A 274,029-nucleotide genomic window follows, 5' to 3' on the forward strand; every position below is an offset into this window, starting at 1 on the left:
ACCCCACCCCCAGTCCCGCTGCCCCTGTAATTGCCAGGTAATGTTTCGGCTCCGGCTCCTCCTCTACTACCATTATTCCTGTTCTGGATTAATGCGACTGCCAATAGTGGCCACAGGCTTGGCAGCATTTCAAAAAAGGGGCCCACCTTCGATACATTATACACAAGCAGCTTTCACCAAGGTGTGCATTTCAAGACAGTCTTCCTCTGTTTTTATACTGTGCTTTTTTCTGTTAAATCAAAGCTGGAGGGGACACTGGAGACTCTTTTTTTCCTGCCCAATCTGATCTCTGTAACCCCTCCCTGCCCATATCAGATATTCCCCAGCCGCCTGGCGCCCAGAGGGAGGCCCACCTTTACCACCCAATGTAGACTAAATCATCCAGACCTGTTGATTTTCATGGTCATACTCTGTCCAGAGCTGCCCAACAGTCACCTTTCAGATGAATGAATAAATTAAAGCAACAACAACAACTAAAGATTGACCATAACATTATTTTGGCTTAGGTATCACACTGGGTAGATTTGAATTCTGTACTTTTATCTGTGCTCCCTTTTTCCCACTTTCTTCCTCTTTTCAATAAGCAGAAAAAACACTTGAGGTGAGCTTTTACAAAAAGTGACAACTGTCAAAAGGTCATCATGTGACTTTTAAGGTATTTGTATATCTTGTTTTTGTGATTGAGGTTCAAAAAAAGGAACACAGACATTTCCATAGAAATGTCCATACCTTGACTACAAAGTAGGGGATGACCGAAGTCATCTGAGTATCAAACAACCTACAGGTCACAAGGGGTCAACCAAAAAACCTGGTTCCTCATGATGCACACTCGGCAACTGAAAGTCAACAGGAAAAAACGGGAAGAGCCAGACAATGGTCCAAATTACCACAAGCTAAATACAGGGCTGATGGGAAGTAATCAAATGATGGCACACAGTCCGGGAACTGCTTGCATGTTCCACTGAGCTCACTGGCTATGGGTAAGCCAGTTAAGCAACTTCCAAAAGTTATGATGTAACAGGACAACTGTCTAAGAATCTGTTTAGGTTAATCCACATGCATCTCTATATTCGGTTTGCAACAAAACTCACTCAGTAGGCCTATGAAAATGGGCACAGCCTTTTTGGAGACAACTGTGTTCTACTTTCTTAGGCAGAGAGGAATAGGTTAGGAATAGGAATAGATCTCATTAAGCCAATTATTTTTATTTCGGGAAAATCACAGTTTAGAGGAAGTAAAACTCATTTGAGCTTTCCAGAGAATCGCTTGCCCCTTCCTATCACTCTTTGGAGAAAAGGTGAGTAAGAAAGTCAAAGTATATATAGTCGGAAGACCATCTGTAATCTTCATTTCTTCAGTGGGTGTTGAATTACCATAGTAATAAAGATTTAACCATGATGGTTCTCTCGTCAGCCTAAGGAGACAACCCCAGTTCTCAGCACAGGCACAGCAAGTTTGCCGTGGCCCTGAAATTGTGCAAAGATTTTGCCTAAGTAAATAAACTTCTTAGCCCAGGTCTCCTTCCCACAAATCTCCACCTCCTCTCCACCCTCCAATCCAGGTCTTTCAATTGTGCCTGTTCCTGGAAAACTCCATAAAACAAGTGGGTTGTAATTCATTATGACCATCTATTCCTGTTGATATTGTAATTTCATATGAATGAGTGCACATGAAAAAGTTCCCAACACCTGGAGCACACTTTTCCTGTGAATGTGAAGTGCGGTACATGGGCTTGTGCATCACCATTCTTAGTTTCTTCAGTGGCTCTTTGCAGCACATTAGGTTCAACAGAGAGTCCTCTTCTTATGAAGAACCATATTTCATCATATTAAATTATATTGTTGATGTTACATTAGTAACACAGAGCCGTACTAAGTGAGTACTGTGTGGCCCTTTCCCAAATGGCACACTTCCTGTGCACTTGCAGTCTTGTGAACTTAATATGGCCACGTACACATGTCTGTTAAGTCCACTAGACCACAGGGTGTCCCATTTGTCACTTTAGCTTTCAGAATGGTGTTTGCGAGCACACCCTTTTTGGCCACTATGCGCCCTTATTGCTGCAGCAGACTTTTACCTGACATTTAAAGCTGCATTACATCATAAAAGTGTGGACAAGTGAGGGCTAAAGGTAGGGACACACCAAACCGACGCCAAAGAACTAGCGCTGATGAAAGCCGACTGTGTTGTCGCCTTGCGTCGCGGCAAAAAACTGCACTTGAACACACAGAGAGAACGACAGCCAACTGTCAACTAGCATGCGCGTTCTGCGCCTGCATGTAAATGAGACAACTGTCTATTTCTGCAGATAGATTTTTTTATATTCGTCATTCAAAAAGGGAAACCGATGCTGCAGGCTACAGATACACAAACGGTAAACAAAGCAGCGTGTGCTTACCATTGTGAATATCAATCCTGCTGATCACTTATCCTATGGCCATTTGGGACAGAGCCTATGTCTATGTATGAGCAGCACCAACCATGAGGTGTTCCAAAAGCTAGTGAGATGCCTTGCTTTGATGTGAATAGAGTTTTGATGTTAGCATGTTTCTAAGTTAACAGCGCAATACTTTAAACTTTAAGCATACAAATGCATTATAAATAAATATTTGTCAAAAATACAAAGTTCTGGCATGAAACTTTAGATGGCGCAGGTTAACAGGTCCTTTAACTCTACCTGCTTGTAAACACATTGTTATCTATGAGGCACAGGTGATTGGTTCCTGCTGTATCATTAGCTAATGAGCTCGCTGCTCAACCTTCAAATACTTGGGGAGCATTTGCCTTAGCAGTGCAGAGCGCTTTCAGAAACCCTCCACCTTCCCCAGCTCCACCTGTATAGATCTGCTACGGGTAATTCATGTATGCTTTATTGTACAGCAGCAGCATGTCTTACTTGCTCACAGCAGCACTGTAAAAAGTGAACAGTTGGATCAACTTAAAAAAATTACTTCAATAGGTAACACCTAAAGAAATTAAGTTTTCTCAACTTAAATTATCACGTTTTTCACGATAAAACGTGATAATTTAAGTTGAGAAAACTTAATTTCTGTTCACTTTTTACAGTGAGTGTGTTGTGTATGTATTGGCAACAGCAAGTCCCGTACTGGCTCTGCAGCAGCAACAGCAGCAGCACAGCAGTGTAGCAGATCTATTCCACCAAGACCACAAAACATATCAACATTGTCACACCATGCCAAACACTCCGAGAGTTGTCATGACAGAACTGTCTTTATTTATTTATATTGAACTGTTATTGATATTTTCTGAACGGAATGAAATGTAATATTTACAATCAGCTTTTCTTACCACTCTTCCATGTGTGATTATTTTTTTCTTGTGAGAGGAAGGTGCAATTTCTGCAATTATCTTTTCCCCCTACTAAGTGTGTCATATTGCATTCTAGGATTGTCTTCTAGCCAAAACAATTTATCTTAACGTTTAGAACAGCTGTAGTGTCAGAAGTGCATGTTAAATGCCTTCAATTATTTTCGGAATAGAGCTATGGTGTCATTCAGGTTAAAATGTAAAGTGTCATAAAACTGGCTGGATAAATGAAGAGGGTGGACACACACACACACACACACACACACACACACACACACACACACACACAGACAAACAGGTGGTGGATCATTTAAGCAGTGATTTACAGAGCTCTCTGAGTTTCATTGTGCCGCTCTTCCTCTAACCTCCTTAGCCTCCTCTCTACAGCGGGCCTAAAAACAGCTCTTCTCTGTTAAACAATAGAGCACGCCATCCTCACCCTGTGTTTGCCTCCACAGGAGCGTGACAGCATGTCTTAGTGCACCCGTACAGCTGTGAACATGGGTGTTCGCTATACAAAACACCCACACTTTTCCATCAAATGGTGGTCAATGTGACCATAATGAAATACCCTTAAATTAGTTGCAGGTTGGTCTTCAGTGTGTAAAGTTGAATCCTGTAAATTAAAAATCATGACAGTAAATTTTATCCTGTTTGTAAAACTATACACTCGAGAAGCGAGTTCCTGTTTAGTCTGTGAAAACTAAGTAAACAGATAAAAGAACATATTCAATCACGTTTTGCTTGCTCACTGCTTTTGTCCATCCCAGATCTCATTTACGATCCAAAATAGCAACGTGTCTCAATCCTCCTGTGTTTGTGTGTGCTCAGAGGGTCAAGAATATGTGAATTTCCACCAGAAGTTGTGGGTGCGAAAACCCTATCATCTGAAGGTGTTAATCTTGTGACTGGTTCCTCAAATGCTTCCGTAGCATGCATCGAATGAAGGTTGTGAAGTGGTTCAGTAAAGTAAAAAGAATTTTCTGTGGTTGCCCAAACTGTATTTTTGAAACATGACCTTTATTAGTTTCCACATCCCTTTAATGTGACATTTCCAAGTCCCATCACCTAAAACACAGAGTGTGCTCTCTGTGTTGCTAGGCTTATACTTTGTATTGCCTTGTGTTGGAGTGATTTTATGGTTTGTTGTACACGTGTTTATGTCAAGGTGAGAACGTTTGTGTTTGTGTGTTCACTTTGTCTGAGCAAGTGAGCATGCCCGGAGGACAGGGGGATGGAAGGAACAGGCCCGACTGGTTTCATTTGGCCCTAATCTTGTTGGAACATAGCCTCTGAGAAACTGTGGGGTGATTTACCAATGCAATCTCAGGTTAGGTAGGTTTTTTTTCTGATGGTAGGTTCCTAATGATAAAGGAGCAGTTTTTACCTCAGGCATTATGTGTGTGTGTGTGTGTGTGTGTCTGTGTGCATGTATCATTTTTGTCTACATGTGCTTTCTCACACATGTCAGTTGTCAAGTCTGAGGGATATATGAGAATCTTACTAATAATCCAAATCACCTCTGCAAACCACAAATTGAACATGTCAACATCATCTGTTCCCATATTAGTCAAATCTCATTCATGAATCCCTAATCAAAACCTGTTTCCTTTTAATTTTCATGCAAACAGTTTTTATAGTGCCCTTTGCAGACGGATGACTCATACTGAACCAGTCATAAGATAAGGCTCCTATCAGTTATTCGTTTGTCTGTCTGTTACAACAATGTTATTGTGGATTATTTTGAGAAAGCAGGTTATCAGAGTATGTAATTTCTTAGTGCTTACTCAAGGTCCCACCATGGATAAGAACTACATGGGGTGTGTTTGACTGTGTGAATGGAGCAAAAGCAATATTTTCCCTCAGGCATTTACTTAAGGTTCTACCAGAAGATAAGCAGATTACTGGTCTCCTGTACTCTTGTCTGACATGTTGGAGCCTGAGTGTGTTGAATGGTTTCGTTGAACTTTAGGAGACAGATGGCAGCCTGAAACAAAGCTTGTAGATGACTGCTGGTGAAATTTTTCTTAAACGGTTTGATAAAGCTAGAATGAAAAAAAACATTATACCCAAATTATTATCTGGAATCTTTGACTTGTATAATATCTAACTAAATTATCCTTTATCCTGGAATGTTCTGATGGAGCCAGACTGAGTTTGGAACTCTTGTTGGATCGTGAAGCTTTGGTAATATTCAGTTAAAGTTTTGGTCTGGCACAACCCAGACAGCAACATACTGTCGGCCCAGATCCAGGCCACATCTGACACATGTGGATTCCACGCGTACCAGATGTGGGCCGGATCTGGGCCGACACTGTCTGGGAAGGGTCTCAGTGTCCTCACTCACTCTGTTGTCATCACCTTCACCCACACATGCTCACACAAATAGACCAGGTTTCCAGCCGCCTACCATCTAGAGCTTGACCTTTAAGACCACGCCGACCTTTCTCTTTCCCCTGTTACGGTTTGTTCACACTGAATTAACAGAGGTGATGGCTGCCGATCATGTCATGTCCACTGTCCATTGGTCGGCGCTACATTACATCACATTTACATTACAGCGCCAATGGTTTTGTCGCTCACATGCGCCTCACATCACCAACTCTCATTGAATTGCATCACACTGACTTCAAGTTTCAGTCAATATGGATGACCCAGTAATACTAAAATCTGCTTCCAGTTTTAATCTAGTTGAAAGAACATTGCTTTCAATAGGATTCAGCAAAGTCAGCGATTGAATGTGTGGGTTATCTGGGTGAAAACAATCAAGGCCTGATGTTGCTTGACAATAATTGGTTATTTTGGGTCTAAACTGTTTGAGAACATATGAGGCAGGAAGGACATGAAAGAAAGGTGGTTTGTAGCTTCAGACACATTGTGCGTCATTACTCTCACGTCCTTAAGCAAAACATCAAACAAAAGCAAAATGTCAAAAGCAACATCTAACAATTTGAGGTATTCATTCCCCTCACTGTACTTAGATGCTTTTGACAGCAATTTGAAATGTTGAAAATGTTAAGGTGTTAAGATATGCAGCCTCGTGAACACACATGTGAAATGAAAGCAACAACAACAACAACAACAAAAGCACTTTTGCAAAACCGCCTTAAGCTTAGGGCTCACTTATTGCTATTTCTACCTTTTTTTGGTCATGGAGTTGCATATCAGCCTCAGCATTTCTCCTCCAGTATCCCATCTGTCATCTTATATGTCTTTTCTGTACTTCAGTGAAAGCTGCAGTATTTACATAGCAGAGATGGCAGTTTCTCTGTTGCCTTCATCTCAACACTTCCAAAGTCCTACACTAAGATCCAACCCAAACGTTGAACAAGCACAGTACAGATCAGAGATATGACAGGGTTAAGTAGCTCAGTTTCAGCTATCTAACTTGGTCTACTTTACGCTACATTGTGCTATATCAGCAGTCAGAGAAATGCTGCAAATAGAACCCAGTGGCTGGGTGCAGTCACAACCACACTTTCCTTTGCACCTGGTTCCACTACCAGCGCACCTTCATGTTGAAACCTTTCCAAACCACACATTTTTTTCGAGCTCTTTTCTTCCTAACACTGTCAACTCTTCTGTTCTTTGTGTAGGTCAATGGTTGTTCTGCAGAGGGAAAATAAACCATTTGATGGACTATGGAAACAGCCAGGGGGGCAAGGTTAATATTCATGACCAGAGGATTGTATAACTGCACAACTTCAGAACCAGTAGTCAGAGGGAGATGTTCCTGGTCCTGGGTATGAGTTCTTGACTAAGTTCTGAAACTTCACATGTATTCACATGTAGAATGACTATCAGTGGACCTTCCAATTGTCATAACTGAGGTGAAATGGCACAAGCTGCTCAAAAAAGTACATAAAGAAAATGGAGGGGGGTAGTTTGTGTGAAACATTCTATGGGGTTCACAGTTCTAGGGGGTTATCTGAGGTTGCTAAGGCATCTCTTCAGTTTCAAGGTGTTCTGAGTGGTTTTACCTTTTTTTCTATGATAATTACTGTCTTCAGCTGTTTTTGTTGTAATCTGAAACCAGTTGCATGCCTACAGGGCCCTGGAAAATGTGTCTATGACACAAGCAACTTGTTATTTTTCAGCTTTACAGTAACACAATTGTAGACATGTTTCCTCATTGTTTTGGTAAAATGTCTCAGTATAATGGTCTGCAAGTAAAATTATTCACATGGACAACCTCTTACCTTATGGAAAACAAGTTACTCTTCTGGCCTTCCACTTGTGCTACACACATACACACTGATTTGGATTAATAGTAAGATTCTCATATATCCCTAAGACTTGACAACTGACATGTGTGAGAAAGCAAAATGATACATGCACACAGACACACACACACACACACACACAAACAAACAAACAAACAAACACATGCTCAGCTATTGCTAATACAGAAACAAGCAGAATTAGCACATTTTTGTCTGTTTGCTCTGCTCAAAAATAGCATTTCATCCATTCCAGGACTTCCTGATAGAGGAATTAGAAATTCTACGAGTGTTACTCAACCCTGATACTCAGCCTCAGGTTAAAAAGTGGCGGTTTGCTACAGAAGCCACACATGGAGCTTTCCGGGCCGTACCCTCTTTCTCTTTCTCCAGCCGCACTGCAAGCGAAACAGAGTGCTGCTTCCTGTTTATGATGAGAACACATAGAGTACCTATATGTTTACAGGCACATTTTACAAGTGCTGCAGGATGTGGCCTCGCTCACGAGGGTGGAGATAGTGTGTGCAGTGAAGGAAAGATGGGGAGGTTGGGGGTTTCTTTATATAGGTATACCTGACAGAACACCAAAAAACTGATTAAATTCTTTCCATCACATGCACAATGGAAATAGCAACAAGGAACATATTTGAGTGCTATTTTGTTGTTGGGTGCCAGCAAGTTGCTCAATACAAACATGTATCGAACTACATAAACACTGACCAAATCTACCAGTGAAGCATTGTATAAGGCTAAAGAAAGTATTTGGACACCTAAGTGACATCACTTAAATGCACGTATGTCATTGCATTAGATAAGAAAGTAACCAAGTGGCATTTATAAACAAATCATGCTATGTTTAGAAGATAATGTCAAGTTCCCACAGTTTACATGGGTGTACTATAGGAAAATAACCACAGATGTAGTACATTATGGACATTTAAGACTAAGGTTTGACAACCAGAAACTGTCCCAAAAAATTGGACAGTATATATATAGAGTTTATACAGTATATTGAGTATATATTTAGTGTTCAAATATGTATATGTAGAGAAGCAGTATCAGATTTGCTTTACAGAGGCTCAAACACCTCTGACATTCTCCTTGTTGCAATTTATACTTTTTTTGTAATATAGTTTATCTAAATTTGGAAAAAAAGTTGCCCATTGTTTAGGAAGACATCAGATAAGGAAACAATAAACTGGCGATTCCCCCTAAATCTGTGAGATCTGATGTCAAAGCAACTGTACTTGGTATAAGGGGGTTTTCAGTTAACTTAATCTGTTTGAGGACAAAGTTACATAACGGCCAGGCTCTAACGGTTGCCCTGATGTAACGTGTCATGCTTTGACTTCTGAGATCTCTCCTCCACTCTCACCCAATTCATAACCATTTCAGAAGAAACCAGGGAAGCAGATTTCCCATTAGAAACTAATGGAGTTTGACCACAGTCAGGTCATCAGTTCCTTGTCTAATGTCTGTATTCCTCATAACAACTCCCTCATGACAGTCAACCATGGGTTACAATGTTTGTTACTATGCAGAATATCTGTTTTCCTACATTACAGATGACAGATCCAGAGATTAGCAAAGCCATAATGATCCAGAATTGGGATTCTGTGAAAATTGCTGTCCTAACCAAATAAGTTTGTGTTCTCTCCTCCTCAGTGGTCAGTCGCAAGTATAATTCAGTCAAGCTTGGAACAAGACATTCTCAAGACAAGTTGGCAGCATGCATAGCCAAAACCATCTACCCTGCCTTATAAACACACATTATTACGATCATTGATATTATTGGTTATTTCAACTTTAATAGCATTTGACAGCAGGACACGTTTAATTTTCCTTGCTCCAAGTCATCCATCGCCTTGCTTTCACCACAAGATGAATACTGCAAGAAATGATACGCCAGAATAATTTTTTTCAAAAATATGGGTTTTTATTGGTTTTAACTGCAATCAGTCATTACAAAAGAGATCAATCTTATATAAACTCATAGAAATTACTGTAGTGAACAGCAATAGCTGTTAATATGAAGAAAAAAAATACATTCAACTCTTTTTTTTACTTTCTTTGTGTCTATACTGTTAACCAACTTGGGACAATCATTGCTTAAACCACTGAGGATACAAGCAATAAGTCATAAAAAAAATAGCATCCCAGCTTTATTTAAGGCAAAGAATGCTTGCTCTTGGAATGTGTAAAGAGGCACTTTACAAATGGGCTGGAAGCTCTAAATGTCCATAGACAACAGAACTTTAGCCCATTAGGTCACAATTATTGCCTGCAATTCATCATATCCACCACCACCATAACCGAATAAACTGCTTTAACACTGGAGGTTTATTACCTGCAACATCATTAAACCTTTGTAACGAACAATTGAAACAATAAAAAAAAAGCACTTCATGGTGGCATTTAAATTGTGGTACTTATGTTTTAAGGCCACAAAACTCCTGCATCTTGAATCAACTTGTTTATCTGAAAAAAAAAAAGTGTGTGTTGATCATTTGTTCCATATTATATCATATCTATCACCAGGCTCAGGCATTCAGTAAACTGGATTTGTAATCCAAGTCCGTTTTTCACAACAAAATGCAATATTTGGTGCTTAAGAAACGATTTTTCACCAGCATAATCAATGTTCACAGGGGGGAGGGGGGGAGTGTGGAAGTGGAAAGTATTTTCTTCCTTTCATTTTTAAAAATAACCGTGCTGATGCTCATGCGAGTTTATTATCTAGGAATGATTGTGTGGTAGTACTGATTTTGCAGTCAAATGTTTGGGAAAAGGGAATGACAATAAATCTACAATAAATAAATCAAAATGCAGAGGATTTTTTTTGCTTTTGCTTTTTTGCTTTAAATTAAGTTTCATTTAAGTGTAGTTGCCAACAAAAGTCATTGTAGTACAATATATTAAACTGTGAAAAAGAAAGCTGACAAGTCTTCCCAATCTTAAGATTAATACAGAAGATCATAATTTAACATAAAAGAAAATATATTCTATCGTTTCATTATCAAGATAAATACAAACAAAATTAACAAAAAAATGCATATGATCACCAATAAATATGTTTTTGATAAGTTAAATAAGCAGTGACAAGCAAAACCTTCTGTTCTGAAAGGTTTTCAAACAATAACAATAATATAACCATAATAATAAACAATGACCATAATAAAAAATAAATCAAAACCAAGAGGTGGAAAGATGACAAAATTACAAAGTGCTCCTCCGAGCAGAATCTATGGAGAGAGAAAAAAACGTGCATGAAGAACTAAAGTGAAGCTGCAGGAGGTTGAACTGCACCTTGGGAATGATGGAATTCCCCCTCTGTCTGCCGATTGGACTGAGGGAAGGCGGCATTTTGAGGTGGGACAGAAGAAAGAGTTTGTCTTTAAGGTTTAATAACAAGATTCCCTTCCCAACAAACGTTAAGTAACCAGCAACTAATGGGAAAAAGGGGCACTAACAACAACAACAACAACAACAACAACAAAAAAAATCGTAAGGAATTGTTCATTTTTGAGTGGAGACATCTCAGGCTGGCTGTAAGCAAGACATGGAGCACATAGCACCTGATTGAACATCTGAATGTGCCTGAAATATTCAAGAGCTCCACTCTCATTCTACCCTTATGAGAGAAGTCCTTCCAGCAGACTGGTGTAATCTGCAACTTCAAGGGAGGGAGAGCACGCACTCAAAACAAGAGCTACATAATTAGGCCACAAGGAACGAAAAAATATATATTAAAGATAAAAGAAACAGTGGTCCATTCACCACAACACTTAACCCCAGGCACTTGTCTTTTTTTCATATTCTTTTCCTCTTTTTGCTTTAAACCGGTCTACAAAGACAGTTGTGAAAGGTTTAAGCATGACACTTGTGAACTTTAGGTAGTTATGAAAGAGTGTCCTTGAGAAGAGTGACAATTTGTGAGGGGGGGGGGGGGGAGGGCGCAGATCTCACCCTTAACCATGCCACAGGCTTCGCTACACTTGACTGCAGCTGTGGCACCTGGCACAACAGTCTCATACCTCTCACGATTAGCATTTCGCTAATCCACTTCCTACTCTGCGTGTTTGGCACAGACACACCAAGAACATAGCAATGGGCTCTGCGAGATGAGGCCCGGAAAACAGAAGGGTCTTGAGGCTGGGAGAGTTTTAGCTTGTTCTGGTTAAAAAGAGTACTCAAAAAGAGAGAGATCCCTTAATTCACTGCATCGGTTTCAGAGCAGAGGTGATACAAGGAGGGAAGTCTACGGCTTCTAGGGGGCCGGAGAAATGGCGAGAGGTAGAGGGAGTGCTAGCGTCTCATCCTCTCTGCCCAAGACTGCTGCATGCAGTGGAAAGGGGGATGGGGTTCGGCTCAGTGTGCTTTAGTCATCAGAGATGGAAAGCCTGCTGAAGATGGGCAGTCGGCGGGTGGTGTCAAGGACGGGAGATTCGGAGCCACTCAGACTTCCGCTTGAGCTGCTCTGGTAGCCCTCTTGGTCAGAAAGCGAGTCTGGCCGACTGGATGGAGACTCGTAGAGTTGGGGAGACTCTGACATGGCCCTGAAGTAGTAAGGGGTTGGCGTTGGGGAAGATGGCGCCTGGGTGGAGGGGTCAGAGCAGGACAAAGGTGCACTTCCCAGGCTGGGGCTGAAGAGGTTGGCCAGCTCCTGGCTGGAATACGTGAAGGGGTTGCTGCTAGGCCACTCGGGCAGATCATCAGGGGGAAATATAGGTGGAGGGGTGACAGAGGTGGGGCTGTCCCTCAAGCCTCCAGAGCTGGGGAACCCCGCAAAGCTGTAGCTGTGTTGCAGCCGTGGCCTCTCCATCTTGTTGGAGGCCGAAAGGGGGGATGGGGTTGGAGGAGGTCCGCGGCGCTCCTCTGCATTGTGGATGAAGTGGCATCGCGGGCCGTAGGGGCAGAAGCCGATGGTGTGGAACGTGCGGCAGAGCTCCGTCTTGTACTTGGGATGGCGGCTGAGGCTGCGCAACTCATGAATGCCATGGGCAAACTGGCACTTGTCACCGTACTTGCAGGCGCCGTTCTCCTCGAATGGCCTGCATAACTCCGTCTTGTAACGGCTCGAGTTGACCTGGCTGTTGGGGCCTCCAGGGCCCGAACACTTCTGTAGCAGGCGATCCCCCGTCTCTGAGAAAGAACGGTCTCGGAGTCGGTTCTCTTTGTTGCTGCTGCCGGTGGTTCCTGTCCCTGAGCCGAGCAGGGAAGGATCTGCCTTAGCAATGTTCAAGAACTGGTTTTGGTTGAGTTTGGTGCTAGCCAAAGTGACAGAGTGCCGGCGCTGGTAAACCCCAGTGGAGGGTGTCCCCACAGCCTTCCTGTCCAGCAGGCACCCAGTGGGGTTAGAGATGGGCAGACTTGCCCCCGTGCAAGGGACAGAGACAGGGTGCGGTGTACTGAGGATGTTGTTACTGTAGTTCAGCATTTTGTTCTACAAAAGAGGAGACAAAAAATAGAAAATGACGACACTGAATTCAGTTTTTGAAAGCCACAACGTGGCTTAACTGTTTTGCACTGGCTTCATGTTAAACCCTCGAGTAAATACAGGCCTAAACAATAGCTAGTTTGGCTTGATGCCCACTAAGGGAACGCTTGACTACTTCAGAAAAGCAAAGACTGCTGTGCGTGTCTGATATGATTAAAAACCTAACTCATACAGTATCAAATGTGAGACTTGGTTTGTATATAGACCCACCCCCATCATTACATCGTAGATGTTTGGTTACATAAAGAGTTTGGATCATGCAACAATCAGCTGAAGGAGATATACACTAAAACACATTAACTCCACAAACAAATGATGTCCAACTGCAGTTAATATGGGTTAACCACACTGAAATAAGCTCATATCTTAGATCAGCTCACCAGCTTGACTCACTGGTTTTCTAAGTCACTCCTCACAGTCAAAGTTTAATTCAATGAAATCATGGGACAGCCCTGACTTTGCACAGATTCCAACACCATTCAAGTTTTTACACCCAAACAAGTCAATAAAAAAAAATATATATATAAAAAAAATGTTTTATATATATATATATATATATATATATATATATATTTTTTTTTTTTCAGGTTTGAGTATATTTTGATTTAGTTGCTCCAATTATCAGTTGATAAAACACTTCAAAAGGAAGCAATCTGAAAGCCTGAAAGATACATGGTAGTTGATACTTGTGCGAAGTTGACGTGTATTGAGGTGTAATGTGTTATACGACGTCAAACGATATTAAAACAGCAATTTTTCACTTGCTATGCATGTAGTCTCTAAATTGAAACGAAGTTAGCTTAGTACTTTAATGCATTTGTCACACTGCATGAATGAACTATTGGAGACAAAAAAGTGATTAATATGGTGATAAAGTACAAATTAATTGCAAGCCGTCTCAGTACCTTAGAGAAACACTTTCCCTTAACATTCATAAACTTTTAAACTTAAAATCTTGATTAAACATTATGCGTCAACTATCCACATGTTGTAGCCTAAAATCACAGCCATGATTTCTCCAGAACAACCTAAACAGGGAACTTTACTGGCTGCAAGTCCCTGGTACGCACTGAAGTCTCGTTAATTGCTACATTTTAAACTTGCAATTTGACTTCACATTGGGTAAAGCTGTTGTAATTTAGTCGTTGTTGTTTGCTGTTACTTAAAATAACCAAAAACCGTCCATTCAAACTTAGAAAATAAGTCTGATCGTCCACATTCCACAACACAAACTGATCCAGCTGAAACTTTTTTTTCTTACCTTGTTGTTGATCACTTCGCTAAAGTCGAAGAAAGGCGACAACACGGCTGTGGTCATCTTCCAATCGAGGATAAATCAAACACAGCGAGAAGAATCGGATACTTTATAACAAGCTAGGTTCTGGTTGTGTAAACTTGTGTTGCCCTATAAGAAACCCCCTCTGTCTTGCTCCTCTCGAAGCATTTCCTTTTAACCCAAATGCAGGAGGGGCCACGAAACGTCGCTACATATGGGCGTTTCTCTCATGCTCTTTTTTTCCTCCCTCAAGTTTTTACTTCTCTCTCCCCTCAGAAGCAAAGCAGTTTAAAAGTTACCTAGAGCTCTTGTGCATGCTCATAAATAAATCAGCGACCATGAGTCTAGTTGTTTGTTTCGGTGATTGAAACTTATTGTTAGACATTGTTTTTGTGCATAAAGTTCTGTAACGCGCTAATTCAACGTCTGTAACTCAGTGGTTTTTTTTTTAGTTTTTTTTTTTTACTTGATAGCATATTATGCACATATTTGTCTGAAACGAATTAATCTACAACTTTTTGTTAAACTGAGTTGATGAATGTCAAGTACAAAGAGAGTTGTGCAATTTACTATAACATTAATAGAAAACATTTTGTTCATGAATTTACTGTTAATCAAATGTAGGCCTACTTCAAAATAACTGTCATTCACCAACTTTTTTTTTTTTTGGTCAATTGAAAGTAGTTGGAAAGTGTTATAAGTGTTTTTCTGTAAATTCTTTATTATTTTACACAGATTTGTACAGCTTTTGTCATCACCTCAGGACGGCAGTGGTCACGTGTGTTAGTTTATTTTACATTAAAAAGTATCCTATAAAGCTATAGTTTATATCAAATTAAATAGTTGTATAGTGCTACTTTTGAGACCACTTCAAAATCCACACTACTCAGGACAGACCCCCTCCCGCAGCCCATCTCAGCAAACCATGACAGGGCAAGAACTGCACTCTTCGAGTGCATCACTGAGTCATTCTGCATTTGTGTTACAGCTGAGGAAGAACAGCACCGCTTAGGACAAAAGTTTTACAGAAATGTTGGAGGAGGAGGCAGATTGACTGGGGATGTTTCTACAATGCTACATTGCCCTGGGCTGTGTGGGGCGGAGGAGAGCAGGACGGGGTCATAACAACCCCCTCCTCTCTGCCTCCTCTCAGCCAGAGGTGGATGTTTTTCTAAAGACTTTTTTTTTTTCACCACACTTTATTAGTGCGTTTAACATGAGTACTGTAGGCGAGATGCGAGGAACTTGTTTAACTGCACTGAGTTTATTAGTTCAATTTAAAAAATAATATGACTATGCTTTCTTAAACAAGTTTAACAAGATCTGTGGTACAGAGTAATCTCCCCCCAGGGTGTAAGAGACACACAACGGAAGGTTGACAGGAATGGTGGAGATTACATTTCAAAGTGTTTCTAACTTATCAATACTTTGATGATATGGGTTGTATCCTCAGAGTTTGGATAGGAAAAGTTATTTTCACAAAGTTCAAGAATGTGTTTTATCTCCAGTTAGTATGCCACAATTGTTTATTTTAATGTATAATGTGTTTATCACAGATCATGCAAATTAACTGTAGTGACTTTGTTTATTCAGAGTGTTTGCGCAGTGTGGGCGGTTGGCCTGTAGAGGGAGAACTTCATTTCAATCTGTGTTTTACAGACATTTCTTTCCTTGGTTCTCCTGTAGTTTGCTGAACAGAGAAAGGGAGAGAGTTTGAGATGGTAGTAAGAGGTATGGAATTAATTATCTCTTACAGGATTACTTTACAGTCTAATCTCTAAGTACGTAGGGGGAAATTGTGAGATTTCAAGAGTCAGTTATGTGCTCTGGTAACCGCCCTACTGGTACAACTGAGCTGATAACTGTAGAGTGATTTCAAGTTTTTTTATTTCAATGTCCACAGTTGACAGACTTACTATCCCTCAGACGAATATATTTTTCTTTAATTCGAGATCTGTTTACTTGGGGGGCCTTTTCCTGTAACTCAGAATCTGCTGTACCTCTTGCCTTTTTTTCTACTCAAGGCTAGTCAAAGGCCAAGCACAATTGAAATGAGAAAAAAATGAATTGTCCATAAAAGTTTGGCCACAGTATCGTAAGTGGTACACCACCAGATCTCTCCAGTCATGTTGTTCCCATGCAACTCCTCTAAAAAGTAGCTGTTGCACTCTCTCCTTTTTATACAGCGCCTCAGCAGTTATATAGTATACAGTATACAGTTGCTACAAGGGTCAAAAGGGTCTGCTGAAAAGATGCCTGCTGTTTAACTGTTTAACTCGAAAATCTAAACAAGTGAGGTTTATATGGCCTTCTCTTTGACCCCTACATGGGAATAGCATTAGCTTAAAGATCATGACATTAGCTGTTAGCTATTATGCTATTGAAACCCACTGCTTATCCCTTTATTTACCCCTCCTTTCCTCTCTTTTCGTAGAGTTGGAGCAAAGGACCCAAGGAAGCTGGAAACAGGACACTGGAGCAAAGGTAAATGTGGTTGGGGGGAAAGTGTCAGGGTTTGAAGACAGGAAATAGGAAATTGATGAAAATATGATTATTGAAATAGAATTTCCTGTCTTGAGTTTATCATGTGAAATGCCAGGTCAGTTTCCTCTCTGACCAGGTTCCCTGTCCTGTTGATCATGAGAAAGGGTGAACTCCCCAAACTGAGTCATGCCTATTGAGCAGGGTCAGAAACACACATTAACACTGTAGAAATCATTATTTAATGATTCATTCATAATTCATAAGTTTTTTTTCTTCTTCATATTATTCTTTGGTACAATGCAAGGGAACATTTTTAGGGAAATGTATGGCTTTATGAAGTATATTGTCGTCTAATCATGTAAAAACAGTTTCATCCATTTATGTTAAATAGATCAATTGAATCAAGTTAATAAATTAAATAGTTTAATAAAACATTTTTGGGGGATAATATAATTGTAAAAAATAAAATAGTATTTAGTATATATATTTAAATCTTATATTTAAATATTAAATAATACATTTAAATATTTATATTACCAATCATTTTATGTATAAATTATAAAAAATTATGATAATTGAAAAAATAAATTGTAAATAACACACAATTCAGTGTGTGTGTATATATATATACACTGAACATTTTATATATTAAATAAATAAATAAATGGGGCATTTTTGTCACTTCAGGTACCATTTTTGCCACCAAAGTTCATTTTTAACCCCGAACTGCACTACACTGACAACATGGTGATAGATGATATCCATTTTCAATAATGAAACCTATGTTTTCACTGAACATGTAACATTTCATTGACATCCAAACAATCAGAAATAAAAAGCCTGGGATGTGATCGGATTCCCGCAGTCGAGGTGTTCTTTAGACCTGACCTCCGAACAGGTGTCATGGTCATGCTGAGGACGGTGCTGAAATGAGATATTAGCGAGCCCTTCACTCAACGTGGTCAAAATCAATGATCTTTGTGAGCTGCGGCCAGCACAGGAACAGTGGAGGCCATTCTCTGTGTGAGAAATGCCCTCCGTCCATCTGTCTCCATTCTGGAGCCGACCCCCTCCGCACAGAACCTCTCCTGTGTGGTCACAACTAGAGTTACATGGCCCATGTGTCCAGTGCCGGGCTGGGCAACAAACAAGGCCGAAAGTCACTCTTCCCTATCTCACTGTGTCTGCAAATGACTGTTTCTGCTTCTACATACATTCTTGAGCAAAATCTTGGACACAGATGGGAAGCAAGCTGGAAAGAAAATTGCATTTTTTTTCACTTGTTTAGTTCGTGTTATATACGCATTGTTTCATGTTCTGGTTTATCTGAAACACAGCATGTGGTTTAAGTTATTGTTTTGTGTACTGAGTAATAAAGTTAAAAACATTTTTGAATTGTTTGTTCCAGTGTAATGCAATCCTGTACAGAATATCTCTGAATTACCGTAAGATAGTGATGTAGTACTCGAGTCCGGTCTCGGACTCGAGTCCGGTCTCGAGACCGATTTCTGCTTTCTCGGACTCGACTCGGACTTGTTCTTACAAAGACTCGGTCTTGACTCGGACTCGACCCTTCAAAGACTCGGTCTTGACTCGGACTCGACCCTTCAAAGACTCGGTCTTGACTCGGACTCGGCATAGGCGGTCTCGTCCCATCATTAGTCCACTAGAATACATACCACTAGAAAATTTTAATTGACTGTTCGCAAAGACCCGCCCCCCTTAGTTACTGTCGCTATGTCCGACAAGCTACACCATTCTCACGCCACACCATGTTCTCACGCAGTGAAAAATACATCGCGGAGCAGAGAGGAGACTGACAACACGCTGACAGACAGGACAGACCAGGTTACTTTTCGGTTACTTTTGATATTAAACATATTAAACAAAGTCTCGCCTTTCAAACTTGGTCATTTTTTAAAAGAAATTTAAACAATAAATACCGTTTTGTGGCTCTTAAATGTGTAGTGACAGATCGCTGTAGAGCATCAGTTAAAGCTGCTCGTGAACCGATCATCTCTTCCTTCTAGTTAATTTATAGCCTCAAATAAACATGAACAAACATAAGAAGCAATGTTGTTTTAACCACGGAAAGGCGTCAGTACACTCCGTGTTTCAAGTTCAAATCCTCCCATGTTAACCAACGGACTCGGTCTCGACTCGGACTCGACCCTTCAAAGACTCGGTCTTGACTCGGACTCGACTGAATTTGAAAACCAACGGACTCGGTCTCGACTCGGACTCGACCCTTCAAAGACTCGGTCTTGACTCGGACTCGACTGAATTTGAAAACCAACGGACTCGGTCTCGACTCGGACTCGACCCTTCAAAGACTCGGTCTTGACTCGGACTCGGCATAGGCGGTCTCGTCCCCATCACTAGGTGCATGATCATAAACAGCGGAAAAACCATGAATCAGCACTATATGATCATGATTGTGAAATCATTTATGAAAACTAGATTATTACATAAATATATTATATATATATATATATATTTAGGTTGTTATTAGGGGGTTGTTAGGGTGTTCTGGGTGGTTATTAGATGGTTGCTCTCTGGTCAAAAGAGCCAACCCCAGAGTGCCTAGATATGACTTGGATCCAGGGTCAGATATTAATGGGGGCTTGATGCAAAAGTGCCACAGAACATGGCAGAAATGCCCCCAATTTCTCTTTCACATTCAGAGAAATCAGCTTACCTCCACATTGCAGAATAAGGTGAATAGTCATAGGCCAGTTATTCTTATTATGACATTAGATTTATTTTAATGTAATTTTTTTTTATACATATATATATAATACTTATATAATACAAACCCCTAACCTTAAGCCTTTGACATTTAACAGAACTCCATATAGAAATTAGGTTAATTATGTAAATCATTGATGACTCATACACATGGGAGAAAAGCCCTGAAGAAAAACATGTCTTATGATTACATTGTAGATTGTGTCATTGCATGTTGTCACTGGGCAGAGGGGACAAAACTTTGGACAGAGGAAACAAGGGTGGAAACCAGCTGGATTAGCTCCAGTGGTCGTATAGAGGATGTTTGTCTTTTTTAGATTTGAGTAATTTTGACATTTAGAGGCTATATTTGGTCAGATTATGTTATTTATCTTCTTTTTAGGAGCATGACGAAATGTGAACAGTGCACTAAACCGGAGGTGAGACTCACTGTGTGACATTATGTTTGTGCGAGCAGCAGATTGCCGCTTTGCCTGAGTCTGTCTGAATGTGTCTTTCCAAAACTGCTCTCCACTCTAATTACTGTTATCCACAATCTACTCAAGAGTTCAGCACCTAAACCTGTACTTGTGCTCCAAACTTGCACATTTGTATCAATTATGTTCGCTAGAGAGGGTATATTTGAGGCCATGCTCCTATGCGGCATCTCACAATCCACTCATGGGCATGTAGGGATAATTGACGCTTTCAGACAGTAGTAAAACAGTGTGGTCAACAAAGTTGCATGCAGCTCTCCATTTTGTTTCTCGTATAAAAGGTCAGGTGTCTCCAAACTATCAAGCTGCAAAAAGGGAAAGACTTCATAGTTTAACGTGAAGATCATGGAGACAAAACAGGGATTTTCTTTTTGCTCTGCTGTAATGGCATACCTCTACAGTCCGTTCCTTGTAGTAATGATTAAGTAGAGGTGGAGAAAGCTCTTGTGAGCAACATTAAAGGTATGTGGGCCGTGGTTGGGCAACCGCAGCACAGTAAATCCTTTCCTCCGCATTCTCCCAGGGGAGAGTTTTCATAAACTGAGTTGGCGTGTGCCAACTTGCCATATAAGATCAATGCTTTCTTGACCTCTCATTTTGATTTCACGAATGTTTTCAATCATATTCTCGAAAAGTTTGTCTCTGGCTGCCATCCATCCACGAAAATAGTGGGGGTTTAATGTAATGCTTGATGAACGAGTAACATGTCCTTTCAGTTTTCTGTCTTTAAAGCAAAGACTTTAAAGTTTTGCATGGGAGGATTGTTTGATGAAAGGATATTGCAGCTGAGAGTTGAAGTAAGTCTTGTGTCAACAAGATATTGTTGGATATAGGCTATACTATTTGATGTTTCTGTGCATTAATCATCTGGTCTTTCTCAACAGACATTTTTCTGAATTTTATACCACCTTGAATGGATTGCTATCCCCAAAAGGGGCATTCTTTCTTCTGCTAAACACGCACAAAAAATATGTATATTTGTAAGAATTTTTTTTTTTTTGTATGGGCCGCATTGACATTCATTGTATGGACAAAGATGGGAAGTTCATATCATTTTACTGATTCGGATCTTTGAATTTCATTCAGCAAAATGAACGAATCTTTTTTCAGGTCATTCCATTCGTTTCAGCAGAATATAATTAAAATGTTACATGTTAATAGCCAAATTCCCTAACACATCTACTTACACAAATGCTGATCAAATTCTGAATAAGAAAAAATGAATAACAAAAATGATTAGTTCACCTCCCGAGTCGTTCGTTCATCAAGTGACAGCCAACTCTTTATTACCACTTTCAATGTTATGGAAAAGTACCATCATGACAGAAATTCACAAATGCATAAATTGTAAGAAATTTGAGAGTCCAGAAACGCATTGTGTAACTGTAAGAGTAAAAAAAAACTAACTACGTTTGTACGTAGTTGCTTTGCTTGTTTGCTTGTTTGTAAGGAAGGTTGGGAATTATTAACTAATTTCTGTATCCAATATGGCTGTCACGTCACGTGACAAAAGAACGAACGACTCAGACCCATATTCGGGAGGTGAGCTAATAATTTCTGTTTTCTGTACAGAACCTATAGGACATAACACAACATGAACGAATCAGTCTCTGAGACAACTCGTGGTTTCCGAGTCAGATTATTGATTCATTCAAAGTGAACGAATCGTTCATGATCGACCCATCACTAATGGACAAAAGACCCTGAACATTTTTCCACAGAAAGTCAAACTGGTAAGGGTTGAGTAGATGATGACAGAACTTTCTAGAGCTGTTTTAGATGCTGTAACAAGGTTTAACCGTTCAGGAAAGAAAGAGGCGTGAACCGGCGAACGTTCAACGTAACTTTTATAATAAAATAAACAAACAAAATGAAAGTAAAGAGGCAGCACCTCATGGATGACTATATAAACATCATATCTGAGCCTGGTCCTCTCTCGCCCTTTACTGTCGTCGCTCCTCCTTTTATCCTCCCGGAGCTCTCGAGTCCGGTGTGGCGTGCAGGTGACGCTTATTAGCAATCGCTTCCTTCCCACGGCTCTCGGCCTCACCCTGCTTGCCACAGATCATGCTTTATTTTTTTTTAGATGCCATGCTTTCTTTCTGCAGATCTTGACACATCTGCTTAAGTCAACAGAAAGAAAGATCATTCAAGTATCTCCGACATTACGCCACGCACATTTTCCCCATTAGAAGATGATGTAAATTTCTCTGTTATGGAAAGATGTATTGGATTCATACTCCTTTGTCTCTCTCCGTGTCAAAGATCTGAGGTGCAGCTGGGTACAATCCTGAGGGAAATCAGTTTGTTCCGTATGCCGTTCTGCATTGAAATGGAGTGTGTTTTTAGCCCGCAGTTTTGTCTAGAACAAACTCATCATGCTCTCCACAGAACCTCACATGACAAAGACTACAAATACTGTCTGTAAACTACCATTCTACTTTTATCTCTGTTTATCCTTGTGTGTTTTGCTTGGTAAATCAGTGTGCTTTTTCTGTTTCGGGCTGTCTATCTGTTTGTGTGAAGAAAGGGGAAGAAGAAAAGTGAGTCCTTGTCAAAAAGAAACTGGAACCAATTACGCCCAAAACTCAGTGTCCACGGTGGATATTGCTGGCGTATCCACGCTTGTATATACAACCCCTCAACCTCAGCCTTTCTCGAGGTCCAGTCCCACATGGCAGACCACACTGTTTTGTCAGCTCATTCTGCATCCTATTGTGTGACATGGAGTATGGAAACTCTTTTGGTGCGTGTTAAACTCTGTTGGTTCGCAGTTTGTTTGCCTTGTGTGCTTATACGCTCTGTGAAATCCAGTAAAGTCAAATGGCTTTCCCAGAATCTGCACTTTATGAGCCCCTGTCCCCATCCCCTTCAACTTAGAATGCATTCACCAAACATTTGAGTCACTCCAACAACTGTGCCTGCGAGCGACTCAATGTCCTCTCCAACCTTTTTCCCCTTTACTCTCAAATAGAGTACAGATATTTTCCCAGTGCACAGCTACCCTGTTTGAACCATGACCCTCTTGACGAATCTCTCGACGAACCCACCCAGAGCTGGCAAACGGACCTGCTCTCTTGACTTTGCGCTGACGTATCTGGCTCTGTGTTTGACCACCACCCGGCCTTCATCATCCTCCAACCAATGTGGGACTGAGGAAATAATGAAAAAAGCTAACTAAATGGTTTCCAAATGAAAACAATTCCCACTAGAGAGGGAAGAGGCTATTAATACATTTAATATGTGATCTCAGTAATGCACCTTCTCTTGACATGAAACAGCTTGGCTTTGGTCTGAACATGCGTTGCCTACAGTGATGTTTCTGGGAACAATGAGATCTTGATCTGAAGTTCATCTGATTCTGAAGTTCAGCCCAGTGATTCTCTGCAACTAGCTTCATCAACTAAACAACTGTTTCTGTTCTACCAAACCAGGGTGCTAATTTAGGACGGGATTGGGGGGTCTTATCCCCATAATTAAGGCTTGAACCCCTGAAGTAAGTCAAAACAAAAGGGTGGGGAGCTCTTAAAAGTCCATTTTTACATATAAGTATATATATGTTCCAACAGTGTTTCAGTAATCACAAAAGTTAGATTACAAGTTTGTCAAATTGTGTGTTTTCGCTTCACAATAAATAGAGTCGTTTGTCTAAGGGCCTAACCACAGTAACATTATGCCCCTCAAGCACTTTTAAATAAGATCCATATTGGACAATATATGGACAAAATGTTATGTATTCCTTTATTATATAACTATTTGACAAATGTCAATTCGCTAACAGTTGAGTGCTACAGTATATTAAAAAGTATTTTCATTAACTGCTATATTAAAATGTTTTTTTTTTTTAAGTCCACTTAAAAAGTCTTTGTTTACTGTTAACTTAAATATAAAAATATATTTTTACTAACTGCTTAACTGTCCTTTCGTTAACTGCTATACTAAAAAGTATTTTCTCTAACTGTTAACTGCAATTAATAAGTTGTTTCATTAACTGGTATATTAAATTATCTTTTCACTAACAGCCAACTGCTAAATTAAAAAAATCTTTTCGTTAACATCTAACTGCTATATCAAAATGCCTTTTCATTAACTGTTATATTAAAGGTCCCATGACATGAAAATGTCACTTTATGAGGTTTTTAACATTATTATGAGTTCCCCTAGCCTGCCTATGGTCCCCCAGTGGCTAGACATTTTGATAGGTGTAAACCAAGCCCTGGGTATTTTTAAGAAAATGAAAGCTCAGACGGGCAAATCTAGAATCTTCCCTTTATGTCGTCATAAGGGGAAAGGTTACCTCCCCTTTCTCTACTTTGCCCGCAAAGAGAATTTAGCCCGCCCATGAGAAAATGAGCTGCGCGAGCGCGATGTTGGTTTTTCCTCGAGAGACATCATGGCTTGCAAACGAGCGAAACATGGCAGTTGCTCAGTGTTTGGATGTACAAATGAACACAAAAATATTTTTTTAGTTCCTTCATCCGAGCCTCTGAAGAACCAGTGGGTTATGTGAATTTCTAATGTGTAATTGTTCAAGTTCAGACAGATAATCTTTCTCTCAAAATGTTTCAGTACTGTTTATGCATCAGTAAATCAAGCCAGTGACTAAAATATCAACTTCACATCGTTTCTCTTGGTAGAATGAAAATAATCTTATTTAAATTGTGATTAAAATATATACAGAAAGCGATCAAAGAACAATCCCTTTCCAATCGCCCAAGCTGTCAATCACACAGCGCGAGTTTATCTGGACACTTGCCAAAACACGTTATGAAATCAATGACGCAGTTACACTGCACAACTAAGCTCTTACTGTATTTACCTCATGTTTGCATTGGTGAAATCATTAGTGAGAGTGCAGAAACTGCGTTGCAATGATAAGATCTTCATTCACACGATCAACAGACTGTCTGTCATCTGCTCAGTGCTCATCACTGCAACCTTTTTATGTGATGGGAATAGATCTAAATACTTTAAAAACTTCTCACAATTTGTTAATCTCAATAGCTGTAATAGTAAAAACGTATAATAGCTGTAATAGTAAAAGTATTCGAGAGAGTTCCACATGTAATGCTAGCTATTTCATATGCAAGCATGTCAGCCAATCACAGCAGTGGGCGTTTACACTGAAGTCTCACAGCAGACACGCCCCTTCAAACACAGTGTTCAAATCAGAGGCTAAAATCAGGCTATAGGAAAAATGCCTTTTAGTTCTAAATTATAAAAAAAATTGATCTTAAAAACATACTAACATTATAAGGGCACCCCAGGAAACATTCTAAAATAATAAAATAATCCATGTCATGGGACCTTTAAGATGTCTTTTCAGTTACTGCTAACTGCTATATTAAAAAGTTTTTCCGTTTATTGCTAATTGCTAACTGCTGTTTTAAAGAGTCATTTCGCTAACTGCTATATTGAAGGGGTACTTCACCGCTGGCAAAATGGGCTTTCAATAAAACTTGTCTGCCTATTATGGAAACTTGTTTCTGCCACTGAATCAAAAAACAAATAAATAATTAATTGTGGCTTTTTATCTCCCAATTCTGACTTTTTTCACATTCAGAATTGTGTTATATACAGGTACATTCGCAATTGCGAGTAATAAAGTCATGAGAAATAAAGTCTGTCTTTTTCCTCAGAATTGGACTTTATAACTCGCAATTACGAGGAAAAAAGTTACGTTTATATCACAATTCTGAGATTATAACTCGCAATTGTGAGTTTATATCTCACAGTTCTGAGAAAAAAAGTCTGAATTGCGAGATATACACACAATTGTGAGGGGGAAATAAAAAGTTCGCAATTATCTTTTACATTTTTTTTTTTATTCCGTTGCGGAAACAAGCTGCCGTAGCCTATACAGTAGAAAGGTGACTTTTATTTTTGAAATCGTTCTACCTGACTATAGAAAACAGAAAAAGGCTGTTGTCATCGCTTTTGCCAAATAGGAAAACAACCATAAAAAGTCCAGTTTAACGAGTTTTGCGCCATCCGGCGGACTTTTGCTGACAAATAAATGTGAATTTACTGGTCCAGGTAATACGGAGAAGTCTTTTTGCTTACTGCTATATTAATGAGTGAACTAAGTTACATGCAATAAAATACAGCGACCAAATATTATGTCACCAAGTAATTATAACATTAATAGGCTTAATTCAGTCTATTGGAGGTCATTGAGTAGCTGGGCACATTTGGGCCTTGCGTTACAAGGCAGCATCAGGAGTGCGTTGCCGTTTTCTCCACTGCGTAACACGTGTTCCATTCTTAAAATGTGTCATACGTGTAGTCAAAAAAGGCGCATTCTCTTGGCTCCCACGTGTACATTTTTAAACATTGACCTTTAGACTCGGAAGCAAGCTTGGTACAGATGCAATCAGGCCGGTGTATTTATCTCCCACACTGGCAAGTTTGCTCAAAGAAAATCATACGAAAAGTGGAAATTGTTCTAATCTTCTCTCTTGCTTTTAGGACTTCCAGTAAGCATCTCTCACATGTTTTTATTCCGTGTGACTCCAGCAAAAGCTAGCAGAATCTTAGACATCACCCCCCCCAAGCTGTATGAATCATGTCACAAAATAAATAGTTGGCGATTACAATGGTTAACTGAGACCGTTTCCTCTTAATTCTTTCTGATCTGCCTTGTATTGCATGCAGCGATGAAGCTGACTAATGCGAAGGCCCTTATCTCTAACTCCCTTCCTGTGAAGAGCTCTTGTGCCAACCTACTGGTGCAGAACACTGATAGCTCAAAGATATGTTGAAATGAAATAATATTTAAATATTGAAATTAATATATCTTTTCTTATGTATCAAATTGTTTTTCACCATAGATGTGCAAATAACTTTTTTGTCATCTGGGACAAAGTATCGGAATGGGGGACAATCATCTAGAGAACATAGAGAGATTTGTAGCTTTATTTTCTGAGTCATTTGTGTAAAAGATGTGGTCATTACCGATGAAATACTATCAAGCATGGCGCCCTAGAAATGTCTTGGCCTCCAACACAAAGAATCTTTCAAGTGAATACGAGCGTGCCGCTCTCCCGCTTTAATGGAATGATTGATAAAAACGTTCCCTGCTTGTTTATGAAATCTGATACATGGTATCTAACAGACTGTGATAGGACTTTCGCCCACCAGTACTGGCCTGCCCCTCAAACCACCCTTAAAAATAGAATGATTACAATAGCATGTGTTTAAAGCGAACAAGCTCTGATAAAACAGGAAAAGGCTTGTTAAACTAATTTGGAATCAAGATTTTCCTGCTTTCAAGAGAGGATTTGGCCTTGAGCTCCTTATGAAAGCGGCCTTTTAAAAAGATGACAAATTTCATTGCTTTGTTTTTTGAACGCCTGCCTCTGATTGCGAGAACTGTTCGGTCACACACAAAAGTATGTGTTCTTCCACATCTCGTGAAGAGGAGACAGATGCAAGACCCAGTCCAAAGCCAAGAAAGCTTCAGCTTTTATTAGCCAAACAGAGCATAATGGGTGATTGTACAGCGTAAACCAATGCTACTAATGGGTGAAAAGACCCTAATTATGATGTTTTTCACAGTGATGAGCATCAAACGCTGAAGAGAAGACATTTCAGACAATGTAAACTTCATGTTAAAGCCTTTTGGCCCTCGTATAAGCAGAAGTGACTGACAATACAGGAAACATCTGGAAGTGGATCTACAGAGGTCTTGGGGGTGATGACAGGGTGAGGATTAGCTTCCCCTTCCACACCGTCTCATGCATTCTCTGGGAATCGTGTGGATTCTGTCGAGGTCTCCAAGCAGACCCTGAACAAATAAAGAAGTACATGAAGCAAAACAGCCGCAAAAATGAGACACTCAAAGCACATTGTAATTATCATGAGGTAATTTTAATGTGGTGTAAACATGGCTGTGCTGCAAAGTGAAAAATGCTAGTCTGTATTGAAGTTTGAGGTTAGGTTTTCCTCCATGGGTAACGGAGAGCGCTTATGTTTACTGTTTCAGTGGTTACTCAAGGGATTGTGAAGCAGGCCTCGAAAACTTTGTTCTGTGCTGATCTGTTCTTCTCTGTCCTTTGGGGTTCACATAAAGCAAGGCACATCTTTGATGTAAATAGGTCAATAACAAATAATGAGGTCCCAGATTACTTAACAAAAAGTGTCAAATGGTACAACCATCATGGAAAAAACAAAAACAAAAAAGATGGTCGATGGTCCACTTTAGACATTTTATAAGTAACTTTGCAACTACATATCAACTAACTCTCATTAGCTTAGGGTAGAATAAGTTGACATGTAGTTGCAAAGTTACTTATAGTCAGTAGCATTTCTGTTAAGGGAGCATCAAAATGAAGTGTTCCCAGATATTAAGCAGTCTACTAATACTCTAATGAAAGTTTGTTGACATATAGTTGCAAAGTTAGAATGTCTAAAGTGGATATCGAAAGAAAGTGTTACCAAATATTTTTTAGATAAGGTAAAAAATAATGTTTTTTTTCACCATTAAATCATAAAGTTTCTGTAATAATCCATTTGGCTTGAACTAAGTATTTAACTTTTCATGAAAAGATAAAAATTTTTATTTTTACTACTCTTGGCACAGCATATGAATCGTCTCTCAGAGATCATTTCCAGTTATATGGGTTTCTTGTCTTAAGACAACAAAATCATTTTCTGCTTGTTGGTTACACCACATTGCCATTGATTGACACTTTTGATAAAATAATAATGCAGCACATGTAATAATTTTACAGACAAGGCTTAAGCCTATAGTCTCAGACTAAAATGCATTATTGAGCTGTTTTAAATGAAAGCAACTTGCGCTGACATATCTTAAAATATGTCAGTGCCATTGTTTTGTCTCAAGATGCACACCAGTAATGTTTTTTTCTAAGGCACGTTTATAAAATACACTTTAATGCCCTAATCCTGGTTTAATCTGAGCCCTGTATCTGAAACCAGGCCTAAATTACTTATGCTAAGAGTTTTTCTTTACTACAATATCTAGAAAGTTAGACCATCTGCTAACCCCGTATTTTTATTTTAAGCCCAGCAAAAATATCAACATCAGTTTTAATTTAGAAACTGAAAACAGGTTTAGAAGAGAAAAAATAAATTGTCCATACAAAATACTTTTTTAATGTATTTTTGAAAAACGTAATAGATCATGACAAAAATATGAGCTTCACGTCATTGACCCAAATACACAACATGTGTTTGCGCATCGTTTTCCATTTCACTCGCTCTCACGCACGACCATAAACTCCTCACGCTTTTGGTCACTTGTGCTTCTATACCCCACAAATTTCTCTTTCACCCACTTACTTTCATTCGTACACCCCGCAGTTAACTGTCTCCATCTGACATGCACATTCTCATGCGTCATCTCTCGTGCTCCCCCACACTGTACATTGACACTGTATTCCACTTACCCATAAATTTCCACCCCCACTTTACCACTCTGCTCACTTTAACCACTCTGACTGAAAAGAGAAAGGTGTAGAAGAACTTTGAATGAAATAAGTGTAAATAGGCATCTAGAAGGAATATGAGGAGATTGCAGAGAGAAAAAGGCAATCGGAGCGAGAAGCTTTGAGGGAGAGCGCCGTGAGGGAGAAAGTGCACAGTCATGCTCATGGAATGCGGGGGAGGAAGGGGCGGCTGGCGTGACTGCCCCATTTTTCACAGCCTTAATCAGAGACAGCTGTCAGTGTGAGTGGAGCGGAGGAGGACTGGAGAGAGGGATGAGAGAAGAGGTGAGCGGTGCTTGTGTGCCCAGTAGAGTTTTCTTTTCTTTTTTTTGGGGGGGGGGGGGGGGGGGGGGGGTTATTTATTTCTTTAACAGAGTGGAAATTCAGAGGGAGACATGTGAGGAGGACGGGCCCACCTTCCTTTTTGCTGCTCCTGGATCACGTTTAGCGGCGTCTTCTTGCATCTCTGTTTAACTGTATACACGCTCTCACCTCCATTTAACCCCACCACAGGCCTCCTATCACATATAACACATTGCCCTCCTTCTTATATACAGCTCGCCACATATACACTGTAGTAACAAATCTCGACTCCATTCACAGTCCCAGGGCGCTTGTATAGCCCATAGTTTGAACAGTGAATCATAACGTTATGGGTCCAGTGCTGTACTTACCATCTATGTTCTGCATTGCACAATAACTTTCAGCAAGGTTGACTGTTCATCTCGTTCAACCCAAACTGACTTTTAGTGCCACTTGCACAGTTAGCCTATAAAACTATCTGGTCCTCCCAAAAAGTGCATGAGCGAAAAACTACTGCGCTGGGTATGTACTCAGGTGAACGTGACTCCTGTTTGTGACTGTCCATTTATTGCCAGGTAATGCGCCCTGAATAACTTTTAAATAATGATGGACTGGTTTCACAGACAAGGTTTAGATTAAGCCAGGATTAGACCTTAGTTCAATTAGGACATTTAAGTAGCTTTTATAAGCATGCCTTAGAAAAAAACATCACTGGTGTGCATCTTGAGACAAAACAATGGCACTGATATATTTTAAGATATGTCAGTGCAAGTTGCTTTCGGTTAAAACAGCTCAAACATGCAGTCTGGGCCTTGTCTGTGAAACTGGGGGAATTAATCTTATTTCAGTTAGTGAAATATTGAGTCCATGTTATGTCATTAAATCGCTCATTGACCTTATGTGGTCAATAAGCGATTTCCTGTTTCATTTTTTTTAAATGTAACTTTTTTTTCCTTATGATATCAGGAGATTTGTATCACATTTTTGACTTCATGCCAAGCTTCTTCATAATTTTATATCGTAATCTTTTTTTGAATAAATGAATAGAAAAAAAATGCTATTACATGTTCTTTTAAGACTCCTTTAACTTTTTGTAATGACTTCCTTTCAGAGGGAGAGGGTTCAAGCCTTCGTTCATACTGGATAAAACTATCAGCACAATAACCATTCATATACCTTATTCTAGTTTCTGTTCTCCTCAAAGCAGAATTTGATTGTTCTGGGGATGATACTGGACTTTGGGTGGTCATGGTACAGTGTGTGTATATCACACACACAATCCCATTCACCCAGTATGCCGAGAGCGTTTCTGCCTCACACAGGCGCTTGTGTGTTTGACAGTCGAATTCCTGTGATGTCACAATCTTCTCACCTCATCATAACGATGGGTCCATGTTTACACCAAGACAAAATAGAAACCTTAGGGAGGGAAGCGTTGCCTCGCAAAGACTTGCAAACATGGCAGAGTAAGGAATAGCTCACTTTAAACAAGATAAACAGTTACCGTGTGCAGCAAAGATGAAAAAAAAGCAACGGTCTCACTTGTTTATCTCAACCGCTCAAGTGTTATGGAACCGGTTTGGAAGAGTTTGATGTGCAGTGGTACCTTGTGGTACTTTGATTGGATTCTCCCTTATTTGCTTCAGTTCAAAAGTCCCTTTATGTGGTCAGAGAGGGTTTCCTGTCTGCTGTGGGCACAGGGGCCTCATGGGAATGCATGTGTCTAATGAGGCTGACGTATCGTCTAATGACAGAAAACTGTTCAGGTGGCTCGAGCTCCCTCAGTGACAGGGCTTCCTTTTTACTCAGAAATGATACTGTTGAGGTTGAGGAGCGATCTCTGATAAGACAAATTATACTTTTCTTCAGCTGGGTCCCTCATGAAAACAATGATTTTAACAATAAATAGATGATGCCATTTTTTACTATGCATTATTATAGGCAACTGTATGTTTAATTTGTATTATTTTTTTCATATAATAAAACAAACAAACAAATGAACAGAATACACAATGTATGCAAAATCTTTTTCGTTTTCTTTTCTTTATTCATGAGGATGTTTTTTGGCTCGTCCTCAGCCCGATTTTCAACTTCTCGTCATAGTATTAACAAATCTATAAAAATGCACACAAAGGAGCTATTTTCTAAAGACTTTTTTTATATATATATATACATTGTGCTATAATATTCTGTATTTTAGTTGACAATAAAGTTGTGTCCTATGCAGTCACTATGCATTACGAAAATGACTTCTTAAAGTTGTGTCCTATGCAGTCAATATGCAGCCACTCTGTTACCATCATAACTGTTCCTTATTAAAATAAATGAATTCTCTATAAATAAAAATGCTCTGTCATTATGACAATCTTTTCAGGAAGTGTTTTCAGCAAGTAAAGTAAATGTCTTTTTTTATCTTATAGTTAGTTAGCTCTGTTACCATAAATTTGTATAGTAAGCAACAGATTATTGGAAATATCAAGATTTAATTGTCATTAAGCCTTAAATTGTCATGACCGGTGTTGGGGTAATGCATTACGTAATCAGATTACTTTTTCAAGTAAAGAGGAAAGTAATGCATTACTTTTAAATTTACAACAAATATCTGAGTTACTTTTTCAAACAAGTAATGCAAGATACTTTGTTTTCCCATTTATTGACTGACAGCTCTCTCTTGTCCCCGTGTTGATAGAAATCAGGAGGAAGTGAAAAGGAGTTGTGTGTAAACATGGTTATTGTAGTTTCAGACTAAATGTAAGCATTCGTTTACTTATAGGCCTATCACTTGCACAAAAACAGATTCAGTTTTCCTCAAAATGAATTAAAAAAATGAAATGCAAACTCAGAAAATTACGCAAAACTTCAATAATTAAAAGTTAAATAATACAAATATACTTTATGTCTTTAATCTCACATTTGCTGACCTTCGATGATCCAATTCAACCATACTAACAAGCAAAAATGACTTTAAAAGGAACGTAATCCATTACTTTCCATAAAAAGTAACTCAATTAGTTACTTTTTGGGGAGCAACGCAATATTGTAACGGATTACTTTTAAAAGTAACTTCCCCCAACACTGGTCATGACCTTATAACTACAACTGTCAACCCTCTCTTACTTTTCTGAATGCATAGGTATATCTCAACATCTATTGATATTCATAAATTTATCAAATCACATTTAATTACAATGTTGAAACTCTTACAGACTTGTACTTTCAACTTTTAAATCACATCTTCAAAATAGAAGAAACACCAATTTCATAGAATGACCCAACTGGTGACATATTATGAGTAACATATGAACAGTGAGGCTTTACATTGAAAGCGGGGTTGGTGTGAGGTAAGGTTTGAGAGCAGCTGAAAATAGGTCAGCTGATTTTTTTTCAGTAGTACGTTTCTTAGTTCCACTTCCCAGGTGATAGTTGATGACATCAACAGCTTACGCCAGCGCAAACCCTCTTTTGGTGTTGAAAAAAACTACCGTCAGGATTTAGGGTAGAGTGGGGGAAAACGCCCCCCTTAAGGAAAATGTGACATTACAGTGAAACAAAACATAAATGTGACTAGAATTGCCATCCCGGTTTTGAGTGACTATGGCAGGAGTTATTCACCAAATATTAAAATTGCTCAGCCTTCATAATTAATTAGTATTTTCACTGAAAATATTTTTGTACAAAGGGGGCGTTTTGCCCCAGCGGTGGGGTAAAATGCCCCCTTTCTTACAGTTTGCTTCATAGATCAACAGCAAAATTAACAGACAATAGTTTTTAATCTCTAAAGGTAAAAGGCAAGTAATGTATCAACATGTATATATATTAATATTTATTTCAGCAATGTCCAAAATAGCCAAATTTAACTACCTTCCATCAGTGAGCTAACTTTGCTAGCAAGCTAGCTAGTTAATGCTCACTTGAGGTCATTTTTTCATGTTTTGTTCAAATATTTAGATTTTACCACCTAGTTATACTGCATTAAGTGTAAAACAAAGGATTTGATAGACAGAAATATTTTATTATAGTAATTATGATAGAGAAACTATGCCCCCAGGGGGGCGTTTTACCCCTCAGCGTAGGGGGCGTTTTACCCCACAAGCTATGAGTTTTTAAAAAAATGTTTAATTTTTAAAATATAATTATATTCCTTATAAATAATATATGATCTCAAACTACAGACTTCACTATTCATCTATCATACATCACTGCGATATCCTGCAGAACAATATTCTCTTAAACACTTATTTACTAATATCTGAAAATTATAGCATTTACCCTGTAATCCTCTTCTCTTCAAATGTGTCGCTGGTGTCAGCTTCTCCATAGTGATTTGTATATCCCCGTTATCAACGTAGTGCATAGCAACAGTAAAAATGTATCTTGACTACTTTTAGTGGTTATTTTGGGAAAAACAGGTGGGGGGCGTTTTACCCCAGGGGGGCGTTTTCCCCCACTCTACCCTACTTAAGGAAAATTAACGTTGAACATTTTTGCAGCTGACCTGTAGGAGTTTCCCTTTCAGACGCAAAATATATGGGAGGAGAGTATTTTAATGAATCACGCAACGCGATTTACTAAGGTTTGTGCTAGTCAATTTACTGGTATTTGCACCACTATTTACCACCCAAAATAAGCATGTCTTAAACCAGAAGCTATAGTTTGCGCTGCTCTAGATGGCGTTGGTCATTATGGGAGTGATCCGGCTGTCACACACACACACATTCTCATCCTAGGGCGTCATACTGACACTTTTGACATTTCGTCTACATCCAACGCACATGGCACCCTTTAGCGTCAATATGACACGCACAGAGCTTTGTTCGGTTATGGGTAGGTTTAGGTCTGGGTTAGGGTTAGACCGCTAGGAGGCGCCTTCTGGCCCATTTCTATCTGCGTCTCATATTGACGCTAAAGGGTGCCATGTGCGTTGGATGTAGACGAAATGTCAAAAGCGTCAGTATATGACGCCTTGGGATGAGATCGGGCTTCCCAGCATCCCTCATGTTTTCCACCTGCACACTATAAGCTATCACCTGATCACCTAAGCTATCATCAATCACCATGGACACTAACTATCACCACAGCTGTCTGTCATTGTCTCGTTATCATCTGTGTATTTAGTTCCTGCTTGTCATCAGTTCAGTGTCTGGTATTGGTTGTGCATAGCACACTGTTTTGTGTTGTTGGGGGCGTTTTGTTAGTACTTGTTTAATAAACCTTGGAATTATCTTCATCTTCTGTGAATTTCAGCATTACACCGGCTGTGTCTGTGTTCTTTAATGTGTGCGTCATCAGTAGATCACACGCAGAGCTTTCCACTCCCATCAGTGTTTTTATTTAAATTGCGCTCTTAAACTTAAATCTTAAAAACATTTATTGAACGAAAACAACTATGTGATTAGTGCATGTTATACATAAACAGATGTAAATGTCATGATGTTGTGTGCTGCCACAAGGTCAGAGATTCTCTTGGTGTTTTCCCCGATAACCACCTCTGAAGTGCAACCAAACTTTGTCTGTCGATGTGCCGCGTGTGTGTTCTATTTTAGTTGTTAAGAACTCCCCTCATCTCACAAAGAGCTGCTCATTTCCTGTGCACATACTATTATCTGATGGTATAACATTTGTGTGGTCCCTTCTTTGTATAGAAGTGCAACTCAAACATGGTTGACTTTGTGGCCGTCTTAACCCTATATTTTTTATGCTGACAGCGACAAAAGGAGAATTTAAAGGGCATTGTGCATTTTTTGGTTTGATGTCTGCGTGGTAATGATGCATGCCTGTTAATATGTGTGCAGACACACACTGGTATTTGCTTTTATTATTACACACGTCTTTTTCACGGCCCTTCTTAAAAAAGTGACTCAGAAGACAGCAAACATATTGCATAAGTGATAAAACGAAACATAAAGCTAAAAACACAAGTCGAGTGCTAAATTTAGGCCTTTAGTGCTAGAAACACTTGATCATTGGAAACTGATGCATTTTAGATTTAATTTATAGCATAACCCTAAATCTTGTAGGATTGTTTAAGATAAGGAATAATACAAGTTCAGTGAGTGTGGGGCTGCAATTTACTAGATATCAAGAACAATATTTGCTTACCAGTTGAGGAAGCCAAGGAGTGTTATTTATCGAAGTTTTTTGGTCACTCTTAATTTGACTGCATTCATGTTATTGTGTAAGGAGATGTGTAAATATTGAGTTGAGCAACAAGCCTACTTAGTATGTCTAATTATTAACTTAACTAGATAGACTTTGTTACCAGTAACCAACATAAGGAACATCCAGACTGGCTGTCCTACTTTTTACTCTAGTGAATGTTTCTCATGTTGCGTTTATTTTTGATAATCATTTTCAAGTCTTGGCTACAAAAAAAAAGCCATTAAACATTTTCACTTTTACTGCGCAGGAAAAAAAAAGATACAGATCATTAAACACATATATTAAATTAGAGTAAGTTGCTATTAAACAGACCAGGCCTTTTCAGCTAAATTCAACACTAAGACAATATATATATATATATATATATATATATATATATATATACACACACACACACACACACACACACGCACACAGCTTTTATGAATGCCATTGGACTTTGTGATTTGTAACCTCTCCTCTTTGTCCTTACATGTCCTCTGTTATCAGGCAGAGAGGTCATGTTGACCCAGCCCTGTGCTGCTTTTAGGGGGAGGGGGCGCTTTCTCTGACTCAACACAGTGTCCCCCAGAGGTCAAAGTTCAAACCCAATAACCTAATCCCACTGGGTTTATTTACCCGCATATCTCCGCATTGCTAAATCTCTCCTAAGTGACTTGTATCACGGACTCTCGGCCAAGCTAAACACACCCGTACGGTACTGACCTCATCTCTGAAGCTCTCCTATCTGAACTTTATTTCCAAAACACAATCAGGATATCATCTGTGGTTATCATGGTTTGATCAGGTGATAGTTATCTTCTATAAGACTTCCCTATTCGAAAAAGGGAGCTTTCTGGGTACTTTCCAGGGCACTTTCACTCTTGCGTCTGTGGTAATTAACACTGTATTTACTTAACTGTTAAAGATGAGAGTTACTGCTGCAATGAGTCATCTCGTAAACCTGGCTTTAAAGTTTCACACTGTAGACTGCCCTTTAGTGGTTTGACTCCCCCATCAACCTTCCAAAATCTCAATAATTTGCCCATGATAGTCAGAGGTCTGTTGCTCTCCCTGAGCATTAGTCAGAGCATTCACACTTTAAATGTTGCCCCCAGTAGTCAAAGCATTCACACTAGCATCTAAAAATAATCATTTTAGCATTAGCATTAGCATTTAGCTTTTGTTGCTGTTTCTTAGAGAGTGTATGATGTCTGTTTGGGTAACACTTTACAATAAGGTTCATTAGTTACCATTAGTTAATGTAGCCTATTAACTAACATGAACTAACCATGAGCAATACATTTGCTGCTGTATTTGTTAATCTTTTTTAATGTTATTTACCACAAATAAAGCTGTTCATTGTTTGTTCATGTTAGTTCACAGTGCATTAACTAATGTTAACTTTAAGGTTGTAATAAAGTATTAGTAAATGTTGAAATTAATATTAGCAAAGATGAATAAATTCTTTATAAGTGCAGGTCATTATTAGTTCATGCTAATGTAGTTAGCTAATGTTAACTAAATAACCTTATTGGAAAGTGTTACCTCTGTTTGTAATGTAAATATTTTTGTATTTTTTAATAAATGTGGTCTGCTACATAGCCCTGAGAAAGGGAATGTGGTGCATCTTGTTTTGTTCTGTGTGGGACTTGAGGTCACAGGAAAGGAAGTGAGATCACATCCTGCCCTGCAATACCAAGTGGAAAGTGGCCTTAAAAAGAAGCCCCCAAATTTCCTTCATCACAATCATCATGATTATGGTTCAATCAGTGTTACTTGAGGTGACAAATCTAAATTTCCCTCCTATAAAAAAAACAAAAACTAAAAAAACTAAAGAAATATCACTAAATATAATGTTACTTCATACATACCCTTGTGGAAAAGTTCCCTTGAGCATGCTTTTAAAAAGAGAACCTATTATGGAATGATATACTTAGTAAGTACAAATGTTAATTAAATGCAAGTAGGGCCTACTTTAAATGTAATTACAATGTATCAGCATGTATGTATAATAAGTAAATTGTATCAAATGATTTAGTAGTTAAGACCACCTAAAGTGTGACCAAACTTTTTATTTGACATTATTACAAAGTGCAGTTTGTAAGTGTACTTAAGTGTGTTAAGAAACCGTCATGAAAGTGTAGCCTCTTAAGTGGCTTTTAATTCATTCATATTATCTGCAAGTACAGTTTTTTAAATATACTTTTACTTTTAAGAAGTGCACATTCATATCAGTTAAGTAGGCTAGTGTAAATGCACTAATTTTTTTTTTTTTTTTTTTTTTTAAATTGTCTCCCAAAGTCATTTTACTTTAGAACATATAGTGCTGTATTTATTAAATTTTCATTTGAAATGAAATGACTCATTCAACATGACATCAGCAGCATCAGTCTAGACAGAGGTGTCACCACATATTTCTATATCATCTATTCTAGGGCATATACAGTATTAATTTCAGATAAGTATGCCAGGCTCAGCAATGACTGCCCGAAGCTAAACAAATAACATGCTATGCTCTGGATATTGGCAGTACTTTGATTTCCTTTTTTCCCGCTCTAATACAAGCAAGTCATTATTTGATTTCTTCTTGAAATGTAGTTTTGAATGCTGGATCCAATGGTTTTATCTGTCGGGATTTACACCACATGAGTTTTATCCTCCCAAACCCCGAGGAGCATTTCTGATATGTTTATTATTTCCTCACAGCTGAAAAAATAAAGTGAAATCATCCAAAAACCTGTCTGGATATTTCTAATTAATGTAGGTCAAAGCACTAGTTTCTAAATGAATGGTTTATTTGAATAGTTTCTAAATGACTGGGAATAATCATCATTGTCCACGGAGTATTTTGGTACCCAAAGTAAATGGATGAAAGCAAAGGTTTGATTCTTTTAAATCTTACAAATATCAGCATATTCATGCATGTAAGAGTTAGTATCTGTGTGTGCTTACAAATGGGGCAGGATGTTCTGAGGTCGCTCTCCAAAGTGCAGATATCGGCCTCTATTGCTCTCACACACATGTTTTATCTCACGGTGGAACATGCAGAGGAGTTTATAAGCAGTGTGTACTGTTTCATGTCTCGGTGCATATACATAGGCACAGGCGCGCACAGCCCACAGTAATGCACATATTTAACCCTTTCCGTGCCCACACAGGAAAATCCTTTTCACTTCACTTCAAAAGTAACACCTCTTAAATCATTGCTAATGTCTTATTTACTGGAATATGGCTCAAGCACAATGCTGCAGAGATCTTAATGTTCCAATGAAAGCTGAAACATTGTGACATACTGTATAAATATCAGCCTGCTATTTCCATTCCAGGGAGCTGTGTGTTTAGTCTGATAGCCGTGATGTGATCAGAACTCTCTGATGACGTGGCTACGGCTTACGCCAAGATGTGGAGGTCAGTGACGCGCAGGGGACTGCATCGTTTGGTGACATTTTGCCGTAAAAAATGGGTTGTGAAGTCCATTTTGTTGTCTTTTAGGTTCCATTATGGTTACACTTTATTTCGATGGTCCACTTTAGACATTCTACTAACTATATGTAACTTTGCAACTACATGTCAACTAACTCTCAATAGAGTATTAGTAGACTGTCAGTAAATTGTCAGGTTAGTGTTCGGGTTAGTAGAATAAGCTGACATGTAAAGTTACTTCTAGTCAGTAGAATGTCTGTTGGAAGAGCATCAAAATAAAGAAGTGTTCTCAGATATTAAGCAGACAGTCTACTAATAGTTAGTTGACATGTAGTTGCAAAGTTACTAAAGTGGGCCATCGAAATAAAGTGTTCCCTCCATTATTAAATCAGTGAAGCATTTTGATCAAACAGGTGTAAAAAAACAAACAGGTAGGACATGGAATTCTGAACATCAGCTTTATCCAGAAGTGTGGGTGTAGATCAGATATTCAGATTAATCATTATGCATTTCTAAATTACAAATTCTCCAACCTTTACATTAACTACCAGGATTGAATATTTGGCTACATCCTTCCTCACCAGTATCACCTTTCCTAGCCAAGGTTGGGCAGACTGAGCAATCTTTTGCTCCCTGTGTTTGTTCAGCAGGGTGATTACGGGAAGCGCCTGGATAAGTGGGTTTAAATAGAGCCGGAGTGCCTCCATTGGGAATTTGTTAATGATTTAAAGAACCCAAAAACAAGTCCTGGGAAACCGACTGGTATTTATACAGCTCCTTCATCATCATAATGCATTATATTTTGTAACTGTGTTAAATGTGGAATCATTTCTCATACTTTAAACTTGTTTTTGTTCTGGCTCAGCAGGCTAACTTTTTCATGTTTTCCATGCCTGCTCTGCCGGCCAGGTGTGTGTATGTTGGGGGTCGGGGGGTTAAAAGTTTCAGGGTTAACTGTAATTCATACACTAGAAAAGTAAGTGCCCAAATTACCAACAAGCTAAAATAATTTCCTGTAGTGGTGCTTGGAAGCAGCTATTTCTGCCTCGCCTTGTTTATTTTGGTGGTGGGGGGGTGGGGGAGGGGGGACAGAGTTAGAAAAGGGTCTGTGGACACATAATCCTCTCCAAAAAAAAGTGATTTATTTATGAATTCCAACCCTGAACTGCCCTCCTCCCCTCTTCGCTCGCATGCCTCCAGAGAGAGTGTGAGCCTGCCAGAAGTCATTGGCTGATGTTTACAAGACTGGATTGGCTATTTCCCATGGTGCCTTGTGCCTGCAGTGATATCTTATTTATGTAAGGCCCGATATGGGAGAACAGAGGATTTTATTTTGGGCTATTCCCCATAGATGGATCCGATTCCTCCACACTCTAGCTATTTCCTAAATACGTGCGGCCTTTCAGGTCTTAGACCATGTTAGTGGACTTGATCAAATATTTATTAATTGTCACATCTAGACAATTCTATGGGTAATGTAGCTTGTGACAGTTTCTGGGCTTCATTTTCATTCCATTTAACTATACAATAAAGTCAAGTACTTTTTGAAGGCCGAAGAACTTGACACCATCACAGTATGGCGACCTGTTAGCTGTCACTATCAAGGACTTTCTCTAAAACTAGCTAAAAGTTTTGCTCAGGGTCTGGATATTTTTTATCTGCTTTTTCATTTGCTGTCTTGATAGTGAAAAAAAAAGTGGTAATTGTGACACCATGGGCCAGATTTACTAAACAGGGCAAATTAACGTGAGAGCGCAATTCCCCCAAAAAAACGTTGATAGGAGTGGAAAGTTCTGCGTGTGATCTACTGATGACACGCACATTAAAGAACACAGACACAGCCGGATCATTCCCATAATGACCAACGCAATCTACCAAGAGCAGCGCAAACTATAGCGTCTGGTTTAAGACATGCTTTTTTTAGATGTTAAATAATGGTGCAAATACCAGTAAATTGACTACCACAAGCCTTAGTAAATCGCATTGCGTGATTCATTTAAATACTCTCCTCCCATATATTTTGTGTCTGAAAGGGAAACTGCTACAAATGTAGATGCAATCAGATCAGCCGCAAAAATAACTGTATCCAGGTTTCACTGCGTGCCTTGAGTCAATCCTGATAGTAGTTTTTTAACGCCAAATAGGGTTTGCGCTTGTGTAAGCTGTTAGTAAAGCTAGCCTAATTCTCAAATTCTTTTGTGTTCAGCAGAAGAAAGAAATTCATACAGGTTTGAAACAATTTGAGGGTGAGTAAAGGATGACAGAATTTTCATTTGGAAGTGAACTATTCCTTTAATTCTCCCAATTGCAACTTTATCTTGTCATTTTGACTTCATATCTTCGCAAATTGCAAGTTTAAATCTTGGAGTGTTACTTTATATCTCACAATGTGACTTTGTTTCTGATTTTAAACTTTATCTCACAATTATCTTTTTCATTTTTTCAACTTTGAGGCCGGAAATATGCTTCCATGTACACATCTGTAACCATTTAAAAGTTATAATATTTGCCATAGCAAAATGCTAATTCTTGTGTTTGGCTGGAGTTTTTATAAATGTTTAAGCTCTAGAGCACAAACAAATAAAAACAGAGCATATTTTTGGCATTAAAGCAGCCATCTGGCTTTTGTAATACCTTGCGTCATGGTGCGAGGCGCTCTCCGCTCCTTTCAGCCCCTTTTGCCCCTCAGCCTCCCCCAAGTGGGTAATCTGTTGCTATTCCCTTTTTCTGGACTTTCTCTTTTGGTGTGTAATCTGTGACAGACTTGTAGTGACAAGTATGTTCTGGCTACAAAGCCCTGTGAGCTAATGAACACAGCATTGCTGCAGAGGGAATTAAGGAAAAAGATCCACTCTTCCCGTCTACATCAACACTCGAGCACAGATGTGCATAAATGTAAAAGGCTTTTGTGTGTGTGCATCTTTTGCTGTTTGAGGGCCTGTAGAGAGTAAGTCTGCACTACCAAGTAAGGAAAAGCAGCCTCCAGAGCAGTGTCTCTCCAGCAACAACATGTAGCATTTACACTCACTCACTCACTCACTTGCCTGTCAGTAGCTGTCTGTCTGCATAGCTGTCTCGCTCTCATCCAGCACATTTATTTGACTGAAAACACAGCTTTTCCTAAACTTGTCAACATGTGAAATGTGTTACATGCTTTGGCCTCCAACAACTACAACAGGATGAGAACAATTTATGCGCAGTTTACTTGCAGATAAACTTTATTTATTCAAGTTTGTATCGTTCGAATGGGAGTACAGATAATATTTAGCTGGATTAAAGACTTTTTGTCAGAACTGTGTCATGTGGTGAAAAGTCCTATTGTTAACCTTAAAGTGTATGCATTTATGTACACTAAATATTTCAGTTCGTTTAACTTTGGAAGTCCAACTGACCTTTTATACTTTAGCATCATGGTTGATTTTAAAATCAAAAATCAAAGTCAAAGGTTTTCTACTATGCATTGTAGGGTCTTGTAGGCTTATTCCTAATGTGATGTCCAAGATGGTGCAGGACATGAAAATGATAACTGCGTCGGGCTGAAACTATAGCAAAACACACTTGCTGTACACACTTGTTTGGCGCTGCATTGCGCCGGGTATATGATAGGGCCCTGTGAGTGTCACATGTATGTGTATATCAGATGGAACTGCGCCTTTCAGTGTTTATCATCGTTATCGACGTAAATTTTATCACAATCTCAATGTGATATCCTTTATGGCCCAGCTCTACATCAAATGTGGTAAACAGAAGCTCAAATGTGCTTGTTTGATAGACAAAAAAAATTAAATAAAACATTCAGTGACTCCTTCTGGATTAAACTGGTCAATTCATATGGATTACTTTTACGATGTGGTAACACTTTATAATAAAGTCTCATTTGTTAACATTAATGCAAACTAACAATGAGTATTTTTACAGCATTTATTAACCTTTGTTAATGTTACTTAGCCTAATAAATATGTTCATACTCATGGTAATTCACAGTACATTGACTAATAACAGATACAACATTTGATCGTCAAAATGTATTGGTAAATGTTAAGATTAACATTAGCTAAAGTTAATCAATGCTGTCGAAGTATTGTTCATTGTTTGACCATGCCATGTATTTAAATAATGATAACAAATAAAACGTTGTAAAGTCTTTAAAAACCTTTTGAAGCGTCAACGTTTTGGTGGAATAAACTTTCAACGGAGAAACAGAAATCTCTCAGGTTTCATTCAAATATAATCATTTGTCTTTTTAAAGATGAACGAAAGTCTGGATGGAACACCATGATGACAGAATTAAAATGTTTTGGTGAACTATCCCTTTAAACTTGTCCAGAGTAAATGCAATCAATAATAAATACAGATGTTTGCCATTAGTACTGAGGTAGAGCGGTGTTGGACTGCTGATTTCGTGAGCTGGAGACAAGTTCAATATTTCTATCCCAGCTAGAAAACCATCTGCGTGGAGTCTTAGAGAGCAGGTGAAAGTCTAGCAGGCTCTCTGCCCACAAGCACAATTCATAAGCAAGAAAAGAACAGATCAGCCTGATTATACACATCAGGGCCTCAGGGCTCAATACTAGGTTCCTCTGAGTTTGAGCCTTGTGCTTGATCTTCTCAATATAGCTGCCATAAGTCCTCCTGTATGAAAAGGTGATGCTTTAGGGCAGAAAAGCACCTTCTGTTCCATCTCATGAAATCTGCTCTATATCATTGCTCTTATTGTAGATGTTCCACATCAAGCCGTGGTGCATGCATCAGTGATCTTCTCCTGGAGACAAATAATTTAGTGGAGATAGCATATTTGAGGCTATACGAACATTATGAAATTTATTGATTTTGTGTCTTGTTCTTGGGTACTAAATGCATGCTCATCTAATGTTGCTTTTGGTTTTTCCAAACTCAAGTGCGCACGAACCACACCAAGAACACTTTGTGGTATAGTTCCTGTGGTCGCAATTGGTGTAAATGCAATCATGGATGAGGAGGGTGTAATCGATCGTGCGTGAAAACCTTTGATTCGCTCCTCAAGAGTGACACTCAGGCAGAACTATGATTGCATTAATGTTCTTCAGCTAGAATGGATTTTTAATGACTAAAGCTGTCATTAGTCTTGAGACTGAGCAAACAAAGTTTGCTTGTTTTTCACTGGTACTCTGTTTCATGTCATGGTTTTTCTTTAGCATAGCTTATAATTGTACCGTGCTTTCCCTGGCACATTCTCGAACTGAAGCATCACAATACCACGATTACAGACTTCAACACCTTTCCCTTAACAATGAGCAGCTTACCTCACAATGGTACACTTTACACCACTTCATTATTCACCAAGCTTTTGGCTCCTGCTAAACGTCCTTCCCCTGGTTTAGTATTACCTATAGGGTTACGTTCACATGCATAATTTCTCTGTTTGAGAAAAGACAGATGTTTTTCCCCTTTTGTGTGTGCACTCTGTAAATCAAATCCATGTTGGGTTGTTCAAACTGTTCCTAATGATCCATATACGGACGCTAATTTTTTAGACAAAGATTTGGGAAAGTTCAGGATTAAGTTTAAGTTTCACCAGAGTCGCACGGTTTTCATCCAGGACTGAGCTTATGCTGTTAAAAGGACACAATCTAGAAATGTAGCATACAAGGATAGCTCTAAAGATTCAGATGAACGACTCTTAACCTCACATTTTTGGCTGAGGAGTGTTTGCACACTGTTGTGAAACTTCCTCTGATTAGGAAAGTGTTGGAATCGGCAGCAGAACGACTTCCATCTTTTATAAAGGAGGTTTGTGCTGAAGCAGCGGAAAGTCGCTCGGACGTGACGCTTTTCACTTAGAAGAGTGATGCTCTGATGAATCATTAGCACAAGACTTTCAAAACCAGCTGAAATAGGCAGTAAATGTTATCTGTGGTCATTTTTTATCATTTGATCCTGATCACACTGTAAGCATTTAGTACATATTTTGATAAATGTTTCAAATGTTTTTGTCCTTGAGAGTCAATGGGGTCCAAAACAAAACAACCCCATTGGACCCAATTGAATATCTCTGTATGGACAAAAACACTGAGAAACACTATCATCTTTTCTGTGTCACAGATTTTTAACAGCACGAGGGTGAGAAAATAATGACAGAATTTAGTTTTTTTTTTGGTGAACTATGTCTTTAAGGCAAGGTCTCTGACCATAATTTTTGAAGAAAATTCTAAGCTAGCAAAACCTCCTCTCGTCTCCTCTCTGCTTCTCATAGAGTGTTCGAGTCAATGTATTCCATCTGTCTGAGCTGTTTTACTCAAGGGAGTGTTGAATTCAAACCTTTAGCAAAGCTTCTTGGCCTGCTGCCCTTGTTTGTACCAGGTCCAAACATCTCTCTTCAGCGCCCTCCTCCCTTCTCCTTTCTGGCTCCTTTTATTTGTGTAATTTGTGGAAAAACCATAAACATTTGTGTATGATTTGTGGCAAGGGACTTAAGAGGGCACAGAGCGCATGGGGAGAGAGAGAAAGTGAGTGAGGGGCTGTCATTGTGAGGCTGTGCATGTGTGCTCAGGACTAAGAGGATATCATGTATTTATGGAGGTATCTAGGGGATGTTCAGGCCCTATGAAGGTACCATGAGGCTCATAATGACTTCATCTGTTGAGTGTGTGACAGTTTTATTTGGCTTTGTTACAAATCTGGGTCAAATCTCATTTTCATTTTTAAGTGACAGCACTCTTTGTTGAGTCATCTTGTGTTCATCTGTAGCTCCAATGAGTTATAGCGACAGTTAAAGTAAATGAAGCACAAAAAAAAATCGACATGATTCATGTCAGTGTTCGTGCACTGAAAAGTAATTACACTGGGTGCGTTTCAATTGTCATAGGGAGTAAGTAATTATGGTCTTTTTTGGACTTTTGACATTATAAAACACACTTTTCACACTCTCACCAGATTATTAATTTGTGTTCACTAACAATGTTCAACAGTGGACATACATACAGCACAGGAAAATTCCTTCATGTAGTTTATTATTAAGTCATGAATATGTCCATGTCAACTCTGGTCTGTGGAGGAAATGACAGTGGTGGCAATGACATTTTCAATGTTTTTGGAATACAGTGCAACACAGCGGCGCTTGTTCCGAAAGTATTTTTTCCATAAATCTTTTCCCATAAGGATTTTAAAAAAGTCTTAGTTAAAGAGTTATAAGCCATGAACCAAGCCAATCAGCTACAAGGTAAATCACAACACTACACACTTTGATTTAAAGCAAAAATGTTTGGGAAAATTGGACAAAAAGACAAAGATACAAGACTGTGAACTTAACTGTTTTCGTGAGGGAAAGAACTACAATCCCATGAAGCATAGTGAAGAGCATAATCACATGAAAAACGATAGAGAAATATATAACTATTAACTAATTACGAACATTTATTATGTGTATAAAAACAATACATTTCAAGTTTATTGCAAAATATGCATATATATATATATATATATATACAAACATTTCAGTAATTTGAGAACGTAGGGAGATCGACTCGATTACATCATTCACAGTGCTTCATGGGAGTGGGCGGAGCTAATGAGCTATTTTGGTGAGTGTTGCTTCTCTGATTGGTGTAATTTTACTAGAAAGAAAATGAATGCAGTTTTTACTTATGTAGTTTGACTGTTGCGCTCTATAAAATGGCACACTCTTTGTTCTTGCTAAGGCTAATTTCACAGTTAGTCATTTAAGTATCCTAAATACATGCAATTAAATAATGTTTTCACACTTTTTGAATAATTGCAGCGTAACTGGAAATGACACACAATAAAAATATTCTCACACTTGATATTTACCTCAAATGTTCTTTGTTTTCTTCACATATCACATTTCATCTCAAGCCTGATCTTCACTGACACCCATAGAAGCAAAGTTTGATGTCGCGGAAGTGATCCCGCAACTGTGGGGAAGTTTTAATAATAATAAAAAAAATTGCACAATATATATTAAAATGGGTAAACCTAGTTATTTTTTAAAGATTTTGTATGTTTAGAGTGGGTTATAGTTGTTTGGATAATCATAGTTTTATGATGGATTTTAATTGTTTAGGAACTTTTAATAGTTTAAGTCTGGGTCTGGCTTCATGTCACAAAAAGAAAGGTGATCCCTTGAGACGTGAGAGTGCATAAAGTTGATGAAACATATATGATCGGGCCAAAGGGCACCGCAAAAGGCAGAAACAGCTTAAGGAAGTGTATATTAAAATATCACTGCACAGGAAATGGACAGGGAAGTTTTCAGCACTTCACAGATGCATCCAGCTTGCAAAGCAATAATTATTGTATTTTGTAATGTGCTAAGATTAAGCAGAAGTGTGTGTTTGTGCATGTAAATGTATACACAAGGCCTTGTTTGTGTCAGTCAAGAGAAGTGAAATACTGATGAAAAGCAGAAGTGACCACATATGAGAGGCTGTTGACGATGTTGTCATGTGCAACTTGTCACTCCCCTGACACACACACACGAGTTTGATGGCTGTCTTGAGTGTGTGGAAACTGGGTTCCTGACCTCTCTGTTTAGACATTGCAGTAGAGGTGGTGATGACAGTGTGTGCTCAGAGAGGTCAAAGGTTACGCTGGGGAGTGGTTGCTCAGAGGGAGGGGTGCTGATAGAGACGCCACAAACTCATCTGTCATACTTCACTATGACCTGGCTCGCTGCCTTTCGGCCATTGTTTACGTTTGTGTGCCTGTGTGTGTGTGTGTGTGTGTGTAGTCTCACTGATTGTGTCTCTCTCTTCTTACATACCAGTCTGATGATACAGATCCATTGTAACAATACTAGCCTGAATGCCCCATATCTAATATTTCTTGTTTTGCTGCTATTTCTACGTTTAATATTTCATTCAAGAGCACTAAAATGTATTCATTGCTCAGAAGTTTTCAGTTATGTTTCATTGAAGTATTTAGTGTTTTGATGAAGTGTCGATAAGTTCTCCTAAAATTCCATAGGAGTAATTAAAGCATAAAAAAGATTGTTGACATTTAGCACATAGAACACAAGTGCATAGATCTAATTCTAAACAATCATTGTGGATAGCACAGCTCAGATCATTTGGTTTTGGATGTATTTAATGAGAATTGTTTGAGCTTATATTAAAATATCTTAGAATATTATATTATATTATATTATATTATATTATATTATATTATATTATATTATATTATATTATATTATATTATATTATATTATATTATATTATATTATACTACTGAAGGGAGTCTTTAGTAACTTAACTGGAAGCGTAAATACCCTACAAGAAGCATTCGAGAATTAATAACAATCCCAACTTCGGAGGTGCTTTGTCAGGCCACATAAACTTTACTTCTTCCACATGGAACTGTGTTGGCATATAAAAGTTTAGAGATCACTGCAACCCACATGTGAACAAGCAATCATGAATGGAGCAACCACAAAACTCAAACAGTAGATGACATAAGGGGTGAAGAGATATAGGTAACACTTTACAATACGGGTGCACTAATCTGCATTAATTCATGCTTAACTAATGCACAGATAATCATGTGTTAATGTATGACTCATGAAGAACTAAACCATTAATTAATGATTACTGCATCAGTAACTAATAAAGATTCTAAATGATGAATAGATTAAGTAATATATGAATTGTTATTAATTAAATGTGTCATAATGTATTAATTCCTTAATAACTTATTTTATTAACTAAAAGTGTAAATTAATGTGTTAATTACCACAGTTGGTCAAGGAAATGTACTTCAACTTCCAGCTTTCTACTTAAATGAATCATTAACTAATGATTTGCAAATGTTTCATTATGTTATGACTTTACTTGTTGAGGCACATGACTATTAACTAATTGTTAAGTAATATGCCATTTTGGTGCCATGTAAACCCATAAATGGCATATTACTTAACAATTAGTTAATAGTCATGTGCCTCAACAAGTAAAGTCATAACATAATGATACATTTGCAAATCATTAGTTAATGATTAATTAAAGCAGACAGCTGGAAGTTGAAGTACATTGCTTTGACCAACTGTGGTAATTAACACATTAATTTACACTTTTAGTTAATAAAATAAGTTATTAAGGAATTAATACATTATGACACATTTAATTAATAACAATTCATTTATTACTTAATCTATTAATCATTTAGAATCTTTATTAGTTGCTGATGCAGTAATCATTAATTAATGGTTTAGTTCTTCATGAGTCATACATTAACACATGATTATCTGTGCATTAGTTAAGCATGAATTAATGCAGATTAGTGCACCCGTATTGTAAAGTGTTACCGATATATAATCAAGAATACATAATCACGAAAGTGAAGTCCATTATATTTGCATATAAACAGGCCCAGCAGATAAACTGACAAAAGAGGTGCAGATATACCAAATCATATTCATGGAGAATGGAGGTGTTTTTGGGTCAAAAAAAAAAAAAAAACATTACTATGGAACATTGAGTAGGTTGATATGAACAGAAAATGTAACATGGGCAGTTTCAGTTTTCTTTTGCATCTTTTGTGTTTTTTTCCCTTATATGTTTTTTTCCTCTTTATGCAGTTTTTTCCCCACTCATTTGCTGTACAGTGTTCTCCCTTAATTGCTGTACTGTACACCAATAATTCAGTGTCTTTTGGCTTGAATCTTGTTTACCCTGCAAGAAAGCATCAAACACTGCCAACTACTGTCGATATCCTGCATTACACCGTCATACTGCTGGGCTTAAAGGGATAGTTCACTTTAAAATGAAAATTCTGTCATCATATACTCACCCTCAAGTTGTTTCAAACCTGTATGAATTTCTTTCTTCTGCTGAACACAAGGGAAGATATTTTGAAGAATGTCAGTAACCAAACAGTTAACTGGTCCCTTTGACTTCCATAGTATTTTATTTTTTTTTTCCTACTATGGAAGTCAATGGGACCAGTTAACTGTTTGGTTACTGACATTCTTCAAAATATCTTCCCTTGTGTTCAGCAGAAGAAAGAAATTCATAGAGTATATGATGACAGAATTTTCATTTTAAAGTGGAGTATCCCTTTAAAGTTGCACATTAACCAGTATCTATGAACAACAAGCAAAACAAATTACAAGCCATTTAAACATACACACTTGAACTTTACCATCAGAAATTTTAGCCTAGCATTAGCATATTAGCATACTACCAGCACAGACCAATATAAGAACATGACAGAGGATAAAGCAGTGATCCGACGTGCAGAAGGGCTCAGTATCAGTGTGTATTGGTATGTCGGGGGAGGGAGAAACAGACACTGAGGCAGGACTGAGCAGGATGGCGCTCCAGGGTGTGTGCTGACATGAGAGTGATAGCTGAAGAGAAGTGTAGATGTGTGATGGAGCACGTGTGATAACAGTTTAAAGTGTCGACTGTGATTCGGACAGCGTGGCGTTGGGATAGGACCTCTCGGTGAACTGTGGGTTCATTTAGCTGGGGATGCTGGTGAGGTCATGGCGGATGAGGAAAGTCTTGGGACTTTAAGTTTTGGTGTCTCAAAAAGTGGCGTTTTGATACCCTTTGACAGTAAGATGAAGCAAAGTTTTGGGAGTGTGAAACATTTGTGTAAGGCATGTTTAATACCAGTTTCTAAAGAAGGGGCTTATTATGGAAGCTTGCTTCTGCCATGGAATAAAAAATAAAAAATAAAAAGTTTTTACATTTGGAATGCACAATTTCGGACTTCTTTCTCATAATTGCGAGTTTATATCTGACAGGTCGGACTTTCTAACTTGCAATTGCAAGTTTATACCTTATAAAGTCAGAATTTATAAAATTAAAAGTCAGTTAAAAGTCAGTGCGAGTTAAAAGTCAGAATTGTGAGGTAAAAAGCCACAATTACAATTACTTACATAATTGTGAGTTCATATATCGCAAATCTGACTGTATTTCTCAGTATTGAGATATAAACTCGCAATTCTAAGAAAAAAAAAGTCAGAATTGTGACATAAAAAGTCGGAATTAACTTTTTTTTTTTTTTTTTTGTGGTGGAAACAAGCTTCCATAGCTTATTTTACTGAATTATTCACAATATATTACTACTATTATTTTTTATTAGTTTAACATTCTGTTTCAACCTTTCGATCTTCACCATACTCTTCAGTAGGGGTCAACATTCTGTCACCTACGAAGATTTCTGTTTGAGATTTAGTGATAAAATTACAGCCTGAATTGAACTTTTAGAGTTCATAAATTTGGTGATTTAAATGGAGTGACCCCATGAGGACAGGACAGGTGTCGTTTCCTCCCTAAGGCCTGTCTCTGCTGCCATGGCGCTCAGGGTCAGGGGTTAATGGAGCCGAGCGGTGCTAGGCCTCCATCCTGTGATTCACTGAGTGTGGATTTAGTAAACAGTGAAGCTGTCACAGCAGATTAACGAAGGAGGGAGAGAGAGAGAGCAGCACAAGGGGCTAATAGCTTCCTCACCAGCCATGAAACAACCTCCACCTCCATACAAGACCTCTTGGGTTATGAGAGAGAAAAGACATTGAGTAAGAAATAGACAGAAAGGAAAAGAGAAAGAAACAGGACAGAAAAGAGAAGCTTAAAAAAGAGTACTGCTTGCTTCTTTCCTGCATTCTACAATCAAATTCAATAAAAAAGGGCAAATATTATATATATATATATATATACATTACCGTTCAATGGTTTGAGGTCAGTGAGAATTTTTTTTTACTGTTATTCAACAAGGATGAAAAGCTTGTCCACTTCCGACCACTTCCAGAGGTGGTCAAAAACGGCAGATTGCTTACGTAGTGTAGACGCTCATGTGGTCGAATGTGTTTGAATAGCCACAAAAGACCACCTACTAATCTAATGCATAAACATTATGGGAAGCGCACTAGCCATAATTGATTTAAACTTTGTTGGCTGAAGACCCAAGTTTGGCTTGAATAGGAAAAATGTACCAAGCACAATGTTCTCTCACCATTTCTGATTTCTAACATGCACTCACAGCGTTCAGAGTGATCTTGCGGCTTTCAGAGCAGAAACTAAAATTCAGCTTTGCATCACAGGAATAAATTACATTTTCAAATATATTCAAATAGAAAACAGTTATTTTAAATTGTAATAATATTTCACAATATTACTGTTTTTCCTGTATTTTTACATGCAGCCTTGGTGAGGCTTATTTCATTCTCATATAATCTATTTGAATATTATATCCAGATCCATTTGATGGTCTATAATTACCTATGAAGTACACTACATTTTTATATTTTCTAGGGTATTATGGGATTTTATTCAGATGCTCAGGTCTTCTGAGTGTTTGCTAGGGCATTGTCTCTGTTATTATGGTCCCTATTTGTCTCCTTTACATACTATACATCTTTTGCTATTTTTTCATCCGGTTTATTGTCTGCCAGGCCAAAATCATGAGTCAGATCAGTTCAGAAAGTAATAAAACATCTCTTCTCAACAAATTGTATGGGTTACATTTTATTTTAAGGTGTCATTGTTACAGTGTAATTATACATGTAAGTACTAAGTAATATGAATTAACTACATGTACTTATTATAGAGTTAGGGTAGGATTAGGATTTGGTTGAGGATTAGTGCATAATTTACTGTTATTACTATGGTAAGTACATGTAACATATGTAACAAGGACACTGCAAAATAAAGTGTTACCATTGCATGATTTAAGGTATATTTATGTTCATGCTTGACGAGTTAAAAGCTGAAGTTTAATACAACAGGCTTCAAAACCCACACCCTCATGAACAATTAGTGATGCTAACCTTGGCAAACATTGCTAATAATCAGAAACCACAACCTGATTATGTTTTTCCACTCATACAATGCACACGCATGTACAGCTCATTCTCATCATAAATGTCAGAGCACACCAGCACACCCACTTTCCGTGGTTCTCAGTAGCTCTTCTCAGTAAACTCGAAGCAGCTGTCTGTCAGTGGGACTCAGGTGAGAGTGTGTATGGCTGCGGGCCTGCGTATAAAGGAAGCTATTGAATGTCACTCGCAAAACTCTGACTCATATGCAATGTTTTCAACACACCTGAGGAAAGAGGGGGTGCGGGAAGAAGATAGAAGTGATATAAGAGTAGCGTTTCTTCATTCCTCTGAGGATCCTGCTGAAACAACCCAACCTTTCATGTGACACCTCAATCCCAGCACTGTGAAGCATAAAGTTACTTCGAAAAGACACAAATATTGTGTAATGCAATGAGTAATGCAATTTAATGAAGGTCCCCGCAATTTCCTTGAACACACATTCACACACAGACGGAGCTGTCAGTTAGCCAGCAGGGGTCAAGCCCTTTTTTTCTCTGCTTTGTTCAATAGCCACTATTGGACTTGATGTACAATGGGAGCGAAGCTTTGATCCTAATGGGGCCAAGCGCACATTCAACCCTTCCTCCCCCCAAAAGCTCTCTTTCTTTTCGCCTTGACCTTCACCTTCTCAATGAGCCACAGAACACCATAAATGAGAAGGAGCAAAGGAACAGCACAGTTAAGGTATGAAAAAGAAACGGAAAAGAGGAAATGAGAGATACTTTAGTTAGAAGTGATGTCATTTAATGGAAGAATGTCCCTGTGAATGCTCATGTTGCCTTTCCCACATTCCTGTAGGAATGGAAGTGAGATCTCTTTAATATCTCAGATGTTTCTCCATAGAAAGTCATAGAGATCCAATGGAGTTCTCCTGCTGTTGTTTTCCTTAGAAAAGCCCCTAATCTCACGTGTCAGGTTTCAGAAGAGATCTCAACAACGTTTCAAGCAGTGTTCTGATTTGCCCAAATGTGATCAAAAGTCACAGATTTTCTCATCAAATTCTTCCAAGACCAAATGATCTGATCTACGCTTTCCACATTGATCTATAGTTTTATTATTTTACTGTATGTCTACAGTAATCACAGTCAAAAGGCTAAAATACTGTAAAATGTATGGTTTTGGAAGTGGTTTTGGGGTTAGTAAGATATTTTTTTAAATGTTTTTGTCTCTTTATGCTCACCAAAGCCGCATTTATTTAATCGGAAACATATTGGATCACATCATAATAGGCCAATCAGGGTCCAGGCTGACATGAAACGAGATGGAATGAAGATCTGTGCTCATGGAGGTTTAGAAGAGCAACATCTGAGCAGTGTAATGTATTGAGAAATCCTTTGTGTCTATCTCCTCTATTTAATCTGATTAGGACTAGAATAAATTGATGTAATGACATGAAGTCTACATAAAATTCCTCTCTTTTCTTGTCTCAGACAGGGGAACTCCCATAAATCTTACATTAGCAATAGACGGGAAGGTTATTATTCTCTGAGGGACCATATCTAGCGATGGTAAACACAAGATTCTTTGGTGCCGGGTGCCAGAACTGAGCCTTCAGCCGAAGTGGGCCTTCTTTCACTTTGGTTTCTTTCTCTCCCTCCCTTCCTTTGGCGGGATTTCAGAGCCGCAGCTGCCCCTCTCTCCTCCAGTATCCCAATGCTTCAGTGAGTCTGTATAGAGCACACACTGGGCCGGCAGAGCGGAGCATTGTTTCGCCTGCCTGGCTCTTCGCCAACACCTTGCCCGGCTTTTGGTAAGCTTGTCTAGTTCCAACTCCCAACCTTTTCTTCTCTTTCTTTTTCTCCCCTTTTTGGCCTTGCTCCTCTCTTCTTTCTTCCTTTTTTGTCCTTTCTTTTCAGCTAAGCTTCTTTCTCCTTTCTTCCCTGCAGTGTGGAGCTGGTGAATATTTATTGATGCTGCAGGTATTGTGAATGGATGAATGGATGCAGTACAGGAGAGGAGAGATGTGGGAGACGTGGGAGAATTCTGAATGAACAATACGCTTCCCTTTAAGAATGGAGAAAACACAGTGAGCTACAGATTCGGGCTGCTAGTCTATGCTTGTCTCATTCAAGCCGGCTCTCTATTAACAACCTCTTTCCCCTCTCTTACTCTTTATTCCCCCCCTCGTTCTGTCCATTATAAGCGTGATGAAATATGTTCACTCGGGCCGTGTCTCCTCGGGGCAGCTCAACTGAATGAACTGCGAACAAGTGGATTTTTCTTCCCCCTTCACATCCTTGTTCGTCACTCAGGGTACAATAGCTCAGCCCGCCACCCCAGGCCTTCTTAAGGCAAAATCCGTCTAACCGCCGTCTTCCAAAGGGTTGGGAATGGTTAGCTGTTCCATCCTCGACCCCCATGGCTCCGCTTCACACCTGAGGTAAACACACGGGCGACTAATGGACCCGCATTATCAGGTGTCCCAGACAAAAGAGATATATTAGGTAACAAAGACAAAAAAGAAGCCCTACATAGCGTTTTAGTTTAAAACAAAGATGCTCAAGAAAACTCGCCCCATGAAAGCATTCTGAGACATCTGAGAAGAAAATATAATTGTTGAAGGGTTGCTTTTTCACAGATTTGCAGTTAGAGTTTTCAGGCCTGTTTTACTCAATGGATTTTGTCTCAAGTGTTGATTTTGATTATGAGAAATAAATATGACAAATTTAGTTTGAAATGCCAGTAAATCAAGTATTGAATGTTTTTGAAAGGGTTTCTGAGAACTCGTGAGTCATGCAATTGGTGCAGATGATTGCACATCAGAGTGTAAGGGTTCTGAAATGAATTACTACAAAACCACTGAAATATATACATTGTATAAAAGCACTTATGAATAAATAAATCAAATAAAATGAATACATATCTGTTCTTAAAGAAGTTTTTTAGGGGAATTATTCCTATTATTAGTATTAATATTAATAAAAAAAATAATAATCACAATTATTGTATTATATTGACAGCCATGGGTTTATGTTTCTCTTTAGTATTGTGGGTATAAAAGAATAGAGCGGCACCTTAACAGAAATAAAATAATAATATTATTTCAATAAATAATATACACTCACCTAAAGGATTATTAGGAACACCATACTAATACTGTGTTTGACCCCCTTTCGCCTTCAGAACTGCCTTAATTCTACGTGGCATTGATTCAACAAGGTGCTGAAAGCATTCTTTAGAAATGTTGGCCCATATTGATAGGATAGCATCTTGCAGTTGATGGAGATTTGTGGGATGCACATCCAGGGCACGAAGCTCCCGTTCCACCACATCCCAAAGATGCTCTATTGGGTTGAGATCTGGTGACTGTGGGGGCCATTTTAGTACAGTGAACCCATTGTCATGTTCAAGAAACCAATTTGAAATGATTCGAGCTTTGTGACATGGTGCATTATCCTGCTGGAAGTAGCCATCAGAGGATGGGTACATGGTGGTCATAAAGGGATGGACATGGTCAGAAACAATGCTCAGGTAGGCCGTGGCATTTAAACGAGGGGGCCTAAAGTGTGCCAAGAAAACATCCCCCACACCATTACACCACCACCATCCATGTTCTCATTCTGTTTACGCCAAATTCTGACTCTACCATCTGAATGTCTCAACAGAAATCGAGACTCATCAGACCAGGCAACATTTTTCCAGTCTTCAACTGTCCAATTTTGGTGAGCTCGTGCAAATTGTAGCCTCTTTTTCCTATTTGTAGTGGAGATGAGTGGTACCCGGTGGGGTCTTCTGCTGTTGTAGCCCATCCGCCTTAAGGTTTGTGCGTGTTGTGGCTTCACAAATGCTTTGCTGCATACCTGGTAATTTCAGTCAAAGTTGCTCTTCTATCAGCTTGAATCAGTCGGCCCATTCTCCTCTGACCTCTAGCATCAACAAGGCATTTTCGCCCACAGGACTGCCGCATACTGGATGTTTTTCCCTTTTCACACCATTCTTTGTTAACCCTAGAAATGGTTGTGCGTGAAAATCCCAGTAACTGAGCAGATTGTGAAATACTCAGACCAGCCCATCTGGCACCAACAACCATGCCACGCTCAAAATTGCTTAAATCACCTTTCTTTCCCATTCTGACATTCAGTTTGGAGTTCAGGAGATTGTCTTGACCAGGACCACACCCCTAAATGCATTGAAGCAACTGCCATGTGATTGGTTGATTAGATAATTGCATTAATGAGAAATTGAACAGGTGTTCCTAATAATCCTTTAGGTGAGTGTATTATAGCCTGACTACGTCAGACTTCGTACTTCCGCTCAATTTCAGTTCGCTTCTGTACTCAGTCTGAGATAGCGACCGTTTTCCCCGTTTTCCTCCGGCCTCAAAACAGCCGGCCAATCAACGAACAGAGGGCGGGCTGAGAGCCGTGACGTAGACGCTGATTGTACCGTGGATGCGTAGATTTACTTCACATAATCTGCAAAAGTCGTTCACAGCCATGTTCACTCTGGTATTTCGCTCGATGGTTTTGTTTTCGCATCATACATGTGTTTACAGTGGAAGTTAGATGCGGCTGAGCATGCGCATAACACACGCCATAACCAAACGTTATGTGATTGGCTTACCAATGATTTTAAACTTCAGACAAGCGCCCCCCCGCGAGAAAGAAAACGCTTTTCAATTATGCCCTTCCAGACTCTGTCTACGAAGCAAAGTGAAGTAGCAGAGTTTGGTATTACCAGGCTAAGTGTATTACACATATAAAAAAAATATTTTTACATGAACATATAGGCCTACTGCTGCCATTTATATTTCAGAAAGGAGGTCCATCAAGAGGATCGTCTCTTATGGGTCGGTGGCATAAAAAAAAAAAACTGGATTACAACATACTAGCATACAACTGGTCTAATAGCAATTTTAAGACAGCTTTAGAGCATTAGTTGTTGAGATTACTATGGAGAAAAAGGGACTTAAGCAAATGTCTGTAGTTGGTTTCCATATTATCCCATTGCTTCCTCAGAGAAAAATTGGGATTTAATTTGTGATTTTCTTTCCTATGTGATGTACTTTGTGCAGTATGAATGGCTCAACATTATACATGGCTCCAATTGGACACAGACGACAGAGAGCAGCACAACAGTCTCTCTCACAGAGCCTGTCTCTTTCCTCGTCCCTCATGAAGCCTGGCTGAAGACCATCCTTGAGCAGGAAGTTGTGGGTCAACCGCACAGCTGGACTGAGACAGACTCTCTATTGTCTGTCTCATCCTTTCCATGCCGGTGGTCAAAACACGGTGGAGCATTAGATATATGAGCGCATGACAGATGAAACTGTGAACTAAACCTCCTAAATTGTTTTTAAAGAGTGTGAGTCACTGTCTTGATTAATGATAGTAGTGTTCAATAATGTGTATATGATCTAGTTTTGTTTACTTTACAAGACCTCTGCAAGCATGCAGGCCGAGGGTCAAAGGTGACGACCGTCTCGCTGTCCTCTTGGTGTATGTTCTCTATTAACTGTGCTCGACCGGCCTGGTGTGTGTGTTTCCTGTCAGCTGATTGCCAACAATCAGTCAACATCAGGCCACATGGTAGACAGGAACTCACTTTACCAGAGTGCAGAGCAGAAATGTATGTGATCAGCAGTTCTTTGAATTGATTAAGGGAATAGTAACATTTCTATTTAATGACCTAATGTTTTTTTGTTTTTTTTTTGCCTTGACTTTTATTCCTGATTGCTATTAGTTCAAATATCACTGCCTACCGTCTCTTTCATTCCATTACATATAGAGACAATGCACAAACACAGACTTCCTTGTGTTACGCAGGAAGATGGTCTTGCATGCTGACTCAGGAATTACTCAATTTTCTCAACATCCAGCCTCTGAGCTGGAATGATACTAAACAACATATCCTCTTCAGTTTTAAGCTTTCTGTTGTGCAACTTTAAGCAAAGTTATTGAACTTTGAGGAGAGACACGGGTCAAATCTACTGCACTTCAATAAAATAATAAGTTGCTAAATTTAAGTTACTTTTCAAATCTAAAACCAGCTTTATGCCAGATGAAGCACTTTTTATGTGACTTAAAAAATGACACGAAAAAGTTGCGGCATAATGTATGGCGTACACTGTAAAAAAATATTGTGATTTTAACAGTCAAAGACTGTAAAAACGTTACAGTGACACACTGTTTATTGGTTAAGAGAAAGTTTCCTTACTATATACGGTAAACAACTGTGATAGATCTAACGGTACATTTAATGTAATTTTACTGTAAAATACCGTTAAATTGACAGTTTTTGGAAGTGAAAAAGAACAAGTCATTGTATAATTTACATTGAAAAATTCCCTGCGTGACACTTCACATTTGATGTATTTTTGTTGAAATCAATGAAATGAATGTTTCTTCATAGTTTTCTTAGTTTTTTCTAATCAGTTATGACATTAGGGTTTTATGTTACATTTAATGTTGTTAAATTAATGTTTATTGCATTTTTTTTATTTCACGTGTGTTACCATGATGGTGTTTAGTGTTTGTGTGAATGACACTGTGCAGCTTCTATATTTTAGTATTAACTTTCTTGTGAAAGAGCTGCTTGTGATGAGCTTTAATTTATCAAGTGATTTTCATCTCCACTGTAATTGGTGGTTGTCAGTGTATTACTATGGTACAAAACAGATATAAATACTTCAATAGGTCAGTAAATTAACAATATGTCAGATAATTAAATACGGTTTATTACTGTAAATTTGTCTGTAAAATCTAAAATGTTGCTACCGTATTTTTTACAGAAAATTTCTGGAAACTACAGCTGCCGGTATTTTACCGTAAATGTAACGGATTTTTTTTTACAGTGTAGGCTGTGTTTTTGTGGCACATAAAATTCTGACATAATCTATTTAATGCAATATAGTTATAAATATAGAAAAATTCATATTTGCTGATAAGATTTTTTTTAAACTTATTCGGCAAGGATGTATTAAATTGATCAAAAGTGACAGTAAAGTCATTTATAGTACTACAAAAGATTTATATTTCAAATAAATGTAGTTCTGTAAAACTGAGAAGATGACACTCATGATCATTTGATGGGAAAGTGTGAAAGGTAATCCGTTCGTTTTGTGGCATTGGTAAGGCACTTATACGTTTTCTCATTGGTTTCTCACGATTCGGACATCCAGAAAATGAACACTTTTGAACCATTTTAAACACTACATCGAGACCCATCTGCGTCATCTTCTCAGTTCTCGCGCATGCGTCGTGGCGCTCTCGTGAACTCACGGAAGAAAATTATCTTCTGATCATGCTCAAATGAAAATGAAAAGAATTGTTTGTTTTTTTTGCACACAAAAAGTATTCTCGTTGCTTGATAAACTTAAGGTTGAGCCACTGCAGTCACTTGGACTATTTCAACAATGTCTTAACTAACTTTTCTGGGCCGGCAGATTGCATTACCTAGCAGCCTATTAAGGAGTGAGCCAGCTCTCAGATTTCATCAAAAAAATCGTAATTTGTGTTCCGAAGATGAATGAATTATTTATATAAATTATATTTATAATTCAAATAAATTCAAATAAATTATATTTCAATTTTTTTTATTAAAATAGAATACAATTATTTTAAATTGAACTAATATTTCACAATATTACTGTTTTTACTGATTATTTTGTCAAATGCAGCCTTGGTGAGCAGAAGAGACTTCTTTCAAAAACTTCTTTCATTCATTTGTTATGAATGTTATTATAATTGGTGTAGGCTATTCATGTATTTTGACACTTTTACTATCCCCTCTGGTTTCACAGACAATGCTTAAGCCTAGTTCCAGACTAAAATGCATGTTTGAGCTGTTTTAACTGAAAGAAACTGTCTTAAAATATGTCAGTACCATTGTTTTGTCTCAAGATGCACACCAGTAATGTTTTCTTCTAATGCCGGGGACACACTTAACGACTAGCTGAAACATTCTAAGACTAAACAGAACACACTTACAGACTATTTCCAGTAACTGGAGCAGATTTTAAACACGGACTGTGAACACCTACTAAATGCAACTGTCTCTGACTCGGCAAGTTTGGGCATGATCAGTTATAAGTATCAAATTACATTCATAATTGGTCTTACAGGTGTTAAGTGTGTCCCCGGCTTAAGGCACATTAATAAAAGCTACTAAAATGCCTTAATTGAACTAAGACCTAATCCTGGATTAATCTAAGCCCTGTCTGTGAAACCGGGCCTATATGTTTTAGAGATCAGATCAAAACTAGTATTTTGAAAGGGCTCTGAATTTGGCAACTCACTAGGTCAGCGACTGCTATATAGTGGGTAGATCGAGGGTGCCGTTGGATGATTGGTCGGTATCTTTGTAGTCTAAGATGATCATGCAAGGCTCATTAGGCACAGTCAGAGGTGGAGAGGGTCACATGGGATGCAGTCAAAGTTAATAACTGTCTCATTGATGCAGATTGCATTCCCAAGAGGAACAGCTCTTTAATGTGTGCTACTCATTACTGGATCACAAGACCCCCCACCAGACTTTCCAAAAGATCATCTGTGCTTGTATTATATGTTTATGTGCTGTCTTGTGAGTTTTACCAGCCCTCTATCAAATGAAAACAATTGGAGATTATTTGACTGTTCCACTTGACCGCAACACAAAAAGTGCGGTCAAGTTGAACACTTACGATTAAGGTTTTTTCAAATGAAGCTTGCCAGCAAACACCACCAACAAAAGATTGTCCGAAAATGCATAGGCTACTGTCTGAGAAGGGATACATTTGAATTAGAACTAACTTCTCGACTGTTAAAAAATAATGTACATGAATGAGTGTTGTATGAATGAAATCCGACGTAAACATCCCCCATGTTGTGATTGTCATGTGTCTTAAGGCTTCAGTTGTGTCACTTCACTGCCATTCACAACTCCTCTCCCATGGCCTCATAGGATAGTAAAGTGTTTATCGGTTCTGCACTTCAGAATCTCGGTGGAAGTAGTAAGTCATTCAGGTACTTGTCACCTACTGTTTTATGAATACTAAGAATTCGTACATATCACCTGCTATTTTGTCATTTGTATGTTTATGCAGTTTTGTGGGCATGTTCATGTGTGACTTACCTCGTGATTTGAGGGAGAAGTTAAATTGCTAAATGCTAACCTATGGTGACATCCTTAGCCACTTTTGCTAAGCATAAAAACAGAAAAACTTATTTTTCTCAAACTTGTACCTCCAGAGAACACATTGGTTTCAGTAAGGGAACAATATAAGTGTGTGTATGTGTGTGTGTGTGTGTGTGTGTGTGTGTGTGTGTGTGAGTGAGTTCTCTCCCCTGACCTAAGGCCTTGAGGCCATATGTATCCATGTGAGAGAAGAAAGCTTTCTACGATCCCTCGCAGAGATCTGGATCTTAACTCCGGCCTTGTTTCAGCGAGCTGGCCTGTCATCTATTATTACAGCTGGTTCAGCCATGAGCACTGCAGAGACTCAACATCCACCCCCCACCCCCCCAGCTCCTCTCCAGCAGGGGTCATCACCTCTGACCCCTCACCTTAGGGTTATTTGCTGGGACACTACAATTAAAGAAAGCTGTGTCCTCTTTACCCTCTTTAAATAAGTCTTCAGGTTTAGTCTTCTGTCATCAGGGCCATTGATAAGTAAGCTGATTAACAAATCTGCCCAGTCAGGGAACTGGCCAAGCAACCCATATACTAGATTAGGCCGCTCACATGCTTTTGTGAGCATTTCCAATGAATTCCCTCAACAAGAAATTATAGCTGATGTGAACAAATATTTGATGCCCTGTGCAAACGTCTGTGCTGGCAGCTTACCTCAACTATGCATGATCAGTGTGTGCATGTGTGTTTGAAAGAGCCGTGTGTGTGTGTGTAATTACAGACTGCAGGTAATTTAACACCGCAGCCACTCCCTTAGGTGCTTGGCTCATGTTTTATTAGAAAGAAGGATTAGGGGAGGGAGGGTCATAACAACAATGGGCCATAGATCTGCACTGATCTCCATCTAAACCAGATATACATCTTAAATAGAGCGTAAACGCATTGAACTCAAATACGGAATACTGAGATTACTGTACTAGTTCATCATGTTGAATGAAAACGCCTACAGTACATGAACACCTATACACTAGTTAAGAAGGTAACAGATTTTAGACTTCTCCAAACAAAATTTGTTTGGAGAAGTCTAAAATCTGTTACCTTCTTAAAGGGTTAGTTCACCCAAAAATTAAAATTCTGTCAGTAATTACTCACCCTCATGTTGTTCCAACCGCGTAAGACCTTCGTTCATCTTCGGAACACAAATTAAGCTATTTTTGATGAAATCTGAGCCATGTTTCACTCCTCCATAGGCTTCTATGTGACCGAAACTTGCTGGCCCAGAAAAGTTATTAAAGAGATCGTTAATATAGTCCAAGTGACTCCAGTGGCTCAATCTTAAGTATATCAAGCGACGAGAATACTTTTTGTGCGCAAAAACAAACAAAAATAACGACTTTATTCCACTATTCATTTCCTTCTCTCTGGACCTCTAGTTGGTTCGCGTAGTGTTTTTGCGCAGCGCGTCTGTGTTACACGTCACCACGTAGGCTCACTATTGGCCGACGCCGGTCATGTGTGTGTTGCGTGATGACGTGCAACACAGACGCGCAGCGCAAAAACACTACGAGGCCCAGAGAGAAGGAAATGAAAAGTGGAATAAAGTCGTTATTTTTGTTTGTTTTTGCGCACAAAAAGTATTCTCGTCGCATGATAAACTTAATGTAGTGCCACTGTAGTTACTTGGACTATTTTAACGATGTTTTAATAACTATTCTGGGCCGGTGAGTTTCGGTCACACTGGAAGCCTATGGAGGAGTCAAAATTCTGTCAGATTTCATCAAAAATATCTTAATTTGTGTTCCGAAGATGAACGAAAGACTTACATGGTTGGAACAACATGAGGGTGAGTAATTACTGACAGAATTTTCATTTTTGGGTGAACTAACCCTTTAACTAGTGTATAGGTGTTCATGTACTGTAGGCGTTTTCATTGCGAATGAAACGGGGCAGTGAAGACTCAACAATGGATAAAAAGCGTCTCAAATTCAAACTGTTGATGTTTAGAGTTTGTCAAGCTGTTGTTTTTTTCTTTCTCTCTCCCCATCAGAGGTCAGAGTTGGAGATCTCAGTGTTCCAGCAATCCATGTCTTCGCATTCATCTTCATTAACCGTCTGGAACTCCTCAATCCACAGAATGTCTGCCTCTCTCATTCCCAACAAACAACTCTACAGCTCACTACTGTTAGCTGCCATATTTGCGCCATTCATTTATTTTAGTCCACATAGCTGACATAGAGTTTGTTATGAAACTATACATGTGCATCAGTACTATTTAGGTAGTCTTGTATTAAGCATAGTTCACAAAGACCATCATTAGTGGTAGTTGCTAAGGCCCAAACTTACATAACTTATATAAACTTTGGCACGTAACTGTTTGTGCTACAGACACGAATGATACCTTGAATTCTGTGTTTTGATTAGAAGTGTACTATTACATTTTGAAGTAAATGTACAATTTTGTAAACTTTCATTGTCTATATCTAAGGAAGGAATAGAATGTCATGGACACCAGGGCCAGTAAGGGGGTAAAACACCTCACAACCCCCACAATACTACCTTACAAAAAGAAGTATTTCAAGTTTATGTAAACCTAAGTAAAGTTCAAGTATACTTTATGTAGTAAGTATACTAAAATCAATGTACTACCTCTTAGGTCTAAATTGTCCCACTCTTTAGTTTAAAAAAAAGTATACTTTAATCAAGTGTACTTTAAGTGTGACATTAGTAGACTTTGAGTACATCACTAGTTTACATCCGGGTTTTTCTTTTGTATTACAGCTATACTGTGAACTATACTAGAAGTTATCTTATAGGTATACTGATGAAAGTATACTTTGAAGTATACTCTCTGTAAAGTTTACAAGTTTTCATAATAAAACTATAGCCTACTTGTTTTAGCTTGTTACTCTTATAAGTACTGTACATAAAAAGTAGATTAAAGTATTATCTCTTATTTTTAGTTTAAAAGATGTTTAGTTTAGTATGGCAAATCACTCACATTTTCTTCACAATCTAATTGTCTTAACTGTGTCAAGAAGTTAAGTTGCAGGTAAGTTAAATATGACAGACAGATGGATTGTCAGACAGAGGATAAACACTTTAATGAAAGCAGATTCACCAGCATGGGGGAAAACTGATGACAGAAAGATAACAAAGATTGGAGAGAGAGAGAGGGAGATGGCGATGGAGAGAGAGAGAACTCAGAGCCATGACTTGGCTGAACTTACTGTGAACTGTGCCAGATTTATTTTCTCCAGCCTCTCTCTCTCTCCCACTGGGAGCCAGATTTACACGGCTCTTTCTCTCTACGTGTGAGTTTGGGAGCGAAGCCGCAAAGGCTCGTGGGAGGCAAGCAGGAGGAAAAAGGGATGACGGGGATTCGGGGGGTCTTTTGTTTATGGCTTCACCACAAAGACACCTCTCTCAACCTGCGGCCCTAATTCATCCTCTCAAACTCTCTCTGCTGAGCAATAAGGACTAAACACCTCTGCCTATAGACATGGGTCCCCCCAAAGTAGTAAATGTGTATCTTCTGTCATCATTCATCATTGTATTGTATTTATGTGGAAAAAGGTCACTGGCCTAGGCTGGGGGTAATGAGTGAGTGAGTTTCAGTGGGGTGTGTAGGTCTTGTGTTTGTCTCTGGGTAATAGGTGTCGAATGATATTGAAAGACCCTCCACCCCCGTTTTACCATGTGTGATTGGATAGAAATGGACGTGTGCAAGTGTGTGTGTGCAAGTGTGTTTGGCCTGATAAACCCTACATTATGTAGGGTTTATGATGGCAATGGCAATATCTGAAATCCTTGTCCTTGTGGGGACATTTTTTTGGTCCCCATGAGCAAAACAGCTTATAAATCATACTTTCTGTGATGGGTAAGATTAGGGGTAGGGATAGAATATACAGGTTGAACAGTATAAAAATCATTATGTCTATGGAAAGTCCCCATAAACCATGAAAACACAACTGTGTGTGTGTGTGTGTGTGTGTGTGTGTGTGTGCGTGCGTGCGTGCGTGCGTGCGTGCGTGCGTGCGTGTGTGTGTGAGAGGATAACTTGTGCTGTAGTGCCTACAGTGTAAGCAGAGCTGGACAGTAACAAAGTACATTTACTTGAGTACTGTACTTAAGTACACTTTTTGAGTATCTGTACTTTCCTTTATTATATTTTCTGGAAACGTTTTACTTTAACTTCACTACATTTGACAGACAAATATCATACTTTTTACTCCACTACAATTCTGTCAAGGTCCTTGAGTAGAAAGTAGTAATGTCAGTCAGGGCATGATTTTGGTTGCAGGGGTGGCATTTTGGTTGGAAAATAAAGTCGGGTTAGCGTCAGAACCTGACGTCGCACAGATGTTGGATTTTGGTTGGAAAAGAAAGTCGGGTTGACGTCAGAACCCGAGTGATGTTGGTTTCTGACGCCAACCCGATTTTCATTTTCAACCACAATGCAACATCTGTCCAACATTGGAAATTAATGTCAATCTGGCGTTGGACTCTGACATCAACCTGATTTGGGTTTGGTCTTTTAAATGCGAATTTTGTCATTGTTTTGGAGCACGCTAGCTTATAGATAACAGTAAGGCTAACATATTCATACTAAAAGCCAAACAACTTTAAATAGGGCACTATTTGAGGGAACAGCCATTTGGGTGTCTGAAACCATTGTGGATGTTGGACACTTATTCAATCTCAATCTGGATTGTGACTCCAAGTATGCTTTTTACCCACAACACCTTGCACAACAGTTTGTGAGTATTATCTTTTCAACTTCTGTCCAAGGCAGAAGTTGATACAGCAGTTTTTAAATGTATGAATGTTAGGGTAAAATTAAATATGAATGCATTTAAAGCAATGACTATAGCTAGATGCTAATGCTAACACAAACAACACCTGAGGTCAAGATGATATTTTATGACATGGTAGTACGTCCCAATACTTGCACACTTACTGCATCTTGCACACACCGAAGTTATTCTGCACAAAGAAACACTCAAGCACACCTATACACCCAGGGGAAGTGAAGCGCATAAAAGGGCCAATGGTTGAATAGAAGAACTTGGTGTAACACCCATTTGAACATAAACAGGGGGATCTCCTTACAGAACAGACCACATCCAACATCGTTGGGAAAGGTGGATGAGGTCAGGGTACTTTTCATTGGTGGAAAGGCAGGGGAAAAAAATATCATTAATTACTGTAATTACAACCAAAAGCCTTTTCACTCTATCATTCAGACAGTGAAAGAAGTAGGTGGGGTTGCTTGTCTCTATGAATGGAGCACACACATACTCATGGCACACGTACACACATGTCAACAAATACACACTCGGCATACACACATGCAGATGTATGGACAGGAATTGGCTTGTTGACACACATGATGGCAGTCTCAAATACACACATGTATACTCTAACGCACACAAATACACAAGCCACACGCAGTGGTGAGCAGCAGAATCTCATTTTTCATCTTACTCTCTTTCTTGAAGCCTCATTTCCTTCATCACTATGAGTGATGTGGTTAGTGTCAGGGAGCGAATCTGGTGTATGAAGTCTATGTCTCCATGTCATCTACTTGCTGTTTGTTTTTGTCTTGCTGTGTCACCCCATGGGCTTCAACAAAGCCCAGTAAAATACAGAGTTCCCATGTATGAGTCATTTTATAAAGAAAGAAAGATTGAAAATATGTAAAGTATTAAAACACAATAAATGTTTCTGTGATAACATATAGGACAATAGACTGCAAATATATATTTTTTTCCCACACGCAAGACATTGCACACACAAATGTTATTTAGACTGATATTTTTTTATCTCATCACTTCAGTTTCACCTTCACAGTTCCACAATATCAGTAATATTATCACTTCAGGATGTACGTATCAGTCAGGTTCATTACTGAGTCACTGAGTCTTTTAGCTTTGTTTAGCAATTTTCTGTTCAGTACTTCCTTGTGTCGTATAGAGAATACTCACATTTCTGGCTTATTAAGAAACAAATGACTTTTTTAAAATATACTAAATTAATAATAATAATGAACTAAATATATATTCATATATATGCACACCTTGTGAGTGTAAAATTGAAACTGTCTAATCTGATGCAGATAAAATTATGGAGAGCCACAAGGCTCTGTTTTAAGACCTTTACTGTTCACTTTCAGCATGCTCCCACAAGGTGCTATCTTTAGGAAACCTGGTAGCCAATAAAACTGAGACAAAAACACACTTTCAATATATGATGCAATAACTTAGTTTATGTGTTTATAACTTTAAGATTATAATGGTTTGCTGGGTTTTCCCAGACTTAACTTTTCAATGCCTCTGACAAGCCTTTATCTACTTCTTTTTTATGGAAAATCACTAACAGGTATAACCTTAAATATGTTTATTATTTTCTGTCATACATCCTCATTCTGACAAAGATGTGTATCGACCTGACTCTTCACACAGTGTCAGATAGCAACAGCGTTCAGTTCGTTATCCTACTGAGCAGCATTCCTTCCAATTTGTCTCTGTCTGTCAATGATAACCATTCAGATCCACACATGTTCAGATTGCTCTGCAGCAAGTAAAATCCCTGTATGCAAGCATTTCATATTCTCACTGCAGTGCTGCTTTTTGCGCGAATACATACATGTGAGACATGTGCCCTATAACGTAGATCACAAAGACTGAGCCACACTGCCCTGCCACATTATTTGTATGATACAGCATATACTTGAGCCTATATTTCACTGGATAAATCGACCATGAAACTCCACAGATGCTAATTTTGCCCTTTGCTAATGGAACGGCTAATCCTGGAGCAGTGAGTGAGCATGGTTATGTGCCTGGGTTTGATTCACAGCAAGGTAGTGTATCACTGTCAAGTCATTGAGTTTGTTGTTGAGTTGTGGTTAGCTTTACAACAGTGTTGAAAGTTAACTCATTACAAGCTGGTTGTTGGGAGGCTAATCTCAGATGTGTGTCAAAGATCATGGAACTCATATGTCACCTGCTGGACACAATGAGAACTGCAGGCTAAAATTTTACATTGACTTCCACCTTCTTTGGTCTTTTCACCATTTCATTGAAGGAGTTGAAGAGGACACAGGAAACAATAGGGACATAAAGGGGCACACTTGTCTACATTGTCAACTTGCAATGCATCAGAGCATGTTCATAACTGCCAGGCTGCATTTACATTATAAAGGATTCATTGTTCATAACACATTTTGCCCTGCAATTTTCCATTGATTGGATTTGACATTGAAACCTCAGTATATGGGTCAGGTCATTGTTGTTATTTAAAGGTATTTATATTATAAGCTTTGTAAATACATTAGTATGTACTTTAACCTTTGATGTTTACAGTAGTTGGCTCTTACTTGTTACAAAGACAAATATTGTCCCACACCCATACGGTTGGTCATTATGTTCTTATTAAGTAGTTCAGCAGTACAGAACTCATTTATATTCTGCTGTATTATACGTTACCCACTCAGCCCATTTTCCACTCTATTTCTTCTCCCTGCTCCTCTTCATCTCTCTCGCACCCCTGGCCAGCGCAGCAGCTGCGGGGCAGATGTGAAAACGGTTGCATATGAGAACAGGTTTACCACAGTACAGTGCTTCATCAACCCAGAAACATATTTTCCCCGATCTTTCAGGGTTTTGTTTTATACTTATGGATGATTGAACCGCTGAGACGTCTGTCAATGGAATTATTTGTGCTAAAGGAAGCTGACTGCAGTGCTTGTGTTTTTTGCGCTTGGCTGGGAAATCAACAACATGTATGTTTATAAATGGGACATTCTGGAGAGTTGGATTTCCATGAGAAGCAGAAATGAGGTTGCAAAATCTGGCGTATATCATGGGATGGCCATGTTTCAGCTGTCTCAGACTTTAGTTACGCCTGCTGGGAATCAACCGCTAATGCGTGTGAATGCAGTTTGAGCATGCTGCATTCAAGAGCATGTTTCACACTAAATAAAATTGTTAAAAATGCAAGCTGTCCTTGCGATTCTAGGGTGTTGTGTGTAGTGTCAAGAGCATTGCTGAGCGATTCCAAGTCAAAAGAGCCCACCTCCAGCTATATTCCTGGATATGACTCAGATTTTTACTTTAATGTATGATCTATTTATTTTTGCCCATTTTATCATCTGTTTCCATCAAATCGTCAGTTTTATCACTTAGAAAAGAAAAATAACACCTCTCCTGCTCTCTCACATACACTATTTGAGTCATCTATCATTGTCCATGGCACAAATATTTAGAACAAATTACAAGTAATTACAAGTATTACTGTCTAATTTTCTAGTTAAATTATATAGAAATCCTTGAAACATGATACAGCCTGCATAAGATATTGAGAATGTATCTTTAATACATTGAAGAAACTAAGTGAATTTTGTCAACAGATGTACATATTTTTTAAACTTATTTTAAAAAGAAACTGAATACAATCGAAAAATATTAAATGCAGTTAGACATAATACAGGTATATTCTAGATATAATAAATGAAAACAAGGATTTTTTACTTGTTAAATTTTCAAGAGAAATCTTCACATTCTGATAGATAGCAATCAATAATAGAAGTGGTCTAAATAATAAAACATGTATCTACTATGGAAGTCACAGGACCAAAAAATGTTCGGTCCGAATGCAATGTGTAATGTAGGCTACTCTTAAAATAAGTGTAGGGGAGAACCGGGGCGAAAGTAACGCGGGACGAAAGTAACAAAGCGATTTTCTCAGAGCCCTGACTATATTAGCATTTCAAGCTATGACAGCACGTTTAGTACGCAACCCTTGACGGAGCTGCCAAATATCACGTGATTTCGTCATCGTTTCCCGCGGTTAGGTCCGGTAAGCAGATTTCGAGTTCGATAAGTAAATTACTGAAGCGGTACTTTTTTTCTAATTACAAGTTGTGTTTTTCGTTTCATGTAACACAGTAATGATCAATCTACAGGTTATTAAGTGCTGTAACACATCCTGAAGTTTGCCTCGGGTTTAAACGTCAGGAGTTCCTGTCGGGACGAAAGTAACCTAACCCTATAGTGAAAAAAAAAGTGTTTCTTTTGTCGTGCTGCTAATGTGGTGACTTTCTCTGTGTTGCAGCATTAATTACAACATGTTTATGTCATATTATACCAACAGAATATGGCAAGAGTGAGGGTCAGTAAGACAGATAGAGGTCTGATTCAGCCAGATGTTTATGAGAGGGCGTTCACATTTAAATCAGCTGATTTCTGTGTCACCATTTTTTTCCACTCAATCTGTTTCCATTTACCCTAGTCACATTTAGGTTTTAGCCATACCTTATAGCTTTTCCACCCCCACCTATGAATTTGCAGGGTTTCCATCCTGATGTTTGTATGCAGATTTTAAATGTATGCATAAAAACAGCTTGATGGAAACATGACTATTGTTACATTATGTTGAGAATTTATATTATGGTAATTTAATTTAATTTTCATATTATTCATGTTGAAAACACATTTTATAAAATAGATTGACATTGCCAATAAAAAAAATATTCTAAACAATTCAAGTTTGTACTGTTGGGTTATTTGAAACATTGATGAAACTGAAATTTAAAATGAAAATGTAAATGAAACATTTTTTGCAAATATAAAGGCCAAAATATGTTTGCAGTTACATGTTAACAAGGTCATATACTCAGGTATATTTAGGCTAATAAAAAAAAATATATAAAAAAACAAGAGTAACACAAAAAATCTAGCTTGTATATTGTTGTGTTACTTTTGACGGGGTCGAAAGTAACATGAGCAGTCTTAAGTTCAAAGTGAAATTACACTGAAGTACTTCTACATTTTTACAAAATACCACCTGGTATTGATAGACCACACTTGTGAGTGACTGACCACAGCAAAAATATATCTCTGTCTAAAACATCATCTTTTCAAAATGGTTCTTTAAAGCACAAAAAAAGATGATTAAAATAATGATTTAACATGTACTTTAAATCTTTGTACTTTGTACAGTAAAACTTTTAATTTAACATTACAAAGTGCACTTTTTAAAAGTGTACTTAAGTGTTAAGAAACAGTCATGAAAGTGTAACCTCTACATGGCATTTTATTTCAATAATAATATATTGTTTACAAGCACAGTTTTAAAAAAGAAAAAAAAAAGATACACAAGTGCACATTCAAAACAGTTAAGCATACTTTTTTTCTGGGGAAGTCTAGTTAAAAATTCATTTACTAGCCTTCTTTTTTTTCCTTTCTTTGTTTTTCAGTAGTGATGCCATTCATAGAAAGCATCACCAATAACTTATGAGTGACGATGTTTGTGCGAGTGTACAGTAGGCCTACATGTGAACACATACCTCATTGTCAATAAAACTGAACAGCAGGTTTCTCCATTGTTATAAAGACAACAGCATGCTGATGTGTCTTCTACACTCAATGGACAATAGAGTGGCAGGCAGGAAACAGTAATTAGTCTTTGATCAAAGTGTCCGTTACCCAATACGAAGCGACACTGGAAGGGGGGCAGCATGTTTGGAGAAAGAGAGAGTGCTCTTTTTCTTTTCCCCATTCTTTCACACAGTTGAAAATGAATGGGGCCGGTTGATGCTTGGGTCACGGTCACGGCCCTAACATGAAGTGGTCACGGTGGTACAACATGAAGGCCCTCTCTCAAAAAAACGTTGGGTGTTTGAATCCATTCTCTGGGACTGTATTTGTTTCTTTTCTTGTTCGGAGATGAGTGGAGGAGGGCTATGGGATGACGAGGGTCCTTTTATTTTCTTTGAGTCAAAGTTGGAAGTAGAATTCAAGAGTAACTACAAAAGAGAAAGAAAATATAACCACAGCTGACAAAGGAAAGGAAACAAGAGACGGGACAGAAAGACTGTTTTTGATTCTCAGTAAACATGTCAGCCTGTTCATACTTATTTTCCTTTCCATGTCAAACATCCTGTTCATATAAATAGCTGCAGGGTGCATACTTTAATTTGTGCAGTTAAAACATTTAATATAACTTCATGATCTGTTTTCAGGAGAAACATCTACAGATTTCTGCCAAAGTGATTTTCTGTATGGCATACACGCATATAAATGAAAACAATAGAGGTTTTGATGGTAGATTGAGAGAGTAATTATACTATGCTACCCTAAAATGGGCACAAACATAGACACAACCATCATGCTTTTCCATATTATTATCATTGCTCTCCATGGTACAGTAAATAACAGACTTAGAGATAAATAAAAGAATGAAACACAGCTGGTTTGGCCTAAGTCGTTCATGGAAGATACATGGTAGAGGAAAAGAAGATTTTTAAACAGTTATTTGGTAATGAAAATATGATTAAGTCTCCATAACAATATGGAACATTTTCCAAAAACAATCAATTTTTAAAATGAAGTCTTACGTAGACCTGTATGTGTTCTCAATTATGCTTGTTCATTATGGGAGGTGTCATAGTGTGTACCGTAGAGATCAAGGGAAGGTGGTAGATAGGCTAAGGACTCAGATTGCATCCAAAGAAGATCTTTTATTCAGTGCCAGTGGATAAATAGAGGTGGGCATATTCACAGTGATGTGCCAGATACAAAGAAAAAAAAAATACAGAATTTAAAGAAAAAAAATATATACACTTGAAGCAGTGCAAACTTTGCTGTATTCACAAACAAAGATAAACAAATTGCTTTAGGCAGCAAAACCTTCAGGAATACTTTCAGAAGTATGACCACACTTTTACCTCCCAAGGTTCAGTTTGGACTGACTTATATGGCCTAGGACATGCTCATTACATTCAAGACCGTACCAACTGCAGGGGTATCAATACCAAAAATCTTTGTAGCTTAAACATATGACCAGTTAACAATTTAACTTCCACAAAAATAATTAAAATAAACTCATTCAGCAAATTAAACAATCTCAACACCGAAAAACATTTATCTATGCCTACATTAACAGGGGTTAATTTCCCTTCCCTATTAACGGAAATGGTTTAACCCAACACAATAAAAAGACATGCCGTAGTCCCGCCCCCTCCTTTGAGGAGTCACAGGAACAGGAAATGGTGAGTAGACAGCATGTGGGGTGACTGTTTGCAAAGAGAAAATAATCACAGATTTGAAATAATAAATAACAAAAATGCATAACTACAACTTGTCTCTGTGTGGTTAATGAGAACAAACAAAGGAAAACTATAATAGACATAACATGTTGTGATGACCGCTGATATGTGCACCTATCTGCAACCAACCCAAACAGCATGTCTTAAACTTATTGTAAATTAATGTTATGTAATAATGAACCTAAGGGACTGCACCATAGTCAAAAGAAACACAAAACCATAAATAATAAATAAAGATACATAAGTCCATAAACAGATTGTAAAGACTTCGGCAGTGATGACGTCATCTTAGCACCCGTCATCACAGGAGGGAAGGATATTTTCATTTTTGTTTTGTTTATTTCTGTTGAAAGTACAGTTCCAATACCTATTATATCCTGTAGTTTATATATAGCTTTGGTGTCAGGTTAAACAGGTTGGTGTCACACACACACACACATATATATAACTTTGGTGTCACGAGAGAACATCTCGTGCTTTTTTCCCCGTTTTCACCGAGCTTGAGGTGAGCTTGTGAGGAAGAAAGTGAAAAAACATAGCAATACTAATAAAAGTTGTCTAGTATGCACAAAAAATCCCAAACAGCTTTAGCGCCTCGATGTGGCTGTTTTGGGGAAATAAACTATATATATTTTTTAATTTAACAGCAGGGGGCAGCAGATCATGCTAAATCGTGCTTTGGATGAACCCCAGGTGTTCTTATCCTATAATGATACACTCAATTGAGGTGCACTGAATCAAAATCCAGTCATGTTTTCTTTAGTGGTTTAACAATGTTTTTGTCAGTGTCTCATCCCTGATGCAAAGTTACATCAGCCAGGCCCAAACATAAATCATAAAATGCTACACATACTGAATACCCACATAATGTCGTTCCATACCAAACTGCATTAGACAGTTATTTTCGCTTGCCTTTGAGGCACAGTTACTTTCAAATTATTTCTCTAAAGCACAATCAGTATAAAAAAAAAAAAAAAAAGAAATTGTCACCAACCTAAAACTACACAAAGCTGACAGTATAATAAAAAACAGCAGTCAGAAGAATCCACTGAGAGAAATTGTTTTAAAGGCCACGTTTCGCATGCTAAAGTCTCAGAACAAGCAAAGTGTTTATGCCACATTCAGACATTTATGAGGTCAGCTGAACTGTTACACACACACACACACACACACACAGGGCAGACTTGTTTTTAGCCCTTTTGCACTGTAAAGTGTGCTGTTTTTTTGTCTCCTCCCCCAGAGCTTATTCCATCTGTGTATGTCTGCTAAAGTCATCACTGCGCTACCCCCATCCATCCAAATACACCAGCGCTGTCTCTCTCTCACTCAATGAATCTGCCTTCAATGCCTCTTTACTGCCTTCAGTTGATAACATCTACAGGGATCATCCCTTAACTGTTTGTGAAAACGTGGAAGTCTAAAATAAGAAATGTTTATTTGAGCACCAAATCAGCATATCAGAATGATTTCAGAAGGATCATGAAGACTGCAATGATGTTGAAAATTTAACTTTACAGGAATAAATTACATTTTAATAAATATTTGTATAGAAAACAGTTATTTTAAATTGTAATAATGTAAAAAAAAATAATAATCAAAAACATTAAATAATCTTACTGACTTTTAAACGGTAGTATATGCTGAGTGTGTGATGTAGGATCGAAATACTTTTTTGGGACACTGCTTTTATGCAGTATGATACCATAATTCATTATGCGGACAAATAATCACTTCCAGTTCCTGTCCACATTGCTTGATTGGCATCAGTAAAAGTAGCTTCATCTGTTCGATCTTTTTGAATCTCAACCGCCTTGTTGGCAGGACATCTTCCACCAAATTCATGTTAAAGGAGCTGTATGTAAGAAATGTATTTCAATTAATCATAAAATGGCCCTGATATGTCACTAGACAATAAGAAATCATGTTCATTTCAAATACTTATATCACTGACAACAGTAGTCCGGCCAGGATATTGTCATTTAAAAGTGAAGTTGCAGCCCTCAACTGATGTTAATGTTGTCATGTTGTGTTTTGGCCTGAAGCGCCACCCTCCACCTATCTACCAATCACGAAGTCAGTAGTGTTGCCGGGTTGCCAGCTCAGCTCTAATTACCACAGCTGCAGTTACAAACATTCGTGCTGGATCCTGCAGCCTATCTGGCAACCTGGAGTCAGGGGGGAGGGCGAGGGGATCCACCGCTCTACAGTAATTTGAAAGTGATTGCAGTACCAGTTTTGGCCACAATCTTACATACGGCTCCTTTAAGGTGCATTTCTAGAATTTGACATAACTATATCAAGATTAGTGCAGTCCAAAAAGATCAAATGTAACTGTTCTCTTGTATCCTATAGCAAAATATGTGGAAATAATCTATCCCGAAAGATGATATAGCCTACCCAGGGATACTCAAGTAACTTGATTACTAATATTAGATTTACATCCCTCATCACAGTGATGTTGGAAACATGGATGAGTAATACATAGCACAAATATTTAAAGTTTGAGACATTTGGCTTTAAAAAGAAGGAAATGTTGTTCACTTAAACTGAATGTAACTAGCATATCACCAAATCTGCTAAACAGACACAAAATGAGCAACTCAAGGGACTCTTAGAGGCTGTAAGATTGGAAAAGTAAACATTCTTCTCCATTAGCATCATTTTAGAGGTTTAGGATTTTATTTAGAGGTTTTAGTTTGTTGCCATTATCTGACACTCATAATGCAATGGCCCCATTATGATGACATTCCATATGATGTCATTACTTCAGAGATTCATGCTCAAAATACTTGAACTGATAAAACTTTTTAAATCATTAATTTGATGGCTTATCTGGAGCCTGGGGACCTCCTGAGGCCACACATGAGAAGCGTGTCCATGGAAAAGACCAGAGGAAAAAAGTGGAAAATAATAATAATACAACCAGTTAACATTTTTAATTTCTGCTTTCTACAGTCAGAAATCACTATTTAAATGTACATAATGTAACTTTTGGCCCTCTAGTGGTTAAAAAAACAAAACTGCATGCATTTTGGAGAAGAACTCTGCATGACTGTGCGGATAAATACGGTTATCCTTCTGCTCATAAAACATTCACTACCAAGAGATAACCAGTTTAGATGGAAAGGATCTCAAGCTGACTAGCTGAAGATGTTATAGCCATTAATAGACACGGAATTTCCTTGAAAATGAACTTCAGCAGGAGAGCGCTACAACAACCATACTGAAATGCCCCTTCACATTAGATAATGATTTACAATGAACTGTTAGAGAACTAAATATGGCCATTTATCTGTTCAATAAAATACCTCACTCACCCATTGACTTATAAAATCGCCATCTCCACGTCGCTGGAAATGGCGATGTTATGATGTCGGAGATTACAAATGTTGTAAACATCTTTTATAACATTTCAAATCCCTTAGTTCTCGTAATCTCCAAAAAGCCAAGCCGGCGTTGATTCTCGTTTTATTATGAGTGCTGTCGTGTTCTCTTGATTCCCTGGAGTTTGGAGATTTGCTGCTCCATGCCAACATTTCTCACCCTGTGATAACTAACTTATGGTACTCCCACACCGTACACTAGTACAAAGTAGCCGGAGCAACTTATATAGCCTGTATGACGAGACATGACGAATGTTCACAATTTCCTGTGAAACACATCCCGCTAGGTCTAAATTATAAACATTTAGGCTTCTGGTATGGTAGTCTACGGTATATTGTGTCAGATGTTGTGTGCTGGTGTGCTTTTCTATTCCCCTTTCTGTGTCTCTCTCTGCGTGTTATTTGCACATGACAAAGTCGCCTGACAAAAGCCAAGGTAGGCTATGGGAAAACTAAACTATTTTACAAGGTGGCGAATTTGAATGAATTCATACAATGTGAATCTTACAAACCAAGCTTTTTTAAATCAAAGTAAGCATGAAAGTCCACCCTTAAACATTACAGTCACTGGACATAAGCAGAACGAATGAGATTGTTGCCTTCATATTGTGTTGAGAACCTCTTGAGAAGAGATTTCATTTCGTAGAAGAAAGTTATGTTTTATTTTCATATATTTTCCATGTCTGAAAGGCAAATGTTAATGTGTTAAGTTTGACCTAATCACACAAAGAGCAAATACCATTCTATTATATAAATTCTATTAAATAAATAAATACATTTATAAATTACCATTACCAAAAGTGGTCCTATGTCAAATCTCAGAAAATACCTTTTTTTCTTTCTTCCTTTTTTCCCCTATAATGTCTGTCCACATACTTCTTTTAGCATGCTATAACATAAACATGTCCGCTCTTTAGTGAGAGATCTCGTCTGTCCTGAGGGGCTGAGAAGAGCAATGTGTTTTGTCTAAAGGTAGCAGGGCGATGGATGGATGGATGGACGGATGGATAGTCATGGTGTGCATGTGTAAAGACAACCCCACCTCAACACACTCAATCAGCACATAAACACACAACACCACTAAAGGAACGTGTGTGAGCATTTGGGGATGTGAGTGTGAAGGTCTCGAAAGGTGCAGGTGTCAAGCAGTTTGGTTGCAATTGGGTGCCTGAATTCTTTTTTAAATTCTTAACCTTATAATTAATTCACTGATATACTGTTAATATAAAGTATAGCAAGCTTTGTATTGTAAAATATACTGAATAAGGACAATAATAATTGGTGGTAAAGTATAGGACACATGATTAAAGTTCAAAAATTTACATTTAAAATTTAAACACCATCATATACAGTACAAACATAATGTATGCATAAGATTTAATATTATCAAATGTGATGCATTACAGGGACTTCTTCAGTTTTTTTATTGCAGTAAATTGTATATTTAAATAATTTATATTAATTATGAGAGTAATTTAAAAACTTTAATTGAATATAAAACATGTTTACCTGCAAACAACATATCTTTAACAATATTTCATTGGAAACATGCATTAAATGTCTTGTTTTATGTATATTTTCACTATAAATTACACTGTAATTAATTTTTGGTAACACTTTAGTTTAGGATCCAATTCTCACTATTAAGTAGTATACATATTGGGATATTGGCTGTTTATTAGTACTCATATCATATTAATGCCTTATTCTGCATGACCTTATTCTACATACCTTACCCCCACCTACTACCTAAACATAACACCTACCTTACTAACTATTAATAAGCAGTAATTAGGAGTTTATTGAGGCAAAAGTCGTAGGTAATTAATAGTGTGAATTGGATCCAATCTGACTTTTTTTTTTTTCTTCCAAACAAACATTTTCAGTAAAATAACATATTGTTAAGAAAGATAGATAACTTATGGTTATAGCACTGTTGCATTTTCTGATCTTGTTCTGTTAAAGTTATGAACATTTTTACTGTGTGTGTGGGGGGGTGTTTTGGCTAAGACACCTTCAGTCAGTCAGTGAGACACTAATCCACAAGATTTAGGAGAGCATTCGTGCTGAGCTCTGTGTGTGTATACTATAATTTTCAAGAGAGTTAGGGACTTAGAGAGATATTCAGATATTCAGACATAAGCCACACACACACACACACGCACACACACCCACAGAAACATGGATACAATAGCAGAGCTCAGTAAAATACAGTGGAAGGTTCTGAAATAAGGGGCTTGTGTGAATGTGATAAACAGCCATCAGTTCTGCAGTCTGTGATTTGAGGACAAGTGTCTGGCCACATTTCCATGGACTCCATCCAGATGATATGGACCTGTACTGATCCTTATATTATCCAGCATCAATCCCAGCAGGCAAGGCATACATATGGTTTTAAGATAATACATTCTCATACAAATTTTCATCTAAGCCAATGTGCTGTTATACCAATCATGTGGCTTTGTTGATGAGAGGTGTGCTATTATTATTTTAGAGTATTTTCAGACAAAATGAAAACAAATAGTTTTTGTAAACAGAAATAAAAATAAAAACTGGCGGAATAATGAAAATAATAATATATTAGCATTTTCATTGCTAAGAAATGAAAGAAATAATAAAGTTCATTTATTAACATCCTAGCAAAAAGGAGCCTGCTAAAAAACATCCTGGTGGTAAAACTTAGAAATCTGTTGTACAACAATCATGACATTGCTTTCTAGTAAAAAAAAGAGAGAAAAAAAGTGACTAATTGGAACATAAAAAGTCATGTGACATAAAACTGTACAATCCATTTAGTTTCTAAGAACGTTTAATTTTTAAGAATGTAAAAATGTGACTTGGCAATTGCAGCTGACCTTCACCTGCTGTACTCTTCAGTTATCTGCCAAACACAAAGCACACGCTCAGAGAAAGTCAGCCTGAGCTGGCCAGAGAGAAGAGAAATATTGCGATTTAACGAATTCAAATGGAATTACACATGAATGTATCACATATGAATGTATCATTGCTAATGGCAATCCTCAGATTCTTTAGGCCTGGGCTGCTGCTACACGCTGTTGCTGTTAAACATGGTTTACACTAAATTCTCCATTTTTAAAAAAGGAGTTTCCATCATGATCTACTCCCTCAGAGGTTCCAGAGAGGCTGGCCAAATGGCAATAAAGTCCTCACAGGACAGCAGAGAGAGGGAGTAAAAGACACAGAAACAAGTGATGGAAAGAGAATGAGTGAATTCCAAATGGCATTTTTGCACCCTTAAAAGTCACTGCTAGAAGGAGACCCACCCGAAGGGTCATTGCAAGCTAGAGTTGTAGTCGAGACCAGCTCATTTGTGTCAAGACTGAGACCAGAAGAGAGTCGAGTCCGAGTCGAGACTGATTCCACATGCTCCGGCAAGAGAAACATGGTCTAATAGACTTGACCTTGAGTCCGAATCAAGACCATATTTTCATGGTCTTTGCAGAGTCCAAGACAATATTATCATGTCAGTGGTTTTGGTCTTCGAGTCAGAATCTGAATGTAGACTGAGTCCATGACAATACGATCTTAGACTTATTATTGTACACGGCCATATTTTCATGGTCTTAGTCTTGGTCCTCAAGGCCAAGTCTAAAACCATATCTGAATTCAATACCAAATCCAAGTCAGAATCCAAGTCCATATTTTCATGGTTTTGGTCTTTGAGTCAGAGTCAGAATCCAAGCCCTTAGCCAGTGTTGTAGTCGAGACAAGTTCATTCGGGTCAAGATCAGAAGAAGAGTCCACATGATCCTGAAAAGACCAAGACCATGAAAATACAGTCTTAGACTCAACCTAGAGTCCAAGACCTTATTTTAATGGTCTTAGTCTTTGTCCTCGAAGCCAAGTCTAAAACCATATCTGAGTCCAACACCAAGTCCAAGTCATAATCCAAGACCATAATTTCATGGTCTGTCTTTAAGTCAGAGTTTAAGACCATATTTGCATGGTCTTTGTTCTCGAGTCCAAGTCTAAGACCATATTTTCTTGTACATGTCATTAACTCCAGAGCATGAGGACTCAGTTTTGACTTGGACTGGATCATGTTGTTTTTTCAATGTGATGTGGGATTTTTAAAATTCAGTTGCTTTTGCAAAAGACATTTTTACATATTCACCAAGTGTATACCTTCACCAAGTCAAATTCATTTCAAAGGTTTATTTACTTCAGTCTTAACAGCTAAAAGCATGCATGAATGTTACTGTTGGAATGTTACTGTTACTGTACTGTACAGTCTCATAAATGAAAAAAATGCCCTGCATCACTTCAAGTGTCTTAGGGTAAGTAGGCCTAGTCATGCTCACTTTCGAATGTAATTCGCTCTATGTGGTTTTTAAGTTACTGTGCTGGGTGATGACAGTGTGAGTGGAGTGTGTGTCAGTCCACTGCTGGGTGGCATCATCTTGTGTTTGACTGAGTTTAATCGCTTTAACTAAAAAACAGAATTCATGCACACATCTTGCATGTGGACAGACTGTAATTTGTGCTCACACAAACAGTTCCACTCTGGGCAAACTTTATTTGAATTCTTCGCTCTTTTTCCAGGTAGTCCGCAGTCAAGTGAAACATTACATTCTGAGTTATCATGGTTTATTTTGACTGAGGGCAGTGGAGCACTCACTCACTCACTCACTCTCTCTCTCTCTCTCTCTCTCTCTCTTTCTCTCTCTCTCTCTCTCTCTCTCTCTCTCTCTCTCTCTCTCTCTCTCTCTCTCTCTCTCTCACACACACACACACACACACACACACACACACACTCTCTCTCTCTCTCTCTCTCTCTCTCTCTCTCTCTCTCTTCCACATTTGTTTTAAGGAATGTTCCCGGTTTTACCTGTCAAAAGTTTGGAAACATTACAATTTATTAACGTTTTTTAAATAAGTATCTTATGCTCACCAAGGCTGCATGTATTTAATAAAAGTACAATAAACACAGTAAAATTGTGAAATATTATTACAATATAAAATATTTGTTTTCTATTTTTATTTATGTTGTATTAAGAAATGCTGATATTATTGTATCTATTTCTTTTTTCTATCTATTCTCCTTTATTGTTCTGTTTTATCTTTTGATATGCACATGTACTGTTCTGTTATTGTTTATATTCTGTGTGAATTGGGTCCTTTGCTGTATGGGTCATATGACCGTATGCAAATTTCCCTTTGGAGATCAATAAAGTTATAATTCATCTTTGTATGCATTGGCTCTTATGTAGGTGTATATATTTCTGTGCATTAAATGCATGTGGATGCAGAAACATACCTTTGACAATGAAATATTAGATGAATCAACGTTTATAACTGTCTAAGCATGACTTCGGTTAACCATCGGCTGCAGCGGTTCATAACAGAACGGTCACGTTTCTGTACTGAACACAACAGGGTGTGGTTAACAATTACCTCAACATTACATACTTTACACACATACTGGAGGCAAGGAGAAAGAGATTGCGACAGAGAGAGAGAGAGAGAGAGAGAGAGCCTTGCCTGTCCTCTAACATCTGCAGCAGGCCCAAAGTTTTATATACTTCGGTGTTGCTCTGTGAAACCATAGTAAAGGAGAAAATGGAAATGTAATACAGCTGATAATGGCATTACATGCAGATGCACTGTCTGTATATAATTCCTTATGATGAAACAAACCTAATGTTCAAAATATCAGGATGTTCCTCAATATTGGCTACAGCTTTTCAGGTTATAAAGTCTGATTCTTTTGCACACTGAAAATAAAAAAGTTTCTGCTAAATGAACAGATGTAATGCTAATGTGTTTCTTGAGCTCCAGGATAATGTCAGTGCTCAAGAAGTAGAGTATTTTTTTGAGGAATCCAGTTAAGGTCAATTAAAGCATGCATCATGCATGAGTCCCCTCACAAACTTCAATAATTGCACTCCTACAAACTTTTTATTGGCCTGTAATGATTCAGCTTTCACGCTATACTTTACTTTAACATTGTGAACATTTCGGCATCATTAAAAAAAGGATATCAGGTCTACAACGATATTCTGCTGAAATCTCTGTGATTTTTGCTCCTTAACAATCCCTTCTGAGATCTAATGTCATTTTATGGACCTTTTTCTAATAATTGTAATAATTTGGAGGTAAAATAGCCTAGTTGCTAATAAATTACAAGTGTTGTAGGTCATATTTCCTCTCAAAATGCTTAATGTTCATGAAAATGTCACAGTGCAACACAATGTGAATGGTACTACTGAACAAATAGGCTTTAAATATAGAAATAGGCTTTATATATATATATATATATATATATATATATATATATATATATATATATATATATATATATATATATATAGTATGCCTGTTTTTCATTTTTGATTTTGGGAAATTGGGATGATCATGTCTTCCTGAGATTCACTTTCAACATTCCATCCAAAATCTCTTTAACAAAATGATACAGTCAGGAGTGAGTCAGAAAACGTGTAACTCTTCAGAGTTGGACAGTAGTGGCCCCTGATGCAATTTCCTGTGTGAGCAGAGCATATACACCGACACGCTGAGAGTAGGGATTCGATTCTTCAAATCGGTTCTTTCGAACGATTTGTTTAATGAACCGGCTCAAAAAAGATTCTGTGGTTCTCTTACGTCATCACGTTGTCCAGGACATCGACAATAATTCCCTATGTCAATATTGTCTGTTGTGTCTATGTCTAATAAATAAAAAATAAATAAAAATTATTCCCTATATCCCATTTCAGTTTGCTACGGGGCATGATTCATTTTATAAAATAATCAAGTAGCCTAGCCTAGATTTTGAACCCAAAAATTGTAAAAAAAAAAATTGGGTTCAAAATTTCAACCCAAGATTTTGAACCCAGAAACACTTTTTATTCGTATATCCAGTTACATTTTGGCTAGCTACAAAGTACATTAGCCTACTTTTAGATTCATCGGTCAAATCTTAGGTTTAGCCTATTAGTAATGGTCTTGCTATCGAATCAAACATTTCTGAAGTGACGGAGTCAGTTTGGCTCGAGAACCTCTCGGACCGATTCAGTCCGAATCGTGATGAAATAGTTCTAGGTGCAAACGATTCATTGAAAAGATCCGACTCAATCGAACGAATCGTTTATGAATCGGTCAGGGCTAGCAGACGGGGGTTTGGCTCCCGGCGTAATCTGACCCCAGCACTCGGCTCTTTAAAGGAATAAAGGATGAATTTACTGAATGGAGATCCGCTGCAACGTCTGCTGAGTTCAGAGCAGGACCGAAAGCTCGAAAAGACGGCGCTATAGAAGAATGAAAGTTTTGGAGGAGAAACTTTTGAGAGCGTTTACGAACTTTGGAGGCGTAGCGGTGTGATGCGATGTGATGTGATCTACCGGCTCTGAAAACATTAAAGTAAAAACTCGGGCGGTCAAGAGAAGGACAGTCAAGGTAAGCTCAACGGTGGGTATTACGTGGGACACGAGGATAGTTTGACTCCGGTTTAGAAAATATGTGGATCATGGCATGTGTGATCATGTTTAATGTTTTCATGCTTTAGATCTCTCAAATTGCAGCGTGCGTTAGTTGGGATGTTCATATATGTTAATGTTGACATTTTCCAGTCTGACACACCTGTGCGTTGTGCCCATTTTCCTACATGTGCCATCATTGTGTTTTTACTAATAACGTTTTGTTCTGCTGTTTCATGAACAAACAGAAAAGGAAGAGTAATGATGCTGTTTGCATCCCGCCTTTGGACACTCGTGCTGTTAATAAAACAGATTATGAAGTGTTTCTTGAGAGTGTTTATGTCTGTAACATTCCCAGTGCATGTGCATTTGTGCTCACGTGGAGTTTTTTATTTTTATTTTAATGAATGAGTTTGATCTCAGTTTGACCTCACACACACCCCATCTAATTCTGCACTAAACAGTCTTGAGTAAATTCTGCTAGAATAAACCCTAGTTATTCTCTTCCCTCTCTCTCAGATGCTTAAACACATTATTACATTGCTTGCAAAAGATCACTGTTGATATTATTCAAACATGCAATTTCTCAGCCAATAACATATATTTTTTGTTCATATCTATTAATTTATGCAGTATATTCAATGGCTTGAACTAACCTCTTTTATGATATAATTGTATGTAACTGATGATCGTAAAAAAAAACTAAAAAAAACAGAAATGGTAATCTCCATGGTCAAGTGGTGGAAAAAGAAAACAATGATTCAGGATTCAAAAAGATTAATATAAATTATTATGATATGTAAAAAAATATCTAATAATGGTTTATTATTAAATAGTTTATTTATTTGAAAACTAATTAACAGGATGTGTGTACATGTACTCACATGTATTGAAGGTGTAAGGAAAATATTATTTCTTAATAGTTACACCACATGACATGAATCAAAATTTTCTGAAAATTTTCATATAGATTTTTTTAAATAATTTGCTTTTTATTATCTCAGACATCTTTATTTGTCATTGACCCTATTCCTCATCTTCTAGCCTTAGCATCATGTCAGGGTTCATTCTCATAATGACAAATGCCACTTAATTTGTGTAGAACCAAAGCGTAAAACCCAAGCATGCCTAAAACATTTATTGTCTTGTAAATGCAGCGTTTTTTCCTTTTTCTCTTCAGCCTACGTCAGTCAATGCTTTCTAAAGGGCAACTGCGGTGTGTAGGTGATGTTTACACCTCAGAATAGAGGAATGTCATAGGCTATATTTACTGCTCCAGCTGATAATGAGTGTGGCTAGTTTACAGAAGCCTGTTATTAGGCTGAATACAAAGCTTCCTGTAGACCAGAGGAGAGAATATTGAGGATGAGCTACAGGAGATCTCCATGCCTCATCTACAGCTGTTAGAAACTCTGTGATTCTTGTAATCCCAGCTATTTATACCACCACTAAATGGGTGTTGTACTCAGCAGCAGATGTTCTCACCCCTAAATATGACATATCTTCAGGCGTGGACTGTGGTGATGAGCTATATTCAGTAGTGCCTTTTGGCGTCATTGATGGCTGTTCAATTTATGGTTCAGTGGCATGATTTGCTAGTCTTAGCTGGTTTAGCTGGCTTTCCAGCTTGGCCAAACTGGCCTTGAAATGGTGTAACTGGTCTGACCAGCTGATTTTAAAAGTACCTCAAACCCCTAAAAGCCATCAAAACATCAAAAGTCTTGGAGACCAGATGGCGGTGTTTAAGTTATTTTTTAAGTTAAATTTTTTTAAAACCAGAAACCTTTGGAGAAACTTACCTTTTCAGACCTTTGCATAAGTTGTATTGATTAAAGCTCTAGAGAAGTACAATGGAGTCATCTGCATGGTCACCATGAAATCAAAATTGACAATTCTTATTGTTATAGATGATTTATCTATGCACTTTTACAAAATGAATGTGCCCTCATGCGATTTAATCAAAATGATTTCCCCTCCCTCTTGCTACAGCATCGCTAATGGTGCGTTTACCGGCCAACTTTCACTCACATGACATCAGCAAAAGCAAACAACAATGATCCAACGATCCAATCAATTCCTGATGAACCATCAAGTCCCTCACTACATTTTTTCTTTTTCAAGAAGCCGTTTCACTCAGATATATACGTCACAACAGAGAGGAAAAGACTATCGCAACTTTAAGATGGATTAGATGATCTCCCTGGCCAAGCTGGCCTCGAGCTGGTCTCGAGCTGGTTTAATGGTTTAACCAGCTGATTTAAAAGTACCCAAAACCCCTATAAACCATAAAAACATTATTGGATACCAGCTGATTGGCTTTAAGTTCTTTTTTTTTCTCACCAGAAACCTTGGGAGGAACCAACCTAGTCCGACCTTCTCGAGTGTACAGATTAGAGCTCTACAGAGAACTACAATGGAGTCAGAAAGCGTCTGCACGGTGGAATGGATTTTATTTTGCTGTTTTCTGACGAACAGCTACTTTGAGTTAGTCGAGCAGGCGTTTCTATTAGTCAGACCTCCAAAGCTGATGTTATGGGTGGCCATAAATTGCTGCACAGACACCAAATGGAAACTTTGTTTCAGGCTGAAACAAAAGATGTCATACTCTGTTTAGTTGCGTGTGGTGGCCTTTCTTTTAAGAAATATAGTCCGTGCAAGAGAAAAGAGTTGGAAAGCTCACAGAATGCTTGCTCCAACCTGTAATAGCTACTTTAAGTTTTCATTTTGAAGATCACACACGCAGACATGATATCATATAGCCACACACAAAGGTTTTATTTGAATAAAAATGCAGCCGTAATAGTACTCAAATGTCACTGATTACATTCAAATTATGTTCATTGTAATGGCAGAAACACACTTGTGCTCACACACACACACACATACAACAAGCTGACCCAGACACACTTTTTTTCTGCTGATTTGAGTAATTCGGATGAAATGCCAAAGCCTTGGAAAACCAGTTTGGTCTTGACAGAGATGATCCAGAAAAACAACAGAGCGGATTTCACACGTCTGTTGCGATGATATCATTTAATCGCTTACATCACCGCAGCTGTACGCGAGATCTGGGGTGTGTGTGCATGGGGGTACATAAAATAGAGTTTCAAAATGATATTCATTTTATTGGAGTAACAGATGAGGTTCTGTTTTATTGAATGATGCACCAGAGACCTGTCCTGGTTTCCAACTGGCCTTTAGTGACCCACATGCACATTACTCATTTTTTATTTATTTCACATTGCTTTTTTTATTTATTTTTATTGGTTCATAAGATTTACTCTTTCCACTACTATGCTGTTTAACAGAGCTCATATTCTCCTTGTATCTCATAAGATTGAGTTTTGATAATGATGACAGTCTATTTTCGGTCATTAAAAGCTATACAGTGACAGCTTTGGCTTGTTGTTGTGGATGTGCGTTACATGAGAGCTATTGTGATAGCTTGATCTTTTGAGGAGCCTATAGAATTGAGCAAAATATCAAACTTCTTCTTTCAAAAATCTTTTGTCAATATTAATAATAAATAAATATCATGAGTAAATAAATACGACATAAATCAAAGTATTTATTTTCTGTGCTATGGCTTCTAAAATGTTTAGGCCTAATTACTTAAATATGACCAAACTGCCATGATTTAAAAGGTAAAAGTAAAAAATAAAATCAAATGTTAAATGCAAGAACTAAAATAAGTTAATATGAAAATATAATTTTTTTTTTTTTTTTTTTTTTTACAAATAATGCATAGGCTTTATATTTTATATATATATAGATGGCCTAAATATTGCGGCTTATTAATATTGCGACCTCTGTAAACATTTTTGACAGGTGACTTGAACGGATCAAGAATCAATTTATTGTAATGATTAAAATGTATTGTTAATCAGTTTACTTACAGTTTAAAAAGAAAGTTTAAACTGATTCATGGAGTTTAACTTGCCAACTCATGCTTTTTGCTACTGAAATCAAAATCATATATGGTATTATTACACATCTTTGACTAAACAATTTCATACGTTCCGGTTGTGACCATGATTGTGTGATATTTTAATAGTAATATTTATTGTGATTTATAAACAGAAAAGTTAATTTGATATCATAGCGAATATACTAGGAATGTTTGATAAATCTTGTCTGTATCTTGTACATATCGGATATGTCCTACTCTAGGCACATAGGGAAAGAGTGTGGCTACTTTTCCTCCTCTCTTCCCCCCTTCCCCCGCCAAACAAGCCAAGGGTGCAAAATGCCTTGTTCCTCACAGCATTAGCACAGAGGCTTCAGGGGCTATTGGATTATTTGCATCTTGCTGTCATATTCGGCCGTACAAGTGGACGTGGGCTGAGCTGGCAGAAACATTGGCTTAATTTGACCTCTCTTTCTGATGGCCATGTCTGCCTCTGCCAGGCAATGTCTCCCAAACCTCAGGTTCTGACTTCAGTCAAGTCCGTACATAACAGGACAGAGAGTTATAGCGTTTTGGTCAGCTAGCGGAATCTCTCTGTGCGCCGCTTCTGTAATTTGTCAGTAGGGCTGTAGTTACGACCATGCTAATTGCAGAGTGCGACATGGCACTGTTGTGCCGCTCTGCAGTTTTAATGTCTGGAGACTTCTGGTGTCAGTCTGTCTCATTTACCATTCCACTTCCAACGCCACAGATAGTTTTCCTTTTTGTCTGTTACAAGGGCCCTTATATCGTCCAGAAGTTAACCTTGATGGCTTTGTAGTCTGTCAAAAACCTCTTCTTGTGTTTATTGTTGGGACATGCATTTTTGAAACATTCTGTTATTTAGTTATCCTGCATTTTGACTTGAGGTTTTTATTTTCCCACCATCTGAATAGAGATGTTATCTTTAGCAGTTTTCAGACTTCTAGATCAGTGCGTGTTTGTGACAGGCTACATTTAAAATCCAGTAACAAAATGATCTACAAGCTCATACAGCCCGGCGCTTTGATTAGATACACCACAGGACCCTGAGAGAGAGGCTTTGTCACAGCAGTTGTGCAAACTGTGATATAGGGTCGCTGACATAAGATTATCTAACTAGCTTAAAACATACATGCCAAGTTATTATATTCGTGGTTTAAATTTAATAAGCTTTAAAGGGGTCCATGAACTGCATTTTTTTTTTTTAAATGTATAATGTTCTTTGAGGTCCATTTATAATGTTAGCAAGATTTTTACATCAAAAAACATTCTAATTTACAAGTAATCGCCACAGACAATTTCCTATCCTGTCTTTGACCTTCTATTTCAAACACTCATTTTTGATTGACGCGCATTCAAGACTCAAAAGTAAACGCCCTCTGTTATGATTGGGTAACAGTTTTGCATATTAAAATAATTTTCAACGTTCCCGCCATTGCATGTGTGGAATTCCAATGTTCGCCAGAGTCTGATCCCGAATCAGGAGACAAACCTACACCTCAAGTACCAAGGATACTCCAGTCTGCGACAGCTTGGTAAATCATTTATATTTATTCCTTATGTATTTGTGAGGTAGTATTGTAGCCTACTATTTTATTACAGTAAATTAGTGTTGAAACGAAGATGCTACAGAAAGGTGTTTATCTCAGTTGAAACATTTGCCAACTGTGAAACATTTTTGTGTGTTATATGGTTTATAAATTTTGGTTGTGACAAATAAAGTTTAGGTTCTTAGTTACCACAGTTATAGGATAACTTATGGTGTTTTGTGTAAACAAATTATGAATAAATGTGTCATGGTTTGTCGCACTGTCGTTCTTATATTCATCGATTTATAATTTTCAGTAAAGTGAAAGTAGTGAGTATATCAAATGATCTGTAACAGACAAGGCAACAGTGACACATGGTTAAAACATTGCTACTCACAGTCACTGCATCATCATTTATTTTAAGTCTCTCTGAAAAGCCTACGTCAAACGCTCCTGTTTAAAAATGAATCCACTGTAAAATGAAATGAACAAACGGACAGTGTCTTAAAATAAATTTCATCCACGGCACGCTTAGTATCACAAGGAAGGCAATGCAAAGACCGTGTTTTTCCACAACTTGACACTTTAAAACGTCTTGTAATCCTCAGAGGCATCTCTATTATTTTTGTTACTGGAAGTAATCCTGTGTTGTTTGCGTCTCTCTCATATTTTCTACTATATGACATGCATGAATTGGTGGGCGGGGCTAAAGAGGAAATGATGTAGAAGTAGGCGTCGATCTTCTACAGAGGCGGTCTTTCGTCGCAATATGACGTCATACCGAGACAAATGACGCGTTACAGATATTTGTGAGCTTGGTTTCAATAAAAGCTTTAATTTATGCCTTTATGACCTCAAAAGATCTCAATTCATGGCCCCTTTAATGTTTTGTGATGTGGTGTAATCAAGTTAAAAAGTTGTAACATTTCAGAGTAATCAAAAATGTATAATAACAGGACAGTGTTTCCACCATCACGTTTGATTTTAAATACATTTTAATACAGATATTCAAAACTTGATCGTCATAGAAAATGTGTATTCAAGACATTGTATTTATGTGTAATGTATTTTTGAGTAAAAATTGTTGATAAGAAAAAGAAAAACAGGTAATTGACCGGCTAACATCACAGAGGTTACAAACTTTTAAAATGTGAGCTACAAACTATCGGTCGCCTGTCAGCTTTGTGCAGGTAAAAATAAGCAGCGCTTTCCACTATTCAAGAGCTTGTCTCCTTTGAGCCGCCACATTCTTTATCCCTTTTTCAGGGGAAGAGAGAAAGACCCCCCTCCCTTATATTGGTAATGGGACTGTCATGCAGAAAGACTCCATTGTGTGGGCCAGGATCCTGTTTCTCCCTGGGCCTGTAATTAAGAAGGGATTGCTTGAACAGGGATATTTAGGTGGCTGAATATAGGGTAGGGATTGCTTAGGCCGCTGGGTAAACTGTCTACACATGCATAACTGGACTAACCCCATCCACACGGCCTTCAAACGATATATGCATGTGTATATTAGTGTCTACAGTGTATATATAGAGAGAGAGAAAGAGAGAAGGTAGCCTTTGTTAAACTGTGTCATCTCTATGAGCTCACAGCTCAAGTTTGCTTTTCAGTGGTTACCTAGGTGATCACTAAAAAGTGAGCTCATTTGAAGGGAGGGAAACAATAAAAGAGAGGTGAAAAGAAACCCTTGGCACAGAGAGTTTACCGCCAGACCTGTGATGTCAAGAGTGTGTTCTCATCTTATGGGAAATGTCAGTCTTAGATCACCAAGATTCAGGCCTCTTTTTTTATTAGACTGTCTAGTGGAATTAAACTCCACTAAAAACACTCCAGTAAAGTTCCTGTCAGTTACACTAGTAATGGTCCACTAATATGGTGTTTTTAATGGCCAGGGCCCATTTCAATTTCTAAGGGAGCAGGGTGGTCGGTGGCTGGTATAATGCCAATATAGGCATAATACTAAAATGATAACGAATGGAAGACCGTGTATCTCAAAATTGTGCCTTTATTTTCAGAATTGCACCTTTATTTCTCCTAACTGATAATTTCATAATCTCAAATTATGCTAGTTATGCTCAACTCTTAGTTGTTTTTTTCTCCTTCAGTGCAATCTCTATAAAATGTTCAAATATTTATCTAATAATCAAGAATGATTGTGTAAAGTTCATGGCAATTATTTAGTCAAAAGGTGTGGAAATCAACCCTGGAAATGAAGCATTTGATTATCTGTGGACAAGGCTGTTGGTACATTTTGGAATTCATTCAAGGACATTTATAAGCCTGTGTCTGTAAACACTGTTGCCAGATTAATGGTTCTGGTCAATACTATTAAGGCTTTGGTTATGAAGAAATTTTTTTTTTTTCCTCTCTCTAAACCAGACCGGGTCCAAGGTCCCACTCCTCCTTTACAAGCTTCAAGGCAAACCTGTTAACCCTGTCCCCTATTTTGCCTTGTGTTCATGTAAAAGTTCATTGTGTTCTCTGACAAATTTCCATCACTGTTTCCTTCAGGTTGGCAGACTGGCACACAGGCACAGATGGCAGAGGTGATGGAGGGTATAGCCACGGCAGCAGTGCCCAACACCAGTGTGGACTGGCAGAAGCGATGCATCGCTCTGGAGACGCAGCTTATGAGGTTTCGCCTGCAAGCGGGAAATATCCGCCACCTACTTGCTGAGAGGGTAAAAGAAGGGGTATTATGGGTAACACAGGGTCTACAAAATCGCCCACTGCATTCCAGCTGCGCATATGATTTGTTTATTTTGTACATTTTGCACAGCTTATGTATGCATGAATTCATCTAGCCAAAACAAATATCAATCCCCTTGAGTTGGATTTTAACAAAGCCACTTTCATTGACAGTAAACATCACTCTATAATTTAGTAAACAGGGTACATGCTGCTGGGTTGCATCTTATGAATTGCTCATGAAGTCTTCCGTAACTGTGTGACATTTACCATGATGTTTTTTGAAATACCTTGGTTGTACCATGTACATACCATGTTACCTGAACACTGAAATCAGTCAGTATCTTGATATATATCAAAACACCCCATTATCATCTGTTTCATCGCTGTACCGCCAAAGTAATTCTTTGTAAGGGTGATATTAGCTAATTCTGTTTCTGATTTACTTCTTTTTAAATAATCTTGGAAAAAGTTGCTTAAGCCGCGTTTCCACCGCAGGAACTTTCCCCAGGAACTAGGAACTTTGGGCTGGTACTCGATGTGTTTACACCGCAGGAACCAGGGTCTAAATGAAGTTCCGGGTAAATATTTCCCCCTCCGATAGTCCCTGCTCACGAGGTAGTACTTTTTCAAAGTTCAGGAACTTTCAGGGGTGGGACTTGTGCGCTGCACAAGCTGATTGGTTGTGTTCACGCCGCATTTTGGTTGGATGACTCCACGCAGCATTTTCTTTATTTTTAACCTCCCTTTTAAAAAGTGGCTTCATGCAGTAAAGTTGTCTGTCTGCAAATATGGAATTTAATAAAAAAAAACTGGTGGACTGGCGACGAGTTTCAGGCTTTATTATTTGGGTATTTGTGGAAGAGGAAACTTTCTGCGCGTTCGTCACAGCCATCTCACGGCCAATGTCCGCAATAGCTGATAACATACAATTTTATATCTAACGTTAGCATTACGAGCTCTGAACACGCTTTATCAGTGCTCGTCTCTTTTCTGCCACAGCTTTTAATATTAAGTCATTATGTTTACACATTGTCATCTATTGCAAGGCAAACCATGTTACAAATTTACTATAACAGGATTGAAATAGCGCTTTGAGGTTGGTAACAAACAACTATTTACAAGACTGTCACTATTTATGATTGATAGACGGGGTTCAGGCTTTTTTTAAGCGTATTTGCGCAAAAGGAAATTTTTTGCGCGTTCGTCCCAGTCATCTCACAACATACCTTGTCTAATTTTATACGCATACGAGCTTTCTGAACACGCTTTAGTATCAGTGCTCGTCTATTTTGTTATGTTAATTAGCCTACCTCGTTAGTAAACCAATAACTGCAGCACAGTTTGAATCTCCTCCATACTTATAAATGTGGCGCTCAAAACTGATTACTGTCCGTCGCAGACTGGGAGGAGCAGTTGCGCGCAGTTTACCTTCCCGGTACTTTAGACCGCGGTGTAAACGCAGAAAGCAACCGGTCTGGGGCAAAAAAGGTTCCTGGGAAAAAAGTTCCTGGGACAAATTGTTCCGGGTAATTTCGGTGGAAAAGCGGCTTTAGTTTCTCTTCTGCTCTTTCTCTCTCCCTCCTCATCTACAGTTTGGTCATGCTGCACTGACCTCAGTGTTTTGTCTTGCAAGAAAAGGTTAACGGTTAAACTTGGCAGGCGGCCCTGCAGGGAAAAACCAATGACTCGTGTGAATGCTTGAGTGGATATACAGGTGTGTGTGTCTGTGTGTGTGTGTGTGTGTGTGTGTGTGTGTGATAGACGAGGGAAGGATTCCATTATTAATGACCAGATTAGCACAAGTAACAATATTTTTATAGTTTTTTTAAGAAAATGGTGTTGCTTTCCCTAATGGCCACATTGTTAGGTTGTTGTGGGTGGTTGTTAAGATTTTCTGAGTGGTTGTTAGCATGTTGCTATGTGGTAGATTTAGTGTTCTAGGTGGTTACTTACTGGCAAAGTCAAGAGTCAAGGTTCTATGATATTGTGGTTCATGTCTACGAGATTTTGTTCGCCTGTTTTATTGTGAAAAAAATCGCATCCAGTGGCATGGGGGCGATATAGTTACCTTCAAGTCTATGCCGGGGGAGCTAGTTCAGGGGGCAGTTGCATAAACTTAGCCTTTATAATAACTAGTTTGGCCAAGCAGTTTAGATGAGAGGTAATCAGTCTTACTTTTTGGATTCAAATTAGACCGATCTACCTTTTTATGTAACTGACTTTAGGACCAGTCTTGAAGAAAAAAATAATAATAATTGATGACTAACTTTTAAGGCTAGTCTAAGCAGTTTATGCAACCAGCCACTGGTCGCTATAAACATTTAGACTTTAACCAACTTGCTTAGCAAGATTCTCTTCAAACTTTTGATTCGCCATGATAGAAGCTGACCTGACAGCAAAACTAACTGTAAAAGAAGACATTTACGCTAATACCTGCAGTAGCACCCCTTGTGGCAACACTAAGGACCTGGTTTACTAACAGCTTGTTATCGGCACTTGTGTTTTTTTGGCCAAACAATGAACCTACTATATGACTACATATTAGGTACTGTATCGGCACTTTTATGGGATTGCGCTCTCACGCTAATTTGCCTTTATGGGATTGCGCTCTCACGCTAATTTGCCCTGTTCTGTCCCCTGCTCATGCTAATCTGGCCCTATGAATGCAAAGCATACTTGTCTTGCATTGTGAATTGCAGTCAGGCACATTCGGAATGCATCATCATACAAAATTGAGCTTGCGTAGCTAGAGCATCTGCATTCATGAGCTTGTCTAGTATGTTTAGGAACTTACGATTAGGGGTTTTGTGATAGCAAATCTTAAACTGCCATGATAGTAGTTGACCTGAAAGAGGAAACTGACTGTAAAAAAAAAGACATTTATGCTAATACTTGATGTAGCGCCTCTTGTGGCAACACTGAGAATGCAAAGCATACTTGCGTTGTTTTGTGAATTGTATTAGACACATTTTGGAGGGAGTGAGGGAGCTAGCATAGCCAGAAGCATCTGTGCTTACATGCTCGGTTAAAGTGTGTTTCAGGATTGAGATTTTGTGCTATAGTCAATCTCAAACCTTTTTCAGCCATAAAACCGTTTACTGAAGAATCAGAACACCTTCTAACCATTTTGCATGCATAACTTTGTCTCAATAAACACACTGGGGATTAAACATCCCCTTACGGAGGAACATATAAACGATATTTTAGATGGGTCTGTAGACCATGTGTGTTCTTGCTCTTCTTGATGTTAACAAGTCGGTCCAAAAACAACATAAATTTTGTTTTTCTTTTTGGTCTAAGTGGTAGGTCTGTTGTTGTGTTGTTTTTTTCTATCTGTGGTGGTGCCATTAGGGTGTTTACTGTCCAAACACACTGACCACAGGGACATTAAGTCTTGGATGGCTCCCAAACGTCCTCCATCAGGTTTCTTCCCACTCTAGTCATCGTCTCTAACAGCCTTTACGCTCACCCTGACCTCCAATCTCTCCTGCTCTCCCATTCTTTCCAGCCTCTCTCTCACTGGATATCAGGGCTCAGTGTCTCATGGGTTTCAGCTTATTTTGTTGAAGCGGACAAAGGAAAGTGTTGAGTGTTTGCTGCTGGTGTCTTTTAAAAAATATTCATATGCTTCTCATCTGCTTCTCTGGGTGGCGTTAGGAGTGTTTTACACATTGACCCACTTTGCAGAGGAAAAGCTTGACATAAAATTGTGTGAAGGGTGTGAGCTCTCATTCTGGCGCGAGGGAATACATTTTCCATTCTGTTCACGTACGCATGCCCTACAGTTGTAAAAGTTCATCCCATAGTAGAATAAGATTCAAATTGTAAGTGCACATATGCTATGTTCAAATAGCACACTACCATAATTCTGCACAAAATCTTGGGCCTCATTCATGAAACTTTCGTAAATATATGAGTACATTCGGAGTAATTTGCGCGTAAAACAGACCTCCCCGAAAACTCTCCTCTGGATTCACAAACGTAAACATCAGACATCAGATTTGATAGTTAAATGTGTGTATATTAATGAATTCCAATCATTTGTAAATAGTGCACGCGTGCGCTCTCATTCACAATTAGCATAATCCCTGCCTATGAATTACAACTACGCAAATTACGTGTCCAGAAACGCTGTGGAATCTTCCGGACTTCCTTCTTGGGTTTGGTTCCAGTATATTGCATAAATACAAAAGAGACATATGCCTAGCAAAAAATATTTAATTAACATGTCTCCACCAAAGCGTTTTAGCCAGCTGAAAAAATGCCTGGTGCTCTTCTGAAAACGGCCAGCTGGTGGCACTTGAGAGCACTTTGAAGGCCCAGCTGAAACGCTTTGGTTGCTATGATTTGGAATATCCACGGCAGAAACGTGTTACTAGTATCTCATTTTGAAGAATATTACTTAATATAAAAACACCGTAACCAGCAATATTAAAGGGGTGGTATAATGCCCTTTTCACTAGATGTAAAATAAGTCTTTGATGTCCCCAGAGTGTGTATGTGAAGTTTTAGCTCAAAATACCCCACAGATATTTTTATATAGCATGTTAAAGTTGTCACTTGTTGAGGGTGAGCAAAAATGCACCGTTTTTGTGTCTGTTCCTTTAAATGCAAATGAGCTGCTGCTCACAGCACAGGGGGCGGAGCTTCAACAGCTTGTGTCCTTTTACCTCACATAAGCCCCTTTCACACAGCGCATTGAACCCGGGAAATTGCCGGCAAATTGCCGGAACGCCTTCTGTGTGAACGCAAACACGACCCGGGTTTAATGCCGGGATCGATGCCGGGTTGGGGACCTAGTAACATTGCCGTGTTCAGTCCCGGGACGCGCGCTGTGTGAACAAAAGCCGTAATAATGCCGTGTTGTAGTGATGACGCTGAAGCCGGGATCGTTCGCCAGCTGTGAAACGGTACGAAATGCGCAATTTTATGATCGAATCAGAGAAATAAATGCACAAGCGTGGTTTCTCGAGAGAGAAATCGCAGCTCATAAGCAAACTGAAGACGCTGCTGAGACATTACAAGTCGATGTCACGTGTCTTTCCGGGACATACACGGGTTGTGTGTGAACGCGCTCTCTGATTCCGGCAAATCACTGGCAGTGTGAATGAACCAAAATCAAATGAACCCGGGTCAAATCCCGGGTCACTTTATCCGTGTATTTTCCGGAATCTCTGTGTGAAAGGGGCTATAGACATGCACTGGAAATTTCACTTCTAGCCTTTATGTTTAAACTGAAGTCAGAAAGATGGAGAGACTCAAGAAGAAGTGACATGTAGACAACATTTCTGAATGGTTAGTTGGTGAATTTATGTAGCTTATGTGTAGTTATCATCTAGTCATTGATTAGCATATTCTGTCTTGATAATCTATAAATCGCGTTCCCAGGGGCGGGTTTATGTAAATTTTAGGGTTAGTGATGTCACTAACCTGGGAGGAATGTCGTGTAGTCCTTACTTTGTTGTAGTCCTTAAAAAGCAATTTATTTAAAAGAAAATACTCCCTTTGCTTTGAACTTTGAGCGTTGTTACTTTGCAGATGTTGTTTATGCTCAAACAGCAACATTACACATTAACTAAAGTTAGAAAAGTGAAATCATATTCAACTACCCCTTTAACTCCTCCATTGTTGGTCAGTCGTTGTACGAGTAGGATGGTTGGTCAGTGTAGTATTTGCCCCGCCCCTCCTCCACTGTGATTGGACGGCTTGGTAAAAAGTGACAGTGACAAGCGCTGCATTTTATGAATGTTTTACGTGCCATTTACACGTGGTAGGGAGCAGGTTACAATTTCTTTCATACCAACTAGCATTTTGAGAATACAAACATTTTCTTGAATCCAAAAATTACGTCAGAACGGCTTTATGAACGTTTTACACAAAAATCAGTTTTGCTCGTGTTTCATGAATGAGGCCCAGTATGTGTATTGTGCATAGTTTATGCACATTTTCTGTGTTAAAAAGAGTATAATGTGATATGTGGTTGAGCAATTTTTGTTGTTGCCAAAACTTAGTTTAAAACCGCTCAGCCTCTCAGATGTACGGTAGTTGTAAGATATACTTAATTCCTGATTGTGTTGATTTGACTTCACACAGAAATCATCCTTTCCTTATGTGAGTGCCACATGTGTTTGCATTTAAAATGAGAAAGTAAATGTAGAAGATTCCGTAAGTTGGTCCTCATGTGGGATTTGGCCTAGTTCTTCATGCTTTCTGTATAACTGTCTTGTTTCTAATGAGCTGCCAGACAGGAGGATTAGCCTGGAATAGCAATAATGCTTTCTTGCTATCTCTCGCTCTCGCTCTCCCTCTCGCTCTCTCAAACTCAATCTTTCTCCATAAAAACACCATCCCTGCTTCATTAGTCTTTATCTTCTTGCATAGTTCTCAAATTAATTATTGAGCTGTTGGTTGTTTCAGACTTTTGGTGTCTATATCTAATATGGTTAATCATTACATTTTTAGACAGTATTTTGATGTTTCTTTAACTATGGACACTTATTTTAGCAACTAAACTGTCCTACACACTAAAAAAGGTTGATGAAACCCAGTTTTACTGTAAAAAAGGCTATGTTTTAGTAAGAGTCTTGATCATGGCAGACGGATGCTATGCTGGTGATTTCCAGAGTCATTAATGCATAGTTCAAATTCTCTGCTTCCATATTCTGAGGCGGTGTAGTCAACTGGTTAAGTTCTGGAGTTCAACCAAGGAGGAAACCTTCTTCGCATTTACCCATAGCAACTGCAGGAGAACAGTTGTTACATTTTTCACATACCTGGTTGTCCGATGCCTGAGCAGCTGCCCTGCCTCCACCTGTTTAACCTGTGGCCTGTCATACAGTCAACCGTCAGTCCATCCTTATTCTTCGTTCCCACGGCTCTCGGCCCCGCCCTGCTTGCCACGCTTGCTAATGATGCAAATTCAACATTTAGATCTTTAGACTTTTGTCAGAGTAGATGCTATCTATAATTTTGACAAGAATGACAACAAGGTGGTGCGGGGCGGAGCCAAAGGAATATTGAGAACTGCTGTTTTGTTAGTGCTATGATCACGTTGAAGATCATGTTAACTCCGCATTTAAATTTGTATATACTTTGAGTATGTCATACAGTACCTACTACAGTAGGTTCATTGTTCGGCCAAAAAAACACATCTTTCTACAAGTGATGCAGTCATATTCCGACGACTAAAAATATTTGGCCGAAATAGTTTTGGTGGGCCGAAACCATTGACCATTTTTTGATCAATTAAACAGACTCTACTCTCACAGCCCAATTTTCATTCGTGAGAAATTAAACGTCTTCTGAGTAAAGTCTATATTACAGTATCTTGGAAGTGCATCTGTTCGTGCCATTGAGATGTTTCTATTAACTCTATTGAGGCTTGGTAGCTCAACACTCTCCATTCACCACCGGTAAACTTTACGGCATAGTTGTTGAATAGCTCTTAATGCTCAGTGAATCATTGCTGAGTGGGTGAGGCTAACCTGAGGTCAGTGCTGAGCTTGGGTGAGTGGGCACTATTCCTATAGTAATGCGGATTGATGAAGTGTCAGCGAAAGCATGTCCTTGTTCATATTTGTCGCTGTGTCATCTATTCATTTCTGTACATTTGGTGACCCTGAGGTGAAGAGTCACACCTCCACACAATGACCCCACAGGCTGCTCTTCTGGCCTCTACGCTCAGGGAATTCTCGCATGGAGAGAGTGCCTCCTGGGAATCCCTGGACTTTTGGCTTGAGGAGCGAGAAAGGGCGGAAAGAACAAAGAAGTTTGAACAAAAGGAGAGCTCTGTCATACAGTGGGAATTCATTAGTATACTTGTCCTCCTTTTTACTGGGTCAGTGAGCTCATGAAACAGTGAGCACAAATCACATCATGGCCAGGAACTCTGTTTGTGTGAGTTCTTACTAGCTTTTGCTTATCTATTCGCAGTATTTCTATGTGAGAAGATAATCCATGCACAGATTAGCACTCCTTCCAACAGCATTTTTTCCCCTTCATCTCTCATTTTTAGTTTAAAGTTAAAAGTTGCGGTAACACTTTACAATCAGGTTCATTAGTTAACTTTAGTTAATGTATTAACTAACAATGAGCAAAACATTTGTTACAGTATTTATTAATCCTTGTTAATGTTAGTTAATAAAAATACAGCTGTTCACTTTTTGTTCATGTTAGGTAACAGTGCATTAACTACAGTTAACAAATACAACCTTTGATTTTAATAATGTATTAGTACATGTTGAAATTAATATTAACTAAGATTTATAAAAGTATTGTTCATTCTTAGTTCATCTTAACTAATGTAGTTAACTAATGAACCTTATTGAAAAGATTGTTTTACCAAATTCAAAACAGCTTTACAACAGGAGCAGATGCAAAGTAAATTGAGTTTGCTATCATTTTAATGTTGATGAATCCAGAAGTGTGTGCCTGCTGTTAGTAATTTGCATAAGACGTGCCCAAACATCTCCATATAAACGATTTGCACACAGCCTGTCCTGTAAGCCATTCATCGCTCTCTGCATACGTATCACTGTTCTATCTGTAACGCTGAAATATGAAATCTGAAATAAGACTTATAAACCTGGTTGCAAATGCAATGCTTAAACCTAGTCCAAGACTAAAATACATGTTTGAGCTGTTTTACTGAAAGTAAACTTGCACTTGCATATCTTAAAATATATCATTGTTCCATTGTTTTGTCTCAAGATGCACACCAGTAATATTTCTTTTCTAAGGCACATTTATAAAAGCTTAAATGCCCTAATTGAACTAAGGCCTAATCCTGGCTTAATCTAAGCCTGGTCTATGAAACCTGGCCATAGGGTCACTTATTTTCACTTATATTATACACACACACACACACACATACACACACACGCACAGAATGAGTGTGTGGCTTGTTTACTAGGATGTACCCGAATCTTTTCCCTGCGCTGTCAGGCCATCATGGTGGTCCTGTTGATAACTACAGTGGTTTGTGGTATAAGCGTGCCCAAACCCGTACCAGTACAACATGCCCTCAGTATTTACTGCCGGATTATGATCATTTAAGTATGACAGGTAGCGACACTGAAAGCCAGATATAGAGTAGATTATTCTCTTAGTTTATCTCACACTTATAGTTTATATAACCAACACACACACACATCCTAGCCTCGATGGAACATTCCATGATTCTCTCTTTTTCTCTGTATAGATGCAGGAGTTGGAACAGAGAGTGATAGAGGCTGACCAGCGGGCAGAGAATGCTGAAAAACAGGTACTGCTCTTGTACCACCGTTTTCATATTTTTCAGAAATTACTGTATTAGAATCATACTCAGGACATGGTGTTCTATTTGCCATATTTTTTTAAAAGGGATATTTCATTATTATTGTATAAGTTCATTCAGTGTGCCTGCCGTATAATAAATAAATCACACATTGAAATGAATATATATATATATATATATATATATATATATATATATATATATACGCTTTTTTTTTTTTTTTTTTTTTTTTTTTTACACAATGTGTAATTGTGCAAATATTAGAGTAAAGTCAAAAGTCAGTAGTCAAAAGTTTTTATTTTTCCAGAAAATGTACAATGTATTTTAGAAAAATAAAAACTACATAGACAATACAAAACTATTTTTAATTTTAAATAGATGGATTTAAATAATTAAAATTGTATTTTTTTGCAGAAATTTGCTGATATTCAGATGAAAAACATCACAAAACATTAATATAAAAATAAATGTTCGAATTAACTTCAGTATCCTTTCACTTATTTTGTAATTAATTATAAGTAATAAATCATGGGAGCACAAATGATACTTTCTTGAAAATGATCTGTTTTTTTATTTTTATTATTATTATTTAAATAACATGATGATAAATACAGTAGTGGATAAAAGTGATGCCAACCTAGGAAAATTGACATCTTCCCCCTTATTTCAAATAGATTTTGTAAGCACATTGCATATTTATGCATGGCGTCAATCGTTTTATTTGTGATAACGCAATGAAACATGCCAAATTGTTCAGACATAATTTTTTGATTGGCTGTCATACAAAGAAATTACGAACACATGCTGTAGTCAATGTATGCTTTTTCCTGTGAGCTTTTTGTTTTCTGTGCCTTTATATTTTGCATGCTAAAATAAAACCAAATAATTTTGTCAGATAAATACCTTCACCAATTTTAGTGTATTGTTCTTCCCTCCTACTTAAAATATTCAAAACAAATAAAATATTTTCCTCATATTTTGATTGTGTATCAAACTTGTATGGTCAATAAAAACAAATATCCCCTCCAGGCATCACTTTTGGCCACTACTGAACCCTTTTCTCTTTGAGGGCTTAATCAAAATTACCATTGTAGGTCCACATTATGGAGGAGAAACTGAAGTCTGCAAACATGCAGCCCAGCGAATCGGAAAACTCCTTGTACAGGCGTTATCAAGAGTTGAGCAGTCAAACGCAGGAGAAAGATATGATCATAAAGAGTCTTGAAGGACAGCTGGAGAAGCAGGTAAAGACCTCACAAAAAGGAAGAGATGGCTATTAAACTCTCACATAAGGACTGAAACGTTGCTCAACTGCCCTCCTTATCTGCAGAACTTGGTTCGAGCCCAAGAGGCCAAGATTATTGAAGAGAAGGCTGCCAAAATCAAAGACTGGGTCACGTTTAAGTTGCGAGAGGTCAGTTGAAATGTGAAAGTGCTGTGGATAAATGTTTGGGTTTTTTTCCCAATTTTTTTTTTCTGTTGAAACAGAGTGTCCTTTGTTTTTTGTGTCTTGTAGATGGAAACAGAAAACCAGCAGTTGAAAAAGGCAAATCTGAAGCAGGCTGAGCAGATCCTCATACTGCAAGACAAGCTTCAGAGTAAACATAGTTCCTTTCCTGTTTTCTTTCCTTATAGCATTTGTTTTTGTTGGTTTTGTACACCTCTCGCTGTGTCTCTGTCAGCTCTTCTCGAGAGGCCCTTGTCTCCAGCAGTGGATATCCACCTGGTCCCCTCCAGCCCACTCCACCCTCCCAGCTGCCCCGGGACTCCCCCTGCCCAGGAGGAGGGCTGGAGATTGACAGGATCTCGCATAGCCAATTCTACAGGTACATAATCATCTTCTACCTTCAGAAGGTTTGAAGCTCTTTCTAGTGTCGTTGAACAGAAATAGATTCGCACATTCGGAACAGTCTTTTCAAATATTGGCTGATGGTGTAAAACTGTTGATTTAATTAAAGTAACTTAATTTTTAGCATTTAGTTTTACATCATTTTCTGCCCTCAAAATTAACCAAGATGTTTTTGATACTGTACCTTTGAGACTTCTATGTACAATTTACCTATTTTGCTATTTATTGTAGCCTACTCCATTTTACAGTGTGTCCTAACCAGAAGTGATAAGCGATAAGTTTTCAATAACAAGTAACAGCCAATCAGAAGAGCATGTGGGCGGAGTCTCTGTGCATGCGCAGTACATAAGTACATAATCAAATTCATAAATTAAACCATTTTAACATTATTAAAAATTCATACTGAGTAGAGCCCTGCATTTCAGCCCGAGCCCGACGGGCCCCGACTTTTTTACGCCCCTAGGGCCGGGCTTCGGGCCAATTTTCACGTCATAGTTCACATGCGGGCCGGGCCTCGGGCCTTTTTTGGGTTATCCTTCTTTTTATATTTTTAGACATTAATTAAAAAAATATGAGAAGTTGACGTCGACGATAGAAGAACAAACATAGAAAGACATTTAATAACCTCATAACTTTCATAATCTTATAATTACACTGACATATGATTGACATGACAGTCTCACGCACGCAAGCACGCGCACACACAGAAGGTTTCCCGTCAGCGCAACCAACGATTCACCTCACGTGCAAATAATGCAGAATATTAAGAGAAAAATCGCAGAGTGATAGAAGAGAGGACTGGGTTAAAATCTCCCACTGTGGATGCTATTCTTTTTCTCCACGATGCACTGTAAGAGACTGTTCTAACTTTTCGTTTGACTGGACTTTATTTTCGTTTAACTGTTGGAAACTAGGCTACTGATGTTTTTCGTTTTTCGTTTGATTGGACTTTATTTTCGTTTAACTGTTGGAAACTACTGGAAAAAAGAATGGCCATGTTCTGTGGTGCATTTTTGAGGTAAGATAACCTGCAAGTTTGTTTTTTATTTTTTTTTTTATTGAATTTGCTCTATTGCTCATTTCATTTGCGAGCGCTGTTGCGAGCAGCCTGAGCCTGCCTCAGTATTTAAAAAAAAAATTACTCACTGTGGTTTAATAAATAAACATTAAACTAACTGTCTGTGATATCCTTGAAGTGTTTTATATCTATGGATTTTATTGTAGCCAAGTAAAGTATTAGCGTTGATTTGAGAGGCTAAATTGATCAAACATGTTTTACTCGCTGTTGGCTCGGCTGCTTTGGTCGTAATTTTTAGCGCAATTTTCCACCGGACAAAATTGCGATTGTTAACTCATGATTTCTGTTCTGTCTGTGCGCACCAATCTTGCACTTCTATCTACTCCTCAACCAGACCCCCTAGAGACTTCGGGTTTTCGGCATTATGTTAAGGAAGGTCTAATCTTGGGAACGCACAAAAAAAATCCAGGAAAAGATTTACTATCTCTTAGTGTTGTGATCCCATGACGTCAGAAAATTGCGCTAAAACACTCACTGAGTTATTACTTTTTTTTTTTTTTTAAATGCTCCAAACATTTGTCTAAATTAACTTAATAAAGAAATGAAAAGAAAAGAAACCTAACTAACAAAACGGACATATTTTAATGGCTGCAAATAGGGCAGGCTGCCGCTGTAAAAAAAAAAAAAAAAAAAACACCCGGGCTCGGGTCGGACTCGGGCTGATAATTCTGATGAGCTGTCGGACACGGGTCGGGCTAGGGCCTGAGCGTCTCGGGCCAGGGCCGGGCTCGGGCCTAGATTTGAGGCCCGTGCAGGGCTCTAATACTGAGTAACTGAAACAATCTTTGTCATAGAATACACTTGTTTGTTCACATTGAGTTGACAGTTTGAATGTTCTTGTTCCTTGTAATTTATTTCCAAGATCTGCGGTGAATTATCCATTGTTGCTTTCAGTATGGCTATAGACCTTATGTAGCTCCGCCCCTTTTCAGCGCTGCGCTCGTTGTCTTTTGACTTCCGGTCTGTATTTTCACAGCGATTTTGCGTGTTTATTAATGAACGTCTCGTTTTAAAATCTTCCCGGTCGACTGACATTTGTTAAGTCGTCTGCTTTAAACATCACAGTCCTCATGATAACTTTCGTTAACTTTACATTAAGTAAATCCACTTCAAAAGCTAATTACTCCTGGACAGCAGTGCCATAGAAATATACAGAGCGACCGCAAGAACGGAAGTTCAAAGACAATATTCTAAAGATGGCGGCGCCCTCGTTTCTCTTGTGAATAAGGTCTATAAAGGGCATGCAAAATTATATAAATTCTCACATAAGATGCTTTTAACATCAAATAAAGCACAAAAATAGTACCAGGGATTATAACTGTCATACTTTGTATGTTGTTGTCCTAGCCACGACGCTGCATAAATAAAAAACGTTTCTAAAATAGAATTGTCACCATTCGCCGTTGAGGCTGGTTAGGACAAAAACTCTGATTCACATGGAAAAGATACCTTTTTTTTGTACATCGCGGCGCATTTGGTTAGGACACGGGTAGTGTTTTGTTAGCGTAACGATTTTTGCATAAATCCACGATGAGGTATCCATAAATTATCTGTCAACTTGGGATGTTGTTTTGTTAATGTTAGAGTTATCAAGATTAAGATCTTAAATGATGGAGCTTAAAATATGACAAAATTATTTGGATTTGAATTGTGTACATTAGTGTAATCTAACAAAATTGAATATTATGTGGAATTTTAAATGCAGTGAATTTGATTTCTTTAAACGAATATTGAACATTTGAAATGTAATGAATAGAAATGTTTTTATGGCTGAATTTTATAGACATGTATTTTCAAACAGCTGTTTCTTTGTTCTGAAGTCTTAGACTGCAAATATACAGTTTTAAAAAATACAGATTCAAGTGGTGGTGGTTCAAGAGAATCCGTTTATCGTTCGGTCAGTCGTTTTTTTTATTTAATATTAAGAGTAGAGAAATGAGAATACAGCTTGAATATTAGATTTCTAATATTCTAATAATAGTCCTCCGCTGCTGAAGTTCTTTTTCTTAACGCGTTTATTGCAACTACATTTCATCTTTTTCTTATCAAACAACCAGACTAACAAATGGCTCGACACAACCTGTGCCGGGGCAGAGCCTAGACAGGGCTTTCTTCTGTGTAGACCAGCAGTTCTCAAGTGCCAGGGGGTCCGTGAAAATAATTTGCTACAACCTACCGTATTATCCAGACTGTAAAGTCACGTGTTTTATCATGAAACACGCTGTGATTTATTCCAAAGTGATTTAGGCCTATATAATGCATTTATCAAATTATCTAAATGTTGACTTTCAAAAGTCATATTATACGCTCCATATTAAATATAATTATAATTAACAAAACATATTAGGGATGCATCCATTTTTTTTAACTTTTTTTTTATAAAGTTGGGTAATTTAACTTGGAATGCTTTAGCTGAACACATTTTTCATATTGCTACTCTAGCATAATTATTATTATTTATTGATTTTTTTTGTCAGAGTGAAGTCCACACTGCTGACATTTACTAGTTGTAGCTTATTATGTGCTAATGAAATGTCATGTTTCCGTTCACCCAAAACCTAATATTTTTGGTTGCCTTTTGGTGCATCACTAAAACATGTAATAGTAATATTTTAAACAATAAAAACCCATAACATTTCCTTAATTTTCCCTCCTAACTTTCATGCCACACTTTTTGGATGTATAAGTTTTAATTTTCATCTTAATATACATTAATATCCATTTCAAATTTCAGAAAGCAAAAGGAAAGTCACGGAGGGTTGCGATTCTGCTTTTCATAGTGCATCCTTACTTCCCACATTACAAGACAAAGGAGACTCTCATAAGTCTAGTCAAGATGGTGTTGACACCACAACCTCGATAAAGGAAACCGGAGAGGGGGCGGAGCCTATTTTTGGAGCGTCACGTGAGAGAGGAGTGGGAGGAGCTTTAGACAGAGATCACTCTTCTGATGAGCTCAACAGCAAATTTCGTTCCCAGCGCCTCCGCTCTTCTTCCTCATCCTCTTCCTCATCCACCTCAGCGTATGAGACTCCTGGTCCGGTTGGTTTCGACACTCCTACCCCCACTCCTAAAAGCCCTCCTCCTGTGTCCCTCTCACCCCCATTAGTACGCCTCCCTCTGTTGTGCCCTTTTCCTCTGGCTTTACCCATGGGCACCAGCATGACCCTGCCCAAAGTTCGCACTCCTCTAACCCCCCGTGACAGCATCCAACTTGTGAAGAAACACCACAGTCAGCCGCAACCCGGCATAGAGCGCCTCCATCAGGTCAACGTCAACATTGATATCGGAAGCTGCACCTCTCCATCCTGCAACAGTCTGGTCCCTGGTTCAGTTCCCACACATGGGTTAGAGGAGACAGACATTGATGAAGGGCCGCCTGAACGAATGGAGGGAGTGGTGGAGGGGTCAGAGATGGAAGCTCAGGCTACTGATGGAGGCTTATTCGAAGGGTTGGCTAAAGAGTTTGAGATGATGGACCCAGAAGCTCTTAAACCGCCTACACCACCTCTGCACCGATTTCCCTCTTGGGTAAGACAGGAAAAAAATGCTACGTCTTGTACCTTAAATTGTGCAGCTTGTTGAAGAATAATGTTTTATAAGTTGCAAATTGCAAGTTACAGCTTAGCCTATTTGTAATGTAAATAAGCTCTTAGCTGCAGCTTGCTACTACATTTATTAAAACACAATTTTTTTTTAATCTTATTAAACTTTCAATTTGAAACATAACCTGACATGTAAACTAACAAAATAATTCACCACAAAATATCAATTTAAATTTAAACTCTTTTTAAATGTTTTATTATTTACATATGTAAATATACTATTCAGACTATAATGACATTTTTCATATATAAAGACTTTTAAAAAAAATATTATTATATAATATTATAAATATATATTTCATATAGTATAAATATATATTTTCAAATTTAATTTGTTCCTGTGATCAAAGCTGAATTTTCACTTGATCCTTCATAAATCATTCTAATATGATGATTTGCTGCTCAAGTAACATTTCTTATTATTATCAGTGTTAAAAACAGTTGTGCTGCTTAATATTTTTGTGGAAACTGACATTTTTTTCTGGACCCAAATTTTTTAACTGTAATGTAACTACAATAGATTTCATGATTAATTAATTTATAGAAGCAGTGAACTAATAGTGTAATCAAATAAAGTATCATTAATTAAGAGCAGGTGGTAGTGCAAGTTACTTTAAACGGTTGGTGCAACTCTACCCACATCACCCTAACACTATAGTGCCAAGTTTTGTATGGCATGATTAATGTTTGACACCACTATTTGCGTGTATCTGTGTATGTTTTTCAGGAGAGCCGGATCTATGCAGTAGCTAAATCAGGAATGAGAGTCTCAGAGGCCTGTCTTGGAGCCAAGACTCTTGGGAGAGGTCAGTCAACCAATCAGCAGTCATCATCACTCAGTATAGGCCTGTCACCAGCAATTGTTATAACACTATATGAACACATACCCTTAGATCTGTCAATTAGAGGTAAGGACTTGTTTGATGTCACTTCCTCTTACCTAACGGAAACACACCTGTGCAGGTGTGATATCTGTACTTTGAATCTTCTAAGAGGCTGAGAATGAGAATCTTCTGAGGGTGAGAATGAAAACCCTGCTTTTCAATATGCCGTGATGAAAGGTTAAAACCGCTGTGTAATTATTACCTCAGGGAGTATTCCACCTCTCACCTCAACTCTACAACAAACGTCGGTGGAACTGTGCTGTATTCTGCTTCGAGACACTAGTCTGATCAGACATTTGGTTTTATTTCTTATGCCACATACTCAGTGTAAAGATTTGGGAGTGACAGTTGCATTTAACCCTTCCATGCTGATACTGTTGAAAATCATATATGACAGATCATAACACAAAAGGCACCTTATAATGCATTGGATGGTCTCACGAATAATTGTATCCACAGTTATAATACATTATAGTACTTATTTTATGCTTTTAGAAAGTATAATGCATTAAATCACGACGAAAAAAAAAACTATTTCAGATGTAACAAGCAATCTCCAAATATTATAATGCATTTTAACTTTGGTTAACATTATTTATGAAAAGATATAATGCATTATAATGTACAGTATGAATACTTTTATAATGCATTATACATAAAAGCTTACAAGGAAATTCCTGGAAGTTTATTGGTCAAAAAGTACTATGAGAAGAGAACCATGAATAATCTTATACATCACCATTCAAAAGTCAAGGTTTTTTTTTTTTTTTTTTTTTTTTTTTTTTAAATGAAATAAATACTGTTATTCAGTAAGGATGCATTAAATTGATTAGAAGTGACAGTGAAGACATTTTGTAATGTAATGGAAGATTTCTTTGTCAAATAAATACTGTTCAACATTGGTAATAATAATAAATGTTTCTTGAGCAGCAAATCAGTTTAGAATGATTTCTGAAGGATCATGAGACACTGAAGACTGAATGGCTGCTGACAATCCAGCTTTGCCATCACATGAATATATTACATTTTAAAATATATAATAATAGAAAATAGCTATTTAAAATGTAAATAATTTTTGACTAATTAAATTCAGAAAAACATCCAAACCAATCTTACCGACCACAAACTTTTGAACAGTAGTGTGTACTTGCTAGAAAAAAAGAAAGACAACCAAATAAAATATAAGCAAATTAAAGGGATGGTTCAGCCAAGCATGAATTTGTCATCATTTACTCACCCTCAACTTGTTCCAAACCTGTATAAATCTCTTTGTTCTGCTTTTTTTCATACTATGGAAGTCAATGGTGCCCCACAACTGTTTGGTTACAAACATTCTTCAAAATATTTTCCTTTGTGTTCAGCAGAACAAAGAGATTTATACAGGTTTGGAACAACTTGAGGCTGAGTAAATGATGACAGTATTTTTTAATTTTGTGTGAGCAATCCCTTTAAATGTACAAACAAACACCATATTTGGCTGTTTCACTGATGTCTGTAAATGAAATGGCCATATGAATTTATATTGAAGTGCCCACCCAGGCCTTATTCATTTTTTACAACTTTGCGGACTTCATGTAAGTGCCCATGTGTTGTTTGTTTGTGTCTCCAGTATCCACCCAAACTCAGCACTCAACAACCGGCCCCTTCACCCACCTCATTTACAAGAACATCAGTGTGCCTGTGTACTCCACGTTTAAAGGGGTAAGATTACATCAATATGATACTTAACTCGTTATATATTACCAGTGTCACGCTAAAGTGTTATTGTACATAACAGGTCAAATCTACTTGTCTTTCTCATCATTCCCTCAATGTTCTTCTGCCCTTAGAAGGCAACTCAGATCAGCAATGTCCCTCTCCCGGATGATGACTCCGGTTCAGAAGACGACAGCAGCTCATTGGCCAGCTTGCACACGTCAACACTGGGGCCAGATAAAAAGGGCAGCACCCCTGGCAGCCCTCGGGCTGTCAAAAGAGGTGAGGAAATCTGTAAAACAAATATTTGTATTTAACATTTGAACCGTTTTCCCCTGTAATTTGTGAATAATATAAGTGTGTAGCATTGAAAATGTTCAAAGTCTGACCCAGGATCAACTCTTAAACCATTTTACGTCTTTTGTCCTGCAGGTGTTTCTATGTCCTCCATCAGTTCAGAGAGTGACTACGCCATTCCTCCGGATGCGTACTCGCTGGACAGCGACTGCTCAGAACCCGAGCACAAGGTTCAGCGCACCTCCTCCTACTCCTGTGAGAGTGTTGGGCAGGTACGTCTCTGCGCTCCTTCTACTTTGAGCCGTCTCCATATTGTCTTCTCATCTATGCTACCATTCAAAAATTTGGGATTGTAAATTATGCATAATGACAAGTAACTAACCCTAAACCAAACCCTAACCATAACTCTACAGTATATATCACAAGTGCCCAAATCTTGCATTTTGTTCACATATTTTTGTGTTTCTTCTTTTGAGATGGAAAATGTACAGGCCCGTGCTTCAGTTCTATGGATGTTTTACCCTGCAGGTCTCTGCGTCAGTCACTTGACTGAAAACTATGAATGATTATTTATGTTGAAAATGGTGATTCTTTGATGAATCGCAGGTCCAAAAGAACAGCATTTGCTGGAAATAGAAATCTTTTGTAACATTACTGATCCCAAATCTTTCAATGGTAATGCATATATTCATATATTTTAGTACATAGGTTCTTCAGATGACATTTGTGTGTGTGTTAGGCAATCTTTTCTTATGTCTTAGTTTTAGTCCAAGGAGGTCTGTAATACCTCGAGAAAGCTGTTAGCATTCCCGTTCACCCCGATCCTAATCCAGTTACATCGATAGAAGTTGGAAGACGGGTTGTCCGTGGTTAAACGCTTTCTATGTGTCTTTCTATATAGGAGACTCTAGAAAAGACAGGTTACTTGCTGAAAATGGGCAGTCAGGTAAAGGCATGGAAGAGGCGCTGGTTCATTCTGAAGAACGGGGAGATCTTGTACTACAAGTCGCCGGTGAGTAGACTTTTCCACAACTCTGCGGCGGTGTTCGAGAGAGAGAGAGAGTGAGGGAAGGAAGTTTAGAGTTACAGCGCTGATGATATCTGCCTTTTCTCTGTTCTCAGAGTGACGTGATCCGGAAACCTCAGGGCCAAATGGAGCTGAACTCCTCGTGTCATATAGCCCGCGGAGAGGGAGCTCAGACATTCCAGGTGAGAGACACACTGATACACCTAAACAGCCTTTAACAAATCTGTCAGCCTGAGGCTTTCAGAAACAGCCTGATATGGGTATCACATGAGCTTCGCTTGCGTTTTGAGGGAATGTACAGCTCTCAGCTGCTGTCATTATTGGATTTTCAAAGTCGTAATAATAACAATAATTGGGTATTATCTATAATTTCCTCAAACTTTAATCCGTGTCATCACATCTGTTACAATTTTGGAGGAACTGATGATCATAATCATAAAATTATTTGGAATAAATACTACAGTACATTCCATGATGGCCAAGATTATTCAGAATCTTCAAGCATTCATGTCAAATCTTCAACTCACTTAATACTCAACAAATAGCATAGTTAAGGATGCACCATGTATCAGTTATAATGGATGGATAAATTAATTGGATAGACAGATAGACAGATAGATAGATAGATAGATAGATAGATAGATAGATAGATAGATAGATAGATAGATAGATAGATAGATAGATAGATAGATAGATAGATAGATAGATAGATAGATAGATAGATAGATAGATAGATAGATCTATCAATATTTAAATTTAATATCTGCCATTTAGCGATTATCGGCCATAACATGAAAATAATTATCCCCTTATCTTAATCGGACATAATTTTAATATCAGTGCATCCCTAGTCAAAACCAGTTTTGCTGGCTAAATCTGTCAATCTTTTTCTCATGTGCATGTTGTGTCTAGTTAATTACAGAGAAGAAGATCTTTTACTTGGCTGCAGACTCTCCAAATATCCTGGAGGACTGGATCAGAGTTCTCCAGAATGTTCTCAAGGTCCAGGCCAGTGGACCAGTTTCCATGGATAAAGAATTCAAGGCCACGGTGCGAGGCTGGCTAACAAAAGTAAGAGTTCACAGGAGTGTTATGGAGGTTTTGAGTGAGAGAATGATTGAATAATGTGTTTGAACAGTATATCTAGATATAAATGTATCTTTTCATAGCATAACAGTAAGAGTTTTGACATGTATAAAGCAATGAAGTGATGACGATTACAGGAGGAATGAGCAGGTGAGCATGAGGATTGTGGGGTGAGATTCCTGGATGGCTGGTGCATGATGGGACAGAGCTGAGGTCATCAGGCCTGGAATGTATCTGATAGGTTGTCCCTGATCACAGGCTGTGTATATCGTTGTTGATAGGACAGGTCAACTTGTAATTAAAGTCAGCATGAAACAGAAGTTGTGATAGTCTTTTCTTCTCTATTGTGATGTTTATCTGAGTGTGAAATGGCTTCTTGAACGAGAAAAAAAGTAAGCCGGGACTTGATTTTGTCTTCCTTTGGGACTTAATTGGATGGTTAGATGGTTGTGGTTTTTCTCGTGTGAGTGACAGGTTGCCCTGCCCTCGCGCCGGTAAACACTTCATGAGAGAAGAGATGAGATGCAAGAGGGAGGGGAAGATATTTCGAATAAATGATATTCGGATCAATTATTTATAATAAATACTACAATATTCCATAAAATTGTCATTTTGGTTTCATGGTGACTTTATGGGTATGTTAATGGCATGGTTTTTCCATTTGAATGCATTTGATTTAACCATACATTTTCAGTTTGATGAATGAACCACAGATTTGATCTAATGTTTCTTTCACTTATTCCTTCTCTCTCCATTTTTCTGATGATGTTTTACATTTTACTACAGGTGAAACATGGTCATTCAAAGCTTGTGTGGTGTGCTTTGATTGGGAAAGTCTTCTACTACTACCGAAACCTGGAAGACAGGGTAGGTACTTTTAGCTTCCTTAAATTCAGATAAACTGAGGGATTTTCTGTTAGTAGCTCTGCAGAGTTTTCATTTAAGCTGAAGTGTGTAATATTGATGTTAAAATAAAATAAAATATTCAGGTAATTTGTAAATTAATTTATGCATATGCTGCTATTGTATGTTGAGATCAAATATGTGTTTGTCGCAGTTCCCACTGGGTCAGCTACGTGTTCGGGAAGCGCGTGTGGAAGAAGTGGACAGATCGTGTGATTCTGACGAAGATTATGAAGCAGGTGGGCGGGGCTTCCTCTCCTCTCACTTTACGTTAGTGGTCCATCCCAAAGAGCAAAGCCCTACCTACCTGCTTGTCGGCACTAAACAAGAAAAGGTACCACTCACACCACAAACGCAATCTGAATTTTGCGCTAATGCTTTGTATTTTGTTAATTAGAATGCCATATGTAAACAAGTTTATTAATATGATATTAATAAAATGTATTAATTGATATTAATATCAATTTTCTGTCAAGGTATGTGATTACAAGTGTTGGGGAACTACTTTACTGTAGCTTGTTAAGCTACAAAGACTATGTTAGGATAACAGCATTAAACAACATTTGAGACAGATCAACTTATCAACTATTACCATCAATAAAACAAGATTTTTTTGGGGGGTTCGTTAAGATTTTGTAATGTTTTTGAAAGCACTTTTCTCAAGGTTACACTGATGTGTTAAAAAAAAATACAGTAAAACAATAAAATTGTGAAATATTATTACAACTTAAAACAGCTGTTTTCTATTTTGAATAGATTTAAAAATGTAATTTATTCCTTTCATTTCTGATTTCCATTTAAGTTTTTCAAGTTGAAGTATACATTTTTTATCAATCCAATTACAAGCGGATGATGCTAAATACAGGTTTAAACGGGGTCTAAAAAGTTTTGAGCTGGCCCAATTTCGACCACTTCTAGAGCTAGTCGAAAATGCATTTGACTGGATTGCTTTCATAGTTTTTAATAGTTAGGATTGCTTATCGTAATCTCCTACTAGGAGTTTTCTTAGTAGGAAAATACGAGTTTCCTAGTAGGAAATTATTGTAATTTATTGCCATTACTCTGAAAATTTGACACATCTAGTAGGAAATATGATTTGAGAGGGAGTTTATGTCCAATTTCACGAGAAATTGCTGTTTCAATTTCACGCTCATGTGGTCGAATGCGTTCGAACAGTCACAAAAAAACGCCTATACTGACATAATGCGTACATATTATGGGAAACGCGCTAGCCAGACAGGATTTAAACTTTGTCGGCTGAAGACCCAAGTTTGGTTTGAAGACGAAAAACGTTCCAAGCACAATGTTCTCTAGTCATTCCTGATTTAGATAGACTCTCCCCTCGAAGAAGTCAGGACAGAGGTGATTGAAAGTGGACAAAATAAAAGGATTAAAACACCAGGTGTAAACGGGAATGTCTCCCTCGTCTACTTGTGATCCGATCGACCAAAACGCATCTTAATTCCAGGTGTAAAGGGCCTCTGTTTCTTGCTGTCTTTCTCACAGGACACCTGGCTGTACCATCTGACTGTCGCGGCGGGCAGTTGTGCCAGCCTGAGGGTGGGCACCGAGTACGAGCAGCTGATTGGCAAGCTGTTGGATGTCGATGGAGACCCAGGTCAGAGGTTACTTTTAAATATCTACTTCTATAACACGTACAACTGCTTAACTGCTTCTCAAGTCACACGACAGACTGGATGGTTTTAAATTGGGATAGACAGATAGAATGACTCCATCTAGACCCCAGACAGTGTTTACGACCAGTTCTGATGGCAGCTGTTGTGCCATTTTAATTTGTTTTTCAATCTGTGTTGATGTGTGCAGACTCTGCTCAGTGGAAACGTGAAGTGCTGTGCTTCAGTAAGGAGGGTCTGCGCCACCCCCTCACCACGCTGCCCTCCGAGGCTCTTCAAACTGAAGCTCTCAAGCTCTTCAAGGTGAACGCTCCCGTCGGTGTCTTCTCTTTCTTTCTCAGTGTCCTTTATCCTTCTTTCTGCTTTATTCACATTCACACATCGCTCAAGTCTTGATGTCCTCTTATGTCCCTTGAAGAGTCACTCCCATCTCTCAAACACTTCTAAGTTGTCCTCATCCTCCTCTCCTGAGAGGTGATGGTGCCGTCCTGTCCCTACTGTGGACTCCCACAGCAGGATCAAAGGCAGTGATGGGAGGCCTTGTGCTCATTATAGCACAGGAGATAAAGAGCTGGATTTGGCTCTGATTGACATAAAACCTCTCTGCGGTGTAGTCATGTTGGGGAAGCTGCTTTGAAACTATAGCTTAACAAGATACGAGCTTGTTCGTTCAATTCATGTTAATGAATTCAAATTAATCTCATTTTGAGTCTGAACAAGACTCAGAATGAACTCTACAAACAAGCCCTCTCAATTTAAAAAGTAATTTAACAAATCAGATATTTTATATAAACGGTCATCTGCTGACCGACTAAACGAGAGAAGGCATTTCGTTTGTTCAGTTTGTCATGCGAGTCTCATTCACAACAATTAGAGAAAAGTGGCGTAAGAATAATGAATGTATAAAAATGGCCATTGATACAATTAAAATGACAATGTCATAATCTGTGTTATTTTAGTATCATTTATATACTATTTTGGATTGGGTTTAATTCATTTAATTTTAGTTTCAGTAATTTTGTTATTTGGTTAATATTTTTATTTTTTATTTCAAAACATTTGAAATGTTGATTTGGTAGCTATTTGAAATCAAATGCGCTTAAGTTTTTCATATAATATTTATTTTTCATATTATTTCAGCTTTATTTCAATTAACAAAAATGATTTGTAATAGTTTGTTTTAGTAAACAGTAACAACACTGCTCATAATGTATTAAGATTATTGTATTTTCCATATCATAATAAAAAATGAATGCTCAGCAGTTCACAAAACAGGAAAACTGCTCTGTGGTCACTTGTGGGCGAAACACTTTCTTAGTAGATTTGTAGATGCTAATTTTAATAAATGATAAGATTTTTTGGTTGTGATTAACTTTTTTTTATTTTTTAATGATTCAGTTGAGTGAATGATTCAGTGACTCAAAACACAAAAAGAAAATCACTTGAGGGCACTTAACCTGCAGAAAGAGTCACTAAACGTATCAGTAAATGAATGAATGAATCATTTTGTTAAATAGATTAAAAAGACTTGAGTCTCAAGGATGAATCAAAATCCTTACATCAGAACTCTTAGTAGTATGCAGGAGTGCACGTGACATACTCACTTAAGTGTCTCTCAGATCACTCATTTTTACTTTGCTACTGTTATTCATAATGCAGACAAATATAGCTAGTATAGTTACTTCTCAGCAGTGGCTCTCAGCACTTTGTGTGGGAAATGGCACTAGCCCTGTAACGTCTCGTTTTGAGGACAGGCCTAAACATTTCATTTTGAGTTCAAAGAGGATCGCTGACAGTGTTTGGAGAGATGGTCTCATTCCAGTTGCTCGTGGTTTCACCCCAGGCTCCCATTTTCTATTGAGAACCCTGTTCTCCTGAGGTTTACAGACATTATGCCCTATTGACAGTTCAATGGCGTATCCTCGAGAGCTAGCATCATACGCAGCCCTCGGTGCTCTTTGAAGATCAGAGGCACTATTTAGGTAGTCATTTGATACTGAAAGAAAATGTCTCCCACTCTGAAGTAATGAATGGGGGGTCGACAGCTACATCCTGACTTGATTTAATTTGCATTGTAAGAATTTCTGTAAGAGCAGAAACGGAATGTTAATAAGAAAGTAAAGCATGTTGTTGCATGCGCTGACTGTAGCAGCTGTGTGTGGTGATGTGAGGTGTTCGCCATCTGCTGGTTGCTCTGTTCTCATCGGAGACACTAGTGCCATAAATCCCAATCTCGTTTGGCCTTTTAGGTTTGGTTTAGGTGTGAGGGTTTGGGTTAGTAGAATAAGTTGACATGTAGTTGCAAAGTTACTTATAGTCAGTAGAATGTCTGTTGGAGGAGCATCACAATAAAGTGTTAGCAGATATTAAGCAGACAGTCTACTAATACTCTAATGAGAGTTGGTTGACATGTAGTTGCAAAGTTACTTATAGTTAATAGAATGTATATCGGAGAGTGTTTTGTTTTTTAAATGTTCTCTTTTGAATTCATGTTGGTTTCATGTTGTTTTCAAAAACTTACACCAATTTAAAGAAAAAAACGATTGTCTCTTAAAATGTAAAGTGGTGTAAATATCAAGTAAAAAGTAATAACATATTTTTTCTTACGTCTTATACATACTTGAAGGCTAAGGATTTTTTGAGGATTTCAAAATTAAAATAAACTGAACTTACTTTGCCTGATTGAGTTATTTGACATTTTTAGGTGACTTTTTTTTATGAATAACATTTTGTAATGTATTTTTGTATAAATTAATAAATAGGATAAAATGTGAGTGTATACACATGCATACAAATAAGTTTTTTTTTTTTTTTTTTTTTTTGGCCCTGTTAGTCTTGCCAGCTTTTCATCAATGTGCTGGTGGAGTCTCCCTCAATTGACTACCACACCTCGCTGGCCCAGAATGCACTGCAGGTGTGCCTAACACATCCAGAGCTGCAGAATGAAATGTACTGTCAGCTGATCAAACAGACCAACTGCCGCACTCCTCACAGCTATGCCCTCACACAGGTCAGTGTCATATTTGTGCAGACACACACTTCACACTGAATCATCAGATCAAGTGTTGTATCTCTCTCTCTCTCTCTCTCTCTTTCTCAGTGCTGGCAGCTGTTGTCATTGTGTGTGGCTCTCTTCCTGCCTCAGCATCATTTCCTGTGGTACCTGAGACAGTACCTGCAGCAGAACGCAGATCCCAGGTCACTGGCCGTACTGGCCCTAAATCCTCCTATCAATTCAAGTATATAGTTATATATCTGACTATATAGTTGTAAACCCAAATATATATTTATGTTTGTAATTTATACTAATAAATCTGAATATATACGTATACAGTAGATTGTAAATAGTTGTACTATTTATAATTAAATTATGTATGTATATATGTATGTGTGTGTATATATATATATATATATATATATATATATATATAAAGGATTTCTAACAACTGTATATTTTAAGAATTTACATTTTATATATCTGTAAATCAGATTCACAATTGTATTATCAGACTTACAACTATACACTTCCATTCAAAAGTGATTTTTAAAAAGTTTTTGAAAGTCTTTTATGCTCACCAAGACTTATATATTTATATATTTATTTGATAAAAAATACAGAAAAAAAACCCGGAATATTTTGAAATTTTGTTACAATATAAAACAACTTTTTTCTATTTTAATATTTTTAAATTGTTATTTATTCCTTGGATAGCAAAGCTGAATTTTTGTATCATAATTACAGAAATAACAATCTTATTACGCTTATAACAAGTGGGGAAAATCTGACAGTGAAACTAGAGAAATTATGTTTGGATTTAAGGGCATTTTGTTGTGTTTACTGGAAAACAAGACTAAGGACTGATTAGAATAAGGGTTTTGCAGTGATGTCTAATGTACTTGAAAGCCTGAGTTTGTTTATGTACACTCATAGGACGGAAGTGGGGAAATATGCTGTGTACTGCCAGCGCTCAGTAGAGAGAACTTTGCAGAATGGAGAGAGAGAAGCAAAGCCTTCGCGGATGGAAATTCTATCTATTCTTTTGAGAAACCCCTATCATCACTCTCTACCCTTCAGCATACCTGTACACTTCATGAACAACACTTATGAGGTACACAAACACTTTCAGTGGCCCTTACATTACCCCAGTAAAGCTTACAGTATCATATACAGCCTCTAAATTATGAACATGATCAAAACTTTGCTGAAAAAGAAAAAGCTGTACACCATCTACTACAAGCCTTCTGATTTAGAGATTATACTTTTTAGTAAGTAAAAGGCCTTTTAGCAACTTTTACTTGACTATCCATAGTTTTTTGGAAAAATCATGTTAAAATATTAGGATCAAATATGACACACCAGTCTTTTGGGGAATGTTTATTTGTACATCTCTCAATCATTATTTTATTGCATTGCATTATATGTTTGTCCCCACAATAGAATCTACAGAGCTTTGATCATAAAACTAAGCATTATATATCATCTTACTAAGACATTATTGGGAGGTAAAGAGTGACACCTGATATTTATATGCATTTTATGTAAGTAGTCTGCCATACTGGTATAAAAATTCTCATTGCTTTACATTACAAGCTATCAAAATTGAATTTAACTTTTTGTCATATAAATATGGCAACTTCACCAAATTACATATTTTTGTTCAGTTTGGGCCTCTGAATAAAACCGAGTGCCAGGAATGTTTGTATTGGACTTTTTTGAAGTCAAAACAGGGTTCACAACCGATCTAAGTATGTATACCTTGGTCCATTTCTGTTAATAATAAAGAGTAAACTATATACGATAGCATCTTAGTAAGATATAAGTCAACATTTGAACAGCTTTTTTTTTACACATTTGTATCATTAGATATTTGAGTAAGTTTAAACCCAATACTTACATTTAAAAGTGAAATTCAGCATTTTCTTGTCGTCACTGGCATGCAATGCATCTTGGGATAGGCTAGGCTGCGAAGGATCCACTTGTTCTATCCTTCATGGCTCGGGAAATAAAGGATGCATTTATAGGCCGCATTCTTTGAATGGAGACAGCCCTCGTCACGCCGCTGCAAATGCAGCCTTCGAAAGATGCAGTCACTGAATTGGGACACAGCTTAAATGAGCCGTGAAAGCCTAGTGCATCAAATATGATATTTGACAAAAAAACAAACAAATTATGCAAACTTTTACCTGTTACACCTGATATTTTATTCTAGCTTCATGCATTTTTTTTTTTTATCAACACTTGAACGTAGGTTAGTTTCATAAAAAAAAAAAAAAAATGTGTGTCCATGTTAATGCTTCTTCCTCCTCCTCCTCCTCCTCATGAGTGTCTCCTACACACCAGCCTCTCATTATAGATGATCATCTGTGTCCATGTTAATGCTTCTTCCTCCTCCTCTTCCTCCTCCTCCTCCTCCTCCTCTTCCTCATGAGTGTCTCCTACACACCAGCCTCTCATTATAGATGATCATCTGTGTCCATGCTAATGCTTCTTCCTCCTCCTCCTCCTCCTCCTCTTCCTCCTCCTCATGAGTGTCTCCTACACACCAGCCTCTCATTATAGATGATCATCTGTGTCCATGTTAATGCTTCTTCCTCCTCCTCCTCCTCCTCCTCTTCCTTCTCTTCCTCTTCCTCTTCCTCCTCCTCATGAGTGTCTCCTACACACAGCCTCTCAATATAGATGATCATCTGTGTCCATATTAATGCTTCTTCCTCCTCCTCCTCCTCCTCTTCCTGCTCTTCTTCCTCCCCCTCCTCCTCCTCCCCTCCTCCCCCCCCCCCCCCTCCTCCTCCTCCTCCTCCTCCTCCTCCTCCTCCCCTCCTCCCCTCCTCCCCCCCCCCCTCCTCTAATTTTTGTCGCATGTGCATAAGAAATGCTTCTATAGCTTGTTTCTGCTGCTTCTCTTTCTGTGTTTTGATCTGGAGATTCTGGACTCTTTCAGAAGATGGGTTATAGCACCCCCTACCATACAAAAGTGAAAACACGGATTGCAGAGTTAATTTGCAGTCAGGACGGATGAGCATTTACACTACACGTGCAATGTGCTCACATGCGTTTCTGACTACCTCCATATGTGGTTGCTTGTGTTCTGGTCAGAACAGGTTTTAGCCCCCATTTACACCTGTATTCAGCATTGACCACTTTTGATCCGGTCACAAAAAATGCATGGTTGATTCCAAGGGTAAACAGGTCCTTGATATATGATATAGAATGCATGACAGTAAAATGTTTTACTATACAGGATGTTCTTCATATCATCTTATCTTTCTCCACCTCTATAGGTTGTAGGTTTTGATGGTTCGACCACAGTGGAGGAGTTCCTGAACACAGTGAACCAGAGGGCAGGCATGAGGAAACCACAGATTTCAGGCTTTGCGCTCTTCACTGACGACCCCTCTGGCAAAGACCTGGAGCACTGCCTGCAGCCCAGCAATAAAGTATAATATGAACATTAAATATTACAGATTTTATAAAGTACATTTTCTTTGCTGCAAAAAAAATATTTTTGTAATCCTCTGGTGCAGATTTGTGATGTGATCTCCAAGTGGGAACAGGCACTGAAAGAACTTCATCCTGGAAAATATGAAGGAACACGGATTGTCCGTCTCACTTATAAAAGCAGGTACGTTTGAAATACGGTGCTCTCGTACACCAATGAACAATGACATGATCAATTAAGAATGTTTTTACCAATATTTTAATAATGTTAGTATTCAATCTTCCTCATAGGCTGTGTTTCCGAGCTCAGGCTAAGGGGGAAACTGAGCGAGAGCGCCTTCTGCTGGCCTATCAAGTAAATGAGGAGGTACAACAAGGGCACTTCCCTGTCAGTAAGGAACTGGCCCTGGAAGTGGCTGCGCTGATGGCACAGGTGTGTGTTGATCTAAATCACATGAGTGTATCTGAAGTGGTGGGTAACAAACACAACTCAATTATCTTTTAGGTTGAGCATGGTGACCTAGACCGGCCAGCAATGTCTACTGCTGGTTCTCCTCAGCCGAAGACCCAACAGGTCCTTCTGCAGGTACTGGAGCGTTTTTACCCAAAACGCTACAAGCAAGAATTCAGCATGGAACAGCTCAGGTAAATTCACATTCATTTGATTGAGTATATTATAATCACGTCACATTCATGTTTATTATATTATATTATATTATCATTTATCTTTAGCATTTAATTGTATACTATTTAATTTAATATAATTATATAATATTAATATAATTAATGTCATAATTATTTTAATAAATAGTATAATCAGTATAATAGTTATTTCTATTATCTGTTATATATAGGGGGGGTATTAACATGCCTAAGACTTTTGCACAGTACTTTGTGTATATATATATATATATATATATATATACATATACATACATATACATATATATATATATATATATATACACATACATACATACATACAATATGTATATACTTTGCTTTAGTGACATTAATATGCTGTTTTTCTTCATTTAAAAGGAGCTCACTGAATGACACTCTATACAAACACTCTATTTAATAGTAACTTTGTCCCACAGGGACCTGGGTGAGCGTTTGGCCACTAAGTGGTCTGTCCTGGGTGGGTGCACAGCCTCCGAATGTGTGAGAATCTATCTGACCGTGGCCCGCAAGTGGCCTCTGTTTGGGGCCAAGCTGTTCAGTGCCAAGGTAAATTCAGATGTACGAGAGGCTACAGTTTCCAGAACCACTGCCAAAATTACGTGGTCGCAACCTCGACCACTTAAAAAGGTTTTCAGATGTACCTTTTCACAAGAGCGCTGTTAAAACATGACAGAATTTCTCCTTTTACTCCCACTCTGTTGGTGCACAGCCATTGCCTCCCTCTTCATTGGATCAAACTCAGGTGTGGCTGGCTGTAAATGAGGATGGGCTGAGTGTCCTGGACTACACAATGGTGAGTGTATGTGGATACTTATAGTTTCAGAAAGTAAGACTACGTTAAAGGAATATTACGGGCCATTTACAACTTAAGCTCTTAAGTGTGCTGTTAATTACCATTTAGACTCCCTCAGGTTGTAAAAACAAATGAAAAACATACTTACAGTAATGTTCTTATAATGGGAACCTACAAGTCAAAAGTGCAGTGCAACTAGAATGCTGTTAACAGGGTATGTGATGTTATTACAATGTAATTGTAAATATCTTTTAAATCTATAAGCACATAGCTGAGTCAAAAGGAAATACACTTAGAATACATAATTCAGTCATGAAACTCTAACCGAACACTGATTGGTTCCTCTAACGCTGTGGCATTAGCCAACCGGATGTACTTCCTAATCCACGTAACCATATATTCCGTACATTTCGATCACCCTGCTGCATGATTATGAAAAATGTTGTTTACCCCTCCTCCTCCTCCTCCTCCTCCTCCTCCTCTCTGGTGCCACTTGTAGAGATCTGCTATAGGGGTTTTAATATACTATTGCAGCAGCATGTCCTTAATGTGTTATTTTAACTAAGCTGAACAAATTGTTGTAGTGTTATATATTGTTGTAGTAGTGTATGTACATTCCATGCCCCATGATGGTTAAATAATTCACTCCGAGAGTTGCCACGATTGAACTAGTGTATTACTGGAAATGAACAAATACTCCAATACTGATCTCAACCAATTAACATTTATACACATTCGCTGTTCCAACCTATTTTTTACAGTCTATGGTTCCAACATATCCCACCACTTAAATATATTCATGTTTTAGTGATGTCCATGGGTAGCGCACAACCAGACGTTCATTCACCTAGAAACGTAGTCCCAGCTCAAAAGAACAGTTTAATCAGCTATACAAAAATATGAGCTTCATATTTCTGCTTTACACCTCTGGTCTTCAAGCTTGCTGGGCCTCTTTTGTAAGTGCACTTCTTTTCAGACCTTTAGCGCCCTCTCTTGGCGCGGTGCATTTCTCAATCCTGCTCTTATTGTTTCTAGAACTGTATAAGATCTATCTGGCACTGAGGGAGCCACATTGGCAGGTGTGCTGGTTTGAAATGTTTATTGACCTGGAAGTTTCCAAAAGCTGTTCCTGATATCTTGCCCAGTTGGCTGTATTCTCACTTGGAGAAGTCTAGCTGTTTTGAGAAAGAATAAACAGGGTCAGGGCAGACTCTGTAATTTTCTATTTTTATGTCTTCTTTTATTTTGGTTTACCTCTTCATCCAGTCACTATTCTCACCAGCTCACTGAAAAAAAAATTAAAATCCAAACGGGAACAGAAAGCCAGTAACAGTAAAAACTTTAATATTGTGATACATATTAAAATTTTAAACGGTTGTTTTTATATTTTAAACATATTTTAAAATATATATTCCTGTGATGACAAAGCTACATTTTCAGTGTCACATAATCATATTAATATGCTGATTTGGTGCTTAAAAAAACATTTCTTATTTATTATCGTCAATGTTGAAAGCATGTACTGATTGTACTGATCAATAATTTTGTGGAAACTGCGTTGCAGTATAAATAGATTTAAAAGTATTTACTGTCACTTTTGATCAGTTTAATGCATTCTTTCTGAATCTAAGTATTAATTTCCTTCAAAAACACCCCACACTTTTGAATGGTAGTGTATACGTTTGTTTTTGTAGAGTCCAATAAGACAAAATTTCTCAATTTTGTGTGCTCTAATTTTTTAGCACCCATTCGCCACATATCCATACCATTCAGTGATCACCTTCGGAGGCTGCAAGGAAGATTTCATGCTAGTGATCAGCCAGATTAAAGACCAGGCTTTGGGCAAGAAGACTGTGGATAAACTTTTATTTGCACTGGCTAAACCAAAGGTAAGACATGCTAAGTTACAAAAGGGAAAACACAGTTTAACTGCATTTCCAAATGCTGCCAGTAAAGACAGAATTCTGATATATGTGGTGTTTTTAGCATTAAGTTTTATTACCCATCTTAGAAATCTTAAGTGTGTGGGGGTAAAATCAGATCTTAAAAACAGATCTTAAAAACTCATACACCCCATCTGAAACCACTATCTGAATTACATCTGATGGTAAAAACAGGGGTTGCATGATACAGGAAGTGCTAATGAGCTCCACTGAGTGAGGATCTGTATTCGCATTTCTGTGCTTCAAGTCTTTTTTGGCTAGATACAGTAAGAGCAAGTTAAATATAGAAATATCCATCTACTAAAGAGTTTGCACCTCTGATTCTGCTGGTTCATTGTTTCTCTCTCTCTTTCAATGCTGTAGATCCTGGAACTGACGCTTCTCATGGCTAGTTATATTAACTACTGGACCTCCAGCTTACCAGGGGCCGGTAACCAGACTCAAGGCTCAGTGCTGGGGCCTCAAGGAGACCGGAAGCTCTGGGACATCGACAGCCGACACTTCCCCTCAATGACATACACAACCAAAGGCCCCACTCTCCTTTAAAACCTCAGTCTCCAGGTGTCTGGACACATCCGCAACCTATCGCATGGTCCGCATACACAAACAAAAACACATTTTGGGAAACTTTAGATGATTACATTTGGGATAAAGTTCAAACTTTTTGTGTTTGAAGGTTCAAACAATAAACTGGAAGAAAAAAGTTATTTATTGTGCGAAACGGTCAACTACTTGCACACTGTTCGTAGTCCAAATACAAAAAATAAACACATCACGAAGTGGGTTTTTGTAGTAACCCACCCTGAGAAGATCACCCACCGAGTCGGAGTGGATCCAAGAGTATTTTATTCTTGAGTGCAAAAAGATTGGCGCTCATTTTTAAGGAATTAGAGCTTTTAAACTGGACGTCCAGTTAAAGACATGGTTTGACTTTTTCATTTGTGCGTAACATGATTTTGTTTCATCTATGTCTTTGTTTGAATTGTCTATGGTTTAGTTAGATTTTTGTTTATATTTGTTCGGGACATTTCCACTGATTAACGGTACATTAATTAATGGTACCATCAGTCATATACAGTTTATACCATCAAGTTTATACAGTGAATACTTCATCAGGATGCGTAGAAACAGATCATCTCTATTATATTAGCACATATGTGGAAACCAGTTAGCTAACCAGTATAGAAAGGACAGTCTTATGTGGTACAAAACTCAAGAGTGGTACTGTTAGTGTGTCTAATGGTAGTGTAACAGGGTTGATGAGTTCTTCTCATTTATCCAAACAGGAAATGACATCATCAGAACCTCATCAGCCAGTTACAGAGTTTGGGCTAAAAGTTTTTGTTTATGCTCTCATATTACGTGCCATGTACTACCAAACATAATGCTTCATCTGAGCCAATCTGTTTTCATCTTAACATAGTGACAAGTTTTATGTAATACAGTAGTTGCAAAAAGGCACACACATATTTCATATTTACTTATACTAGCCATAGCCTTGCCTTTTGTATAGAGAAAAAAATCGATGCACACCCCAAACATTTCACAACATTACGTTAATATGTGCAGGATCATATATTTTCGTGAAGTGTGTAGCTTGAGAATGGTCATAATAATGTAATGAAATCCAGTGCTGGGTAGATTCCTTACCAATTTGTATTTCATTTCTGACTCCAAATTACATTACAAAAATTGTAGTTAGTATCGTTACATTACATTTAAGGTAATATAATCTGACTACTTTTTGATCACTTTTGACCCAACTCGTTCATCACATTGATTTAAATAGGATAATATTGCACCATATTGATATAAAAATGCAAAGAGAGAGAAAATATATTCCATTCTTTGTTATCAACAACATGAAGTGCATTAAACATTACATAACGTCAGGGTTTCCCAAACTGGGGTTTGTGAAGGAACTGCAGGGGGTTTGTGAGTTAATTGAAAAGATTAATCATAAAATGTCAAATTAAAATAAATAATTTTAAAATAAAAGAATCAAGAGAATCAATAAATTATGAATGAATTGCTGCCATTGTGTGAATAATATGTAACCATGTAATCAATAAAAAGTAACTGTAGTCTGATTACGAGTATTTTAAAATGTAATTAGTTGCAAGTACTTAATCTGGATTACATAATCAGATTCCAAAAATTATGTAATTAGTTACTACCCAGCACTGATGATAGCATTACACGTGACACGTGAATTTTTTTATATGCAGTTTTTAGAAATTAGATTTGAAAAAATATTAAATCGTAGCATAGTTAGGACACAGTGGAAAACATTGCATGCTTTCAACCATAGAAAATTCTTTCATTTTCTTTTTTCCCACCATAAATCATAAAACTTATCCACAAATACAAGTGTTATCTATATTGTAAAAGAGAGAAATCCAAAGAATTATCAAGAGTGTTTCAGAAATGGATAATTGACAAAGTAGGTAAAGACACACTGTACCCATAATATGGCAGATTCTGAAAGATTTGAGGGTGTAGGGATGAGTTTTGAAAAAAGCTGTAATAATGATATGACTTGAATTATTCTATGAATCAAACCACTTTCTCTGAATTTTGAATATTTATTTTGTCATTTAAAAAAATCATTTTTGGTCTAACCAACTTATTTTCTTTAGTCAGACTTTTCTAGAAAACTTTAGTGTTCCAAGCAGCCAATTGGAAATAATGTCACTTTTGTCATTGTTAAGATTCAAGGCCAAAAAATGTGGCAGTACAGACATTCAGAAGTGATGCTGTGAGAGCTTGAGATTTTATATGCCATAGAGATTGTTGCAAATAAAAAGTTAATTGTGCTGCCGTTTCTTTTTCGATTTTTAATTCTTGCATTTTCATTTCAAGGAAAAGCTCGATTTGTGGACTAAATTATATAACACTTGCGCACAGTATGACTATTATGTGAAGGTCTTCTTTTTCACTTATGTGAAAAACATGTCTCCATTCAACTATATTTATCAAGAAAACCTTTTCGTTTAGGCTAAAGGCTTTCTGTGTCCATAGCAATCATAGTAAAGCCTCAGAAAAAAATGTACAGAACAGTTTGTTTAGAATTACTTGTTCTTATATTGCAGAAAACACTGATTCATAATTGCAAAAGTTCACAGATTTGCTGGCCACCGTGTGGGTTTATAGACGGGGTGGGGTTTTCTCTGCTCTCACACTCCAGGCAGGTCAAAGTGCTAATGGCATTTCCCTGCCAATAGCCTGCTATAAATTCACATTTGAAAATTAAACGGGGAAAAAACGTGTATGTTCTAAGCTAATACGGTAATATGCTCATTATTCAGCCACACTCTCTCTAAGCGAGTTGTAACGTTGAATTAGGGAAAGCATGCTTTTCATTGTTGCCTTTTGCGCTAGGGGGGGAAAAAAATCTGTGGCTCACATGGTTTGGAGGAACCCCAGACTTTCTCAAGGATGTATTTTTATATTTCTCTTCACATTTTAAATGACAGCTTTTAGTTTATGAGACATCAAGTAAACTATTTTAAGCTCCGGGTTCTGTTGTAAAACTCAAACAAAATACAGTGACATATCTGAATGTCCCAGACTAAAATGCATGTTTGAGCTGGTTTAATTGACATAGGCTATCTTAAATATGTCATGGCCATTGTTTTGTCTCAAGATGCACACCAGTATTGTTTTTTTTTTTTTGTTTTTTTTTCTAAGGCATGTTAATAAAAGCTACGTAAATGTCATAATTGAACTAAGTCCTAATCCTGGCTGTATCTAAGCCCTGTCTGTGAAACCGGGCCTTTAAGTCACAATGAATTAAAATTATACCATGGGCTGTTTAAATACTCGATTCTGATTGGCTGGAAGGTGTGCAGTAAAACCGTTTAATGCACAGGTAGTTCCAGTCAGTTTGATTACAGTTCGAAATTAATCCGCTACATTGGTAACCATAGTAACACAGATACACTTGCAAGCAGAGTGAGAAACGCATATGAAAACGTTTAGGTAGGCTAAATGGATGATTTTTGAATATCGTTTAATTTGTATCAGTGTTGCCTGTCATTCATAAATAATTGTAATAAATCCATTAAAGAATCATTAAGTTAGCTATATGCTTAAGCAATGAGGGGACTGTAGCTGCTAGACTTTAAAGAAGAGATCGACGCACACAGGTAACTCGCGCACGCATCTCTCTCTCTCTCTCTGTTCCTTCTCCTTCAGTTCTCTGTCTCTCTCTTTTAATAATGGATTTAAATAAATGTGAATTCATTCAAATAAAAGCAATCCGATGGCTCTACTTTATTTAAAGCGGACGGAGTGCAAGAACTGACGAGCCTTAACTTAAGAAATAACCGTCATTTTTACACGTCTGTTAACAAATTACACTGTAAACATCAGTTACAGCTTTAACTTATTTTTAACTTGGCAAATAACCAAGGTATAAGCGGGATAATCCACGGCTAGCCATGCATTAAAGAATTTTAATGCACTTCATAGAGGCAACCACCCTCCGCTTCGCGTCGGGTGGTTCTTCGCCTCTACGTCGTGCATTAAAATCCTTTAATGCATGGCTAGCCGTGGATTATCCCTTACTTGATGAATGGCATTACATAAAATATTAGTTAGCATTTATGTTTAAAAAGCAAGCCAAACACTTCACAAAAAAAGTTTGTTTTAAGTGATAAAACATTAAATATAAATGTCCATTCAAAACTGAGCCAAAAGGCACTTGAACTGTTGGACGAAAGTGAAACATGGTGACCTACACCTGATTACTCTTCTAGGACACCTGTGTGAATTTGAAGGGAACTGACTTCATCTAGGCCTAAAAATCGCCTTGAAACAACATACATTTACTGAAAATGCCTGAAACCGTTATTTCTGATAAAAGCTTTAGCAAAAACTGTTTGAAGATGGGAATTGCTTAGGTTTTTAATACAATACAGTGACATTCAGACGTGTGTTTAAATGTGAAATACTGTAAATAAGCAATAGTACCGTATTTATTAGCTTATTATTTCTACTCTATTACATAATTCGTTCGCATTCGCCCTCTGCCTGTGGGCCCAGTGAACTCTGAATTTGTCTCCGAGTTAAAATTAAACTGCATTGCCCAAGAGCGCGCGCTCACACACACCGACTCCCTCGTTTCAGCTCGCGCGCTCCAACCGCGTGTCAGTACAGCGCTGCATCTCCGTAACGCGAGGAACCACAATACACAATATTTCCTGAAATCCCAAACTAAAGTAAGGTTTAAACACACACGTGTGTAGTCCGCAGCACTATATCATGCGGCTTATGACCACATTAACGTACAAATTAATTCCTTTATGCCTTTTCAATTTAATTACGCATTACTGTTACATTTCACTGAGACTCTGATTAATGATAAAATAACGAATCGGTTTAAAATGCGGCAACGCTGCTATAACATTTTTTCCTTCTCGACATAGGCCCGGAATCAGAAAATGACATCTAAAAAGCAAAGTTTATTGAGAGAGGCGTCTCATCAGATCATTGCGGGTGGATCAGCAGGTAAGACGCCCTTCAACTTTCTATTTCACACAATCCGCAACTTTGTTTACCAACTCGTTCAGTCTCGCGCGCGGCTCGTGCACATTCAGCACCAGTTAGCAGACACTCCAAACCGCCATGAGGTGCGTGCGAAAGACTTTTCGTCAGGGATTTTGTAGTATAAATCTGTTTACATTAAATAAATGTGTTTTGATTTGTAATTTTAAAGTTGACTAACGAACGAATCCTTCAACCGGATGTCTGTCTGGAGATGTACGCGGGATACACGCACACTTCAGTTAGTTCCGTTTACAAATCGTTCCCTCAGTTTAAGACGCGTTCTCTTCACGGATTTTGTGTAATAATAACCTAGTTAGTTTATTCTTGGCAAAAGTAAAATGTTTCTTTAGCTCAATCTTATTATGTTTACTTGGTTTAAATGCCATCTGTATATTCTATAAGAATGAGTGATATTTTCTTTTAGTTTGTGAATTATTTATTTATGTTTTTTTTTTTTTTTTTTTAAGTTCAACAGCCAACAACGCCCAAATGATATACATAGAACACCAATTGTTTTATTAATTGTTTTATGTAGCTAATATACATCGAGCAGACAAGACTTAAGTCTGCACATTTGTAAAAAGCAATGATGCCAACTACTTAGCAAACTACTAAAAGGCTTCATTATGCATTTTGAGTTGGTCAAAATGTATTGGCAGAGAAATAGGAAAATCTACTCATTAGGTAGCTTTAATAAGAAAGAACCGGTGTTGTGACATTATTTTGTGTGCCATTACAGAAATTAAGTCTGTGTTCATCAAATTCTTGATGTCACGAGGCTAAAAGAATCTCAATTGTGGAATAATTTTACTCTCTGGTATCAAGCAGACTGCAAAGTTTGAGCTTATATTGCTTGTATGATGATCTACCAGGCTATTTTAGCAGTGACAATGAAGGATTTTGAACTTAAGGTACCAGGTTTAACGTTAAGAAAATTAATGAATAACAACTTGCCCTTTTCATTTAATGAACTTTGCATCATATTCAGCAAAAATTAAGGTTTGTGTAGCTTTCTTTCTTTCTTTCATTCTTTCACAGTGGTAGAATAACCCAGTGTTATTAGCTCGCACCTCCTGCACTTGTCATATTCCCTCCAGCTCCCTGTTAACGAGGCTTGGGAGCGAGAAAAGTTAATTTGTGTGTGACCTGGTCACAGGGATTGGATTGGGTCTGTGCTTGGCTTCTCTCAGGCTTGGACTGACTCTCCAAAATTGCTTTTTTTTTCCCTTAAGGACACAAGAGTTAATGTCACTGCAGAGCGTTTTATATATCCTACCAGGACTCATTTTACAGCCTTTCCATCCAAGCATATATGGAGAAATTGGGGCATGTGTTAAAGTCTGAAATTAGGGAGAGTTAGGCTGTATCTAATAATGTGATGTCAAGTTTTTTTTAATCTACCACAAGGGGGAAGCATTGTACCTGGCATTGATTGTAGTCTCAGAGCATTTTTCAACTTTTGGTTGTTTTTCATGGCTTATGGAAATGTGGCAAATGTGACTATCATTCTGTGACAGTCCATCTGTTGTAAAATCGATACATTTAAAAAACAAAAATACACAAAAGCATGTGAGAGAAGGTCATTATGCGACAGAATTACTTATTTATAATTTCATCAATTTGACTCAGATTTGAGTCTTTAAAAACACACATTTTAAATATCCACTCCATCCTTTAAGTATTGTCTCTTTAATGAATCAATTAAGTAATTTAATAAAATCTGTGTTGTACTAAATCAGGTTTTGTTTCTTGCAGTATATGACAGTATTAAAAAATACACTAATATTTACTGACATGCCTTTTATTTATATAAATATATAAATTATATAAATATTCCATCTATATGGAACTATTAGCTGACTCATAAGACAATACACAGTGCACAGTGCAATCCAGCTTTAATTGTGAAAAATGGGCCTGAATTAGTTTAGCCGGATATTGCGATCTTTGCATTTGCCCAATTATATAAAAAATTCTCTTTCATAAGTGTTCTTAATGGGAACTTATTTCCCTTTCATCATTTATCTTAGTATTATCCAGAAGGTCCGGAAGAACGGTCAGATGTTACCTTAAGTGTTTTTGGTATTGATTTCCTCTCCCTGCCCCTGTTATGCAGAGTAATTTGGTAAGATTTACACAAAAATGTTTTAGTTATGATTAGTTTCTGTGTAAACGTATCCGCCGACTGCAAATGGAGTGTGACGGGAAAAGACAGACAGCCTAAGTATAATTGAACTCAGTCCACAGCAGACCCTCACTTAAAACACACTCAGACCTCTACTGTTTTAACTGGTGCTTAAGTGTGAAATAAAGTCTAGGAGCATCAGACGAATAAATCCACGTAGCCTCAATCGAGAAGAAGAAAGGAGTGAAACAAGATCAAATAAATACAGGTAATTAAAAGGAGAACCCTGGGAGGAACATTCACAAACGACCGTTTCCTCTCCGGCCCACGACTGGCCGCTACAATCAGAGCTGAATTAGGCCTAATATTTATTTCCAGAAACAATTGTACATGCCTCAGCAGGGCAATGATTGGACATGTTGTGGACAGATGTTTAGATGAGCTCATGTTTGAATGTTGAGTCTCCAAATCGCCGCCGTACACCCACTTCTGTGTCGTTTTAAGACTTTTGTCTTTTTGTCACTGGACACAGTGAATTCTGTGAATAATCAGAGTTCTAATGATATTTTTGTAATTATGCAGAAAGTTTGACTGCATTTGTAGTTCGCTCCTCGATGTGTAGAAAACCGTTTTTGAAATGGGGCAAAAACGCAATTAAACCATAATAAACATTACAAAAACAAACAGAGGAGATTTATTGACTGCTACGACTAATTACCTCTAGAGGAAATGTGCAGGATCATAATGTCACAAGAAATCAGTTGACTGCAACCAGGCATGAAGTATAATGGTAACATATGCAGCAAGCAGCTTAGACTCTCCAAACAGATCATATACCTCCCACATGTACCTGAAGTAGATTGGAGAAACCCTTAATAGAGCGAACACCACAAATGTGCGCAATATGCGTTTGTTTACACCGTGGATTACTTTCTACTGGTGATAAAACATCACTCCCTCTAAGTCTGACCCATACGCCTGCAAGAACTACTGTCGAACTACTGTTTGCATGAGCCGCATGTGGGTTGTCGCTGTTGTGTCAGCTGTTTATCAGAGAGCCGGGTCTTGAGCGGATGGAGTTTAGTCTGCCGGGGTAATGTACGAGCCAGCCAGGGGCCACCGACGTTATCTTAATGGTATGATTTATGGAAGTCGCACGCTGAACTGAGCAGAGGATCCGCGACAGATGGGGACGTGCGTGGGAGACGTTTCTACTGTAGACGCACACACACGTACGCTCATCCATCATGCATTTTGTGTTGCTGTAAGCAATGAGGATAATTGCGGTGTTATGGTAGAGTAGCGTGATTATGATTGTTCGACATGGGAGGCTGTGTCTGGGCTAGCGCTCGTGCTCATTTTCCGGGGGAAATTGTTCAAATGAGGCCTTTGGAGCGAACTGAAAATACTGAAAAGAGCTGGCTGGCTACAATAAATACAATACGTTCTATCACCCGATAACGATGGTGATCTAATCAGTGTTGTTAATGTTAACCACATTCATTTTTGATAAAACATAGGCCTAGTCTTAGTGTTTGAATGACGTATGTGCCATTGGCATTTGAAATGCCTTTAAATGTTCTGAAATGAGTTTTCTATGAAGAAATCTTGGCATATCTAACGTGAGTGGGTAAACGCTGCCTTGAAAGTCTGTTTACTTGTTCCTAGCTGGTAAAGAAAAATGTTTTCTTTCGCATTCTTTTATTAAATGGTAACTACTTCTGACTCGGAACTATTATGAATCCGTAGTGAATAAAGCTATTAAGGCAGTGTTTAAGATTAATGTTGTAGATAATGCAGCCTTTCTAAAATCTTGACCTTAGTTAATGAAGTAATTGGATGCCTGTGAATATAATAAAGTTTACAGCAATAATTGCAAATAATGATAACAACTAAAAAGAAGTGTTTCCATTGGGATACATCAAGATGCTCTCAAGGGTGAACTTGACCTTCACCCTTAATGTCTATGGTCAAAAAAAACATGGTCATCAACAATGTTTGAGGAGGGGAATGATTTTCCACAATCCAATGCAAACTTGTATTCAATCAATTTTGGTACAGTAACGCCCACTTTTCTCAAGTCTATTTCCAATGTATAATGCACAACATTTTTCCATCAAATTTGCTGTGTCACTTGAAAATATGTCGTATTGCGTAAGTAAAATGGGTTTGGAACCCATTTTGGAACTAAAACATTATCATGTTGATTTTTTTTAAACCTTTTACACACAGTCCCTCAAATAACCAAAAAACAGGTGGTCTGACATAACATGAAAACATAAAATATGAGTCAAGGGAGGGAAAAAAAAGAGTCTGAGATGTCAGAGATTTCCAAAGGAATGAATATATTAGAACATGCAGTCATATTGGCCGAACACACTGTATTACATACAGTACCGTAATACAGCACATGGCAGCAATAACATAGCTGGAAAGGAAACTGGCTAACAAGCTATGCTTAATTGAGCACTTAGTCTAAGTAGTCAAGGGCCATAGTTTGAATGACCCTGTAGGAAAATGAAACTGCACGGTAGATGATACACTGTGTGTGCATGCATTTGCGTGTATATTCACTTTTTCTTGGACCGCTGTCCAGTTGGCTGTTGTTCAACCTTGTAATTAGCACAGAATGCTGATATGTCTTTTGGCTGGAGAAGAGCTTTTGATGGAGTGATCACAACATTGCATTGATCGTAAAATCTTGTGTGAACGTATTCCCATAAAGGCTAAAAATAATCTTCTAAGGAGCTCTCCTTAAATTCACTTTAAATTTGTAATTGTTTCTCAATTCACCATGCTGTAATTTGCAATGACTTAACTGTGGTGGAAAACTTGTGTTTTGCTCTGTTTGAGAGACAAATCATTGTTCCGTTTCAGCTTTATATTGTCTGGAAACGTCGGGTGAATCTCTGCCCAGAGTTACAGTTCTGTTGTCGGCCTAGTTTGTCATTTGAGGGAGAACCAAACATGTCAGAATTTTTGGTCAAGTACAAATGTCATGGTTGAAACAAAGTCAAAAAAGTAATGTATACATCTTAACTGAATCTAATTTGAGAAGCTAAATTGTAGAGAATTACAAACCTAGTCTTTTTTTATAGTACAAATGTATGACTTATATTTTAAAAACATAGGTACTGTCAAAAACAACAACAGCCAAAAAAGATTTAAGAACAGTTTTCTTGATTGTTGGTGTTTATGACTTTTTAGGTTCTTTGCACTTGTGTACAGTGGCAAAATATTACTGTCAATGAATTATTTACATTATAATAGCATCTGAAAAATAAATTCTATTTGTAATGTATTATTAAAGTTTGGGGTCAATATCATAAAAAACTAAAAAAAAAACTTAGGTTAATAGTTTTATTCATTTCTGGAAGCATTAAATTGATCAAAAAGGACAGTCAAGACATTTATAAATCAGAAAAATTAAAAACTATTATGGATTTTTGAAAATTACATTTCATGTAGTTTGTAATATAGCTCTAAGTGAATGAAAACATCCTGCAAAGTTTTAAATTTGAAAGTGCACCGTATATAAAGTTATTGTCTTTCAAAAGTAAGAGTCGACTCTGAGTCAATTAAATGAATCATTTTTCAAACGAGTCATAAGCTGTTTCGTTGTGACGTCAAGACGAAACATTAGCATATTGCCCGCCCACTTATTGCGTGCTGGACACCAGGGAAAACTTGAACCTCAAACCAACAGCTGATTCCTGTGGATACTGGATAGCATCATGTCGAGAAGACACTGTGCTCTACAATGTGAAGGTAAAGCCAGTTTTTTTTCACTGCCCAAGGATGAGTACTTCAATTCAGTTCAATGCAGGATTCGCAAACGGCTTGCTCTTGAAAGATGGTGTTCAAAATACTTAGTTTTGAGTTTTATATTGTGTAGGTCTCCTTCTAACTGGCTAACTCACGTTATCACTGTCTGACTGAAATTCTTCTGCTAATCAGTTGTGGGCCACTATTACCTATAACTGTGTCTATTAATGCAGATTGTCTGTCATTCTCACTACTTTGAGGAAAGATTAAGCATGGAGCAAGATCTGTTTACCAACGTTTGTTACATCAGTCATTCACGCTAGAGCTCGGTTAATGTATACATTGCATACATGCACTATTATTGATACAGTTTCCACGTGTTCACCGCAATATATCAGAAAAATACGCGGGAAATAAATTATTACAAGTAAAATAATCGGTTTGTTAATGGACATGCACTTGTTAATGTTGATGGTGAGGAATTACAGTTGCAACATCTCATAATGTACCTCAAACTGAGTAGTGCATCACTGAGAAACGTCCTGCTCGAGTCGTCCTTGCGATGGAGGTTCGGGTTCAATAATTAGTTCTTCCAATGTTTCATCATCGGACTCGCGCTCGCATTGATATGGTAAAATCAACGTCATTGTTCATTACTGTGTTTAGTTTACGGTGTAGGAAGCCTCAGGACACGCAGATCTGACGTTGTTATGGCAATGGCCATTTTTGTTTTCGACGAGCACGCTGTGTGCGGTAAACCAATCACAACAGACTGAGCTGTCTGGCCAACCAGAGCAGAGTAGCTTGCGGAAAGGCGGGATTTAGAGAGATTGATTCATCTGACGAGTCGTTTGAGAATTATTGAAAATGTGGTGATGTTCAAATGTATATTATGAGGAAATTAAACTGTTTTTTTTTTTTTACCTTTGATGCATGTAAACCTGTTGTAGGAGACTCCAAAACAACATCAGGAAACTTTAGAAAATAGCGTAATGGGGCATTTTAAACATTCTTCATCATAGAATCCTGAAAAAAATGAATCACGGTTTCCACATAAATAAAATTAAATAGTACAGCTGGTTTCAGCATTGATATTAATAAGAAATGTTTTTTTTTTGGCCGGTGGCCACCAATTCAGCATATTACAATGATTTCTGAAGCATCATGTGACACTGAAGACTGGAGTAATGATGCTGAAAATTCAGCTTTAGATACATGTTTTATAAATTATTATAAATTATTAAAATAGTTATTTTACATTGTAATTTTTTTTTCTGTATTTATGTTAACTGTATTTTTGATAAAAGAAATGCAATCTTAGTCAGCATAAGACACTTTTCAAAAACAAAAACAAAAATCTTACAGTGTTCAAATGCAGAAATGACTAAGTAAAGGGAAGTTACTTCTGATTAAAAGTCTGATGTAATTTGATGCAGATGCCACTTGCTTAATATTTTTTAATGTAATGCAATGACATTTCATTTTAAGCGTGGCGTATAAGTGTCCAAAATGTCCAAATCGTTTGGGGGAGCCGATATAAATATGAAATCCTGTGGACATCAATGAGTTTAGATGTGTGTGTGAGCGTTAATGTTGTTCTTTGTTTCTAGAGTCAGAGCACAGGTCTTCTTCAGCAGGGAGATGGCCTCTTCACTCTTCAGCTGGGTTAACCGACTCAAGATGAGCGCTGTGCGGGCATTGCGGGCAAGAGCTCAAATCATAATGTGATTTGTTGTGCTTGGGAGCCAATTTGAGTCTTTTCGGGAGAGATCCCTACCCGGTCGCCGCTTGTGCGCTTGGCGAAGGAGACTTTAATTAGAGAAGCTCAAATTTATAGACACTTTTGATTATGGCTGATCTTGAGTTGTAAAAGGATGACATTGCCTAGAAGGGGGACGTTGGCAAAGGAAGCCGGACAATTTGATAATGAGAACCAAAGCTTAGGAGAAAGGCTTGTTTTGAATTTGTTTACACATTTATTATCCTTTCAAAAGGAGCGCTTCATCCAATAAAATCAGGACAGACACAGATGTCACAATCAAGAGGCAATAAGAAGGGATGGGAGGGAGCAATGAAGCGGTTTCCATTATTATGTTTGAAATAAGGGCAATTATACAATGGAATAAAGATATAAAAAATGATGTTGGGTCATGGAAAAGTGCCCTAGTTTTACGTCTTGAATTCCTGTTTTCTCATGTTACCTAGTGGCACTGGGTGGGCAATGGCAGGAAAGAAGGAGGGGATTATTGCACAAATTTGATTCTGACTGGTTTATAAATTAGTTCTGAATGATTGACAGGATCTTAATCCAATAGGCGATTTGGCCAGAGAAGCTGTTTAAGGCCGAATCATAAAAAAGAAAAATGAAAAACAGTGCGGCAAGTGTTGTTTCAGAGTGATCTGATCTGTGATTATATCCTCGCTTTGATTGGGGTAATTTTTTTTCCAGTCTGTGAAAAAGGCTGCATCATACCCAAATAACATGTCCACTAAAAGTTTTGGTGAGCCTCTAAATCTTAAGCTGTCATAATGTTGCAATAATCACTTCACTCTTCTGGTTTGTCTCCCCCTGTTTTCTGTCATTTTGGAACTGTTGTTGTCAGCTGTCTTGCTTGCAGTTGCCAAACTTTGTGATAGGTGGCAGTAAAGAGCTATTTTGAAGTTTCACTTCCAGACTTTATAAATCTTTCACCAAGTGATGACGTTCAATGTTAAGGTTCAAGCTGAAAATTGAAAGCTTTTTATAGTCATATAGAAGATTTATTCAGTTATAATTATGTAGGAGAATCATATGGAACGGATGATAGTAAACCCTTTAATCTAGAAGATGTTTGCATTGTGTACAATTGAGGAAAAATCCACATATAGGTTATTTTTCCTTCCAATGCAATGGACTGAGTTTCTCTAGTGCTGTTATGAATTTTCCGTCACCTCACAAAAATGAAGCACAACTTCCTGTTTCGTTTTTCCTCTCTCTCCTGCTGTGATTCCTACGATGTTTTTAGCCTCATCAGTAGTGAGTCTCAGGACTTCAAAGTCCCTCTGGACTTCATATGACGTGATCAAATAGTGCTGATTTCATTTCCCACAAAAGCAATGGCTACTAGCCAGTGGCTTAGCTAACATTCCAAGAACACTCCAATCTGTCATTTGCCCATCACTGTCTGACGCTCGGGCAACTCCATGGCAGGTGGCACGGCTCATCCTGACCGCGGCCTGACGTAGTTGGCCAGCTTGTTCAGCTCCAGACGCTGAAGTCCTGAGAACATGCTCGTTCCAACGTCAAGACGCTGGATGTTTGATAGAGAAATAAATGAGCTCAGAAGGGAAAAGGCATCTTCATCCTCGAGCGGTGTCTCGTACAGAATGAGACGTGCATGCAGAAGTCGGTGATGCAGAGAGAAGACCACACATTCTGAGGGATCCTAGGGGCTCTCTGCTCGTTTTGAAGTGCAGTATGGTGGAAAGGTTAAGCTATCAGTCTGCTGACTGTGGCAGCAAACTCTGATGAGAGATGACAGATGCTTTCTCCAGATAAAACTTTCCGGAAGGACACAACGACTGCTTTGCCGTATCCGCGGATGAGACTAAGAGGGTTGTGGATTAGAATCATATACGCATATGAAAAAAAAGAACAGTTTTTGTTGTTGTTGTGTTTTATATCATGGCCATTTATTCGTAGATACAGTGGACACATCACAACAACACAACACAACAAAATGTCAAACCACGTTGAGTGCATGTCAGTGTACTCATTGTAATCAAAAGTTGTAAAATGTTTTTTGAAAAGTTTTTTTTCTAATATCATGAATGATTTATTTATAAATATCAAGGTTTTAGGTAGTTAAAGCATGATATTTGACAAATCTTGCCTAACTAAAAAGTGAACATTTTAAGAGACTTTTTCAAAAGTTTTGTACAAAAAAACAAAAAAAAAACATAATAATGTAATTATTTTATGAATAAATATAATATATACAAATATTTAAAAAGCAGTGAAGCAGTTTTGTGAAAATATTTTCTAAACAAATAACACTAAAGGTTTATGCCAAACTACTTAAGCTTTTCTTTTACATGAATTTTATTTGTCATTCAGAATATAATTTCGACATTATGTTATCAAGACAGTTGCATGACCCTGACAACCCCCAAAAAACAATATTATTTTAATTTAGAAATGAAAAAGTTCACCATTGAAAGGGTGCATTTACGTCCTTTGTTTTTATTGTATTTTTGTTATATGATTTGGTATGTGTGTGTATATCTGATTAAAGCTCTAGAATCATTTGTTTGCAGATGCCACTTAAATGTTTTATGTAATAAAATAGAATGTGCAAATTTTGGGGCCACTGTATATAATTAGACTAAAAGGATACATTTAAAACTTCTATTTTCAGTTTTATTCTTTATTCTTCATAATTGCATGAGCAGTATATTAAACAGAAGCATGTAATGTTTATAATCTGATGGCTCAGCAGGTGTGTGTTAGTATGAGGATAGAAGCAGAGCTGATGAGATGGGAGATATATCTCCTCTGTAAGCACTTGTTCCTTCCCAGGAGCCCATTGCCGCCCATGTAGAAAGGAATCTAGTATGGCTCTGGTGTCAGGCTCTGTCATGCATGGCCAGGCTCTGGGGTGCTTTTGAAAACGGCCCTTTCCGCCTCAGTCGGCTGAATAGATGGAGCCCAAGGGGCACTTTTTCCACAGCCACCAATTTATCAGCTCATATCCAGACCGATATGGCCTGTCATTGCCTGTGCTTTCCCTGTTTGTCCCTCTCGATGTTTATAAATGGCAGTGAGTGAATGGCAATGCCTGGCGTAGAGGAAATGTCTCACTGTGATTATGTGCAGGTCGCTGCCGTTTTTGTGGGTCTGTTTGTGTTTGGATTGCTTAGGGAAATGTTTTGCTTGGTAATTTTTTTCCAACCCACCCGTGCACTCTCAGATTTAATTGGATTTATGATATGTACTTGCGAGTATCCTGAAAGAAACGGGCACATTATTACGCACACTACTAACACTAATAGTTATGAAAAATATGTAATGCAATCCACAGTACCATTATGGCTTTAATTTTACATTTTTCCCCCCAAAATGGCTGGTCAGAGGGCTACAATAATTGTCCAGGGGGCAATTAGGTAGACTGGCTGCGGGAGCTGCAAAGTCATTTTGTAAGCCAAACATCCTGGTGCTGGGCTGCAGAATCCAGTCAGCTTGCGGGAAGCTGTTTGTGGGGAAGTGGATCAGGGTTTGTTTTCTTTCTCTGAGAACTCTGCCAGATGAGCAGCACCTGAATTTCAGCACCATTCTTTTCTCCTTCATCTTCATGTGACCAAAGCAATAAATAATAAAACCATGTCTAATTTTAATCTGAATCCCACAAATTATTTTATGGTAAAATAAAATAACATTAAACATATTGTTCTGGCTTTAAAACCCGATTGAATGAGCCACATTTGAAGCCTTTATAGTGCAGCAGTCGGGTTCCAGAAGTAAAAATCCCATTCATTTTCTACCTAATGGAATTATTTTTTTTTTAAATAACTTCTAAACCTTTACAGACAGACCTACTGTGAGCTACGAGATTGTTGATTGATGGTACAGTATATGCTTTTGTTAAAGCCTTCAGCCTGCTTATTTGTTTAAATAATTGTGTTAAAAGTATTTAGCATTCTTTAGTGGTCGCCTGTTCTCACAAAGCGCTGCGAATGACGTAATAGAGTCAGTGTCTCTATGGTCTCAAAATATTTAGATATTTGCAATAAACTTAAACTTAAAGTATTTACACAGTAGACAGTGTTTTACCTTTTGTCTTTTTGTCCAATTTTCAAATACTGGTAAAAATGAACGGACGGAAATAGTTCCACAACCAAGACCGCTGAAAAGGTGGCCGGACACTGTTGCACTCAATCCACCTTATATTAGCCTATATTATGATGAACGTGAGATGGACTGACACTTAACTCTGCATTTAACTTTAAAATTTACAAAATGTAGTGGTAAACATTGAACTCTCTATATATATTCTATATTAATGCAAACATGTGATTGCTGTAATGATTGGCCTACAATATTAGTGCCCAAATAGTGTTATTATTATCTTAAATTGTCTTTATCAGTCTATCACTCTATATTTTATTTATACTTTTTTTTCTCCATAACTTTACCAGAAAATTTTACCAGAAATATGTCAATAATAATAATTAGTATTATTATATTAAAAATAGATTGATCTATTGCTTAAATGTGTCACTGTACCTATACACACACTGTAAAAAGTGAACAGTTGGATCAACTTAAAAAAGTTACTTCAATTGGTAATACCTAAAGAAATTAAGTTTTCTCAACTTAAATTATCACGTTTTTCACAATAAAACGTGATAATTTAAGTTGAGAACTTAATTTCTTTAGGTGTTACCAATTGAAGTAATTTTTTTAAGTTGATCCAACTGTTCACTTTTTACAGTGCATTACTATATCTATATATTTATGTATTTTCCTTCCTTTGTATAAGCTATTATGTCATGTTGTCATGCTAGCTTTGGTCAATAAAAAAGTTTAAATGTTGCTTAGCAACAGCAAATACATTTATTTTGATTATTTATTTACTTATTTATGAGGTAAAAAAAAACAGTAATGTTACCATGGCTGACATTGTGTAAATGCCTGAACTGTGGTAAAATGCACAGTTATTGCTTCATTGCAGGGTTCCTCAAATCCAACCATGGAAGGCCAATGCCCAGCAGAGTTTAGCTCCATCCCTAATCAAAGACACATGAAGCTAATAATCAAGGTCTTCAGAGTTACTAGAAAAATTGCAGGTGGGTGAGTTTGATCAGGTTTTGAGCTAAACTCTGCAGGACAGTGGCCCACTAGGGCTGGATTTTTAGGAACCCTCCTTTATTTGGAATGATATTGAGTAAACGTTAGAGTGGAAAATGTGATAAATGCATTCAATTAGTGATGCTGAAAATCTCAAGAAAACAATGCAGAAAACGTGACCTGGTCAGACAGAAAGCAGGCACAAATGTGGAAATTTGGTGGAAATTTGTTGTATCTCAGCGCTCTGTTAGGTCACACGCCTGATGTAAAGCGGGCCAGCTTTAGCAGTCTGAATAAGTCTACGCTTTATAAACCAGAAGCTGAGCTGCTCATAAGTGATATCCATCATCACAAGGGGCAGAGCCGACAGACTTGTCTTTGAAAATGAATGGTGTGGGAAAAATGAGTGTAATGTGCATTTTGTATGTGGGTAAATTAAGTGTCATTCTGTCTGAGGCACTGAGCTGCCTAAATGGAAGACACAGTCCATTTATTAGTCATGCTAGAGGACCATATTATTTTCCTTAACTTCACTTAAATACTAAAATATGAGAAAATGAGCAAAAGACCAAGGCTTATAATTGCCTTCACAAATGAACGAATATTAGTTTAGGCCCAGATCCAGGACACAGCAAATGACATCATTCTAGTGTTGTCAGAGAATTAACTTATTTAGAATAACCCTTCTCTGTCACCTTGGCAAGGAATCTCACGTTTGCATAAAACGGCCATTTTTCCTACTTTAAGTGATATGTTTAATGTGGAATAAAGGTACTTTAAGAAGGGCATGAAAAATGACCAGCACTCTGTCATTTTGTTTGGTTCTCTTGCATTTTTGTTTAGTTTTCTTACATTTGGGGGAGGAGCAATGGCATATTTGTCACTCTTGAGTTAGCGCAGTCTCTTTTGGCCGAGACGAGTGAGGTTTGCCATCGCTCCCCTAAAAACAACAAGGCACTCCTGCCAAGCTTCCTAGTTAATTAGCGAAGCATTTCACACGCTGCATAACATCAAAAAGGAAATGGAAAAGTGACAAATTTGGAGAGCTTGGCAGGGTGTGAGAGTCAGGCAAAGCTGAGGAGCTTGAGGTTTCCCAAGCAGTCCTGTCACCTGAACAGGTTCTACACTGTTCGGTTCTTTTGCTCATTATATTCAAAACGTATCAGAGGCCTTTGTTTCCATCAGAAATTATTTTCCCCTAAAGTCATCATTAGCCTTAATTAGTTTAGTTTTATTTACGAGCTCTTCCCCAAACTGACTGTGAAAGCTAAGAGAAGAACAAAAGGAATGTGTCGAATTGAAGTTTAATGTACCCACGGAGTGAAGTTGAAATATTGTGTTTTTAGATTTTTTTCAGCAATACTTAGATCGGATTGCGTTTTATGTTAAATTAAATCGTTCTGGCTAGAACACAGTTTCCGACTCCTTAAAGGATGATTAGTTTGTTCATTTGCACTCTTTTTAAATTAGGTGAAAGCTAGTACATTCATATTGTGCTATTGTCTGTATTGCAACGACACTTGTTTTATTAATCTCCTCCAACCAAATAGTCACTAAGAGCCTCACTTCTTTGCGAAAAATTATAAGAGCTATCCTATAAATTTCAGAATGTTAAAAAAAAAATACTGATCCCTCTATTTCATGCCTGACTTTTATAGGCTGGTAGGCGTCCATATCCATGTAATGATGACTGCCAAATGTTACAAGAAAAAATAGCAATGCTTTATTTCCCAGCACTCTCAGCATTTTCAAAAATGTCAACCAGAGAATTCTACAGCTTGAAATGGCAGCTCAAACCTTCATAAAGCATTGATTGACATACATCACACCTGTTCTTAACCTCATCATATCGTCATCCAGAATCTTCCCTCCTGCAACAGACTGCTCAATCCCCACCCAACTCCGCTATAAGCCTGGGCAAACTGTCACCGCATCAGCCGCAACAGTCTGGGGAGTTGAACTTGACTGGAACATATGTCTTCAATTTTAATAGCCCTTCATTCCCCCAGATGGCCTGGAGGGGGGAAGGTTGCCTGAGAAGCTGCGTTTCATGTAAGAATAATTTGTGTTAAGTAGCTGGGCGATCTGTTTGTTACGCTAGAGCTGACAGTTTGTTTATGTTTCTTGAGGAGTATGATGGATGGGGCAGGAGTTGATGCTAATTAGGCTAAATTGTTGCTAAGAATGCAGTGGGCCTGCGCCACACTGCATAGGCCAGCTCCCATTGTTCCTGTCTCTTCGCACTCGAGGCGTAATTGAATGGAGCTTGCAGCCATTCATCATTGTAGCGAGAGGCAGGAACAGGAAGTTAGAGTCTGAGGCACTATGGACAGGGAGGGCTGGGGGACGAACTGGTTGGGCATGGGCGACGGTGATGGGACACGTCACAGAAAACGCATCTCTCATGTTGTCTTTAAATCTGTATTGACAGACACACTCAGAGTCTGTTCCAAAATCCTAGGGAGCTACCTCGCTGCCTAATACTGCTTACATTGCCAAATGGTATCATCCTAACAGAGATGGAACCTCATAAATGGGCTATTTGGGACACTCTACGCTCCACATTGATTAAAGATGCAATATGTGATCTGGGAAATGGAAACTTTAGCCTTCTAGCATTGAAAGTATACGATCCCACCCTCTGTGCAAATCACCATCCAAAGAAACGCCTCCTCCGAAACACAGGAACGCGCACAGACCAGAAGAGAGACGACCATAGACAACGTTATTGGATTACATCATGTGTCAGTCACCGGTGAGAAAACTTTACGTTCGTTATTGTAGTGTTTCTCATTGCACTGTAAACAACAAGCTGCCATTCTCGCTCTGTCTGCACAGTGTACGTGAACGCGCTGATGACGTGTGATGTCTGCGTGAACCGGCTGCACAGTGGTATGCAAACACACGTTGACTGACAGGGAACCCGAACATTGTATGGTCCTACGCCTTCCACAGACAATATACATTTATAAAAAATACATTTAGACCGCTTAACATAGTGATTGCTATCAGGATATGAGGAGACTTTCAACCAGCATAACAAAAAAAATATGTAGAGAATCACCTATTGCACCTTTAAATGGTATAATTGTATTGTAAATGGTATAATTGTATTGTAAATGGTATAATTGTATTGTAAATGGTGTAATTGTTGTTGGTATTGAATGAATTCTTAGTAATTTTTTTTACTAAATGGTAAGTTGACATACATTCTGGTTTGTCCTCCATCTTGAATTTTCTTTTTTCACTGAGCTTGTTGCAGTTTATTCTTGGATTACATTGTCTTTGAAGAATACATGCCATTATGCCTTAGAACTGGGGGAGAAAACAAATTATCTTAGGAGGCAGCTTCTTTTTTTTAAATGTCTCACTAAAAAATTCTCAGCTGAATTCTCACAATCTGTAAATTGAATGTGACCCAGTTAGCAGAGGAATATTCGCATTAATAATGCTAATAACGTAATGTTGGATCTCTAGAAATGATTTCTTTACAAAGAATGGTGGCATCAACTTCAACTTTCTTGCATCATATAATGTGAGACACTTTATCACTTCCTCTGTACCACTTCCACTTCCTCTGTTCTTCTACTTATCCCTCCATCCGTCCTGTTCCTTAATTTCACCCATACATTGCTAGTGGCACCTTCTCAATGTTCACCTTAATTTGTTTTCTCCCCTTTCCCCCTTCATTTATTTTCTTTGGTCTGCCCTTTTCCTGAAGCAGGAAAGTGAGGAAATGACCATTACAAATCTGTAGACCTGTGGTCCACAGCCCAGCAGGCCAAGACCCCCAATCATCCACCCCATCCACACGTGCCCCTGACAGCCATGGTAATGACCTCCACTCAGATTGCCGTGCCACTCACTGTAAGTGTGTTACAGGGTGACTTCCGCCTTACTGTAACTTTATGCTAAACGAAGACATGTGAGGACCACACTCAGAACCCTCGTCTCACATCAGCTGTGTATTACGTTGCAAACGGACAGAACCTGGCACCAGTCAACACCCTTGACCTTCTAAGTCCGATCTCATTAAGCCGGAGAAAGCATTGTTTACTGTGCCCCTACAAATGTTTGTGTAGAAACATGTGTTAGCATTTAACCTCAAATACGTACATTCACCATACAGCAATGCCATCTGCAAACAACAGCGTTATGACAGGGTGGAGGGGATGGGTTGGCTCGTGAAAGAGAGCAGAGCATGCTTAAGATGGGTTCAACTTCAGAGAGGTACACTTAAATTGTTCTGGATGACTGTTACTTAACTAGCCCCTAGCTAGCATGGAATGGGTTAGCATTGTCTCTAGTCATGAGTTAAACAAACAATGTCCTTTCAACAGTGCTTCAATCGACTAATTATGTTTGCAAATGTAAGACAACCTCTTGACATGTTAGAGATCTTGCAAACCTACAAAAAATGTCTGAACAAAGGCCTAGCATTTAGCAAATATGCTCTGACACTTCGATGTTCCCTTGTGTGCAATGCAAGTTTGATTGAGCTAGGGTTGCCAACTTTCACAAAAGAGATAAATGGACACTCTTTTTTTTTTTTTTTTTTAAGGAAAATAGGGGGCACTCTTAATTTCTTTGTACCACATATGCATTTTGAGATTTGAATCTGATTAATGCTACATGCAAAACTCAACAAATAAAAGTTAGTTGTACCTTAGTTGTCTTTGATCCTTCCCCTTGTTAGCACTCTTCCACCATTCAAAAAGTGTTTTGTGTTTCACATCCATCTTTTGTGATTTGGTTTCCATTCTTGCATGTTAAATCAAATTAAAATTTCACCCTTACATGTCAATAAAGAATCTCTAGTCTCACTATATGATACTCCTTACTAACACGTGTTTCTACTAATTATACACCTCTGTCCAGAGTTGTACATCCAATATTGTTATAATAACCCATGACCAAGCTTTTCTGGCAAACACAAATGCTTTCAACCTGAGCAGTTTATGCGTGACCTTGCTAGATACTCTGGGCAAAGTCTTATTATCATATAATCCATCCATCAAGGTCTGTGTCAGATGATTGGTGGGACACATTTCTGCAGGCTTAAAAGCTGCATATACATGTTTGGTTGTAGGTTACGGTCTTGATGGGGGAGGTCAGAAGAAGGAAGTGAGTGTGTTCGGATGGGCGAGAGTGAAACCTGAGCATGATTGAGTTAGGGAAAGGAGAAGAAGCCCTCCGGCTCAGAGTCGGATGTTGTGTGTATACATAGGAGTCCTGTCATGCTACCCTTTAAGCAAGCGGTGACCAACTTACAAATTGCAATGGGACTTTTTTGAATGCCAGAGGTAGTTTTGCGTCCATTGCGGTGCACATAAGGAGGTCGTGTAAGTGTGTGTGTGTGGTAGTGTGCAATTGTACCTGTACATCCTCATTTTGTATGAGCACTGACAATGCAAATGCACACAGATGTTTGCATTCGTTTTTTAAGGCCGTTCTTAATCCGAGATCACACAAGACCACATAAATGGATTCTGATTCTTTATGTTTTTCCCAAATTATCTGCACTTTCTTGTGGATTTTGTAAAACACAAATAATGAAGAATCGATTCAATTAACTAATCAAATTCTCAGCCTCCACAAAAAAGTCTTGTGCTTCCTTTTCTTGTTTTCCTTGTGCTTGTTTTTTTAACTAGGAATTTGTTCTTGCTGCTTGCTCCACCGTTCTTTGTCTTTGATTTGGCACAGCTTGTGAGGTGCTTTTTTAACTGTGGGAAAAAATGTCCCAAACGAAGAGCGGAGTGGAGGCGCCGTTCAGCGCTGAAGAAACGTTAAGCAAAAGCAGATGTTATAAAGTTTACAGAAATCAGAACATTATTTTCCTGTTTCCATCGCATTCTTCTAAACACTTAGTGAACAAGCTTTGAAGTCACCCAAGAAATCTAGTCTGCGGGAGGAACGATAGTATCTCGTAGGGGAACAGCATGAGGGAGGGGCAGAGGCGTCTCTCCTCCAGCATTGCTCTGTCAGAACCAGTTTTGCACTGATGCAGACAGAGCCATTCAAGGCCATGGTAGACCCCGCCCCCTGCACACGCCAACACCACTGTGGTCCTCGACGTAGATGGCTGTGTGTATAGGTCCATGTATCCAAGAGAGATCAGATAAATCCCAAATCTCTTAGAGGCACACCACAGGACGTGAGAACGTCTCTAAGGAAGGGCAAGGGACCACTTTGCTTTTATTTCAGTGAAGCAAGGCAATCAAAGAGTCTTCGAGTGTCTCTAACCTGAAGCAGCCTGTTGGCCTCTACTCTATTGTTTCAAAGTCAAAATTTATTTCATGTGCACTTGTTTTTGATTTAGCAAGGCAAATCACTCTTATTATCTTGAATTAGGAGGAAAGGAGACAAACAAGTGTGTTTTCCTGTTTCAGCTCCGCAAGTTGAGCTCTGGGTCAGCTCAGCGTTTGTAGCATGGTGATTTGTTGTGGCATGGGAATGGGACAGATGGCCATGTGTCTCTGACACAGAAAAAGATCTCAGTGTCACTGTCACTTCCGGCAGTCAGGATGCCTTCAAACCTCATCATAATATATACATAGATGTTGTTTCTGATCTTAATTCAGCCCTCCCAACCCTACATAAATTGCATTCAGTCTTTTTCCCCTTTTCTATGTTTATTGTGAGCCTTTGTTTGTGTTTGGATAAGGGGCTGGTACAGGCCCAAAGCGAGGTTTTTCTCTGTCTTCTTTGTATATCCTTTGTGGTCAATGTTAACGTTTAGGTGAATTCTTTCTTTTAAGGGATGGCATCTGCGCCCAAGGTTATTTTTTCTCATGTTTCCTTCAATTTTCTTTTCTCAAAAAGTCAGAACCTTGCTCAACTTAACAAGACCTACTATAGTATAAACCCAACAAAAGATGGCATGAAAGCTTTAGTTACTGTTAGATTTTTAATTTTCTGTAGAAAACATGAATGGTACCCGCCACCATTGTTCTGGGCATTTTGGGTGGTTTTCACAGTGTTTGCAAGTTGTTTCTAGGCTGTTCTGGCTGCGAGGTAACTTACCGCTTAAAATTCACAGAGCTTACTCCTAAAAGGGTAGCCATCCTTGCTTCTGGAGGGCTTCCTTCCTGCAGACTTCAATTACAACCTTGCTCCAATGCACCTTCTGTTCCTGAAGATCTTATTAGTTGTGTTTCAGGTGTGTTTGGCTGCGTCTATACCCCTAGGGTACTATTTGAACGGACGGCCATTTGTAGTGGTGTCCGAAACCATGGTGGATAATGCACTGTGACGGTCGTGCCAAATTAATTTCTGTTTCTCACAAACATTGCAGGACTAGTTCCACACCAAAGTTCAATACTTAGGTTTGAGTAAAAAAACAAAAAAACTGCAACTCAAGTATGAGCAATATTAATTGATATGGTTCCCTTAGGAAACACCACGTATTAGTGCTGTAAGTCATTAGCAGAGAGCTCAGGGGTTCCTTGAGTGTGAGTTAATGTCCAAGTCTCGGAAGGCCCCTGGAAAGAAATGACGTTGAGGAAAGATGGCTGCAGGCATTTCTGCAGCAGAGAGCTTCTCCTTATGTGTTTAGATTGCTTCTCCACGCGCGTCAAACTGTTATCATTGGCTGGACGGCTGGTGATGCTGCTCCACTGGAAAGGCTCTGGTGTGAATTTTACTGGAGGACAGGGAACACAGATCATAAAAGCTGCCTGAGTTTGAGTCTTGAGCCCAGACGAGCTGATGTGGCCCTTACTTTCACTTCCCACCATCTGCTCAAGCACCCACACACTGGAATGGAACTGGAGTGTGTGAATGGAAGACCAGAGGGAGCCAAATAGAGAGAACCTGTGTGAGAGAAGGAGAATCTTACCTCACACATGTGGGCATAGGGCTGTATTTTGACAGTAAGTGCCATAAAAGCAAAACCAAAAAAACACAAAAGTGCTTTTCCCTATCTGTGGCTCATGACATCATGAGCCAAATATGTTTTGAGTGAAATCCATTTATTGCCCAGTGTAAACGGCCAGTGGGGGAATCACAGGGGAAGATAAAACAACAGCCTGTCTTTGCTCTTTAATGGCAGCACTGCTCATTGCCTCCCTTTGCGCCGTGGCATTAGGGCTCCAGATGCATTGGCCACCCTGCAAGCTCATCCATCTATCTAGTTTTTTCCGTAGCTCCTTTCTTTCCCATCACATGCTTTTTCCAGCTTGCAGACCTGCAGCAATGCTGCCAGGCTGAACAACAGAGGCCCAAGGTAGATGGACGTTCCTGTCCACTGTCCCAACCTCTAACCTCTTCTGGACTCTGAGACTGTCCATGGTGCCCAGGAGGGGTCAGGACCCCGATGTGACCGAGGGCCTGGGGTCAGCTGGAGGAAGAGGCTTCTGCTGCCCGCTGGCTTTGGGTGTGAAAGAGCAGAAAACGAGGAGTGAAAGATGGCCCAGGAGAGCACGAGCCAAGCCATGAAAGTTTAAACAAATACAAGGAGGAGAAAAAGTTACCTTGGTGGTCTTGCACTCTTTCCCCAGCTGATGTTTTGTTTTTTTTGACAGGCCTTATTTTGAGAATCAGAATTGAGCCAGAGACAGTACTCTTCGTTGCCAGTGTGGGGCGTAATTAGTGATGCTCAGAAACATCATTAGTAATATTAGTCTTCTGCCATACCCCAGAAGTTTATAATTATAATTGCAAATTGTTGTAAATAATAACAAACAATAATAGTCATGATTAACATTTTAAATAATATAATAGGTACTTTTTTCCCAAAACTTTTTACCATTACATTTCATGCAGGATCGTGTTGGGAAAGCATGTTGCCCAAGCTTTTTCTTTGTTTATGAGAGTTTAGTGCATATAATATTTATCTCAGGGAGAATGTTTATATGTATTTTTGACCACAGAGGATTATACGGATGTAGCTCTGATATTTTGTGTGAAGTGTGTGTGTTCTTACATACCATATGGTTTGTGTGAAACACTGATAGAATGTGTTTATGAACTGTACAAAATCTTAAATATAAATATGATAATATTATATATTTATGGTTTAGATTGTATATATTGCGTTCTATCACAGCATTCTGGTTGGTCAAATACTGTATTTCTGAATATTGACTTATGGGCCGAATGTGAATAATGAATAATGGGCCATTTCTTAGATTTCTATTTTCTATAGTTTTGCTTGTGTTTAGTCTATTGGTGGCCTTAACAAGAATGCTTATAAAAATTATTTGAACTCAAATGAATATTTCTTGTCTAATTATTTATTTAAATTTATTTGATATCATAACAATTGCAGTATAATAATGGGATAAGCCTGGTATTAACACAAAATAAACCCATTCAAGGTGATACAAGCCATGATTAATCTGTCAAGATTGCATTCAGAGATTTACAGATTTGTATGACTTTTTTTATTTTTTTTTATTTAGAGACTGTATAACTGTAATCAGTAAAATACTGTCATTAGCAAAATAAAAAATAGTGCTGGTCTCCAAACACTTGAAATGAAAACAATATGAACTAACAAAACATGGCACATCTCCTCTGGAGGTTATCAAAGAAAGGTTATCAAAGCATATTATATACACTTTTTTATTTTTTTAAGAAAAAGAAAACACTTTATGAAATGTATTTGTTTTTTCAAACTCGGGCCAATTAAGCAAAATAACATTAAGTTATTCAGTAATGTGAGGTATACAAATGAATGTAATATATTTTTTTCTGTATGCTGTGTGTTTGCTGTAGAAGTTAGACTTAAGGCAATGTGGTACTGTCAATAGTCTAATTTGCATACACTGTATTTCTTTATGTCACTTACCCATAAATAACACTGTAAATGATTTGAGAAGTAGTTTGTGTGACCTTAAGGCTGATTTATACTTCTGCGTCGGACCTACGCCGGAGCCTCTACGCGTTGGTTTTCATTTATACTTCTGCATCGTTGTCCGCGTTGACGCGCAATTACACATGCAAAGGGAGCATGTGAAACCCGAGTGAGCGGTTCTTGGCAGACCAATCACAGCGCTTGCGTCCGCGTAGAATTGACGCGTTGTTACATTTTTGGAGTGGTGCATGTCAGGGTACGGCGAAGGGTACGCGTGCTACACACAACCTACGACGTGAGTTCGACACAGAAGTATTAATTTGGCTTTAGTCATCATCAGATAAACTCCCTCTGGCTTCAGGCAAGTTAATTTATGTCTGAATTAAACTGAGGTGAGTCACGTGAAGATATCTGCTATAGCTGTCCTCTTGGACTAAGAAATAGTTTGAGCAGAAAATAAGTTTATTGGGTTGCAGTGAACTGTGTTGTATCTTTTTGGGGGACTCTGCTGGGCTGAAGTTGAGGTGTTTCTTACATGCCTCCCTATGGAAGCGATGAAATGTGTGCTTTAAATCTGCTCAGTTTATCTATGGAGTGGAGGATGGAAGAATAACACATCAGGCACTTTGTTCACCCCAGCCTGCAGTAAAAAATTAAGAATTACACAGTGAGAGACAGTTTAACTTGTGGTCGTAAATAACTGTTTTACTCTTCCCTGGCTCAGTGAGAGTGACTTTGGTGGCGAAGAAGCTGCTCTGGTCAAGTCCCGTCGTTACCAACACAATTCAACAAAATTTGCAACGATAATTGGCTAAAGATTCTTTTGGGAAATGCACCCCAGAGTGATATAAAGCCATCACAGGCAGCACTGTCTCAGGTTTAACGTGTACAGTATGTAGATATGACTAAAGATATGATCTGTGCAGTTATCGTTAGAGTTTTGCTAAAGTCTAATCTCAAATACTGCAAATGAAAGAAGAAACACAAGCATCTGCTAGCAATCTTCATTTTTTTTATTGAAGTGAACTAATATTTAATAATCAGCAGGTCTACTGCCTTGTTTATTCATCTGCATGTTAATAGTGTTGTACAATTTATTTTCTGCTTTAATGTTTAATTACTTTGGCAAAGACTGCTACAGTTCATTAATGATCATCCAACTAAAAACTTTGACTTTCTCAGTGAATGTTCTTTTATAATACTTTCTAAAGTACATATGTTGTATGATAAGGTTAAAATCATAAATTAAGCTAGAATATTTTGAGGATTACTCTATACTACTTTTAAACATTTCTACATGCACTACCCCCCCCCCCCCCCCCATATTTGAGATATAATAATTCATTTTCAAAGTCTTTCATGTGTGTCCCTCCATTTTCAAATCATTCACACCCCAGTTTTTTTGTATACTCTGTTTGAAAAATGTGTGTATACGGGAGCTGTCAAAAGTTTGTATATTATATTATATTATATTATATTATATTATATTATATTATATTATATATATACTTATATAAAATTATATTACATTATTTTACATTATATTATATTATACATCATATTTTTCCACATTTCAAAATTATACGTAAGTCAACAAAACACAAATGGCCAAATGTATCTTTTAATTTTAGCTTTTTTTAAAGTAGCCAAATTGTGTCTATATCAGGGGTTTAAGCTGGGAAAAACTATTTTGTCAAGTAGAAATTAAAACCGATTAATATTATGATTAGTATTTATCACATATGTATATAAATGCACGAAAATTTTGCTATTGCTAATTGGCATTTATTATTCCACCACTGAAAATGGCTAAAATATCTCTGCTCAAATATAGTAACAGGTTTAGCCCTGTATTAGTCCCAAAAAATTCAGATGGTTGCTGTTTTTGACTACACTCTTTTAAAGCAGAGAAAGAAGGTTTGTTTCCAGCCTGTAGCAGTGTCCCCTCCCATACCACAGGGGGGTAATAATCACTTAACCCAAATCAGAGGCAATCAGACCATGGTCCACAGCTGGGAGAACACACATCCCTGTTTGGGAAGAGAGCCACAGGAAGGAGAAATGAGAGGGGGACGAAGATGAAGATGAGGGTCAAAAAAAAAAAAAGCTTTTTAAGACTGCTGGGTCTGCTTCACATGAAACAGTTTGCCACATTTGGGCTTACACATGCATGTCTTGCTTGAAACGGCATGAGTTGCATTACATTACACTTTACATTCCTGGTCTTTGTAATTGGTATAGATCTGTTTTACTAGAACTAACTAAACAGGATTACTGAAACAGTAAAGAACTATTAACTGTAGCCTTTAAACTGCAGAGGTACCAGTTATAGCAGAGATATCTACATTGTACTATTAATATTTGAAGGACGTTTATATATATTATTGTTTTACTTCCCAACTAAGACAGGAAACATTTTAACTGTATTTGTTTTATTAATTTTAAAATGATAAAAGGCAAGCCTTACATATTGTTAATCTTAATCAGCAGTTCAATCAAATTCAACAGTACAGTCAAAATTCACAACTGTAACAGATAATGATCAATATTAATTGAGTTGGGTCATGATTCTTTAATTGATACACTCCCAATTCCAATGAAAATCCTGAGATTCACTAGGTAGAGTTCACTCATCTCGGCAAATAGGATCATTCCGATGTGACTTTTTAAGCAGCATAATTCAACCCCTCCACACACACACACAGCTTTTAAGTGGTTCCTATAGCTCTAGTGCTCTACAAGGGTGATATTTTTGTTCCTTATATGAATTCGCTTTCCAAGCCCTCATTGCTTTCGTTTATCCCGGACGAGCCCCCAACAACCCGTACTGACGTGCCATGGTCTTCTCTGTACTGTGATGTTCTGTAGGGATCATGTCGAGGCAGAGATTCTCTTTATGTCCAGAGTTAACATGGCCCCTGTGGCAGCGTTCTTTCACCGGGCTTTGCCACAGCCAAGACCTCCAGCATTTCAGCTCGACTCAGGAGTCTGAGTCCTTCCGCTCTGCGCGGCTTATCTTAGCATACTCACCGCTTAGCAGCCTGGTCTGCTCTTAATCAACTGGAGATTGCAGCAATAAGATATCAGGAACATAAATCTGTGTGTGTGAGAGTGTGTATGTGTGTGTTCTCTCCACTGCCATCATCTCAGGGCCATTCAGAAAGGCCTTGCTGTTGCTCACAGCTTCTCACAGCATCTGCCATTCATTTGGAGGGGAAGACAAACACACTGATGAAAATGTAAGGGAGCGCAACATTGCCTCTACTGTCTCTATTTGTGTCGCTTTTTGGTGTGGAGAGCAAGAGGTATTTCCACTCATTTGTGCACATTTAGACATTGCTAACCTGCAGATGGGCCACATTTAAAATTAAATATAGTGAATTGAATTTTAGGTTGTTTAAATACAATCTCATGAGAACGTGGAGTTTAGTCTCCGCTTGGATCCAGAGTCCTGTGTGTGTTTAAGGACATCTATGCATGTTAATTCCTCTTGATGATCTGTGATTGAGAAGATGATATTGAGTTGGGATGAGGTTCATAAAATGTTTAGACCGCTTGGAACGAAACACTGACAGCATGTTGTGAAATGTTGTCAACCATCAAGATTACATGACGGATCATGGAGATATGGTGCTCTACTTTTTCCATCCAAACCTTGAGAGTTTGGATGGAAAAAGAAACTCAACGTAGAGTTTGCTGTTAGTCACCAGGGCTGTCATGAACTTATTTTTCAGTGCTTTTTGCCTTCTTGACAGGACAAAGCTATGACTTTGAACACATTTTGACTTTTTAACCTGTAACTAAATGTATAAAATAGTTTTTTTTCCACCTGGCCCATTAAATAAACCCAACCAAAAGGGAGAGATTTTTAACTCTCTTTGTTCATTTTATGTCACAGAATCACAGACAATAAGGAAGGATATATTTGGTGTTTATAATATAGGCTACTTTATATTATATTACTTTTAATACTTCAGTATTTATTAAAGTCGATGCCTATCATATTAAGATTTATCATTAGCAATTCCTGAAGGATAAAATCAGGTATTGGCTTATTTTTATATCCTGATTTTTATGTCCTATTTCATTTGGAAACGCATCATATTATGGAAGTTGTGCCTATTTCATATTGACTTTAATCTCATAAATGTTAGTGCACACACATGGACAAACACACACACACACACACACACACACACACACACACACACACACACACACTCATAGTGGCTGCTAAAGTTACGCCCTAATTTTCTCCAGTTAAATGAACATGTGGGATTCCTTCCTCAACCTCCTCAACGTTGTTATTGTAGGTGCTTGTAATAGCCATTCATGTTTGTTAGGATTTTCTTAAAAAAAAGAAAAAAAAAAGAAGCTACGGCAGAATCTCCAAGACAGAACATAAAACATGTTAGTTGAGTTGGGGGAAGGTGCATGTGCGTGCGTGTCTGTTTAATGATGAGGTGTTGAAGTGGAACTGCACATAGATCAGTGAGGGACACCTGCTTCCCGCTCTCAGTGACCCAGAACCCCCTAAATCGTCTCACACACACGTTAATGCCCGACTAATGGGTGAGCACCCCCATCCCCCCATCCCATACACACACATTCAATATATTTGTCTCATTCTCTTTCGTTCATCTGACAGGCATGTGTTGTGCACACCGTCTAGACTGAGAGCGAGTGACAGGACAACAACACTAAAATGCGCCTGAAATCAGCTAAGCTTTATAGAATTTTTTTTTTTTTTTTATAAGACACAAATGTTAAATAAATACATTTATTAATGGTTATCGTCTTAACTGTTAATATTAAATTGATTTGAACGCAGCTCTGTTAAAATAATTGTTTTATAAATTACTATTATTATTATGATACATTATTATTATATATTTATGATGTTGAAAGTTATTGAATTATTCATAAGTTAACTAATTAGTTATACATTTTTTAAATAATTATTTAAAAACATGTTTTTTTTTAAATTATTATTATTATTACATTGCATTTATTAAAGGTGCACATCCAAAAATGAAGAACTGTCATCTTTCACTCACCCTAATTTTGTTCCAAACCAGTAACATAAAAGAGTATATTTTGAGAAGTGCATTCAGTGGATGTAAGTTGTAACCAAAACTGTTTGGTTACCAAAACTCTTCAAAATATCGTCTTTTGTGTTCTGCAGAAAGTCATACAGGTTTGGAAGGCTTGAAACTGTCCCTTTAAGATTTCACCATGTTCTAACCAAATCTCACATGACTAATCTAGCTACGAAAACTACAGCATAATGTGACAAAATCACACAGCCAATCAGGATATATTTGATGTTACATTTTGATATTTGATATGGATTGTTGATGGTTTACACTTTTAGATGTTTGAGTTGCTTTTAAGCAACAAACTTCTTAAATATGTCATAGGTATTTTACATCTGCATACTTGCTGGGCGTCCTGTGTCAGCCAAGGAACTACCATTGAGATGAATGGGAATGATAACAGCTTAACGTAGACCTCCTTGGTGTGGAGCTCACATGATCCATCTCATGAAACTGCAACGCCTACTAGCAACCAACAGTACTGGAGCGACTGGAAGGCCTCCAGTCGTTTTTGTCACAACGCATTGTGTCGTTGGTTTGTAGCGCAGAGTTTCTCCAGCACACTGCTCTGCAGCGAGGTGTTTTTGATAAGATAATGGTGAGGGCTGTCATTCCTCTGAGACTGCTGACCTCTAAATGGGTGCTGAGTGGAGTCTCGGTGTGGTTTCATTTGCTCGGGACAGCCTGGACGTGCTCATGCACTGTTGACTTAAGCGTTCCGCCTGAGCCATCAATCATCGGCCGGGTGACAGGCGGCTTCTGAACCCTGCAGAACTTCTGCCAGCAAATATTCCCCTCTCTCCCCATTCCCTGCATGTAGCAACCAGCTCTCTGAAACAACAATGAAAACAGCCCTGTTTCTCTCACACGCATATTACAACACACACACACACACACACACCGTATTTAACCTCACGGACCCCCACCACCACACATGCAGCTCGCCCCACTCTTTCAAAGACCAAGAATTGCTCCTAAATCCTTCCTTCCCATTTTTTTCAAAACCGCCAAGGCATTTGGAAGAGGTTTTTTTGCAATTAGATTTAATCATACGCGGCCGCCCCAATCAGTGGGAGCGGGAGTGATCACATTTGCATGGGTTTCAGGTTCTACCCCTCACGTCAGATCACTGCCCAGCGGCCACAGTACACAGGACCACCTGGGCGATCTTTCTCTCTGTCTCGCTCTCGTTCTTTCTATCTCTCCGACGGTCACTCTTTCCATCCCGTTCCCTCGCTCTCTCACTGTTTCCTGACTTCAAATGTTTAGTGACTGGGTAATGTGGATGCGCACACACACACACACACATGCGCTGTGGTGTGAACTGTGGTTGATCTGACTGGAAAAGCTGCATCAATGTTACATGTGGTCAATCTGAAATTGGTCAAGTTATATTTTTACTTGGATTTATTTCAATTCTTTCTCTCAGAATCTTTATTAAAGGGGTAGTTCACCCAAAACTGAAAATGTTGTCATTATTTACTTTCAAATCAAATGGTTTTGTTTCAAAGTTTGATGTCAATGACATTTTTTTAAATCATCATTAAAATTACATTTATATAAATAAATCAATAATGGAAACAATGGTGCAAGTGCATCACAACAATTGCAATGTACAGTATAAAAAAATGTATATTCATTTTAAGATTTACTAAATATTACATTTAACAGTGTTATTAAATTGGTGTTTTTGAAGATTAGCTTTAAGTGAGCCTTAAATGGTGGCAAAGATTTAAATGATGGCAAAGGTAATATAAATGTAAAAATTGAGAAAAATATTTGTATACGTATACTATGTTATATGTTTATTTTTGTATATTATTTATTTAATCATTAGGAAAGTATAAAATCTCTTTATCCCTGAAACATTTTCATTTTATATAAGCGGTCTAATTATACATTTGATTAAAATGAAATTAAAATGATCTAAATAAATGAATAACTTAAAAACTAAAATCTATGGTTTCAAATGGTACAAGTGAATCACAACATTATAATGTATGGTGAAAAAAAATGGATATTCATTTTGAGGTTTGCTAAAGATACCATTTAAGAGTTTTAAGGTAATATAAACAAAAAATAGAGAAAATTAGCATTCATATCCAGCAAAGAAAATAATATATATATATATATATATATATATATATATATATATATATATATATATATATATATATATATATATATATATATACATACAAATATACATATACATATATATAAACATTTTAGAAAACTCTAAAAACTCAATATATCAATGCCAGTATATATTGTGCATCCCTAGAACATTTTTTATTATTATTATTATTATTATTATTTTTTTTTTTTAAGCTTGACAGTAGAGGTCATTAGTGACTGTTGTTTTTTGTGAAAGAGCTGTGTGAAGGTTCTTTTAAACAAGTGTACTTTTTGTGCTGCACAGAAGAAGAAAAAAAAATTACAGCATGCGGATTTGGAATGACAAAGCAGTGAGTCAATAATGATAAATGTCCCCTTTAAATGTTGACAGTTGAAGTCACGAATATGCTTACCGGTTGATTATGAGTCTCTTTGCGACTATGTCTGTGTGTGATTGTCAGTTTTGTCTGTAGGGTTAATTTTTAAACTCACTGATTCTCATCACAGAGTACAACAGTCAATCGGCCCACCCAGTCTGTGTGAGAGCATTCCATCATTCCTACAGATGTGTGTCCGTGTTTGTGTGTATGGACATTCTGACCATTGTATGCATGAGTGTGCATTTGTACGTATGTGTGTGCGCGAGGAAAGCCGGTCCTCCTCTAATTTTCCCCAGTGAAAGGCTGCATTATAACCCATTTCCATGACCTCAAGCCAAGCCCTTCCAGTCTTCTCCGTGGCCTGCGTTAGTGTGTGTGTGTGTGTTTTTGCGTATCTGTTGCGCATGTGCATGTGGACGTCCTCTAACTGCTTTCCATGTCCTGGAGCCAGGACTCTCCTCTGCAGCCTGCCTTACAGCGCTTGTTTAGACAACAGTGGCGCACATGTTGGCTGAAATACGGCCGCTGAGCTCCTTCGCTCGGGTGAATTAAGCTACGGCATGTGTGCTTAAACCCAGACAGCTCGCTGATTTAGCCATAGATTTAAATGATTGATTTAAGAACCCAACAGCCCACACTTGTTGAAGCGATGACCTTTCGGAGCTTAGGTGGGTCTCGGCGATGGGAAATAAGGGGGGATGAGGGGGAATTTACAGCTGAAAACATACAGCTTCCTTACAGGCCGATATGTTTACATTGTCCACGCAACAATATTTGTTTTACATTTTATGATATATAAAAAAAGAAATTAGGTGTCGCTTCTATTCCCTTTACCCAACTATAAAGATGGAATCTTAATGTTATTTATCAATTAGATATATAAAAGTACGTGTGGGCCTATATACTGTGGTGGCCAAAATTATTAGAATGGTAAGATTTTTTTAATGGTTTAAAAGAAGTCTCTTCTGCTCACCAAAGCTTCATTTATTTGATCAGTAATATTGTGAAATATTTTTACAATTTAAAATAATTGTTTTCTATTTGAATATATTTTAAAATGTAATGTATTCCTGTGATGGCAAAGCTGAATTTTCAGCATCATTAGTCCAGTCTTCAGTGTCACATGATCCTTCAAAAATCATTCTGATATGCCGATTTGCTGCTCAAGAAACATTTAGGCTTTTGCAACATAATAAATGTTCAATTTAATCAATTTAATGCATCTTTGCTGAATAAAATTATTAATTTCTTTAATTTGTAAAGAGTACTGACCCCAAACTTTTGAACGGTAGTGATAATGTTATACAAAAGCTTTCTATTTCAGATAAATGCTGTTCTTTTGAACTTTCTATTCATCAAATAATCCTGAAGTTCTTTTTTTCAACTGTTTTCAACATTGATGATAATAATAATAAATCTTTATTGAGCGTCAAATCATCATATTAGAATGATTTCTAAAGTATCATGTGACATTGAAGACTGGAGTAATGATGATGAAAATTCAGCTTTACCATCACAGGAATAAATTACATTTTAAAATATTTTCAAATAGAAAACAGTTATTTTAAATTGTAATTTTTTTTTTTTTTTTTTTAATTGTTTTTGCTGTATTTTGGATCAAATAAATGAAGCCTTGGTGAGCAGAATAGTTATTTTTCTCTGTTCTTTTGTTCGTGTTCTTTCAAAACATGAAAAAATCTTACATAAAACACCTTCTTCCAGCTTCCTTGAGCCTCCCTAATTCCTTAACATTACTTCATCACTATTCTAATAATAATAATAATAATAATAATTCTTTAAATTTAAAGCATTCTGCATACATAATAAAGTGGAATTGCGTAACTGGTGAAATGCTGACTCAACTGCCTTCAAATATGTGAAATCTGGACTAAGTAACATGTTGTTTCCTAGCAATTCTGTTAATGAAGAAATGTAAAAAAATTTCAGTGAAAAAGGCAGTCTAGTTGTAAAAACACCCTTTCTTTTCTCTCTCTCTCTCTCTCTCTCTCTGTCAGTGTACGGGACTAAGTTAGGCATAAGCGAATAATTAGGTAATTGCCCTCCTGATTGAGCCCAATAGGAAACGTTTCAATTAGGCTAAAACTGCACGAGGAGGAAGTAGACTCTTACAAAGGGAAACATTTCTTGTCATGCAACTGTCAGCTCCTCAAGCCCACACCACAAGCAAGGATTTACTGGATACGAGGAGGAAATGCTCAGAACGAAGGGAGCTCGCTTTTTAAAAAAGCAAGGAAGTGAAATGGGGAGGGGGCACGCTAGTCTAGTGAGGGCTAGAGGAAGAGAGAAAAAAAGACAGCAACAAATGATTGCAGTAATTAGGGCTATATTTAAACAGGCCTCTTCTCTGATATGATTTGCAGTGATCCTCTGTCCAGATAAGAGGAGGGCTTCTCAGCCCGCTGAGTCGCCTGTTACAAATTACAACCTTCCAGCCATGGAAGAGACATAGTTCCTGGAAAGAGAAAAAAAGAGTTGGGGGAGCGAAAGGGCTTCAGCTATAGACTGAGAGAGAAACATATCAGAGCGCAAGTGGCAAGAGAACACAGATGGGATTGCATCCTGTTGGACATTATCAGATGTTAGCTGTATCATTTGTTCTCTTGCCTCAGCTAATCTCATTAGCATCATCTTTGCATCTCTTTTTTTGTGGTTTCTCTTATTCTATGTTATGTTATTTTTATTTATTAGTGGTACCTTATTTTATTTTTTATGCAAAACTAGTCACGCTAATCAGAATTACTGTTTGGCTGCAAGAGTGAAGTTAAGTTTGATTAAAGATTAAGAGCACATGAATTTAAAAAAGAACATAGTGATGTTCACGAATAAATCAATTATAATAAACACTGCAATATTCCATAAAAAAGCAAGAATTGGCCATTTTGATTTCATGGTGACTTTGAAAGCATTAACGTTAAAGTTTAGGGTTGATACGATTGTAAATGTTTTTAAGTCTCTCATATCATTTATTTGAGCAAAAATACAGTAAAAACAGTAATATTTTATCACAGTTTAAAATAACTGTTTTCTATTCTAGTTCCTCCTCAGCTTCCAGGAAAATTATGAAATTTGGTACACAAATAGAGGACAGTCTAAACATTAACCACAGCAATTTTGGAATCTCTAACTCAAACCAACTGTCTAAATTTGCACTCATGTTTATGCTAATAACAATAACTGTAAGGGCTACAAACAAAACATTTTTTTTGACAGTTGTCCTAGAGAGCAACTGTGCTGCAGAGTTTAGCTCCAACCCTGAAACAAACCCTCACCTGCCTGTAGCCTTAGTAATCCTGAAGACATTGATTAGCTTGTTCAGGTGTGTTTGATTAGGTGTGAAGGTAAAGGCGCAGGACAGCGGCTCTCTAGGACTGAACTTGCCTTCCCCTGTCCTAGACTGTTCGTCTGATTTTAACAGGCTTGCATATTCAGACCATGCCGGGAAAAAAAAGTGTTTAAAAGCTATTAAACTATTATCACAAGCATGACCCGAGGCCACTTGCAGCTGATTCTGAGTCAGTAACTCTGCAACACTTTGGCATATTGACCCCAAACTTTGTACTTGTCATTGTCACCTCACACTGATCACACAACATGAATTCAGAAACCGCTATAAAAGTGGTCAAAAATGATAAGCAATTAAATCATATTACTAGTGATTAAATTAATATTTTTTTTCCGATGTTCTGCTTAAAATAATCTAAGAAAGTCTTTAATTACTCATTGTTGCAGTTGGTCTGATGCTCCCAGCGATGCTTGCATAACCTTTTTTTTTTTTTTGTATGTGCTTGGCCCCTTGATTGCTGCTTCCGGCTATTTGTTTAATATGGTTTACAACCATTTAAATATACACAACTACTTGTGAAAAAACTCTTTATAATAAATTGATTCTTTTTACATTACAAAACTCAGAGCTATCAAATAATGAAATTCAGTATCCTGTTAATGAAGTCAGTAGGCTGAAGTGTAATTGGACACACAGCACACAAATGGCACTTTTTGTTTTACTCCTGTCATAGTTATTGATGGTGAGAACTACCTGTCCTGATGTGTAAATAAACTAGACCTCATACAGTGGCTCAAACTGTACCCTCAGCAGAGGAATGTGCCTGAGCTCGATGTTTGCATAGGCTTGAATCCTTTCGGCGGGAAGCCAGTCAGACTGTGTGCTCACTGCAGGCTCTCTCTGAAATATGAACTCACACAGAGCATATATTTGACAGCCATGTTCCACAAATAATTGTTTACGACCGGCCATAGGCAAGGCAGCGGTTCATCGGGGTGTTAATTGATCGTCTATGGATGTTTATATGAATAAAAACCGATGGTAATAAATGTACGAGAAGTTGGGTAGTGTTCTGGGGTGTGTGCGCTCTTGTGTTTTTTGTATATGTAAACAGACGCTGCCCTGCAGGCATGTCCCACAGGGCCACAGTGTGGTTAACAGAGTAAACTGTGGTCAATGTTAATACATTTCCTGTGTCTGACGGACTTACCTGAACGGTTCACACATGCCGATTAAAGAGAGTTTCAGTCTGATTTTCTCGTTCTGTTAGTCACTCATTCCATCTCCTTCTCGTTCACTCTCAAAATCGCTTTTTCTTACTTGCATCTACGGGCAGTGGTCTGTCAATTGTGGCCGACCGTGGTGTTCCTGCGGTCAGGCTTGGCACTTCACTGTTCATTGCTGGGCTCCCAAAGTGGGCCGAATTGGGCATAATGCTTATACGTCTCTCTCGTTCATTCATTTGTGTTGGGCTTCACGTGACAGCTGTGATGAATGAGAGCCCTGCAGTCACATGCCAGCCTGAATCGTCTTGCTGCCTCTTGCTCAAGTGGATTCTGTGGATTTATAAGCTTATACTTGCTTTATCATGTATGCCTCTGGATTTAAAGGGTTAGTTTAGTCATAATTTTTAGTAGGACGCAGAAGGAGATGTTCATCAGAGTGTGAATTCGTCTTTAAAAGTAAATTGGGACAGTCAGGCACTGTTGAACTCGAAAAATTACAAAATGACAAAAAAAGTTCCATACCGCAAAAGATGATATATTTTTTTAAATAATATATTGGCTGCTCTATCTAATATGATGGAAGTGAATGAGAAATTGGGCTGTCAATAACTGCAAATGTCTCACAAAAACACTATGACTGCGCTATATTTCAGGTCTTCTGAATCAATTTGATAGCTTTAGAAGACAAAGCCGGAGATCGGCATTATCTGCCCTCATTCAATTTCATATTATGGAATATAGTGCACAAGTTCACATATACTTATATATTTTTATTAATTATGAAATTGATTAAACGTGATGGTGAAGACATGTCTAATGTTATAAAAGATTTCTTATCGAAAATAAATAACATGCTTTTGAACTTTATTAAAAAAATCTAACCAACCTCAAACTTTTGAATGGGTTTTGTATGTGTGTGTATATTGTGAATGTCTAAAATGTCCTTGTTTCGTGGAAGATAGAAAATATGATTTTGGAACAACATGAGTCAATGACAATGAGACAAAATGATGGCATGCCTAAATGGCAAACATGCCGTTTTCCCAGCTTTCACGGCAAAGATAGTGCCATGGCACTGATGTCCACACACGTTCACTGCCACAACTTCTGCATTTTTCCAACCTCAACATTAACATCCTCCTGGGCATTTTTCATCTTAAGCGTATTCTGTCATCAGGCTGGGGGAGGGAGCGAAGGGCAGCGAGCTCATTACCGGGATGGGAGAGGAGCAGCGCTGGTAATGTTTTAACCCCAAAATGAGTTCCATTCCTGAGGAGTCCCGTGTGGAGTCAGGGATGTAATGCTCATATGGAGCAGTTTATGAGGATTAAGAGCTTTTATTTAGTCTACAGGGCCAGGCCTGCTCTCAGCGTCTCTCTCTTCTCTGACTGTAGGCTCGAGCTGTGGGTATTGTGTGGCTGAGCTTGGGAGCAAAGACTCTAATTTTAGTCATTCATGCACAACACGATCCCCCTGTATGTAACACGCCACACTAGTAATAGGCACAAATCTATTCAGCATTTAAAAATGGTTTTAACAACCATCAACATAAATGATAATGTTGAAGGATGTTCTGTATTATAATTGTATTGTTTGTGTATGAATATACACTGTTGAAAAGGTTTTTTTTTTTTTTTTTTTTTTCAAAAGTGTCTGTCAGTGAAAACATTTTGGTCACACTTTAGTTTAGGGTCCAATTCTCACTGTTAACTACGAGTTTTTCCTCAGTAAACTCCTAATTAAACAGTTTAAACAGCTTATTAATAGTTAGTAAAGTAGTTATTACATTTAGGATGTAAAATGTAATGGTCATGCAGAATAAGGCATTAATATGTGCTTTATAATAAACAGCCAATATCCTAGTAATATTCATGCTAATAAGCAACTAGTTAATAGTGAGAATTGGACCCTAAACTAATGTGTTACCATACTTTTTATAATAATATAATACATAATAAGTGCTGTTCTTTTGAACTTTCTATTCAAGGAGTCCTGACACAAAATCACAGTTTCCCCCAAAATATTAAGCAGCACAACGGTTTTCAACAATGATAATAATTAGAAATGTTTCCTGAGGAGCAAATCAGCATATTATAATGATTTCAGAAGGATCATGTGACACTGAAGACTGGAGTAATAATGCTGAAAATTCAGCTTTGATATCACAGGATTAAACTAACTACATTTTAAATCATATTAAAACAAAAATAAGATTTATTTTTATTTTTTATCTTTTATCAAACAGATAAAACAGTCTTAGTGAGCAAAAAAACAGTCAAAATTCTTACCACTTTACCAAATGTAATTATTATACAGTATATGGTATTTGTGTATCATCATTGTATTACTATTAAAACCTACATTTGCTTTTTCTAAATGGATAATATATCATTATAGCATTATCTAAATGTAATCATTTGTTTTTTGACTGGTCAACCTTTAATATTAACGTTATTGAAACTTTCTATAATATTTATAATCATGTTATTATGCATACATGTTCTTATATTTAGGTTAGTATAATTTTATCATGATTTGTTAATGGAAGTTCTAACTTGTGTGCAACATCTTTTTTAATAAAATGATTTTTTGGGTGTTGATAGAGTTTTAATTGTGTTTGGCCAGAATACTTCTGTTAAGTTTCACAAATTTAAGTGATTCAGATAATTCAAATAAACCCAATCTTTGTATATACATCAAACTTTCATTACCTGCTAGGGTTTCAAATGTTCTATAGTGTTAAATGTCTGACAGGATTATGTGTTTACTGTGGGTTACTGTGATTTCACCACACCCAGTGCCGTTTACTGTGTGTGAGTTTTATGTTCTCTCCTGGTAGTGGCCTCTCTTGTAATGGCACACAGGCAAAATCGGCTACTTGTGATGATAACTTCTAAAGATTTTCCCTGTGCATTTACACTGTTTACAGCTGAAAAATTATTGCACATTCTAATACAAGCTCTATGTTTTCATAGTTCTCTGGTAGCTTGATGTCTCCGCTTCTTCTCTGTGATTGTATTTAGTGTGTGTGTGTGTGTGTGTGTAGTTTTTGTTTGTGGGGGTCTGTTTCCTCATTTGCATGTGTGCTTGCGTGTCTGAGCTTGCAGTATGTGTGTGGCTTTCCCCTCCTTCTCTCTACCAAAAGGAAAAGTTTCATGTTCGCTCACTAACTCGTCCCTGTAGAGGGTCAATTGCAACCAGTTGGCCACCAGTCTGGTCCAAAATAAACATTTGGAGAGAGGAGACTATATAGGCAGGTACCGGGGGCCTCTCTCTCTCTCTCTCTCTCTCTCTCTCTCTCTCTCACTGGCTTTTTCAGCTGTGTTTCCTTGGGAAACTCTCTCTCTATGCATGTATGTGTGTGTGTGTGTGTGTGTGTGTGTGTGTGTGTGACTGTGCTATACTAGATGGCATTATATAGCGCTCTGCGACCTTTGATATGCCTATCATTTGATTTGCACAAAGAAAACAAAAGCTTTCCTCCTTTAATCATCTTGTGAAATGTGCTTTTTATTTCTCAGGCTCTCCCGTGTCTGACACATTCATTATAAACGCAAAGCTGTAGGCTGTCGCATGGCTCTACGTCATGTGTGTGATGCTTGATGTGGGCAGGTGTGTGTAATTCATGGGTACACTGTGGCGGTTTGAGGCTGATGACCAGGGACTGGTTTAACTGGGACGGGGGCTCAGCAAACGTGGCTCAATTTAGGCCACATTAATCACACTGCCATTTCCTCACATCAGCCGATGTCTGTTTGGCCAGCGAGTGCTTTCAGCATAATGAGCTCAGGTGACTGAGCAGAGAGGGCCGCTCTGTTCTCCTCTTCTCTAGAGGACCGGGGCAGCTGCCCACTGCCACTTCAGCCAGAGACGAATATCAAATAAATCAGATAAATATCAACATTTTAAGTAGCCTACATAAAACAGCTATCTCTCTACAAGAAAAATATAATTCTAATTAGGGCTTGGTATTGACACCAGTTTCATGATTCACAAGCTTGCGATTCAATTTTGATTCTAATCGTTAATCAAATCAAGCCTTGAGTTAGCTATATTATTGTTTCACAATCAAGAACACTATCACTAGCAGTTTTATTTTATAATTTAATTCAATATATTAAATAAAATATATAAGTGATATATTAATATGATTTATTAATATAATTAAATATATTAATATAATTTAAAAAGGTCTTATGCCCTTTTACGAAGTCTTGATTTTGTTTTCATGCTTGATTGTTCAAAACACGCATTATTTTTCACATATTTTACATTATTACAGCTCCACTCTCCCAGTGTGTTGTGATCGGGCTTAGCGCGTGTTCGGGAAATGTCATGCCCCTTTCATAACCACGAGCTCTATTCAGAGGTAAATATTACCGATGGCTCCAATTTCAAACCATTTCAAGCCCGATTCAGACCCTGACAATGTTAACAAATAAGATTTTGCTGAACTGATTTCAAGCACGGACTTTGCAAGCACGGATTTCACAGGACGTTTCAGAGTGGTATTTTTTTTCTTTCTTTTTTTTCTCTTATAGATAGGATGTTATCCACCATTTAATCATATTTGTCCGAAAACTATGGTAATACAAAAAGTAATCGATCAAGAAATCATGGATCATTTTCCTAAGGGGCAGTGAACAGTCTCACAAAAGCAAGAGCTTACGAAAGCTAAAGTAAACACTACATCGATACTGTAATGCTAGTTAGCAGGCTAGCGGAGGCAAAGCTTTGCCCTTTTTTTTTTACATCATAGCTATCATAGTAACTACATAAAGCTTATAATTGTAACTGTTAATAGAAAACACAACTACAAATAATAAGACATACTTACAAGTTGTGATCCATTAACAACAGATTGTCCCCACAAAATGGGAATGGCTACGTCTTTCAGGAGAAGCTTTTGTGCTATAGCCTGCATTGCACTCTCTTCTGGAAGCTGTTCTCCGGAAAATGTGCAGCACACAGACAAATACTGAGGTTATAATGTTCAGGAACAGTGTTAAAAATTAATTTTAGCAGCCCAACATGGCCTCAGCCCCCTTGTTGCGTGCTTCCCGGGTTTGTGATGTCACCAACTCGGGAAGAAGCTTGTTGTAGTCCCTACCAGCCGTTTATTGTAGTCCAAAGCGACTCCCTTTGCATTAAACTTTAAACGTCGTAACTTTGCAGATGTTGTTTATGCTCAAACAGCAAAATTACAAAGTTAAAAAAGTGAACTCATAATCAATGACCCCTTTAAATTTAACAAATCCTTTATTATATAGAGCTGGTAAGTCCCGCCCCTTCCGCTAATCCCCCTGGACCTCAAAGTTGAAAAACCGTCAATGCAAGTGAATGGGAGAAAATAATTATTTTCTGGTCCCGTTTGAATTTTGCCATGAATGTGAACATATGTTGTCTGTGAATTTTTTATAGAACTTTTCGTGTAAAGAATGCTACAATTTAGCGGGTAGAAGTTTGATACGGTTAGACTTTGTGTGAAAGCACTTTGTGGACTACAACTCTTCGCTGCTTTCGACGCGTTTGAAACGTCACCACCACTAGCACACGGCTCTAGCTCACGGATCCCGCTAAACATGACTGTGTCTTTGGTGCACTTCACCGCCTTCTTTCAGGGAGAGGACAAAATCGTTGAGGTTGGCGAAAACCACGGGTAAGTCAACTTTATGGGGTGACGTCACATAGGCGACATGTAGTCTTTCTCGTTATGTCTTTTCCACAGCTGCTAGCCGACGAATCATACCATATACTGTCAAACTTGTAACATGAAAGATTATATAAAAAATTCACAGACAACATATGTTCACATTCATGGCACAATTCAAACGGGACCAGAAAATAATTATTTTCTCCCATTCACTTGCATTGACGGTTTTTCAACTTTGAGGTCCAGCGGGGTTTTACGGAAGGGGCGGGACTTACCAGCTCTATAGGCATGATTGTATTCATTTTTATATTTAAATTCCATATCATTTTTATATTATTAGTCATTTCCGTATTTATATTTAACTTGTATTGTCTTCATAATTTATTGCATTAAATTAATGTTTTAAGCACTTTAAGTATACTTTTTGTATTTTAGACTAAAACCTGTACCACCACATTCTTGCTTAACCATTATCAAACTCAATTGTATTAATTGTGTTTGACAATACAACACTTTTTATTATATTTAATTAATTGCTATATTAATTATTGGGTTAACCTAGACTATAATTACAACATTTTTAGGATTTTAACATTTCTTATATTGTCAAAAACAGGCATTGTAAAATAGTATATTCAAAAACATTAATAACTAACAGAAATACAGAAAATATTTTCAATAACCTGCTAACAAAGAAACATGACATAATGAGTTTACAAAAAAGCTGGTCATGGTCATGGCCGGTTTTTATGGTTCTGATTTATTTACTTTCCTTCCCTGAGGATTTTTCCTCTTTGCTCAGTTGCAGCACTAATTCTTTGCTTATACGTTCTTGTTGTGAACTTGACATATTTGTTTTATCTGTCTTTTGCTGAAAGAAATATTGAGTTGAGAATTGCAGTCAGTTTGGCTGAGGGATAATGAATGTGAAATGGCTCATAATGTCCAAAAAAGAACATTAGTGTTAAAATCTGAATGGAAAAGGATATTTAAAAAGCAGAACAAATAAGTTTTATGCAGGTTGGCCAATTCGTGACCTAGACGAAATCAGCTAATATTCCCACAACATAGTGCTATGTTTAGTTTTACACAAAGGAGGCTGCGAGTGTTAGACTTGTGTTCTATGAGTTTCTCATTTTATTTGGTGTAAAATTAAATGCATATTGATACGGATTCAGTATTTACACAAAAACAACTATTTAATAGTGGTATAAAAGCAAAACTCACCTCTTGACGTTCAGATGTTGTTTAAAGATCTGTTTTTCGTAGCTGACCCGCTTCTTTAAAACATTATATATATATACGATATATATATATATATATCTTAAAACAAGAATGAAATCAATAAAAAATAAAATTTTGAAACAAAATATATATTTTCTTAAAAATACATAATTAAAAAAAGTTAGAAATAAGTAGAAAAAAAAAAATTAGTTTGAAGAGAGAAACATGTCAGACCATAATTAATAATAGTAATTTCCTATATAGATGCTTTAGGACTGAATGGAATTACAGTATAACAGTATTTTTATTAAAGGCCCGTTCACACCTAGAACGAAAACTATAAAGATAACTATAACAATATCAGGGTCCACATTGAAGCACAATATCGTTGTGTTAATTCTAAGCGCATGCTGCAGTTTTGTCCTCTGCAGCTTTAAATGAACTCTTAAAAGCAGGATGGATTCTGATTGGCTGTCAATGTTTTTATCATTCATCAGCTGAAAACAAAAATCGTTCTGAAACTGATTCAAACAATATTGTTTCTCTGTGCCGTTGTCGTTATAGTTGTGGTGTGAACTCTGCTATTCTTTTATATTTAGAACAATTTTTAGAACTACACTGTAAAAAATTTGCTGTAGTTATGCAGCTGTTTGCCAGTAACTTACTGTAGATTTAAATGTATGTTATTTACTGGCAACAGTTTGTTCAAAGTTAAATGAACATTAAACATTAACAAGTCTTTGTCTTTACAGAATAAAACTATAAAATAACAATCTAATGCAAAGCATTCTGGGAACCAGAAATCTTTATCAACCTTTTTCTGTTTTTTTTTCCTTCAGATTTTGGTTCCCAGAATGCTTTGCATGAGGCTGTTATTTTAGTTTTATTCTGTAAAGATAAAGACTTGTTAATGTTTAATGTTCATTTAATTTTGAACAAATTGTTGCCAGTAAATAACATAAAAGTTACTGGCAAGTAGCTGCCAGTAATACTGTAATTTCTACAGATTTTTCTAACAGTGTATCGTTATCTTTATAGTTATGGTCCTTGTTGTGAACTGGTATCATGTAAATGATTTTCAGCTTTCATGGCATCCTGGACACATACAGAGATTTGAACTATGTGAAGTATTTAAAGATCATTTACATTTCAACAACGTAAAAAAAAAAAAAAACTAGCATAAAAAACCCTGTGTAAACTAGCATTGGCACTATAACAACGTACACATAGCCATCTAATAGTATACGTGTGTCGTCAGACGAAAGAGAGACGCAGTGGAGTGTGTGTGGAAGGCGATCTGTACCCTGTCGTACAGGTGCTTATAATTTGCAGTGATTAATCATTGTTGTGTTTGGGGGTGACATGTTGTTTAATACATCTGTCTGTCTTCCCTCTCTCCATTCTGGGCCAGCAGGCCACGGCATGCTGGGTGTCACTGAGGGGTTAATGTGCAGAAACACACCAACACACTCTGATTTACACATCACACATTTAGCATTGTAATAGAGACGCCACTCTTTGTACCAATATTAGAAGAGTAGGCAGGATCCCAGTTTAATGTATGCTTTCTCAAAGCCTTTATACAAATAGTGTGCGTGTGCGTGTGTGTGTGTGTGTTTGCTTTGGGTACAGGGCAGGCAGCCTGGTCAGTGCAGGCTGTAAATCAGCTGGTCTCTGATGGAATTCTGACAGACAGGAAGCTAATCTGTCCCTCGTGTGTCATTACGGCCAACCTCCCAGATTGCCACATATCCTGCTGCTACGCTCATCTTCTGCACACACACACACACACACACACATTCAGCCCGGCTGCCAGAGACAGTAACAAACACACATGTTGAACATAAAGTGGCTTTGGCTGTGTCAAGAGTTCATTGTCCACATCTGCCAGAGGCAAAGAAAGAGTTCAAACAAGCGTTCTCTCTCTCTCTGGCTCCATCCACATCTCCAAACCCGCTTTCCCTCATTTATTGATGATGGTCATCATTGATGGTTCAGCGTGTTGCTTCTCTTCCCGCTTAAAGGGATGGTTCACCCAAAAACCAAAATTCTGTCATTACTCATCCAACCTCATATCGTTTCAAACCTGTATGACTGACTGCCTTCTGTGAGAGATATGTTTTGAAGAATGTTCGGGTTGCTTTTTTTATATATAACGAAAGCGAATCGGGACTAGAGACAAAAAAAAAAAAAAAAAACTTAAAAGCACCATAAAAGTAGTTCATTTGACTTTCGTGCTATATTTGAAGCCTGTGAAGCCATATAGATTTGTATGAGGAACAGATTAAAAACCTTTTCTTTGAAAATCTTTCTGTAACTGAATGCAATGTGTCAAGTATGAATATACAGAACTTAAATTGAGATTCAAGAGCGTATAGCAACTTCAGTTGTGATCTGTTACTCATTTAAAATGATCTTTAGAAGACTTAGAATAAAACACATAATTGGTATGGACCAATTATGGAGCTTTTTTTGTCCTTTGGTTTGGTTATGTGGAAAAGAGCAGCTTGGTAATTCTTTAAAATATAGTTATTTTAATATTTTATTGAATATATTCTACCAATAATTTTTTTTTATACTTTATGCTTTTAAGAAATTAATACTTTTAATCCGCCAGGAAACATTACATTGATTGAAAGTGAAAGACTCATACTTATTTTCTACTTCAAATAATTCTCGTTCTTTTGAACTTTCTATTTATCAAAGAATCCTGAAAGAAAAAGATGTATCACGGTTTCCACCAAAATATTAAACAGCACAACTGTTTTCAACATTGATATATAATAATAATAATAAATGTTTCTTCTTCATCAAATCAGCATATTAGAATGATTTCTGAAGGATAATGTGACACTGAAGACTGGAGTAATGACGCTGAAAATTCAGCTTTGATCACAGGAGTAAATTACATTTTAAAATATTAAAATCGAAATGTTTTCACATTTTACTTTTAAATTGTAATATTTCACAATCTGTACTGCCTTGTTGATCATAAGAGACTGTTTAAAAAAATATATATTTTAAACTTACGACCCCAAATTTTGACATTTTGTGTGTGTGTGTGTGTGTGTGTGTGTGTGTGTGTGTGGCTTGTTAAACCCTACATTATGGGGACAAAATGTCCCCACAAAGATGTCTGAAATCCTTGTCTTTGTGGGGACATTTTTTGGCCCCCATGAGGAAAACGGCTTATACTGTAAATCTTACTAAGTGATGTTTTTTTGAAAATGTAAAAAAGCTGAACGTTTTCTGTGATTATGATTTAGGGGTAGAGTTAGGGTTTGTGGAAGGGGATAGAATATACAGTTTGTACATTATGTCTATGGAAAGTCGCCATAAAACATGAAAACACACCGTGTGTGCGTGAATGTGTGTCCATACTTACAAGAGTTTAATTTAAAGAGCTCTCAAGTGTGTAAGTGTGTAAGCAACCATAGTTTCACTCGTCCGCCCCATCTTTGCGTTTCATATCTCAACACACTGCTTGCAGAGCTGTAATACCACAAGTTCATGAGCAATTTCAGTCTGACAGTTTGAAATATTTTTTTTAATGCTTTGACAAATTGCTGTATGAAAAAAGCCCAAAGCATAATCGGCTGGTTTGGAAAGTGTCCAGTATTAGGATCCTGACCCCTCAATTATGGAGTTATGGTGCTTGTTTTCATGCATGGTGCTGAATTTCATTAGTGGTTATAGTGTTTTTGTGTAGCATGAATACTGCTGCTCAGCAATAACGACGCTACAGTATGTGAAAGTCTTAAAGGTTGTATCAGTGATTTCAGGCCCCAAAAAAAATGATCACATTCATCTAATCTTTCCTAACGATCCGCTAGCTGCCCGCCCCATAAGCATGCCGTCAAAAAACGGCAGTCTCTGTAGGCAGCCTATAGAGATCTGCACACAAAAACAAAACCTCACAACACCAACCCTGTGATTGGTTGGAACACTATTTGTTTTGGTTTTGAGTGGTTGGTGAAACCAGTTGTTTTTGTGTGCAGATCTCAGAGCCTATAGGCTGCCTACAGAGACGCGTTTTTTTGACGCCATGCTTATGGGGCGGGCCGTTAGGATAGATTAGATGAATGTGATCTCTTTTTTGGGGGGCCTGAAATCACTGATACAACCTTTAATGTAGCCTATATGAAATATTATTGTGGCTGTTGTAAGGGAAATCTTTAGAATTTTGTGTCTCTTCCTTCCATGTTAATGGCGTCAATTCTTGTTTGTAAGTCAATAAGTTTGTTGACTTATTCAACAAAACATTTTAAAAATGCACTTAATACAAACAGTGGAATAGATACCTCTTCTATAATGAGTATATTTTTAATTTCGAAATTAGTTGAAAAAAAAATGCAGGTTTGTATAAATATGTCTGATGAAGCGTGTGTGCTCGAAACATCACCTTTGTGAGAGTCTGTCAATAAATGTAATATTTTTGGAGCTATGGTGTGTCAACTTTTTCTATATCATATATTTATTATTTGTATTATTGTTATAGATTTATTTTATTTTTTGTGGAATAAATAAAAAAATGTCGGGTTGATACAACTGTCCGGATATCATCTTATATTATTTTCTAAAATATATTTATTAACTTTTTAACATTATTAACATTGCTTAACATTTAGAAAAACCTTTGCATGCCAAATCAAAGTCATGAGATGTCCTTTTTTGTATCCAGAGAAATTCTTTAAAATGTAATGGTATTTGAATTGATAATATAAGATTTAAAAAAAAAAAAAAAAAATGTTCATGAAAAATATAAAAACTTAAATAAATAAGGAAATAAATTAACTGATTAATATGTATACCTTCACATGAATTAAAGGTGTGATGAAAATTAAGTTTTACTTGATGGTTAAATAATTTTAAGTCATTAAATTTAAACTTTTCTTGAAAACGGATATAAAAGTTTTCAAAACCATATAAAAGTGAAACCGTATAAAAGTTTTTCAAAACCATATGAAACCAACATGAATACAAAGAGTACGTTTCTAAGAACTTGGCACATGTGTTTTAAACTAGATTTTTAAACGATTTTTCTTTTCTTTTTTAGTCACAGACATTATATTTCTTACCTTTAATGCATTTTCTGTGTATGTGTACCTGTGTGCACAAGTGTAATTGTGTGCATTTATATGCCAACCACGGATTATGATGACAAGTCGTATTTTTCCCAGTGCACGTGGAATCACTCGCGTTGCTCTTGCCAGGTTACCCGGTGCCAGCCGCTGTCAGGGCTGCCATGTCATCAGATCGGACAGGTTGCTCGCTCTACGGATCAGGATAATTCATTGCACCGCCTCCAATAATGACAATACATCACACAACGCACAAAAAAGGCAAGGCTGCATGGCTGATTTCATAATTACTGCCGTATGTAACACAATCACACGCTCTCATCAGACCCAAACCGCCACCATGGCTGGCCAGCACCGCTTATGTAACGTTTGGAAAGAAAGAGTCTGTGTGAGATTGTATGAACTTCATAAAACCGAGACTTTTAGAGACAGTTTAGAGATGCTTGATGTGTTTTTACTTTGTGTGTGTGTGTGTGTGTGTGTGTTTCTGTCGTTGGTTTTCTCTGAGGCTGGGTGGTGAAACATGTTTCTCTTGTGTTTGGCCAGTGCTGGCTGAGTGCGTTTACACTTCAGTAATGGCTTCCTGCTTCAGTCTCTCACGCTAAACTCGCGGAGGGGACACACACATTACAGCACACACACACTTTTAATCTACAAGGCAGACAAACACACTCACACAAGCACACATACTGTAAACCCTAAATTGGCAGAATAATAAAAAAAAAGAGGTAATCATTTAGCAAATTTAAGACTCAAAGTTTAAAATGCAAGCATGTTAATTGTGATATAATTAAAATATTGTCGAAACAGTTTGATACCATTAATGTCATATCGTTTGCGGTTAGCCACAAAAAACAGCAACATAAGGAAAACCCTGCACTGTATTTAGGGTGTCCTTGTTACAGTGTAATTATACATTTAAGTACTGAGTGATATTAATTTATATGTAATTACTATACGGTTAGGATTAGAGTTTGGTTTAGGGTTAGTTGCATGTAATTATGCATAATTTATTGTTATTATTACAATAAGTACGTGTAACATATATCAAGGACACTGTAAAATAAAGTTTCCGAAACCCCTATAAATCTCAACATAACATAACAACTAAGACATCTCTGCCTACATTAAGCTTGTGCAAAATGACACAAAATAACACTTACTTTTAACATTCATTCTTCTTATTCATTCTGACGCAAAGTGTTCTGGGATCTATAAATCTGCTGCAACTCGTTCAGTTTGAGTTCATCTTAATTAGTTATTGAATTCATGTCACTTTTTCAGTAACACTTTACAATACGGTCCCATTAGTTAACAGAAGTTAATGTTTTAAAACCGTGTTATTAGTGGCTATTAAGGGGATTGTTCACCCGAAAATGAAAATTATGTCATCATTTACTCACCCTCAAGTTGTTCCAAACCTGTATGAGTTTCTCTCTTCTGCTGAACACGAAAGAAGATATTTTGGAGAATGTTGGTAAACAAGCAGTTGACTTCCATTTTATTTTATTAAATTTTTTTTGAATTAATTGAATTACACTGTTATGATAGTTTGATTATTAAGTATATTTGAGACTGTAGACTACATAGATATGGCTATATGAGACTAGTTTGAATGAATCCCTTTTCTTTGCATGACACATTGACATGACAGTACAGAATATCTCTTTTCTGAACATAAGCATTGGTTTCATGCGTCATGAAAACATGTGGCTCTCGTAAACGTCACATCCTTTTGTTTTTCCCGGCAAAAACGACCCGAGTCCTTTGCATAAAAATCAGTATACAGACTTTCATAGACAACCCAGGAAATCTGGGAAGTTTTTTCATTTTCAATACAGGCTGTTCGTACTGTTCGATTAATGCATGTAAATTCGTGCACATAGCCCTTAACTAACATTAACTAACAATGAATTTGCATGTTACATTTGTTAATGCATGTATTAATCTAGTTCATATAACATGTTCATTGTTAGTTCATGTTAGCTCAGGTCCACTGAATAATATTAACAGATTGATTTTAATAATGTATGTTGAAATTAGCATGAACTAAAATTAATAAATTATTTAGAAGTATTTTTCATTGTTAGTTCATGTTAACTAATGTAGTTAACTAATCTTAACAAATACAACCTTATTGTAAAGTGTTTTTGTCTTAAGTTCAATGAGCTTTCAGTAATATTTCAGTGAAATGAACTCATTTCATTTCACTGTTTGGTTTTACAGTGGAACTTGGCAGCTCTACCTTATACTATCATCAGCTGTGTTAGATATATTTAATATGCAAGCGCACAAATGTGTTTGTTATAGATCTTTATTTCCCTCGAATGTTTTCATTGTTTCCTTAAAAAGACCCCCTGGGGAAGGGAAAGATCATATCACTCCCTAAGAATGTCCGTTGTTCTTTCCCATAATTTTCTGATCTGCTCGTGCACCTTGCAGGCAGAGGGCTGTTTTTCGACCTATCTTGCTCCTCCGTACAGAAGACGCCGGGTCTGTCTGTTCGTTTAGTGAGGAATATCAAGCTTATTATTGAGTGATGGGACGGCAGAGATGAGTCTCCTCTCACATAAACTCTCCCCAGCGGCGCCTCTGGCCGACACCGATCCAGGGCCCCCTTTCCTGCACTTGTCCAAAGAGACACAGGGTGTTAACAGGTAATTAAAGAATTTACTGCCCCACTAAAACTCTATTATTGCTGTTCCCGGCCCATAATTGGGTTCATTATCAGCTTTTATGGACTATAGGTGAGCGTTTCCGAAGCAGTGGACAAAGCGCTCTGCAGCCGCTGTCCTGGTCATACACGGTGCGTGAGTTTGAAGAGGTCACATGTTGTCTCCAGCTCTCGTGTTTTCACGACCAGAGGCAATCTTACCAAAAATAATGCAATAAAAGAGTGAGATGGTTTCACATTAGGTAATCAATAATTACTGAATGAGTTTAGCCTCATTTAGAACTATTACTAACTAAAATATATTAAATAATATTTCTAGTATATTTCTAGTAAGTGCTACCTAGGTCTGGTCCATTATTTGAAAGTGGAAAAAAGTGGTCCAGATCACTAGTAGTTCACACAGAGTGACTAGGTAACACTTGGGTATAATTAGTGATGCATTTTATGACCATGTTCACAGTAAAACAGACAATTGCTCATGCTCCGACACATTAATGTTGTGATTAGTAATTAATTGGTAATTTTTTTTTAGAATTTGTTAGTTCCAAATAAGGCTCATCTCATTCAGTAATTATTGATTACCTAATAAGGAACTATCTCAATACTACATTTCCTATTACTTAGTGATTAGTTAATCTTGTTTCCATATTAGTTATTAGTATTAGCAAATGTGTTACTGTAGTAATAATGTTTTTATTATCTATCTAAATAATAAAAAGGTCATTTGAACAATCATGCGTGCAAATGTTTGAGTTTGATTCATGAATTGTGATAATTGTTCATTGTGTGATGTATTATTTATTTTATTTATTGTATTATTTATATTAATCATATTCATATATTCATATACAAATGCTTTTTCCACCAAATTGTTTTGTTTTCCAGAACTTTTTAGTTGCAAGAAAACTGATTTCTTGTAAAAAATCTAATTTATTATGGCAGTACATCTAATTTATAATCAGATTATCAACTATGGCCAGTTGTACAACAAGTTGGAACATGAAAAATTGTTCTTGCTATGTTAATAATATTTTAAAATTTTTACTGCAACATAGGCTACTGTAATTTAACAAACAGTTCTTTAAATTTTGTTTTTCCCAATTAAAGCAGATTCAAGGCGCTTTACTTTAATGCATATTTACCCGCATAGAAAATAGCTGTGTGGGGACGTTATCAAGATGGCCACGAGTGCACTCACTTTCTTTTTAATGGACTTTGGTGAACGCCCATTGGGAGTGCAGAACTAATATAGCGTGAAGCGTGTCATTTGTATTCTCTTTCATTCTTCAAACTCTCATTTGTTTGTCTCCATGCCACCTTTACTTCCCAAAACACTTTCTCTTCTCTCTAGCTTTCATGGTTGGTAAAGATGGTCAAGGTTGTTTTGCAAAATATAGCAACTCCTGGATGTGTATGTGTGTACACTATCACAAGTCTTGTGTGTGTGTCCATCTCTCTCCTTCCTCTCACTCTCTCGTGACTGTCCACTAGGTGACAGTAATGACACAGCTCATCCTCTGGGGTGATTGACATGGGAAAAATCATGTTTTACACATAATATGGGCCACAGCATGACTATGTACAGTGTGCCAATAGCCAGTTTGTGTGCTTAATTTGATAGACATTATTTACAGACAAACACTAACTACCTTAGACATGTCACATGTTAAACAATAATTAGCTACATGGCTCCAGCTACATTCGTTTAAAATATCACTAATGTTTGTACTTGACTTTGTATTGGGAGATGAACACATTAAAGTGTGTTCTCTGAGGTGGGTCTCCAACTGCACGCCCAACTAACACGAAAAACACTGGCTTAAATAAACAAAAACCCAGACAAACAGTTGAAACACATAAAAGAGCCATGAAACTGACACCCACACACGCTGGGCTGTGTAGCCGGCGGCCCTAACCACCCTTATTTGATGGCGATGGGCTTATCAGATTGCACCGAGATTGTGCGTGGCTAGGCTAGTTTGAGGAAACGGTGCATTCATTCCAACAGCTCCCTCCGTGTATTTTCTGTGGAAATGTTAATGTAAATGTGGGCAGCGTTTTTTGCATATGTTGGGTTTTGTTTTGTTAACTTATTCAGGTGTTGAAGTTCTCTGAATGGAGTGCAGAAATAAAGTGAGCTGTTTGTCTGTTCAGCTACAGTGATCTAAGAAGGAAATTGTTCAGCTATAATGTTTTGTTTGGAATCAGGGTTATTTATTTTATTATTTTTTTGCTAGCTGACATAGTTTGAGTTTAGAAATAGCTCGCATGGAAACTGTACCCAGACTATCCACTTTGAAAAATGGTTTAACCTGAAAATTTGGGTTATTGTTTTCACTTTGCTGTATTGTTTATATTCCACATTTGTTAGCAGACTATGCTGCCATTGTTCAGTGGAGCGCTGCAGTGATGACGTATTTTTAAGGCCAACCCGGAAGTTTGCATCACCCTGTTTCCCTCAACAAAAACCCAATAGGACTTTTCCATTGGCTTTCGGATGAATGCAGAAAATGAGCTCTGTGACCAACAAAAGTTTATGATTCTTACACATTTTGTTTTATCACGATAACAAAAGGACACAAAGAAAGGTGTGTCTTAGTGATGATGCTGAATGTGAGATCGTTCGCCAGCTTAGTGCAATGGTATGCAATGCACTAGTTTATGATCGAATCAGAAAAAAAAAAAAAGAATGAGCATGGTTTCTCGAGAGAGAGAGAAATTGCAAGATCATAAGCAAACTTAAGATGCTGCAGACACATTACACATCACATCAATGTCAGGTTTTGGATCTTTACGAGATGTGTGTGATCGCATGCACAGATTCCAGAAAATCACCAGCAGTGTGACTGAACCAAAATCATCGATCAACGATCCCGGTACAAATCCTAATTTTAGGCATTTAACCAAAAACCCATTGACTTCAGGACAATGGTTTTGGCCTACAAAAATACGTCATCCTAACTCTGTTTTCTGAACTCGTTCTTCTCAGGCCTATTTTACCACCATGACCTTTGTGGTTCCCTTATTTGCTTATAACTTTTCCAGAGAATGAACTACAACTCCAAATATATATCCAGTATCCTGGAAATCATCAGTTAATACAAGATTTGCATTTAATGTCCATCCTTTCGGCTTTATCTCTTGTATGTTTATATGTAGTCCAGGGTATTTGCATCATGTGTTACAAATGTTATCATCTGTGAAATTCGATCTCAGGTATTTTCCATCTGCAGGAACATAAATGCATGATTGTGTAAGGTCGTGTCAGGTCAAAAAACTTGTCAATGACAAATAGGAATGTAACGATAAATCATTTGAAAAAATCTAGTTCTGAAAGCAAATGCAAGTTTGTGTGTTTTTAATATATATTTTTTATAACTCCAGAAATGTCAAGTGATGTAAAAGTACAAAGTTCTGAAAACATTTTTTACACATTGGATAATGTACACTATATATTTATTATGTATTATATAATAATAATTATTAGTATTATTATTTTCGTTTTTTTTTTCTTTTAACATTTTTATCATGGAAAAGGTGCATTAACTGTCTTTATGAATTGGATTTTTTAATGTATGTTTTAAATAACACAATATTTTCCAAGAAAAAAAGTGTCATTGATCCATTTGTAGCATTACCTCTGTTACCTTAAAGAAAGGTACTGTTGCAGTGATGGTATCAGATGGTAAAACAATAGGCTACTTTGACGTTTACTGTTTACTGTAAATTATTTCCATATTCATGTTCCATGGTATTACCAGAAAGCCTTTGGTGTAAAAGCATATGTTGAGACTAACTTCCATAAAACCTCTCACTAACCATGATTTGAATAGATGCAGGACAATAATGTAATTTCTCTATGAAGAAATGTTTCAGACATGCAAAAAAAAAATCTTTAGACCTGTGCAGTAGTAGACAGATAAAAGCTGTCCATTGAAAGAAAGAAAAAAACACCTAGGAAGTGAATATGTTTGACAAATTACTTGTAGCATATTAATTTTTTCATCCCCTCTAGTCTTTTCTTCATACACTTTCATTCTTCCTCCTGTTAAACACTTTCACCCCAGGTTACCATATTTGAACAGTGTAGATGTCTCTATTTTGTTCTGTTTGTTGACTGTTTGATGTTCTCATTTATGGTTTTAATTGCTTTCCATATTCAGGCATGTATATTTGTACAGTATGCTTTCCTCCTAAAATGCTTTTTTAAGCTATAAAACGAAACTTCTACAATATGAATATAGTCACGACTAAGGGCCGTACACATAGTAAAAATACACATTTTATCATAAAAGCCCAGACATTTTTTAATTAAAACATTTTGTTAGGCAAAAGTATTAAGTTCTGCTTCAACATATCCATGGCATGCAAACTAGGTTAACAGTGAAACGCACACTTGGCAAAGTGTTTTGTGTAAGAGCTATTGACCGATTAGAATCCAGGAGCATTTTTATTACTTGCTTTATGGTGTTCCCTATGCGCACATGAGAATTATAATTAAAAATCATTTGAATCATAAGTCAGGTTTGGCTAAATGTACTTGTATGCATATAAGCACAGGCAGATAGTAGTGAACTTCTTATCTGCATAGCTCACACTTCACCTAGTTTTTTTTCCCCTCGGTGAGCCAGCGGTGGAATCTGATGCTGGTGTGAGGTTTCGAGCCTCTTGATGGCTAATCAGATGTTCATTGTTAGTCAGGATGACAAATAGTGCTATGCGGTCGTGCCGCCTGTATGTTTAGCATTCCTGTGTCTGTGTGTTTTGAGAAGCCGTATTCACGAGGTTTAGTGTGGAGGTGTCACCGATGATGAGGGTGTGCTCGATTAGCTACTGGTGGAAGCGGGAACGAGGCCAAATCTCATCGCTCTGGACTGATGTGAAAAGGAATGCCTGATACGCTTCTCCCAGATTGCCAATCTATAAAGAACGCTCGAAAGCCATCTCAGGAAAAAAGGTTCAGAGGTGTCCTAATATTGTTGTCAACAAGATTTATACCAACAAGGAAACATTTAGTGAATTATCTGCTGAAAGAATTTTTGAGAAGTGTCATGAACGTCAAACCATCACTACTATTTCACGCATGGTTGCACAATTTGACTTTTCCACCATGTCAAGCCAAACCATTCAAATTGATTGATGTGTCAACAAGAAGAACTAGCACTTGTGAAATTATTTAGATATGTAAAAGAACTATAATACAAGTGAGTGTTTTATCTCAGTAACACTTGAACAGAGCCAAGAGCATTTTCTGCCTTGTTTGAAGTAACTCAAGTGTGACTGTAACCCATGTAGCTGAAGAGCCAATGCCAACAGCTGTCTTAGTCCGCTAACACTGATAATAGTTATGGTGCTGGTAGTTAGCTTCAGTTACAACCACAGCTTCAGACAGTCCAGCTTCTCGACACTGTACTTCAAGTGAACGCCCCCTTCCCTCACCCGCTAACCTTTTCTTATAGGCCTTTAGGGCAAATCTGCTCACTCAGTCACTGTCTCTGGATGACTGATGACACCTGTGCATGTTGAGCAATCATTTACTGTCACTGTGCTATTTTCCTTTCTAAATTTTGTGTGGGAGCAAGACTCGGGTACTTGCCTGAGCCAAGACCAACTGCAAGATAGCGATCTCAACTGTGGTTATGAATGGTCTTCTATCAGGGAAGATATCAGACTATTATGAATGCATGTTGAGGAACAGTTGCCTGGAGTCCATGTGTTATCACCGCTATGGACTGTTCTTATCTTACTCTTAACTGTTTTATTAACAAATTTCTAATTAGGCGACAAAATATCAATGCTTGAGGCAACTCGTAATACAACAGTGCCTGTTTTAAGGTGTGTGCTGGGGTGACGCTGACCGTCTAGTCATCCAGCTGTGAGATTGTATATATAAATCTATATATAGGCTAGGCTATATATTCTCTGTATGTGCCATGTATGTCTCTCTCTGACTGAGAATGTTACACACCTAGCTTGGGTGACTTCCTACACAGTTTGTTTTTACCATTCTTCATTTGGGAAAGCCTTGCGTCAGACTTTCCATGTGTGAAAAAAGTTCATCATGAAACAGGCATATTGTTAAAATAGATAATGTCAACAATGATACACACACAAACATGCATTGGTTTCATTGTTGCAGAGTGTAATTTGAGAAAGCGTCTTGAGGGCAAAGGCCTCTACTCGTCAGTCTGTTTCAGTGCGAGTGTGGCTGTTCTCTCGCATGTAACTGCGGGTGTAGACGCCTCAGTTGACAGAATCTGTCAGTGCTATTGTGATTCAGATACAAAAGACGCGGCAAATAATGGAACTCAATGATATGTCACTCACTAAGGCGGAACTAAGCCTAAAACACCAACCAGATGGCAGGTCAATTTCTGCCTGAACTTTGACTAAATGACAATATTACATTGGGGTTCAGAGAGAGACTTTCTATTTCTCCACTTTCTCCACTCTCCACTGCACTTAAAGCACATGATCAAACAGTAGCATGTGCTGACAGCTACAGAAATCCCAAAGTGCAACTCAACATTTGGATGGGAAAGCCTACAGAGAATTTTGGATCAGAATGGAGCAGGCTCTTGATCATGTTTGATTATGCTCCTCTTGATGGATTACCAGAAACTTAGATGTTGTTGTCTCCAGCTGATCATATCGATTCTGTGGTTGCATTTAAAGGTTGTCATTTGCATTGCTATTTTAGGTAGATACTGGAGCAGATAATTCCTTCATCGGGAAGTACTGTAAAAAACAAACAAAAAAAACCTGGATCGTGTTTTCTATCCAATTGAATTCAGTAAATATTCCTCAATCATGAAGCTATGCCTGGCTTAAGATCTGATAAGGTGTCTAATCATATACCTTGCATCTGCGTACTGACGCGCTCATCAGAAGAGTTTGTTCGTTTGTATTCAGCTGTCAAGGAAAACATGCAAATAGTGAACGCATGCCCTCCTCCACAACCGCCACACATGGCAGAGCTGTCTTATTCTGTTATTATACCCCAGTGAAAATTATTTTGTTGGGTAAACAACATTATTGAACCTTGCAATGAAGTAGGACCACAGAAGAAATAATGTTTTCTATTATTATGCATTATGTTCCCTTTTTATCTCATTAGATTACATCCGGACGGCTAACTGTGGTAAAATATGGATCCTTTGACTTCAGACTATAGATCCAGTGGTGCAGGAAACACTGGCAAAGAGTAAAACAATGATCTTTAAAAGTTCGATATCAAGAGCAAATTATGTTTTCAATTAATTGGCTACTATCCAGCCCTAGATTTTTACAAAAAAATTATCTTGTTCCCATCCAGGGTCGTCATTAAGATTCACAGAACCAGGGACAAATGTTTTATGGGTGGATTATCTCTCCTCTGGGTCCAATGAGTAAGCTACCATACTGGGCCCACACTGACGAAAGCCTTGTTCCCTTCATGGTCCCCATTTCTACCAATACGTTCTTTGCCAACAACATCACCATTATGTAACTTCTTCATTTAGTGGCTTTCTTATTTCAAGAGCACAGATTGCATCCGTCTTAACCTTTTTAGGTACTTGCTAGTGTTGTGTAGAGAAAGTCTTGCTTACCCTTTCAGTCCCTCCATCTCTTGCCTCCCTCTTGGCGTCTTTTTCCTGCTCCCTTAAATCCCCCCATATGGAATATGGCAGCGATGGATGTGGTTTATTCTTTGGCCCTCTCACCTTGTTTGTGCATTTTCCCCTCTTTGGAAGCTCTTAGACGATAACTCTTAAGTGTTGCTGCTTAACTAGGGTGTTCTTTTCTTTTCCGCCAAACATGGAGTTCATTAGACTCAAATGAGTGACAGGCTTTCTCAACTACTCACTGCTTCCTACCTTTGATCCTCTACGAGCCCCTCTTGTACAGTCCAGAGCAGCAACAGGGTTCACACGGATTCAGGCTTCCTCCACGTTTACCTCAACTTTTGTTGGTCCTGAAAGAACATTCCTATCAAAAAAACAGCCCGGCAGGGTTCAGCAAAATTCTGAAATTAATGGAATATTCTGGGTTCAGTACAAATTCATCTCAGTCAACTGCACTTGTGGCATAATGTTGATTATCACAGAAAATGATTTCGACTGGTCACTCATTTTCTTAAAAAATAAATGGTGACACCTACAATAGCTGTAAATGGCACACATTTCTGGAGAATTTAAAAGATGAAATGTAATGCTTGTTTCATAAATGCACATAGGCCTACATTAATTATTCTGCTAAAACTTGATGTAAAGTCAGTTTTGTTATTTGTATGGTCGTTTTAGGTGTATTAGTTGTTTTGTTGTCATGGCAACAAAGTTAAGCGCTTATTTTAAAGAAAAATGTAAAACAATTTGTCAACAACAGAATTATTTTATTTATTTTTTTATCCCACGCTAAAATCAATTGACTATTTTAACATTTGTAGATTGACCCCATTGTAAGTGCCTCTCTGTATTTGTTTTCTTTCTTTTTTTAAGAGAATAGGAAGGACAAATGGAATTAATTTGTGGTAATATTATGCCACAAGTGCTGTCAATTGAGCTTAACTTGTACTGAACCCTGCTGATATTCCTGTAAGAAAATGTCTTCCTATTTATTCATCAGTTGGAGTTTGAATTGAATTGGCCACACCCACCGGAATTTGAATTGGAATTACAGGAAGTAGGAGAAATTCAACAGTTACTGGCATTCTGGGAAATGAAATGTTATTTTACCTTGGTTTGAAATATATGCTTAATATACATTTATACTTATTTGTATTTAACAAATATACAGGTTGCATTTCAAACAGATCAATCTGTTTGTCTAGGCCTAAAACCTTTTACTTTCAAACATAGCTTTGTCAAGCATTCAAAGTTTGTTTATACAAACCTTCCTATTCTAGTTGAATTTTGTTTCTTAAATTCCAATTTGAAGTGCAGTTTTTCATTCTATATCCTTCCACAAATTCATTTCAAAATCAGGAATTAAATTGAAATTTGAAACGCATGCTCAATTCAATATGAACAATAAACTACCTCTAAAATCTGAGGCAAATGAAGTTCAATGAAGATGAAAAGAGTCCAAAATGATTCTAATAACAAAAGGTATCTGTATTCTATAAAAATAAAAACCAAGGTAATCCACAGAAGAAAGGCAACAAAAGTGAAAAAAACACTTAAATACACATGGTTCACACAGACAGGTGTTCGTTAAATGAATGTCTCTGGCAACTAATGACTGGCGGGAAACTAGAACAAAGGAAACAATGATGAGCAAATTAAAAGTCCATGAAAATGAAACTAAGACCCTGAAGTGAATGTTATTGTGACAGCTGTTACAGGACCATGTTCTACTTGATAAAATTACTGTAATTAATTCACTGAAATGAAAATGTTTATCAAGTGGTATGGAATTTTAAAAAGACACTTCCCTTCACATGACTTTACCGCTCCACCTCAGCTTCAAGTATAGATGGGTCTATTCCTCCAGCTGTCTCGCTGCTGAGATGACTCTCCCAGGCCTCCTTCTCTTTTATTTCCTCAGGATGGATAGAGTGCTGAAATGGAAAACATATGCCTCCTGAGTGCGTAACATTATTTTCCCCTGTGATGCCCTGGCAGCCGTGATTAATTAATGATAAACGTTATTGCGTTATAACGCCTTGGGCGACAGGGAGATACGACATACCTAATTCGCCATTTTCGTCTGACTGATGCATCTTCCACAAACCCATATCTGACCTGAAATAAATCACACCACCTCAGCATGTCCTACTGCTAGGATTTGTTTATGAATTTGCCACATTCTCTGTTCAAAAGACTCTCTCGTTTCCTGACAGGTAACATGCGAAAAGACAACACAAGCCTGTTTCTATCACCTTTGTATGTATCTTTTGCTAAGTCCTCTTTGGAATTTCTCTTGATTATTACTTTCCTGGAAAATCCCCAAGGAGGCAATGTCTTGTTTATTATGGACAATACTTTTAATGGAAGAAATTAGAATAGGACCATATTTCTCAACAGCTGTGTACACAAAGAGGAATCTGTGAGGGAAACCATTAAAGTAAAAGCCCAAACGGAGCTGAGAATTGCAATAGAGATGCATAACTGTGCAAAAGTGCCTCTTAAGATCACGTTCACTGTAAAAAATTATTTTCATGATTTGTTATCACAACTTTTTATCTTACATCTTAGTTAAATCAACAATAATTCTTAGTTTTGCGACAAATTGCACTCGTCAGACACCCCATCAATATATTTATTTACAGCTACCTTGAATAATAGAATTGTCCTATGAACTGTCTAGCGCAAAACAGATACTGAATTGTGCTGTTAACTATTTACATAACTTGTTGCCCAACACAGATAAGGTTTCAGCTGTTGTTCACTGTCTCTGTTAAATGGAAACCAATCTGTGTGGTAACAACATACAAACTATTCGCCATGTTTTGTGGTGTGAAATCACCTATATTCAGCATGTTAAACAGCCCCTCACCCTTTCTGTCATGGCTTGAGCGCATATGAACTGGAATCCTGGCGTTAGCAAGGCCATTACGGCAGCCTTACTGTGCGCCGGTCCAGATAAAATAGGATTCTAAAATACTTTGGGATTTTACGTCCATCAGCACATTGGAACCGAAATAAAATGGATGATGGTAATGACTTGCAGGCCAGGCGAGCGCAACGTCCCACATCTCTGCATGGAGGCCATTTTGTTGCCAGATCCCTTACCGCACGCTTGTCAGTTGCAGTGGAGTGGCAAGGAGGCAAAAACAAGATCAGAGTGACGAATGTGGCTGCTGGCCAAGCAGCTCCTGTCGGATGTGAGTTCAGGGGACTGTTACATATGGATGTTTGAGGGGAAAACCCTCTGTCTACCAAATACAGACACGCAAACCACACACATGCACCCAGACAGACGGTGAACGGAATCACACAAACATCTGTCTTTTTACTTGTATTTACAAATATATAGATCGTGGGGTATAATACATCATCATTTTAACGTGGTGAAATATTTGTGGATTAGGTCTCGAGAGACTTTGCACTTGGCAGGATCCTGAAGTGTTTGAAATGAAGCTGTGTTTGGGATGATTATGTAGTTAAAAAATCACTGTACAATGCAATAAGGCTTGAACGGTCTTGAATGAAATCGGATTATACTGAAATATTTCTTAAAAAGCTCAGTGAAATATGACAAGAGAGAGTGGAAGAGAAGGAAAGAAAGCTTGGCATTTGGTAATGACAGCTTAATGGCCTGTGAGCGAATAATAACATGTTCAGTTGTGCTCGTGTCCTGCTTTATTGACTGATTTATGTCGGTTTAGCAGGGCAGTGTTATAATTACTTGTGATTTTTGTCCTCTGTAGGTCTTGTGGAGATCTGCTTGATGCACCCATTGGATGTTATGAAGACCAGGTAAAAAATGATTCATCATGTAATAGTCTTTCTTTTCTTTCTGTTCGGACTAGGAATTCTCTGGCAGTAGCGTAATATTTCTGTGGAAAATGAAATGCATCATTTACTCATTCTCCCATAATGTTTAAGTAATACTTTTTAATGTTCTCAAATTGCTCACATACTTACCTCATTATTTCACTTAATTACATCCATTGTTTTGATTTGGTTCTGAAAGTGAAGTAGTGTATGTGAATACCAATTGTGAGTTGTGAACCAAGGTTGCACTAACAAAACTGCCGTTTCCATTAACGGCTCTTGCACGTTCATAATATGACAGTTTGCTTAACCTTAAGAAGCCTAATATTTTATACAGGAATGTCTACGGCCTCTAAATGATCAACATATGTAAATTATCAATATTGATCAAAACTTATTGCACACAAACTACTTCATGCCTCTTGCCCTCTGGTTGATATTCATAATTTGCTAGTAAAGTAAAAGGCCTTTTGGCATATAGTTCTAAAAATCGGGTATATATTTTTGCTGTAAAAATCTTTAATGATTTTCATAAAGTAAACATGTATAACTTTTATACTTTTTCAAATTGAACATTTACTGCCCTGTGACAACTTGGGTTTACTTGATTATCCACACATCATTTTATAGAAATATGATACAATTACAAGAACATTTTTCACTCAATCATCATTGCAGTGCACTGTAATATGTTTTGCCCTCCACAATTAAAACTACAGAGCTTTGATCATATAAATAAGCATTTAAAAATCATCTAACTAAGATATATGTTACAATATGTAAGTAGTGTGCTATATTGTTACAAACAAAAATACTTTTTGGCCAAATAAATAACAGCAACTGCATTGAATATATTTGCTCTGTTTGGCTCTGACAAAAATGTGTGCCCCCTCCTCCAGTGTGAGCACAATACTCTCACTATTTCATATAATATAAAACACTTCAAATAAAAAAAATAAAAAATAGATTTCATATGTCAGGCTTTACAGGGTTAAACACATTTTCAGTGACACTGCAACACCTCTTTTGAATTTACATGTAGTGTGACCAGTGTAGTCTGAGTCGGTCCTGTAAAGTGAATCATAAACCTACAGTATAATGCAGCCAGTTCAGTCTAGTCTGAATCATGAACTAATGACTCTAATGAGCTGGTTCTTTTTATTGAATCAAATAAGTGAAAGTAAAATTTCGGGGTTCCTTACTAGTTGTTCATGTCACAATAACACTATGCGTTTGTTTGGAGTATTTTATGAAAATAAATTAATAAATGTTTTGTTTTGTTTTAGTATTGTTGTTTAATATTTAGTTATGGCCAGTTATTGGATTGTATTTCTGCACTAATAATAATAATAATAATGTTTAAAAAAAATAACTATGAATATATTTTAAAAAATCACTATATTTTAGAATTGGTTTGAATTTATTTATTATTTCAATTATGTTTTTTGACAACTTAATCACATTTTTCCCCAAAAAATGCTATCTTTATTATTAAAAGAAACGTTCATGGAATCATTACCAGGAACTAGAATTATTAAATTATTTAAAATTTCTCATTCCTAATACCAATCAATTCTGAATATTTTGGGCAGCAGTACCTCGTTCCCTCAGTCATGCAAGAAAAAAGGAATGTTGAAGAGAGGAAAAGAGCAAATGAATCAGGGCCCTCCCTCACAGTGGAGTCGCTCAGTGTGGAGTAAACAGGTTGTGGGCCGGTACTAAACCTTTACAGCTTCTGGGTGCCCTGCCAAGACCTCTGGCTCTGTGACTAACACCCCTCACACATACACTATGAAGTTTCACATTTTCCGCTACCGTTTTCTGGTAAATAAACTTTTTGAGATGATAATGAGATATTTGTACTTTAAAGAGGAAGTGTTTCAAGGTGGCTTGTTTGTGTTTCTTTGTGTCTATTTGCAGGCGTTTGTTTGCGACTGTGTCTGTGTGTACACTTGTATGAAGCGACATTCGATACTCTAGAGTCCTGTAGAGTGATTTAAGATCTAGTGCTGCTAGTAGAGGGTTTATTACAGGTAAGGCCACAGTTAGGCCGCTCTCTCCTCGCACAGGGTCAGGGTTAAAAGTGCACTCTCTATTTTCTTTGTAATGCTCTTCCTCAAGAAGTGATAAAAGCCCTGTGTAAAGAGTGCCAGTTTTATTTATTTGTTTTCTGGGGTTTTTTCTGTTAGTGTGAGTGCAAACAGTCAACTGCTTAACGTATGTGAGTGTGGCTCGCATATGTGCCCTGGTTTTTCATGGGCTCAGATTGAGAGAATCGGCCAATCAGATCAATTTCTGTTCATCTAAATTATATAACCCATAATGCAGTAGCAAAATGTCATCTATCTTTGATTTGTCTGTCTATCTATCTATCTATCTATCTATCTATCTATCTATCTATCTATCTGTCTGTCTATCTATCTGTCTGTCTGTCTGTCTGTATGTCTGTCCATATCCATCCATCCATCCGTCTGTCATTTGACCATATGTATGTCTGTCTGTCTGTCTGTCTGTCTTTCTGTCTGTCTGTCTGTCTGTCTGTCTGTCTATCTATCTATCTATCTATCTATCTATCTATCTATCTGTCCATATCCATCCATCCATCCATCCATCCATCCATCCATCCGTCTGTCATTTGACCATATATCTATCTATCTGTCTGTCTGTCATTTGACTCCATCTATCTATCTATCTATCTGTCTGTCTGTCTGTCTGTCTGTCCATATCTATCCATCCATCCATCCATCCGTCTGTCATTTGACCATATATCTATCTGTCTGTCATTTGATCTATCTATCTATCTATCTATCTATCTATCTATCTATCTATCTATCTATCTATCTATCTATCTATCTATCTATCTATCTATCTATCTATCTATCTATCTATCTATCTATCTATCTGTCTGTATGTCTGTATGTCTGTCCATATCCATCCATTTATCCGTCTGTCATCTGTCTGTCTGTCTGTTTGTCTGTCATTTGACCATATCTATCTATCTATCTATCTATCTATCTATCTATCTATCTATCTATCTATCTATCTATCTATCTATCTATCTATCTATCTATCTATCTATCTATCTATCTATCTATCTATCTGTCTGTCTATCCGTCTGTCTGTCTGTCATTCTACCAATTGTCAATCTGTGATTCTCTTATTCTATGTCATTATCTTTTTGTCATTCTATCATTCTATCATTCTGTTGATCTGCATGTCTATCCATCTACCAATCTACAAACTTTGAAACTTCAAAGCTTAATTGCTTTTAATTGTTTTTGAACTTTGAAATAAAGCTTTGTAGAGGTTGTGTGTTTCGAACAGGCCAGCACTACTAACTAGTTGTTGTATTACTCGTGTACCGCTTTCTCCCTCCCTCTTCCTTTCTCTCTCTCTCTCTCTTGGACTTTCAGTTACACTAAAGCAGGCTAATTGGGAGAATGAAGGGTTAGTAGAGCTGAAATCTATTAGCATAGGTCTCAGAGAGTTGCTAAAGCACAAATGCCCAGCACACCTCCTCTCTGACGCTAGCTGCAGGAATGGCTCCTATTAGTGACTGGCTGCCGCTTTAATGTCCGCTGCTCCAAATTAGATGCCAACTGGAGAGAACAGGTTTTTTTTCTCTCTCTCTCTCTCTTTTTCAACAAGCCGCCTCAGTGGAATCAAAGGCTTTTTTTCTGAGTGGAACCTGACAAAAATGTATACTTGGGAATACATATTTACCCTGTGCAAATGAGGGTACTGGAGCCATGTAGAGGCGGAGACAGGAATTAGGCTCTCAGACACACACACACACACACATAAACTCACAAACAAACATCTGGAAGCAGATCAGGAGAACATTAAGAGGATATATTTCAAGGCCATGATTGTTTGTAAGGTTAAATCAATGTTTACTTTAAACTCTTACTACCATTCTTCATATGTGTTTATATTCAAGATCAAGCACTTCCAGCTGAAAGCAAAATTATGGGTCTCTCCTCCTCTGACCGTCATAAGTCTCCGCCGTATATTCAGATGTGAACAGTCCTTCACAAATAAATGTCTCTTAGAAGAGGACAGGTCTATGTGCCACTTATATTCATTTGCGTTCAACGGTGCTCATTTCTTGGTTGGAATGTTGACGTTTTTTTCAAAGGGGGCTTGCTAGGGTGAAAGTAGGGGGTTTGGGGGGTTAGTTAGACTTCTAAGGAGACAGTGAGACTGGAGTTACAGCTTTTCATTAACCTGGAAACCACCTAGTTACATGGTTCATGGGCTGGTCTCAGCTCACTTGGAGGTAACAAAGGGTGTCAGGCGGCACTTTCGGCAGGGGGCGGCTGCTCGGGGCACCCCATCTGACTCTGATCATCATGCCGGCCGCCCTGCCGCACTCATTAGAGACCAGAAATGAGCTCGCATTGCTCTTGTTGAAGAGCTCCGGTTACGCCTCCTCACCCCACCCCAAACATGCCCTTAGCTCCTCCTACAGTCTCCGCTGTTGTTCTTTTTTTTTTGAAAGGGAGAGGAAAGTTTGTTTTGAAAAATAAAATGTAATACATTTGTTGTATTAATTTAGGACTGTACATACTTGAAAATGAATTCATTTGTCATATTGTGTAATAATTTAAATAGCTCTATTGAAAGGTATTTGCATGATTGATATGCAAACATTTATATTTGAATAGTGGCATTTTAATTATTGATTAATTGACTTGACCCTAGTGAGTTTTTTTTCATATTTTAACTTCAAGATAATAGGAACATTATGAATTAACTATAAACATAATATAAATATATTTAAACAGTATTTCATATGTTGGGGTAAGACAGTTTTTCAAACTTTTCAAACATTCAAAAATAAAGTTTCATTTATGTATTGATTTATGTCTATATAAATGTATTCAGATTTAAATAGTTATAATAAATAATGAATATTCTTTTGATATTATATTAAAATATAACAACTATAATATTAAATAGAAATTTAAAGACATATTTCAGTGAAATAAAACACCAGCACTGAGCCGGTTACTGCATCTGTCCATGTTGAGGGATCTAACATGACTCTTGGCCATCAGTCCACACGCTTATCTATGTTCCTCCACTACTGGTGATTAAGAAATCCTGGAGTTACCTCCTCATGGGAGTCGCTATGATGAGACAACCTTCGTCAGGTCCCAGCATGCTTGAAAGTGAGCTTCGCCAGGGAGGGGGGCTGGAAAGGGATGTTTGACGAGGACAGTGAGAGATGACAACACACGGGTGACGCTGAGAGAGGAGCCCACAAGCTTCCACCCCCGACTGGTGGCTGAACCCTGGTGCACTCTTGATGGAATCCCTCAAGCAGCCCTTAAACAGCAGGGCTCAAAGCTCAGAGGACTGAGAGCCGATCCGGCCCAGTAAAGCAGCACGTCGCTCAGCTGTGCTCCAGTGATCTCTTAATCCTACCCTGCCCTGGCTGACAGCCCTGGTGACGTAAACTGAACGCAGGTATCCGACTGGGACTATCTGTGCCTAGGAAGCCGGCAGTCCAATCACATCAGTGGTCAGACAGTAACTACTCACAATTCCAGTGAAAGAAGTCAGCAGAACATTGGTTGTGGCATGTTTCATTATAAAGAGGAAATCTGAAGCCAGTCCAAAATAACTCAAGGCACTACTATTTGTGGTTTAGAAAGGGAATTAAAAAGCTTTTATATTAGTGGCTTACCACTGACATATTTTGGCCAAAATCTTCACCAGGGTGTACGGAGTACAATATTGTCGGCTAAACAAATACACAGGAAAATCAGGAGTAAGTCATTTGTATTATTATTTATGGAGGAGTATAGATACTAACAGTAACGATTAGCTTGATGTAATTAGTGAAGACATCATATCAAAAGTTCTGGCATCATATAATACAAACCACCGAAGTCCATTCTTTGACCGTGTTCTCAAGTTCACTGAGACTAAATTACATTAAATGTGTGTTTATGTTGAATGAATGAAACTTGGCACCAAACTACTCACACTGTGCATGAAACGAATTTTCATCAGAGAAAAGTTTACATACCTTAACCAAAGCAAAATTCCCTCTGTTCATTTGTGGGCTTAAATATGTAAGGGATGTTTTTACTTTCCTGGAATGGAGCAATGAAAGAATAGGAGTGTGATAGCGTGACATATGAATATATTACAGTATGATGGTAATATTGCTATTCTACTGTTAGTGATAATAATAATAATAGTTGTAATAGTAGAGCTTTTATAACACTTCTGCTGCTGGTAGGTAGTATGCCTATAATAAACACATTCCTGTTTTGTTAGCATATCATGTTTCACCTCAAAAAATCTAAACAGCCTATATGACTATCTTCAAAACACTGAAACATTTTACAAAATATCTTCCTTTGTGTTCTAAAGAAGAAATAAAGTCATACAGGTTACATTTTTGGGTGAATTAACCATTTAAAAGAGGGACAAGGGTCATATAGAGATCAACATTTTTTATATAGAGATTTTTTTTTTTTGCACAGGCAAGCTCCAGTCGCACTTCCTTCAGAAAATGCTTGACATCAGACTCTAGATTTGTACAGCTAATGTGCTCATAGAACAAGCACCGGAGGTGTGACCTCCCGCTGATGTGACTGCCATTGCACATTATTACCTGGTATTAAACAGGTCTGCTTGAAGGAGTTGTCACAAACACCCAAATGCATTATGTTACAAACATACTAAATAAAGACAAAAATGTCCCAGTGTTCTGAAATGACCCGTTTTAGAGAAGCAGTAAAGAGCCTGATGAAAACTCATTTGTCTCCTGTGTCTGTCAGACGCCTCACAGCATCTGTGACCTACTCCTTCAGAGTTTTGTTTCGCAGCGGCCGTGTTCCTACCAGGCAGGGGGCGAGAGGCGCAAATGCAGAGTTGTAATTCAGAGACTAAGGTTTCTGTTGCTGAAGAGCCAGCGAGTGCAGTATTGATGACCTCGCTCTGCACTGTCCTGACCGTGTGTGTAATACCTGCCAGTCTCCTGCTGTCTCTACTGTCCTCAGCCAGCCATTTCCTTACTTCAAAGCAACCACGAAACTGGACTGAGAAAGATTATACAGTCTCCCAATCTGATATTTTCAGTTCAGCAATGTTTGTTTGGATGATCAGAAAGAGTAAACCAGCAGTTTCAATCATTACACTCAATAGGTCTGACTATAGTTGTTCAACTACTGACTAGCCTATTAACCTTTTTTTCCCGCTAACACTTTAAAAAGGTTAACATTACGTTAATGTTATATTAACATAAGATAATGAAACAAACATAAACTAACAATGAACAAAATTTTTCAAGATGTATAAATCAATTAAAACATGAACAATGAAAAGTAGTAGCCTATAGTAAATTAAAGGGTTACTTCACCCCAAATTGATTTTTTTTTTTTTTTGTCATTTCATCCAAACAGTTGTTCCAAACTTTCTGCCTTTCTTTCCTCTTTAAAACACAAAAGAACACTGTACGAGAGGAGAAAAATAAAGAAAAACGGAAAACAGAAAAGATGATTTTCTGTCAGGACTTTTCCTTCAACCCTAAAACACAACACATTAAAACGCGTGAAACATCAATACAGAAAATTATTTAATATTAACAAAAAAATTGGGCTGTATTTTTACTTTTCTTGGAGTGAAAATATTCTGAAGAATGTTGATAAACATGTTGGTAAACCAAACAGTTTTGGATACCATTGACATACATTGGGCCCTATCTTGCACCCAGCGCAATTGACTTTGTACACCGACGCATGTATCATTCCTATTTTGCACCCGCGCACAGTGGACTTTTCCCTCCACAGACGCACGTCGGTAAATTAGGAAATGAACTTGCACTCCCGGGGGCGGTTCAGCGCAAAGAGTTCCGGCGCAAACGTTCCCTGGTGCTATTTTGCAGGTTTAGAAAACAATTCCGCCACTGACCAGGACAAACCTAGTCTAAAGTCAGTGGCGCGCGTTGCACATGTTATTCATATGCTATTTTAAGGGGGCATGCTTGGCCATAATCAATGTAGTGCGCATGCACTTTGCTTATCTCATCTACACAGAGACGCAGCAGTTCTCATTTTTAGAAAACCATACATTATTACAAGGAAAAATATTAACACACGAGGGAAATCATTGTTGTGTCCATGACGATGTGAAAAAATAGGCATAAATCTAGCTTACACATTTACCCAAATTTTGATACGCCTGTTTAACCGAAGCTAATTTGGGTGGGTTTCTCCCATCCCCAATGTAAATTCTCTGTCTTTTACGGCCCTGATGAGAACGTCGGTCTCCTCGGCTGTGAACCGCTCCTGGCGTGCGCCTGGCAAATCCGCTGTTATAATAGCAATCCGCCATGGAACAAGCGCGCCTGCTCTTAAAGGGAATGTGAGATGTCGCTCTGATTGGTTTATTTCACGTTACGCCCAAACCACACCAATGAAGAATGAAGCTACTTCAGACCAACCCATTTTAGATTTGCGTCGGGCGCAAGAGTCATTTATCCCGCCGGTATAATAGCAACAGCGCCCAAGGCCCACCCACAAAGTTACTTGCGTTTCGCACTTGATACTTGTATGAAAACACTGAGACATTTCTCAAAATAGTATTTTATGTTCCATGTAAAGTTTGGAATGACATGGAGATAAATAAATGATGGCAGAAGTTACATTTTTGGGGTGTGAACTATCCCTTGAACATGAACTAATAAATTGCAGAATGTTTTTTTATTCTGATACCTAACATAATAACTAATGTTAGTGGAAAAATATAATTGATATTTTTAGTAGTGGTGCTTTATTTAACATTCTAAGCTGTTACAGTAAATGCTGGTTAACTTTTTTTAAATTTAACCACTTTAAAACACTGCTACTATTGGACAATTTTGGCCATTGCATCATGTTTGGCCCTTGCATCATTGCAGCATGTCAAGCTAGAAATAGTGATAGCCAACTAATGCAGATAACCAACTAATTAGTTGTTTTTGTTGTTGCTTTACACAAAGTCGCTGATCAATGCTTATTTGTGCTTGGAATGTCTTAAAATGTTGTGTCTCACTTTGTTCACAAGAGGTCAGCCAGAGTTTGGCAACCTGAGGGGCAAATCAGACTATGAGAGGGGAGCATTTGTGGGATGTCTAACTCGTCATCTTGAGGACGTCAATTTACCCCCTCCCCCCACCCCTCCGTCTCCTTGGGCCCCAGTCACAGTGGGTCCAGTTGGCCTGTGGTGCCACTGAAACCCAAGCTGTCCTATCCCAGACCGAGACCTGGAAGCATGTGGTGTCATAAGCGCCATGACTTTATCACTTCCCCTTTGCCCCATCTTCCATTTTCTCTTCTGCTTTATCTCCTTCACTCCAAAGGCTCAGCTTTATAGGCCACCTCCAGCCACGGGCCCAGCGGTATTAGCCTGAAAAGCCAAAAGAACAGAGGAAAGTTGCTACGTATGTCTATCGAGAATTTAAGAGAGAAATGTTCCTGTGGTTTCCCAAAAGCATTGCATTTCATTGGTTTTACATTTATATTCACCCCGCTGCTCAAGTATATGATGTTTTGCTTGCATACAATCTGATTAATGTAGTCCCACAGCATTGTTTGATATTCATGAGTAGCATGATCACAGACGGTCGATTGGTCCTTGCTGTTTGATTGGATGTCGGCATCTGCCATATTGGAGCATTTAGGTTAGAGAGGTTTTACCTCACGTACCATTGCAATGGACGTCTGCCATCTTTATGATCCTGCTCATTAAAATTAACTGTCTGGCTGTAAAAAATAGATTTCCTTTTAATGCTGCCTTCTGGATTCTCTTATGCACCACTGATTGTGTGTAAAAGAAACCTTGCTCACGTGCGTGTTTCGCTTTTTCTAATTTTACTTTCATTTCAGCTCTTGATGAAAGTGTTGTTGGTTCAGAGGCAGCAAATGGAAAACATTTACATGGCTAAGAATTAAAGACTGAATAATTGAAAGCAATAAATACCATTATTAAGAGATTAGCTATAGTGATATTTGTTCCACTGCTATTCTTGCAATTAAAGAACAGTTAATTGTTGTGATTGAAGCAAATATATTGCCAGAAATGTACTATTAAATGTTAAATCATATTACAGCAAATTTTTTGCCTTGCGTACACCACACAATTTTTGGTTATCACTGTACCAGACTGGAAACATAGACGTCAATATCAAATGCCCACCGTTTAAAAATGTTCCTGCCAAAACTGCAGTCACAGATTCAGTTGTAAAAAGGAAAAGGAAGTCCTGCAAAAGTTATAAATGGCACATTTGCACGATGGTTTTTCGCTTATGGGACCTTGTTTATCATAGGGTTGATATTCTAGTCATAAATGAAATAATGCAGTTCCCACTCTATGCGCCATTCTTTGGGGGAATACCCCTATATTTAACAAGGCAAATTTAAGAGACCTTTTTAAAAGTTTGGCCTGGCCCTTTAAAGGCAAACCCATCAGACTCAAGTCTTTTGATCAACCCAGTAACCTCCCGCCCTTCCCACAGGGCTTTTTTTAACACCATCATTATTAGGCCTCAACCCATCAAGCTTGTCTTCCAGCGGGGCACAGCCCCCCCTGTCGGACCTGGTGCGGGCCCATTCCATACGGGGTCTGAGAGGGGACAAGGCCCTAGCACTCGGCCTGGACCTGAAACACTTCACTCCTCTCTATAAAAATACAAAGAGGAGGTGTTCTCCTGCTCTTTATTTTCATTTACCTTCCTGTCAGAGCGTTCAGAGTTCGCATTTTACGGGGAGTTTGGGGTCAGGTGGAGATGGTAGGGTTATTTACCCCCTGGTGCTCATTTCACCCGTAGAAGCTCCATGTTGGCCTTACCTTCACCCTCACCTGGCTATCCAAGATGGTGCTCTGGTCCTATTAAAACTGAGTACAGAAGGTCATTGGAGGTTTTTGATGAACTCACAGATATCGTCACCTGCAAGTATATCTTTACTTTCTAGGTTTACTTTAAAAGGGATTCTTAGAGCTGGCTCTTTTAACAAAACCCTTGGGCTTTTCGCAGTTCCTCTGTCTGTTGACTTTACAACCGGGAGCCTGGCTCCAAGGCCAACTGAATCAGCCCTTGACTCTTCTTCTCTAGTCTGTGAACTCTTTCAATATAGGTCTCCAAATATGTCTGAATGTGCACTCCTAATTTTCTGGGTAGAGAGCTCATTCAAAGACAGGAAGGTTTACCTTATCTACAGCTCCTTTTACATTCCAAACTTCTTTCAGAATCCGGGTGACCCTTCGGAGAATCCAGAGGCATCTTCTGCTGCCAAATCTTCCCCATTATCTTTCACTCCCCAGGCCGTGATGTTTGGTCCAAGGCTTTTATGGCAGGGTAGGCAAGGGGCATGAGGAAATGAGGTGACCCCAAGGTCAACAGCGGAGTCAGGCAGCTGAAAGCGGACCGTGGCCCTGCCACCTCTGGGCTAGCGTGGGTTGGGCCATCCCAGTGTACTGCAGAAATTGAAACTCTGGCAGTGGTGGGACAAGGCCGTCTTCATTCCTTGACCTTGCTCTCATGTGCCTTTAATTAAGACTGATTTAAATTTGTTTACAAGCTCCACTGATCTTAAATCTTTTGGTTCGGTGCCTCATCCTTTTGCGTGCCCCAATCCCTGCATTCTCCCTCACTTGACTGCCTGCCGTGTCAGAGACCCTCTTTTCTTCTTTCTCTTTAATATGGTGTTGGACGTTCATTTATGATGCTTTTTTAACTGGTTCTTAGGCACGGGTTACAAGCTATTTGGGAATCTACAAAATTGGATGCTGGGGACACCCCTCTAAGATGTTAATCTGTTGCCGATATGAAAGGCTGCTCACCTCAGTAAACCCCCTCATCCGATGGAACCAGGGCACTTTTATGGTCCCATCAGGCACCCGCCTGGATGACTTACTGCTGACCTCCTGACCTGGCAGTCAAAGCCATATGAGGAGAATCTTTTTCATTCTGTGTCTTCCACTCTGAGTTTGGTCTGGGTTCATCTATTTACACTTGGAGGGCAAAGGTTGGTTTATTTATCGTCTCTGTGTGCCCAAAAAGATACCCAACCTGAACCACTGTAAATTGTCTTGGTATGTCGGCCTATAAACAAATAATCGTATGTTGTGTCAAAGTACCAAATGTCCTACAGTTGCTTTGTCCATTTCTTCCCGCTAAAACATCTATATTGCATGGGGGGTGAAGCAGTAAATCCTTTTTCCCCCAAACTTGCGCTCAGCGCTGGTACCACGTTAAACATTTACATGGTTCAGTATGGCCTTTATTAGGGTGTTACTAGCATGCTTGTTGCTACAAAAACATCTCTTGACCATTTGTATCGTATAAAAAATTTACACAGAACTGCAGAACTGTTACCAGCAGGTTATTAGCATGTTAGCGACAAAGTTAGCACCTACAAGGTCTATGGCTATAGAAGAAGCAAAGCTAATTGGTAAGGATGGGTTAAGTAAATGTTTGACTTCTCCGCTGTGCTAAAGGGACCGAGAAAGTCAGTTCCGCCTCTGAAAGAACAGAAGGTAAGAGCAGGGGAAAGGAGCGGTTTGGATTTTGACAGACGTCTGAGACTTGTGTCTTCACTTTGCGCAGATCTGCCAGTGTCCCACATTTCTTGCACACAGATAATTGATAGCATATGGTGGTCATGCTCTATGATCTCTGTTATTTAAGCAGAGGAATGTTGAACATAATGTATGTGTGGTAGTGATGTTTTCCAGGATTTATGAAATCTTAATCATTATTTTCCATGTGGACATTATTTTGGATGATCTCAAATGTGATGTGTAGCCATTACAAACATGCAATATATTTTGTTTAGAGGGAGAATATGGTAAAATTATGTGATGAAAAAAAAGTTAAAAGACTTCTGATGTAATAAAATGATGTTGATACTTATTGTTACTTATTTCATGGATGGATGGATGGATGGAGATATTTCTATATATATTTTGGATTATAAACCAGTATTGTGCTGTCCTTGGAACAGTGCTCACTGGTTGGAAAAGTTAGTTTAATATTTCTGAAATAAAGGTTTGTGAATTAAATATTTATTGTGAATCTTGTCTTGTGGTTTTCAGGTTTCAAATCCAAAGAGGGAAGGGTGACCCAAATAGCTATAAAGGCCTTGGAGACTGTTTCAGAACTATATTTCGCACTGAGGGGTAAGTTATAAATGCCTGTCTGTCTGTCTGTATCTGTCTGTCTGTCTATCCGTTTATCTTTCTGTATTGTATTGCCATCCCATTCATACATCTGTCGTTCTCTGACGTCAACAATTTCATGCATAATTAACATTTTTATATACTCTATCAGCAGTACCATGCACCAGTCCTGCCTCAATAAGTTAAATAAAACATGACCAAAACAAAATATATACTTTTAGGAATATTTAGGAAGATGGTATAGTCTGAAAATGCATCTTTTACTTTAACCTTTAATTCTTATTACCATTTTTGACACATGACACTTCTGGTTTGAAATGTTTTCTTTTCAGTACTTATCATCTACTGGTTTCAGCATGTATTTAGTGTAAACTGTGCACACATGTCTGTTGTATGCATGGTAACAACATACGCCAGGTGACAGGGAATGTTTTGAGCTTTGTAAAAGTAATAAACCTGGTGTACAAAAATCACAAACTTTAATCCCACCTGCCCTAGAATATGCAGTATGTCAATCTCGGACAAGCAAGTGAAGTCATAGGTTTATATTATGCATTGGCAGTGGCAAGCTCCACATGTGTCGTGTTAACTGCCTCTGTTCCTATAATCACACATATGACGTAGTGCACTTGAGGCAGAGATTTATCTTTTTCTGTCTCTCTCCTCTTTTTTTATTTCTACCATCCAGACCCCCCCCACCTCCCTTCCTTTCAGTTTTTCCTCCCCTCCCTCCAGCACACAACATGAGGCACGTGTCAGATCCTAGACAGTGTGCAGACTTGAAAGAAAGCTCTGTTTATGGCTAGATGACAGCTTTACAGTGGATCTAAAGCTGATCCGCAGCAAGGTGTGAAAATATATGTGCGCGTGCGGTCCTAGGTGACGCTGACAGTGTGAGATCCTACACCAGCTTTTGCTCGGCGGAGCTGTCATCGGCTGCATCCCGCAGGCCTCCCCTGCAGATTATGGCTCTTCTTTCTTCTAAACCAATTATCACCCTCCGTCTGTTTGTGCTGTGGCTGGGATCGCCACACAGTAGCCGGTAGCATGATCAGCCCCAGGCTGAACCACTTAGTTTTAATTTACACAAATGGTGGTGGGAGTTACTGTTGTGGAATTATTATTGAAAATAAACATGCTCTTGCTGTATGGGCCAGCATTGCACTTTCACTCTCGGTCCATATTTTGCTTTGGTCTTCCCCTCTGTGCGGTAGAAACCCGAGCCCTACGGCTTCCACACACCAATTAGTTCAGAGCTGGAGATCCATCTGTGAATTGGCGAAGAGTCTATTTGTAATGTTATGAACGTTCACTTGCGTCATAATGTAGCATGTGTGAATCATCATAGAAAGACAGTACTAATAGTTTTAGATCACATATTTAAATAGCTTGATTGTGCATAATTATTTTACAGTCTTGGTCAGCAATTTATAGAATATTTTTAGCAGCTGGTAAGCAGTTTACACTATCGTTCTGTAAGATTTTTGAAAGAAATCTCATTCTCACCTAGGCTGCATTTTTTAAATAAACAATACAATAAAAACATTAATATTGTGAAATATTATTACAATTTTAAATGACAATTTTAAATTTAAATATATTATAAAATGTCATTTATTCCTGAGATGGCAAAGCTGAATTTTCAGCATCATTACTGTTTTTTGTCTGCTTCCACTAATCTATTAAAAATACAATACATGTATGTGAAATGCATAAAATATATATCAGTACATTTTTTTGAAGGTTCTGATTATGTTCAGACAACCAGTTTCCAAACAGAAATGTTGTATGAATGTTTCCTGTAAACGTAAAAAATAAAAATAAAAGGCTTATGTTCCTTTACATACATTTCTCTTACAGTACCGGTCAAATAATTTCTGAAGGATCATGTGACACCGAAGACTGGAGTAATGGCTGATGAAAATTCAGTTTTGCATCACAGAAATAAATAATATTTTAAAGTATATTAGAATAGAAAACCATTATTTTAAATTGTAATAATAGTTCACAATATTACTGTTTTTTCTGTATTTTTGATCACATAAATGCAGGCTTGATGAGCATTAGAGAATTATTTTAAAAACATAAAAAATATATGAATGTCTCCAAACGTTTATATTTATGATTCATACAGACCCATATTTATCTTTTATGGTTTTAAGCATGATCCACATTCACTAGACAAAACCTACAGTAAAGTATGGCAGATTTGATGTCCATTTTGTATTGATACTGTTGTGTATCAGACATAATGATGAACCCCTGTAAGAAACCAATATAGTCATTGCATATTTGCCCCCATTTTAAATAGTTCATGAAATAATAGTGTTAATGGTATACAAATGATTACATGTCAGTATATCCTGTAGTTCAAATGATCAGATCAGTTTCCAAGCTACTTTTTCTGCAGTAATCACTGGAGGCAATTAGCTGATTGTGGTCCTTTTACTCTGTCTGTCTTGTTTGATTTCAAGCAAAAGCACAAGAAACGTCCCTGCTTCTCATCTCCTCGCTCCTTGATTTACGAGCCTGGAGCTGTTGTGCCTTCCCGAACCAATGTCAAGGGTAAAGTCTCGAGAGGCAAGTGACAATATTTGCAGATCAAGCATTCAGGTTGTTGACAAGGGACAGAACAGGCAGAGCTCAAAGTCACCCGGGCCACCGTATCCTCGGAAGTAAAGATTACAACTGTGCACATTCTTACAGCTGGTGAGGACCGAAAAGTAAAGATTCCATACGTTTCCCCGTCAGCCCTGTGATTCATTGACGGTCGGCCCTATAACAGGGATGAAACATTTTGCCTCAATATCCAATTTGGTTAATGTATCATTTCCTTCCTCTCCTTTTGTTATGTTGAAGGATGTGGCTATGAGTTGAATGGAAGAAATGGGGTTTGATGCAAATAAAAGACAAATCACACCTATACAAACTCCAGCAGCTGGACCCACACGTACCTAAATGTGTGAGCATTTGCTTATGAGGTCCAACTGCGTGCTTACATTTAGAGTCAAATTGGCATTCAGGCATAGTCAAACCAGGCGTAGTCAAATGGGGTCTTAAGTGCGTGTGTAACAAATTGGAGCTTTATCTCACCACCTGATGCTTCTTAGACTGACCACACCCGGGAAACACGCGGCCGGTCTTTGCATGCGCCGCAAGGGGGGCGACGGGAGGGGGGGCTTCCGTTTCGGCCAGACAAAAGCCCACTCTGCCAGACACTTTCATTTGACACAATGCCTGTCTGTTGCCGTTTCACCCGACAAGTGAGGCTTGTGACACCTGACACATCGTGATGCTGGTGAAATAGAGATTGTTTGTCATCCGATGAGATGTGTCGTATAGTAATTAGCCGTGGGTCAGAGGTTTTGGAGTGGCGGTCACGGCGTGGGCAAATTTGCTTGCGCTAATCACATCATCTCTGTTTGCAGAAACGATAATATTTACACCCCAACTAAATCAGCCGAGGACATCTCTGTTGACTACTGGGGCATGTTTTCACAATACAACGACAGAAGTTCACATGCAGCTGTCACGCTACTCTGTCCACCCTGTCCACACACACGTGTGTTCAATATCAATACATGCTAGAACTGATACTGAGAAATCTGTTTCATTCTCGCCACCCCCTCTCGGGATGTATCAGCACTCTTACACACACACACACACACAAATGGATGTTACATGATATGAAGCATAGGAATTAGTAAGGCTGTTCATTTTAAAGGGATAATGAAAATGAAAATTCTGTCACCTAATGTTGTTCCAAACCTGTGTGACTTTCTTTTGTGAAAGATAAAAGATCACTCCTCTTGGTGCTTATCAAGAGCAGGCAAAAGGATATTCTTGCATTCAAAAACAATAAATTGACACTTTTTGTAATGCCCATTTAATCTGTTTTTCATCAGCTGACTTATTTTTTCATTAATTAATTAGTATTATGAACTAACATTCAACAACCATTTTTATAGCGTGTATTAATCTACACCACTGTTCAAAAGTTTGCAGTCAGTTTTTGAAAATTATTTCTTTTTGAAAGAAGTCTCTCAAGGCTGCATTTATTTGAGCAATAATACAGTGAAAACAGTAATATTGTAAATATTACTATAAAATAACTGTTTTCTGTTTTAATTATATTTATAAAAATGTTTTATATATTTAAGTTCAAGAGAAAATGATTTATTTGAAATAAAAAAGCTTTACTGACACATTTGATCAATTTAATCCATCTTTGCTGAATAAAAGTTTTCATTTTTTAAACATACTGACCCCAAACTTTTGAACTGTTTTGTAGATTAATTTATAAATATTGTTCAGTGTTTGTTCATGGTCATTTACAATATAGTATATATATAGTTTTCATTTATGTATGCATGTACTGTACTTTAATCTTGAAATGTCAAAAATGTATTTGTACGTGTAGAAATAAAATTAACAATAACCTAGATTAATAATTGCTGTTAAAGTATTGGTCATTATTAGGTTATGATTTCTGATGCATTGTTATTAATGTTAACAAACCGAACTGTATTGTGGCTCAAGTGTTTCCAAATTATTGTTATTGATAGCAGTTTAACTGGATTAATTTTAATATTAAGTGTATCATGTTATTAATGTTATTTTTTTTGACAGCCCCAAACATTGGATAAATTTGAGATATTTTATAGACTGTTTTTGCATGATTAAAATTATTAGTTAAAATACTTATGACTGTATTCAATACCATATTTAGTCCTTCTTTTTTATGTTTCCAGATAAACCAGGTTCTAAACAAAAGAGTACGGTCCTCTTTCTTAATTTTAGTTCTTAAATGGACACTGTGTGGACTTAAAAGCAATTCTTTAACAAAGTTTAGCTAATACAGCTCTAAAAAGAGTAACCTGATGATTTCGGGCATCAACATTAACCGTCCTTCTAACCTATTGTATCACCACACAATAAATCCAATGACTGACCTTTTCTTTTTGACATATACTGAAACTACACACACAATTCTAGGTAAATGTTAGCTCTTTACCATACTGCAGAGTTTTTGTATGAGAGAATGAGAAGGGAAAAGAAAAGCTCAGGTGTTTCGCTTGCTCAGGCTTGTCCTGACTTTCAGATTGACAGAAAGCAAAACAGAGTCAGGTTTCAGCTTCAGAAAAAGTACATGTGCTCTCCAAACAATGTCTGCTTCTCAAAGTGCACATGTCTGCGTTTAGGGGTGGTGAGAGTGGCCAGGAGCGTTGATCAGACTGGAATCTCAAAATACGGACTCTTATTTTGGACACCGTTGGCTTCAGCAGGATGTCAATGTCCAGCACATACTATATAATATTTAAAATAAAATATTGGACTGTCACACATAAAAAAGTCATTTTGTTCTCTTAAGAAGTTCCAGCATGGTTGGCCAACACATTTGGATCATCTTATATTTGATATACAATTTGTTCCGTTACAATGGTGAACCTGTATCACGACAGTTATGCAAGTGGTCTTGATATAAGTTATAGAGATATCTAGATTAATTCAAATTTATTTCAGCTTTCTAAGGGTACGTTTACACGACAACGATGCAGTAAAAACAGAAAGGTTTTTCCTTTGCATTTTTCGCGTACAGACTACACCATTGACAAAAACGATTCCGCTTATAGACTGAACAAGTAATACGCATGTGCTATAGGGGCTATAGTGGATTCAAATGAGAAAAGATATTAGTAATGATGCTGTTGAAAGACAAAGACTGTTTTTGTGTTAATTTGCTTATCGCACAGTTACCTGTCGAGGGTTACAGGTCTATTTGCAGTTCTAGCTCTAAAATCTGATAAGTGCCTTTACTTTTTTTTTTTTTTTTTTGAAGCAATACTGTGACAGTTACACTTTCTTATGAACTCATTATTAATTATATAGTACAGGCGAAAGAATCGCACCCATTTTGACACAAACACCCGAAGAGGATTTGACCGTCTCAAGCTTTTTAGACATTTGAAACCTAGAAATGTAGTTCCTTTGGTTCCTTTTGTTTTTCATTTATAAATGCTTGTTTGTGTGTTTAGACCAGTTTAACCTGTTCTGGTTACCGACAACCGAAGCAGGGCTCAATGCATGATAATGGGGGTGGATTTCCATGGAATTGGCACATCAAAGTAGGATTCAGCATTCCTGGCACCATGGATCAGGATGGGAAATAGTTGTAAATATAGTATTAGTCACTCTGTAACAGACTTAGGCTACTTGGGGTCAGTATCATGATGGTAGTTGAACAAACTGGTTATGGGATCAGTTTTGAGATGACAAAACCAAAGCAATCAAATCAGGCTTTGTTGGTATCATCAACTTCCAATGGCAACTCAGGCTTTAATCCTAATTTCATGAAACGGCTTCATGGTATATAGGCCCCTGGTCATTTACTTATTAAGCCACCTTAACACATTGGATGGATTGCACCAATAAGGATTAAGATAAAAATTCAGTTGCGCCAAACTTATCTAATTAAAGCTCTAAATAAAAAAAATGGTTACATTTAAATCTGCTTGATTTTAATTCTACACTCTTAAGAAAAATGGTTCAAAACAGTACCAAATTAGGGTTCTTCGGCTTGTAAACAATAGCAGAACCCTTTTTGGTGCTAAGTAGAACCCTTTTTATAAGGTTCCATAAAGAACCATGCTTTGAAAGTGCTATATAGAACCTTAATGGTGTTATAAATAACCCTTTCAACAATATTTATTTTCATTAATATTAGTTTATTCATATTATTCATATTAATATTATTCATATTATTAATATTAATATTATTCATATTATTTTTATATATTATGTATTAATATTGTTTTTTTATTCCTCTATCTACTTGGTCTTATTATATCTTGTTGCCTCTATTTGGGTTTTACATTTAAAAAAAAACAGCATATTGTGTCAATTAGGTAACCTACTTTTATTTTTTATTGACATGGCAAATTGTAGGAAAAATTACAGTGCTCTACAGTACAATTGTTAAATACATTAATAAATAACAATTGACATTGAACATGATATAGATGTAATGAAGACCAAGTTCCAGTGAAATATCTTCACAATCCTCTATGATGTCTTTACGTCCTTCATTATGTGTGTATTCTGAGTGGCAGTTTCTCTCTGCAAATGATGCGGTTATGGTACGTGACAGAATCTGAAATAATACAATTGAGTTTAGAGTTACATCTCTTCCATTTGATTATGTAAAAACAATTATGTTCATAAGGCCAAAATTAGCAAAAATGGACAGTATGAGCCCTTTACCATGTTAAAAGGAAAAAGTGATATAAAGTTATGGGATAGCTTTAATGCTTTTTTGTGACTGGGTATGTTTAGGCATAAAGTCATAATTAAAAAAAAAAATCTAACGATATGGATCATAAATTCCATATATGTTACTTACTTTGTGGAGAAGAGAAGATGAGTATCCTTAACTGAACAGAGCTACTCACACTTACATGTTTGTTAAACTAAAAAGAGAAAAAGACATGATTGTTAGGAAATGATTGTTACAATTTTTAAAGTTATAATTTATAGACATTTTAAAAATGAAATAATTTACCTGTTGAGAGTGTGTTGACAATCTGTGTAGTTGTATAGCTGAGCTCCAGAAAATCAGTAATGAGGAGGCTTTGACAGTTACAGATTTGAAAAACAAAAAGGCGGGAATAAAGAACCCTGAACTCTAACACAAAGAACCATTTCAGCATATGAAGGGTTCTTCAGAACGATACGGTTCTAAATAGAACTGTTACTACGTGTAAAGAACTTTTAAAGAACCATCTTTTTTTAGAGTTAAGTATATATTTAATTTAATCCCAGTTAGGGATTCATTTAAACAGCTAAAGAAGTTTATTTTTTTATTTTTTTATGTTAGCACTTATTTAATGGACATGGGGAAAATATTCAATATTATTATTATTATTATTATTATTATAAAAATATTTGACCTACAATTACACACTGTGAGCATTATCTGTCCCACTGTCTTAATTACGCTTCCATATTGCTCCATTAATTAATGCAGCAAACAGCAAACTCACTGCTCCAACATTTTTCACAGTCCGCTTTATCAGCCTGTTATGCCAACGGTGATAGTGAAAGTAGGTGCTTAACCTTTTCATTTTCTGTTCTTTTTATATGCGGTGACCATTTTTTGTTGACCTGTTACCAAAATGTCTAAATGTAGTTTGATTCTTTGTTTTGTTTGATTCATTTTTTTTTTTTTTTTTTTTTGGTTAACCATTTAGTTATGTTTGATGAATACAGTCAGCACAACAATATTTGTAAAAAACAAACAAGTTTTTTTTTTTTTTCGTTTGTTTCTTTACTGCATACTTAATTGGACAAATAGACATTTAAATGTTGCTTGTCCATAAATATTTATTTATTTATTTATTTATCATGTGTCTCAAACTCCAATAACTGACGTCTTTTCCTCAACAGAGTGTATGGCTTCTACAAGGGAATTCTTCCCCCAATTTTGGCCGAGACCCCAAAGAGAGCAGTGAAGGTAACAGGAGCCACATTTGACTCCGAGCTTAAACTCATCAGTTAAACCATACATGCTCTGATCTTTGCAACCTGGCCTTCCGAGTGTAAACATATACACACAGACCACATTTGCCCTCAATGTACCGGCTCTATCCAGGAGGATCAAAAACACTCATCCCCTCTCTATGTTTGTATTCATGCCACATGTGTTTGCTGTTGAAAACTCCCAATATTGACCTACATGGCCAGAGATTGCTACCGGCCTCACTTTAGTATCATGTATAAACAGTACATATATACACTCTTGAGTTTAGAAGAGTACTTACTGTGGCTTTAGGCCGTTGGTGCACTCTTGAGTTTATATGAACACTTAATGTGGCTTTAGGCCATTGGTTATGGGTGTCTGAAAGGAGGGCGAGCACATTAATGTCTCACTTTTCTAATCTAAAACAACATCTGGAAGGGGTTTAAATCCATTATTGGAAAGTCCTGGATTTGTAGACTCAACAAGCTTTAACAGTTTACCATGTAGGGTTTGTCCACCTTAAAATTCACATGAAAATGTGAATGTCATCATGTAATCATTCTCATGTCGTTTAACCCATTTGACTTTCTTTCCTGCGTGAAACACATAAAGAGACATTTTGAATAATATACTGGTAAAAAGCAGCATAAAGGTAGACCATACAATTCATCTGGCATAATCCAAGTCTTCTGAGGCTGTACAATACTATAGCTTTGTGTCGAACGGACCGAAATGTAAGCTGTTATCCACTGAAAAGCTACAGATCATTGACTCAGCTGACTCAACTTGTGAACAAATTATTCAGTGAACCAGATCAACCTATTCAGGGAAAAAACCTTGGTCTGTTCTTCGCACAGAGCTATTGTATAACATGGGAAGATTTTAAAGTTTTTTTAATGCTATACATTTGTCATTTTGGAGCTTGACGGCCCCTGTCCTCGTTCACTTTTAATTGAAAGAGTGGCCAGGATATTTTTTACAAATCCTTTTGTAAGACGGATTTGGAACGACATGAGGGTGAGTAAATGATGACAGAATTTTCAATTCCTTGAACACTGATCTATGAATTTACTTGACGCTCCATATATGTTGATTTAAAGCTACTAAACAGGCTTGGTGTACTATACAGGCCCTGGCATCCATCAGTCTTACTCAACATTTTATGATCAATATCTGTCAAGCTGAGCAAAGCTTTTACTAATATAAAGAATTATACGCCATCGTCTATGTGTGCATTTATATTTGCGCAGTGTCATGTTGACAGCTCTAGTGTTCTTGAGCTGTGTTTGCTTTGGGTGTGAGCATTCATCTTATCTGCGTGCATGTATGTGAATGCATGTAGCGTCTGAAAACACTTCCTGACAGGTTGTCCTGATCTTCTTTGCAGTTTTTTACCTTTGAGCAGTACAAGAAGCTGTTGAGCTTTACTCCTTTATCACCCGGCCTGGTAAGTCATCTGATACAAGTGAGATACACACACACACACACACACACACAGTTATTGATACTATACACACAATCACATTCACAGTCAAGCGAAGCACTCTCCTCATTACATGGCGTGCTGGCAGCGGGACCGAGGTGTAATCGAGACAAATGCTGCTCAGCGAGGCGTATGAGAGATAGCCCATTACTTTGACAGCAGTCTATCAGTGTGGCAGCAGGCTTGGCGGCTGAGCCCGGGGCAAATCCCGAATCCACAGCCTCGTCGAGCAAAACATTCACCTGCCTTATCAATCACACCTGTCTCCGCCCACTAGCTAGAGATGTCAATCCACACAGAGCCCACAGGCGCTGGGAAGAGTGATGTATGGAGTGTGTGAGAGGCGGAGAGGATGAGTGAGAGCGTCTGCACAGCTGTAAGTGAATTCAAGAGAGATATTGAGCTGTGGCTCCCCCCCCCCCCCCCCCGGCCCAGATGAAATGACTGGTATGATTGATTCAGATGTATGCAGTAATATGACAAATAAGAATCGAAAGAGCAGATGGCTGGCTCTGTAAACACGGTCAAGGAGATGTCCGGTTTTGAGAAATGAGTAATAAAGTTCTCGCACTGTCTTGCAGTATATGTATGCACTAGCATGTATACATGGCTACGCATACACAAACACAAAAAGACAAAATGTGTGAGCGTAATCATCAGAGGTATTAATCGAAGGGTGTGGGTGTGTACTATCCCCAGCTCACCTTATACAAACACACTCAAAGATCTCTTTTGTCACTCTTAAAGTAGGCCTGAAGCCTGCTGACATACAGGTCAAGTGCTTGAATGGAAATCATAAAAGTAAAACCCAACCGCACATTCAGTTATTTTTTATAGCAACATTAATCTCTTCGAATTAATGATTAAGTGTATCTACATAAAACATATCTGCATGATTCATTATAATTAATTGCAAATTGATTCATTATAATTAATTCAAACATTTATTTAAATTGATTTAGTTGATTAAATTGATTCAGATACAGTTCAGTTGATGTTAGGAAGAAATAACTATTATATATAATATATATTGTGTTTGTATGTATATGTATATAATATTATAAATATGAAATGATTTATGTGTATATATGTGTGTGTGTGTGTGTGTGTGTGTGTATATATATATATATATATATATATATGTGTGTGTGTGTGTGTGTGTGTATATATGTATGTATGTTTGTTTGTTTATTTATTTCAGAAAGAAATTTTCCCCACATTTTCAATTATTTTACTTCAAATTGCATTTTTTTTTTTTATTAAAGAACAACAGGATAAACAATGCTAATTTTTTCTTACTGCTATCTTTGGTCATATTTAGCAATAATTCTGGCCATGACTGTGTGTGTGTGTGTGTGTGTGTGTGTGTGTGTGTGTGTGTGTGTGTGTGTGTGTGTGTGTGTGTGTGTGTGTGTGTGTGTGCGTGTGTGTGGGTATATATGTGTGTATATGCGTGTATGTATGCATGTATGTATAATGTATGTGTGAATATATATGTGTGTATGTATATATATGTATGTATAAGTGATCAGCAATATATTGCATGTCTGATATGTCGACTAAAACGTTATTTTCAGACATTAAAATGGTGCCATTTTAGTATGGATGGATGGTGTGGCAAAATATTGACTAAACTAAAATTACATTTTCATCAAAGTAGAAAAAAATCTATGACTAAATCAAAACTATGTTACAGTGAACACTGCTGTTAATTTGGGGTAGAGTCGATGCCTCTTTTCATTTTTGTATGAAAATATGAAACCATTTTCTCCATCATACAGTTGAGTTGATCTGTTATTGCAACATATGAAGTAATTTATCTTTGTCTCCATCATTTTGTCTGAGCCGGTTCATTCATCTTTGATTCCTGTCTGCGTTTCCTTTCTAACCCCTGCGAATGATTGACGCTGGCAGTTTCATTCATTTATTTGTAGGTTAAAGTCAAGCTCTGCGTCTGGACAAACACGTTTCTGAAAGGTTAAGTGTCACAGTAGCATTGTTCCTTTGAGTTATGAGACTTGTGTGACATACCTTTCGTCTGTTCTGAATTAAACACAAAACGACTTTCACTAGTCTTAGTGTCTTTCTCGTTTGTCATGTGGCGTCATGTTCTCTTGTGATGTAATTCTGCCTGCTTCGATATGCTAGGCTCTCTCTGTGGCTGGCCTGGGGTCAGGGTTAACCGAGGCACTGGTTGTAAATCCATTTGAAGTAGTGAAAGTGAGCCTACAGGCCAACAGGGATTCATTCAAAGTGGTAAGAGGCTACAGCTGTTAATTGTCGTTTTGGTATTGTTTTTGCCTTTGTCTTGTCACAAAATGTCTTGGTTATTCATTTTGAGGGTGCTAATGTTTTTGCTCTCTGTGTTTCTCCATGCAGCAACCCTCTACGTTTGAACAGGCCAGAACTATTATAAACGCAGACGGCTTTGGCCTCCGTGGACTTAACAAGGGCCTGACCTCCACCCTTGGACGGCATGGCATTTTCAACATGATCTACTTTGGTTTCTACTTCAACGTTAAAGATGCCATACCTGCCAGTCAGGTAAACAAAGCCAGATACAGTGTCCCCAAAAAACGAATTAGACACTTAAAGGGACAGTCCTCCCAAAAAAGTAACTTTCTTTCTTCTGCACAACCTAGAAAAAGATCTATTGGGGAATGTTTAAATTATTTTTGCTCATAGAGTGAAAGTCAATGGGGTCCAAACCAACTGAATTTAACTGTATTGACAAAAACTCAGATTCAAGTGGCATCTGCAGAGCTTTCCTTACAACAAAGAATGAGAAATATGTTTGACCATATATCTCTTTTTGTCATACTGTGAAAGCAGCTTTTTACAAGTGACATGTAAAAGATAAATGCAGGCATATCTATTCAAATACATATGGATGTGATACAAAAGGAAATTAAGTTTTCCCTAAATGTTTAGTGGAAACATGCACACATTCATACAACATGCAAAAGTCCTGTTTGGATACAAGTTGCCCTGTACATATAAGTACAACATATTAAGGGGCGGTCACAATACACTTTTTGTTTCATTAACTACAATTGAAATGAATGCAAATGATGAAGTCTGGGAACGTAAGCTCACCTGAACTTTTGCATTTCGCTGCATTCCAATAATCAAGTTTGGTGAACTCTGACCTGTAAATTCATATCAAGTGAAGATGTGTGATCAATAGAAGACTAATACATCACGATGTAAACTCTTTGAATAAAAAAAAAAAAAACCTTTAAAGCTGCAGGTTTGTAGCATTGCAGGAAAGTGTAGTACATTGTAATTTTAGATTTATTATTATTTGTTATATGTTTAATTTATATTTTTTTTTAAATGCTGCAGAGCGTGACATCATATCGTGACCATTGTGGTGTCCAAAGAAATTTTGAGTGCTCAAAGTCTAGTGTGACCTCCCCTTTAGTGAGAAACTTTGTATATCCATTTATCACCACATACATTTCTCAAACATTTCAGGTGGCACCTATAAGAATCCTGTTCATTTTAACATATCTTTTCAGTATAGGACGACATTATCTTGTTTTCTTTTTTTCTTTTCTTTTTTTTATATGCATATAAATAAATAAATAAATAAATAAAGACCCATATTTATCTTTCTCATGTGTTCACGTCACATGAATAAGTTGTTTTCATAGCTCGAAAACTACAGTGAGTGTAAAATATATGTTAATCTCAGAACTTTTTCATTTGAGATCCAAGTCTAAAAGCAAGAGCTTTTTTTTTTAATACGCATCCACAGGCTGAAGACTGAACATGTAGCTTGGCGAATTAAAGGAGGGATCAGTCATGCACATTAACAGAGTGAGAGGGAGGAGGAGAGGAGCTGCTAAGATAAACCTCACTAATACCTTCCCTGTTTGCTCTCCATCACATCCTCAAAGGTTCAGATTACACATCCGGCAGGGCTCAACTCCCAAACAAAAGTTAATTTTGTTTAATGGAAACGTTACCATACGCCTGCTCCACATGTATAAACTGGAGCATTAGATTTACTCAAATGAACTAATTGGAAGCAGACTGAGGTATTTGTTGGGGGGAGAGTTACAGTTGAAGTCCTACTGAAGATTTGTATTCCCCCTTCATCTGGTGCTAAGATCGTCATTGCCTGAGAAGCCAGAAACCTCGAGCGCTCAATCATGCGAAAGGGCAGAGCTCACCAACCCTGATTTGACTGTCTTTTGCAAATAATCTCAGGGAAGTGTATGGCTTTTTAGGTATGAGCATCTACTTTTCCTATCTATTTTCAAAGCAGCCAGTCATTCTATTGGGATTAGGATCCAAATCAATGATCCTTCACCAGGGGCATCAATCCATCAACCCACACAGACTTCAATCTTTAAGGAGCGTTTGCTGTGAAACCGACGACTCCTTTCTGTGAGCATTCGGGACAGTGTGCTGCAAATGTAATGTCGTTGAAGGGAGTGTTTGGTGTCGAAGCTATACTTAAGGCGGAGCACTGTTGTTGCACAGCCATGCTCCTCCCATGCGATGTACAATGCGATGTTCAGGTTTAGTTGTCGATCTTGCATGTCGCTGTTGGGCTTCTGTCATTTGTAAAAAATATCCTGGCCAATTAGATGTCAGAGCTGCGCTGGTTCGGGCTTCTTTTGGTACAGTAATACGCCAGTGTCGAGTCGCAGCCCAATTACCCAAATTGTCCCCATATGCCTCCCAGTCTGCCTGCATGGACTCTGTTTATAAATCCTCTCCCAAAGTTTGCCTTTGGTCACATGACCCACTTCAGCCAATTGTAGAGCCTCGCTCTTCTAATGAAACGCTAATCTGCGCCCCGCTACCATAAAATGATCTGAGCTTATATTTCAGCTCTCGTATTCTCTCGCTTCTTTTTTTTTTACTCGTTCCTCGCTCGTTTTTTTTCCATCTCCATTTTCATATCTCTCTTTATTAGCTCTTTTATCTGCTTTACGTTTGTCTCTGTGTTTGTTCATTTGCATTTTCGTATCAACTAGAGTGTTATCTCAAAATTTTGAATTTTATGGCTCTACCTATAAAACTGTCATCAAACAGTTACTGTTGTATTTGTCATTAAAGGCAATTGACAACTCTTGTGGCATAATGTTGATACCACAAAAACTTATTTTGACTTGTACCTTGTCCCTTTCTTTAATAAAAGCAAAAATTTGAGGTACAGTGAGGCACTTACAATGGATGAAAACAAATATGCATTTGATGAAAACAATATGCATTGATGAAAACAACATGCATGTTAAAATTATTTTAGTGTGAAAAAATCATGTATTAGCCTTTCCTGTGTAGTTGTATCCAATTTTACAACCCTTTTTTTAAGGGACGAGTCCTTTTTTTGTGGTAATCAACATTGTCCCACAAGTGCAGTTTTAACTTGTAGAGTATTCCTCAAACTTTACATCTAAAAGTCAACTTTTAGACTAGAAAATGTGAAAAATGTGTGTTGATCGTCATTATTCATTGTATAAACAAAAGCCCTCGCTCTCTTTACCTTGAATTTATCTCTCTGTCCATATGCCAGGACCCTCGACTGGAATTCATGAGGAAATTTGCCATCGGTTTGGTTTCAGGAACAGTCTCGTCCTGTGTGAACATTCCTTTTGATGTCGCTAAAAGCCGTATACAGGGTCCTCAGCCTGTTCCAGGGGAGATCAAGTACCGTAGCTGCTTTCAGACCATGGGCCTTGTGTACCGTGAAGAAGGGTAAGGTCTGAGTCTACACCATCACACAACAACTACAGGTGTCAGAATTACACCCGACAGTTCAACTGCTACGAGGTTCAACTACAAGAAAAATTACACAACATTTTGTGTTTATCCTCTGCCCACAGGGGACAAGAGGGCAAGTTTTGACAACCGGCATATTTAAGCAACCTCTAAATCTCCGTGTAATTATGTTGTCTTTTTTTCTGAGCTATATGCAGGAATAAGACAAAATAAAAATATTAGTGAGATCAGCCGACATTCTAATGTAACTTGCGTACATTTATTGAAAAACCGTGTTGATTCTAACTTGAGCTGTTGTTTCGTATAGCGGAGACCCTAATAGTGCCCATAGCGTCCTTCTGTCTGTCTCTCTCTCCTTCTGAATTGACAGGCCTCATGGGAAGCTGTGAGAGAATCAGTAGTTTTATGGCTCTTCGGGGCCTTGATTGGCCCCGTTCACCCTGTACAAAGGGAACGGCAACTCGTTTGTTATTAGAGGCAGGGAATTGAGGCCTGATCTTGTGTGCGTGTAATAAAGAGAGAGACACTGAAGCTGTTTTAGTTTTAGGGGTGCTGAGAGGGTACCCCATCCTGTCCAGCCCTCTAACACGACACAGTCCTGGCTAATTAGTGGTCCCTATGGGAGACGTCGTTAAGCAGGTCCTAACGAGGCGCGCGGCGCTCAGCGGGTCAGTCTAATCAGACAGCAGGGCAGAGAGGAAGTGGCTCAAGCCTTATTAACACCAGCACAAGCAGAGGACAGAGGCTGGGACAGGGAGACGGCCAGGCCCACTGCCAGAAATCAGCTTGAACGCATTAGGGCAGGTACACAACTAGAACAGCTATTACCGCACTATACCTGATCCAGCTTCACAGACAGACCGACCCTGAGAGAGAGAGAGTTGACTTACAGTTCCTTAAATGGATAGATTAGCAAAAAAACTGAAAAATCTGTCATCATTCTGAACCTGTACGACCGAATTTCTTCAGTGGAACACAAAAGAAAATGTTTATCCTGCTCTTTACAAAGAAGTGAATTTCAAGCTTCAAACAGGAATCAAACATAAAAGTTCCAAAAAAGTAATCCATATGACTGGATTCTTCTGAAGCCACGTGATATATCTTTCTGTAAAGCTGCTTTGAAACAATATGTATTGTGAAAAGCGCTATACAAATAAATTTGAATTGAATTGAATTGAATTGAATATCTGTGTGAGAGAACAATCAAAACCACAGAACTTTTGTTCAGAAAGATATTTTTAATCAAACCTGAGAAATTTCTCTCCATTGAATGTCAAAAAGTTCATAAAGGATTGTAAAAGTAATCTATATGCACATCAAATATGGTAAACGGAAGCTCAAACGTGCTTGCTTGTCACCCAACCACGTTTGAGCTTCCTCAAGAACTCGAGATCTGTTCTCACGTGTCAAGCAAGTATGACTGAGCTTCTGTTTACCATATTGATGAGCTCTATGTAAATGCGTGTGAATAAAAGCCTAAATTAAAGCATTTTCAAACTTGCCTTGTGAGAACCAATTGCATTTGATGTTGTTGACATTTAAACACTGTAGCTATTAAAAATGTAGTCCATTACTTTAAATATAGCGCACAAGTAGTATAGATTATTTGTATGATGCTCTAATTAGCTTTTTGAAGTCACTGTGTTCTGTATGGAAAAGAGCAGCATTCATATTTTTCAGAATTTCTCCTTTTGTGTTCCAAAGAAAAAAGCAAGTCATACGGGCTATAACTATACATCATTAATTTATAGTAAATGTAACTGTCTAACATTTTATTTCTGCAGATATCTTGCCTTATACAAAGGACTGATACCCAAGATAATGAGGCTTGGACCAGGTAACATAAATGAGTGTATAGTTTTCCTATATTAAAGGTATAGTTCACCCAAAAATGAAAATTCTATCATCATTTACTCACCCTCATGTCGTTCCAAATCTGTATGACTTCCTTTCTTCCGTGGAACATAAAAGAATATATTTTGTCCATTCAATGGAAGCCAGTTTTCCCCAAAACTTGTTTAGCTACTAAAATTCTTCAAAATATATAGTGTTCTGTGGAAAAAAGGAAGTCATACAGGTTTTGGAATAAGGGGGAGTAAATGATGAAATTGAATCTTTAGTGAACTATCCCTATAACATTTGACAATTATCCATGACCATTAATTGACATTTACTTTCTGAATATAGGAGGCGCAGTTATGCTGCTGGTTTATGAATATGTATCTGGCTGGTTGCAGAAGAACTGGTGATAATCTGCACATCACCATCAGTCTTTAGTCCATCGTCCCCCAGGTCTATCGAACAGAATGCCATGCCTGTTCCTCAGCGATCAACCTACCTCTATCAAAATCACAGTTCATCAGACATGTGACATGTAGACTCTCCACAAGTAATGCTTTACAACCGCACAGTCACTCCCTGAATCTATACTTGACATTCCAACACTTATAACAGAACATATTTGAGAGTTACCTGTCCACATGCCAGCATAGTAACCAGCTCTACACTCCCTAACTGAAAATACCAAATAGATACAGCACCTCATTTTTAACTTAAGACTTAATACTGAATTACTGAAGCCTGAGGGATCCGTCTACTGTCTTTGGATGGCTAACTGAGGACTGTGACTTTATTAGATTTTATTAGCTATTTTATCTATAGGCGGCAAAGTTAAATTGGCAAATTTAGACAAAAGCACTAATTGAATTATGGAAATTCTGTGATTTCAAAATCATTTTGTGATAAAAAATAATTGTAAAACAGCAATTATAAGGTCTTGTATCCCAAAGTGGTTAAAATTATTCATGTAATGGCTGTGTTTTGCTAATAAAAGCTCCTGAACTATACGGTTTGTTGGTGCCTTGGAAATAAAACTCTTTCATTGTAAAATGACTAACTTCTGGAGGAAGATTGTAAAAACTAATAATCATTTGCTAGCAGATTACATGTTTTTGCCTTATGAAAAAAAATATATATATTGCTTTTCAGGATTTTATGAATTTCCATGACTTATTTCCTAGGCCTGGACTGGACAATTGAGGTATTTTGAGGTTTGTAACTTGTAATTCTTTGTTACTGGTAATAACAGATTACAGTGGGGGAGGAATCTCTGTGGTGACAATCACTGATTTGTTTTTGTTTTTTTTTTCTCTCTCTCTCTCTCTAATTTTTTTCTTTCTTCATAATCCAGTATGTCATCATACAGCGTCATGAGCCAAGACACACTCTCACTCATCTCTCCTGGCCTTCAAGGCTGATTCATCATAGCTCAGCACAACTTGAAACAACAATCAGGATGGCCTCTCCATGCTGTCATAATACAAATATGAAGCGCTGTGGCCTTGTCAGGAAATACATTTCATATTGTTCACATACTCTTCTAGCTCTGTGTTGCTTAAAGATAACTTGTTGGATAAGTTAAAACAATGTCGTCCGTTAAAATCCACCCTGACCTGTTCACTTTTCCCTCCTTCTCTTTAAAAGGTCATGTTTTATCTAACTCTGTTGACTTAAAGACAGGCATTTGGCATTTGTTACACTCCTCTTCAGTCTGGGTTGCACCTCAGGCTCTCATCTTCCGCTTCAGCTCTTGATTGGTCGTTTGCTGTCAGGCCTTTCAACGCTCTTTTAAAACTTCTCTAAAACACCAAAGTCTAACGACACCAGACGCATTTTCAGACTATAACTTTCAAACTATAAGACCTTTTTCCGAGTCATTTGAAGCGACACATAGGATAATTTAGTCTTTTGTTATATAATCCCCTAACCTTTCTCTCCATTTGACTTTTTCGTTTGATGTTTTTGTTTGCTGTTTCTTTATCGTGAATGCAGATTGCGAAGTGTTGAGCAGCCAGAGATTCGCTGTACCAGAAGAACGAGCAGAAACTGGTGCTTACCTTTGAGCATTTAAAACATAGTAGGCTACACGAAGGAAAACAGTCTGCTTATGGTCAGCCGGCCTTTAAAGTGAGGCTCGCACCTCGGCCCGGTCCACCCGCAGCCCCTGTGCAGTGTTACCGTGCTCCGTGCTCCTGTCTTCAGCCTGATTGCACACAGTCAGCTTAAGATAACCATGTGACATTTGACTTGACTTTCCATAGGAATTAATTCTAAACAGATGTGGGCGCGTGAGCAAGTGTGTTTTCACTTTCCTCCGTTTCAATGGTGGCTTTAAGATTAAGGTGTTTGTCGTGTTTCCTCCTGTCACGACTGTGCGTGTGCAGCACCGCCTTAAAAAAAAATACACTTTTTCTATTTAATTTCCCGTCATAGTGATTTTTAAATTCGATTAATCGCCGTGTTTGGACTGTACAGTTCTGTATGTGTCAAACAAACTCCCAATTGGAATGGACCAAAGTGCCATGGTTTCTTGAATAGGCTGGTCTCGCCATGTTCTCTGTGTGTTCGCCCTTGTGTTGTGAGCTTTTTTACGTCGGTTGACCCTGCATTAAATGAACGGCTGTGATATGTCCGTCCAGTCGATGCATTTGTATTGTCAGCAAAGTCAACGTCCGTATCGATGGCATCAGAATAGGAAAATGGCATTCAAAGCTGGGGAGTTTGTCTGGCTCATTGTGACATGTGATGGCCTCTATGTGTGGTGGTTTCTTGTCTGCCTTTTTGGTGGTTTATGTGTGCTCAAAACAGCACCTCGATCCCGATGCAACGGTCCGTGACCACGGGGTTGGGGTGAAAGTGTTTTCCAAGTCAAATCAGCAGTAGTGCCTGCCAGAAGGACTGTTTGCACTGCAACATATGGGGACTGCATGTATCATATGTTAGGGACTGAGAGTGTGTGTTTGTGGATTTTCGGCAAGGAGGTGGTGTGTTTGTATTGGTTGGGGTCCTGAATATTAAGTATTTTGTTCTGTTTGTAACATAAAAAAAAAAAAAAAAATCTAAAGGTTCAAAACAGTGCCTTTCATTTGTTTCTGTTTTGGCCCACCAGAAAAGGGAGTCAGTGGGTGTTTAAAAAGCTTTGTCCCAGTATGACATGCAGCCCACATTGATATAAGCTTTTCTTTTTCTCTTTTAACCTTATCGTTTCACATCAACTCTGACTTTAGACAAAGCTCAGGGGGAAGAGCACTCAGGAATGTGTGGCCATTCATGTAACACCTGAGTGAAAGGCTTTGTAATGGAGTTTGTGCATTCATGTTGCTGCACGTGTGTGAGTGTGTGGAGAGTGTGTGTGTAAGTGTAAGTGTGTGTTCAGGCATAACCAAAGTTATGGGGACAAAATGTCCCCACAATGATGGCAATACCAGAAATCTTTGACCTTGTGGGGACATTTTTTGATCCCCATGGGGAAAACAGCTTATAATTCATACTGTGTGATGTTTTTGAAAATGTAAAAATGCAGAAAGTTTTCTAGGGGTTTAGGGGTAGTGTTAATGTAAGGGGATAGAATATACAGTTTGTACAGTATAAAAATCATTATGTCTATGGAAAGTCCGCATAAAACATAAAAACCCAGTATGTGTGTGTGTGGTTCAGGTAAACCCTATATTATGGGGTCCCCACAAATATGGCAATATCCAAAGTCATTTTTTCTGTGAGGGGTAGATTTAGGGGATAGAATATACAGTTTGTACAGTATAAAAATCATTATGTCTATGGAATGTCCCCATAAAACTTGAAAACCCAACGTGTGTGTGCGTGTGTTTCCCTTGATGGGTATAGAACTTCAAATAAATTATATGCAAATCTAATAAATTATAAGCAAGTTAATTAAAACAAATAAATTAAGGTATTTTGTCTGCCCCATTCTTCAAAGAATGGCATTTATTTTTGGTAGATGAATAATTCGAACACATGACACATTTAGACTTTTTGTAAAACCAGGGGCTTTTTTTCTTCATTATCTGGCTGCTCGCCAAGAATTTTCATGTCACATAAGAATTAATACTGTTATTAGTTCATCTGCATATAAATAACATTCATCTACTGAATTAATAACAATTGTCTGAAGCATTATTTTTAATGGAATCAAGATTTTGATGAGCTATAATCTTTAGTTTTATCATTTCATCATAACAGTTTAACAATATAATAATTAAACGTATCGATATATTAAACTGTAAAAATTTTACTTACAGTATCACTGTTAGAAAAATCTGTAGAAATTACAGTATTACTGGCAGCTACTTGCCAGTAACTTACTGTAGATTTAAATTGATGTTATTTACTGGCAACAATTTGTTCAAAATTAAATGAACATTAAACATTAACAAGTCTTTATCTTTACAGAATAAAACTAAAATAACAGCCTCATGCAAAGCATTCTGGGAACCAAAATCTGAAGGAAAAAAAAACAGAAAAAGGTTGATGAAGATTTCTGGTTCCCAGAATGCTTTGCATTAGATTGTTATTTTATAGTTTTATTCTGTAAAGACAAAGACTTGTTAATGTTTAATGTTCATTTAACTTTGAACAAACTGTTGCCAGTAAATAACATACATTTAAATCTACAGTAAGTTACTGGCAAACAGCTGCATAACTACAGCAAATTTTTTATAATTAGTACACTTAATTTGTATTATTTGTTCAAGTAGTAATAATAATAGAGGCAGTTAATATTCATATTATCATTAAGGACTTCACCAATTTCTGATAAAAAATAAAATAAAATGAGTGGCAAATAAATAACGAAAGAAAATTATAATGAACAGGGGTTTTTACACATGTCTCTTTTAATAAGATACATTCAATTTCATTGTGCAATGTCTGGAGGTGTGCAGCTTCACTGATCATTAATGTTGCATGAATGAATGCTCCTGTTGTCAGAATGTGCGTCATAATGCCTCCTCTTCCCGCAGCCGTGCCAACTGCACTTCATTCGACGTTCCTTACAATCTAATAAATAAATGTAATAACTTTTCCCTAGAGCTCTGGCATACATTATTAGAGAAGTGAAACTGGTATCCAAAAAGACAAAAATGTGATTTTTATCAAAAACATTTAACAAAAAAAAAGGAACAAAGCAGAACATCTAGACATTAGCAATTTTGAACACCCTGAAAAAAACATTTAAATGCAAACTGGTGGGTTGTTTTACATGAGATTTGCTTATTCAATCATTTTCTTGAAAACATACAAGAACAATATATTCACAGAGAGAAGCACCAAAATTTAACTCGGGCTAGTGATGACGCAATTTCATGAGGAATGGCCACCACCATCAGACCAAGTGCACTGCACACCACTGGTGCTGTTCTTCACTGGTAAAACCTCTGCTCAGATCAGATCGGACGGCAAGGCCTTTGCATATCCTCACTCTTGCTCTTTTTTTGTCCTGTGCAGACAAGTGCGAGATGCTGATATGGTGCGAGAGAATGTGGGCATTCAGAACAGTACGTGGCTCGTCCGACAAGTCTTTCATAAATATCGTAAAGCGATAAGATTGGTCCATGTAGAGAGAGCCAGGATGAAAAGGTCCGTGTTGTTGCGCTCCGTTATTGTCTTGTGTTCTCTCTTTGACCCCCCCGTGCTCCTAGTACAGTCCCAGAGCCGAGTGGACGGAGTCTCGCGTGGCAGCCGTGCTCTTGAAGGCGATGATGTCACAGCTGTGGGGAGAGAGAGCACTGCCACTGGGCGGCTGCCATGTGGGGCCGGTCACATAGGCCGACGTGGTGCCGCTGTACCCCGTGTAGGGTGACACTTGGGTGGGAGGGTGGGAAGGATGGATGCTGGGAGCTGTGACATAACTGTTCACTGTGGGCAATCCATTCAGCGTCTGAAAACAGAGAGCAGCGAGCGTAAGACCTCTGGCCATAAACCACACACGGCCATAGAGATGAACATAAAGATATCATGATAGCGAGGATAAGACCGTGGTGGGTGAACGTTAAAAATAGAAACGAAGACTGCCTTGGAGAGTCTATGAATAGAATCAACAGAAATGGATAAGATATTAAAAGATTTGCCGGAAATGGAAAAGCTATATCGAGGGAAATGCAAAAATAGGAATGCCTGTAACCCTTTGGCAGAATGTCAATATCAGTTCAGGATGAAAGGAATTCACCAAGGCTTTTCGACATAAAGGGAAGAAATTCTGACGCAGGGTGGTCTTTGACTACTGGAAATGTTTTCCACAGATGACATCCTTTGTTGCAGAGTTAGGATTTGCCCATGATTTACTCATTATGACATTCTTGACCCCTAGCACTAGTACGTAACACACATGAACGTACATGCATACATACATGTATATGGTATTCATTGACCTTTAATTCATCACTTAAATAGTAAACAGCATAGAAGAAAACCCGGTAGCACTTTATTTTATAGTTCTGTTCCGCATGTACATGCTATGTACTACTTATAGCATTTAAAAGAACTGGGTTATAACAGGTACTAACCCTTAATCTATCCCTAAACTATAACCTTAACCCACCTTATATTACCCAGTACTTTCTTGGGTAACTACACTGTAAGTACATGTACATTAAGTAACCAAAAACCCTCATTTGCATTCTGCAAAAAAAAAAAAATCTATCTTTCGTTGTATGATTCAAGTTATGCACTATAACTAATAAAAACGAAGTGAAGTTAATACCATGGAAAGCATTTTAGGTCAAATCTGACATTTAAAAAGAGCAACTTAAAAAAAATCTTACACATCTATAATGAAGAATTCACAAAGATTTAAAATTATTTCAAGAAAAGTTGTTTGAGTCGGACACTCAAAAGTATGTGGCATACAGGCCTATAGATGAACATTCGGCGGTTTAGTAGATCTCTCTCGTTTTAGTATGATTTTGACCTAAATAATCTGATGTACTTTTTGCAGATCGTTAATAAAGTGTTATGGTTTACCGAGCTCAAATCTAACCATTAGAGTTCATTAGATCTAAAACACCGCGCGAAATAGAAAAAAGAAAGTACTGAAAAGTGCTAAAATGTAGCCCTATTTGTGCTTACTTTATGCACCCGCAACTGTGCGCGTTATTGTTGTTGTTTAGGGTGTAGAATAATGTATATATTAAATAAATCTATAGCCTACTTGTTTGTAAAATCAGAAGTTTCCATGAGCAGCTGACGAAAATAAGCCGACAGCCTTTTTAGTCACAAAACAAAATATAGCAATATTATTTATTTTCTTTAGTCGTTACCTGTATGTGTGGGTGTGTCGGTATAATCATCGATTTTCAATTGTCAATTTTTGATAACTTCCCACATAGTAGCTTATACATTTAACTTGATTTAAGTCCCAACCTCTAAATGATGTTTCTGCATGTTGTGTTTGGTAATGAAGCATGTTATCACGCTGTGTCCAGAGAATTAAAAAAAAATGGACATATAACTTCTCAAATATCGCGGTGTGCTTTATTCTGTAACCTTATAAAATGTAGAGGTTAAGATAGTTAAATTTCTGGGAAATTAGACTAATGATGTTCAGTATAGCCTATCATTAATTTGAATATTTTTGTATTAGTCTATAGGCTACCTAAATTCACTGCACTGTAAATGTTTATCGGGTTAATTCCGTTATAAGAGATGCATAACATAATGTGTATTCATTAAAATCGTGTGAATGACGATTCATTTTCCGTGACCCCTCTTGGTTTTTAATCATCCTTTTTTGGTTTCAAGCTATCGGGCGTTCTGACAGATACAAACTTATTTAAACCACAGAAATTTATCTATGTAGCCTACTGTCTTCATTTTTTGCGTAATGCAGTCTGACTCGTGATATTTGATCATTTAGCCAAAATGACAGACTCAATCATTCGGTAGTCTGTGATATTCATCGTCTTTCTGAAGGCTACAATTTTCATTTCTTAAGCAAGCTACCACTCTATTTTTTACGTTTTATTCTGTACACGCATAATTTACGCTAAAACAATGTTTCATAGTCGGTAATGAAGATTTATTCCATCTTATTCTTTCAACGACACATAAATCTCCAAGACCCACAATAAACGATTAGTCAGTCTGTTTGTTGCTGCCCAGCAGTGCGAGAATAAATAATTCGAGTGCACCGGATGGCACGCGCGTTATCCGCGCGCACTCTCCCCTCTCATTCCAGCACGAGCAGGCAGAAACCGGTGCGCGAGCTTCTTGACAAATAGAAGAGCATTTGTCTTTCACATGTCGGCACGGCACTTAACTGTACAACACTAGTACTATGCAGAACAACCAGCCACGAGCCAAAGACTTTTCCATAATAGCCTCTTAATAATAACAAGAATGATAATAATGATTATATAATCCGAGTATTGCCCTTATGTAAAAAACATGGAGGTAAGAGGTTTAGCATTCAAAAAATTTATGGCGAATATTAAATTGGGCGAATAGAAATTATTTGAATAATGTATAACACGTGTTTATTGAAGAATAATAGAATGCATATTTGTTGAATGAGATCGGTGGCTCCAAAGTGGAAAGGTGCATTTAAAAAAACAAAGAAAGCCACTTTAGTATTTAGATATGTATTTATTTATTTTACATCTGTATGTAAAGCAATGGTTAAAACGTATATTTAAAGATAAGTGATACGTCGTTCACAAAATGTTTACAGTTTTAAATGGAGCTGTAGAACAATTAAGCATAAACTGATATATTTTTAAAAAATAATAATATTTATCTTTAATATTGCTGTATTTTTTCTTCGGCCCATGCACGTGTTACATAGCAATCGTAAATCATTTACCTCGACAAAACAATTTTCTTAAGAAATAAAAAAAATTCGTTAAATCCTACATAAATGTATTTTGACTATAAAGTAAAATAAACGTTTGTGGCAAGTACACTTAAGAGTTGTTTAATAAGTAAGAGCACGATAAAGATATTGATTAAATGTTTAAAACCTATGCAAAATATTGGATCAAAACATTTATTACAATTTTATTTGTCATAAAATTCCACTCAGTATCACGCTCTTAAATAAAAAGTATTGAGGAATACTAATACATTTCGATTCATTACACGCATAAATTTTGCATTGTACAAAAAGCCTCCAATAGTCATGCCTACACATTAACAGCTGTGCGAATACAGACACAAGTAAATATATTCGTTCGTTTTAATTAAACGTGCGATACTTCATTTGTGAATAGCCTACTTATTAAAAAAAAAGAAACCCAGAGACATACACAAGGCCTCATATGCCTGCCCACGCCAAAGAAACACAACACACACACACACACCAAATTGCCCCCCCAAAAATATGGATTTTATGTCTTCTTTACAATGACTATTAATTACCTGAATCAGCTTTTCTGTTTCTTCCAGATTGGGTTTGATTGTTTGTATGGTTAACATAGGTGGCTTCTTTACCTGTGTGTATTTTGCTTCGGGTTCTAAGTGAGGCTTATCCACACCATTGACTAGTGGAGAAATCGCTGGTGAAAAATTACTCTTGTTAATAGCTCTCCATTCTTCTAGTTTGGCGCTGGGAAAGGACGGACTGTCACTAACTGGAGGGCAAAACAGAGACATGGAAGACTGGAGTCAGATAGGACAAGCGTGGGGAGTAGAACTGCCACATGAACAACTTATTCAGTAAAAATCTGCTGCACTGCCATCCATCTCACCAGACTAACACAAAAAACTGCTATAACATCTTGTGTGTGTGTGAGTGTGTTTGTATTGCACGCTATTATAAATGCAAACACACACACACAATCTGTATCGTAAAAAAACAGACACGTTTTTCATAAGAAAATTATGATTATAATGACGTAATGTTAGCATGTTTTTAAATTAATAAATAATATATATATGTGTGTGTGTGTGTGTATGTAGGCTATGTATGTATGTATGTATGTATGTACGTATATTGTAAAAAAAAAAAAAATTATCAATAAGTTATGACAACATATGTTTTTACATTGCTTTAAATCATCAAAATAAGTTAAGCAATTTTCAACTTTTAGAAGTTTCAACTCATCAAGTCCGTTAATGTGATTTAAGTTGAAATTACTTCCTTATCCAAGTTGATTGTACTTAAAAATGTAAGGCAGCAACAGTGATCACATATAGTCACATATATGCCGTATTTCTATTCAAAGGAAGATGCAGAAAAGACTGAATGTGTGTGGTTAATTCATCAGATGAAGCGCACAGTGTCATGGAGTCCTTCGGAACATTTACCCAGCGTCTTCCTGGGAGGACAAATTAGATTTACTTTAACCGTTTCCCCTTTGTGCCTGATGGATATTATATTATACACGGTTCCTAAAGTTTGAAATTGGAAAAGCAAGCCCACCAGTGTTGTAACCTGAGAGGGCCACAAAGTAGATTTCCCCCTGCCTTCACGGAATCTTTGCATTGTTTCACAACGTATAAACAGGAATACACCATAACGATGCCATACTTTCAGTAGGCTATCTACTTTTGAGTTTTGTTTATGCAATTATGCAATCGATTGTGCAATCTTTTATTTTAAAAAGGACGATTAGGGTAAACAAATCTACAGTTACATAGACCAAATTTAATTAAAGTGCATGTTTAGCATGAAGACCAGATGATGTCTGAGCATGAACAGCCATTACTCAGTGTCGAGAGAGAGAGAGAGAGAGAGAGAGAGAGAGAGAGAGAGAGAGAGAGAGAACTGAACTCTAAATGATGACAATCTGTCCAAAAATCTGCGGCACACATTCTTCCTGTCAAACCATCCTCGAAAGTAGTAGCCTGTGTTCGGGGATGTTTTTCGGTGTTTGCTTCACTAATGTTTTAAATGGAGAAACGGTTGCACGCTACACCTTTTTGAGTGTAGCCAACATCATGCTGAAACGTCTGCTAATAATTTGGAAATGCATTAATGATTTATAAAGGCCTCCTAAATGCAATATCCTCCTCTGCGTTTGAAGCATTAATGTCAACACTGCCTTTGAAAATAGGCAATGAACAGGCTACCATTAAATATGACAGGCTGTGGCCTTCACACGTTACTGTAGGCCTACTGAAACACACCACATATCAACAGACAAATGGATTTTAAAGAGATTTTTAACATCGACGTCTCTTAGATTCATTTTAAGTTGCTTGAAAGAAATTATTGCGTCGCGTAACATTTACTGAATGCTGTGTAGGCATTCGCATGTAGAGCTAAATTGTTTTTGTGATGAGTTCAAATGAGCTGGGAAACATCATGTAAAGTTTGTCCTATGTTGTAACACTGCTAGCTTTTTTGTTTTGTTTTTTCCCGCTCTGCTGCGCCAACTCCAAAATATTCCACATCCGCCGCCTAATTATTACTAAAAGCACTAAACCATGTGTTTCAACGCAAACGTGTAGCTTCTGCACAAATTCCAGCACACTGTTTGTATCGTGTACTCGCTGTAAAAAAATCTTCCTCCTTTTTTTCTTGCGGATCTGCCGATAAGCGATAAATATTAGGCCTAGGCTAATATTAATTGAGTCCAATAAAATGATAGACGGTTGAATAGCTTAACGGCCTTTCCATCACTACCACACAGACACAGACTCTGTTACACACACAAAATCTCACACACGCTTTGACAGGCCTTGGTGTCTTTTGACAGGATGCCCCCCTACACAAACAACACGAACAAGGACTTTCTTTTACCAAAAACTGAGAGGATGCTTACTTTGCTGCTCCGTTATTGATCGAATGCCCAGAATATCTGTTACAGAATGAGAAGAAGGCCATATCCTATGCATTGCCATGTGTGCAGGAAGAGAGGGCATGCCAGGCGGAGTCGGTACTTTAGTCCCAGTGGCGGAGATCGGAGTGGGATACGAGTACAGGTGGTTGTAAGGTAGGGCGTGTTGAGGCTGAGGATGAGCGGCCTGTTTGCTCGACTCGTACTGGTTCTGTTGAGACAGATTTCCGATCTTGTTGCGGAGAATCCTACTGATCGAGCTGACAGAGGGCAGATTGAATTTATCACACACACCGTCCGCAAGCAGTCTGTCTCGAATCTCCCAAGCGAAAATGCCAGGGTCCCGTTGTTTGTAAGTCCTAATGTGCTTCACTACGGTCGGGGTCGTGACCCTCGGTTTACTGCCGCCAATAGCGCCGGGAAGTATTGAGCCGGTTTCGTTGTACCGAGCCAGAATCTTGCTCACACACCCGTGAGAGACGCGGAGCTGCCTGCTGATGTCGCAGGGTCTGATGCCCAGCTGGGCCAGCTCTACTATCCTGAGCCGGATGGCATTGGGTAGGGGTCTTCCGTTCACAAAAACACCGCCTAGCTGGTTCACCTCCCCAAAGGCTGGTTCTAGTGATGCAGATATATGAAGAAAAAAAGAATTGCAAAAATCATCAGATTTTACCAGGCCCTGAACCGCGTCTGAAACAGAAAACCTACGGATAAATGTTTCAGTAAAACTTTCGATTACTTTTTTCTGCTGTTCATATTTGCATTGAAGTTTTTTGTTTCATTTTAATGCAATGAGCTGAACAAAAAGTAATTCTATAAATTCTGCAAATAGAAGGGGGGAAAAACAACGTTACTACATTCTTTTACACGTATGTCATATAATAAACGAAATTGCACATTCAAGTAGGCTAGTTTTGGACGCGATTAAGCTCATTCGCGGCAAAGTGCCATTCTGTTCCCCGAAATGACGGTCAAAGCATCAGTCAGTTTAACAGTTTGAGTCGAGAACTAAACCACATATAACTAAATTGTTTAACCGTTCCCCCCCTAAAAGTGTTTATGCATGCCCGTTCCCATGTGGGAAAACATGAAATATGGACCTTACCCATTGCGTTTAGCCTCCCGAGGAAAAAGGAAACTTCAGTGTGCTGTCCTGTTCTGACCTGTTCCGAGTCCAGTTTAGCTGATTTTTATTGTACCGAAGACGATGTGGATGAAAAGTAAGCGTCCGAGACGGATGCGATACCGATTAGTTGCAAGAGAGGAAAATTCGCCTTCTGTTTCCTGATGGCAGGGGGCACAAGCTTACATTTCAATCCCAGAAACTGATGGGCTGGCCCTTTACACATGTCTCGAAAGCGAGGTGCTGCCAGCCAATGAAACCGCGCGTTTTTCCCCATGTTGTTTTTCTATTGGCTGACAGATTTGACATGACAGGCGTTTGCACCGGCGTAAACTCGCTTTGAGGGTTACCCGAGTGTTGGTTTTCTATTTAGACAGATCTAAGAATGGTAAGTGTTTGCAACATTGCACTGTAATTTTGTTTCATAAGCATAATTCTAATTATTTCGTTGACTAGAACAAGGGAGAAATTTGCGGGGCGGTAGTCTATTTTTTTCTAAACAGGGGCCCTGTGATTTATCCTGATGTCATTTAAATTGCACTTGAAATGCGTCCGATTTATTAATACATTTATTTATTTATTATTCCGATTTATTACAAATGCATTTTTTGTGTGTGTGTGGTATAGTTCCAAACCAATGGTTAGACCTGCTTTTTTTTTCAAATATGCAATAAGACGGGTTAAATATGTGACAATGAACAGTCGTTTTATGTCCATGTTATTTATTTAGCTTTATTTTACGTTTAACTGTAAAGAGCTGATGCTTTACATAGGCCTACCCCCGAAGCTATTTTGTATGAACTCTTCATTAGACATTGACTTTTCTGTCCCAATGTAGTGACTCGTACGAAAATATAATGAATTCGACAAGGCCATATGAGATTCTTTTACGCTTTTATTTTCATTGGATTATGATTCCATGGCAAACCAATCATGGACCAATGAAGTCTTAGTGACGACGACGTAGGATATAACAAACTAGTCCGGTGTTTGTTTGATGCTGTGGATACCAATAATTGTGAGTAATCAGGTAACAAATTGACCTCATGTTAAAGTAATATTTAGGCTATTTAATCAATGACTTCTTTGTTTTATAATTGGTCAGTATATTCAACGTTTATCTTTAAAAAAAAATGGTATTGTTTAGATGCGCTCAGGCCTGTTTGAACAGCATAACAGCCACTGCAAATATAGTGGCAAGTTATTTGTATCATTGTTGTTTCCTGTTTACTCGAGACTTGAGCCCTTTCATGGTTTCCCATCAGCGTTTGCTTTTCTCTTAACTTTCAGAGTATCTCAAATCTCAATGTATCTCAAATCTCACGGAAGGCTTTACTCTCTATAATCTCGAAGTTGATCGAGTTTTTTATTTGTATTATTATTATTATTATTTATCCTTTTCACAAAATTGTGTGTGGCTAAATAACGAATAAGCGTTGAATTGCGCTTTTTAGAATGTTGTCTCAAAAAGTAATTAATTTACGATGCTTCTATTGCATGTACATTTTGACCTTCTCTTACTACTAAAAATGTCCTTACCCATAGCAGTATGTTTACATCTGGGCTGATGTTAAGGCCCATCTCCTCTGTTCCACCACTCACTAAAACGATTTATATTTGTTGAGATTCTTTAAATCACCCAAATACCAATGTTTCTGATCGATCTATGGAGGGAGATTCAAAACATGCAATATTATTATTACTTTTTGAAGAACTACCACCAAACTGCAGGTTTGGCTTGTTTGTGGCTTCACCCGAGTGAGGGGACAAAACAAATGTGGACTATAGGGAACTCGGATGGAAATGGATTAAACATGATCGCATGCATGTATAGCTGGCAGAAATACGATGACTATCCTCCAGATTAACAGTTGGGATATGTTAGAGCATAGTTTACTCTAAAACACCACTGTATTAAACGTTCTCTTGCGTCGTTTGCTGTGATGGCAGAAAGAGAGCATAAATCCAGCGCACTAACTGACCACCGAAAGATAGAGAAAGGGGTTCGTTAATGAGGTGTAAAGACTGATGTGCTTCTGTCACACTTTCCGCTTTTGCGTGGGAAGAAGGGCCCAGATGATATTATACTTACAGTGGCTGTACCCAAGACAACATGAACTTCTAGGAAACAGTCAGCGTTGGTCCACGAGTGAATTATAAAACAAAATATATCATTAGAAACGTAGTGTTTCCTGAGAGCAGCCGTGACCATACTATTAGCATACATAGGCCCACAAAAACTAAACGTATTGTGTTTAAAGAAACTCGATTGAGGTAGGCTACGCAAGAATAGAGTAGGCTAATTAAAATAGGATATATCTTTATGATCGTTTTGTAAAAGGAAATAACGTGATACTTGACGGTTGAAGAATATGCTACCCGACCCAAATAAGAAAAGCCTTTAACCACTATTAAAGCTTTTTTAGAGTTGTTATTTGTTTATTTGTCATTTCTAAATACTATAATACACAATACGAAAGCGCACATTTTTATTTCATGATAGGAAGTCCATTGTATAGGCTAAATGCATAAATGCATAATTTCTGGCATCGGTTTTTATTTGTAATTTATTGTTAACTTGTTATAATTTATTAGACATGAACATCATGAATATGTTCTACATCGTAAATATTGCTTGATTATCTCTGGTGTTATGCTGGAAGGGAGCTGATGAAGGATGAGAGTATATACAGCCATGCGGTTCACTTTCAGCTCGAGCTGCACAGACTGCTATGGCTTTCTATGTCTTTCTTTTAAAGATTTAAATGGATAGTTCACCCAAAGATAAAAAAAATATATATTTTTTTTACTTATGTCACTCTAAACTTGTTAGACTTTCTTTCTTCTGCGGAACACATAAGAAAAGCCTGTGTTATAAAGAATGTTGGTGACTAAACAGTTTTGGTGTCATTTACCATGGTCATTTGAATGGTCAAACAAAACACCGAGACATTTCGCAAAATATCTTCTTTTGTGTTCCACGGAAGGTATAAAGTCATGCAGGTTTGGAAAGACATAGGATTTTCATTTTTGTGTGAACATGGTTCACAACAAGTCAGTTTAAGTAAAAATATTTCAACTCTGTTAATGACGCATCACACCAGCACGAACCATTAATAAATAGAATTATATTCTGTGTGGTGTTCAGTATTTCGATGATGTTAAATGTGATTACATGTATTAGGAATATCTTTCATACAAATGAGTAGTCGTTTATATTTCTCTGATACACAACAATTTAAGACAACATCTCGAACTCGTTTTCGTTTGGAAATGTACGAAAGAAAGTGCAGCTTAATTCATATTTTCTTATTCGTCGCAAGAGAAATCCATCATCATGTTATACTTTTCCATAAAAAAGTATAACATATATACACAGTATTTCCATAAAATTAATATTGAAATTAAATATTATTATACATTGTATTAAAAACCACTTGTGTATTCGACAGAAAACAGCGGATTAATTTCAAACTCTTCAATATAATAATAATAATAATAACAATAATTGCTAATTATTATTATTATTATTTAACAAAAATTGTGAAGTTGATGAGACTATAATAAAAAGAAGGGTTACGTTACACTTTATTTTAAGATGTCATTGTTACAGTGTAATTATATATTTAAGTACTGAGTAATATTAAGCAACTACATGCAGGGTTAGGGTAGGATTAAGATTTGGTTGAGGGTTAGTTGCATGTAATTATGCATAATTTACTGTTATTACTATGGTACAAGTACATGTAACATATGTAACAAGGACACTGTAAAATAAAGTGTTACCCTGTATTTTAAGGTGACGTAGTTACATTGTACTTAAATACTGAGTAAAATTAATTAACTACTTGCACAGAGCGTTTGGTCTAGGTTTATTTACTTGTGATTATGCATAATTTACTGTTATTACTATAGTAAGTACATGTAGTAAACGTGTAACTACGTCACCTTAAAATAAAATGCTACCAAAACAAGCAAGGTTGAACTGATACGCTTCATCTTAAGAGTGGTCGCACTGCACATGACACATGGTCCGAGATGGTGGAAGTCAGGAGTTTATTTTGACTCATTACACACATCTCAGCTGCCATGCGCTCGTTACTCTTGAAAGCATCTGACCCTCTGATATAATGACTTTGTACATTAAGAGTAGTTCATCTCGTTTTAAGAAGCACGCTCAAAGAATTTCAGGAGTACAAATTAGGAGAAGGCTGAATGTGTGAATGATTTCAATCATCTCCTCTTCTCTGTGTTCTTTAGAGCCGATGCCATCAGTCAATATACAGCCGACTGTGGGGTGGGGTGCATGATCAGCAGGTATTTCTAAAACGTGACGGATGAACGCTAAAGAAAATAGGTGATTCTACGACCTGAGCATGCACAGTATTTACCTTAGCTGATCAAATGATCAGAAAGATACATTTTTGAGCTTACTTGAGGGGCTACGACAGTGTTTTGATACGGTCTTGAAAATGTATGCTTTGGGCTTCTCATTCATAAACACACGGAACGGAAAGTGTTCGAGTCAGTGTCTAAAGCATTAGACCAAAGTACTTGTTACTGTGTATCAAGATATCAATTGAGACTCAAAAGTGTTTAAAAGCGTGCAGAAACATTCGCAGCGTTCTCTCGAGAACGCATCTTTATTTATTCACTCGTCTCGGTTGTGTCTGCCTGGAGCATTAGTTCGGTTGTGTGATGAAAATTGCTTTCAAAGACAGTCCAGAAATAGTATATAGCCTGCTATTTCACTAAGGGAAAATTTGACATGGTTTTGCATGGTCATTTGACAAGCAATTGTTACAGGGTCATGTTTACAATCGGCCTTCTGAAGTTAAGAACATTCGAATGTGAGAGTGCACAAAAACAACCAAATATTGCTGAAAAAAAAAACAGTGAGTTGCAATTTCCTAAACGGTCAAAAAAAGAACCGTAGGCTATTTTAGATCCAACAAATAATTTACCATAGTTTACCAAAGTATTCATGTAAGTAGCCTATTCAAATCACTGATTTGAAATCACTCATAGGCTATTTCTTACGTGATCCCGTGAATCATATTAAAACTGCAATGCATTTTGTTACATTGTCTAAACGTGACATCGTGATATTTGGTGTATTTGGGCCGACCGAAGAGTCTGATCGGTTGATTCTAAATGATAAGTGAAGTGAACCGTCGAGAATTCCGCTAAGAATGTCCAAAACGTCGTAATTTTTCATATGAGTAAAAGGAAGAGAACTTTGTATAAAGAAGCTCTTCTTTGAAGCAATAACCTTCAGTTATTTCATATGATCCGATTAACTGATGTATAATCTTCGCTTGAAACAACATATAGGCCTACAGGGGAAAGTGATTTTGACTTGACAATCGCCAATTTTATTTAGGCTAGATTTCTTATGGAAATTACCCTTTTCTTTAGAAAAGAAAAGGTAGGCTATTAACCCCTTCCAGCTTAGTTCGGATGAATTTGTTATGCAATAATATTTTCCCCTGAAAGACACATTAGTGCGTATCTTCGTAGCCTGAGTTCCTGTTTATCATTATTGCAGCATCAATCTAATGTCAATCATAACTCATCTCATCGTAATAATTATATGCTTTATAATTATGTAAATGTGTCTTTTTAACTGTTAATTGTGGTGTCAATCATATGTTATTGCTTAGCCTACATCAAAACATTAGGCTTCGGGGTCTACCACGAAACACAAAAAAAAGATATCTCGTGAGAAAAACAGATTTATCAAACTGTTAGCTATATCCCAACCATGGTAGGACTTTCCAGATGAGTCACAATGAACACTGAGAAAGGTGGGCCCTTTTTTCTGCATGTCACATGAAAAGCATCTACACTGCGGTTTTGAACGAATTCTGTGAAAGTGCTAAATGAAATTGGTCACATGAATTAATATAATAATAATAAAAACAAATTAAGATAGGCCTATATTAAATCAATCAATTATCTAGGCTGTTACTGGACGACCGCGGTGATCGTGAATCAAATCTACAGCTAAGACTCCAACAATCTTAAATTACGTATGAATAACAGGTCTGTTGTTCTGTCTTCCATAATGAGTATAAGTAGTGGAGAGCTGACTGTGATAGATCAGGCTGGATTACGTTGTTGCATAAAATATCCGTTAGACAATTTTATTTTTATTTTTATTTTTTTACAAATGTCTGGATTACATTAGGCTACTCAATTAACAGTTATCATTCACAGTTTAAAAGGATCAACTGATAACCATAACTTTTATCTACCAAGTGGAAATGACACCATTAAACTGCTTTGCATGTTAACACCTCTAAAGGTTTGACTGGTCCTGTAATTTAATTCCGGCAGTAATGAGGACTTTCGCAGATTAACGGGTTGTGTTTTGGGGCCAGTTCGGGATTTAGAGGGACAAACCAACAATATTTACGATGGTTTTAAGCGTCCATCACATCGACAGCTTTTAGTTTCTTCACCTGCATTTGATTAGCATTAAATATAGGCTACATTTCAGTCTAGCTATTTTTTTTTTATTTTTTATTTTTTATCAAAAACGAACTCTAAAGTTTTAGTTTCATATTCCAAAATTATTATTAATTACGACGAGTATTGGACTACTGTTAAATCCAACTGCTATAATGGTGCACACCACGCACAATCAATTTTAAATATTTTTATTTAAAGAGTATATTTTATTTTATTTCCATCTCACGTGTGTGACATTGTAGAGAGAATAGTAAATTATGGTTTGAATTTGTTTTTCAAAGGCATTATAGTGTCATTTTGACATTCTTCAAAAAAAAACTAGATGTCATGCCTCGGTTTCTACTGTATTCAACCTCTGTCGCATAGAAAAAAACTTTCCAATGCAATCTCAAGATTTGATGTTCATTTCGTCCTTGAGAAAATGATGGAGAAGTAGCTCCTCCTGCTGTTTACTTTTCGCTAGTACATGGATGAGAAAAAGAGGATGCTCACACAGAGATAGGCCTACGTTTAACTTACTGTATAGGCCTACGTTGTTTAACATTTAATAAATATGTTCACATGCGGTCATATTATAATATATACACTTAGGTTTACAGATAACTTAAAAAAACGAAAAATAACACACAGGCCTATAAACAAACAAGCAAATGTAAAACTGAAATCTGAAATATCCATGCTTTACCACAGGGTTATACAGAAGAACATCTCTGACCGTACAACAAGTCATACGTGTTTTGATCTACGGTGGAAGATCGCAGAAGAGAAGATCCCATTTCTGTCAGATACAGTGTTTTCCAATCATGGTCCTGGAGCACCCCCAACAGGTGATTCGTTTTACAATAAACCATAAAAAGTACATGTTGAAAATGATAGGGGAAGATGCCCCCTTTAAGAACAATGTGCATTTACTATTCAATTGTAACACATTTAGATTTAGCATGTGCAGGATGATGATGCATCATCAGCCAATGTGTTGTTATAAGAAGAAGGAACAAATAATTTGTTGTTATAGAACCAAATGTAAAATTATTCAAAGATGCCATCTTACCCCATTTGTGTATGTAACACTTTTTTTTTTTTTTTTTTTTTTAGAGAATGTATAAATGACTTTTTATCTAATTCTTATTAATATGTATATATTTTTTAAGTTTCTTTGATGTAAAATATTAAATAAATGATTCTATTTAAAATGTTATTGGACAATTTGGTTGAATGATTGAATAACCAAAGGAAAAGCAGAATCCCAGTAAAAGAGATTCATTTGAAAGGTCATTTTATTCCATGACTTATACAGGCATGTGAATATTTATACATTTAATTGCTCATATTTTAATTGAAGATATGTCATAAATACTATGAATGTACATTTTATGATTTCCCTCAACTAACCTGTAGGATTTAATGAAAGCAAAGATGTCTGAAAGTTCATGGAAATACTGATTAGGCTACATATAGATACTGATACTGAACAATTATTACATTAAAAATTATAACACTATAACAACATGCCATTTGGGGCTTTCTGTGCCAATCTGTGGGGTCATCTTACCCTGACTTATCCTGTAGTTTTTCACTGTATAAAGCTAATTTACTAGTAACCAATTAACACGGTTTTAGTAGGCCTACTATGCAGTGTTTTCCGTCAAACTACAATTTTTACAGTTCAATCTGGATATTTTTTAATATATATAAGTTCTAATGAGGAGAGACTGTCATTTTTCTTCATTAGCAAATACGTGTCATGGCGTCTTCATATCAAATGATTTGTTTTATAAATTATTTAACCCTGTGGTAGCTAGGCCAACTGTTCGCGTTTCGGTCAAAAATGACCGATTTTTCTACTATTATTTCAATGAAATGATTGTAGCCTAGATTGAAGATTTTAGCCATTTATTCACCATTTATTCACTTTTTGAACATGGACCTGAAAATGAAATTTCCAATTTAATTTCATAAATCTTAAATGCTTTGGAGAACAGACTTAAGTTTGATCTCTTTTTAAAGACGACACTTGACAGATTATTGCTGAAGTTTAAAAAAGTGAACTTGAAAAAAAGTTTTAAAACTTTGCATTTATTTTTTTGAAAAATGCAACAAAAAATAAAACATTTTCAATTTTTATATGAAATATAGCTATATTTTCCAAAAACCCGTTTTACAAAAAAAAATTAAGAAAACCAAAGCCATAAGTCTAAATAAGCTGTGTTCCGAATTTGAAGTTGATATCTAAAAAAATGAGCATTCAGTAAGAATGTGTTTGTGCGCAGTAGGCTACCAAACGTTTCCAATAGATGAAATCCGTCTCACATTCATTTCCAATACAGTCTTTTTAAACCGCTAACAATACAAGTGTGACTATATTTTCAGGACTAGGCCTATTTAACCTTTTTGGAATCATGTCCATGATTGTGTGCGTGCGTGCGTGTGTGTGTGTGTGTGTGCAAGTGCTAAAACCCTTACAAAGTTTCATACCATTCCGATGAAGTCAAGCATTCTAAAAAATATATTTTTTAAATTCTGTCAAAAATGACAGACCCTTTTTTATATTAGGCAATAGGCCTACGTTTCAGTTCGGTCACGGCCATGATTTTCTGGCCAGTTAATGCCGGCCTCAGATGACACGCCTATGAACCGCCCACTGTCTGTTAACTGGTGCACATCTCTGAAGTTGTGCAACCTCCTTTCCTTTCCTGATGGGTGTGTCGATGCAATGTTGATTGTAAAATATAATGTATTTGCTCACTCAAGCGCTGTAGTCTAGTTGGGCAGGTACACCTGAGTGTGCACAAGATTATTTAAAATATTCGTAATAGGCTTAAATATTAATAAAGCTGGTGAAGTAGTGTGGTGCACATTTAAACTGCATGCAAATGTAAATATGTTGTTCCATATGTGAAAGGGGAGGAGAATGTATGCTTCAGGTGTTCCAAAAAAAAAAAAAATCTGTATGATATGCAACATCTGTATCATCTTTATAGTCTCATGATAGGCCTATATTTCCTCTGTCCTTCCTCTTCGCGGTGCAGAATGCAGATCGATTATATTTTTGAATATTAACTATATTTCAGCCCCAACTGCGAGATCTGTAACAATCAAATATTTAAAATAAGTTTTGTCTGAGACATTATATCAAGGCCTATATCTACACGAGACTGCTTACCCGTCAGTTGCAGGTGGAATCACGGAGGTCGCACAGTGACTGGACTAAAAGCGTCGCATGGCGTCGTGTCACAGGTAGGATTGCACATTGAATTTAAGGCTCGTGTTCTAAGTCAGCTTCTAATAAGATTCAATATTGTAGAACTTTAATTTAGTCATTGTACAGACTTTACATAGCCTACCAAATTGTTTCTAAAATGAACAAAATGGCGTCCATTGTTTGTGTAGGGAAATCTGTGAAACTGGGCAAACAAAGATTAGAAAGGGTGATGTTAATTATACAATTTCTCTCCGTTGAACCTAGATCTGATCAAAGTTGTCAAATCACATAAAAGCTAAACTGGTTACTGAAAGGTAGGAAGGTCCTTTAGGAGGAGGGACATGATCAATCTGAATTAGCATTTGATTGGACAAAAGACTCTAGTTCAGTAAAAGTCATCAATATTTTTGGTCTGTTTTCCCTCAAGAGCTAGAAAATACCCAAGCCATAATTGTTTATTCTGTGTAATTCAGGAATGTTTAATAACTTTTAATGGCTCAACAATGCAGCATTTTCAAGCTGTTTTCATGTTGGGAGGACAAACTAATAAGGAGCTATCCCCAAACCAGGAGCTGCTGGTTTGGGAAATAGGTCAGGATGAGTCATCAATGTTTTGGTCTGTTTCTACTGAAGATCAAGACTGTTTATCAAATTGTTTCTTCTGCATAAATCAGGAGTTACTATGTCATAAGACTTAATTCTAAAAGTTAGCATGAAATGGTAGTTGCAAATGCAATAGTCTTTTTTCCCTATTGTGACATATATATCCCTATTGTGAAGTATAGTCTATATCCATCGGGAATTATATTGTTGACTCCTATTTTGAAAAGGAAGTCTTAACTGTTGTAGTTTTGTGTTCTGACGTAGCGTGTGTGATAACTAAAGTGATGAGTAAACAAGATGGATGAAGATATCTTGAGTGCTTTATTGCTGTTTAATAACTCCTGATGGATACCACAAATTGGAGACATGGATTAGACATTTTTTTCCGCTATTGTTGGTCCCGAAGATGGCTGTTGTTAACATGCCTTTCCTGAGTTTTTTCCTGCCTTGCCTACATGAGCCAGCTATGCCATTCAAAACATGACTGCGGATATTTGAAAATGATCTACGAGTTATTGATGCTTCAGGGGACAGAGAGCTGTACTGCTTCACTGCCTTGGCACAGAGGGGCAACAGACTTTCCACTCATTGCCTAACACAGGTACAATGTATAAGAATGCAGAGGATGCTTTGAAAGCCTACATCGTGAAAAAAGCTAATATATGGAAGCTGAATGCCATGCCTTCCGTAAACGCTGTCAGTAGCCTCACAAGGCAGTTTTACAGTATGTTGTAGCTTTGCGAGAGGTTGTTGTTTCACATGAATTTGGTGCCAGTACTGATGAAATGATTCACGATCAGTACAGAATGTGCTTAGCCCACGAATACGTGAGATAATTTACTAGAAACTGATCTTACACTGGACAGAGTAGTTATGAAAGCAAGCCAGATTGAATCTGCTGCCGATCAGGCTAAATCTATTTCAAACTATCACATGCACCTCTTAATTCTGCTCAGGTGTGGAAAGGAAGTCTTGCTTTTGCTGTGGATAGGAGGAACACTTGGCTAATGCTGAGAATTGCCAGGCTGCAAATGCAACATGCTGGAAGTGTAAAAATATTGGACATTACACTAAACTGTGCCAATCAGTGCAATCAAATACACACAAGGCCTGTGAATTTGAATTAACATTAGTTACTGTACTGTACACGGAATATACACAGCTTGTACTCCAAGCATTACAAACACAGTGACTATATCTACTTCTGACTCACAGACTTGTATGGTGGATTTGGTGGTTGACTGTCATGATTCCTGTCCTGTGTTTCCCTTGTCTGGTATGCATTTTTGTTATTTCCTGTTCTGTGCCATGTTTTGTAGTCCTTTGTAGTCTTTCTTGTTTATTAGTCTCCCCAGGTGTTTCTGATTTAACCACGCCCCCTTGTTATCTTGTTTAGCTTGTTTGCCCATGTATGTAAGCCCTGTGTCTAGTCTCAGTCTTTGTGAGTTCTTGTTTTTGTATGTGTAATGGTTGCCTCTGTGATTCCCCTGGTTTTGTTCCTTTGTGTTCTGTGTTCTTGTTACTTTATTAAAATACCCTGCGTTTAGATCCTCATCTTCCCCTGTCTTCCTCAGCATTGTTACAGAACCAGCGGCGAAGGAAGCTCTGGACTAATAAACAAGAAAGACTACAAAGGACTACAAAACATGGCACAGAACAGGAAATAACAAAAATGCATACCAGACAAGGGCAACACAGGACAGGAATCATGACATTGACACTGGGTCTTCCGGATCTATCCTTCCCTACAATACTTATACATGGCATTTCAGTAACGTTGTGCTGTCAAAACTGTGACATATTCAAAAGCCCAAATGTGGCTTGGTGTTTGTCAGCTAACGTTTCCCTACATGACCACCCAGTTCCTGCTATGTTCTTCATTGTGGACAAAGGGACTCCACTCATGGGGAGGGACGTAATGTCTGCTCTGCATGTGAGGATTGAAAACAATAAAATCCTGCCTCCTAATGTCCTTTCTGTTCCTGCTTTGCAAGTGCCAGTCTTTTGGATGGGCTAAAAACTTTATATCAGAGGAATTAAATAGCTTGCAAGCAGCTGGGATGATAGAATGCATTGATCGATACCTCTGCATGGGTGTTACCAATTGTTACGTGGAAAAGGTCAAATTAGGATGTGCGTTGATCTCAGATAGCCTAAGAAAGCAGTGATCGTGGACTCTTTTCCATTGCCACACATGGATGAACTGTCTACTCTTAAAGGTTCTACTGTTTTCTCTACCATCAACCTGACAAATGCTTACTACCAAGTGCTGCTGCATGAAGACAAAGGCCTTTTTTTACACATGACAGACTGTTCCGTTTTTGTTGTTTTCCATTCCTAAAGGATTGGCTTCAGTACCTGCAGAATTTCAGAAGATGATCACCATCATCCTGTCTTGTCAGGGATTGAAAATTACCTGGACAACATTATCTTCCGCAGACGTGACATGTCTATGCATGACAAAGTACTTCAAGCGGTCTTACAACGACTAGAAGCTGCTGGCTTGCAGCTCAATAAAGGCAAGTGTCGCTTCCGGCAAACCAGCCTGCAGTTCTTGGGTCGTACTGTTTCAGCAGAGGGTCTTCTTCCTGAAGAATCACATGTACAGGCAATTCTCAAAGCCCCTGCACCTTGGACTTATGTCATGGTACAGTACGTTTATTCCTGGTTTTGCCACTGTTGTAGTTAGTACATATGCTTGCCTACAAGATCCAAATGGATTCAGCTGGTCAAAAGAGGCTGAATATAGTTTGACCAAAGTTAAGTGACTGCTAGCAAACAAATGATGTTTTATAAACAAAGTTCGGGAGGAGCACGTTCAAATAATTAATCAACAAATCTATCAATCATCTCATCAAACAATTACCATGTCTACCCTATCAGCATGAGAGGAAGCATATATATATTCACTCTGTCAACTCACCTAACTTCCTTGAGAGTTTCAGCATGCCTCCACCACCCCGACTCCTCACCCTTGGCTTGTTCTTTCACAGCCAGGAATATGGGGAGAGTACTCTGGGTTCGGGCCGAATACCGAGCCCGGAGCCCTCTCCTCGGACAGCACGCCAAATACGCATTTATTCTATCTGACTTATTTGTAAGTGTGAACTAGTGAACCCTGCTTTGGCAGTATTCAACCCCACATTACACACGATTGTTTCTACAGACGCTTCTGACCATGGTCTGGGTGTCGGCGTGCTGGACTTTGTGTAGCAAGGTGGTCTGCATGTCTCGTGTCATTGTAATTATTACAATACTTAAATATTTACTTAATACTTAAAATGCTCCTGCTGGTTATCTGTCTCTTTTACCTCACCTGCTTCTCCTGCAGATAATTCTATTGCTCCAGCTCCTGATGAGGAGTTAGTTGCTTTTCTATCTGCCGCCTGTTATTCTCTGTCTGCTGCTGATGTGCTTCTTGTCCTGCTATAACCAAACTTCGTAAATAAATTTCTAATGGTCCTTCACCCAAGGGACTGGACATTGAGTTGTTGCCTTACTATAAACTGCGACTGGAACTGTCTGTTAAGGACAGTTTTGTCTTTCGGGACTCACGGCCGATTGCACCTGCTTCTCTTCGATCTGTGCTGGACTTCATAGCACATGAAGGACATCAGGGAGAGGTAAGAAACAAAAATATGCCATTGTGATGTCTACTGGTGGCCAGGGATGGATGCTTAGGTTCATGATGCTGTCTGCCCCTACCATGTGTGTCAGCTCAACGACAAAACTGTCAAGACACGTTCTGCTCCTCTCCAGCTGGTGTCACTGCCAGATGGACCATGGCAGAGAGTGACTGTGGATATAGACACTGCCGCATCCCACTGAAGGAGCAAATGGCCTGAGGTCTCTATTCACACGGGTCATTACGGATTTTGTGGTTTCAGTTTTTCACTGCCATGGAAATCCATTAAGTATAGTTACTGATAATGGTGTTCAGTTTACATCTGCTGCTTTCTCTGCTTTTCTGGAAGGAAGGAATATTCGGCAGCTAATGGTAGTGTAGAGAGGTTTAACCATGTGCTCAAACACACTGTCCAAATGGCCATCCAGCAACATCAGCCATGGAAACCTGCGGTAACTGACTCCTTTTAGATGTACGTGCCACTCCACATGCTGGAACTGGTACTTCACCCTGTGCACAAGGCTGTCTATTTTTCATCTGCTCCTGCGCAACCACCAACTGACAGGACTGTTCACCAAAGGGTTACACAGCTGCTACACAAAAAGAAAAGTACACTGATGCTAAGTGGAGTGCTCATACTCCTTTCCAGGAGGGGGATAAAGTGAGGGTATGGAACCCCTTGTAAGGGACACAGAAAGTTTACTGATCCTCTCACGGTTACTGAAAGACTGGGGGTGGGTACATGAGTTCTTAGTGATGGAAAGACATGGAATGCTTTACATCTCACAGCATTTCCATGTGCGCCAACAACTCCAGCTGAGAACACTGCTCACTACACAAACGCTCATACCACTAGACCTAAACGTTATGTTCGGAAGCCTAGTTGGTTTAAGGACTATTTCACTTAAACTGATGTAATATTCTGTTCTTTAAAAAGGGGGGAAATGTTGTGTTCACAAGTGAATATTGTTAACTCCTATTTTGAAAATGAAGTCCGAACTGTTGAAGTTTTTTTAATAAAGAAGATGGATGAAATTCGCTACTCCTGTTTTGTGTGCTTTATTGCTGTTTAATAACTCCTGATAAATACCAGACCTTCATCAGAGAAACAAAGTTATTTTGATTAAAGATTACGGGACACATGCATTTTATAAAACGATGTGCCCGGATAATTTTTTTTTAACAAACACTGCAAAATTCTATATAAAAAATAAGAATTGTCAATTTTGATTTTGTGGTGACTAAGTATGAGATGGTTATTAGAATACATTTTTAAAATGTAAATGTTTATGTGACTTGAAAGTTCTCAATGTATTTATGTCTTATATCTTTAAATGTAATCTTTCTTGTGTGGGTTTTATGTTTGGTTTACTTTTTTCCTTAGCAGTGCTGTCCCGAAAATGTCAGGTGGGGTTATGAGTTTCAGATCGAGTTCACAGGCAGACATTCTGGTTTTATTGTTGAGCTCTTGAGTCTTAAAAGCTCTGTGTGTCAACTTGTGGTAGGCCTACTTGATTTTAGATGCATAATATTTGAGATAATTCTTTTACGTCATTTTTGAATGGATTTTCTGTGTGTGTACACGCGCACACGTGTATGGAACAGTGGTGACACTTGATCCACATTTAAAAATACATGGACGTTTTTCTTTAAATAAAATAAAAAAATGGCTCCAAATGTCATTATTTCTAGGTGTGTGCGATATGTATCAAGTCCGTTACACTCAATATCACAGGTGTCATTTTGTCTTCTGATGTAATTGTTCATACATCTTTGAATATTTCTTAAAGGGATAGTTCACCCAAAAATATAAATAAATTGTCATAATTTACACTTTTCATTTTTTTTTTCTTTTTTTTTTCAATACAATTATCTGTATTAATCAACCTGAGCAACAAACAATTGAGAATATTAGGATATGCTGAAATTCATAGTACAATCCCCGTTTTCTTAACAGTGTGTATTTTAACATACAGTATAATGATTTTAAATAAGATCTGGTGAGAGTCTAATGCGTGTTTACCCACATCTGTGTAAATCCCATGAAACTATCTTTTTTTTATTAGGCTATTGTAAATATAAAAATTGTGTATTGGTTGGTCTTCGCGCGGAAATGTTTGTTTCTGTAGATTATTCTCTGTTTCCCGTTGTCTGACTCCTTGGGTTTGAGAAGTCAAACAACAAGGGTAAATATTTGACACTGAAGAGCTCTTGGGTGCTTGAGAGTGCACACTTTTCCTGAAGCATACTTCTATCCGTGGGTGTCTAATAGATTAAGGAGATACGAGAGGTCATTAGAAACTAAACTGTGTGCCTACACGGGTCTTTATTGATACTCTGAGAGCGTGCGCCTAAATTCAAAGAGCTTGGCAAATATTTTAGTTTACTTTATAGCCTACAGTTTAACAACATCCATAGAATGCAGCATGTCGTAGTTACTAACGGAAAACACTATTTAGAATTAAACCTGATACAACCAAAATAATCATTAGCCTATATATATATATATATATATATATATATATATATATATATATATATATTCATCTCGTCCTTATTTTTTGACAATCGTAAAGTTTCGTTTTTTTTTTTTATTAAATAAAATTAAATCTATTTTTTAAAAGACTTTGATTAATCAGGAGACAACTTGAAATTTGATGGAAACGAAAAGTCTTTTAATTCCGTTTGGAAACGCATAACTAATAATTCAGTTTAGACGTAAGCAGCTAGACGTGTAGCAGTAGATAGTTCCCCAGATCCCGTTCATCCCTATTCAAAACCATGACAACATGAAACAAGCTCGGATTTATTCGAGAAAGTTAAAGGACATTGTGCGGGGGCGTCAATCAAGCATTATTTCAGGACTGAACAAATGCAAAATCTTGACTGGAACAAATGCTTCCAACGGGTCTCGGACGCGGGGCTACATTTCCCTCTTTTGTTCCTGGTCGCTGGTTGGCATGTATTTGTGTTCCTTTTTTCGGCCGACCACCCAGGACGACTAGACGAGAACGGATACCCACTCTGTTTGGGAGGGTCTCTGCAGTCATCCAGAGCGCGCTCTCTCAGGAATCATCCGAACCCAGTGATGCCTCGTGCACTTATTGGTGAGGTGAAGGAGTAAGCAAGTGTCCATAACGACATATTACTGTTTCCTTGATGTCTGGATCTTTTTTGGAAGTTCTTTATTCCTGTGGTTATCTCGGATTTCTAGGAAGAAATAACCTGTTAAGTTAAATATTCATAAATAAGAAAATTGCAGTGTAACGTTGAGTAGGTGCAACTTTAAAACATAAACAGCTAGGTTCTAATTTCATATCTCAAAAATCTACTTGATGGAGACATTTTTGTGCTTCTTACAGTACACAAAGGGCAGGCTATTTTTCCATGAGCCCAAGAATATATAGATTTCATGAATTACAATGAAATATCACCCTAGATTAAACCCGTGTTTCTGCAATAACACCTGCAATAAACGACATTACCCCAATAAACGAATTAGGAAAACCAACTCTGGACGCTAATGGATCACTTTGTATGCAAATATCCGATATGTTATTTGAGCGGGGGAAAGAAGGGAGGGCTCTTGTTGTCACTTGCCACCCAAGACGTGATTCAGCCTCAACAATTACCATTATCTGTTTGCCACTTTTCACGAATTCGGACGAATCAGTAATGATGAAGAGTGTTACCCTCCATCATTGTGAAAGTAACGGGCTATTCTTTGGCGAGTTCACACCTACCATTACAGGGATTTAAGTACACGAGTCATTGAGGTACTTAGAACCCATAAGTAGGAGAGGCCTGAAAGCAGCCAGCAAGTGCTGTTTATATAAACACCGCGACATCAGTGTACACATTGTCACTTGGATGCGCGTCTTGAAAACGCACACATCACTTCAGCACTGCGACTGAGGATAGCTCTTCCACACCGAGAACCAGTCCTGGAACTAACAGCACTCCAGCGCTACAGATGGCTATTTCGAACAAGTTCAGTTTCACTGTGAGAAGTATTTTGGATTTGCCAGAAAACGACTCCGAAAGCATCGCGCACCATTCTCCAGTGGACACGTTTTCCGTCTCACCTTACTCGTCTTGGACTGAAAACGACAGAGGACATATATGTAAGTTTCTAAAAAAAAAAAAAAAAACCATTTCCAAATCAATTTTAAGAAAATGTTTCAAACGTACATCCTTTTTTTCATGTCCTATTAATTAGTGTTAGTTATACGTGTTACCACTTGGTAACTATAAAGTGCATACACATGTTTTTCCCCCCAGAGATAAATAAAGGCTAATGTTTTTTTGTTTTTTTTTTAGCATCAGATGAGAGCAACCTTGAGGCTTCACCAGACTCCACGGGCCAAGATGTGCTTTCAGTGGATACAGAGCATGAAAAGAGGAAGAAGCGACGCGTGTTATTCTCCAAGGCTCAGACTTATGAACTGGAGAGACGCTTTCGTCAGCAGCGGTACCTGTCCGCTCCAGAACGAGAGCAGCTCGCGCACCTGCTCCGTCTCACGCCCACGCAGATCAAGATCTGGTTCCAAAACCACAGATACAAAATGAAGAGAGCGCGGATAGAGTGCGCTCAGGACCTCAATCAGCCTCCGGTTTTGCGCAGGGTCGTGGTGCCCATTTTGGTCCGAGATGGCAAACCGTATCAGAACTGCTCAATCGATGCAGAAAAAGGAAGATGCATCGTTCCACCAACAGTCCCATCATCATCCTTCAGCGTTCAAGGTTTCCAGTCTTTACAGCAGCAGACGCCCTTTGCGCTTTTCCCCACATACCAGCACTTTCCCAACACAGCGGCCTCCCGTCACCACTTCTGTGTTTGGTGAGACTTACTTGAACTAACCTCACGAACTATTTCGAGACTTACCCCACAGGACAGCGCATGGATTCAAGTTCATTCAAGTTGTTTTTAATTACATAAAGTTTTAGGTCTAGAAACTTTCAGCGTTGATATAAAATTAATAAATAAATGCTGTTTGCACATATTATGTGATTTATTTAGTTTTGTTTTGGCCAGTTGCGTTTTGCTAATTGTTTGTGTATTAATTGATGATGTGTATAATTGCTTAGATGGTGTATTTTTGAACAGTTTGTATTTGTTTTAAACCAAAAGTTTATATATCAGTGAGAAAAAAATATATGTTTTATACAGTGAACAGTGTAGTTATGATTTGGATGAAATGGCATCATCTTAAAATGTTACATGTTTTCGTTCTTTATTCTTCTATGTATTACAAAAAAAAAAAAAAAAAAAAAAAAACTGAGAATAAAAACTTTTTTTTTAGCAGTGTATAGCCTACTTCTGTTTGAATTTTCCATACAAATTGCGTTTATACAGACCATATTAAATATTCTTTCAGCATGAAATCACTCCTTTTAATCATAAAGATTTTATAAAATATATTCCCCCTTTATTGTTTGTCATTTGCTTAGTATAATTCGTTCACCTTTCTGTTAATCCCCGCGATTGTTAGATAGTGTTTGTATAAAAGATCTCAGATTGAACTGAAAAGAGTACGAGAATTAGCGCACAGCAAGAGGTGAGTGCTTTTGTAATGTTAAGACGTCCACTTTCACCCAACAGAGCAAATAACCAGCTTAAAGAAAGAACCCTTATTTAAGACTCAACAGTAAACACTGAGGAAGAAATATAAGATGCACAATGGATTTTGATTCTTGTGTGATTCTGGGATTTGCGCATTTATTTATAGGCCTAGGCATATACCGCGTACAAGCATGTTGCTTGTTTTAAGCGTTGATTTGATTTGATTTGAGTGGTGACTAAATTATAAAATCGAAGTTGTTAAAAATGATTCCTCAACATACAGCAGCAAAAAAGAACAGCAGCGGTTTGGAGACTTTAGAAAGTTCAAGCAACTCACGGCCTCCTCCATATTTTAAAAGAGGGTGATCATTGTTGTAAGTAACATTAATGAAAGAGGCGTGCTTTCTCAATCCCGAGCTTGTCCCAATTAATTCAGCGACCCAGTTAGTATCATCCTTGTCACCTGGTCTTTTGTCCCCTCTCTCAGGCCACCTTGTTCTACATATGGAGGGGACTGACCGCAGCGCTCTCTTCGCTACATCTTCCCTAAAACACTTTTTTGTGTCGTCCTCTGAAAGGACCATTGTGTGGCTTCCAAAGGGACCTAGACAAAATCCGCAGTGTCTCAATTCTCGTGATGTTTAATCAGTCCCGGGTGACAAATTTATGGGCTTTAACAAGACAATGGAGTTTTAAAAGTCGTTGGGTTTGGGGAGTGACAAAGACAGGCTTTTAGAGGTCTTCCCTGGTTTATGGCGAGACTTGGCCACAACAACTAGGTAGTAACATAGTAAAACTCAACAATTACTCTAATGAAGTTGTGGCCTACTGAAATAAATCGCGTGATTTGAGTAAACATTTTACTCTAACTTAATGCACTAAAAGAAATTAAAATCATATACAACTTGATACATTGAAATGTCTGTACCAAAAAAACTGATTCATTGAGCAGACCAGATAAAATATTATTTATAAATGTCCCCCTGGCCTTTCATCTGAATATAAACATTTGTGAGTTTTAGTCGAAACAGTTTTGAGGTTAATTGATCTAATTTTGTGTCTCTGGAAAATAGTGAACTATGACAATGTATTATGTTGAATATCAAAAGTTGTTAATGAGGCATTTGTGGACACATTCATGTTTTTAGATTTGTGGAGTAAAAGTTATATATTTTTTTATTTTAAAGTAAAAAGATCAAATTAGTCCCTTGGGGTAAGATGATTTAGCACAGAAGGCCCCAAGTGGTATGCTGTTACTAGTGTTATTAGTTTTAAATTTGATCATTATTGTAATTAATGGGGTTATTATTCAGAATTCCCATTAATTAGATGTACATTCCAGACATCTTTGCTTGCATTAAAACCTATAGTTTAGTTTAGAAATCACTGATTCATAGTGTTGCTATTATGACATATCTTCAAATAAAATATGGGCAATTAAAAATGAATAAACACAGAATAATTGTACCTTTCAGATCAATCTCTTTCACTAGGGTTCTGCTTACTGTGGTTATTTAATTATTCAAAATTCAATTTTAAATAGAAGAGTTGATTTAGTATTTTACATTAATGATACTTTAAAAATATATAAATATGAATTCATTTCTAAAAGTAATTTAGCTTATACATTCTAGTTTATGGGGGGGGGGGGGCTCTTTGAATTGAATAATTGTACTTTTTTTTTCTTTTTTTTTACTAATTTTGCAAATGTTTCTATTTATTTCCTATAATAATAATAATACAAAAAAAGCCTGATGCATCATTATCCTGTACATGCTGAACGTATATCTAAATAGGCCTATCTTACAATTTAAAAGTAAATGCACATTGCTCCCCCATCTTATATGTAATTCCAAATGCGTTTTTATGCCTCCAGTTGGTCTGTCAAGACTTTACTTTCTAATAACTATAGAGTGAAACAAGGGAGGGAAAGCGTGACATCATCCATATGTGATGTCCACCTTGTTGGCTGCCTGGCTGTGCGCAGTGCCACTCTGCCACCTTGAGGTTCATAGCTTCCGGTGGGCCTGATCAGGGGTGCGTTCCCCTTAGGCTAAGTAAATACAATAGAAGCCTACAATCATCGATGTATCGTTAAAGAAATCAAGTCACGACTGTTTCCAAAAACCGCGTTGGTTAATGATGTCACGCAGGTGGTGGAGTAACTTATTTTAATGAATCTGTTTGAGATCAAATAATTGCTAGATGTTTTGCTATAAATACGGACATGTCATCTGAGGACCTATTCTCGATTCAATCATAGGCTCGTTAGACACGTTCGCACATGTAGCCTACACTCTTCGATAACGGTGCTTTAAATTTCTTGACTAACTAAAAGACGTGAATTTATTCGAAATAAAATATGTAGATTTCACTGAATGTCAGCTTTTATTTCTTTCTTTATTTTTATTTTTATTTTTATTTTTATTTTTATAAAGTCCACATGTCAAGCAAACAAGAAATTATGCTTCTAACCACAGGTCGAGCTGTAGTTCCAACCACAGAACTGTGCGATGCTGTTTTCCAATGTTCTTCGGAACTTTGGTTTAGGGAAGCTGAACTAGTTGAAGCTAACGATTCTTTCGGGAAAAGCACCCCTGATTTGGCTCAGAAGGAAACCAATATTCTCACACACCTCTCTCCCATGAGTGCTCTCTGTACAAACTGTTACTCTCCACTAGATGTCACAATAGCATCGTGGAGTCTTAAGTTTGCGTACTCTGCCCTGCTGTCAATATTTACTGCACCTGATGAGCGTCAACAACACTCCCGTCCCACCGTAAACAAACGTTCAATAAAACACATTAGGAGAAATAAACCAAATAGACTATAATATAATATAGGCCTACAGGCCAAATATAATATAATATAAAAATAGGCTAATATAATATAATATAATATAATATAATATAATATAATATAATATAATATAATATAATATAATACGCATTTGACTTCATATTTTCATATATACATGTATAGCCTACGCATATTGAAAACGTAAGCCATGGTAGCGCTGAACAAAACTCCGGTTTGTCAATAGAAAAAGATGTTAAAAACAACACAAATCGTACCAGTAATTGCCGTTAATTGACCATGATAGCCGTACTCCAGTAGAGAGCAGCGAGCCTGATTAAGATAATTAAGAGAGCCTTTTGTAAACTGGATCAAGTATGCCGAACACCTTGAAAGCAACGTTGGACGCTGCATAGTTTTGACACTAATTGTTATAATTGCACGCGCGATTATCATCTGCACAAACTACGCCCACCTGTGCTAACTTCAAACTACAGAGATGCGCAGTTATCTGCTTGTTTAAGGAGGTTCACGTATTTCATTTCACTGAAATGACAAGCTGACTATCACGATCGTTTTCACTAAGCTTGAGCACTGCCCGAAGATGTGAACGCTCGCTGGATATTATGTAAACATTTGTAAGGTTGAAAAGAACTAAAGTGTTTCTCATAATTCTGTAAAATGTTACGAATGTGTTGTTGGCATTATATTAAAACTATTAGACTTACTTTGCACATTGGATTGGCTTTATTGATAGTGCTTTTTGTCTTGCCATTTGAAAATATTCATGCTGTGACCACCAGAAGACGCTGTATTCCCTCGTGTCAAAGGTTTTCGGCTAATCCAAATAGAGATGGTTTGTTATGTTATTCTGTTTCATGTATTTTTTATTTTTTGGTCTTCTTCTTATTTTGGCGTAAGAGCAATTTGACAGATTTTATTAGGGATATACTATTAGGTAGGCTAGGCCTATGTATGGGATGACCAATGTGTGTTCCTGTTACTCTTCAGGACAGCTCGTTATTTCAGATTTGAAACACTTGAAGTGTTCCACAAGATCGCAAAGAAACAAAGAAATACATAGCGAAAAATGCCATTTCCGAAAATTATAACATTTGAATTCAGGTAGAAAGCATAAAAGCAAAATAGTGCAAATTTGTATTTCCTGCTTTAACAACGTGATTTTATTCTCGGAATTATTTAATCAGGCTCCGACTGATTTTTTGCATTTCTTGGACTTAGGTTGAGCTGTTTTGTTCTCTATACATCCAGAAAATGGATAGCATGATATCTTTAAAAAGATAAAAACACAGTTGTTTATTTAGCCACAAAAAAAAAACACATCTTAAATCATAAACAGAGTCTCTGTTAATCCTAATTGCTGAAACCATAAAATAAAAAAAAAATCATCTAAATCTGTTTACGTTTTTTTTTTTTTTTTTCGATTTTGTTTAGAAGCTTGCAGCGCTTATAGACTCTCGATAAACGCAGGTCTTGACAAAAACGAAAGTTTAAACCAAATATCTAAGTCTACAATATGAGAATCTTACACACTCACTTGTGATTTATCTACATGTTTTGTTTAACCAAAAGACATGACCTCTTGGTGTCCCAAACTATTGGCAGTTTTAAATTTGATACGATAAATGAACGATAGATCCACATATTGCGATATTAGGAGGACGAAAATAAAATGAAAACATGTCATCCTAAACAATAGCATCCTATTATTAGTTGTAATGTTAGACATTAGAGTAAAAGATTAGCGTTGTTTTGAAAATAGCAACAAATAAAATTTTTTATATTTGTTAAAATAGAAATATGATGAAATAACTAATAATAATAATAACAATAAAGAATATAAAAAAAATAAAATTGTCTGCTTCATTTGTCAAATTAATCTTGTCGATTTTGTAAAGTCTACTGTCCAGTCATTCACATTTCTGTAAAATTGTTTTTCTGTCCAGCTGTACTGAGGGAGAACTATTGGGCGTCGGGGCGCACTGGTAAGCGATGCATTATTGAACTTACACGGAGTTACTTCAGGACTTACTCAGGTTATTTCAGCGTCGTTAAATTTACCTGAGAGCCTCTCCTCCTCCCGAGTTCATTCTCTTCAGTACCTACCGCGTGTCTGAACCCGAGTGCATGGATGGGAATTTGGACGACACGCTGCCTATGTCCAATAAAATCAAACGGAAACGGGCTTAATCATTTACTTGGCCTCTTAACACGCTCATATGTATTTATTTATTTGTCAGTCAGTGTTCCTGAGTCGTTGCAAGTGCCCTTTGCATGTTTGAGTACGATGGAGCATAATACAAACACGCCTGCAATCACCAGAAGCCTCTTGTGGCCATTAAAAGTCAGTAGTTCAACTCAAGTTTTTTTTTTCTTTTTTTCAGAAACTGAGTGGTTCTCAAAGTCTGAAGTCCGCGTATGCTCTCACATCAAGGGGCCCTTATAAACATCACTCCAACTGTCAATATTTCATCCTTTGCTGTGTTCCTTGTCGTTCTTGCAAGCACCACCGCGAAATAAACAGCCTCGCGCGGAAAATGAACTATGGACGAATTAAATTTACGCACAGGTGTTGTTACATGCGCAAATGTTTTCGGGGTTGGGGGGATGGCATGGGTAGCTGAAGACCGCGTAATAGAAATTGTGCGTGGGTGCACAGATGATAGCGCTGCTTTGTATTGTTGCCCTGGCTGCTGATGCCCCGCCTCTGATGGAAGCCTTAAACCTGGCACCAAGCTAAAACAAACGAAAGTCAGCTTCGAGCTCCCACTCAAACCAATTAAGGCGGACTCCAGTGCACACTCATACGTTTCCATCCTGCTGCAGCGACGGTGAAACAACAGGAACAGAGGAGCTGGCCAAAAAAAAGAAGGAGAGATTGCCTTGCCTTCTAATTTCTCCCTTTCCAACACAGAACAATGTCGATGAGCCCTAAGCATACGACTCCTTTTTCTGTATCCGATATCTTAAGTCCTCTTGAAGAGAGCTACAAAAAAGTGAGTATGGAGGGGAACAACTTGGGGGCTCCACTTGCATCGTACAGACAACCCCAAGTCACGCAAGCGGCGATGCAGCAGCACCACATGGGCCACAATGGAACAGTACCCGCTGCCTACCACATGACTGCAGCTGGAGTTTCCCAGCTGTCACACTCAGCCATGGGGGGCTACTGTAACGGGAATTTGGGCAACATGAGCGACCTGCCGGCCTATCAAGACGGGATGAGAGGCAGCACGACGGCCACCAGCTGGTACGGGACGAATCCGGACCCACGCTTCTCAACAAGTACGTGAGACTGAGCTGTATTTGCAAGAACTGTTTGTGGATTTTTATACAAATATTTTAAAATATACTGAGTGTATTAAACATGTCAGCTATTAATGTACAATTTTGAATTTGGTTGTAGCTGTTTAGTTAACTTTATAGCTTGAAAATGTGGCTTTTGGCTGTATTAAGGGGAAATATGTTAAGCCAACCACGCTTTAAACGTGCCAGGTGCTTTATCTAAACCCAAACAAACTGTATCAATAAACAGACTCTTAACCGCAGTTCTAGTGTATGTCCAAAGCTGGGAACAGTCTAACAAGATGCGATTGCGTAATAGTGCACAATCGCAATATTTGCTCTTTTTACTGTGCTGTTATAACTCACTGAGCTGAGCGTTTGTATTATTATTCTTTCTTTTTTTGTGTGTGGTCATTATTAGTAGGAATTATTGTACTGTTTGCTGTTAAATTGCAAAGCTAAATCAGACTGTTCGGTTTTGTGTGTTTTTTTTCTTCAGTCTCTCGTTTCATGGGTTCCTCGTCTGGTATGAATATGGGCAGTATGGGCACTCTGGGTTCTTTGGCGGATGTTGGTAAAAGCATGGGTCCGCTGACCAGCACACCTCGCAGGAAGAGACGAGTACTCTTCTCCCAGGCGCAGGTGTACGAGCTCGAGCGACGGTTCAAGCAGCAGAAGTACCTCTCCGCGCCGGAAAGGGAACATCTGGCCAGCATGATTCACTTGACTCCGACTCAAGTTAAAATTTGGTTTCAAAACCACCGATATAAAATGAAAAGGCAGGCCAAGGACAAAGTGTCCCAGCAGCAAATGCAACAAGACAATGGCTCCTGTCAGCAGCAGCAACAGTCTCCGAGGCGGGTGGCCGTGCCAGTGTTGGTGAAAGACGGAAAGCCATGCCAAGGCAGCAGCCATACACCCAACACCGGTGTACAAAACCACCATCACCAGGGAGGAAACGTCATGATTATGTCCAATAACAGTTCTTCAATGGGCCAGCATCAAAGTCAGCAGGTAGGCAGCGCCGGCCAGTCCCCAGATCTGGGCCAACATGCTGCCAGCCCTCCATCTCTTCAAACCCAGGTTTCCGGCCTGTCACACCTGAACTCTTCTGGTTCCGAATATGGAGCGGCCTTGCCCTGCTCTGCTCTGCTTTATGGCAGGACGTGGTGACACCGGAACAGACAATGACACAATAACAAAATGACAGGTGGATGCAGATGATCTGTACTCTATGCTCAAAAAAAAAAAAAAAAAAAAGACCATGCGAACAGTGGTTGCGCTCTGAAATCCTTGTCTCCTTTCTGGAGGGAGAAGTGACAAGGCTGCAAGCGACACGAGGATTGCCAAATGCCAAAAGGTATCAAATCTTTTATTGTGAGGATGAGCGCCAAAACACCATTAAGAAGATGGAATTATTTATATATACACTAGATTTTAAACGAAGACTGATTGAAAAGCTAAAATCACAAATATACTGTCATCCTGTTGGATTTTAAAAATGAAGACGTACCCCTCACAGTTAGACTGCTAAATACCTTTCATGATTTCTTATAGATTTCACTGTAAAACGTAGCTTGTATATTTCTGTAAAAGGTTTGGACTGATTACATAGTTTTTAGCGATATGTATATTGTACAAAATTTTTATCGATATTAAGGGTCAAATGTTTTTTCAGTTCCATTGTTATTTGTACGTTTTAATTTTCTTGTAACTTATATAGATATTTGACTTAAACGCAGTCATACAATCATATTAATAAATTATGACAATAATAACAGTAGCCTAACAATACGTTTATTCTAGATTTGGGTGTAAGAATCTTTCACTCGGCGGTGCTAAAAGTGGGACCATTTTTCTTCAAGATGAATAAAATTAACTAACTAATTAACTAGTTTAAAAGTCAACAGACTTCCACACAATTAGCCTTCCATTTAAAGGCTACACGCTTTTGCTGCAGTCGCACATTGTTCGCAATCGTCAATTTCTACTGTTTGTAGGCTAATGGATATTCCTTCAGGATTGTGGAGCTGGACAGGCCTCCTAGTAAAGTGTTCATTCTGCAATAGTTAGGCTATGTCGTTTTCTCTGTGTCGCAACACTCATGAAGTCACACCACATACATTAGCAGCCGAAATATGTCGGAAGTTAATTAATGCTGACTTTGTGCCGTGTTTTTAACATTTTAATATCTTTGAAAAACCCGGAATACATTTACGTGCAAAATGACGCCGAAAAGCAATTATTAGCCGCAAAATTTTTTAAATGCTTAGTCTATAAAACTTACACATTTTTATACCGATTGGATTAATAATGGTAAAAGTCCCTTTTAACAAACTCGATCCTAAGTTAATTGTATTTAGTGAATAACCTATTAAATGAGTTGTAGCCTATCCCTTTGATAAGTAAACGAAGTTTTTGTGGAGATTTCTTTTTGTAACTCTTTGTCGTATGAAGAATGAGTCAGAGCAGGTGAGGTTTACACTCCTTGAGAGAAACTCACATCAAACAAACGCTCCTAAAAGCTAACCTATCAATCACATCGCTGTGCAAACTACACAATTCTCCTAAACAACTTTGCAAGACGAAATAAACACACTTATCAGAGCGCCGTCCATCAATACCGTATTTGTGAAGATCAAAATCAAATGCCCGTGTTTACCACTGATAAAGACCGTAAACATCAGAGGCTGAGGTAAGACTGACTGAGTTTGAAAGTGTGTGCCGTGGGTTTCTCTGTGAGAGATGTAGCCTAGTCCAACACAAGCAAATCATCGAATTAAATTTGACATTTCTACTTGACATTTCTTTTACACGTTTTGACCAAATAAAAATGAATTCACATAAATTGCCCACGTAGGATTCGGTTGCTTGTGTATTGACATACAAAGCCCGCGTTCCATTAAAAAGTCAGACTCTTTCTTTCTTTCTTTCTTTCTTTCTTTCTTTCTTTCCTCTTCAATAATATATGTCTTATTTTTGTCTGAGCTGGACTTGATTATTTTCAAAGAACATTTTGGACTTCTGTGATTTATAAACTCTATGACATGCAGATATTAATTAGGCTATATAATTATCGATTATGTGCAAAACATTTATTGAACTTTTCAGTTATATTTAAATCTTAAATTTCACTAGTTTCGACCATGTTATTGTCATTTCAAAGATTTTAAGAACCCCTTGATTAAATGTGCATATCCCCTCCCCCCCCCCCCCCAAAAAAAGTGTTACTAATGTCGCTTTTATGACACAATTACACAATTATCTTACACAGTTGCACAAAATATGCTAAATTGATCAAAAATATTTCCAGAAGAAGAATATGTATCCTTCGCGTTGTGAGGGAATCTTTTTGCTTGACAAACCAGAGCTGAAGAACATTGATTGGTCTTTTAGTGTTTCTAACCCTCTGTTATTTGTGAAAATATTGTAATAAACCAAGTACTGATTACCCTGATATTTTATAGGCTACTACGAACCAACAGCGATAGTCAAGTAAAATCAAGTCAAGTCACCTTTATTTCTATACCGCTTTATACAATACAGATGGTTTCAAAGTTGCTGTAACTAATGCAAAGCCAAAGTTGTACAATTGGCTATTAGGCCGAATGGTCGGTGAGGCCCTTGTTGCTGTTCACGCCTGGGTTTTTATATATTTTATTCGCAAAAAAAAAAACCTCTGCATGTAGTAAACCTTCAACTGATGAAGGTATTTATGTGAAGCTCTCGCGCCAGTAAGCGGGCAGTGGGGCGCGAGCGTTTTAATGACTCACTGATTGTAATGGCGCTCTTCTTTTCTGTGAAGGGTCGTTAAATCAACAGATCATTTTGTCGATTATGTCCGAAATTATACTTTCGAAGGCTTACAGATGCTTATTTTACTTGCATTGATACTCAATTATATGTAACCTCCACCTAAAACTTCAAGCATTGTCTATAATGTGTCTAAAAAGATAAGATCAATGGGCGACTACTATGAGTGTTATGATTGTTTTTTGCGATCTAAAAAAAAATCCCAAAAATGTGTAGGCTACTTTCCAGTCAAGAGAGTAGGCTACACTGTAAAAAATGTCTAACCTCCCCAACTCAAACTTTTCTAGTGACTGGTCACATCTAAATTTTTCAATTGGCCCAAGTGAAATTCTGTAAATTCTAAAATTAGCCTACATTTACAGAATTTCACTTGGGCCAATTGAAAAATTTAGATGTGAGCAGTCACTAGAAAATTCTGAGTTGGGGAGGTTAGAATTTTTTTTACAGTGTAGGCCTACACGTGTTTAAGAATTTAAATATTCGTTTGTCAGTTTCTCATGACAATAGCCTATATAAGCTAAAATGTATAGTTCATTTGGATTTACAAGGAGCGAAATTTAATTTTAAAAGGGCTTTATTATTACAATATTACCTGTATTTGAGGATGTCTGCTATACGTACTTTCCTCGCAAGACTGCATAAATGGATTAACCAAATACATGAAATAAACGTTCATTTTATAGGCAAGTAAGATTTTCTCTTTTATCCGTTGTGCAAATTCAATCATTTTCCACAGCAATCTAGCAGCGCCGAAAGAGTCTATTAGGTTTTTCGGGGATTCGTTTTGTTAGAGCTCCTCTGAAAGACTCCAGATTACATTAACATGTCTGAGGCTCGGTGTGTGGTCTTTATGTGGAGCTTGTAGCTGTTGAAAATGACTTGTTGGAAGCGTGTATGCTCTCATCACTCTACTCAACACACGTTGCACAACTGCGGACTGTCCTCCAGGCTTTGGGCGCAAAGGTCTCTGTCACCTCTCTGCAATTACACACCAATCTCAATGCAATCAGGGTTTCCGAGGTCCGTTCCCTGGTTTATTCTAAACTGTAGTTCGGGGAAGTGATTGATTTGCACTATCTGCATTTATAGCACAAACGTTGTGCCCATCTCGACAAAAATAGCCATACACATTTGGCATTAATCGTGTATCTAAAACTGGATTTTAAGAGCATTGTCCTACAGAGATTTGGAAAGAGCAGAAAGAAACGTAAGGCTATGTAAAGTACAGCGCAAATAAAACGTCAGATTCGTGTCAAATACGACAAATATATTTTATTCACTGACTTTAAACATGTCCACACAAAACAAACTTGGTTTGGCCACACCTTCGAAAAGTAAGGTTATGCAATGGTTTGCCACAGTGTATCTTTAGATTGCATTATGTAATTTGCTGTGGAGCTGTCCGGGGTGCTGAAGTTTCTATCATTGCCATGCACACTATACTTAATAATAACTTCATTTATTTTAAAAACACATCTTTGTTCAATTAAAATTGCAAATATAGGCTATAACTTAAAAGCACAAACGTAGTTTTAAATAAAATGCTTAACTGGAAAATGTACAGTCCGCAACAAAGTCAGGCGAGAGCGGTCCATATACAAATGACAAAATATAATCCTATTATATTTCAACATGACTCAAACTCTATTCCTGACACACCACAGACGCAGCATGTGCTTGGAATGAGAGAGCAAAAACTACAAACGAAGTACCGAGAGAGAGGTTTAACTCTTAAATTAAAAAAACTGACATTAAATCGTTTACAGTATGGAGCAAAAAGGAAAATCTGTTTTTGTCGGTACTTCTGCACTGAATTACTTTTTAATTTAAGTTTTTAAAACGAGAGAACTAGAATGAAGTTAGCCTTTGATTAAAAAGGACAGACTTTTTCTTCATACCTCATCTTCCAAGTTTAATCTAAACACGTCTTAAATTGTAAGAGCAAAGTAACAAAGAAAAAGACTGGTTTTCGTCTATACGGCTTCCAACTCTTTCTTAGACCAGCTTCAGTATGTACATGACAAATGGCACAATTACACATTAACTGCAATCACCTCCTTTAGTAAATCTTATTGTCAACTAGTAGCAAAAATATATTTAATTGTCCTGTATTTATCTGCTTCTTGAGGCCATTGTACTGCGCACGCAGACGAGGGTCATTTGCAAGAAGAAATACTTAGCATGCAGCGCGGAACACAAGATGCAGCAATACTTGACCTTTCAGTGTAATTGAGGCACCAGTGAAATGCAGCGCATTCAGCCTTATGTGAATGCAGTCTTTCTCATCCATTGAACAAAAACTGCATTTTCATACCTTCTCGTTTCTTTACTGTTTTTTTTTTCTTTTTTCTTTCATTATTATTATTTTGCTCCTCATCAAAGAAAATTACTCTTTTAATGGCAGTGTTTTTTAGAATCCTGCCGTTCAAATGGTCAAATTTACAATGAGGCAAATTATCATAAACTGCTGAAATGTTCCGATAAGAAAATACCTAATTTCTTCTCGGATGTAAGAAAAGATTAAATCGATTTTCACGCATGTTTTGAAACAATGAATCAGCCGGGTCGTGATCATTTGATTTATTTTTCATGTGTAACAGATTCTTGAGGACAGCCCTCATACTGTAGGATTGGGCAGTCGAAGAGTAAGACGGGGAAAGATGTCCCCCTTAAGAACAATGTGCATTTACTTTTAAATTGAAACATAGATAGAAGTATAGCATGCGCAGGATGATGATGCATCAACCAATATGTTGTTGTTGAAGGAAATAAATAGAAACATTTCCTAAATGTTTTAATTGAATAACCGATGACAAAAGCAGAATCACAGTAAAAGAGATTGATCTGAAAGGTAAATGTATTCTATGACCTATATTCAGGCATTTCATTCTTTAAGCCTACATATTCAGTTAGCCGAATTTTAATTGAAGATATAAAAGCAACACTAATCAAATTGAATGATTTCACTCAATTACTGAATAATAACCCAATGAATTACAATAATTCAATTAAAAAACAACACTGGTAACAACATGCCACGTTGGGTCTTCTGCGCCAATTCTGTGGGCCTTCTCTATGCTTCAAAATAAAAACGATCATTTTTACTCCACAAATCTAAAAATATGAATGTGTCCACAAATTAGACCACACGTTGCATATGCAAGGAGACAGAATACACGTCTTTCTAAATAATAAGCATGTTCTGAAATGTCCGGGTGGCTCGTGCGACAGCGCGCGGGTCATGACTCCATAATGAAACAGTGAGCAGACAAGAGGCGCTCTATGCAGTCTTGTACTGTACCAGCGGGAGTCCTTTGGTGATCAGCGAACCATTGCTAACCGTGTTAACACTTCCTCGCCCGCTAAATAACATGTAATCACCTCACCCCACTGCTATTTTCATCAACTTTTTGTCACTTAAACACTATCTGATTACTTAAGCGTGGTACAACAAAAACTATTAAAACAGCATCAAAATTAAACATAGCGGATCTAAACCGCTATCAGTCTGCAGTCACCACCAGTCATCATTTTTATGACTAAACAACCCATCTATAAATAATAAAATTGATTAACAATAATCAACAACGAGGGAATTATATATTAAAATCATAATAAGCTAATGCAATTGAACATCAGAACAAGACAAATGCAGTAAACAATGTCATGAACTAGTTTCACCATGTAACATAAAATAAGCTTTATGTCGGTAATATAGATTTAACTGGATTATTCAGTTTAAAAGGGTGAACCATCTCTTTCAGGGTCAAAGTTTCCACAGTGTTTGTGGAGTATAGGGCCTAATTAGCATGCCATTTCAATCTAGCGTGAAGAATATAAATAAGAAGCATTCTAAATAATATTCTACATTAAACACTATTCTAAGAGGAAAGCAACAAAATAGTCACTCTATATCTTAAAAATAAAGGTTCCAAAATGTGTGTTTTTTTTTTCACAGCAATGCCACAATTTCTTAAAAGAACCATTTTTTTCTTAGAGTGAACATTTTAATAATCTAATAACCTGTTTTTCACTAGAAAGAGCCTTTAATGGTTCCATGGATGTTAAAGGTTCTTCATGGAACCATCGATGCCAATAAAGAACCTTTATTTTTAAGTGTATTTGGCATGTTGCCTCTAATAACTGAGTAGAATAACCATCTTTCAATATCATTTTCAGTCGTTAAGAAATGAATAAAAAAATGTGTCTCACGTATAGCCTATGTCAAAAAGACAACTATGGCCAACAGGATTGTGCATAAACTATTAACATTGCTTGTCCCAAGAAATCAAATGTTCTAGAGTGAAAAATAAGAATCATTGTTATCTCTCAAACCATTGCATTCTGCTAGTCATGTCAGGCCTAAATGCGGGCGACCGTGGAGTGGGCGGAACACAATAAGCAGGCCTGTGAAAAATCAGCCTATGGAGGAGTGCGGTGCATGGCTTAAATTAAGACCTGTTGAGATTATGGATTTTTTTTTCTTCTGTAGAACCGGAAGGAGGGATGCTATTTGCCCCTTTATAAAATATGTCATTAGGAAGAATTCATGTCACACAAAGGGACGGCAGTAAAAAATTGCCCCACCACTGTTCAGTAATTATATAGTTTGCCCAGGCTGCGAGCTGTCATGCGTCGAGGCAGGTGGCAAGTCCATCATGCAAATGGCTTGGCGGTGCCGCCATAATTAGCCAGCGCGAGTCGCCCAAATTAACAATTAGCTAACATGCAATTCTCTCTGTGAGCGCAGCGGCTCGCCGTTGTGTGACCATTGTATTACTCAGCCATTTGCACGTATGGCGTATCATTTATTATTTCTATGCTCAATTTACAATTCTATGCCAAAGAAAATCGGGGTAAACGTCTGTGACGATTATAATTTCTGTGACTGGTTGTTTAGTTTCCGGAGTAAGCTATGCACAATATAAATCACATAGCTACATTTAGGCCTATTTTACCAGTCTGAAAGACAGACACCAACACTCCCCCATGCACTCCAACAACTTGCCTTAGTAATCTTAGGGATTTTTATAATTAAGATTTGGAACGAAAAATGCTTCTTAAATTTAACTGTATTATTTACTATTTAATTTTTATACTGAGACTACACTGTAAAAAACTATAAGATCAATAAGTTATGTTTTTACATTGCTTTAAATCATCAAAATAAGTTAAGCCATTTTCAACTTTCTTTATAAGGTAGGCCTATATACAAGATTCAACTATTTTTTAAGTCAGTTTATTGTGATTTAAGTTGAATTTACTTAAATATCAAAGTTGATAGTAGGCTACTTGAAAATTTAAGTTAGTGGGTTTTTTTTTTTTTTTTTTAACAGTGTATTTGGACTAAGTAGGATTTATTAGGCCTTTGGTAAATTATATATGAACAACCAACCCGATCTCACGGCAATTCGTACGTATTTTATGAGGTGGCTAATTCATACGACGTCACTCGTACGAATTTTTGCTAAATCGTACATATTTTACGAGTTGCCCAATTCGTATGAATTCGTACGAATGACCTAACCCCTACGAATGACCCCGCCCCTAACCCTACCTATCACTGGGGTTTAGACAAATCGTACGAATTCGCCACCTCGTAGGCTACTCACTCGTAAGAATTGGTCGTTAGTGTTGACTGCTACTGCAATATTTGTTGCCATTACATAACTAATATTTTGCTGAAAGATCTCGGGAAAATGCTGAATTTACAAAACTGCAGCTATTGCACCCTTAAAATGTATATATGGTGCCTTTTTGGTGCGCGGCAACCTAAAAAGTGTTGGTGCACAGCGCTGCAACCTAAAATGCCCACCTGGTCACCACAGCATCATGCAGGTGTTAATGAATTTCTAGATATTTGTTTAAAGTTAATTTTATAGTGTGATATAGAGTTCGTAGTCTATATTACTAATCGAGCCCTGAGCCCATGTGATCGCTTCAGGTTGTTGGTTAAAATGGAAGAGGGACCCACGCTGTGCAGCAGTTAAAAGTAATCCAGACCTAAGAGGTGCTGCTTTTTTAACCCCTCCAGTGATCTCTTTGCACCCGGCAGACTAAACGCCTCCCCAGCAGATAGCCCCAAACACAGCCCACCCACACTTACTCATTATTCCGGGCTGCCCTCCGACATGACACGGGAACAAAGTAGGCGTTAAGCCACATTAGAGCCGGGATGGGAGTCATCAGTAACCCGTTATCAGTTAATGAAGGGAAACACATGCGGGGCGATACACAGTAGCCGATCAATAGCGCGCTCGGACAATGAGCGCCTGCTCACAAAAAAAGAGAAATGCAAATCAATTAGAAACCTTGTTTGCTTCTGGTCCGCTCAGTCTATTCCCAGCAATTACATGCTCATTAAAGCTAATTTAAACGGGATGCTGCCGCAGGGACAACAACAGTTGTTTGTTGCTCCATCGTTTTCAAAGGCAGAGAATGACAGCATAATGGTCCACAGGGACATTTCCCATTATGTGGCTCATTAATTTTGGGAGATTTAAGCCGAAATGTCTGATCATAAGCCTTTCCCTATAAACTGCTATAGCGATGGTTAGAATTCCCCCAGCACTGTCTCTGTTATTGAACAGGATTGTGTTTGTAGGCTCCAATACCTGATTGTCAGATTAAGGAAGACATCCAAAGCGTGCCATGGTTGTGCCAGATCTTCTGCTCTATCTATAGCATCAAACATTATTGAGGATGACATTGCTTTTTTATTTTCTGCATCACACTGCTGGCATGGCATCCACACATGGCACCAAACCACAGCTTCGATATGTATCCAAAACAGGGAATGGAAAGGGCTTCATGACTCGGCTAATGAAGTTCCTCTGCCCGTTAAGACAACAAACACTTCAGACACCTTCAGATTCACCAGTTTGGCAGTGAACACGTGTAAGTTTGAATCAGCTCTTTCATATTATAAGAAGATCTTTGCCAAATCTACTGCCGATTGAGAGCCATTTCGAGTAAGCATACTTGACATGAGCTATGTATAGTGACACGCTGAAGTTTATCTGATGAATGGTAAATGAAAGGGGTTCAAGCTAAAATCATCCACATGATTGCACGGCTGTTCTTTCCAGGAAAAAAGTCTGCATGGGGTGGATTCATGGTGGCAACAAAATGCATTTATGAATTAGAATGACTTCAATCAATGTGAAAAAAAGAGCATTGATATCATAGATGTGAATGCTTTTGTTCATAAGTACGTTTTATTGTTTGAGATATTTCCATTTATTTCAGACTATCCCCTTTTAGGATACTCAGTCACAATTTTGTCGGATTTGCAGCATCTTTTATTTAATTTATTGGTTATAAAGTTTTGCCATTACAGTATAACATTTACTTTAAAAATGACTTCAGAACATGAAGTAAGATATAAAAAAAAAAAAAGAATTAACAATATTTTTATATAGAAAACATTTGGAATGAAAGTCAATGGAGTCCAAAACAGCATTGGACCACATTGACTTATAGACAAAAAATTATAGAATGAAAGTCGTACAGGTTTAGAATGACATGAAGATGAGTTAATGAAGAATTTTAAGCAATAATGTTATAGCAAAACTTAGTTAGCAATTTCATACACTTGGATTTTTCCTAAATGTTTTCTTAAAAGAGATTCATGAGAACAATATCATGATGATGTGAATAGCTTTGTAATGTTGTACAGTGTGTCTAAATATTATAATATCTAATAAAACCCTACATGCTCCACTTGATTTTATTGCATTAATATCGTTTCAGTGTTGCTTAAGAAGGAAGCGCATTCGCTTTCTGGTAATGTTGACATTGCTCTTTTTGTGCTCAATGAATGGTCACCTGGGGAAACATGTAACTTAATATTTTAAGCTTCTCATTAATCTCTCATTCACAGCCTCGTGTTTGCCATCTTGCAATTTCATATACAGTATTACGGCGGTGGTGTGCAAAGACTTTTTGCCACGTGATCACGCAGACCCCTGCCCTCGTCTCAAGCTTTTGCCCCCCTCTCCCGATCCGAGTTAGCTTCCTAGTGCAGGACCGTGGCATGCTGTGTTTTGGCAGAAAATCAATAAAGGGGAAAATCTGCTCTAATCATCCGCACATTTACCATCACAATCAACAATCAAAGCCAAGACCTGAGTCTTTATTTGTAGGCCTGAGCTGCCCAATTTTCCCACTGTGAAAGGCAGGCTAAATTAGAACCCTTGGTTCCTGTTAGCGGCTCTTAATGGCTCTGATTTGTGAACTGCTAAATGAGGTTATGTAAATGTATCCTGAGTGCAGGCAGGGGCCCCCAGGTGACAGGTGCAGCTTCCTGTGAGCGGGGGCCGAGGGGGAGTTAT

The 274,029-nt window shown here is 37.7% G+C and overlaps 6 protein-coding genes across 10 annotated transcripts; 4 read left to right on the forward strand and 2 right to left on the reverse strand.

The window, feature by feature from the left end:
• Positions 1-9,461: 9,461 nt before the first annotated feature.
• Positions 9,462-14,482, reverse strand: zfp36l1a (zinc finger protein 36, C3H type-like 1a). Its single transcript, XM_084392481.1, has 2 exons — positions 14,306-14,482; positions 9,462-12,990 (listed from the first exon to the last, which is right to left on the reverse strand). The coding sequence occupies exons 1-2, from the start codon at positions 14,360-14,362 to the stop codon at positions 11,926-11,928; spliced, it is 1,122 nt and encodes a 373-aa protein (XP_084248607.1). The 5' UTR covers positions 14,363-14,482; the 3' UTR covers positions 9,462-11,925.
• A 2,283-nt stretch (positions 14,483-16,765) lies between these two features.
• Positions 16,766-128,444, forward strand: plekhh1 (pleckstrin homology domain containing, family H (with MyTH4 domain) member 1). 3 transcript variants are annotated; one of them, XM_084392691.1, is made up of 30 exons: positions 16,766-16,804; positions 93,105-93,274; positions 102,484-102,546; positions 103,653-103,802; positions 103,889-103,972; positions 104,075-104,156; positions 104,241-104,384; positions 108,220-109,016; positions 109,818-109,896; positions 111,584-111,675; positions 111,804-111,951; positions 112,102-112,238; positions 112,868-112,978; positions 113,089-113,175; positions 113,906-114,064; positions 114,866-114,946; positions 115,137-115,316; positions 116,489-116,600; positions 116,807-116,919; positions 119,450-119,626; positions 119,717-119,814; positions 120,548-120,725; positions 122,899-123,054; positions 123,142-123,239; positions 123,347-123,488; positions 123,561-123,700; positions 124,156-124,285; positions 124,449-124,532; positions 126,275-126,421; positions 126,839-128,444. In XM_084392691.1, exons 2-30 carry the CDS (start codon positions 93,131-93,133, stop codon positions 127,019-127,021), a joined length of 4,296 nt encoding a protein of 1,431 aa, XP_084248817.1. In that variant the 5' UTR covers positions 16,766-16,804; positions 93,105-93,130; the 3' UTR covers positions 127,022-128,444. The 3 variants fall into 3 exon arrangements, with proteins under 3 accessions (XP_084248817.1, XP_084248815.1, XP_084248816.1); XM_084392689.1 differs by lacking the exon at positions 16,766-16,804 and adding an exon at positions 84,828-85,113; XM_084392690.1 differs by lacking the exon at positions 16,766-16,804 and adding an exon at positions 84,978-85,113 and having other exon boundaries at positions 93,105-93,228.
• Positions 128,445-131,548: 3,104 nt separating this feature from the next.
• On the forward strand, positions 131,549-224,505 carry slc25a21 (solute carrier family 25 member 21). The gene is made up of 11 exons (XM_084393810.1): positions 131,549-131,697; positions 131,905-131,986; positions 192,644-192,692; positions 205,803-205,886; positions 214,329-214,395; positions 215,789-215,848; positions 218,033-218,140; positions 218,264-218,428; positions 221,415-221,596; positions 223,405-223,457; positions 223,808-224,505. Exons 2-11 carry the CDS (start codon positions 131,920-131,922, stop codon positions 223,867-223,869), a joined length of 897 nt encoding a protein of 298 aa, XP_084249936.1. The 5' UTR covers positions 131,549-131,697; positions 131,905-131,919; the 3' UTR covers positions 223,870-224,505.
• A 3,776-nt stretch (positions 224,506-228,281) lies between these two features.
• Positions 228,282-236,511, reverse strand: pax9 (paired box 9). 3 transcript variants are annotated; one of them, XM_084393694.1, is made up of 4 exons: positions 236,297-236,511; positions 235,177-235,881; positions 232,901-233,040; positions 228,287-229,355 (listed from the first exon to the last, which is right to left on the reverse strand). In XM_084393694.1, the coding sequence occupies exons 1-4, from the start codon at positions 236,298-236,300 to the stop codon at positions 229,113-229,115; spliced, it is 1,092 nt and encodes a 363-aa protein (XP_084249820.1). In that variant the 5' UTR covers positions 236,301-236,511; the 3' UTR covers positions 228,287-229,112. The 3 variants fall into 3 exon arrangements, with proteins under 3 accessions (XP_084249822.1, XP_084249820.1, XP_084249821.1); XM_084393695.1 differs by having other exon boundaries at positions 235,177-235,809; positions 236,297-236,477; XM_084393696.1 differs by lacking the exon at positions 232,901-233,040 and having other exon boundaries at positions 228,282-229,355; positions 236,297-236,492.
• A 17,468-nt stretch (positions 236,512-253,979) lies between these two features.
• nkx2.9 (NK2 transcription factor related, locus 9) lies at positions 253,980-255,158 on the forward strand. The gene is made up of 2 exons (XM_084394024.1): positions 253,980-254,342; positions 254,539-255,158. The coding sequence occupies exons 1-2, from the start codon at positions 254,192-254,194 to the stop codon at positions 255,060-255,062; spliced, it is 675 nt and encodes a 224-aa protein (XP_084250150.1). The 5' UTR covers positions 253,980-254,191; the 3' UTR covers positions 255,063-255,158.
• Positions 255,159-261,516: 6,358 nt separating this feature from the next.
• On the forward strand, positions 261,517-263,186 carry nkx2.1 (NK2 homeobox 1; the record flags this gene model as incomplete). Its single annotated transcript, XM_084394225.1, has 2 exons — positions 261,517-261,883; positions 262,383-263,186. 2 exons carry the CDS (start codon positions 261,517-261,519, stop codon positions 263,054-263,056), a joined length of 1,041 nt encoding a protein of 346 aa, XP_084250351.1. The 3' UTR covers positions 263,057-263,186.
• Positions 263,187-274,029: the final 10,843 nt, after the last annotated feature.

This window comes from Rutilus rutilus (assembly GCF_951802725.1).
Source record: "Rutilus rutilus genome assembly, chromosome: 21".
NCBI lineage: Eukaryota > Metazoa > Chordata > Actinopteri > Cypriniformes > Leuciscidae > Rutilus > Rutilus rutilus.

What these genes read in the sequence shown, in the direction of transcription:
- slc25a21 (XM_084393810.1), top strand. Translation starts at nt 131,920, where the DNA reads ATGACATCTAAAAAGCAAAGTTTATTGAGAGAGGCGTCTCATCAGATC. An exon ending in ACTATATTTCGCACTGAGGG is followed by an intron (nt 205,887 to 214,328) that starts GTAAGTTATAAA and finishes TTTCCTCAACAG; the next exon opens with AGTGTATGGCTTCTACAAGG. An exon ending in CCCCAAAGAGAGCAGTGAAG is followed by an intron (nt 214,396 to 215,788) that starts GTAACAGGAGCC and finishes TCTTCTTTGCAG; the next exon opens with TTTTTTACCTTTGAGCAGTA.
- plekhh1 (XM_084392691.1), top strand. Translation starts at nt 93,131, where the DNA reads ATGGCAGAGGTGATGGAGGGTATAGCCACGGCAGCAGTGCCCAACACC. An exon ending in TCGCATAGCCAATTCTACAG is followed by an intron (nt 104,385 to 108,219) that starts GTACATAATCAT and finishes TTCAAATTTCAG; the next exon opens with AAAGCAAAAGGAAAGTCACG. An exon ending in CGTCTCACTTATAAAAGCAG is followed by an intron (nt 123,240 to 123,346) that starts GTACGTTTGAAA and finishes TCTTCCTCATAG; the next exon opens with GCTGTGTTTCCGAGCTCAGG.
- pax9 (XM_084393694.1), bottom strand. An exon ending in ATCAATAACGGAGCAGCAAA is followed by an intron (nt 233,041 to 235,176) that starts GTAAGCATCCTC and finishes TTTGCCCTCCAG; the next exon opens with TTAGTGACAGTCCGTCCTTT. An exon ending in CCGAAGCAAAATACACACAG is followed by an intron (nt 229,356 to 232,900) that starts GTAAAGAAGCCA and finishes CTCTGTTTTCAG; the next exon opens with ACGCTGAATGGATTGCCCAC.
- nkx2.9 (XM_084394024.1), top strand. Translation starts at nt 254,192, where the DNA reads ATGGCTATTTCGAACAAGTTCAGTTTCACTGTGAGAAGTATTTTGGAT. An exon ending in AAACGACAGAGGACATATAT is followed by an intron (nt 254,343 to 254,538) that starts GTAAGTTTCTAA and finishes TTTTTTTTTTAG; the next exon opens with CATCAGATGAGAGCAACCTT.
- zfp36l1a (XM_084392481.1), bottom strand. Translation starts at nt 14,362, where the DNA reads ATGACCACAGCCGTGTTGTCGCCTTTCTTCGACTTTAGCGAAGTGATC. An exon ending in GCGAAGTGATCAACAACAAG is followed by an intron (nt 12,991 to 14,305) that starts GTAAGAAAAAAA and finishes CCTCTTTTGTAG; the next exon opens with AACAAAATGCTGAACTACAG.